Source organism: Carassius gibelio, chromosome A8, assembly GCF_023724105.1.
Source record: "Carassius gibelio isolate Cgi1373 ecotype wild population from Czech Republic chromosome A8, carGib1.2-hapl.c, whole genome shotgun sequence".
Lineage (NCBI taxonomy): Eukaryota > Metazoa > Chordata > Actinopteri > Cypriniformes > Cyprinidae > Carassius > Carassius gibelio.
This window is the reverse complement of record NC_068378.1, coordinates 23,735,485-23,945,073: the sequence shown is the minus strand read 5'-3', so window position 1 is coordinate 23,945,073 and position 209,589 is coordinate 23,735,485. Positions and strand designations below refer to the sequence as shown.

The window sequence follows — 209,589 nt, the reverse complement described above, 5'->3', positions numbered from 1 at the left end:
TGTTATAACAACAGATTATATAATCTATTCCATGCTATCTTGGAATAAAACCTGTTTTTTATTTTTATTTTTTTTAATGCATTTCATAATTTGTTTATTCAGGTTGAGCTTAGACCAAGAGCAGAGAAAGACACTCACTCCAGCTCAACTTTAAATTACTTTAAAGAGCCCCAAGTCAGATTTTTATTTTTTTTTGTCAAACCACCCTCAGAAGTAGACAAAATACCTGACAGTACAGAGAGTGTTTAAGTTGAGTGTTTAAATCAACAGTACACAAAGATGGCGCAGACAGACTGTTGTCGAGTTTCCGCGCGCCGATTGCTTTGGGTCGGGTTTTATTCCCAGTCCGTCCCTCTCCACGAACATAACCAGGTGAGCAGATCACTCTCTCACTATTTGACTGCTCTAGTCTTTATCCACTCATCATCATCATCCACCAATCAGAACACAGGAGAACTCTTTGACCACAGCTGCTGTGCTTCAAAAGCTCTTGCAGCAGCTCAACACTGGTTTTCTCTGAGGTGGTCGGATCACATCAGATTGTGGTTAATCTTGCAGATCATGACTTATATCTACTCTTCCTCTCCCTGCAGTTTGCTAATATAAAGATTCCTCCTTAACTCCCACATCTTCTGTGGGTTTTATTGTTCTGGGTCTGAATTTGGGCTCCTTGGATCTCAAAAAAGAAACATTTTCAATCTCCAAGGTGAACGTTATGACAATACACTGTTACAGAAAAGGGTTCATTGGGGTTCTATATAGAACCATAGTGTTCTTTACTCAACTCCAAAGAACCTTTTATGCTAAAAAGGTTCTATAATGAAAAGAAAGAACCCTTTTGACACAAAGGTTCTTTAGGCTATTATTCATTCATATATTACATTATTCTGCAACATTTTGTATTTGTAATTAAATTATTGTTTGTAGTAACTTAATATCACATTTTAATTATGCTGATTTTTGGAGAAAAACTGAAATGGCACTCTTCGTGCGATATTAACTACATAAAATGATATAAATATATACGAACTCCCGAACAGACTCAAATGATTCGTGAACCCGCTACGAACGCCCGAACTGATTCAAATGATTCGCGATCCCCAAACTGACTCAAATGATTCGTGATCCCGTATCGAACTCCCGAACTGACTCAGATGATTCGCGAACCCGCTACGAACTCTCGAACTGACTCAAATGATTCGCGAACCCGCTCCGAACTCCCGAACTGACTCAATTGATTCGCGATCCCGCTACGAACTCCCGAACTGATTCAAATGATTCGCGATCCCCAAACTGACTCAAATGATTCGTGATCCTGTATCGAACTCCCGAACTGACTCAGATGATTCGCGAACCCGCTACGAACTCTCGAACTGACTCAAATGATTCGCGAACCCGCTCCGAACTCCCGAACTGACTCAATTGATTCGCGATCCCGCTACGAACTCCCGAACTGATTCAAATGATTCGCGATCCCCAAACTGACTCAGATGATTCGTGAACCTGCTACGAACTCTCGACCTGACTCAAATGATTCGCGAACCCAGTCGAACTCCCGAACTGACTCAAATGATTCGTGATCCCGTATCGAACTCCCAAACTGACTCAAATGATTCGCGAACCCGCCTTGAACTCCCGGACTCAAATTATTCGCGAACCCGCTACAAACTCCCGAAATGATTCAAATAATTCGCGATCCCGCCGAAATGACTAAAATGATGAACTCCCGAACAGACTCAAATGATTCACGAACCCGCTACGAACTCCCGAATTGATTCAAACGATTCACGCTCCATAGGGGAGAAAGTACCATTTTTCAGAAAAACATCATTTTAAAAGATAATGTTGTATACAGAGATATATTTCTGCTGTGGACAGTAACTCAGAAGTGTGTTCTAACAATACCAGGTGGTATTTCGTAGAAATGTAGAAAGACTAAGACTGTTCAAAGTATAATTTACTTTGAACATAAGTTGCACATTGTTACTTTTCAACCCCATTGGTCGGGAAGAAAGTAACACAACAATATAAGCTAGATTTTTTTTCTGTTACTCTTATTTTTCTTAAGTATACCTGATTGTGACCTTGTTAATATGTAACTGCAAACATATTTTGTCCTTTTATCCTTGCAAAAACTTATTAAATTATTTTCATATTTTCTTTTTAAATTTAAGTTTCATCAGATGTCTTAAAACCTGACTGTATTTTTTATTGTCAATTTCAATGTATTTTTATTTAAAAAAAAATATACAGAATGCACAATATAACAATTTAATCACATTTAGCATAATAAAAAAACCTCTAAACATAATGTAACAGTAGGCCTATTTATGTTTCCATCCAGTTGTTTTTATGCATAAATTGAAAATGTGCATTAAAACGTCTGAAAACACTGCAAATTCACAGGTGGAGGTGTAAAGGCTAAGATATGGCTAAAACCTAAATATAAATGTGACGTAGCAGCTGCCGAGAGAGTGATGTTCCTCTATGTCCTGAAACACCCTCTCAAAAACATCTGGATAGAACCAGACCTCTGTCTGTCTTTCTGAACCTCACTAAGACATATTCTTTTGGTATAATATGACATAAACATTCGTAAGAAATTATGCAAGACACAGAAATCCACAATATAGCTTGCACTGGAACAAAATAAATACTTTTTGTCACTGTAGTGGGACAAAATTATCAACTGTTACTAACTGTTATAAAAAAAACTGAAAATGCAAACTTTAGGATGTGTTAAAGCACTAAATAACCTGTAGATTGATATTACTGTGACACATGAAACAAGAAAAACAACACGACTAATAAAAAAATTTACCGCTTCAATAATTTACTTTTTGTACTCGAAAACAGTTTTATGGACCTAACTTCGGGAAACGATGAGGAAATCATCGTTGATATTTCTTAGCTCCTCAAGGATTGCATGCTGAATATGCTGTCATAGCTGGGAATGCAAATGCAGAAAGAGGCTCGGAGAAAATCGATTTGTTACTATCGTCCCACGTTACTTTCGAGTTTAGACCCCGCTATCCCCTACTCCGAACTCCCACGAATTTGCGATCGATATGAAACTTGAGTCGTAGACCTCTTTAATGATGTGTGATAATGTGATAATGATAAAGTTATAGTTTATGAAGTGAATTGCATTACTTTACATTAAAACTAGCAGTAACTCTGAACTAATGTGAGCAAAGAACGCTTCTGTGCGCTGGCGTCCTCCCACAAGTTGAGAGATTTTAAACAAACATTTGCAGTTAACCAAATGAAACAATACACATTTTAATGCTATAAAAGTGTGCACATCGAGAGAAATAAACAGCAGATGTTCATGTTAACAACTTCTTTAACTTGAGCAAACACTGCTAATACATATAGGCTACATTTGTTAATAAAGTAAATAAAATGGAAACATGAATGTTTTAATGCTATTGAATAAAAATAAACGATCCACTCAAAAGTCTCTGCTCATCATGACAGGACCTAATTTCATTTATGTTTTGCAATTCTAAATTTTTGTTTGCAAAAAACAAATTTATTTTCCTCAATACTTTAATTTTCGTTTGCACAACTTTATTTTATTTTGCAAAACGTTAATTTTTGTATATATACGCCATTAAATTGACTCCATATCATTCACATGCATTCATAAATGAATTTGTATATACCTAATAATGCAGTGAAAGAACGCACTCAAAATGCACATGCGCACTAGTATGACTTCATCATGTAACTTTACATTAGCCTATGCTTGCACTTTTTAGGCACGAATTAGTTTAGTTTTTGAATATACTTGATACTAAAAGGCACATCATTAAAACAAAAAAATACAAGTTCACATATCACACCTAAACAGGCATGGAAAACTTAATTAGAACTAGCTACTAAATTAGTTAAAAATGCCTATCAATATACAGCTATGATTCGCGAACCCTGAACTGACTGATTCGCGAACCCGCTTTGAACTCCCGAACTGACTCAAATGATTAGCGATCCCCAAACTGACTCAAATGATTCGCGATCCCGCTACTAACTCCCAAACTGATTCAAATGATCCGCGAAGCCGTTCCGAACTCCCGAACTGACTCAAATGATTTGCGATCCCGCTCCGAACTCCCGAACTGATTCAAATGATTGCGATCCCCGATCTGACTCAAATGATTCGCGAACCCGCTTCGAACTCCCGAACTGATTCAAATTCGCGATCCCGCTCCGAACTCCCGACACAAATGATTCGCAAACCTGCTTTGAACTCCCGATCTGACTCAAATGATTCGCGAACCCCCCGAACTCCCGAACTGATTCAAATTCGCGATCCCGCTCCGAACTCCCGACTCAAATGATTCGCGAACCCGCTCCGAACTCCCAAACTGACTCAAATGATTCGCGTTCCCCAAACTGACTCAAATGATTCGCGATCCCGCTACGAACTCCCGAACTGATTCAAATGATCGCGATCCCCAAACTGACTCAAATTTTTTTTTGGTCAGACCACTAGTAAAAGTGTAACTGGGAATTCTATCCAGTCTCTTTCAAGCATAAGGCATATTGTTCAATACAGTAACTGCCATCCAAAATTTTGCCATAGTTTATATCAGAAAATCCCTCCAGAGAACACTAAGCAATTTGATGTAAACTATGACACAAGGACTTGCCATTCTGATGGCACTGTCATGTTCATTGACACATAGCCTATATTTATTTTTGAGAGATGAACTAAGGATTTTGAGCAAGAGACTGGCTTTTGCAGGTAATCCATGGTGTTTTGCTATTTGTACGAGTTGTTTTGAGAAATGCACTTACTGTTTTGCAAATCTCAAGGATGATTCGAGAAATGTACCAAAGCGACTGAGAAACACTGTAAAACATAAGTTAATTATACATTTTAAGAAAATGGGAAGATATTTAATGCATTAGTCATATATTATTGGATATAATTTGCACATTTGACCTAACAAAATAGGTTAGAAACAAATTATCTTCTTATAATTATTATAATTATTCTCATACTGTACAACAATAAGTACTATTTTTTGCATTATTGTAAGGGGTATTAATAAAACACAATCGAATAGGTAAAACAATTTGAATTTATTGTTAGCTCGCGGGTTTTTGCCATAGACAGTTTTTGCTGTATCCCTTTTAGCCACAACAAGAACCATATGGTTCCGCCCCTCTCTCGCAGGGCGGAAGTTGTCATTCTAGCCGCTTCCTACTTCCTGCGTCAAAACATTCCGGTGTGTCTATGCGGCTTTAACGGCGCTTTTCTGATTTTATGAGTGATTATGGCTGCGAACAGCAGCATCGGTTCGGCCACGGAGCCTCCGGGACTAGAGACCCAGTGGCGGGAGATCGACAACCTGAACCAGCAGCAGCTCCGGGCCGGAGACAGCTGGTGAGAGAAACTTCAGACTTAATAACAAAACATTTATTAAACAATAACAACAACTACTAAAACACAGAAAAAACACTAACAGTTCTGTGATGAAACTGACAACGCGCTTGAGTTTGTGCGGTCTGAGGGTCTTGAGGTTCTTCAGGTTTAGAAACAGCCATGCCAATGTAATTGAGAGTTCATTGATTCAGTCATCAAATAAAAGAGGGAAACTTTGATACAGGTCAGTTTTCAGGCCTAATAGATCGGATTTCTTGGTTAACAGCTTCTTTAGCGTCAATAAGGTTTGACAGGTTACTTCTCGTACCAGATTCCAACGTCGTCAACTCTACCAAATTTAATTTCTGTTCATTTTCGCTAAGCGAATGTTCACATGATCTGGTTTTATGGTGTCTAGTTCATTACTGCACTTGCTTTAAGTTTCACTTCCAGGTGTGTCAGTCTGAAATGGGAAAGTTACTTTCGGTTTGTTCTCGTTCCTTGAACTGGAAAGGCAGTAAAATATCTAAATAAAAATACATTCTCATTTTGCTTTCTGCATGTAAAATAAATACAATGAATATCTGGGCTAGGGTTCTGTTTTCAATAAATAGTGGATGCGAAATAACAAATAATAATCTTTCAGTCCACTTTCCATCTTTGAAGATTGCTTTCTTTCTACTAAGTGAAATTTTTGATGTTTATTTGAATGCATTTTAAAATATAATTTATTCATGTGATGCAAAGCAAAGTTTTTTTTTTATGCTGGGTAAAGCTGCATTTATTTGATCAAAATACAGTAAATTTGTGAAATATTATTACAATATAAAATAACTGTTGTCTATTTGAATATATTTTAAAATTTAATTTATTCATAAGATGCAAAACTGAATTTTAAGCATCAGTACTTCAGTCTTCAGTGTCACATGAGCCTACAAAAATCATGTTTATTATAATTTATTATTATTGTCAATGTTTAATGTCTCATTCCTTGAACAGGAAAGGCAGATCTGCTGTAATTCTTCCCCGTCATTAAAGGCAAATGACAAGCTTTTGGTGTCTTAATTCATTTCTGACACTGTTGCCCTGTGCAGTTTACGTGAAACAGATTGGTTCTTAAGCTCGTTAAATGATGTTGGACTTCTACAACCAATCAGTGTTGAGTTTGACTGCTACATGTTTGTGTATCGCAGGTATTTGTTGGACAAAAGGTGGTATGATCAATGGAAAGAGTATGTGCACACCAGGGACCAAAATTCTTCTTCCTATCCTGGGAAAATTGATAACACTGAGCTCTTTGAAGGTAAATGCTGCTATGTTACCCACAAGATCCCATAGCAGCGCCATAAAACATTTAATTTCTCATTCTCCATAAATCTGTTCCTTTAAAGGAATAGCTGACTCGATAATTAATAATTGCTGAAAAATTACTCACCCCCAGGCCATCCAAGATTAAGTTAAGTTTTTGAACAAATTTGGAGAAATTTAATATAACACTTGCTCACAAATGGATCCTATACTTCATAGGGTGCCGTCAGAATGAGAGTCCAAACAGCTGATAAAAGCATCACAGTAATCCTCACAACTCCAGTCCATCAGTTAAATGTTGTGAATAGTGAAAAGTTGCATGTTTGTAAGAAACAAATCCATCTAGGCGTCTTCTTACCAGAATATGAGTCCATAATCCATAATAATGCTTCCTCCAGTGGAAAAAGTAAACTGTAGAAAGCGAGGTTATCAAGGACTCCTATTTTTTCTTCTTTCAAGTTTAAAGTTCACTCCTTAATTTCTTACAGACGTTTATTGATGGAATGGAGTTGTGGATTACTATGATGTTTTTATCCTATGTTTGGACTCTCGTTCTGATGGCACCCATTCACTGCAGAGGATCCACTGGTGAGCAAGTGACGTAATGCTACATTTATCCAACTCTGTTATGATGAAGAAACAAACTTGCCTACGTCTTGAACGGCCTGTGGGTGAGTATATTTAAGCTATTTTTCATATTTTGGCAAACTATTACTATACTTTAATGACTGTGGAGGCAGAAGATGTTTTTAATATTTAGTATATTTTCTGTAGATCTGGATTCTTACCATCTTAAAGAGAGGCTTACAGAGAATGATGACTTTGTCCTGGTCCCAGCGGAAGCCTGGCATAAACTCTTGTCGTGGTATGACATGATGGACGATCAGCCTCCTTTGGAGAGAAAGGTAGTGTTAACAAGACTTCTGACTTTTCTTCCTATAAAATCAAAAGAGATGTTGAGATCAAGATAGGCTGTGTTTGTCATTAATTGAGGATGATGTGAACATCTTCTTCCTCTTTCCAGGTTGTTGATCTTCCCAGCACTGTTAAAGTTGAGGTCTATCCTGTGGAGGTCTACCTCTGTCTTTCTAGCAACCTGGAGAGTACTGTTTCTGGACGCTTCAGTCGAGCAGACAAGATACGTGAGTTAAGGCTTTGTTATAGAATCCACGGAATTCACTTAACGTAAATTTAAAAAAGAATGAACTTCTTTGCACATGTTTGTTTTCTCATGCATTTGTCTTCAAATGAATGGCACAAATCTGGCGTGTTTTAAACATAAACGTTTTAAGTGAAATATTTTGCTTGTAAAGTGTGTTAATGCTTTGATTTTATTCAATGACGTTCATACACTACTGTTTAATAGTTTGGGGTCGGTAACCATTTTCTATTTGAATGCATTTTAAAATATAATTTATTAATGTGATGCAAAGCAAAGTTTTTTTTATGCTGAGCAAGGCTGTATTTATTTGATCAAAAATGCTGAAAAATCTTGAAATATTATTACAATATAAATGAACTGTTTTCTATTTGAATATATATTTAAAATTTAATTTATTCATACGATGCAAAGCTGAATTCTTTGCATCATTACTTCAGTCTTCAGTGTCACATGATCCTATGTTATTATTAATGTTGAAAACAGTTCTGGTGCTTAATATCATTTGTGGAGACTTCCATTTATATACTTTTTCAGGGTTCTTTGATTAAATAGATTCTGGAAAAATATTTTTTATAACATAAATGTCTTTATTAAATGAATGCATACTTGCTGAATAAAATCTTAATAAAAAGAGAAAAAAAAAACCATACTGACTTTAAACTCATGAACAGTAGAGTATGTTATTAAGAGTATATCTTTTAAGTTAGATGACAGTTACATCAATACATTACTATTTCTGCTCATAGTAACTCTACCTTTTAACAGGCAAACTAAATGTCTTCAACTATACTTCATTTAAAATAAACTAAATGTTTTCGGCTCATCAAAGATTTAGCTCAAGCTCTGGATTGCCAATTAATTTACAGAATGCTAGTGTCGCTTGCAAGTCTATTTTATATTTGGCATGCAATTATTTTGTAAACTAATGTGTGAAACCTCTCAGGATATCGGCAGCTAGGTGTATCTGAGCTCTGAATGCATGCATGTGTTTTAATCTCTAACGTGTGTATCTGTGTTTGATAGATGCTATTCATCAAAAGATACGGCAGCATTTTAATGTGCCAGAGACTGCTGAGAGCCGACTGTGGATGCGGAATACGGATTCGAGCTCGGAGAGGCTACGGAACCTTAACATGACTGTCCTAGACTCCTGCCTCAGCTCTGGCATGGTAAAATACACACCTAACATTTACACTCTGGTCATCTATTCTGTATTGTAACAATCTGGTGACATTTACAGTAATAAGAACTGCCAGCAACCTCGCCTTGTGGCTTTGTCATATAGACAAACCTTGCTACTATTAAATGAATGCTCTGATATGGGCCACCCTGCATGTGTTTGTGTGTGTGGTGTGTCCTAACATGCTCTGCTCACTCTGCAGACGGTGATTATGGAGATCAGGAATGCGGATGGTACGTGGCCCACATCCAGGCCTCAGATCACGTGAGTATAAGGACACCAGCTTTCTTCTCTCGTGCATTAGTGCAAGTTTCCTTTCTGTTCTTGTTTAGAAAAATGGAAAGACACGTGTCTAATGCACAAAAAGTATTCATCAGCCCCATTCATTCACATCTGTGGTAGGTTAAATGCTTACATCCTCAAGAAATGGCAAGGCAGTGAGATCAGTGTAGCACAAATAAACTTTGAAACCAGTCCTGTGGTTGGTAGAAAACATTGTTCATTTGGAAAATAACTGGGACCATATTATTTACACCCGATGTCGAATAAGTCACTCCAGAAAACCCACATGTTTTGTTAAAGTTTGAAGAACATCCTTTATTGCTTTAATGCCAGAGTCTAATAAACCATTATAATATGGTTTATTTATTTATTTATTTATTTATTTATTAAATTAAAGACTTCAATATGCTTTGAACATTAGAATTCAACAAATCCTTCCCAGATCAAAAATACCATTTATTGAACCTTGGCAGGCAAAATGACTTGGGCCCGGTTTCCCGATAACGCTCACTCTTAGCGTGCTAAGAAGACCTCGAAAGATATATCTTACCAAAGTTGTTTATGTTCCTAAGTGTGTTCCCCGAAGTGTCCCTTAGGAAGCTTCTTAGCACGCTGCCTCTTACGTCCGACGTAACAAGAGCGCTGTCCAAAGTGTGGGTGCTGAATTAGTTGGCATCGATTGCTCATGAATCGATTTTCCACTTCACGCGATGGTGCAATACAGCATTAAGAAAGACAACACGTTCTATGCAAATGAAATATTCCTCAAATTATTATAGTAACATTTATTTTAACATATTTTAGGTTATCAGTAGAATATAGACTATAATTTTAATTATCAAATGGTCAGTAATATGTTCACACCATATGTTGTGATGGTTGGACGAACCGGGTATCCCTCGCTAATCATCCACCCTCTTTATCCCGTTGTGCCACTTGTGCCGCTTCTTGACATGGGTTTAACGACTTATAAAAATGATATAATTTACTTTTATATTAATGGTAAGGTACTTTACGATCAGAATTGATTGGCAAGCAGCTGCAATTACTTATGTTTAATGCGGTATTGATTGCAATTGGTTTATGTTGTTAATAAAAAGCAACCTATCTACAATGAACAGAGAGAGAGAGAGAGAGTTAGATACAAAATATGCTGGGGAAGCAACGTAAAAAAGGGCACCAAGCCTCTCGTCAGAGGAAGTTGAAGTTTTGCTGGACCTTGCCACGAGGTCAGATATCACACCCCAATGGTCCACTATAACCTGCACGTTTATGGCCGCGTATCCCTTTTGCGATGTGTACGCCTGATCAATCACTGATGAATTGGCGATAGGGATATGTGCATGGCGCAGAAGGGCGTTGGTGACAGGATGGACGCGCCTCCTCTTGATTAGGCCGTAGCCCTCTCCCACGACCTCGATGAATCTCTCTGTAGCAAAAAAAAAAAAAAAAAGAAGAAAAAAAACCGTAGCGCTGGGTTTCAGGGCTTAAAGCAAAATCCTGCCGCGTTAGTCTGGCAAGCGCAGGTTTGAGAAGGTCCAATTTATTTTTTATATAGCCACTTCAGGAAAAAGTCAAAAGGGCTTAAGTTTTGCCGAATAAAAAAATTGACATGGACTAAACGGCTCCGCGTCAGGCTCCGTCTTTGATTCAATACAAGGACACATTGGATCGCTGCCATAGTTGGTCGCTTACTGGACACCACCATGCGTACCCATTTATAGATCTTAGCCATTTAGAGCCAAATTGTTTGCCAGATTTTAATTATCAAAAAATTGATTCGCTTTAATTACATTACGAAAAAATGACCACCATATTAGTTCTGATACCACATAAAGTCAACTTCATAAATAGGCCTGTATCCATTGCGAACATAATTTATTATGAGTCTTAAAAAATAACATTAAATCATTGTTGAGCCACAACATTGTCAACATACCATAGTTTGACTTGTACTTCGCTGCGCTGATTTCTAAAGACTGCTGTACAGTAGCGTCTTGAGCTCAAAAAACGCTAAGAGAGAGCTTACGAATGGTCCAGACCAACCTTACAAATGTATGACTTACAGAAGATATACTTAGCGTACGAACGTGTCGGGAATCGTGCCATAAGGTTAAGAGAGAGGTTAAGGAATAGGTTAAGAACTACTTAGCGATAAGAACGTTTTGGGGAACCGGGCCCTGCTCTACACTTCAACAACCTTATGATGCGATAATTTTTTACAGTGTCATGAAACACTGTGCTATAGTCAATACAAATTCATTCATAATAGTGCTCTTCACAATACACATGGTTTTGAATTAATATCTTTATGCCTTGTATTTCATGCCAGATTAGAGCTGGGCGATAATGTAGTTTACATTTTGTGACACTTCAAGGCATGGAAACAAGCAGTTGTGATTTGCTATATAGCTAATATCGCTTTACATGCGTGTACTGTATGTATGTATGCAGATGTAGTATATTTCCAACTTTCTAATAATAACAACTTTCTAACAATAATATTGTTAAATTTTTGTGACGAAAAAATCAGGCAGTTGAGATTGGCTATATATTATTATTTATATCACATTACATGAGTGTACTGTATATATGTGAATTATAATAATATATATCCAGCATTGTATTTGGAGCTTTGAACATGAACAATAACAGCTAATATTGCTATAAAGTGTATATACTATTTATATGAGTGTACTGAATGTAGGCAGGTTAAGTAGGATGTACTATATACAACTTTTAATATATCTCTGGGTGATATTATAGGTGACATTAATATAATAAAGTTTATATTCATGGATTGTGTGGTTTGTAACTGAAAAGTATTAACAGATTGCCTTAACATTTAATTCTTAATTGTAATTTTAGTGTAACTGTCGAAAATTGTTGTATAAAAACTAACTATAACTGGTTGTGCTGCAAAACATTTTACTAAAGTTATAATTCTCAAAAATAATTCAAGCATAGCAAGCTACCTACCTAGCCAGTATTTTTGACCACTGTAAATATGTTTGAAAGTTTGTCCAAATCAAAAATTGAAATGCAGTTGTCTCATGCAGAAATGCTGTTTAGGTGGGTAGCTCTTTGGACTTTAAAACATCACTCGGATTTTATTTAAAATTTGGAATTATGGAATTTTTTGTCTCCAGGCGGAACTCTGATGAGGACTCGTATCAAGGCCCTCCTGGAGTGTGTGGCCTCACAAACCTAGGCAACACCTGCTTCATGAACTCAGCTTTACAGGTCAGAGGTCATGCACACTGAACACTCATAATAAAGGCATTTCTTAAAGTGAAGTGTGCATTTTTCCCCCTGCAGTGTCTAAGTAACACACCGCCACTGACTGAGTACTTTCTGAAGAACTCATATCTGGAGGAGCTGAACTTCACCAACCCTTTAGGCATGAAGGGAGAAATTGCAGAAGCCTATGCAGATGTCATCAAACAGATGTGGTCCGGCAGGCACTATTCTGTGGTTCCTCGGGTGTTTAAGGTAACCTAATTGTAGTGATCACTCTACATTAGCATTTTTAGTTCAAAACTTGTTCACGGACACCAGCAGAACTCAAATCAGTTGGTTCATTTCAGATACTATACTGTTTCCCCTCTTCTTTATATGATTGCCTTTCTGCTTTTCTATCAATAAAGGTTTAATATACTTAATATACAAAAACAACTATTAGTACAATAATCGTTTAATGTTTTTGGAAGACGTCTCTTCTGCTCACCAAGGCTGCATTTATTTGATCTATTATTTATGTAATGTTTTAGGAATATTGTGGAATATTACTACAATTTAAATTAACTGTTTTCTATTTTAATATATTTAACAATATTTTTGTGATGCAAAGCTGAATTTAGCAGCCAATCCTTCAGAAATCATGAAAATATACTGATTTGTTATAAAATATACTGATGATACATTGTATTCAGGATTCTATGATGAATAAGAACAGCTTTTATTCAAAAGATTAATTTTTTTTTTACATTTTAAATGTGTTTACTCTCACATATGATCAATATAAGTCATTTATAAGCTTTAAACACTAAAATTCTGTTTGTTTTTAGTCTTGCTCTATTAGTAGTGCAGAAAATTAAGCAGCCTTGTTTGTGTATGTCTTTGCAGACCAAGGTCGGCCACTTTGCGTCACAGTTTCTGGGCTACCAGCAACACGACTCTCAGGAGTTGCTGTCTTTCCTTTTGGACGGTCTACATGAAGACCTCAACCGGGTCAAAAAGAAGGAGTATATTGAACTCCGGGATGCTGATGGCAGACCTGACCAGGTGCTTTACACACACACTATAGTACACAAAGAATATATCTTTATTAATAGTTCATTTATCGAATGCTGTTGTCACTCTTGTTTATAAACAAAGTTTAGTCTCTGTAAAATCCACTATTGGTCGACCTCTAAACCTAACCATATTAATATCTCTACTACAAAACAAAGTTTTCCTATGAGAATCTAATTTCTATTTATTCCTAACAGGAAGTGGCTGAGGAAGCATGGCGCAACCATTTACGGCGGAACGATTCGGTCATCGTCGACACATTCCACGGGTTGTTTAAGTCAACGCTGGTGTGTCCCGAGTGCAACAAGGTCTCTGTGACCTTCGACCCCTTCTGCTACTTGAGTGTGCCCTTACCTGTTAGTAAGGAGAGGGTCATGGAGGTGTTCTATGTGTCACTGGATCCAACGGCCAAACCCACCCAGGTTTGTATAATGTCATATAATTGGAAAAAAAAAACCAGCAAAATAACAAAATGCTCAGTCATTTTTGGCAGGAAAGGCAGCATATGTGCAGCACGACAGACATGCTCATTATGAGTGAGCCCATGCTATGAGTTTGGCAGATGTGAATGATGTAGCACTGCAGGTTTGTAAACAGGAAGACAGCTGGTGGCGTGTGATGATGTCATCAGAGCCGGTCTTGCTTAGGGCAAAGTAGTTTGACATTTCTGCTGAAAAGCGTTTAGTAAGGCTTTTTTTTAGTACTGCTTTACTGTGAGTTTTGCTCATCCTGGTGACTGATGATTGTGTCTGTCTTCCCTCTGCAGTATCGTCTGATTGTCCCTAAAGCTGGCAGAGTGATTGATTTGTGCACTGCCCTCTCTCAGGCAACAGGCCTCCCTCCCAGCCAGGTTCAAACAAGCCTTTTAACTACTGAAACACTGGCAAAATTTATTGACAAATTTTTATTGATATATGACCCCAGACCACAAAACCAGTCTTAAGTTTTCATTAATTTAATTAAGCTGAATAAACAAGCTTTCCGTTGATGTATGTTTTATTAGGATCGGACAATATATAGCCGAGATACAACTATTTGAAAATCTGGAATCTGAGGGTGCCAAAAAATCAAAATAATGAGTAAATCGCCTTTAAGGTTGTCCAAATGCATATCAAATGCAGTATCTTTATGGAACATGATCTTTACTTAATATCGTAATGATTTTTGGCATAAAATTAATTATTTTGACCCATACAATATTTTTTTGGGCTATTGCTAAAAATATACCCCAGCAACTTAAGACTGGTTTTGTGCTCCAGGGTCACATATAATCTTGGTTTAATTAATGATATGGCCCTGTATCCATGTCGTCAAGAATCCAAACCCATTTAAAGTTTTTGTTCTGAGCTCATCATTGGTCTGCTCTTCACAGATGGCTGTGGCTGATGTTTTCAATCATCGCTTCTATAGGATTTACCAAACTGATGAATTCTTAAGCTGCATATTGGACCGGGACGATATATTTGTGTAAGATAGAACTAATCTGAGTAAACCGTAAACATACAGTGTTATTACAAATATACAGTGTCAGGTAATTGGAAATGAATGAACCAGGCTTAATAAACAATGTTGTCCATGGGAATTCATAAAAAAATATATTTATATACATGAAGTGGGTTATAGAAAAGTATCACCCCCCTTTAAATGTATCTAATTTTGTTGCTTTGTATGTTATTGTTAAATCTTTCACTTGGATGTTATAAATTGCACAGAGTAAATACAGCTGGATAATATATAATGAAGTTTATTTTCTAAATATAGTTCATAATATAATTATGCATTTATATAAAATTATATATACATATTATTTTTTAAGTTGTTGTTAGTGTCTTGACTTTTCCACTTTTTTTTTTTATTATTCATATAATGTAGTTTATTTCAAAATATAATTCACAATGCATTAGGTTTTCATCTTTTCAGATAAGAAAAGAAAAATAATATGTATCAAAGGTGCATCTCCAGACAATTGTTGTGGTGTGTTGATGCAGGTATCAGCTGAGCAGCGGTTGTGTGGATCAGGATGGTGAGGAGGTGGTTATGGCCATCTACATGCGTGAACGCTCCCATTACAGAGATTACGGCTCGGGCAGCAACAGTTATGGCACGTCCCTGTTCGGTCACCCGCTGCTGATATCTGTGCCACGCAACCAGTGCACAAGGGAAGATCTTTACCAGCTCCTCCTGAAAAGACTGGCGTAAGTCTAGCCACTCATGTTCGTTTGGTCACAAGCTAGTTTTGATTAAATATCAGGATCATATCGTTTTCAGTGCTGTACATTTATGATGGTTTTCTTTTGTTATAGAAGGAAAACACATACAGTGATCATGATAGAGACTATTTAAACAATAAACAAAAACAGTAATATTAATTAGATTATAAAAATGTTACCAGATATGTCATTAGTCCTGGAATCAAACATTTTTTATTCTACATATGCTTTGTATTTTTCCTTTATTGTGTTTTTTTTAACTGCATCGGATTGATAATTGTCCATACAAATATTTTTGTACATATTTTACTGACAGTAGATGCAGTCAATTATACACTTCTTTGTATAAATGCATCTGGTAACTAACTGCTTCTTGTGTCTTCTGTGATCATATTGGTGTTATTGTGATTGTTTATTTCAGTATCACTGGTTTTTGAGTGCATTTTGTTTTTAAAGGCCAAAGTTGGGTTGCCGTTCATATGAGTCATGATTGTGTCCCTACATAGGCGATATGTCCGTGCACTAGACCCTTCAGAAGAAGTAGAGGAGGAAGAAGAAGAAGAGGAAGAGTTGTACAAGGCACAGACCAATGGAGTTAGTGATGGTATAACTTAGTTTTTCATTTTAAAATAAATTAATACATTTATTCTGCAAGGATGCATTAAATCCATTAAAAGTGATGAAGTCATTCATAATGTTACAGAAGATTCCAGCAGCACTGTTTTAATGTTTCTTAAAAAAATGTTTCTTGAGCAGCCAATCAGCATATTAGAATAATTTCTGAAGGATCATGTGACACTGAATACTGGAGTAATGATGCTGAAAATTAAGCATTGCATATCAGGAATAAATTACATTTTAACATATATATTTAAATGGAACATAGTTATTTTAAATTGACATAATATTTCACAGTATTATAATAAGATACTTCTTTCAAAAATGTTAAATGACCCCAAGCATTTAGTGTATCAATAATGATCCATTTCTGAACAGATGAAGGTGAGGAAGACTCTGAGGAGACAGGGCCATCCAATAAAGAGGAAGTGACTCAAGAAAGCAGTCAGACCGAAGGGCAGAACAACTGCCAATCAGAAGCCAGCCCGAGCAGCGAGGGGGAGGAGAAAGCTGAGGAGGAGGAGTCGAGCAGTGGACCAGACGGGGGCAGCAGCACGGAGGAGGGCCAATCAGCATGTGGCACCAGTGACACCAACAACCAAAACGCCACTGATGGAGACCAAAGTGTTGGCACTGAACCTTCGAGCAAGAAGGAAAAGGATGAAGATGAGGTCGAGGAAGAAGAGGAGTATGCATCTTGTGCGAAGGCAAATAAGAGGCTTCCGGGAAGACGGCGCTACACGGAGAGGCGGAAAAAAGCCCTCTTTACCATGCAGGCGGTCAACTCTAATGGTACCACGGAGCGAGGGATGGGAGAGTTGGATGGCAGCTTCTCTTTCAGCTGTAAGTGTACTCTAATGAGAAAACTCCATTTATTACAGACTTCTCTACACATCTGATGCTTTTGTACAACTTCAGGGTCATGTGCGGACAAGCGAGGGTCATAACAAAGTGAGACTGCATGTCTTTTATCTCTCTGGGTGCTCAATTCACATCTTTTTATAGTCATGGTATCCTTTAACTCAGAACATTCATAAGTGCAAATGTTCCTGCTCCTAATGGCGTGACTCACTGTTTCCGTTTAGCTCAGCCATATATCGCCATCGACTGGGACCCTGACATGAAGAAGAAGTACTACAATGAGAATGAAGCCGAGGTAGGATTACTAATGAATGGGTCTGAATCTGTGGGGAGCGAATCTGCAAGTGCTCTCCTCCACCCTCAATATCACGACTGAGGTTAGACCCTTGAGCAAGGCACCAAACCCCTAACTGCTCCCCAGGCGCCGCAGCAAAAATGGCTGCCCACTGCTCTGTGTGTGTGTGTGTTCACTACTCACTACTGTGTGTATGGACTTGTTTGGGTTAAATGCAGTGTACAAATTCCGAGTATGGGACACTATACTTGACTACACGTCTCTTTTGTTTTAAAGTATTGCTCCTAATGCAGTGATAAGTCAGGTCACCTTCACTTATGTAGAGCTTTAAACAATACAGATTGTTTCAAAGCAACTGCACACTAATGAACAGGAAAATAACAGAATTGGTGATATGCAAGTTCTGTTGTAAAGCAGCTCTAAAAAGATTATTCAGCTGAAGTCAGGTCAGTGTTGATTCAGTTAAGTAATGGTGCAGTTGCTCAATTTCTTAAACAAGTTCAGTTCAGCTATAAGCAGCTCTACAAAAGTCAGTTCGATTATTAACTCAGTTCAGTTCAGTAACAGTATTAATGTTGCGAATTCCAATCAGCTAAAAATAACTGTCAGTGCTGTCAAATAAATAATATAACTGAATATGTGTTTTAAAAGTGTTTTAAACCAGCACTGCATTGCCTAGCTCTTCTCTCATCTAATTTATCAAATATATTGGTTCTCATCCCAACACAGCAAATAAATAAATAAATAAATAAACATTTTTCCATTCCTTATTGTGCTATCCTAAATATGCATTAGTTAAATGTTTTCAAAAAATAGCATTTATTATTGTATTTCTTGAATGTCCATGACGTCACCTTGTACCTCACCAGTCAGGATTTTTAAAGCTTTTTAATATGTAAAATATGCTTAAATTCAATATTAATTTGGTCCTTTAATTAAATATAAAAATCCTTTAGTTTCAGTCTTGTCTGTTTCGAACTATGTAAACTGCAGCATTTCTGTTGCAAACATGTGTTTTTTATGTTTATGCAGAAATACATAAAGCATGAGAGCATGGACGTCCCTCACCAGAAAATTACAGTGCAGCTGCAGGAATGTATAGCGCTCTTCACCACAGTAGAGACACTGGAAGAGGAAAACCCCTGGTAATCTACTACTTGGTTCTATCAAAGAATCTAGCCTTTTATTCCAATCTATCCCTTATGAGCATGAAGAAAGAGGAACATTTTGTGTTGTTAACTGCATAATTTAAAGCCAGAAGCATTTTTGTCATAATTTCTAGAGGTAAATTTAAAGAACAGGATTGCTTCCTCTGCACATGTAACTTTGTCTTTGTTTATGTGGTCTGTAGGTATTGTCCGACATGTAAAAAGCATCAGCTTGCCACTAAGAAACTGGATCTATGGTCTTTGCCAGAGGTTCTTATTATCCATTTAAAGCGTTTCTCCTACACAAAATACTCTCGAGAGAAACTGGATACCATCGTGGAGTTCCCCCTGCGGTAAGATGAAGTACTGTTTGTCAGATGAAGACATACACTAGTGTCCAGAAGTTGGGATTAGTAGGATTTTTAAAGGCTCAGTTCACCCCAAAATGTGTATATCAGGTTTCTTCTTTCAAATGAATCCAGTCAGAGTTATATTAAAAATTGTCTTTGATCTTTCAAACTGTTTAATTGCACTCAGTGGGTGTTGCAGTGCTTCAGTCCAAAAGAAGTGAAATAAAAAGTGCCAATCCATTAAAAAAAAAAAGTGTCTCACATGGCTCATGGGGGGTGAACAAAGTCTTCTTTTCTTTTTTGTAAGAAAAATATCCATATTCAAACCGTTATATTCACTTTAATCTAGCTTGCGCTCACAGTTGTAAAATGGAAGCGGTTCACGGTAGAATGACATCATGAGGTCAGCGTGGGCATGTGCAGGTGAGTCTCATGTAAACATTTGTTACCAGGAGTAAAGGAAGCAAAGTTTCCTTACTTTAGCAAAGGAAAACCAGTATCCTCTTAGCTTATATTGAAATCCTCTGACATTCTTCTTTACAAATCCTCGTTTTGTTCTTCTGATTAGTGACTATTGTTTTGTTTTGATCTCTCCTTTGCGTTTCCCTGTGTGTCACTTCTGAGCTGTGCATGTGCATAGCTGACCTCATATGTCAATCTTTTTACAGCTGTGAGTGCAAGCTAGATCAAAGTTATTATTACGTTTTAAATATGGTTATTTTTATTACAAAAATGCATCGATTCCCTTCAGGAGGACTTTGTTCACCCCTTGGGGCCATGTGAGACACTTTTTATTAAGGGTGGGCGCTTTTTAATTAACTTCTTTTGGACTGAAGCACTGCAACAACCGCTGAGTGAAATTAAACAGCTTGAAAGATCAAAGACAAATTTTAATATAACTCTGACTGGATTCGTTTGGAAGAAGAAAGCCATATTCACTTAGAATGACTTGAGGGTGAGTAAATTATGGGCTAATTTTCATTTTTGGGTGAACTAACCATTTAAATGTTTTTGAAAGAAGGCTATAATGCTCACCAAGACTGCATTTATTTGATAAAAAGTACAGTAAAAACAATAATATGTTGAAATATTAAGATAATTTAGTATAACTATTTTCTATTTGAATGCATTTTAGATTGTAATTTATTCCTGTGATGCAAAGCTGAATTTTCAGCATCATTACTACAGACTTCAGTGTCACATGATCCTTGAGAAATTATTCTAATATATATTCTGATTTTCTGCTAAAAAAAAACCTTATTATCAATTATGAGAACAGTTGTGCTACATAATAATTTGTTTAAACTTATTTTCACGAAAGGTTTATTTTTTTGAAAAATAATAAAAGGTTTAAAAGTACAGCATTTGCTTAAAATAAAACTTTTGTAACCTTATTGATGTTTTTGTTGTCACTTTTTATCAATGTAATGCTTCCTTTGTATAAATGTATTAATTGGTTTTATTGGTTATGTACAGTTGTAAATATTATTCATTCATTCATTCATTTATTCTTGTTTAATGGTGATATATTGCATAATTATAATGGAAACGTAGGCTCATAAATGTTCATAAAACTAACTATCTTCGGTGGTTGATTCTCCAACTATTCCATTTGTTTCCATATGTTGTTATTGCTCTGGTGAAAAGCAGCTTTCATTCTTTGCCTGCAGGGATTTGGACTTCTCAGGTTTCCTCCTAAAGAAGAGTGTGAACAGTACCGAACCTCCCTGTAGATATGATCTGATCGCTGTGTCCAACCACTACGGCGGACTCCGAGACGGTCACTGTATGCATCAGTCTTTTTAGCTTTTATTAAACCATATTAACGTCAAAAATTGCATTCTGTTTTGATTAGTGACAATAACATTACGCAAATATTTCTCTTTTGTCCCCTTCTAGATACTAGTTATGCCCGAAACAAGGATAATGGTCAGTGGTATTACTTTGACGACAGCAAGGTGACCTATGCAACGGAGGAACAAATAGTGGTGAGATTAATGCATCTTTCTGTGGTGTGCTTTATCAACATGAAATCAAAATAGACCCTATGGTTTTTATTAAATTTGATTTATCAGTGCATGCTCTTCTAAAATGAAATGTTGGTTTTTCCTCAAAATACAATAACTTTTTCAGCCTCCAAAACTACTTGCCTCCAAAAAAAACGATCTGTTTAAAATGATGTCCACAAGAAATGATCATATCCATGGATTGGAATTGTTTTATTCTACATAAACTTGTTGAGGCCGCTCCCAAATCTAAAACAAAAATCTCAAACCCAGGTGTAATTTTGGAGTTGGCTAATAATAATATCATTAAAAATAAAATTCATAAGCTTTCTGTTTAGTCCTTTTATAGTGCTTAAGTGTGATTCATGAAAGTAAATCTAAACAAACAAAACTATTTAAAAAGCACAATATGACAAAAGTTTGGGGTCAGTTTTTTATGATTTTAATACTTTTATTCAGCAAGTATGCATTAAACTGATCACGAATGCTAGATAAGACTGTTATAATGTTACAAAACTGTTCTTTTGAACTTTATATTCATCAAAGGATCCTAAAAATATATAAATTTCCAATAAAATATTAATATGCAGATCAGCATATTAGAATGATTTCTGAAAGATCATGTGACACTGAAGACTGGAGTAATGATGCTGAAAATGCAGCTTTGATCACAGGAATAAATGACAATTTAAACAGTAAACAGTGACTTTAAATTGTAACTATTTCGCAATGTATTTAATGCAACCTTGGTGAGCATAACAGACTTCTTTCAAAAACCTAAAAAAAAGTCAATGAAATGTTCACTCTCCCTCTATTCTTGTAGACCAGTGCTGCCTACCTCCTGTTCTACCAGCGCCAAGACAAGATCCGCCGGCCCACAATCCCTCCACCCATACCCTCCTCCACCCAGACAGAGAACCACATCTCCTCCCAGACCGGTGATGGCATGGATGGAGCCGCTTCCTGTGTCAGCATGGAGACGGACTGATTTCTGTCCGTTTTTCTTTTACTCATTCTTTCTCACTCTTACCTCTTCCATTCGCGCACACTGTCTATCATCTTAATCAACAGAAACTTGAACCTCCGCCTCTGCTCTGACACCGACAGGAAGTACGAGGCTGGGGCAACTCTCTCAGGCTGGTGCACGAGCATCATGGGATTGGGAATGAGACTTATGTGTTGTTTTTTCTTTGTGACAAACTCAAGGAAACGGGTTAGGCTGGTACCGGCGGATTCAGTCGCTTCAGTGACGATGAGAATTCAAAGAATGAGGTTTCCGCTGCAGGTCATCATCACTGACATGTTCTTTATTTTTTATCTAAGCTTGCTTTTCTGAGCTAGCTCAGCTGCTGTCCGCGGTGGTGATGACTGATCTGAACGTACAACCTTCAGCTGCACTGTTTAGCATCATGAATCAGGCCTTCTGTTTATTCCATCTCATCGTGGGCGCTGTTAGCAGGGATGCTGGGGGTGGGGGTTTCTCATATCAGGGATGTCATGTTCAGAGATGCTGCTTCAGATTTCTGAGATCTTCTTGTTAAAATGTGGATGGAGAAATAGGTGGAGGTAAATGAGAAATAGCTTTCTGTCCACTCACTCGTGATCTATTTATTTTCGTAATTGCTTGATGCTAATGTGGAGTGAGAGATTATACATGTAAAGAGTGGCTTCTAAAGATTTATTTTCATTCTTTTGATGTTTTTTTCCTCTGTGGTAAGGTCTGGGAAAAGACACTCTGTTGCAGGACACAAACGGAGACCTGATTTCCAGCGAGAATTAGCTTTTTTTTATTTTTTTATCTTAATTGAAAGAAAATGCACCGCAATATTTAAATATTACATTCTTTTTGACTAACTGCCTGCAATTTATAATGAACTCTTTGGAGCAAACAAGAATATTTCAGCATAGTGCTTTCTGGATAGAGCTCTTTACGTGATGTTTTTAAGGCACCTCTGTACAGTATTTTTGTATTAAATGTTGTATTATCTATGATCATTTGGATCAGATGCTGGGAATGGGGGAGCTTTCATTTTATTTTGTTAATTATAGATTGAATATATAATTGTATACACATCTTTTGATATGAATAAATGCTGACTTTAAAGTCAAGGTTAGATTGTACACATTTGACTTCCATTTACATTGATTTACCTCTGAAAAAAGGGATGTTTAGATCCTTTGGCAACGGGAAATGCATTCACTCGGTTCATACTGATTGCATATTAACATTTCTCAGTTGCTCATAGTGTTGTAATTCATTTGGCCCACTGTGTAAAGAAAATCTTATATAAAATGCTTTTTCATTTGCGCTAACCATTAAATGAATGCTTTATTGCTTTCCTCAGATGATAATGGATACAGTTCATCGCACTGTTCTATGAGAGATGTACCGTATTTTCCGGACTATAAGTCGCACTTTTTTTCATAGTTTGGCTGGTCTTGCGACTTATAGTCAGGTGCGACTTATTTATCAAAATTAATTTGACATGAACCGAGAGAAATGAACAAAGAGAAAACCTGACCACGAGAGGGCGCTCTATGCTGCTCAGTGCTCCTGTAGTCTACACTGAGCAGCATAGAGCGCCCTCTCGTGGCTGTAGATGGTCATGTTTTCTCTCGGTTCTTGGTTCTAAATGCGACTTATAGTCCAGTGCGACTTATATGTTTTTTTTCTCGCCATGACGTAATTTTGAACTGATGCGACTTATACTCCGGTGTGACTTATGTTTATACCGTATTTTTCGGACTATATCACATATATATGTGGGAGGAACATTTAATTCATTCAGTATGTTCTAATGTCTTATATAATAATATGGGTGAATCTCACAAAACCTGTCCAGAACAAAAAACTAAAGAAACCAAGGGGAAAATATTAAATTTTATTTAATAAAATGAAGCATTTTGACATTTTCAGGGCAACTCAACATTAAAAAAATTTTTATGAAAATGTCTGTACATCATGATAGTATTTTTTTTTATGTAATTTGTGCAGATTTAGTTACAGATTAAATGCATTATTACAGTAAACTGCAAATGGCGAGATTTGTTCTTGTTCGCATTTGTGAGATTTACAAACTTGTGACGAAGAACTGATGGGAATTTTCTTGTAGTCTGCTTTACAAATGGACAGTTTGTTTTTTTGTAAATAGAAAAAAAATTGTTCCTCAAATGATTTAGCTCCTTTCTCATCTTCAGTCTTCCACTTTGTACAAGGTTTAATGAATGTAACGATCCATTTAAAAAGAGTTTTACTATTTTACTGTAAATAATGGCTTAACTCTGGCATTTATTTTTCTAAAATAATTCATTAGAGCTGGAATCAACAGCTTCAGAGAGCCACAAACAGCATAATTTCTTTCTAATATTAAATTCAGATATTTATTAAAGCTACCGTGTGACCTGTGATCATGGTTATATTATTTCAGTGAAATCCATCAAACGGTCAGCTGTGAATATTTGAAATGTTAAAGCAATCAGTTGGTTTGAGAAACCAACTTTTATTTCTGTCGATGCTACACAATTTATTTTGCAATATTCAAAAGCACCTTTCACAGTATGAAACGCCAAATTTCATATTTGTGATTTTGTATTGTGTGGGCATTTTTGCATAGAAATGAAATATTATAAAGAAGTTATCAAATAAAAGCTTTTGAGTTTTGAATATGGAGTATGTAGTATTTTCAATCTGCTCATTTTCTCTCACCTGAAGCACAAACTGATTTCCTCCTCATCTTAGGGTGCAATATAATCTTTATTAAAACCCAAAAAGATTTTCAAGGCATCACTTCTCATATAAACACACTATTAAGACATGACAAATTCTGTATATTAATACTTCTGCCATAAATTTATATAATTTAGATCTATGCTTACAACTAATCAAATGTTTATGTGCAAATCCCAGTTCACACAATCATGTCAGACATATTACAGATGCTTTGCAGGACATTCAAGGAGATCACTGCAGTCAACGAGTATCAACATTTGAATCGTGTAAAGAAATCACATCTGCTTATGAATTGAACCATCTTAGCAGCTTAGCTTAGTTCATATCAAAAAGTGATTTGAAATCAGGGTTTGTTTTTTACTGTAATTCTTAGCTAAACAAGTTCAGATCCTGACACATGAGCTCCTCTTCTACGTTCTCCAGGGCCCATTTGTGCTCCACAATCTCCAGGGCTTCCCACTCGCTCTGAAACAATGGTATTGAATACACTTAGAGCATTGAAGAGCTTTACACATCTGAGAAGAGTGTGAACATTCTGCTAAACGTCCCCTTTTGTGTTCCACAGCAGAAAGAATGGCGTACGTGTTTACAACAGCATGAGGATGAGTAAATGATGAGCACATTCTCTCTCTCTATATACAATCACTTGTGTATGAGGATTGAATCGACTTATTGCACCCAGCACAATCTGCGTTCCCCAAGAAATGTGATGTTTCAATAGTTCTGTAAATATGTAAGCTTCAAAATGGCAAAGTTTATGGTTTCACAATTATCCTAAGATGATGAGGGTTATGAAATTAAAGCAACCATGTTTCCACACCAGGGCTACTGTTGCATCATTCCGTCCACTGGGGCTGTAGACGCTGTACTCCCAAGAAAAATGTACTTTAAATTTGTGTTAAACACAACTAACTGCTGGCGTGTTTTGTTTTTTACGGTTTGTTGCATGCATGTTTGTCCCAGAATAATTTAATATTGCTAAGAAAGAAACCACATAAAGAGAATTATAATTACTTATAAATGGTTTTGTTCAAATTATGTCCTGCTCACCTTAAATGCTTTATTAGGATCAGGAGGCATCGCCATCGCCGCCCCTGTCATTTGATCCTGCATAATCCTCGACTGATCTGCAGCTGAAAATAAACACCTAGCTGAGCAAGTCATCTCAATTTTGAAGAAATCATGCACAATATATATATTCATTTTATGATATTAAATATTGTGTTATATTAAAATAATATACTGTATAGTAATATAATATATAAAAAGTGAATATAACACAATAAGGTTGAGGTCATAAAAGGGTCTAAATATCAAAAACAAAAACAACCAACCATTGTCTTGTCCAAGGATGAGTGTGTACATGCTTCTGAGCCCAAACACATTAAGAAAATACCATGATGCTGAACTGACCCTATAAGAGCAATATATTCAGATTTTATTCACAGTTTTCAAGTTCTGGTAATAAATGAAAAAACATCAATGTCAATACTGTACCAGGAAGCGTCCAGAGAGAGCAGCTCAATTCCTCTCTGTAGCATGGGCTTAAATCTCAGAGTCAGAGGAAACGGAACTTTAGCTGAAGGGGAAACAAGCTTTTATAAGACTTTTATAACAATTCATTTAAACTCTTACAAGCGCACTTCGTTTCAAATAACATTCACTTGAGATTTAATCAGATAAATAGAAGCCATTACAACTTTTAGGCATTTACTAGTCAATCTTGTCTGCTTTTTGGTAACGATGAGAAAAAGCAAACTGTAGCTGCTTTAAGAGAGAACAGAAGCTTGATGCTAGCACTGGACTGAACAAACGCATATGCGGTAATCTGACTATGGTTAGAGCCCACTTACCAACCTCTGCCTTTCAGAAAATGAGTTATGAAAGTACTGGCCAAATGTTACATCACCCAATTAAAATTCAGAAGCCGGCTGTTTAGGATTAGAATGTCTCCCTTCACACTTTTTAGATGCATCTTACATCCCTGAATTCAGTCGCACTTACAAATGATTGTTTTAGAAATAAGAAGACTACATTCACACATGCTCACTAGATCCTTTTTATAGTTTAGCATTTCAAGGGAGTTGCTCAGCACCAAATAATAAAAATTTGCTGAAAATTTAGACACTCTCAGGCAAAACAAGATGGGTATATGGGTTTGTTTCTTCATCAGATCAGATTTGGAGAAATGTAGCATTACATCTCTTGCTCAGCAGTGGATCCTCTGCAGTGAATGGGTGCCGTCAGAATGAGAGCAGATAAACATACCACAGTAATCCACACTACTCCAGTCCATTCACAGTCACAGTCTTGTGAAGCAAAAAGCTGCGTGTTTGTAAGAAACAAATACATCATTAAGACGTTTTAACTTTAAACTATTGCTTCCAGTTAAAATACAGGTCCTCTATCCAGAATATCAGCTTGAATGAGCTTGGATTTTCTTCACTGGAGGAAGCGTTATTATAAATTATGGATTACAAGCAATGATTTGAAGATAAAACACCTAAATGTTGGATTTGTTTCCTACAAACACAATGCTTTTCACTTCACAAGACAATAATTAATGGAGTGGTGAGGATTATTGTGATGTTCTCATCAACCGTTTTGACTCTCATTCTGACGGCACCCATTCACTGCAGAGGATCCAGTAGTGAGCAAGTGTTGGAATGCTACATTTCTCCAAATCCGTTCTGATGAAGAAACAAAGTCATCTACATCTTGGAAAGCCTGATGGTGAATACATTTTCAGCTAATTGTAATTTTTAGGTGAATTATTCCTTTAATTCCGACAATTAACAAACGCTCTTACTTGTGAGAAAACCAGAAAAGGCCCAGTTGATCCATCCTCCAATCACAATCATTGGCAACACATTGGTCAGATTCCCCTTCATCATGTCCATCATCATGCTGGGATCTGGGACAGGTTTTCAAGCACAGATATTGCAGATGTTATAATGGAGCATAGTAGATCATTTCTTCTATGCTTAGGATGTTAAAGTAGCTCTTACCAGTCATGGGGTTTTTGGGGATCACCTTTCTTTTGACCGTCTTGAAGAATCCAGTCTCAGGGTTGTTGAAATAGTGTTTTCGCATGGCAAATGACTGAGATGAGATGGTGTGATTGATCAGTGACACAAACATGTAAATGGAGTTTTATAAGTTTATTCCACTCAAATACCCTGGGCACTGTAATTCATAAAGTAATTAATACCTGTTTGGGAAGATATTTTCCATTTTCTCTCAGGATGCGGCTGCGCAGCAACACTTGGCTGTGATTTAAAAATAATTAAAATAGATACATATATATGCATTCACAAAAGACATTTAAAATAATTATGTAAAAAATTAAATTGAAGTAATTAAATTCTTAAGAAGAACTTGCCTATGATTTAATAATTTTGCAGGAAATAAGATATATTTCCATGTATTGTAAATGGGACAAATTTAAAAGATCTAATGATCAGGTTTGGACAAAATTCAGGAAATGTCTCCTTTTCCATTCAGATGATTTTACTAAATTATTTATAGGTTTACACCCTGATATGCAGAATACATATCCACATAGAATATTTCTAAACAATAATGTTCAATACTGCCAATTTAATTCACTCAGCAATCAAAACTTATTTTTTAATCAATTCTACATTTTTTTGTAACAATTTTGTGTTGGATTAAATTAAACAATTTAATAAATGGAAATGAATGAATCAATATTTTGCCAAGACAACTATGTATTTAAAGATATATACTGACATATTTTTAAGTTATTATTTTAATTAAAAATAATTATTGAATATAATGGAATTGTGTCAATATTTGTAATAATGTTTTTCAATCTTATTCATCTTTTTTATAGAATTACAGTATTTTACATATTGTGAGTTTGATTACGTGTTTATGACTAAACACCTGTATGAATTCATCATCTCACCTGTCAGACACCTGCTGCAGATCAACTTTCTTGTCGTTATGAATCAGCTGAGTGACGTAATGACGCAAAACTCCGACGAAGAATGTGATGAAGACTATGGGCAAAACAACCCACAGGCGGATACTGGAGTCGAGCAGCAACTCTGGACCTGCCATTTCCTTACAACTATCTGTACTCAAAACACTGACACTAGTTTAATATAATGCTCAAATTACGACAAAGTGAAAAGTCCAACTATGGTAAAACTATTGAACTTTTATACTACAGTAATGGCACATTGCTGCGTGAACATGCGCCATATACGCAGCTGCTTTTTGACCTTTGAACTAGTAGAAAGGTCCGATTCGTGAACGAGTCGTTGTATTGAGTCGGATCTTTTAATGAATGTTAATGGATTCACAAACTAGTCTGAATGATTAATCTACTGAATCATTGCACAATTCAAATGAATATGACTTTTCTAAAAGAAAAATATTTATTATTGTTATTAGGAAAATTTTATATACATCAAACTAAAAGGAGTAACTCAAAACCCTTTTTAGTTTATTTAAAGTTTAAAGTTTATTTAAAGTTTAAAGTCTTTAAAGTTTATTTAAAATCCAGAGAACCGTGTCTCTGCTGAATTTAACACGTTTGTGGTGGACATTATTTTTTTAAGATAACTTTTTTTATTTTAATTATTTCAAATTTTACGTACAAAATTTGTAAACATAATCAAGTCATAAAGTTAAAAAAAACGCTTTTTAACGCATTCCTTGAGACGAACTGTTTCAAAGAACCGATTCGCAAGAATGAGTCGCACGTCCCCTCACTTTGAACTATGACATATTTACATAGTCACTTATGTTTTATTATTTTCTATCACTAACTGATAGGTAAAAGAATGGCTAATCTATGAAAAACATATATAAATAAAAATAAAATAAAATAAAATAAAATAAAAGTTAGCTTACGCCATTTCCGGTTTCGAATCAGGGAGCCACGTGACATGCTGAAGGAAGGTTTAGCTTCACACAGTCGAGCCTTTTCTATTAAAACAAATTCGTTTTGTCAGCTGCTAGCCTGCTAGCGTTTTAGTGCAGCACCACCCCAGCGAAGGGACTGTCGATCTCTGATGCACGTTAATATTAGAAACATTGACTACGATTAAAATAAATATCGCCTTATCATAGTCGATCTGCAACCGTCTTTTTTCATATCATGACTCCTGGGGCCCCCGGTATCAATGAAAAAGTATTGCAGTATGAGACATTTATCAATGAAGTACTGAAACGAGACTTAGAGTAAGTATCATCGCTTGATTTTTAGCTTTGCTTTTACCATGTTTACATGTTTGTACCATGGTTATGCCGTGATTTCTTTAAATATGTACTTTAGTAATACCTATAATGGTATTATTTGAAGTTCCATTGAGTTCCACGTAAATACCAATTTTACATAATAACGTATATGTATGTTAACCTCCAACAAGGGTTTCTGCACCAAGTGCTAAGTCAGGTTTTGCTTGGGGATCAAATACTTATTTCACTCACCGAAATAAAAATACATTTCTAACCTTTATAAAATTTGTTTTTTTCTGGATTTTTTGGTTGGTATTCTGTCTCTGTACGTTAAAATAAACCTAACATAAAAATTACAGACCCTTCATTTTTTTGTAAGTGGGAAAACTTACAAAATCAGCAGGGGTCAAATAAATGTTTCCCACTATATGTATATGTGTATGTGCATAAATATATAAAAAATAATTAAAAAGAAAAAAATTATTTGCCACAATTTTAACTCCGTGCTCTGACAGGAAAGTATTGGAGCAAAGAGATGCTGTGTATGAGAAAATAGCACAATACCTTCAGCTGAAGAATACAATTAAAAGCATTCAGGTATTTTATCTACTAAACCATATTTTATTCTTTTTCAATGTCCTTATGTGTTTCTAAGTGTTTTTTTTCTTTTCTATGTAACCTTGCCTGTCTCTATTTTCATTTGTTACTCCGTCTCTATCGTTTTCTTGCTCTCGTTGTGTGTAATTTGTTGCTTTTGCTATATTTTATTTATCTTTAGGAAACTGGCAGCAAAGAACTCAAAACAGATGTTGACCTTGGCTGCAATTTCTTTGTGCAAGCCCATGTGTAAGTATTGCAAGTCTGTGAACTGTACATCAATGCCTCTGTCTAACATTTTAAAAGCCAAACTCATGAAGGATTTATTACTTTTTAGACCTGATGCATCCAAAATATATGTGGCAGTTGGATTTGGATTCTTTGTCGAATTCACACACGCAGAGGCTTTGAAGTTCATAGAAAAGAAGACGAATCAGCTAACGGAGTAATAGATCATTTGTTTTTATCTTTTGGTTTTTGATTGTTTTGAAATGTGCATGTTTGCATTTTTTAATTGTTACGTTGAGATGTTCAAATGTTCATCATTATTTAATTATTTCAGATATACTGAAATCCTTACCAAAGATGCAGCAAAGATAAAGGCCAACATCCGCATGGTTCTGGAGGTACAAATCATTATGGTTTACTTGCTTGTCATTATTATTATTTTTTTTTACTTTTTATTGTGATGCTTAAAAAAATTTTTTTTGTAGGGATTAAGGGAATTACAAGGTCTGAAAGATCTTCCAGAGGCCAGGAGAGAGGTGTTTTAGTACAGTACACCAGTCACAGCACAGTGTATTAAATTTGCACATATGATTAATGTTTGTTTCAAACAATGTGAACTTTATCAGTTTTAGAGAAACATTGCCTTTTAACAGGTTATACTGTTGTTTTTGAAAAGTTTTGCTGAATAAATTGTAAGATTTTCAGTACCTACCATCAGTGGCATTGTGATCATTTTAAATAACTACATCACTGTACGCACAATACATGAACACATCGTCTTTTAAAACCTTAATTTAACATTAGACCGTCTATATGAAAATGAATATGTAAGAAGCTTCTCGTTTAGACAAGCAACTTATTCATGAGATTGTATAATTGTAAATTAAGAAAGTCATGTGTGATGTAAACTGGCTCATACATTTTTATTTCCTTAAAACAGGACTTCTTACAGAAATAAGAATTCTACCATTCATTTGGGTGATTTCAGCAAGCCACAAAATTACACTGTGAAGCCAGTCTTGATGTATATCTAAAATGAAAATATAAATCTGTTGAATAAATGTAAATGAGAAAATGGAGGTAATTTAAAATAAGTAGAATTAATTTGTTTGTTGAATCTACAAATAATAAGAACAAAAACTATGTGTAGATTACCCTGTTCGCATAATCGGTTATTCATCCTTTCTACGAGTATGGTGTTCGATATAATGCTTTCAAAATATATGTGTGCTTCCTTTGGGATTCAAGATTGCACCTTCAATGAATTACGTGGTGGTTAATCGATCATTAATTGTACTTCTGTTTTAGCTGTTCTGATTGACGAACACAGTGGTTAATTTTATGTTTCTGCCGCATCTGTGTGATGGCTACTCTGTCACACTAGTAACAGTTGCCATGGAAACTGGATGTTGAATTGTGGCATCTCTGGAAGACTTGCTTCCTGAAATAGATTATTTTTCTTTGTACAAAGACTCACTGCCACATTTGGGCACAATGACACACTATACAATCATTATAATATGACATTGTCAGCACTGGCTATGGAATTACAGATTTTATGTTTTAAAATGATATACAGTATAATTCAGGATTTAGATGGAACTTTCCAATGCATCAAATAATGGATCGTTTATGCTTCCTGTATTATTCTATGCAATATGCATGGCTGACATTATTTTGATTATACACTGTAATAATTAATTAATATTGTATGATGTCACAGACCCCCAAATATGAACATCTTCATGTGAGGCACCCCAATTCTAAAATTTTAATACAGCTATTTTCTGTAGAAAGACCCAATTTGTACTTTAAATATTTAAAAAAGTATATATTGCATTATTATATTTTTATGCTTACTATTGGACAGTATTTAGTTTTTAATCATTTTTATTTATTTTGATTATTTGGAGATTTATCTAATTATTTATTACATAGTTTTCCATAGTTTCACCCCATGCATTGTGTTTGATGAGTGCAAACAGCATTTCAGCGCATTGCAGCAACGTAACAAAAGTTTGTCCAAGTTCATTAATTTAGCGCTACGGCCCGACCCACGTGATGCTTGTGCGGTGACGTCACGGCCCGCACAGGGGACTCGCGGACCAAAGATGTGAAAAAAACAAAACAAAGAAACAAGTAGTCGAGGCGTTCGTGGAAACAGGAAGCAAACAGAGGGAAAGCCAAGAAGGCTGTTGTTGTAAATTAAAAAATAAGAGGGGAGCGCTCTGTCTTTTCCCTCCCAGCTGTTTGAGCTCTTTAAACTAACAGTGCAACCGCGGACTTTTAGTCCGTTGCTTGGACACCGCTGTAGGGGGGAAGCTCGCGCGCTTCGCGGACCAACGGCTACTTGATCAGGGTTCTCGGTTTATTTGCCCTCCCTCACCGCCCACCACACTGGAATTAATCCCACCTTACTGTTACCTTATTATTTTAAAGACAGGACGTGCCATTCCACCTTTTAATCACGACCCTGGTCGTTTTACTGGAGTATTTTGTCGTTTGAAGAAGTCTTCAGTCCGTCTGACAAGCGCAGCTAACGCGAGCTAGCGACTTAGCTGCTAATGTCAACTAACATGGAGGGAGAGGTGCATGTGTTACATAACAACCCAACGCAATTAAACCACCGACTTTTGACACCCTGCAAGCACAGTTATGGACGTGAATTAATCTCCAAAGAATAAAACGGCCCATAAACGCATTTATTTGGCAGAGATGGAGTCGAACCCGCTGATCAGCGGTAAGTTTTATTCCACTTAACACAACCTGTATGAAGCCTTCTGCACTTCAGCTGTGTTTGAGTAAATGTTTTGCAAGTCAAATGTCTGGCAGTGTGTCCACATACTGCTGTTACTGAATCAAATAGAATGTTTGGCAGACTTGTTTGCCTCTTGGTTATTTCTGAACTAATCAACAATTCAACGAAAATAATTTTAACAGAAAAGCATTTGATTGTTTTATTGTGCACTAAATATTTAGATTTTGAGTGTCAGGGCTGTCAAACAAGCTAGTTTGCGGGGTGGATGTTTGTTCTTGTATTTAAAAAGGCGGTTTATAAATTAAACATAATAAATTATTCAATTATAATTTAGTTATTACTATAACTATTTTTATTATTCACTCTTTTTTGTATAATGTACAACCCCTTTATAATTACTATCAAACAAATGTTTTATTCAAATGCACAAGGAGTTTGAATTGAACATGATTGTGCAATGCATATGTCAGCATTTCTTTACATTGTTTGTGGATAAGAAACCAATGACAAATTATATTAACCAGCAGACCTCATGTAAACCCAGAAAAACTGGGTGGACACCTTGATGACCCATCGGGAACTGTCCTGAGCTCCGCTTAATACAACTGTATGTGTTTATTAGGGATTTGTTTTGTAATTTAGCACTGGATTCATTCTTCTCACATAACAGTCCTGTCTGACTCTCTCTTCCTTCGGGATGGCAATTCATTCATTGGCTATAAGTCATCATGCAGTCTGAGAACTCAAGATAATTAACTATTGAGCATTGAGGTCCCCGAACACTCTTAAGGCAATAAGGTCTGAATGGGGAAAACAGATATGTGTTGTTCAGTGCCGGTCTATGTTTGCTTTTCTCAGATGTACAGGCTGATTTATGAGGCATTAGACCAAGGCAAGCTGTGCAGTGTTAGTCCGTTGATTAATCATACTGGAGCTCTTCAGCTAGAATATAACACTGCAAGGAAAATTATAGGGAATAATTTTTATCTTAATACTATAACCCTTTGGTTATTTTAATCAGTATATTCTGATGACTTTTTTGTTGTTGTTGGAAAAAATACCACAAAAATGTCACAGAAGAATAGGGCTGTGCAAAAATATCGAATGCGATTTTCATGCACATCTCATCAGTAAAAAAGCTCCTGTAATTAGAAGTATATCCCCAGCACGTGCGTTCAGATAAGGGTTGCCTGGTTTACACAACAAATCCTGCCCAGTTGCTTCTTAAAACTGGTCCAAAACTAGCCCAATCGCGCTTCCGGGAGGTTCCCCTTTAAAAATTGCTTCCCGGGGTTAAAATATATTTTTTTTTAGCAGGGTTGCCTTGGTAAAATTCGCATTTTAGGCGCTAAATATCACGTTGTTGGTATTGGGGTTGCTTCAAACCGCGGACATGAAAAACAACCACAGACTTGGCAACACTGGTTCAGGTGACGCGGCAGTTACTACACAGAGCCGTAGTCTACCGACAACTAACACAAAATCGTTTTCAAAATCGACAAAGAATCGCCTGCGATTTTAACATCGATTTTGTGTAGATTGTCAGTGAATTACGGCTCGTTATGGTAAATGCCAAACGGTGTTGCCAAGTTTGTGGTTGTTTTTCATGTCCGCGGGTCAAAGCGCCCCCAATACAAATAACGTGATATTTAGCCCCTAAAATGCGAATTTTACCAATGCTACCATGCTTAAAAAAGTATATTTAACCCCGGGAAGAATTTTTTTTTTTATCGGGGAACCTTCTGGAAGCGCGATTGGGCTAGTTTTGGACTAGTTTTGAGAAGCAACTGGGCAGGATTTGTTGTGAAAAACTGGCAACCCTGATTTGAACACATATGCTGGATATATACTGCTAATTACAGGAGCGTCTTTACTGAGGAAAGTTGCATGAAAATCGCATTCGATTTTTTGCACAGCCCTACAGAAGAGTGTTATTTTTGAATGCTTTGATGTGTTATTGTGCTGTTGGGGAAATCAGAGGCTGTTTGTTTTATTGGCCTGAACAGTTCAGTAGATTTTGCTGTATGGCTGCCTTTGAAACACTTATTAATAATAATAATAATAATAATAATAAAACATTATTTATAATATACTGCTGCATTACAGAGGAGATGTTACTTACTCTTCCAAACAGCTGACTTTGTTTCTCAATGGTTGTTTATTAAGGGAAAGACCTATAATAAAGTTCTGTCTGTTATGGAAAATCTATAGTATTTTCTAATCCACTGTTTAAATAAAACTCTGTACTTCAAAACTAAAACCACTCAATGTTGTGATGTTTGTGAATTTAGACATCACAACATTGTAATTTGCAGTATAAAATATAGATAACTATTAAACATCGAGTTGAACATTGAATTTTGGACATAAGAAGTTGCTATAATCGAGTTAGGACATGTATAAAGGCTTTAAAATATTTTTTTTTGTAATCTAATACTGTTTTTTAAGTTCAGCTTTTTAAAGGAATCTGAAATCTAAAATATCTAATGTTGATCAATATCATTCAGAAAAACAGTTATTGATCTTCTTGACATAACGGGTACAGACCTGATATTATTGTTCATCTATAGAAAATGTGTTCTTTTTACAGTGTAGTTGCGGTTGCACAAGTAATTTTGGTATGTTTCATTATATGTTTATTACCAGGCACATTTCTAAATTGGTTTAATGCATTTTGTGACAGGGATACAATGATACCATTTTTTCAGAACTGATCTGATACTGAAAATTCGGAGTATCTGCCGATAACGATCCAATCCAATAACAGCGCAGTGTTTTTTTTTTTTTAAATAAATGTAGAATTTTTATACTTCTCTGTTTTGACCTAAACACCCCTCTTTTGTGTGTTAAACATAATTTACTACATATAAACAACTAAATATTTATGAAAAATAGCAACTGAAAAAATCTATGACAAAAATACTATTATAAACTAGCTTAGTGGATAATTCAGCAGCAAAAGATACTCTAGATTCTAGAAAATCAAGGGTGCACTATAGTTTTATAAAATCTAGTGAAATATTTTATTTACGAATAAGTCTGAAATCTGGTAGAATGTACACATTGCTCTTTGTATTGTTGAAAATGCATTCATGAAAAGTATATCTATATAGAAATGTAAAAGACGTTTAATTTTAAATGTATAGCACAGTAATAAAGGCAGCTACATTTGATAGATAGGGCAGAACAAGAAAGACTATTAATAATCTTTGATTGCGCAGAGAATTATTATAAAACTAAAGGCACCAGAGCTTATAATAAGCTTAAAAAAACAAGGAGTCACAGTGTACAGGCTGTGCAGCCCTCCGCGTCCGCATAGAGAAGTTAGCACAACACACAAGCTGCTCTGTTTGTGTTCATCTTCAGTTTTCTCTTCACAGCATTTCAGTCAGTGTACTGTTTGAGTAAATGAATTACTCCAGGATATTGGTTAATTTAGATTCTGAGAGTGTGTCAGCCATGTAAAAAAAAAAGTGAATAACTTTAGTAATTTGTGGATTCATGATTACTGGAGACGCGAACCAGTTCAAATGATTCAGTCTGATTTTGTAAACTGGTTCAACCGGTTCACTAAGAAGATCTGGTTAAATCGAATGATTCGTTCATGAACCAGACATCACTAGTGCAAAGGGAAGAGATATTGATACGTAGTGTATTCAATCTGTGCGTTAGTTTATTGAGACTTTTCTTTGAATAGTTTTAAATCTCAGTTACTGTGCGCTCTTAAAGAGAGTTTCACTGTTTTGACTGTAGTAACCGAATGCGACACGTAGTCTGATTGCTGAATGGAGGATGACAGACAGCCGTATGGAAGCATATGGGTAGCATTATTCAATTTGGGATGTAATATGCAAAATGACAATGCAATATGTAAAATGGCAATGCATTTCTGTATTTACATTTAAATTTTCCAATACATTTGTGCAAGGTTTGGTGCAAAATGAAAATTAAATTACATAATTTTCATTTGCCATTTACTACACCAGTTTTAATATGTAAAATGAATATTAATTTTAACGCTTTATAAGTTGCAAAATTAAAATGAAAATGTATTACAGAAATGATTAGATATGTCTAACATGTTAAAGCAAAAACTGTGGCAAAATGATCATTTAAATGCTATTTTTCTTAATTGCATTAACACTCACAGTCAAGACACTTACGATTGCATTTTCATTCGGTGTCCCGCAATGAATGTAGCAAAACTCAATGTGCACATTGAAAATGCATTCCGAGCCGATCACGTGTCCCCGCCCTCGCGCCACGTCAATCATTGTGTGAACAAGGCGGGGCTTGCAGAAGGTCAGAGACTCAAGTCTCAAGAAGAGGATTCAATCAAGTGAGACAACATGGACAAGACAGTTGGTCCGTGTATGTTTTGATCATTTCGGTTTATGGCTTCAATATTTCATTCGCACTTGTGGGCGGAGCTGAAACGGTGCTTTCATCTGATTGATCGAATCGGATCGGTTTTCATCTGACAGCCTTCAGCTCGGTCTTGTCATTCTTTCAGGCAGAATAAGAGTCAGTGCGAGTGAAGCACTGTAATGTCTGAAACCACCGCTCACTGTTAATTAGCATAATATTTGAATCAGATGTAGCTGGGCACATAATTCGTGCTGCTGAGACCTGCAAATTATTTCTAGGTTGTAGTATTGTACGAATATTGTCCCACTGATAAATACAGTGCAAATAGTTCTGTCCCTTTGGATAACAGTGAAGTGGAAATTAAAATCAATAATAGACTGAACAGTTCCATGTCTGTAACATTTACCACTCTCATCTTTTAAGTCATAAGGCACTAGGTATGTGTGTGTGTGTGTTTGCGTGTGTGTGACATTAATAAATAATTGTAAAAATGAATATAGTTACATTTCTAAATAAAAATAGTAAAATTAGCTCTATGCTGCTCAGTGCCCCTGTAGCCTACCACAGAGCGCCCTCTCGCGGCTGTAGACGGTAATGTTTTCTCTTGGTCTTGAATAAATGTGACATATAGTCCAGTGCGACTTATATATGTTTTTTTCCTCATCATGACGTATTTTTGGACTGATGCAACTTATACCGAAAAATACAGTTAACATTATTATTATTATTTATTATGAGAGTAATTGACACAGACTAGAACTTTAATGTTTCACCCAATTCAGCTCATATCTTTAGACTCGGCCGACTCGTGTTGCTTGTATAACTGGCCAGACTTACCTCCCCAAAAAAATCCTATTTAATTTTATTTCATAAATTTAACTATATTTATTTCCACTTCACTGTTATCCAAAGGGACAGAACTATTTGCACTGTTTTTATCAGTGGGACAATATTCATACAATACTACAACCTATAAATAATTTGCAGGTCTCAGCAGCACGAATTATGTGCCCAGCTACATCTGATTCAAATATTATGCTAATTAACAGTGAGCGGTGGTTTCAGACATTACAGTGCTTCACTCGCACTGACTCTTATTCTGCCTGAAAGAATGACAAGACCGAGCTGAAGGCTGTCAGATGAAAACCGATCCGATTCGACCAATCAGATGAAAGCACCGTTTCAGCTCCGCCCACAAGTGCGAATGAAATATTGAAGCCATAAACCGAAATGATCAAAACATACACGGACCAACTGTCTTGTCCATGTTGTCTCACTTGATTGAATCCTCTTCTTGAGATTTGAGTCTCTGACCTTCTGCAAGCCCCGCCTTGTTCACACAATGATTGACGTGGCGCGAGGGCGGGGACACGTGATCGGCTCGGAATGCATTTTCAATGTGCACATTGAGTTTTGCTACATTCATTGCGGGACACCGAATGAAAATGCAATCGTAAGTGTCTTGACTGTGAGTGTTAATGCAATTAAGAAAAATAGCATTTAAATGATCATTTTGCCACAGTTTTTGCTTTAACATGTTAGACATATCTAATCATTTCTGTAATACATTTTCATTTTAATTTTGCAACTTATAAAGCGTTAAAATTAATATTCATTTTACATATTAAAACTGGTGTAGTAAATGGCAAATGAAAATTATGTAATTTAATTTTCATTTTCATTTTGCACCAAACCTTGCACAAATGTATTGGAAAATTTAAATGTAAATACAGAAATGCATTGCCATTTTACATATTGCATTGTCATTTTGCATATTACATCCCAAATTGAATAATGCTACCCATATGCTTCCATACAGTCGCAGCAGAGAGAAGAGTTTATGTGAACTTGAATTTAATGACTTCAATACTAATCTATACCTCACATGGAACTATGGAACAGCTTCAGAACACTTGAAATATCCGCACAGAATGTTTTTGTGCTTTATAATGTTTTTTTACCTTTTGTGGGGCTCAAAAAAAACATAATAGTATACGCACAATATCGGATTTGGATCGGTCTCGGCTGACCGATAACCCATCCGTAGAAAATGTCAGTATCTGAGCCGATACCGATCCTGAGTATCGGGTCGATTCATCCCTAATTTTTAATGCATCTAGTCATATTGATTGCTTATAAATAACAAGATATCTTTTCCGACAAATCTAAAATGTAATATTTTGTGGATGATTAAAACTGAGAGTTACTCTCTTTTCACTGTTATTGGTCAAAAGACTTGCATGCCCTGAATTGTTCTTTATTTATAGATGCTAACTGAAAGGTATAAATGTTAGATGTTGGTTTGATGAGAAAGTATGTATAATGTAATAATATTAAAGACCTTTTACTGCTAATGAATGCACTCATTCAATCACTTACAGCTCATTTTAATGACGGTATTAATTAATGAGATTTTATGTGCTGGGTTAAAATGCAAACCGCTTCCTTCATTGTCATCAGCAATTCACTGCAATTTATTTGGTTCAGTGTGCTTAAAGTGTGGCAGGATCTTTTTTATTCTTTAGAAACTGTTGCTTAAATTCTTTTACCATGGTGATAGTTTCTGAGGTGTTGCTTATGAGTTACGTAATTGGAGGGGGGTGGGGGTGGTAATGGAGTTAATTTACATTCTCAACATGTTCTATCTGAACTTGTGATACACGTCCTTTGCTGACGGTAGCACCATTAATTCTTGCCAGTTTTCCCTTGATTTCACTGCTCTCCATTTATGCTCTTCTACTCAATCCAGCCATGAAGCAAAATGATTTAATTTACTGTATTGAGGATGTAAATTTGATTTCAGTCAATGTTGGATTCCCCAAAAGATTTCTAACATGGCTCCAGTACCAGTACATACGTCTCATGGCAATGAGTTCTATGTGAATTTGATGCAATATATTTAGAAACAACTAGTAAAGCCAATATCTCTTGTTTTCACTGCACTTATTGCCTTATGGTGCAATATTTTACGAGCAGGCCTTATCAAAACCGATGTGGTAAATGTACCTGTTAAGCTCACGTACCCATTAAGCACAATTCGATTTTTGAGCTCAGATTATAAAAAGAAACAAATATGTATTATCCTACTTGATGTCTTAACCATTCGATGCGTTTCTTACTATAAACCTCCTGTAATTTCAAGTCAATCAGATCATTGCACACTGAGATATGAGTTACGTGGCCATTTTGAACGCTGTCTGAAAACTTTCAGCAAAAGAGGAGCCCCTTAAATGTGCATTTTTTAGTTGTTTAAGCTTTTATTTTGGGTAAGGTTTACTACTTTCTGTAAAGTTAAGAGATTCATTTTTAAACGTTTGCATATTATAACAGCACAGATGCTTACAGGACACAATTAGCTGACTAGCTCTATAATATTGTGTGCTATGCTATTGCTAATATATTACTTTACAGGCATTACTGACTTTTACTTTTAAATCCAAATATTATAAATTGACAGTTTATTGCTGGTCTGTGGTGGTTTTACAGTGCTGTAATTTTTAAAGATTTCATATTATGTACCCTTTTCACAAGACTGTGATGACGTGTTTAATGGTCCCCAGCATTGTAAATCGAAGAAAGTTCTTCATATTTGCATTTTTAAAAAATTATATACATTTATAACAATATTCTTTGTATTATATCACCTTTTCATCAAATTACAAAAAAAACATTAACTGGAATTTGACATTGTTCTTTCTTCTGATTGCCGATATCAGTCTCTCTCTTTTTATTTCCTTTTATTGAAAGTCACGAAAACACTATCGTAGAGTTTTTCTTTTGCTATTTGAGCAAATGGGAATGCAAAAAATATATTTGTGGTATTCTTCCATTCACTGCTCTTCAAGTTAACCCAACTATGACGACTTCCGCTGCTGAGAAACCCGGAAATATGAAAAGGGTCCATTTTACGGTGAGCTTAAAGCCCCTTTCACACCTAGAATAATAGCTATAAAGATAACTATATTAGTGTCCACACAAGTGAATGATGTTGTGTTTCATTCAATGCGTCTGCTGCTTTAAATTATCTAGCTCATTATAGCAGGATGGGTTCCGATTGGCTATCAAGTTTTTATCATTCATCAGCTGAAAAAAAAATGGTTCTAAAAATGATTCCAAATATATTGTTTTTCTTTGACTTTATTGTTATAGTTGTAGTGTGGACTTTGTTGTTCTTTAATATTGAGAAAGATTTTTAGAACTATATCTTTATTGTTATCTTTATAGTTATCGTGCTTGGTGTGAACAGGCCTTAAAGGGGGAATGCACTACTATGAAAATCATACAGCTGCAGTTTGGCATCGATACGATTTCATAGATATTGTTAATAATAGTTGTACATAATAAAATATGTATGAACTTAATACATCATCTAGATTATATATGATAAAATATATAAAAATTGTTGCTGCTCCAATAAAGCACAGTGTGTTCTAATTAAGCTCTTCCACATTGAATGTCTATATAAACAGACTTTAAATATAAACTGAGGTAGTCACTTTAAGTTAATTTTTATTTAGGATTTAAGATGACAAAAATCTAGACGGAACTATAGTTTATGCCCAAAGATGGAATAGGCATGTCATCCATTCAATGAAGGAGAAACTGTATCAGGAAACTGTATCTGTCCAGGAAAAAAGTAACTAAAGGTTGGAATAAAATACATGACTTTTAAAATTTGAACAGATTTTTAAAACACCAGTGTATGATGTGATCCACAATCCTATTTACAAGTCAGAAAGTAAAACTGGGCATCATACACTAAATGACTAAGGATCATACACTACCAATACTACAAGTAGTTCTGATCACAACAAACTCCTCCAGAAACTTGTGCATTTGATGCTGGAAAACAAGTGAAATTTAATTAAATGACAATGTGTTCTAAAATCGGCTGAAAATATCAAACATGTTTGATCTCGTCCTACTGGATAGAATCAAAGTCTAAAGCTAAAAAAAAAAAAAAAATCTGTCTGTGACCATCTCACACTATGTGATTTTCTATTAATTATGTCAGCTCAAGTCAACAGACTGGCTCTGGCCTTTGGCTGTAAATCAGTGTAGAATTGGGCAAAAAAAATATTGTAGAGTAGTCCAGCTTTAAGATTTAAGATATAGATAAGTTGACATTTATAATATGATAATCAAGTATTATTTAATGATAGAATTTTAGTAATTAGAACTAAAACTTGATAACCATGTTTTAATGCATACAAGTCATTTTAACTGGACTGGTGGTAGTGCTTTTTTGGTCATTCAGTGTTTCTGTATATAAAAAAAAAAATACTGATAGGATAATAATAACAATAATTCTACTAATAAGAACAATATAAAATGCACTAAGGATTAATTAGCTGCTGGATTCATGAATATTAGTCAAGTTGTGTGTGTCTGATTTACAGAAATCAATGCAGGGACGATAAAAGTTGAACGCCAGCCAATGAGATTGCCATCTGTGCATTAGTTCCGCCTACAACAGGAAAACCTGTCAGTTCTTAAAAGCTAAAGAATTCTAAATGAATGCCTTTATTTTGACAGGAAAATAGAACAAAGAGTATCATTTACATGTAGCGCGTAAGCCCCTGTCTCTCTCTCTCTCTCTGTGTGTGTGTGTGAGACATAATTTAGTCGCAGAGAGTGAAGATTTAGTTGCATATGCCAGTGATTTACTCACAGTGTAGAGGGTTGTACATGATGTGAGCTTAATGGTAACAAGGGTGTGCTTAAAGGGTACACAAATGCACCCATTAAGCACAGCCAGACATTTTGCATTTAATGATGTATATCTTGATTTAAATGCTTTTGACATTTAATATAAATTCTTATATTTTTTGTGTGAGAGATTAATCTTTTTGTACTGAAACCAATATATTTTGCATTTGTTATACATATATATATATATATATATATATATATATATATATATATATATATATATATATATATATACTGCCTATTTATCACAGTCTGTTTTTTGTCCCCTGTAGCAATGGATCCGTCCATTACATTGTGGCAGTTCCTGCTAAACCTGCTGGATGATAAGAGTCAGAAGCATTTGATCTCCTGGACATCTGGGCATGGTGAGTTCAAACTGCTGGATGCCGAGGAGGTGGCAAGACTCTGGGGGCTGCGCAAGAACAAAACCAACATGAACTATGATAAACTGAGCAGGGCACTTCGTTACTACTATGACAAGGTATGTACAGGAGTAACTATGTATGTGAATCATGGACTCAATCAGTTTATTTTCTATATACATTACGGTTTAAAAATTTGGGGTTTGGATTTTTTCTTCTAAAGAGCTTACAGTTATTTCTGCAAGAATGCAATAAAGTGATCAAAAGTGATCGTACTGGCATTTACAATGTTACAAAAGATTTTTATTTTAGATAAATGCTGTTCTTTTGAACTTTCTATTCACCAAATAATCCCAAAAAGATGTATCATGGTTTTCCACAAAAATGTTTAGTAGCACAGCTTTTTTAAACATTGAAAATAATAAGAATTGTGTCTTGAGCAGCAAAGCATCATATTGGAATAATTTTTGAAAGGCTCATGTGAAACTGTGATTAAGACTGGAGTAATGATGCTGAAAATTGCATTTAAAAATATATTTCAAATAGAAAACAGTTATTTTAAATTGTAACAATATTTCACAATATCGCTGTTTTTACTGTTTTAATCAAATATATGCAGACTTATGAGGATAAGAGACTTCTTTAAAAAAACATGAAGAAATCTTACCAACCACAAAGTTTTGAGCAGTAGTCTATATATTTGACATACATTAATACAATTTATTGATATTAAATTAGATAAAATAAATGAAGTTAAATTAAACATTATTTACTCAAAAAATTTTAACCAATTGATGAGCCTGGAAAATATTTTGGTCCATCACTAATATTTACACATAAATATGAATAATTTTTTACTGTCTAACTACTATGAAAAACTTAGAAAAACGTGTAAGATTGGAACTTGAATTAATGTTTAATTTCAAGTGCATGTTATTGTTTAGGCACTTTTCTTCAAGCTTTCATAACTTCCACAGAATATTATCAAGAAAGTTAACGGCCAGAAGTTTGTCTACAAGTTTGTGACCTTTCCGCATCTTAACTCTGCTGATGGGCTGAAAGGGCCTGAGGATTCCCAGAGGGCCACTACAGGGGAGAATTTGGAGCTATCCAAATCTAACACAGGTGCTAACACCACCAATCCAAATCTCTCCAAGAGCCTGCAGGTTCAGCTCTCCTCTCCTAATTCAGTGCAACGCAGCTCCCGCAACGACTACATGAAGTCTGGTCTCTACTCCACTTTCACTATCCAGTCCCTGCAGACACCCTGCAAAACCACATCCAAATTCATCAAAACAGAGGACATCCTGATTGACTGCAGCTCCAAACCTGCCCCTCTGGACCACATAGTCCATGAGGTCAGCTTCTTTGTGGAATTGTTTTTTAGAGCTGATGCTTTTAGTTCTGTAATAGCCCTCTCAGATGACATAATCCATCAGTTATCAATGTTTAAACCTCCAAAACCTTGTGAGGCAAACCTTGTGTGTCTAGTGTTTGATTCACAGTGATTGTGTGTGTATGCTGCAGATGCGAATGTGTCAGACAGAAGGACAGCAGGAAACTGTTCAGCCCCAGTCGGCTGTGGAGAGCTGCAGTCTGCAGGTGCTAGTTACCCACCCGTCCCCATGTGCTACTCCCGCCCTCAGCCCACAGACACCCTCTGGTTCTTTAACTGCAACCACGGTATGGATTCGCTGTTTAACACACATCCAGACTCAGTCTTTAAATGTTTTTACCAATGAATGATTGTGTCAACAGTTTTTTGTTTAGTCAATTTGTAGTTGACCAAAAGTCTGGAAATTTTAGTCTAGTTTTAAAACAGTCATATTTTAGTCATGCTGCAAACTGATAATTACAGTTTTTTGGTCAGAATTATAACCGGGATTACTGATCATGATTGTTGTCAGAGAATGTCAAATCATACACTTGGTTTAATTGATCTCATTTAGATTTATTCAATTATCATTTTTTTTCTATGCATAATGAAAACTAGTCAAACTCAAAAGATTCTCTCAAAAACTAAAACAATGAAAATTCTATTATTAACTCTAATAATTCCAAATAATATTTATGTTTTTCTATTAAAGCAATTACAAAAAAGATTTGTGGCACAGAGACCAGAAAAGGGCATTTGTTCAGCAACCACGATCGCATGCAATATAGTCGAAATCCATGTTTGGATGTACTACAGCCGACACTGATGCCTTGTGTGTGCTAGGTTTTGGTAACTTCTTTTTAGTCTCTTTTTTTTTTTTCAGCGATGTTGCATATTGATAGTCATAGTGTTTAATGATGTCTCATCTTAGTCAAAGAAAAAGGTCATCAATTAATAATTTTCTTAATATATATATATATATTTTTAAATTATGGAAATTAAAACTGGATGGCAGTCATTCAAGTTTTGCTATGAAATGTGTCAGAAATGGCATCACAGTCAAGCAAGCCCTGAATAAAATCAAGCGCAACATTTTTCTTGTCACAATATGGAAATAAATGAGTTACAAATTAGTATTTGCTCATTGAAGCGCTTATTGTAGCCTTCTAGTCTACATGAAATTGTTTGGCAGATTTATAAAAGCTTATTGACCAAGAATCTTGTAAAATACCTTAAAGATCTGCTAATTAGCTTGCAATCCAAATATCCAACATCCATGTTAAATACTGTTATTATTAAGACTTTTGTGCATAACATTTTTGTTTTAAATCCATCCCACAGAATAGTCAAGCACAGAAGAGCCAGAATTTGGGTGACCCACCCCAGATCTACCTGTCTGATCCCAGCTCTCTGACCTCGCTCATTCCTCTAGCTCATGGAGAATGTGTAGTCAACCCCTCTCAGTCTGTGTTTGTGGTCTTAAAGCCTTCGCCAGTCGGGCTGTCCAAAGAGTCCAGTCTCCCGCCTGAAGACGACTTGCTGGAGATTGTCCAATTGGATGACAAAACAGATCTTGAGGTGAACAGACGTGTCAATTATAAATCATTCAGTGTAAAACATCCTAATGTTTGACCATGTTTGGCTGTACTTGAATGCAAAGGTAATTTAGCTTTTTATTTATTTTATTTATTGCCGTACTCAGCCAGTGTCCACAGTGCCTGTCCTTGGAGTTACAGATGCCCCTATCCCTGAAGATGCTCCGTCACCCTGTGTGGAGCCAGAGGCCCAGCCGGTTGGAGAAGGGGAAGTGAAAGAGAAGCCTGAGCTACCCGGTTAGTTGAAAGTTCAGGTTGTTAATGCTTTAAAGAGCTGGTGAGGTTCATAACAGCTGATTGTTCTTTAACTCATTCCTTAGCATTTTTTGTCCAATTTATAAAAGGGACATCAATTAAGGTCCATTTGAATACCTCAAGTTTCTTGGCAACCAAAAACAGCCTACTGTTAAGGTAATTAACTACAATACTTTTCAAAAGTATGGGATCAGTAAGAATGATCAAGAAACATTTTATTATTGTCAATGTTGAGAACAGTTAAACAATTGAACATTTTGTGGAAATGTGTGTATATATAATTTATTCAGGATTCAAAAGTTCAAAAGAACAGCATTTATTTGAAATATAAATAATTTGTAACATTAGAGATGTCTTTACTGTCACATTTGATCAAATCAGTTGCTGAATAAAAGTATTAATTTACCTACAATAAAAAAATAAAAATAAAAATGAACAACCCCCAAACTTTTGAACAGTAGTGTATATTACTTGGCGGAATAATTATTTATTTATTGTGATAATAATAAATTAATTATCAAATGATGATGTCTTTTATCATATTGCTGATCATTCCTTTTTATAAAAGCAATAAGCCTCTCCAAGCAATCCTTTACAATTATTTGACATGGTTATAGGTCAACAAAACCCACAGTGCTCGTCAATTTCAGCCGCTCATTCAAATCTGTTTTTAGAGGACACCAATACTGCATCAGCCTTCCTCCCAGTAAGCACGCAAGAAGTACAGCCTCCTAAATCAAAGAAGCCCCGTGTGCTGGAACTGCCATCTTCGTCTACGCTGCTGCCCCCTGGACTCTCACTGGATAAGGTCAATGCAGCGGTGAACAGCCTGCTGGCTTCTGGCAGTGCCACAAACACCTTAACACCTACAGTCATCACCTCCCACGCCCTGGTGAGTCATTCAGTTCAGTATTATGGTTGTTTAAAACGTGCTAAATTTTCAATTGTTAATTTTTGCTTTTTAAATCCATTTAATTCTGTTAACAAATTTAACGAATCACTATTTGTTATTGCTGCTTGCAATTACATTACTAAGATGAAACCCACATGAACACCTCAGAAAATAGTTGACAGCCCTGATTTCAACACAATATACTCTTTTACCACATAGAAGGCACAGAGAGATGACTGTTAAATGACTGAAATGCTTCAGCATTATCTTTCAGTCTTTCAGTGGAGTCATGCTTGGGCATTTTTAAGAGCTAGACCTATAGCTCTTAAATTATCAGAAATATCAAGGTTTTTTTTTTTTTTGGTTTTTTTTGTCTAAGGCAACAATGGTGTTTTTGTGTTATGAATGGATGCTTTCCATGTGCCAAGCTCTTATTCATACAGTCTCAATGTGATTTTTAAAGGGGTCCTATTATGCTCTTTTACAAAGTCTTGATTTTGTTTTGGGGAGTTGTTTTGTAGGTTGTTTTATTTTACATTACTACAACACTTCTCTCCCCAGTCTGGTAAGAACGGCTAGAATCGTTCCTATATCAAATGAAGGCCCACCTTCTTAAATCCAGTTAATGTGCTGTATTTGGTTATCTGGGCCAGTGTGTGTTGCAATTGGCAGCTTCAGTGTAAATATTGCGTCAATTTGAGCATGGTTTAAAACCAGATGATAATAACCACTCTAAGTTGTCTGCCTTGGGAAAGCTAGTGTGTCTCCGACATAGTGGTAACACTCATTGCCTTGTCTAGTGCAACTCAACCAGGTCTCCTCCCATTCGCCGATATATGTGATATCACAAATCCCGGGAAATTGTATGCGTTGTAGTCCAAACGAGTCATTGTTGTAGTTTTTGAAAAGTGTTAAATAAAATGTATCATTTTGAAATGGACTTTGAGCTTTGTAACGTTGCAGATCTTTTTTTATGCTCAAACCGCAACATTACAGACTAACTAAAGTTGAAAATCATAATAGGACCCCTTTAACAAAGCCAGAGTGATACAAATGCTTGTATTACCATATAACCAAGAAAAAAGAGACAACACAATGACCGTGTAAAATGGTTCATACATACATACACACACACACACCGACACGAACAAACTCTTCAACTCTCTCTCTCCCTCTCTCAGACTCCAGTGCTGTTGACACCGAGTCCGCTGCCATCAACCATTCACTTCTGGAGCACGCTCAGTCCAATCGCTCCACGCAGCCCTGCCAAGCTCTCCTTCCAGGTGAGACTTCCTGTCCACAGCATGGCAGCAGCACACCATCTGTCTCCTCACACTCCCTAAGCTCATTGCATGGATGAGATTCTACTATCTGTCCACTCCATTCATAACCATCAAATACTTCACAACATATACATTTCATATATTTCTCCTTTTCCCAACTTTTCAGATTGTCATGGTAATCTATATATCTTATCTACATTCATGCATTTAGCAGACACTTTTGTTCAAACAGACGTAAAATAGAGGAAACATAAGCGTTTTTCACAGAACCAACAATATTCTTATACAGTGGCAGGAATATTAGAAAGCTAGTTTACTAAATGAGCTACAGCATTTAACCAGGTAGTCTTTTAACAATTTTGAAATTCTGAAATACTATTTGGTTTCATGACATGAAAAGGAAATTGGTGTATTACATAGAGTATTTTTTGGATGATAAAATGGTTCGGCAAATTATGAATGGATGAGCCACATTTTAAAATAAGTTAGCCAGCTATTATTACACTTGTGAACACATATCATTTGAATTCTGTTATTGTGCTTTCAGATTAACTCTGTTGCTACAAAACCGTACTCTACAATTAAGATAATGAATTTATGATTATTATCGAGTAAGTATTTATAGGTAAATAATAATAATAATTTAATTATTACATATTACTGAACTGTCTTTAATCATATAGCTTTTGCTCACATTATATAAAAAAATTAATGCTTGGTTCACATTTTATTTTATTTATTTTTTATTTCCATGCTTTGCATTGCAGTGATTTCACAATGTACAGTGTTTTCTTTTGCTTATTTGTTAAGTGGACATCAAATCTTTCCTGCTTAATTTTGAGAACGTTTTTGTTTTGTTGGACTGTTCCTCAGAAAAGCATGTGAGCATCCTCTGCTGGCCAATAGCAGCAGTGCAGGGTTTGGAATGTTTATAAGTTGCTATCTTTACAGGAACAGGTGCATTAAATCTAACCCTAAATAAGTGTATGTTTTGGATGTTCTTCTTGGACTAGTTTTTATTTTTGGACTAGTTTTTATTTCTTTTTTTTATTATAGCAAAATGGTCTCTAAAAAGGGAAAGTTCACCCAAAATTGAAAATTAGTCCACGATTTACTCACCCTCAAGGAATCCTTGGTGTATATGACTTTATTCTTTCAGACGAATCCAATCAGAGTTATATAAAACATTGTCCTGGCTCTTCCAAGCTTTATAATAGCAATGGGAAGGTGTTTCTGTTCAACAGTTCAAAAGAAGTCCAATAAAAGCGCATCCATCCATAATAAAACAGTTCCTCACACAGCTTTAATGTTCTATTGTAAATGAATTACTGCAAATGTGTGCATTCATTTATACTCAAAAAGGGCTCAAAATGATTGCTTGTAACAGGATAATGATCACTAACTAAAACAAACTGTAATTTAGAGGGCTCCAAACTATGCCTAGAACAGTCGCAATTGCAACCAAAAATATTAATTTGTGAGTGATACTTTTGCTGAGATTTCCATTTCATTTATTCATAACTATATTTTCAAACCTTAAACTGCTGCAAACTACAACACCCCAATCTTATACTTATTCAGAGAAATAAGTGTTCTCAGTGACAGCGATGTGTTGTGCAACATCTTATACAAACTCAAGAGTTAATGGGTAAATTAATGCATACATGACAGATCAGTCTTTTTCAAATCATGTTTGGACTTGCGTTCATTAAAATGAGTTCATAACATTGCCTAAGGTATTCTGGATGTGGTTTGGAAAGTGAAAAATGTACTGGTAAAACTTGAGTGACAGTTTTCTAACTTTGTGTTTGGACTATGCAAATAAGTTCCACAGAAGGAAAATAGGGTGGGCCACTGCATGGTCTTTTGTTCTGGTGGAAACCGCCATTCACAGCACAGAAATGGAGAAAAAACAAATTGCAGTCTCTTCTTCATCAGAAAGGGAACCCTTCCAAAAGGCACTCCTTGTTCTGAATTTCTGTCCAGATAGACAATAGCAGATCACCAACGTTCTGAATTTCCTGTCTGCAAATCAACAAAGTTCTGAGTCTCAGTCCAGTAAGGGGAGAGACACTAACAGATACATTCAAGTAGTGCTGTGCAAAAAATGTGATGTGATTTTCAGACGCATCTTGTCAGTAGATGCGCTCTTGTTATTAGTATTAAATATCCAGCACGTGCGTTCATATAAAGTATATATATATATATATATATATATATAAAACCTAAATAAATTAAAAACTAAATCTTAAAAACTATATAATTAAGAAAAACGCTAATAAAAAATGACAAACAACAAAATTGCAAAAACTTGGACATAGAATTTCATTCAAAATATTAAAAAACTATCACAGTATAGCAATAATACTAAAATATCACTGTTCTGTGGAGATGGATAGCATGTCATGAATACAATACATTTTAAAAAAAACACCTTTTTACAGTCAAACTTAAATTCTAATTAATATCATCCTGTTATTCTTCCAGTTCCCCACCAATGGAAGCAATCAGATCCAGATCCCAGCACTGAGCGTGGACGGCCTATCCACACCTGTCGTTCTCTCCCCTGGACCACAGAAACCATAACTTGCGATTTAATTCCCTTATCTCCTTCCATGGTGATTGGCTCTCTCCCCAGCCAATGAGAGATGGGACACTCCGTATCAAGTTCTGCTGTGAGTTGGGCGGGGCTTCTGCTCCAGTGATGACTCGAGGAGTTCGCTTTCACGATTGGTTGACAGAGCTGCTCAATATTGGGCTTGATGGGGGCATTTCATAGAATATTTGGTCTTTTTTTATTTTCCTTTGCCTTTTAAATGATCATTATGGATGGTTATTTATTTATTTCTGATGTTTCTTGGTGCATCATGAGATGCATATACCAGAATGCTCTTATGAACGTGAAATTCAGAGATCTCAGTTTTATTTTTGATTTCTCACAATAACATTGAGTTATGGACCAGACGATGTATCATTTGATTGAAACAAGGCATTAAATGCCATTTACTTCACAGATGGAGCATAGCTTTCTTAAAAACTTCAATATTTTTGGAAATGGAAAGAATGCATTTGAAATCTGCCAGATTAAAGTGCAAGTTCATTTTCTTTCTACAGAGACACAAATACATGATTTTTAGTAACACTGTTATTTAAACATTTTGTGTTTTTCCTTGGCCAAAGGAGTCAATTTTGCTAAAGTGGCATTGAAAATCGGAGAGGAATGTAACGGCCATTCCCAGGATTGAGGAGGTGAAACCAGGGAGGAAAAGATACAAAGAGATTCTGAATGATATCAAGATCTGGAATGTATCAATCTTTTTCTTCTATTGCATCATTCCTTTATTTCAGAACTTTCTTCTTGTAAATATACGTTGCACCCATTCCGAGATTTGAAAGATTCAATTTTATACTCTTGCTTTTCTGTTTTTGTTGTTGTTTTTAGTCATTCTATCAAGGAGCCCTTTCTCTGGCAGCACTGACAATGCAGGTGAAGGTTTCAGAAGTGTCGCAGCGAAGCTTTGCAGTTTCATGCTTTTTTTTTCTTTAAAAGAAAACGCCAGAGGAGACCAAAGACCAGCTGTTTATATACAATCCATCTTAGCATCTCTATCCTTTTTTTCTTTATGTTTTACATTTTCTCTCGCTCTCATCTTTTTATTTTTACTCTGCCGCATTAAAGGGCTATAAGAACTTTCATGCAACCAAAACCCTCTCACTTCTGACAATGTATATAAGTGATACATCTGACTCGCCAGCTATAAGTGTAAAACACATTAATCCTTGTAAATAAAGTAATTTATGGCAGAACAGGAAGTATGTAACTTCAGCTGCTTTCGATATCATTAGTAGTTTTGTATGGCCTGACTCTTATTCTATGTTCATCTGATGTGATAAAATCACACTCACGGTTGTTACCTCAAAGCTGTTAACAGCTCGACGTGTCAAAGCAGGCACGCAAATACGTTGCAGCTGTCAAACAAAGTCAACGATTATTTGCATGACTTGTAGTTTGTGTATGAAGCTCGGAAGTTTCCTGTGGGGAAATCATGGTGGTTATATATAATGTTCTACAGAAAGCTGTACTGAAGTTTCAGTAACTGCCTCCACCACTTACAGGCTTTTCTGTATGGCCATTTCTACCATTTAATTTGACCTGAGAGTGCTGAACTCACCTTATTTTCAGTTTTCAGAACATTTAATCGTCAGTGTCTTTCACTTTAGAACATTTTGGCTCTTTAAGTTTGTGCTTTTTGTTGTTTTAACGAGTTTTCTGGTTTGATATCTGCGTGATTGTAATGAACTAGGGTGGATTTGCTGGCAGCATGCTGCAATTGCTTACGCTTGTCACCTCTGAGAGTGTTCTCTCCTGCATTTTGTGCACCTCATGGCTGATCTGTTACATGAACAAATGCGAAGAGTGAATGACTGTTTGTTTTAAGATGAAGCACTTGAGAAAAGTCCCAAAGATCAGTAAATGTTCACCACAGCTCTTGGTGTCACTTTTATATGTACCGATGATGTCATGGACGCCCACAAGTCGACACATAGAATGTTCTGTTCGGGGTGCATTTTGAGAGTCACCCCCTCACATTACCACGTGCTAAACTCAGTGAACTGATATCAGCTTAACCATGATCAAATTCACACAAAACATATGGATTTTCATTGGTGAGTTATACTTGTGGTTGTTTTTACATGCGGTGGAAAAAAAATAATAAGCCTGCAATATCGAATAACTCACTGTGATGATGAATTTAGTGATTTGTGAGTAATACTTTTCCCGATCTTGATCTTTAATGCAGTGTGGTAAGTCTGCAGTACTGCTTTCAGCCGTCTTGTCACTTTCCTAAGCTTGTCTGGATCGCTGGGATTGTTTGTGCCTCTGAACGTCTATGCTCTGTAATGCACTGCGAATGTGTTTTAACAGCTGATGTCTTTGAGCTATACTCCTCCTATTTCCCTTGCTCTGATGCTGCTGTTACTTTTACTGTACATCAGCACTGATCAATATACAGTAGTGACAGCATACTGTGCTCGGTTCCCCGAAATGAACTACTAGATAATGCTGGCTTAATTTATCCCCACACAACTTGTTTACAAACTAACACGCTTTAAAGACCGAAATAGTGAGCCATATGATCTTTTTTAAACTATTTATTTTTTACAAATACAGAAATGATTTAGAAATCCTTATCTGAATTCAGACAATGTCTAATATTGTAATATTAAAGAGCTTTTGTCATGTTGATGATATTGCTGCCCCCTTTTAGATAATGAAAGTAATGCTGCATGGCTCTGGACCTAAAAAGACTGTTTGGGTATCATAATACCATAAATACCATTAAATAGGCCTTGAATTTGGATTTCTGGGTATGTGCTATTTTGGTATTAATAGCTTCTAAAAACATCGTTCTTTTTTTCTAAAGTCATCCCAGAATAATATGTGGAGTAATATTAATCGGTAATATTTATTGTGCTTATAACAAGTAAAGCTCCAGAAATGTTTATTTCCATCCTAGTCCTAGAACCAAAATTGTGCATAAATTGTATTTGTGCAAGTTTTAATTGTGCATAAAAATGATAAATGATTGTTGGTAACCAGAATGTGTAAATGTTCTAGCCACTGAAACCTTTATGCAAATGAAGGCACACGTTACATAAAAAAAAAAACCATTTATTGAATAATTGATTGGACCGTAGAGATGTTGGCAGAGACGATTTTTCTTCTTTTTGTTGAGGAGTCTCTAAATTATTTCCTAATACCAGCAGAGATTTCGTACCATGTACAAGTTTCCATTGTAAGACAGTCAATCGTATCAGTATTTCTCATTGAGAAAACCTGTTTAATGCTTGTTACCTGCTTATGAAATCACAAATCCAAACACCAAACTGGAGACAATGGAGTTGATACTTTCGTGGCTCAAAACTGTTAAGACATTTGCCTCGTTTTGCTTTTCAAGTTACTGAATTTCAGATGTTGTAAGAAGTCTTTTTACTTTTTTTTCCTCTTTGAAATGTTATGTGGGAACTGTCAATGTATTGTATGATTCTGTATTCTATAATGTGTTGGGAAATCTTGCGCTAAGCATATATTTGTGTAAAAATAAAAAAAAGTCTACTACTTGTGTGAAGAAGGAATACATGGTCCTGTTGGACTGTTGGGAAGCAGATCTCTGTGGCCTGAGCTCCCTTTCCCAGATGAGAATCACTCTCTGGGAGTTTATTTGATAAAGGGAAGAAGAGGTTTTTATTTTTCTGAATACTATATTATATGTACTGGAAAAAACTAAACTATTTTTAATCTGCACATGCTACTTTGTTTGTGTATGTGATAGATATTAATCTTGTTTTCTAAAGAAAAAAAAAGACTGAACTAATATGAAAGTGAATAAAAGGCTATTTTGTTCTTTACATTGTTTAATATATTCATTTTGTTTGTCTATCTTTTATTTATTGTTCTGTCTACCTATCATTCCATGTAACATTGTATTGTTCATTCTATGGAATGCTTCTGTCTGTCTTCAGTGTATTCCATAGTTCGTTCTGTTGTTCTGTCTGACGTTTGTTCTATCCGTCTATCATTCTATCTATTGTTCTGTTACATTCCATAGTTCTATCATTCTGTGCAATCTATCATTCTTTCTATATTGTATATCTAGCTATTGATCAGATAAGTGTCACAATGTATTACTACAGTTACAAATGTATAAAACTAACACAATCTTATAATGTAAGTTAATATATATGGGCCCTTAAGTACAGAATGAGCTGTTTTACAACAATTTAATGTTACTGGTCTTTTCAAACATGCTATTTAATCTGATGTGTTTTTGCTTGATACTAAAATATTAATAATCGTACAGCATCTGATCGAGACCAGGATATCCATAAATAATCCCTCTTTTGTTATCAACTTCAAAAATGGGATGAAATAATGCATGTGAAAACTAGTTAAAAAAAAACAAATCCCTGAGGGACTCAGTTTTGTATGTCATGCCTCCTCCGGGACCGCAGCCCTCGAGGAGGAGAGAATAGATATTAATTAAATCCATGCTAAGACTCAAGGTAGGACCCCCACACAACATGTTGATTAACCAAACCCCACAATCCTCCTCAAACTGACTTTCATTTTTCCCGAAATGCAAACAAAGAAGGATGAAAGCATTAGGCTTCTTTTAACATGTTGACGATGTCTGTGCCGTGAGCTACAGAGAGACGGAAGAGGAAAAAACTTGATATTACGAAGAGATGCAGACGAGACATACCTGGGATAACCTTCTAAAGATAAAGCATGTTTTAGAAAGTTTGGCAGATAGAACTTTTTAGTTCACGAACTCTGTCTATGTTCAGGACAACAGCATACTTCTCACTCTATTCCTACAGTTTCTGCATGACCTACTAGAAAAATCCATCCATAATACGTTAGTGTTGTGCTGGTGAGTTTTGTCAAGTGCCAAAATCATGCACTTATTTATTCTTTGTTAATTTCAATTAACAAAGCAGACTGTAGAATAAATGATATTTCAGAGCATAAGGCCTTGTTTTATTGTCCTGGTGCCTTGGGCACAGCTGCAGATGGCACATAAGAGACCTGAGCATCGGGTCGCTGATTTTTATTGCACTGAATGGACTTCAGTAGCTTCACGCTGCAGGTTTGCTTTAATTGCACCTCACCCAAGGTCCCACTGATGAAGATCTTTAGTAAGGCTCATTAACTTCCAATTAACGTTCTGATTAGACCACTACCTGTAAGCACTCTCGGTTTACGTCTGTTCAACATGAATCCACAACTCCAGCAACAATAATCCTGTAGTTTAAATGAATCTTCTCTTGGGTGGAAATAAAAAAATAAAAAAGCATTATGGCCTAACGCTTATCAGCTGACCGAATACATGAATCCTCTGTTTGGTTTAACTGCTGATGTTTAGCATTCAAGAACTGCTGTCAAAGCTGCAAACACAGCTCACTTTCTTTGTGCATGTACAGAAAGATCTGATAATTGGGTCGTTCTTAGGAAATGGTACCATTTGGGTTTAAAAATAGTTTTTTTTAGCACTTAATTTAAAAAGATTACTGTTAAGTAAAACTGTAAGGGCTGTATTGTAGAGATCATATATCATATTGTATATTGCATCCACCCTAATATTTAGATTAGTGGTCAAACGGTATCAAAATTATAGAATAACAGCATACTTCTCCCTTTAATTCTGCAGTATGTATACAGTATGACCTGCTAGAAACCACTCAGAGCACCTTAGCAACTGAATAGCAATCCCCTGGCAACCACTATAACACTAGCATTGTGTGGGTGAGTTTTGCACAGACAAACACCATTCACATTTGTCGTTTATGCCCCAGCAACCACTCAGAGTGTTATAACATCTGCATAGTACAGCAATGCACTAGATACCACTCCAAAACCTTAGCAACAGCATAGCAATACCCTGGTAACCACCCACAACTCATAGGGCTGCTGGGTTTTGCACAAACACCATTCACATTTGTCCTTTATGCACTAAAAACCACTCAGAACACTATATCATCGATATAATCCATTAGAAACCAATCAGAACACCTTAGCAAAAGTATAGCAATGCCCTGGCAACCACCCACAACACACTACATTGTGAAATGTCTGACTTTGTCTGGAACGTTGCATAATTTGAGTTACCTGTTAATTATATCAATGTTAAGTCATGGCACCAATGGCACCAATTCTTGAAAATGACCCAATTACTACATCAATTTAAAATCTTATGAAATTGTTCGTTTTTATAATAACTGATCTGTCATTTCAAGCAGGTCTCTGAATGCCTGAGACAGCGTGGTCAATTAGTGTCTGAATATCAGGTTCATAAGAAGTAAAATACCGCTGTTCTGCAGTGAATTTTTTTCTGTGCTACTTATACAATGACCTTTTCCTCTGCATAACAAAAAGAGAGAGGAAAGGGGAAGAAAGGGATGCTGCTTTAAGAAAAAAAGAAAACCTTTTTAAAAAATTCATAATAACTCAGAATAGATGCTTGCATGCATGTCATTGTGTAAAGCCAGACTTCAGATGCCTTTCAAAGCCAATGTGAAGCAGAGTCCTGCAGTGATCCTGGTTTCTCTCTCTCTCATGGGCTCGTTTCTCCTCACTCCAGCACTTCTGTGTCCTTTAGCATATACTGAATTACAATGACCTATTTTGTCAATGTCGAGCCCTAACGAGGCAGAGAGAACAAGGCTGTCTGTGGTGCCATGACAGTCATTAGAAGCCATGACTGCAGCAAGGTCTAATAAACGCAGCAAACATCTTTACATAGAATAAATATCTGCACTCAATCTACTGCAAGAAAGAGAAGAGACGCTGGAAATATCATACAAATTTGCACAGATGTAATATGTGTGTTTGACTGGGTTTTTATTGGGTTGTTGATTTTATTATTGTGTTTACTGGCTTTGTGATCATAGGATATATTTAAATTTTACACTTTTACTCACTTATGATGCTATGTAGATGCTAAGTGGTTGCTAGAGCATATAAAGGAAATGTGAGTAGTGTTTGTCTGTGCAAAACTCACAAGTACAAAGCTAGTGTGTTGTAGGTGGTTGCCAGGGTGTTGTTATGATGTTGCTAAGGTGTTCCGACTGGTTTCTAATGCATTGCTATGTAGATGTATTCTATATATAGTATTCAGCACTCTAGCCCTACATCTGCTCTAACTACACCACTGCAAGAACGCATGACACAAAACCACCTTAAAAAGCTGCGTTGATCAGTAAAGAAAAGTAATAGCTCTGAAAGGTTACTTGGCTGATACACAGCACAATCCTCATGAAAGAGCACGTGTAGGATCGTGGTATTTACAAAGGAAGCTCATTTAACTGTGTTTGTATCAGTGCACCTCTGAAGTCCCAGGTCTGTCCCATGGACCAGCCCTGCGGGAATTAATATGTGCCTGCTTAATCCCTCTTAATCCCAGATTTCAAAGGATGTGATTGTTTTTCATTGAGCGTGGCAAAGCGGTAAGATAGCCACAGGTTTCTCTTTGAGAGGACATTAATGACAGTTAAAATAGGCTGCACAGCTTTATTTACTACTTTGGCTGCTTTCTACAACACAACATGTAGGACAAGGGCAATCTGTCTCTATATTATCAAACTGCAAACTCCTTTTCTTGCCCCTTGAAGTATTTTGTAATATATTTAGAATTTTCTTTAAAATATACGGTTTACGATATATATATATTTACTAAGTATGTATTACTATTTGTATATATTTGTTCTGCTTTGCTTTAAACTAATCTTTCAGTTTGAATAAAAATTAATCTCAATCGAAAGCATACGTAAAATATGCTTTCACAGAAAATCATCTAGTTGCATGCAGAGCTTTGTAAAAAATGAACAATAAAAATTGTTTGCAGAGTCAATTCTTTTTTTACTGCTAGAAAAAATGGTCACCACCAATCAAAGAATTCATCAACTAATAGATCAACTAATAACTTATTTTAAAAATGAAAAGAATGTTTTACACACAAAAAAGAGCTGCAAATTTCTTCTTTAAACTCTCTATACCTCATATACTGTTTTTCCTGTGACTTTTCAAACTGAGAAAAGAGTCCAAATGATTTTCTGCGGTAATCGACAGATATACTGTCAATAATTCTTACGTGCCGTGTACTGAACCTGGAAGTTTCCTTTGATGTAGAGGTTTCAAGGGTGTATTTTTTTATATCTTTTGCATTTCAAAGTATGTGATGCTGAAATACAGCAAACGTGCAAATAAATACATGTTCTGTTGCCTAGCACTTTGAGGTTTTGTCTGAGGGCTCGATTTGTATCCTTGGCTCCCTATTAGCTGCCGGTACAAACACAAATGTCTCTTTGTTAAGAATGCTTCTGCAAAGAACATAAATGTAAATGTACATGTAAAGGTTTCAGAAGCATCTCACTGTTGTTGTGAATTTTCTTTTCATAAGCTGAAAAACACTCAGACAGTGTGAGTGATGTGTGAAAAACATGCTGATTAAAAATTGAAAAACGAAGGCCTTAATGATCATGGGAATTTTTTTTTTTTTTTTTAATGGATGAGAAGAGAAGCAAAAACTGAGCCAATCAGCTCAGCAAGATTACAGGCATAAAAATCAAATGCCCGATGTTTCATTATCTTTTCAAAATCTTTTTAATTTGTTCTCAACCCAGTTCTGGTCTATTACATGCTGACCTATGGATTCATCCAGAATGCATTTCAGAATGCAAAGTCATAATGCTTGATAGTTTATGAAGGTTATTATATTGATATGCTGTTTTGAAAATAGACTATGAACAAATTTCCTCTTCAGTGAAGACATAATACAATATATCACCACATATATTGAAACAACAATGACATCACATGCTTTTATATGCTTTACAAGCAATCATTTCTTAGACAGAGAGGAAATAGGACTTTTTATTGTTATATAATGAGGCATACATTATCTTCCCGTGTCAAAGGCCCATGGGTGAAGCTATTAATCACCCTTGGTTTTGTTGTGTATTTCAAGATGTTTTCATGGGCTCCCTCCCCAAAGCAGAAGGAGGAACAGTGTAAAATAAAAAATGCTCACAATACATCCACATAAATGATGCCTCTTGCAAAATGCTTATTACAACAAAGGCTAATGGTTTTGATTTTACAATCTCATAAAGTCACCATATGAGCTCAGTGACAAAAAGAGAACGTATTTGATCAAACTGCTCTCAGCTGCTGAAGAGCTGCCGAGAGGTGAGGCGTCCCGAAACGTTTCATCTTATGAAGGCTACACTTTTAATTATGACTATATAAAACCAAGTACAGAAGCTGTCACAGTCAGAACACGTGCAAAGACATGTCTTAAATCTGTAATGATGTTGCTGGCAGACACTGCAAGAATAAAACAGTTATAATAAAAATAAAAAATGAAATAAAAATACAACTGTTTGCTTGGTTTTAGATGATGTCATAATAAAAAAACAAAATAAATAATAATGGTAAGCAAAAACTGTGAATTAAAAAAAAATATAATACAAAAATAACAAATATATAATTATATGATAAAATATTATATATAATAATAAAAATATGAAACAAAAATTAATGAAATAAAAAATGAAAACTATTCATAATAAAGACAATAAAAATAAAAACCAAATGAGAATATAAATATAACAAATATAAAATAATAATTATGGTCATTAAGAATAAAATTAAATGAATATATATATATATATATATATATATATATATATATATATATATATATATATATATATATATATATATATATAATAAAAACTAAATATATTAATCAAAAGACACAAGGGTACTAAATTAAAAAAATCATTAAAATGATATCTTTATATACAGCTATAAAATATTTTTTCTCTGTTAAAAATGTCAAAAATCTTATGTTTGCTTGGTCTCGAGAGGATAAAGGTATTCGGGTTATTTCTGCCATCATGCTTTTGTCTATAAGAGAAACACGAGCCTGTGTGAGCTCAGCGCTGATGGCAGGACGCTGTCGCAGGAGCTCAACCTGGAGGCAGAGCGAAAACTGGACCATTACATCATTGCTATGGGTTAGAACGATGCCACGCCCCCTACGTTCTATTGGCGGAGCGAACTGGTCTGACATTTTCATTGGTTAATGACAGCGTAACGAGAAGCAGCGATAGGCGTGGCCTCGGCGTGTATGGCGCTTCAAATACACTGTAAAAGATGCATAAGCGAGCGATGCTGATGCTGGTGATGCGAGAATAATTTCTCTCCGGAGGCAAGCTTTCAAACGGACCGAGAGGGTCAAAATGGACTTCATATTTAAAATAAAATAACCAAACGCAAAATATAGTAATCAACTGCCAAGAGTAGAAGCGACCTTTTGCTCAAATTGCAACGTAATAGAGAAATAGGTGAGGTTGAGTCCCTGGGTCGGATCCATCGCTGGAGGTAAGGGCGTTTCTAAAAGCATCTCTTTGGCATCCGTGGTTTCAGTTCAGAAGTTACAAACTTGCAAACTGATGGTAGCCTACTTCGTAGGGAATAAAACCGCCGGTAAATGTTCTGTGTATATTAAGAATTGGAGGTTTGTGCTCTGAAGTTTGTGAGCTCGTTTTTTTTATTTTAATGGAGGAGATGGTCGAATCCTCTTCACCTGCTCCTGGACTCAGTGACCCGGTAGGAAGCATCTGAAGAGACTCAGATAACACAGAGAAACATTTAAAAAGCCTTGATATTTTTTGATAGTTTTGTATTATTTATTATTTATTTATTAGGCTGTGTATTTTTCTCTTGATGTTACAGCTTGCACAGCATTTACTGAGAAATCTACATGTAGCCTACTCACTGTGTAATTTGTTCGCTGTTTGCATGTAATTATTGGTCTTCCTATATTATTTCCTACAGAAATGCAAATCATAACACTGTAACTTAAAGTTTTAAGTGTATGAGTTTGCTTTGAGGTCTTTCTGTCATGTGACAGCATTTGTGACCTAGACTTTTAATTTACCTAGATTGAGCCATTTAAACGGTTTACTTAATTTTCAGAGTCATGTGTACTTTATAATAATACATTTTTTCGTGATTTAAATAATATTTTTAATGCTAAACTAAAAAAAAAAAGGTACATACCATATTTACCCCTAAAGGGTGCATATCATATAACCTAGATATAAGTGCCTAAATTGTATATTTCGTAAAAGGGTACTGCCCCAGTACAGCTTTTGTTTCTGAGAGTATAAAGGAGTGTTTGAAAAAATAAAATAAAATAAAATAACATCAGAAATGCTGCTGTAACAGAATTTCATATCAGGCACATCTTGAAGATATAATTTAGAAGCAGAAACAATGCATCAAAACCTATATCATATTTGACGGCCCAGTTTTGGCAGTGTATCCTCAGTGATGTTTTCTTGTTTAAGTGCCTGGATAGTTCTGTTTGCATGTGTTGAACGAAAATGCGCTGTTTAATTATAGCTGCTCTAAATAAAAGAGCGCAGAGGACCTCTGAAGGAGCAAACCAAGAGAAAATGGCCCGTGGGAATATGAGTGAACGTATCAGAGACAGCACAGGAACCCTTAACACTCATAATGGATGCTTACATCCTCACTTCATGTGATCTCACACTCCATTTGATCACTAAGTGCAGATTTATTTCCTTGGGCTGCTTTCCCTGTTTCATATGGCTTAATGATAGAATCCCAGAGTGAGATTTTATTGCCAGATCTTTGTTCAGTAAATTGACATCTGTTTTGGTCTACAATAGTGGACGATTATTACAAGTTATGTTTCATTGTGCGTGTACCTAATTTTTGTTTTTATGTTTATGCATGTTGAGGAAACTTCTCCAAAGCAACTTCAAGGCATGCATATTTATTTCCAGCAATTTATGTATTTCTGAAAACTGAGCCCATGTCTTTAGCATTAGTGCCATTCTATACCATTACCAATATTTATATACATTAAATAAATGTATGTATATTCTTTAAATAAAAAATAATGTATATACATATTCATTTATCTATCTATCTATCTATCCAACTATCTATCCATCCATCCATCCATCCATCTATATATTTTTTTAACAAAACAAAATGACAGTTTTCCTGGTGCATTAAGCTTGGTAGATCTATTTCAACAAAAGCATCCATATATATACAGTATTGTTCAAAATAATAGCAGTACAATGTGACTAACCAGAATAATCAAGGTTTTTAGTATATTTTTTATTGCTACGTGGCAAACAAGTTACCAGTAGGTTCAGTAGATTGTCAGAAAACAAACAAGACCCAGCATTCATGATATGCACGCTCTTAAGGCTGTGCAATTGGGCAATTAGTTGAAAGGGGTGTGTTCAAAAAAATAGCAGTGTCTACCTTTGACTGTACAAACTGAAAACTATTTTGTACAAACATTTTTTTTTCTGGGATTTAGCAATCCTGTGAATCACTAAACTAATATTTAGTTGTATGACCACAGTTTTTTAAAACTGCTTGACATCTGTGTGGCATGGAGTCAACCAACTTGTGGCACCTCTCAGCTGTTATTCCACTCCATGATTCTTTAACAACATTCCACAATTCATTCACATTTCTTGGTTTTGCTTCAGAAACAGCATTTTTGATATCACCCCACAAGTTCTCAATTGGATTAAGGTCTGGAGATTGGGCTGGCCACTCCATAACATTAATTTTGTTGGTTTGGAACCAAGACTTTGCCCGTTTACAAGTGTGTTTTGGGACATTGTCTTGTTGAAACAACCATTTCAAGGGCATGTCCTCTTCAGCATAGGGCAACATGACCTCTTCAAGTATTTTAACATATGCAAACTGATCCATGATCCCTGGTATGCGATAAATAGGCCCAACACCATAGTAGGAGAAACATGCCCATATCATGCTGCTTGCACCTCCATGCTTCACTGTCTTCACTGTGTACTGTGGCTTGAATTCAGAGTTTGGGGGTCGTCTCACAAACTGCCTGTGGCCCTTGGACCCAAAAAGAACAATTTTACTCTCATCAGTCCACAAAATCCTCCCTTTCTCTTTAGGCCAGTTGATGTGTTCTTTGGCAAATTGTAACCTCTTCTGCACATGCCTTTTTTTTAACTGAGGGACTTTGCGGGGGATTCTTGAAAATAGATTAGCTTCACACAGACGTCTTCTAACTGTCACAGTACTTACAGGTAACTCCAGACTGTCTTTGATCATCCTGGAGGTGATCATTGGCTGAGCCTTTGCCATTCTGGTTATTCTTCTATCCATTTTGATGGTTGTCTTCCGTTTTCTTCCACGTCTCTCTGGTTTTGCTCTCCATTTTAAGGCATTGGAGATCATTTTAGCTGAACAGCCTATCATTTTTTGCACCTCTTTATAGGTTTTCCCCTCTCTAATCAACTTTTTAATCAAAGTACGCTGTTCTTCTGAACAATGTCTTGAACGACCCATTTTCCTCAGCTTTCAAATGCATGTTCAACAAGTGTTGGCTTCATCCTTAAATAGGGGCCACCTGATTCACACCTGTTTCTTCACAAAATTGATGACCTCAGTGATTGAATGCCACACTGCTATTTTTATGAACACACCCCTTTCAACTAATTCAACTAATTGCCCAATTGCCAGTGGTGGACGAAGTACACAAATCAAGTACTTGAGTAAAAGTACAGATACAAATAATAAAATATTACTCCAGTAAAAGTAAAAGTACTCATTTTTCAATTTTACTCAAGTGAAAGTACAAAAGTACTCAATTTTGTATGAACTTAAGTAAAAAAGTACTGAAAGATAGATGTTTGCAATTTTATATAGGCTAATTTAATTTTATATTAGCACATTTTTTTTTTTTTTTTATAATCCTACTGCTCAAAATACCTGGGATTTTTTCCAAAATAACCACTATATGGAGTCAAGATATATTTTTGTTGTTGATATGGACTACGCTTACGAGAGTAATGTTCACTGTGAAGCTTACACTGTGATGTACCTGAGAGAAAACAGAGATGATAATCTGATCTTCACCAGTAAGAAAAAAGTATTTTAAAGTTTGTGGTTTTACAGAACACCACAGTTATATATGACAAGATAATAAGGCCTGAAGTTAGGAAGAACATCTTAAGGAAAATATAATTATATTTTCATAATGATTTTTTTCCTTCTCAAACCTTGTCTGTGGTGTAAAAACACCCCTGGCCAAACGGGGTGCATCTCTTCCCCTCTTTGATAATTACTGTAGTTACCATGTTCTGAACATCACATCCTTTCTTTTCTCCCCAGATGTAATCTATATATCTATATCTATCTATCTATCTATCTATCTATCTATCTATCTATCTATATATATATATATATATATATATATATATATATATATATATATAGGTGGTTGAATAAAAATATTTGGACATTATTTATAAAAATTACCTCAAGTTAGCACCAGCAAGCCTGCTAGACATTTAGCATCAGCTACAATATTTACTTATTTCCAGTACCGTTTTGAATAAACATTCATGTCTGTCTAACCTTACTTGTCTAAAAAAAAAAGCCTCAAGTCCAAATATTCATTTATCACCAATTAACTGTTTGACAAACACTTCCTGCTTCGAGATCTGAATTTAAAAAAAATATCAAACATGCTCCGAAGTCCCAATCTGAATCAACCGAGTCGCCAACAGGCTCTGAAGTGCCGATCTGAATCAACCGAGTCGCAAACAGGCTCCGAAGTCCTGATCTGAATCAACCGAGTCGCGAACAGGCTCCGAAGTGCCGATCTGATTCAACCGAGTCGCGAACATGCTCCGAAGTCCCGATCTGAATCAACCGAGTCGCGAACAGGCTCCGAGGTGCCGATCTTAATCAACCGAGTCGCGAACATGCTCCGAAGTGCCGATCTGAATCAACGGAGTCGCGAACATGCTCCGAAGTCCAGAAGTCCCGATCTGAATCAACCGAGTCGCGAACAGGCTCTGAAGTCCCGACCTGAATCAACCGAGTCGCGAACAGGCTCCGAAGTCCCGATCTGAATCAACCGAGTCGCGAACATGCTCCGAAGTCCCGATCTGAATCAACAGAGTCGCGAACAGGCTCCGAATTGCCGATCTGAAAACTTCGACCAAAGAATGTAAAAAATAATTATATTTCTCTAATAACTCTAACTCTACAACTCTATGAAAGACTCAGATCACGTATATAAAAATAAATCGCTATAGTAAAAGAGAAATAATAAGAGGAGTGAAGTTTCCTACCGCTCTGCTGTGTTTGGTCCTCAAGCGCGTCTGACGCTCCGCGGCGCGTCTCCGCCCCTCACACGCGCGTTTACAGCGCTAAATTAATCATCTTTGCTAATTATTATACATTTACTTCATTGTCAGCTTCAGGTACTTCATTTATTATTGTTCAATGAACAATCAATCAAAATAAAATATATAAAATAAATAATAAAAAATATGATTTTCAGTTACAATAATTAATCCTAAATTCCAACATTAATAACTTACTTTTAGCAACATCAGACGCACGCGCTCACAAGATCTCACGGTTCTTACTTCTGTAGACTCACACTAAACGGTTCATTTGAATCAGTGAGTGGTCGACTCCAGAACAGCTGCAATCGGATCATTATAATTCGTAAACGAATCGTTTGGTGCGATTCGCGATCCGATTTAAAGGTTTATTTTGAAAAGACTCATCAGTTCGTTCATGATGAATCAGACACCGCTTCTGCGTGTCGGAGCACGTGATATTTTATAGGGAGTAACGATATGTTTTATGAAATGTAGTGAAGTTAAAAGTACGATCTTATGCTTTGGAATGTAGTGAAGTAAAAGTAAAAGTTACTCAAAATAAAACTACTTCAGTAAAGTACAGATTCTTGAAAAATGTACTTAAGTACAGTAACGAAGTAAAGCTACTACGTTACTGTCCACCACTGCCAATTGCACAGCCTTAAGAGCGTGCATATCATGAATGCTGGGTCTCATTTGTTTTCTGAGAATCTACTGAACCTACTGGTAACTTGTTTGCCACGTAGCAATAAAAAAATATACGAAAAACCTTGATTATTCTGGTTAGTCACATTGTACTGCTATTATTTTGAACAATACTGTATATCCTAATGGTGCTCTCTGTATGAGCTGAGGTTGTGTGTTATGTGAGTGTTGAAGTGTCCCATCTCTCGATCATGCTGGATGTGGGATGCGTCTCTTCAGCCAAGTGCTGAAAGGGATGCTGTTGATGCTTTGCATAATGCACTGAAGAGTTTGGGCTGTACAGAGGCATGGTTGCATTCGTTTGGAGAGGTTATGAGAGCCAGTGGTGCTGTGGGTGGAGAAATGCATCAGGTCTTTTGTGGCTCAGAACAAATGAACATGAAATAACTTTTGGACTTGTCCCTGAGTCCTCCTGTCCCCTGATAGATGATTTCAACTCCATCTCTCTCCATCGCTGTGTGTCAACATTTCAGCTTATCTGTCTTTCTCACTTTCACTCTGTCTCTCTTGTCCAGTCCACTTCCTATTTTATCGTCTTAATCAGAAATGATTCTCGCTTTCACAGGGCACTAAACGTTAAATTGAAGTAAGAAAAAAAAGAGGCCAGTGAGAAAGCAGGTTTTACAGCTCCAGTCACTTACCATTTCATACCTAGATTTGTATTTAATAATGTTTTCCTTTCAAATGATGATTGAGGATCTGAATAAGCCACATCCCACAGGAAATGGAACTGGAATGGCAGGAAGAGAACTGTAAAGTGATTCTTATTAATGTTTGTAATTGTTGTCTTTTCAGGCAGCTTCATATGTACTCCCAAAATAAATTTCCCTCAGCTGTGAAAAATAAAGTATTATGTATTTCATTAGTCCAACAGATGGAATTCTCTAAACAAAGACCAGTACTGTCAAAACGTTTCTTTTATATGTATGAACTTTTATTCAAATAATTTTACAGCACCATATAGTGTGAACCACATTATTTTCAGATAACAAACAATAAATATCAAAATGTAATGAGTTCTAGAATTGAGCTGGGCTTTAAGGCTGTGTTTACATGTGTAGTTAGGTTCTCTTGGCTCTTTTGGTCTGGATCAAAAAAGAAAATGATACATTTAGTTATGGTTTGCTGGTTCATAAGGATAAGGATGTGATAGCATAAAATGGTAACAGAAAATATACTTTTATGATGTATATTTAGCAAAGCTACCGAGCATCCCAAACAATGCTGTGTGCTGGGCTAAATGTACTTGTATGTTGTATTTTAGCAGCTGTTCACTCGCACAGAGTTTATAATATGTGTAAAGGAGTCAGAACCGTGTCAGGGATTTCTCTGTAGAGATCTGCTTCGATGAGATAGCGGTTCTGATGCCTGTACTGAACTGTAAAGGGCAACAAGAGCCAGGTATGTTTGAGCATTTTGGCTTTTTTTTAAGGTTGCACCTTGTGACATCACATCCTGTTTTTTGATTTTGATTTTTTTAGATGTCTTTGAGACATGGTGCATTTATCTTTCAGTCGAACCACACCAGGGTTGAAAAGCTGGATATGGGTCTGGTTTGGTGCACAACAAGGCTTGGATGACATCATTCAATCTTATTCAAATGAACTGCACTAACAGGGCAATTTCACCATTCATTTTAATCGAACCAAACCTTCCAAGTGTAAACCTGCCCCTAAAAGGCATTCTCACTTCAATCCTGAATAGCACACAACCCTGTTTAGTACACGCTGGCTTTTGCCAGAGTTTGCTCGTGTTAGTTTTACAGCCTTAAATATTGATAGAACTTAAATTTACTCTGTAATTTGTCATTAGGCAAAAGGTCTATGTCCTTTTTTTTTTTTTTACACCAATAAGGGTGTATTAAAGGACAGTTATGTGTTGTTTGTATGGATGAGTTGCCTTCTGGGTCTTTATATTTAATGCTCAGTGTTTTTTCACCCCAGTAGTGTGGTGATAGGGCGAATAACTTAGTGGGCCCTCCAATTGCATCTTATGGCATCAAAAAAAGAAAGCTTTAAATTTAAAGTGTATTTCTCTCGGAAAAATGCTTACGCTGGCGTTTCTTTAATTCAGAATGCATTCCATTTCATTTAAATGCTGCACTAACTTCAGTTCACATTTTCAGCTTTTATTTGTCTCTCATCACTGCTTTGATGTTACTATGATGAACTACTCCTTTAACACTCCGGGCCCTATCATACACCCGGCGAAATGTGTTTGCAAGTGTGTTTGCTAGTTCGCATTTTCCTGTCCAGCGCCATGTCATTTAATTAGCAAATGCATTTGCGCTCATTTTTGCGCCCATGGGCGTGCTGGTCTAAAAAAGAGGTGTGTTCAGGCATATTGCTAGGAAGTTGTGGCCTAGTGGTTAGAGAGTTTGACTCCTAACCCTAGGGTTGTGGGTTTGAGTCTCGGGCTGGCAATTACCCAACTGAAGTGCCCTTGAGCAAGCCATTGAACCCCCAACTGCTCCCCAGGCGCTGCAGCATAAATGGCTGCCCACTGCTCCGGGTGTGTGTTCATGGTTTGTGTGTGTTCACTGCTCTGTGTGTGTGCACTTTGGATGGGTTAAACGCAGAGCACAAATTCTGAGTATGGGTCACCATACTTGGCTGTATTTCACTTTCAATGCTATTTTAAGGAACTGAAAATAGACTGCGCCTTAGGCCAACTCAAACCTGGTCTAAAGTCTGGTGCAATGTTTTTTCTTTTTTTATTTAAAGAGCTTACACACTGCTTATTAAACACAGGGACGCACAGCAGCACACAAACATGCCAAATATAAAAAATTAAAGGCTTTTAATGCATAAGAATTTTTTGTAGGCTTATTAAATGTAAAAATGCCTACATGTCATAATGGATAGTCATCTCATGTATCAGAATTAAATCTATTTGCTCGCACACGAACAGCTCCGTTTCATCTTGGAGACACGTTCTGTCTTTGCGCTTGCCAAATTCTGCCGTGTAAATAGCAAATCCGTCATGACAGAGCGCAACTGGCTCTTAAAGGGAATGGAACATGGGACCCATTGCTTATTAAGAAAATAGGTACAACCCGTTTAGACCATACGCACGGGCGCGCCAACCATTGTTCCATCCTTAAAATAGCAAAAGTGGATTTGGACACGCCCTGAGTGCACCTGCGCCGTGCGCTTTACACTTTGCGTTTAGATCATTAAAATAGCGCCCTCCATGTCACATTACATCACCTGTAAGTTTTATTCATCACCAGACTTTTATTAAAATAGATTTCTGTTGCTTAAACAGTTTTTACTGTGCCTGCTATCCACTTGAAGTGTGATGTGAAAATTGATATTGGTAATACATACTGGTGTGTGAGAAAGTGATGAAGGGTTGAAAACTACATGAGGTCATGAGATGTTGTCAAATTGTGATGGCCCAGATGCATCTTTCCTTCACACCAATTAACAGCTACTTTTTTTTCCCATTTTTCCCAATAGTAAGAGGCAAGGATGAAAATTAAAGACCTGCCTGCAGTGCTCTCAATAATTAATAATTCATCCATTAATTTTTTATCGGCTCCAATATGTTTGCAGATGTGAGGGGCTGTGTTCAGGCATGACAAATAAAAAGGAAAGTAGAGTGTACTAAAAGAGAGATCAGCCCCAAAGGGTTATCGGTTACACACCCTCCGAATCTCCAATCACCACTTGGGGAACAACGCTATTGTCTTGCTCTCCATTGTTGTACTTTGCTCTGATGTATGTGGACACATGTTCATATCATTACATTTTAATGGTTTGCAGTAGCACCTCATTGTTGTATTCTGTGTACATTAGAGAGCATGAAATGTAGAGCACCTTGTAAATACAATCGTCAGGATCCTTGTTTGTTTCCAGCAAACATAATCGCTTTTAAAATAACTTTTGCACTAGACTCGTGAACAGCTGGCTGGATAATCTCTCTTAAATTACAAGCTGAGGCATTCATTCAATGCTCTTCACAAGTGGTGAGTGGCACAACTTTTATAACAAAGACAACATCTGTCCCAATATAGCACTTATTAGTGGTCAAGTGCATTTTTTCAGTTCATTTCAATAATTCAATAATTTCTCAGTTGTATCATGAGGACTTTGCCACGTGATATGCAGACACATGCAGTTCAGAGTATTTGTTGTTTGAAACACACACACACACACACAAACACACACACGTCTAAAACCAGGAACTGTCCAAACACTGTAGTGATTTTTATGTTATGTTTTAATTGTATTGGCATGGCTATTTTGTGTTATATTTTATATTTATTTTAAATATATATGGTTAGTATTGGCAGTCATACCCTACTGGTAGATGCTATAACTAAAAAAAGAGAGATTAATTTATTTTTTTCTGAGGGTAAATTTCCTGTCTATTTTATTCTTTTCCATCTTATTGAATTTCGCTTTAGGGTGTTATTACTGTAATCTGTCAACTGTGTATTTATATTCCAGATTCACTAAATCATTTAGGTGATTATCTCTGTCTTTCATTCACTCTTTCCTTCAGCTCTTTTCACATCTCTCTCTCTCTCTCTCTCTCTCTCTCTCTCTCTCTCACTGTGTCTCTATGTCCCATCATACACATATGTAATGGGAAGCCCCAAGGCTTAGTCTTTTTTCTTCTTCCTGTCAGGTTACCATGGTATCAGGTAAGGTGGCCCCATTTCCTGCCACGCAGAGGGGCCGCGGGGGTTATTTCCAGAAATGACCTTCCTAGTGTCTAATGCGATCAGACAGGCATGCAAAGTAGTGTCACACGATACAGTCAGACTGAGACACACACACAGAAACCTCCTCCATCTCCTCTCACACACTCACGAATACTCCACCTTTCTTCATCGCTGAAGGTGATCTGATCTCTGCAGCAGCAAGATGGGCGGCAGCAAGATGGCAGCTAGTGACGATGATCTGTCTCCAGTCTTTTAAAGGATCAGTGCTTACATACACTCTTTAAAATAAAGGTTCTTTATTATAGCGTTTTTGGTTCCATGAAGAACTTTTAACATCCATTGAACCTTTCCATTGCACAAAAGATAATTTTTTAGATTTTAGATTTCTGTTTTTTACACCAAGAAAACATTTATTTTAGGAAATGTTCACTGAAATGTTCTTTGGGGAACCAAAAATGGTTCTTCACTGGCATCACTGCAAAAACCTTTGGAATCTTGATTTTTAGAAGTTTAGGAATGAAATATCATAAAGGACATTTATTAAAATCTCAATTGCTTCTTTGAGGCAGCAGTGAGATTAAATGGAGAGCAAAAGGAGGCTTGTTGTTTTTTATTTTGTTGTTGTTGTTGTTGAGAAAAAGACAATCTGTAGCAATTCAGAGGAGATATCAACTAGATTTTAAACCTTACTGAGATTTGCCATACAAGTCAGAGAGCTCAGTATAAATTCAAATATTTCTTATCAAAAAGATTAAAATGATTTGAACTGCTAAAGCTATACTGTATGCCAACAGTTGTCTTTTTGTCTTAAAATGCACAATTTGGCATTATGATAGTTAGCAAAACAGGACCAGAGAAACACTTGCCTTAGGCAAGAAATATACTCAAATATTCTAACGTGGATGTAAATGCTTGGCCAGTGCATTGCTGGCATAATAATAGTCTCTTCTGAACGCATACACTTGTTTTCTCAGCTGTGTTGTTATTGTTAACTAAAACTGAAACTATTTAAAATCATTTTCAGTAATAAAGTAAATAAAGTTTAAATTAAGTAAAATATAAATATTATTAAAAAATTTACTTAAAAAAACACTTAAAATAAGTGTGAAGCACTAAAACTAGAAATATATTGAAAGCTAAATAATAGAAAGATTAAAATCTAATTAAAATGAAAAAATTCCATAACAAATTTATTGAATTTACTAATTGAAAATATCAATAAATACTAGTAAATCAGTTTGATTTACAGTCTGCCAGATTTGCAGGCTGGTCCAGTTAATTCTCATAATGCACATGAATCATAACAAGCACCGTGTATGATGCTGTTGTTATCAGATGTTTACCCTTTAAGTAGACAGGACCTGTAGTTGCATGACTGGAAACAGCTGACAAGACGGCTAACAAGTGAACAAACTCATGTTGGTTTTGACAGAACACTTGACATGACAAAACCCACGACTGAATCATGATCGAATGGGTATGTGCTCCTTGATTACATTATAAAACTCCCTTTGCAATGATATAAAGTTTATAAAAATGTATATAATGTTTTAACTTAACAGTAAAATATGCATAATAAATGTAAAAAACATGCTCTATGCTAATGTGACTCTAGCAGACCTCAGCAATCAAGGGAAGGATAAAGTTACCTTCATATATCTGTGACATTAAACCAAGTGCTTTATTTGTTTAGAAAGCTTCCATAAAGACGTTTATATGATTTAGCTTGCTCAAGCAGGAATTGTATACCTGTGTTGTATTATAAATTGTTGCATTTGTATGCATATACTTGTGTAGAGCAGTCCTACAGTATATTGTGCCATTAGGGATTTCTGGATCTCAGTTGCCATTGTGATTGCCAATAGCTTTGTTTCCAATGAAACAGAACAGGTTATACGAGTGTAGAACTGGCTCTAGTGTTGTTAAAATCTGATCTTTACTACCTGAACCACTCGTCAACAACCTAAAGCAAGAGATTGCACGCTCAATATGAGATGCTTTGGCCTTTTATGCACCAATACGTTGTGACAGCACAAGTCTTTGAGGTACATAAGACGTTTGTGGCTCTCTGCAGCAAAGCGGGACACACCCCATCCGTCTGACTGTCCCCTCCCCCGTCTCATCACGTCCCTCTTTAACACACCTCTCAGGGGAATTAATTTGTGTTCGATGCATGAAAAGATCAGAGTGTGAAGGGGGGTGATTGAGGGTGGGTAATTTTTTCCCCATCTTTGTTCTGAGAATTTTCAACAGGCCTATCGTTGCATGCAAGAGTGCTTTACACAGGCTGAGCAGATTAAAAGACCCCAAGACTCAACGGAATAGGCAGCTCATGTCTCCGTGAAAGTGTCGGATTGGCTTGTTTTACTGCTGCCACATGTGGGTTGTCTGTCGCGGCTTGCTGTTGAAAACACACAATCTCATGATTCATGATATTAATTGATGAAAAGCTTCTTCATATTTTATAAAGTACTATGGTTATAACCATGTCTTTTCTGAACTTCTTGGAGTGTAAATAACATGGTATAAATGTGGGAGCCTGGTACATGGTAGTTATCAAAGTAGGACACCATGGTATTATTATCATGGTTAATACCATAGTACTTTTTTGGTATTGTGAAGGAGCATAATAATAAGAATAAGAATAATAAAACTATGACTATATGTTGATGCATATAAAAATATATAACAATGAATGCAATGAAGAGCACATATTCATGAACATTTATCTTACTTTATTGTTTGCATACTTATACATTCATGAAAATCAGAAAGAGCTTTATTGCCAAGTATGTTTGCACATACAAGGAATTTGTTCTGTTGATTCTAGCTTGTTTATGTGGTTAATGAGGACACAAATTTGTATAATGACATGGGTATGACACAGGTATTACAATGAGGAGGTGGTTTATGAGGACATTTTTAGTGTCCCCGTAATTCAAAACGCTTATAAATCGTACAGAATTAGTTATTTTGAAAATTCAAAAATGCACAAAGTTTCCTGTGAGGGTTAGGTTTAGGTGTAGGGTTGGGGTAGGGCAATAGAAAATACAGTTTGTACAGAATAAAACCCATTACGCCTATGGAGAGTCCCCATAAACCACATATACCAACATGTTTGTGTGTGTGTTTGTGTGTGTTAAATTTGTATGTACAGTTGTGGTATATAGATGGAAAAGAATAGAATTTACAAGGAATGGAATAGGAGAGAACATTTAACTCTTTGTGAGGTATTTTGCTTGGGGGAAGAAACTTTTCTTGTGGCTGGCAGTCCAGTCCAGTTGTTAGCACCAGCCAGATGATAAGAGTTCAAAAAGGAAATGGCTTGGATGTGAGGGATCCAGAGTGATTTTCTGAGCCTTTTGCTTCAGTCTGGATGTATACAGTTCTTGAAGGGTGGGCAGGGGAGCACGGTCCTTTCAGCACGGTCCTCTGACACCTTTTTGTTAAGGCCGAATGAGCAGTTAGAGAAACAGATGTTCAGTATTGAATCCGGCACACAAATCCCTATCCTCTTAGTGTTTTATCTTACATGTAACATAACAGAAAGGGAAGTTGCGCATCATTGCATCACTGGGTCTATTCTAATATGCAGCCAAGATGTGTGATTTCTGAGTGACAAAACTTTGTTCCTCTCAGCGATGTGCTTTGAACAAAGTTGTTGTTACACACGGTTCACAATATAAATGTCACTTTCCATCCGCTCAGTACGCCATCATTTATCAGCTTTCATTTGACTAGCTTCTACCAAGTCATGAATATACATTTATGCTTTTGTCTCTGATTGCATGAAATGAAATGATTAAATCTGACCCATGACATTTGAATTACTTTACTAATGGCACTACAAATTAAAGATGATTTTTTTTCGTCAACATATTGTAGTTTGATTGAAAACAAAGCCTTTAAAAATTTGTAAGTCTTTATTTGTCTATCCTAACTATTCACAAGTATATGGCAAGTTTTTTTTTCTTTGTTCCCGTCAGTACAAATCTATGACCTATAGTAGAGAACCACAGTCAAGAATCTTCAAAACTCAGTAATGCAGTTTGTTCTAATGAATTCTGTTGATCTTCATCTTCAATTAAGGCTTTGTGAAAACATATGGTAGCACTTTTAGATTTCTGTCATTTGTAGTGTCTGTGTGAGTCATGCTGTAAGACCTATTAACAGCTCACAGTCTTCGGTTCTTCTCTTGCACCTCCTGCCAGTTAAATTCAGCTCATTAGCACTGAGCGGCAATCATTGGAGCAATGCATTACAGACCCTGGCATAGTGGTAGATCAAACAGTAGTCCATCACTAAAGGCTTCTGTTTGAACTCTGCGTATAAAAAAAGATAAAGACAAATGCCACTGTGCATTCTTGTAGGTAGGTTGTTTTCATTCCAAATGCCTTGGTTATGGCAGAAGATTGAATATGTGTCAGGGGGTGCTAAGCAAATTCGAAAGTAGCCAGAATGCTTGATGCTAAAATATGCTCCTGAGATCTCCAAGGCCTCTGGCCTAGAGATATTTTGTCCGTTGGTTTCTTTTATTGCATTGGTTTTCATTTTGCTTTCCCCCTGTACAGTTCCAGCCCCTCTGAGAGCTGTTACACTCAACAGTTACAAGATCATGCAATTCTTCCAGGCGCACTTACGTTTACAGGAAGATGGTATTGAGATGTACGGTGCAGCACACTCAGGCTTTGATGTGTGGCTCCTTTCATGTGTTTGTCGGAGCCTCTGCTTGGCAGGTGTATTTTTGCATGCAGGCCAAAATGATCCTGCATACTCGCTAACAATTGTTCCCTGTTTGACTAGAATGAGAGATGACTGAATAATCAATTTATAAGAATGATCTCTGAGCACTGGCAGGGGAATGAAGAGTAGAGTATTAAAAATTAAAATTCTGGATATTTAGTCATTTCGAAAAATGATGCTTTGATTTGTTTGTGGGATCTTAAGGAGAGCAGAAATGGCTGTCTTTATGTTTAATATTCATTCTGCAACTGATGCTAATAAATATCGCATCTAAAGTTGCCGGTAATATAATTTGCACTCGACTAGCATCATATAATCTGCATGATTTATAAGTCTTCTTTCTTTTTCATTTTGCAGGGCTGGAGGAGAAAATTCCGGTCTTCCATTTTGTAGAAATCTTCCCTCCAACTGTCAACTTCCTACTGGGCACAGCACTCTAGAGATCCTCAGTATGGAGAGAACTGCCATTTTCACTTCACTGCTCACAGTCTGTTTCGTTTTGGCTATGTGTCGTTGTTCCCTTGCCGTTCCCTTCTGCCCTGCCCAGTGTGTCTGCGAGACCCGCCCATGGTACACGCCGCAGTCTGTCTACCACCAAGCCAAGACTGTTGACTGCAACGAACTCCATTTGAGCAGAATCCCATGGAATATTTCAGTTGATACTCAGGTGCTGCTTCTTCAGAGCAACAATATCTCCAGGGTAACCTCAGTACTCCAGAGCTTGATAAACCTCACAGAACTGGATCTCTCCCAAAACCACTTCACACAAATCCAAGACGTTGGTTTGAGTAACCTTACCCAACTGGTCACTCTTTACCTTGAGGAAAACCAAATTAAAGAGCTACCTGATATGTGTTTAAAGGATCTAGTCAACTTAGAGGAACTTTATATTAATCATAATCAGATATCTTCTATTGGTCCTAATGCATTTTCAGGCTTGGGGAACCTGTTGAGGCTTCACCTTAACTCTAATAAGCTTGTGGCAATAGACAGACATTGGTTTGACTCTCTACCCAACCTTGAGATCCTAATGATAGGAGAAAATCCCATTCTTGGACTGCAAGATATGAACTTCCACCCCCTCTCTAAATTGCACAGCCTGGTTCTTGCAGGAATGGGGCTCAGGGAAATACCCGAGGGTGCTTTCCAGGGATTAGACTACCTAGAGAGTCTCTCGTTCTTCGATAACAAGCTCACGGCTGTGCCAAAGAATGCCCTGCGTGTTTTACCGAGCCTCAAGTTTCTCGACCTTAACAAAAATCCTATTATACGTATACAGGAAGGTGACTTCCGAGACTTTCCCCACTTAGAGGAACTCAGTCTGAACAACATGGAAGAACTTGAGGCAGTTGAGAGGGGCGCGTTCTCTAACTTACAACAAATGGCCAAACTGGAGCTCTACAATAACCCCCACCTGTTCTTCATAGACCGAGCCGCTTTCCTGAAAATGCGTGACTTGCGCACCTTACTGATCCACAATAATAACCTCATGCTTTTGCCCCATGAGATTTTATCTGCTTTCCCCAGTCTGGATGAAATCAGTCTTTATGGCAACCCACTCAGGTGCGATTGTCTCGCCAACTGGGGGCCCATCCTGGGCAACCAATCAAGCCTCAAAGTCTTGGAGCCCCAAATAACTCTTTGTGGTTCCCCACCACATCTTGTTGGCCACTCCCTTCAGGAAGTGGTGTCTGCAAGTTGGGATGGGGCAAGCAACACCTGCCTGCCTCTAATTTCTCAGCATGCCTTCCCTCCACAGCTCAATGTCACCATAGGACAGCTTCTAACACTCAATTGCTGGGCCGTGGCAGATCCAGCACCTCAGTTTTACTGGGTGACACCCACCGGTGACAAAGTCACTTCTGAAGCCGTTTCACCATCCTCGAATGAGGGAGGAGGAATGCCAAAGAAGCATCGGATGCAAGATCAAGGTACTCTAGAGATCCCTCATGTCGAACCCGAGGATGCTGGTCTCTACACTTGTGTTGCTTGGAATGCAGAGGGAGCCGACACCCGGAGCATCTCTGTGTTCATGGATAGGAGCAACTGGCATGGTGGGCACCCTATTGGAGGACATCAAGGGGCGTTGAACACCACTGGATCTTTATTAATCCTGGCAAAAATCGTCCATGCCCAGTCTGTGGTGCTCGAATGGAAGGTGCACCCATCTGCTGCATCTTCCAACCATCTTCCAACAGTGTCACAACCCAAGTGGCTCAGCGCCACAGTTAAAATTGACAACCCGCAGATCAGCTACACAGCGATGGTCCCTGTAGATGTCCAAGAGTACAACCTCACTCACCTTTTACCTTCCACAGAATACCAAGTCTGCCTGACCATGGCCGGCACCGAGCAGACCCAGCACTCTTGTATCAACGTAACCACCAAAGAAGCCAGCTTTGCCGTGGAGATGGTTGCCCAGCCGTCCAACGTAGCCCTTGCAGCAGTCTTGGGCTCAATGTTCGCCATCTGCATCATGGCTCTGTTGGTGTTCTACATGGGACGGCGCATGAAGCAGAAATCTTGTCACCACTCTCTTAAGGAATACATTCAGCACACCACTTCCATTCCTCTGAACGAACTCTACCCACCACTTATTAACCTCTGGGAGAATGAGACGGAAAAAGAGAAAGAGGGCACTGCTGACCCTCAGAACTCACAGATAGACACTTCAAAAACATACATGTGGTAACTGCACAACAGAAAGGAGACATTTTAAACTGTATATGTACTCTGTTGTACATAAATGACAAGTATGTATTATTGATTTGTCCTGGTGAAACTGAAAGATATATGTTTTTTTAGATTGTACCCTCAATGCGAAGCACGCTTGGTTGCAGTTTTGTTAGACATCCAACAGACGTGGGCTGCAAAACACATTCTATGGTTTTGCATTGCATTGTATTTTCTGAAACTAGTTCAACGTTAAGCATGCCAATGTGTTAATAATTAATATAATTTATTAATTCTATATCAGCACTAAGCAAGCTAATACACTAACACAGATCAACACTATTTATATTTCCTTTCACATATCAAATGCAGTCACATGACATCAGATTCGGGAGTTTTTGCATGGATTTTGCATGATATTTTGGTGCTAACAGGGAGTTTTTTCCTAGTTTTCTCACTTCTAAATAATATACTGGCGTGAGAAGGTGACATGCACACACTCATTGCTCTAATTTTTTCTTAAGCTCGTCACATTTTATCACCTGCATTGTAATGAAAATAAAACTTAAACCCAGGTGCTACGAACTGGCATTTTCCCCAAACTAATTAGCTGTCATATGTAATTAATATCTGGACACAACTGCGCAGCTGTGCTAATTTATTCTTGCATTGTTAAATAACTATTTATGGTTGAGGGTGTGAAAATGGCTTGGAAAATGGTTTTATTAGCACTGTCTGAAAATGTATTTCATATTTGATTGAAAAAAGTAATTAGACTATAACGATCATGTGGTTCAGATACCTAACATTTACTTACAGACATTCACCAATTGCTAACAATGATGGGGCCATTCAATGCTTTGCGCCTCTTCATGCACATGGCGTTTTGATTACTGAGAGATTGCTTCAGTTCTCAGTTAAACATGTTGCCAAACTCAATATTCACACAATTCAGTCTTAGTTTGGTACATTAGGTATAAGTGTGAGTGGAGAATGAAAACTGAATTGTATGAGAATTAAAAAAAGAATCAATGTGTGTTTTTTCCTCACATAGATGAACTGACTTTTAAAATACACGTGCCACCCTGAAAACAATATCTGATTTATTTTTTAAGGTGCTGACATGTTTAAACCTGTTAGATTTGTGCATAATCCTGCATCATACTGATTAATTCAAAAGTTATGCAAGACACATGCTCATGTATTGTTGTTCTGTTGTGTATCAGCAAATGACATCTATCCAGATGTTGATGAAAATAATCAAGTTAAATTTTGAGTTCTTTAAGGGTTTAGCTTTACAGGTGCACTCATTAATTTTCGATCATTAAAAACGCTGAAACCCTAAAGAAATTATTATTACTTTTGAAAGACAGTAACACTGAATAAAACCCTGAAGTCATATTGGTAGCTTAATAAAAACAATTTCATTTTTAAAATGGACATCACATGACCAGATGTGATCACTTTATATAATACGAATTACTTTATTGTGAAAATGTACGTATATATATATATATATACTTTTTTTCTACTAGGTGCACTTTTGTTATGTATTATTTGAACCAAAGATTAGACACATTTTCAACAGTTCAATAGTCACTGTCATAAGTCAATGAGATGTCATGATATATTTAGCTCTAAAGTACAGTGAGGGAAAATATCTATAAGTTACAGTATGTTAACACTTCTTGATCTTTTTTACTTTCAGCTCAGTTTTTGAGCTGTATGTTATAAGGGTTGTTGTTTTGGCATTTTATGCTGGATTTTATTTTCTTTATTTTAGTTTCTAATTTAAGGGGTTAGAAAATGCACTCAAGTTCATACAGACAACAACTAGAATTTACATGTGAGCAGTCAATTCTAATGTGAAATGTTGTTCATAGGCATGTCACATGTTTTTAAGATGTTCTTTCATCACTGACTGTAAATCACATTGTGTGTTATTACTGGCAGAGAAAACGTCACCTTAGATTAAGCATTAAATGTATCACTACAGCTCTGTCCTCTAGTGGTGGAGGACACTAATGACGTCTTACATGATTTACTGTATCTCAGTGAATAGCAGGGTATTTTGTAATAGAGGAATATTATTGTTATATTTCAATTCAAAAGTCAACAATAATGGTTTTACACTGTTAAGACGTGTTGTGACGTCCGTGTACAGTAGTTCAGGAGAAATGACTGTCTGAAGAAATATTTGAGAGAAATAAACAATATCACTAGAACTATGCAGCTTCTCTTTTTCTTTTTTTTTCTTGAAGATTACTCTTTTTGTACAAACATATCTAAAACATTGCTTTTTTCTGTTTTAGATTTAGTTTTTAAACTGAGAAGTCTAGATCACTTAACTTGACACACTGTACAATAAATGTGTAATGTAATATGTATGTATGACAATTTTTAATAAGTTCAATGGAAATATTAACACATTTTAAAGTTTCTCCAGAGATACATGTTACCCCAGCATAACAAGATGAATCGTTAACTTGTAATTATGATTCTTAAATTAATTCATCAATTGGGTTTTAAACTTTTCATAACAACTTACTTAGAAGTTCTAAATTGATACATAAATTGATACATGAAATAAATGCAGTTACATTTTGATCTATTGAGAAACATTATTTCAAGGGTTTATAAGTATTGAAGGAGCTTCTGCAGATAGCTCTATTCTATTCTATTCTGTTCTATTCTATTCTATTTAGTACTGCAGAATTGAAACATACACAGCATTACAGAAGCACGCAAAACTGGTTTAGGTGGTATCAATTATTATTTTAGTAATTTTCAAACATAGAATGTAATGTGCAATGGCTGTGCAACTGCAGTGTTTGATTTTAAAATGATCAGAAATTTAACATGAAGCATAACCGTTTAATTGTTCTTACTATATTTTACTATAAGCTACAATAATAAGTGTCCAAAAAAAGCATTTGAACAAACTGACCCAAATTAAAATATAACTGTTATTGCATAAGAACACAATTTTTTTAGGATCCAGCATTTATTTAAAAGAAAGGCAGTGCAAGCACATCACTTTTTTTTTATTTATTTATAGATTGCATTCAGAAAAATGTTCATTACAAAAGTAAAATCGGATGCAAATGTTACACTTTGACTTTAACACTTGAACTTTAATGGGTTAAACCTCATTAGGGTTATAGTTTGAAATATAACCCTCATAAAGCATTCAAAATCTGTATATTATTTTCGGCTTCAGATTTTCATGCTGCAATCGTTCGTGTTCATGTCAATCAAATATCATTAGTCTCATAAGTGTGTGACATATGGGGAGATCATATTAAAAGGTATTTTTGACACCTAATGGTAACCTACTTCATACATAACATAAGTCCGAAATTAGTTACCTGAACACGAACTGTAAAAAAATTATCTGCAAATGAATGAATGAATGAATGAATTTTGAGGATCTTAAAGCATTTGTAAATATTTATTTTGTTTTTATATTTTTTATGTATTTGCTGGTCAAAATAGACTTTAAAACATTATTGCATTATGAGGGTTAAACATATTTTTTTACACTGTAAAAAACACTCTTTTTTAATATTACTGGAGTATGTTTTACAGCATTCATTTTTTTCTACTGAAATTTCCATGTTTAATTCAATGTTACTTGCATTATTTGAGAAATTTACTAGCAATTTCTAAATGAAAATTGCTTCCACATTATTTTTGACATTGTGTAGCTATAAATTCATTAACCCACTTGCTGTAAAATGATATGGCATATGTGAAACATAACCTGGGTTTCACCCTATTAAACTGTTTTCGAAGATTACCAAGTCAAATCACATTTTTAAAATGATAATATTATCTAGAGACAAAGAGTATTTGGAATTTTATGATTACCAGGGTGTCCAAAAATAATGGTTCTGAAATGGCTCCACTTGCTAGTGATGCAGTGATTTGAATTCCACTGTCACCATTTTATTCGGGTTTAATAAACACTCATAATAAAGAGATTATATGCAATAAATGCCAGAGGTGGACTCTAGTTACTGGACCATAAAATGCTGACCAGCAAACAAAATACACGAGTGAATGCATTAACAATTCATCTGACATCTAAAGCACAGCCACTGGTCATATCAATGAGCACAGCACAGTGGGCGGAACAGGCCGCGAGACGGAAATGACGTGACTGTGTCGTCAGCAGTATGTTGATGTTGTGTGGCAACAGCAGGACCGAGGGACGGAAGACGGTTTGTTTTTGTTCTGTTATCCGCCGTTCTGTCCCTCAAAACCACCTCATATTGAATTCAGTTCGCTCCGGGGTGTTAGGAGCGAGTATAACGACTTAAAAGACGCTCGAGTTTAAATGATAAGACGCGTTCAGAGTCGTTAAAACGGAACGGTCATGACGATCCTGCCGAAGAAGAAGCCGAACTCATCGGTCGGTGTGTCTGATCACCCCGAGGACCCCGACCGCCGGACTGGCTCCGACCAGCACCAGCACTCCCACGGGGTCCGGCCAGGTGCGAGGCCCCGCGCTTCCCCCCCACCCTGGTCATATCAAGCCGCTCCGCCGCCGTCCAGAGACGACAGGCGGACTGAATCCAGCTCCCGGCCGCAGCAGGCCTCTCCTCCGCCGGTGGGCGCCGGGTCTCCGGTTGGCCCGGGGGATGCGACGGGGATGGCGTGTGTGTCCGGGGGTCGGGCTGAGCTGTCAGGTGGGGTGGGATGTGGAGGTGGGATGGGAGGGTGCTGCTCGGGTCCTGGGCTCAGTAAGAGGAGGAGACAGGCGAGCTGCTCCGGTGGAGGGACCGGACCCGGGGCGACGGGGGGAGGAGGCGGCAGTGGAGGAGGAGGGGGTCCCAGTCCCGAGCAGGAGGAAGGAGCCGGGTATAACAGTGAGGATGAGTACGAGAATGCTTCGAGACTACAGTCAGAGGACCCAGCGACTGTAGAACAGGTATGAGGATGGAGGATGTCAACAATAGATATGTAGAAGGATGGACGGACTGATACATAGATAGATAGATAGATAGATAGAGACAGAAGGGACAGAACAATGAATGAATGAATGGATGGATGGATTTGTGGATAGATAGATATATAGATAGACAGAATGACAAGATAGTGTGGACTGATAGATAGATAGATAGATAGATAGACAGAGATGGAAAGATAGACGAACACTGAATGGATGGATAGATCTGTGGATGGATGGATTTATAGATAGATAGAAAGATACTGATTGTATAACTGAAGATGCATAATGTCAGTGACATACAATGACATGATAATTTCTGAAAGACTTGTGAGTTTTATATGTTGTGCCCTGCATTAATTGCTTTGTGTCTCAGTATAAAGATGTAATGCATCTTTTCCATTAGACTGCACTCAGCATGCATGGTATTACAGATGCAGAGGTTTGTCTAAAATCAGTGTTTTCCATTTTATTCATTTTGTTTGTTCATTTCATTCTGTCTAATGACATGAATAAAACATTAACCATTTATATAATCTTCTAAGATGTAAACAAATGAAAATATAGCAATTAGTTTACAATAAAACATTGCATTTTTATTCTTTGTCATATATGATGTTGCACAATAGAATAGAATAAATTAAAACCTGGATTAAAAATATGGTTATATGATGTTCCTTAAGATAAATGTATTACTTGTTACTATTATTTATTATTATTAATTATTTCTTCTGTGTAGTAGGGTGTTAAATGAACCCATTCATGAAAAAATTTAATAAATCGCTTCTGATATAACTTCCAAATTCAGTTTTGACACTATACTGTGACACTATAATTCTTACAAGCTCCCAGTGGATAAAACAATGCATGTCTTACATTATTAAACATTGTTAGGTTTGCTAGTTTAAGGACAAAATTGAAAATGATTTTGTCTTACAAAGGTAATCCACTACACTGTATTTTTATTGGACTTAAAAGTTAATTTAGTGGATGATTATTGATGCCTCAGTGCTCTGCAGAGCGATTTAGAAGGTCTTTTATTCCTGCTGCAGTTAGGTTTTTAATGAATTTGTATACATATTTGTATGTTTCTAATAATAATAATAAGAAGAATAATATCTGGTCAACATTACTTGAAGAGTTTTGATATACAACACAAATTCAAGTGACCTTTGGTGTTATTGTTATTATTTCTCTGACCTACAAGCCTATCTTTGCCCAAACATTGACACACATTATTGGTATCTTCTGCAATCCATGTAGTCCAATTCATGATCAATTTTGACCGACCAATCTGATAAATAAACCTGACCTTGTTTGTCTACAGGAGTTTTGATGTTGCTTGTGTATGAAAATGTGAGCTGCCTTGTGGTGCTCTTGGCAATTTGAGAACTTTAGCTGTGCAAAATAAATGGTAGCAACAAATGAAAGAGTGTCTGTTTGTCAAGCACATTATAATGAACCCCCACTGTGTCTATTCTGAAATTCTGCCTCTTTTACAGCAGGAACACTGGTTTGAAAAAGCACTCCAGGAAAAGAAAGGATTTGTCATCAAAAAAATGAAGGAAGATGGTGCCTGCCTCTTCAGAGCTGTTGGTGGGTACACTATTAACCACCTGATCTGCACTTGAAGTCAAACGATTTAGATGTTATCTAATTCATCTGTTGACCATCATCTAGAACAGCTCAGCATAATGCCGTCTTAATTGTGTATGTATGTGTAGTGAGATTTATTTCACAAAGAATTAGTTTTTCACTGTATCTGAAATGTTGAAATATTCATCCTGCACAGTATACACATTTTCTATATGCACAGAATACCCAGAAGACCTACTACTTTTGTTAAATTGTGCTGTTATATAGAAATACTCTCACAATGCAATGTCCTTTGTGACAAATTTAAGTTCTGATTTGTTATGATCTGTACACTATACTATATGTAAACTACTGTTCAAAAGTTTGGGACCTATAAGGTTTTTAAAATGTTTTTGAAAGAAGTCTCTTATGCTCACCAAGCTGCATTCGTTTGGTTAAAATACAGTAAAAACAGTAATATTGTAAAATATTATTATTATTATTTAAAAAATATTATTTCTATTGGAATATATTGTACAATGTAATTTATTCCTGTGATCAAAGCTGTATTTTCAGCATCATTCCTCCAGTCTTGAGTGTCACATGATCCTTCAGAAATCATTCTAATATACTGATTTGCTGCTAAAAAAACCCCATTTCTTATTATTATCAATTTTGAAAACAGTTGTGCTGCTTAATAAAACTGCGATGTGTATTTTTTTCAGGATTATTAGATAAATAGACAATTTAGAATTAAGAATTACATCTATTTGAAATATAAATCTTATATAACATTAAAAATTAATGTAAAAAAATTAATTAAAAATAATGATTAGTTAAACTTACAAAATCTACAAACTCTTTAACAGTGAATATATATATATATATATATATATATATATATATATATATATATATATATATATATATATATTTATATATATATATATATATATATATATATATATATATATATATATATATAGAAAATAAAGAAAAGTGCTAGTATTAGTTGGTTAAGTGCTGCCGAAAAAGTGGTGTGAAAAAGTGTTGACCTCTTTCCTGATTTCTTATTTTTTGCATGATTGTCACACTTGAATGTTTCAGATCATCAAAAAAATTTAAATATTAGTCAAAAATAACACAACTAAACACAACATGCAGTTTTTAAATAAAGGTTTTTATTATTAAGGGAAAACTAAATCCAAAAGTGCATGGCCCTGTGTGAAGAAGTGTTTGCCCCCCTGTTAAAACTGTGGTTTATCACACCGGAGTTCAATTTCTCTAGCCACACCCAGGCCTGATTACTGACACACCTGTTCACAATCAAGAAATCTCTTAAATAGGACCTGCCTTACAAAGTGAAGTAGACCAAAAGATCCTCAAAAGCTAGACATCATGCAGAGACCCCAAAAAATTCAGAAACAAATGAGAAAGAAAGTAATTGAGATCTATCCATCTGGAAAAGTTTCTAAAGCCATTTCTAAAGATTTTGGACTCCGGCGAACCACATTGAGAGCCATTATTCACAAATGACAAAAACATGGAACAGTGGAGAACCTTCCCAGGAGTTGCCGGCCGACCAAAATTACCCCAAGAGCACAGTGACTACTCCTCCAAGAGGTCACAAAAGACCCCACAACAACATCCAAGGAACTGCAGGCCTCACTTTCCTCATTTAAGGTCAGTGTTCATGACTCCACCATAAGAAAGAGACTGAGCAAAAATGGTCTGCATTGCAGAGTTCCTAGATGAAAACCGCTGCTGAGCAAAAAAAACATAAAGGCTTGTCTCAGTTTTGCCAGAAAACACCTTGATGATCCCAAAGACTTTGGGAAAATTCTTTGTAAACTGACGAGACACAAGTTGAACTTTTGGAAGGTGTGTGTCCCATTAGATCTGGCGTAAAAGTAACACAGCACTTCAGAATAAGAACATCATACCTACAGTAAAATATGGTGTTGGTAGTATGATGGTCTGGGGCTGTTTTGCTGCTTCAGGACCTGGAAGACTTGCTGTGATAAATGGAACCATGAATTCTGCGGTTTACCAAAAAATCCTGAAGGAGAATGTCCGGCCATCTGTTCGTGACCTCAAGCTGAAGCGAACTTGGGTTCTGCAGCAGGACAATGATCCAAAACACACCAGCAAGTCCACCTCTGAATGGCTGAAGAAAAACAAAATGAAGACTTTGGAGTGGCCTAGTCAAAGTCCTGACCTGAATCCTGTTGAGATGCTGTGGCATGACCTTAAAAAGGCGGTTCATGCTTTACAACAATTCTGCATAGATGAGAGGACCAAAATTCCTCTGTGACAGACTCATTGCAAGTTATTGAAAACGATTGATTGCAGTTGTTGCTGCTAAGGGTGGCCCAACCAGTTATTCGGTTTAGGGGGCAAACACTTTTTCACACAGGGCCATGTAGTTTTGGATTTATTTTCCTTTAATAATACAACCTTCATTTAAAAACTGCATGTTGTGTTCTCTTTAATATTTAAATTAGTTTGATCTGAAACCTTTAAGTGTGACAAACATGCAAAACAAATAAGAAATCCGGAAGGACACTTTTTTTCACACGACTTTGTGTGTGTGTGTGTATATATGGGCTGCATTATGTGCTATTTTAATTCATTTAATTAGTTATGGCTCTTGATTTATTAAGCTCAACATTTAATTAAAAATACTATTTTTTTCTTTCCTTAATACGTGTTTATGATCTTCGAAATCTGGGAAGTCGTTTGACTCCTACCCTAAGGTTGTGGGTTTGAGTCTTGGGCTAACAGTACCACGACTGAAGTGCCCTTGAGCAAGGCACTGAACCCCGAACTGCTCCCCGGGCGCCACAGCATAAACGACTGCCCACTGCTCCGGGTGTGTGTGTGTGTGTGTGTGTTCACTGCTGTGTGTGTTCACTTTGGATGGGTTAAATGCAGTTAAATTCTGAGTATGGATCACCATACTTGGCTGTATGTCCCATCACTTATCCTACTTGATTCCACTGCAAACTTGCATTCAGTTCTGAATCAATACCTACCTTTTTTTTTTTCATTGAGGATTCAGGAAGAGATAATTTTATGGAATGAATTAGTTTGCAAGTTTATTTTCATGTTGACTTTAAGCAGTGTGCTAAGAGCATAAAGTTCATCAAAATATATGTAATGATCAACCTTAAGCCAATTTAACAGTAATGTACATGTGCCTGTAGAGTTTCTGAGCAGAGACCAGAACTTCCCTCTGGGTGGCGCTATACATCTGAAGTATTCTGCACTGTATAATGTGACACCATGCTATGAAAGTAGTGCTCTGTTACACTTAAGTTTTAACTTCTATTTTAATTTCTTGCATTTCTGCTTATCTTGGTCATAAATTAACCCTCTAGTGTCCACTAAAGTGGACGGATCATTAAAAGCCATTCTGACCTGACCACTCAAGGTGTGATTTCTGCACCCAAGCCACTATGGGGTTCACCTTTAACCAGTTCCCATAAGTCTACTTGACTGTCCTCATCATATTTTATAGTGGTTCTTTATGGCACTATAAAATCAACATGACTGATCCTTTCAGAACCATACAATTGAATTTTAATTCAGTAATGCATTTCTTTGTAGTTTAACTGAAAATGCATCTGGTTACTGTAGTGGATGTCATATACATAAAATTATATATTTGTTTACTGGGATTTTTCCCTTAATGTTTAGCTACTGTCTCTGAAACCACCATTGAGTGGCATCTTACCCGGTTTCCTTTTTCATTCTCTCTTTCATGTCTCTGTTTCCTTTTCTTGCTCTTCTAATCGCTCTCCTCTTTCTCTTGCATGCACACATTCGTTTCATGAATCTTTTTCCTGTTCTCAATGTACAGAGGTCCTTGTCCCTTGTGTGAGTTTTATACAGGATTGGATAGACAGGCATGTGATGTGTTGACCTACATGAAGCGTTCCCATCAGGGACATTGTGCCACAGTTCTTGCACCACAGGTGTGAAACTATCCATCTCCAAACAATCACTTGTGTCAAACAATACATGTTATATATCCGGCCAGATGGTAATAATGTGCTCACAGATCATCATAACCCAGGCTGGGATAGTTTCGTACAGGACGCTGTTGAGTTGAAGTAATAGATACGAATATTAGAATATTTGGAGATCCTGTTTTGACACTTCAGTCTACTTAGTAGACTAACTACTACTAACTAACTAGTTTCTTGCTCCTTAAATTTAGCTTTATATTTTGCTGTGAACTAGGGCTGGACCATAAATTGATAACTCTAATTATCACAATATAATTTTCCTAGATAAAGTTAATTTGATAAATGGTCGATATAATGTTAATGTTCATGCACCAAAAGCGGAAAGAAACGGCGTAATACTAACTCCACCATGGTATTGTGACAGAAATATAGGATATTCATATAAAATGTTCCTGTATTATTAATTTAGACATGTTTTAAATGAGTAACGGAATATAGTTAAAAAAAATTCTGTTATTAATCTATGGTGTTTCTGCATTTATACTAGATATATTTAAACTATTGTTTTTCATAAAAATACCTAATCATATAGTTAATTTTACCATGGTATTGAGGTTATATGTGTGATCGATTTAATGCATAATTTATTAGCATTTTGAAGAATAACATAATTTCCACCCATGACTCTGGGTTCCCTTTGTTTAACACAACCGAACCTGATATTCATAGTTCAGAGTTTGCAGTAAAGAGGCGCATGCTAGCGTGCGAATGCTTATGCAATGTTTGCAAATTGGTTTGCAAATGATTTTCCAAGGTATTTAATCTCACAGAGGCTTGGATCCTGAGGTCTGTTGAATGTTCATTTATGGTGGTGTTGTAGACTACCAGATGAACGTTTGGCCAAACCTTCTTATTATTCAGTACTATATTCCATCTATCTTATATTTTATGCTCCGAATGTTCTTGAAAAACCTGCATCCTGGGAAGCTTTTAAACAGTATTGAAGGATTTTGCGTATACAGAGATGGACATTTATAGACTGATTTTTCAATCTCAAGCCTAAAGATTTTTTTAAATACTATTTATGAATTTATATGCAAAGCTATTTACATTTACATTTATTCATTTAGCTGATGCTTTTATCCAAAGCGACTTACAATTGCTATATATGTCAGAGGTCGCACGCCTCTGGAGCAACTAGGGGTTAAGTGTCTTGCTCAGGGACACATTGGTGTCTCACAGTGGATTCGAACCCGGGTCTCCCACACCACAGACCTGTGTCTTATCCACTGCGCTAACACCACCCCATTTACAACAACAGAAGAAAAATGCACATTTGCCTAAATTAAATTTACCTGCAAAACTTATATCATGCATTCAAGCAGAAGTCTTTAGATCATTTAAGATCATGAGAAACCGATTATGTTCAAACTTTAGACTGGAAAATACCAACCCATCTGGCATGAATTAAGGACAATAAATGGAAATAATGAGTGTCCGCTGGCTACTTCATTCTGACAGTTTCTGATCAGACCCGTCATATTATACCACATCAGGTGGGAGTATGTTGCATTTTTACTGAAAATGAGCACTAATGTGGACACATGTTCACACACACATCTGTGTTTTCGGTTTGATAGTGAGAATTCTGCCGCTGCGGTTTCAGTATTGGTATTGCAAAGAAAAGCTCTCAAAAGGTTTTGTGGTTTCACACATTTGCCGTTCGATTGGCTGAAAGTAGAGGAATCTACCAATCTACACCCTTCAACAACTGTTGTAATACACCACTTTAGTGTGGTTTTAGAAGGCCACGTCCCAATTATAAAAACAGTTTTGTTGTGAATCACTAAGTCTGAATCACCACATCCTGTCGAAAACTTTGGAGGTATTCTGTGCTGATGTAATTGTAGTTGGGAATGCACTTCTCCTTTGTAACCCTGGATCACATAACCAGTATTAAGTGTACATTTTCTCAAAATTTAGATTTATGCCTCATCTGAAAGCTTTCCATTGATGTGTGATTTATTAGAATCTGACAATATTTGGCCGAGATACTACTATTCTGAAATCTGAGGGTGCAAAAAAATTGAAATACTGAGAAAATCGCCTTTGAAGTTGTTCAAATTAATTCTTAGCAATGCATATTACTAATCAAAAATTTAGTTTTGATATATTTACGGTAGGAAATTTACTTAATATCTTCAAGGAAAATGATCTTCACTTAATATCCTAATGATTTTTTGGCATAAAAGGAAAATCTAAAATTTTGACCCATACATTGTTATTTTGGCTATTGCTAAAAATATACCCCAGTGACTTAAGACTGGTTTTGTGGTTCAGGGTCACCTTTATGATACGTGGGAAACCGTGTCACGTGTTAGATCCCTGCCCTAGCTCCAAGCATTCACTGTCCTTTCCAGTGCTGCTCTGCTTGTTATCCAGAGCACCTCCCCTCTTTCCAGAGCTCGACCTTGTCTTTAGTGAACGGGGAAGCAGTTGACACCATTACTAACACACACACTGGCTGTTTACTCTCAAGAGTGGGGTGACCTGACCCGGCCAGCTAAACAAACACTAATTAGACTCTTCAAAACAGTTTAACCATTGTAGTTTACAGACTTTGGCTGTTAATAGCTCAGCCGTCTGATGTGAATGCTTGTCCACAGGTCAGTGGGTTAAAAGGTGCAGATTCTTCTACTGTAACTAGAGCCTGTTTAAATATGTTATTTTTCCAGCCATCTATTGAAGATTAAAGTTACACGGTGGATCGTAATCCTACACTGGAGGAAGTTGAATGTATGTTCAAGTAACAATGCACCTGTTTGTTTTTGGCTTGGATTTGCACATTTCTTCTGAAATGCAATGGGGCCGGCTGTGCATTTGATTAAAGACTCCATTTTTCCAGGCAAAATTTTGCTATAGTGTGATAAAGTTTTGTATTTGAATAAATATTTAAAGAGCATAGTTATGGCTCTAAAATCTTATTGGATGAGCCATGTTCAAAGTTGTTTTTTTAACCTAAAAAAACACTTTTAACCTGACATCGTTTGAATTGTTTACTTCTACGTCAAGTGTATTTATCTACAGCTATGCTAACCAACTCTATTACTTAATAGAATAATTGTTTATATTGAAAAAAATAATTTGAAAGTGTTGTCTTTATGATGCTTGATGATTGCGAGGATGCTGTTATTGTTAACTTAAAAATAGTTTTTGGTAAATTAAATGAAGCTGAAATAAAATATAAGAAATACTTAAACTTAAAAAGCTAACTACTGCTAAATGAAAATTAATTGAAATATATATATATATATATATATATAGAAATGACAAAAGTAGATAACAAAAATAGTACAATTAAAAAAAAAAATTACATGAAAAGTTATATGGTGTAGTTTATTATGTAGTGATGTTTGATCAAACTTTTAGTTGCAATGCACAGCCTACAGTTGCTTCTTGCTTTATTTTAACACTTTCCAGGAACTTTTGTAGAGGGTATTGCAACAAAACCCTTTTATATGTGTCATCTAGGCTTTTGTGTCCATTTCTTCAGAATTTGGGTTAAATATATGAACTTCCTTTTGTCAAGTCAGTTGTTGTTTTCAATTTCCCCTCAAGCAAGATGCTATTTCAGGAACAAGTGTTATTTTCTCTGATCTGTCTGAGGCGCCCTGGCAGACGTTAAATGTTGATCCAGCCTCACCTGGAGCAACACTAACCTCTACCTCACATGGCTAAATAAAATATAAAATCCCCGTCGTATGCAAAGTGCATTCCAACGAAAGCCCTGTTTATTTTCCTCTGCACGCACCGTAGGATCTCTTCCAGATACCTGCTTCAGTTGTAAACAAAGCTGTCTGGGCTGCATTCCTCCCTTTTGCAGTTCGTCATCTTGTGATTGTAGATCAGATGCCAGAAATGCCATAACATGATTTGATGGAGCGGGAAAGGCGAAGGTGTGGCTGAAATTACTTTCTCCAATATTAATTGGTGGTGTCTACCCACCACGCCCTTGGGTTCTTAAAAGTTTAGTTCAACCTAGGGATGGGTGATAGGACAAAAAAAACATTTTTCAGGGACAGTAGGTGTATTTAGCAAGAGATAACAAATATAAAATGAAACACTATATACACTTGACTGCATAAATTATATATTGATTTTTATTAACTCTTTCCCCGCCAAACACAGAATTTTCTGGGTTCCCGCGTTCTCGCTGTTATACTTTCGGGAGTGCTATTATGCATCCTGAAAAAAGTGATTTTGTTTTTAATCAAAATGTTGCTTTTTTTTTTTTTTAAATACAACTTATCTCCATTCCAGTGTTGATAAAAAAGAATGCTTGAAGCTAGAATAAAACTGATTTCTTTTTTTTGTTTGTTTAAAAGTAGAGGCTCTGTTCTATATATTCATAAAACAAAATATTCTGGGGGCCATGACATTTTTGTGAAAATCATGAAAAATGCTGGCGATGGCTGGCAAGTTTTTTCAAAAATGTTAGTGGCGAAAGAGTTAACGCAACTGCATTGAAGTTCTTCAGTCAAGAGCAGTGATTGATTTTTTTAATTTACTCATTCTTAAGAGTTCTTTTCTTCTGTTGAACAACCTAGCACTTGCTGGTCCCCAGTGACTTCGTTAGTAATTTTTTCCTACTATCAAATTCAATGGGGACCAGCAACTTTTGGTTACCCACATTCTTCAAAATATCTTCTGTTGTGTTCAGCACAAGAAAGAAAGAAATACAGGTTTGGGACCACATTGAGTGACACAGAGTGAGTAAATAATAACAATTAAAATTTTGGGGTGAACTATCCCTTTAAGGACAAGCGGTAGCATGTTTAGTATTATTAGAGCCTGTTTGCACCTGGTCACTTCATGTGTTTTCTCTGATTTGATAGTTATCCGATCATGAAAAGACCTTGTGTAAATTCCCTCCGAAACACTTTAAAGGCAGCTTTGATCTTGATAATAGCTGATGATGAGTAAAATGCAATGCCTATCTGTTGCTTTTGTTGATGTGAACTGTTACATTTTGTATACATTTGTATACAGTTTTCTTTTTTTATAAAACTTGAAGTAATGAATTTTAAACTTTCATAAATCTTCAAATCAGTCAGATCAGAGCAGATCATCGCACTGGATGATTGTGGATGTGAAATGTGAAAAACATAGGTCTTTTTATTGGTCCAGCATAATATTCCACTCCTGGACAACATGTACTCTGGCTTTGTGGCAAACATGGAGCAAAGTTTGAAGCCATGCTGGTATCACTGGTTGCTACTAGATTTCTTTTCATTTCATTGATCTACCCCTTCTAGGACAGGAAAGTACACTTCTCAACATAAGCACCGCTCATGTAACATCTTTTTGGTTTCTGTGAGACGGGAAATGGTATAGATTTTGAGGATGTTGACTAGTTTGATCCTGCCTAAACCAGCAAGCTTAAGTTGTCTGACAATGAGCTGTAGAGCAAAAGTCAAGAAGCATGTTACGATTCATCTATTGCAAATGCTGTTTATAATGTCCGTTTAAACGAAAACTGTTTTGAAACTCAGTTGTAAAATGGTCTCAATCACTTGACTCGCAGACGGTGGTTGTGATAAGACCGTCTGCACCCTTTAACTTAGTTTTCTCAGTCATAGCTGCACAGTGAACTTTTGCACATCTGGAACGCAGATGTTCAGCCAAGTCTCCCCAACTTTCACCTAGACACCATTAAGACTGTAAGAGCTGCATCTTCTCTTGCCAGTGTACAGAAAACATTGTCATTACAATCTCTTGGCGTCATTTCATACAAAACCAAGCTGTTGATGAAATCGTATGGACACATAATTCAAGTCTGGAGTTTACACTGGATTTTCAGTGGTCCTCTATGTCCTGCTTGTAGCGTGCCAGTAGACAGTCTCGTGAGCATGAATGAGTGTATGTAACCGTCTGTGTGCTTCTGGAGCAATAGTAAGCTCTGTGTTACTCAACACCCTCATGATCATCGGCTGAATTTTCTGACACTAATGTAACTCAGTTCAGTCCGTACATAAGCCATTCTTTGAAATCTTACTGTACTTCTTCGTTTGTGATCTGATCCCCCTCATTGTGTTTGAGAATCAATATGTATTGATCTATATGATCATAAATCAAATCACGATGCCTGTGCAACATCGTGATGTCTATCAGCCATGGCATCGTCTATCGACCCAACCATAGTTTATTGATTTAAAGGCGCAATATGTAATTTTTCTGCTTTAAAAATATCAGAAATCACTATATCTATGTTATATATATATTTTTAGTAGTGTACTTACATTATTCTGACAGTTTCCACAAACTTTAAAATCCGGAGAAAATAATAGTTTAATTAGAAGACATGGCACGTTTCTTTATTTCTGTTTTGTCGCCCGTCTATGGCGTCATATAAACTTTATCTAACTTCCTGCGGAACCGCCAAATACAAAGGTGAACAGAAGCAAAGACGAGACGAAGAAGAAAAAGTAGTAGCTAGCCTTGATCGAGACTATTATATTTTATATTTATATTGTTTATATTCGTATTTATACCTCAATCAATAACTTAGTTATGAATCATGATTATGCTTTGCCTGCACGTTCTGTGAAGCACAAACGCACGGGTGAAATAAATGACCCGAGATGGTTTTGGGACAAGAGAAGCAACAAGACACGGGTAAATATTGGAGTTGCATTTCCAAGATAGAGTTTCGTGACAAGCTGAAACTACAGAGAGATGCCGAACTCGCTTGCATTCTGATAAACAGGTATGATCCATTCAGCTAACTGTATCTATCCGTATATTTTGTGAAACTACGATGTCTTGTGTAAAACGCAGACGGACTAGCTTACATGTATAGTGTAATGTAAATCTACATTTGTTCTATATCTAGCTGAATAAAGTAGCTTCAAATGCAGTTCACTATCTTGTTCGATATCATAGTATAAACGTAATTATAATTATTAACGAAAGCCGACCGGGTTTTTTTAACATATATTACTACTAGCTAGATGGAATATTGATTTGATAGGGGTCTCATAATTCATATATCTCTCCGTTCGAAAAGACGTGATTGTCAACATACTAAGTTAGAATGAGTGAGGAATGATAGGGAGCGACAGAGCGCAGGTTCCAATGAACAACAACTCCGATGAGCCTACGCTCTTTCCCGACGTCATCAAAGTACGTCTTATGTTATTATTTTGATTGAGTGCCCCCTGGTGGCCAACAATCCCATACTGTACGTTTAATAACATGCATTTGCACAATATACATTGGGATCCAAAAGTCAGTGACCACTAGCAATCAAATAGGTAACACAATTTGTTTGAGAATTTGAATTGCTTTAGAATATACTTTCATGACAGCAGCCGATTTTAACTGTGGGTTTTCATATTTTGATCCCCACTAGTTTGGTATCGGTTGCTGTTTTTTATACTGAGCTCCTGTTCAAATTGGCAATTGCATTTCTCTTTAAAGCATCCATGTTGTTTACATGTGACACGTTTCCTGCTGCTGAAATATGTGAATGAAGCTCCTAAACTCACGTAGGGTGTGTAAAGTTCCTGGGAATCTTCAAATTTGATTCTTCTAATTCAGATCATTGTGATGTCACAGCGGCTCTGCTTTTGGAGGATAAACCTTATCGATGACCGCCAGACCTCAAGGGCAGGTCTAAGCTCTCTGTTTTGTAAGCTGGGCCCGCCTCTTTCTCAGAATTGAGACACTATCTGTGGCCTACATTGGTGGAAGTGAGCTTGTGGTTTTGCTCTTGCTTGGTGGACCTTTACTCTTCTCATTTCTCATGAATTCTATCAGCGGCATCGCTCTTTCGTGGTAGACCTGCCCAGTGAATTTCTCTTTACCGCTATTTTTAATCGACTGTCAAACTCTTTTCATCAAGCTTGTCCGCTGGCTGCAGAGTGGTCATCCGCTCTCTTTTACTGTTGGAAAACCTCCTATTTGCAGGGTGATCGTTGCAGTGGGCTAGTCATGTTTTCACCGCAGTTGATACAGATGCTAAAGGTTGTCATCATTTATTCACCCTTATGTCAGTCCAGACCTGTAGAAGATATGTAGAAAAGTGTTTCAGTGTTTTTTTTGTCCATGAGATAACTAATTGACGTCCAACAGCGTTTGCAGCCCAAAATTCAAAGGTTATCGATATGGCACTTTTTTGTCTATTAGAAAGACTATCAACATAGAAACAAAATAAAATATTTCCACATGATAGTGCATGATAAAATGTTATTAGTGCAGCTTGCATAAAATGGATGCAAAATATCCTGTAGACTTATCATGTAATTTTTAAAAGTGTCTCAGCATTTGGACCCCAACATTCTTCAAAATTGGTTTTGTGTTACAGAAGGTCATACAGGTTTGGGTGAGTAAATGATGTACAAACATAAAACTCCATTTGTTGGGAGTTTTGAATATCCCTTTACCCAAAAGTATAAATGTTGAAGATGCAGTTTAGGTCAACATGGGCTATACTTCAGGAAATATCTTTCCGTAGTACTCCTCATTGTTTGTACATGCAAAAGTTCCAACCGAGTACAAGGCAGCAACTCTTATTTTGATAGTTAAGCTGTTTGTTATTCAAATCTGGGTTGAAATCAGGAAAAAGAACCAAGGTAGGTGACATGAGTCAAAATAATGCAAAGGAGTGAAGGGAAATCCCTGACTCTCCCCCGCGGCACCCACTGACAACGGGTCTGATTATCCACTGCACTGTGCTGTAATGAATGGAAATGATAAGACAGATGCAAATTCCAACAACAGGCCAAATAGGGAACCAAAAGCAGACCAAATCTCCAGCTGCTGATCTCCCCCTTTGTTTGACCTGCTCTTCCTACAGCTTCAAATGTCACGGTACTGATTTTATCATATGAACCTGTGTCTTAAAGGCTCACTGAACCTATTTAGAAAACAAAAAGCAAAGGTTTTATTGTCCTAAATGCAGATTTTTACTTGACAAAAAGAAAAAATTCAGAACTAAACCATAGTGCTGCTCGGAAACCATTGACCTTCAAATGAACACATGTCCAGGTGTAAGCATTCATAAATGGGCAAACCTAGGAAGTGATATCTATAGCTAGCTCAAGAAAACAACATGGACCTGCCAGAAAATGTCAAGTATTGTTCTTGTTGGGAACAGAACGACAGGTTCTTTCAGATTAAATGAATATCCTAAGAGGCACAGAGCGTTCCCTCATTGCCTGACTTGTGCCAATTGCAGAGTATTATTGCAATAATCAACTGTTCTTGTAAATTAAATAATATTTTATAAGAGTTTTTGCTATAGGATATTCAACCAGACATTGAACTAAACCAAAGTCTTTTTTTACCAATGACAACGTCTTCTTTCTTAAACACCTGATACCACTGTATCAGATAACATATTTAGGCGGGTTGACAGGGCCTCTTCAGGGAACTAAAAAAGTGCAAGTGTCTTTAAATAAAGCACCTGTATTGATGTGTTCATTTGAACTTTCTTTTAAAGCATGTTTTTTTTTTAGCGAGGCAAGTGCAACTTCCTTAGTCTGTTCAGAAGTGTCACAACATAAGTAGGCCTATACTGCGAAAGAGGAAATTGACTAAGAGATTCTCAGAATCTTTGCGGCAAGTGTTCATGTGACTAACTGGAATGCGCTTTGAGGCTGAGGCTCATTTGCATATTTGCTGCTTTTGGAAGGAAAAGGTGTCAACCTCTGAGCAGAGCTCACACACCCGTTTGTTTACATCTGCACCATATTTGGGCCCGTAGTCTTGCTTTGAGTCATTGGCAAATTAATGCATATGAAATGCCCGCCAAAAGTGGTTTGCGGAACGAACCATGTAGCCTTGCATGCATGCATGCATTACAGAATTTGCCTATCAAACCATGCTCAAGATTACTCAGTAGTTACTTGCACACTGTTATTTTAAAAGGTGCAATGAACAATATTATGCATTAAAGTTGTGTTACTTTTATGTCCCAAAAGTGAAGAAATAATCGTAACAAAAATGAAATAATTTCATTGAATACAGTGTGTGGCCTGAAATGTATTCAACAAATGTATGCAATGTGTACATTGCGTGCAGTTACATTTCTAAATTACTTTTCATTTTGCAGAGACACAACAAGTGATTGAAGAACGTGCAATAAAAATGTTTTTAACTCTTGAATGAAAATGAATGAATGCAAAGATGAAGTTGTGTTTATTTGCAAATTACCCTGCTATCGTCGTCTTTCTACAGCTGATCAGGTTTACGGAGACCAAGATATGCACGAAGTCGTCCGCAAACATTGCATGGATTACTTGGTATGTGATGTTCTTTCTTTGGGATCATCTGACTGTACAAAACCTGACCGTGTTCTAATTAAATTCATGCTTTCTGTATGATTTTACTTGCAGATGAAAAATGCAGATTACTTCTCAAACTATGTGACAGAGGACTTCACTACATACATCAACAGAAAGAGGAAGAACAACTGTCATGGAAACCATATTGAGATGCAGGCTATGGCAGAGATGTACAATCGGCCAGTGGAAGTTTATCAGTACGGCATAGGCGAGTCGAATTTGCATTACAGTGTCCATACATTTGAATTATGGACATTTAACTATATTCCATCATGCAAGTACCTTAGTAAATAGCGATGACCTATTTGAGAATTGTTTCATGGATTTATTGGTGTTGCAATGAATTATATTAAAATGCAATATGATTAACAGTGTTTGTGATGCATGTTGATCTTATATTGATGCATAAGTAGATCTTGCTCCTTGTTCTATGAGTTTCTGAATGTTATTTTGATGGTCTCTTTTAGAACCAATCAACACGTTCCATGGCATCCATCAAAATAATGACGAGCCAATCAGAGTTAGTTACCATCGGAACATTCACTACAACTCTGTAGTGAATCCCAACAAAGCCACGATCGGAGTTGGGCTCGGACTTCCTGCCTTTAAACCAGGGGTAGGTATCTGCAATCAATCAATCATTTAATAAAGTATTTTTACTAATTATTTTATTAGGACCACATTACATTTTTTTTTAATTGTACAACTTACAATTACAGATTTTTCTTTTTGAAAGACTTGTAGTAAGTTAAAGTGATCTGCTCTGGGTGAAGTGGGGGGAAACATTCCACACGTCCGTGGTTTTGAGGGAGCCCAGTTTACAGCACACTGTCTTGTTTACGTGCAACATGCCTTGTGATCATTTAAGCTGGGTAGATCAAAGAAAGATCATGGCTTCCTATCAAAAACAGAGCCGCAGTGTGTGTGTGTGTGTGTGTGTGTTTGTGTTTGTTTGTTTGTGTGTCCTGGAGCTCTCCGACTAATTTGTGACTAAGAGGGAACACTGATGTGAACATTTCCATTATCACTCTCCTAAAGTATCAATCAGTAGCTTTGTCATATTAACAACTTGGAGGCATTCTCCAGAAAAGCTTGACAAAATTTGCTGGATGAAATGTATTATACAGTTAAAAAGTGTAGAGCTATTATCTTCTAGCGCTCCCCCATATCACTGTCAGTTAGTTTAGTATAATAGTCTTTCCAGATGGGGAATGAGTACACTGGCAGTACACTGAGGACATGTTGCACAGTGAGAACAGCAAGAGAATAAAATCGATAAAAACCTTCAAATGCAGAACATCCAATCAGAAACCCTGCGTTTTATGAGATGCGTTCTGTATTTCTGAGATATGATGGTATGCATCATCCACTCTTAGAAAGTGTTTGTAATAAAAGAAGTATTGCTGAATTAGTGGACAGTTTTTTTTTTCCTGTTCCAACAAATCACCTCCTCTTCAGGGCACTTGAGCAGAAGCTATCTCACCTGTCACCTGAGGGGCAACGCTGTGGCCTTTGACCCCTTCTGTCTCTTATGATGAACATGACAGACTGATGCGATAATAAGTGTACATACTATTTTTGTCATAACTGCCTTGACGGGAGTTCAGCACTAAATGTCAAATTTCTAAAGGTACAATGTTTTTTTTAAAGTTATTTTTTTAATAAAAAATGTTGCACTCGCTTCGGAATACTATCAAGTATTGTGGAGATTTGTGAAGTTCATCAGCCTAAATGTTGGATGTTTACAGTTGCTGTCAAATGCAGAATGCAGTCAAAACTCTACTTTCGGACAACTTTCTGAGATGTCTTTTGTCCACTTTAAGAAAATGATTTTTTGCTGAATTTGCATATAGGGGGAAATTTTTGTCCTGTTCCCATGAATTAACTCCTCTTCAGGTTGCTTGAGCAGAAAGCATTCTCACCTGTCACCTGAGGACAAAACTGTGGCCTTTAATTCCTCTTCTGTATATTTCTCTCTGTCTCTACGCAGTTTGCAGACCAGTCACTCATGAAGAATGCCATTAAAACGTCAGAGGAATCCTGGATTGAGCAACAGATGCTGGAGGACAAGAAGAGAGCCACGGATTGGGAAGCCACCAATGAGGCCATAGAAGAGCAAGTGGCCAGAGAATCGTACTTACAGTGGCTTCGAGACCAGGAGAAACAGGCACGGCAGGTGTGAAACCTCCGTTTTCATACTTATCCTACTTCGTGTCTCATTCGATCAGAATCTGTATTTCTACAGATTCGTGTAGAACATGATTGTCAATAGGAGTTAGTGTATAACAAATACTTTTGGCATCATAACATAATCACTGTAATGTGTAATGCTGATTGCACAGGAATTATTTCTGAAAGTAACAAGCAAGCTGTGATGCCTGCTTCATTGGTTGAGATGCACATACCTAAGACTATCGGCTACTCACGTGCATGCAGACTATGTGGTTTGCGTTTCACACTTCAACCAGCTATGAACAAGACCCTTCTTCACAGAAACAATAGGCTTTCTTATAAATCACATTTTGAACTCCCTTACAAGCAGCAGTATATCAGAAAGAAATTAATAAAAAAATGTGCTTCTGAATTGAATAGTCATTTCATCTAAGCGAACAAACTTTGAAGCTATGAAGTGCCTGTTCACTTATCATTTGTGAATGAACGTGTTTACTGTTGTCCCTCCCTCAGCCTCGCAAGGCCAGTGCTACGTGCAGCTCCGCCACGGCTGCGGCCTCCAGTGGTTTGGAAGAATGGAATGCCCGATCCCCACGACAGCGCAGCTCCGCCCCCTCTCCGGAGATTCCTGATCCTTCGCACTCGGACACAACCGCAAAGCCCCCCTCCCCGGCCGGAATGGCCCATGCACTATCCAAACCCCCATCACCCTGTGCGCCAGGTTTGTTAGCAGTGTTTTGCAATAAGGACAGTGTCATTAAAACTATCAGTTTAACTCTATGATACATTACCTACAGCATTTCCTCCAACAAGCTCATTTATAGAGTAAATGATGTTCACAGATAACTCAAATGATAAACTGAAATTATATTTTGCTCAAAGAAAGCCTGTTCATACAGTTCAATTTCTGTTATGTACAATACCGTTTAAATGTATTTGGGGTCGGTAAGATTTTTAATGTTTTGGAAATCTCCTCTGCTCACCAAGACTGCATTTCTTTAATAAAAAAATACAGTAAAATCAGTAATATTGTGAAATACTATTACAATTTAAAACAACTCTTTTCTATTTGAATATATTTTAAAATGTGATTTATTTTCTTGTTATTCAAAGCTGAATGTTCAGAATCATTATAGCTTTGTATATAAACATAAAAATGCATTACCATTATTACAGAAATGATCATGGTACTGTGCAATGGTTACTTAAGAACACTTATTAAGCAGTCCAAATGCATTACAGTAATTAATATTTTTGGGTAATTTTGCTTAATTTAAATGCCAAAAATCTTCAAAGGTTTCTTTTCTTTTTCCAAAATATGTTGTGTGTGTGGTCTTTTATGAAAATCGCCAAAAAAAAACAACACAGCAGGAGAAGCCTTATACATAGAATCTCAATCTCTGAACTTTAGTGTTTTTTTATTTTATTTCCTGTGTTCTGTCTCGCCGTTCAGGTCCCAGTAACCAGGCTTGTGTTGGACCAGACAGACCCACCTCATCTTCTCTGGTGTCTCTGTATCCAGCACTGGGCTATCGGGCCATTATGCAAGAGATGTCCCCCACTGCTTTTGGTGAGTAAGTGGAAGCATGCTTGCCAATCCGTCTAGCTGTCCTGCCTGATTCAGTATGAAACAATCCAGCGCTCAGGAATGCCATGTTAATCACGGCGCTCACTTGCCTTCCTCATGCATCTCACACAGCTTAAATCTGTGATGTGATCCATGTGATTCAGCATGGAAATGTGTGAAATGTACCCAGCACTCATGCAGAAAGCAGCATGTATGTATAGTCATTGTGTGGAGTTAAATACACTTGATTCCAGCTGAGATGTCCAGCTACTGTTGACATCAGCTAGAGCTTAAGAAGATGCAAATATGGAGTGTATGTTTTTCACAATTTTTAACTCTTGTAATGGATATACATCAGTCTAAAAAGCTGCACACACATACTCATTTATTATTGCCTTTATGCACAATTGAGAATAATGGTAAAGGTATTCAAATAATAAAATATATACATTTTATGAAGTTCCTATTTATGTTACACACTTGTTACCTGATTTGGTTTTACTATATCATCAGCCTTATGTATTAAAAAATGTAAAAATGTTTATAAAGAAATTAATTTACAGACAGTACTGGACAATTCAATAATTTTTGAAAGTCTCTTCTGCTCATCAAGGCTGAATTAATTTGTTAAAAAAAATACATAAAACACAGTAATATTGTGCAATTATTGTTTTCTATTTTAATATATTTTAAAATGTAATTTATCGCTGTGATACAAAGCTGAATTTTCAGTGTCACATGATCCTTTGGAAATCAAATTTACTGTAATGGAAAAAAAAATACTGTTCTTTTAAAGTTTATTCCTCATATAATCCTTAAAACAAGTTTCAAGAGAAACAAGAAAATAATAAGAACCATTATTAAAAATGGAAGATAACTGAGCAGAAAATCAACATATTAGAATGATTTCTGAAGGATCTTGTAACACTTGAGAAATGATGCTGAGAATCCAGCTTTACCACACCAGGAATAAATTACATTTGAAAGTATATTTAATTAATGATTCTTCCAAACATTGGAAGCGTATAAAGTTATCTATAAAACTAATATCAAACATTTGAGCAGAAACCTTAAGATAAGAAATCATGCCAGTCATGTGTTTTAGACTTGTAGTGTATATAATGTGTTTTTATCTATGTAAGCAAACCATGATGTGTTTTGTTGCTGTTGTTTTGCAATAGGCCTAACAGACTGGGAAGATGACGAGATACTGGCTTCCGTCTTGGCCGTGTCACAACAGGAATACCTCGATAGCATGAAGAAAAACGCCATGCATAGAGCACCTTCTCCAGACAGCAGTTGATAAAGGAGGGTTGAAGCACAATCTGCACCCAAAGCAGGAGGCAGAGACATGGGATCAATCCAGTCACATTCTCTCCATCATCATGCAGTTCACACGGTCCTCTCATTCCTCCCCCCATCCATCAGTCCATCACTGGCCTCAGCCATTCAGCAGTTATGGCCCATTGTTGTTGATACTCACCTTACCACTCCTTTTCTTTCGTATGCCATTCACCCCATCACTGGACTTCTTAAGATGCATGTGAAAATAAACATGACTGATATCATTATAGAACACCCGGGGAAGCAAAAAGTTATTGAAAAACGTCATACTTTATCCTCTTAATTAATTAATATAATCTTGTTTTATTTTCTTGTTTGGGATGAAAATACTTTTTTTTTCTTGGATTAAAAAAAAAGAACTTTCTGAAGAAATATACTTATTTGCTGGCATACTTTTTATACAGTCTTGATTTCTTTAATATATTAGTAAGTTTTGTTTGTGATTTATGTGAATATGCAATATTTTTGATGACTTCACTATTGATTTCAAATGTGGAAACAGTTTTATTAAAGAATGAGGTGTGTCTGAATTATATTTATTTATGTAAAAATGCACACAGATGGAATGCAATGCTGAAATCTACCAGGCAAGTGTCTCAAAGGATCATTGGGACATTTCAGTATGGCAAGTCAGGGTTGATATCTTCAGAAAGCATTATCAGACACCATCGTTTAGCTATTAAGTTCCGTTTTTCTTGGTATATCATCATGGAGACAAAAACTTTTTGTAAATAGCTGATGTGGGACTGTCCCACATGCACAAACCTCAAAAAGAGTCATTATGCCCTTCGAACTGATCTAAGATCATCCCTACTTATATGTGCAAATGTGCACAATGTTTTTAGTTAATGACTGTTGTTTCAACTACACTATTTAGTATCTACTTTTTGACTTATATATTTTAATTACTAGTAAACAATCTAATAGTGACTACTATGTTTTTAATTTTCACTACTAGAAAAGCAGCACATTTTGCCATATAATTCTATGTGAGGATATGGGGTTTAGATTCACTTCTAAATTAAATGCATTACAATTGCACCTGGTGCTTCTTCCAGTTTTTCTAGTTCCCCCAGTCTATTGGTTTAGTAGTAGTAAAATGTATTAACTGCTAGTATCTATTTCAGTTTTATTTACATTTAATAATGAGATGCTAGTATCTGTTTCAATTGTAACTAGTGGCATTTATCTCTGAGAACTGCTTTTGAAAAATTATACCTTCAGAATATTCAGAATGGTTATTTCGTGATTTTCTGTAATATTCTATTAGAAACAGATGGAGTTTATTGCATTAGTGCATGAGTGAATTCAAAATGTACACGTTAAAAAAAAAGAAAAAAAATCGAAGGTATTCCTGTCATTGCGCGCGCGCGCTCTTTCTGTGGGTCGTTGGGCGTAAGAGCGAGAGAGATTCTTAGAATTCTAACCACCACTCATTAATATTCATTTGGTTAAATTGTTCAGCGATGTGATTGGCTGTCAGTTCAAAACACTCCAAGCATGTTGGGCGGGTTCATTAGAGTGGGCGTGTTTAAGCATGTAAACTTAAAACTACAAACTGAGATGATTCAGAAGTGTGCGAGTTGTTTGAAGGAGACGCTCACTGCAAAAGGAGGAATTTAAATTGAAAACAGTGACGAACCATAACAGAATACCATGGACATGTTCTGCTGAGGCGGCTTACAATATTATCTGAAGATATCCCTTCTTTATTTTTAGCAGGGGTTTTTTTTTCGTATAAAAACTGAAAATGTTGGATAATCGGATTGTTGACCTGCGTTTAGATCAGCTGGAAGACGTGAGAGCGAAAAATGGTAAGTTCGCTTAAATACCGAAAAACAACAATTCACTTTCAATTAAATCATTTTAAACTTAATAAACACATTAATATGTGCTTGTGCAAAATTTATGTTAACCTAGAAGCCAACATGAATCTTTATTATATTTAATTGTGTTATTTATTATATTATTTTTTTTTTTTTAGCTAAAGAACACTTTGAGAAGCGATATAAGATGGGAGCCCTTCTGGGAAGCGGTGGGTTCGGTTCTGTGTTCTCCGGACAGCGCCTTTCAGACGGACAACAGGTAAGAATGATACACAATAATATAAAATGCAAACATTTGGATATATATCTTCATGAATTCCTCCTCTAAATTACATTCATTATCTTTTTTAGGTCGCTATTAAACAAATATCCCGTGATAGAATTCAGCAGTGGGCCAAACTGGTGAGTAATCCTTCATATCAATACAAAAGTTTTTGGTATTTATAAGACTTCAAACTAAAATGACGTTAGTTTCGTCAGGATCTTGAACATGCAAACAATGAAGTCATAGAAACAAGAATTATAGCGCCCTCTTCTGATGTTTTGGTTGTTTTACAGTAAGTGACGTAGGCATGTCGATATGGATTTTTCAGAACACCTACGAGGGAAACTTAAGCGGACTTTCCCATATGTGTCAGGACCAGTTTAATAGTAGACTTAATCAATTAGATATTTTTGGTTTCAAAACAAGAAGTATATTCAAAGGTCCAAAATATGTGACAGATAAAATTGTAGTTCCCCCTGCTTTTTTTTTTACCCCTGCAATAACATATGTTGAACTTTTCTTAGGAATTTTTTAAATATAACGTCTTTTCCAGTGGAAAATAATCAGAATCCAAAGTTAACAATGACTTTTTTTTATTTTACCCATAGCCTGGTTCAGCAAACGCCGTCCCCATGGAGATCGCTCTCCTGCTGTGTCTGGGCGGAGGGTCCGGGTCGGGTCACCGCGGCATCATCCGGATGCTCGACTGGTTTGAGATGCCAGGTCAGGAATACCTCATTGTGTTTGAGAAACCCCAACAGTGCCAGGACCTGTTTGACTTCATCACTGAACGTGGGGCCCTGGAGGAGCCCATTGCACAAAGGTACGAAAAAGCAACAGCAATGTCTTTTGGCATTCGATTCTAACCGTAAACCACGATACTGATGAGAATCGTCTTTTTCAGGTTCCTCAAACAGGTCATTGAAGCCCTGCAGTTCTGCCACTCCGAGGGAATTGTGCACCGGGATATCAAAGATGAGAACATCCTCATTGACACCCGCACCGGAGACATCAAAATCATTGACTTTGGATCTGGTGCTCTACTGAAGGACTCCATTTACACTGACTTTGAAGGTAAGGCAGCTTTAGGGTGGCTACTGCATATGCATGAATGTAATCTAATGACTCTTGTTTCTAATGACCTTCCTGTGTATTTAGGAACACGAGTCTACAGCCCTCCAGAGTGGATCCTCCACCAGCGTTACAGCGCTCGTCCGCTCACCGTGTGGTCACTGGGCGTACTTCTGTTTGACATGGTGTGTGGAGACATTCCCTTTGAGAGGGACGCTGACATAGTACGAGCCACTCCAAGTTTCACTAAACGCATTTCCAAAGGTGAGCCTGCAAGCAGATTGAATTCTAATTTCATAGACAAAAAAAAAAAAAAAACAAGAATGCAGTTTTGTGTCCCATTGACTTCCTTTTTTTTTTTGTCCATACCATAGACTGTTTGGTACCATCATTTTTCCAAATATGTTATTTCAAATGTTTGAAACTGCATTTTTGAGCGAGCTATTCTTCAACAAGATGACACATAGGCTTATTATATTGTTTCCCAATTTATCAAATTGATACAATTTTTAATGGGTTGTCCTGTGCAACATTTTATTCTTGTTTTGTGCATTTGTACTTGTATAACTAGCAAATGCATTACATTATGGAAATCAAATGGGTTGCAAATTATGCAAACACTGTTTCAATGTAATCACTCTGATTTGTTACTTAAGGACATTTACATTTGTGCATTCACTTACAACAGAACCACATGAGCAGTTCGTCATAGAGCCAACAATATTTGTAGTATACAATGGCAGGTTTATTCAACATTTATTCTTTCATTTCAGAATGCCAGTCTCTGATTTGCTGGTGCCTTTCATACAGGCCGGAGGATCGGCCTAGTTTGGAGCAGATTTTGCAGCATCCTTGGATGACCGAGAGCTCTGAGGACATGGGATATTTGCAAACGAAAAGCAATATTAAGCCAAGCCTTTAAATCCTGAAGGACTTTGGTCTTGATTCAGAACTTTCAAACACACTGTTTTGCTTTTACACTGGACTTCCTGAACTCTAGTTACTGGTTTCTGGATTCATCCTTATTTATTTTTTTGTGTGGCTGCCTTCAACGCTCATGTTGTGTCATATGGACTTGGGATCTATTCTTCTAGAAGCCCAGAATAGCCCTGGATTGCTGCAGGTTTACTTGATGAATGAATATTTCCCACGACTACAACCATCACATCTCAATGCAACTTTTTTTTTAATTTATTGGTCATTATTTATTTTCTCAGCCACGTACTAATTTATTTCTGCAAGAAGTCTCAGAAGCAGTAAACTGTGTTCGTCTTGATTGTTGAAGTTCTAACTGACTTAAATGACAGTATGTGGGCCATGATACCTGGTTTTACAGGTTTCTGTTGTACATTGATATTCTCTCCCTGTTCTAAGGGGTTTCAAAAAGACTTTGGATCTGCTTTCCAGTCTTTTGACAGGAGGCCTGGCGGAACAATAATTTAGGCTCATGCGGATCTGTTCCCATTTATCAACACACACACCCTCGAAGAAGGTGCGACAGAAGAGAAGAGGAACATTCCTGTGGATCCTGTTTACTCTAAATCAACTGATTCCCTAGATGGATTCCTCAGAGCCATTACTAAGCCGGCTTTTAGTTTCTGTCTGTATTGTTTGAGAGATGCCTGCACTGCAACTTAAAGAATGTTTTCAGGACGCTTTGTACTGATTGAACTCAGATATGTGTCAGTTAGTTGGAAGTTCCCAAATGTCAGCATGTTAAGTAATGTCAGGAGGATTTCAGCCACTAACCCAGTGTTGATGTTTACCAGAAGGGCCTATGGGCTTTTCCTCAGCGTCTGATGTCATTATAACACACCAAAGAGGTCTGCTTACTGTCTTATGTGAGGTCAACATGCATAATGGCAAATTTATTTGAATTCGATTTGAAATTTTTGTTTGGATACAAACCAGCATTGATATGTTTGAATTCTTTGATTTGAGATTAAAACATTTAAAGTATGCAAATAGGACCTTACCCCACATTACATGTAATGCATCCATGTGAACACTGCGGTATTCTGTTATCAGGTTTTTATTTCATTTTGTGTTACGAAAAATAATCCTTGCATTTTTCACTTGGGTTGGCACAACAGTTTTGCTGTAAATACTTGTGTATTCAACAATGTGCTGTGGCTGTTGTCACATCATGTTTAATTTAAGAGATTCTATGAATAAAAATATAGATGTGGAATATCTTTATTTAACAAAACATCGGTCTTGTCTTTTTTCATCCATCTTCTGTTCATGCAAATAAGAAATACAAAGAGAAACTGCTGTCATATCAGTGATTAGATACAAATGTTGATCATAGTTTTCTGTTCATTAAGTTCAAGGCATTTTTAAACAGGCCTCTCCAGTCAAACCATTCAGGTTAGTTATTCCCGACAGTTGAAGCAGGAATCTGTTGAACGCACTGTTGACCAATACAGTTCAGACATGGTACATAATCAATGCCCTATTGAAGCAGGGCAAAGCAATGCATGGACAAAAGGCCTGTAGGGACCACATCAGTAGGAAAACAAAACCAAAATACAATACATGTCCCAGAAAAAGAGGATACCCAAAATTTGGGAGGGAATGTGGGAAATAAACAGATGCCATTCGCTTTATTAGAAGTTGGTGTGACATCAGAATGATATTCTGAAACTGATATTTCAAGGTGAAAAAAAATGACATGCAGTTGGTTGTGAAGTCTCAGAAAATTGCACCTGTCCAGAAAACATATTTGGCAACAGTGAATTACCCTCTTTAAGCTCTTGATGGTTTGGTATCATGATAGTAAACATATTTGTCACCCATATACTTTTTCTGTGTAGTGATGACATGGTATTCCAAGGTAGTTTAAATAATGCATGGTGCTTTTTGGATTCAAACAAAAAGTACTAAAAAGTACCATTGTGAGCATCATCATATAATCTTTGAGAAAGTACCGTATATTACCTTCTGATATGGACAGGGGAGATTTATAGTGTGGAACTGCTATCATTTTACAGGAGAATCAGATCATGACAAAACAGAAACCCGATAATCTGTCCTCTGGTCAAACTCCAGAAACCAGAGACGATCATGAAGTTCATCAGTCTGGTGATTTTGGCTCATCCTCAGGACGCTGTCTGATTTCTTGGCCACTTCTGCTGTAGTGATGGTAGAGATTCTTATTTGTGTGTTTATCATGTGGATACAGAGGACTGGTGAATCAAGTTTTTATGACATTGGGTTGGCAGGACTGTTTCACTATAAATATTAGTTATATATCTGAATTTCTCAATTTCCAAATAGTGGCAAATATAAAATAAATGATTTTGAAAATCAGATATATGTACAAAGGTTTTTTTTTTTGTTTTTTTTTTGTAAAAGAATAGTATGCAAATAAAAACTATGCAATTATGATAATAGTAGTCTTTGCATTTTATTTTTATTTTGTACTTTAACAAATTGTAGGCTACAATTACAATCAGCTGTTAATAAATCTGATCAGTGTCCGATATTATTACTTATGAGGACAAATGTGTATTTAAGCAGTAAAGACACATTTGGCTCATTTTCTGTTTTGTTTTTACATGCCACCTTTCTCAGTCTTTATAAATGTTTGTGAATTATGTGAGGATGTGTGTTGAACAGCCTCAAATAATGTCAGTTAAATCTAGATTTGTTCAAAAAGACTCTACATTTCATTGCTGTAAACCATAGTCATAACTTTTATTAAAATGAACTGACATTATAACATTATATTATGCTTTACACGTTAGTAATTGATCATTTCAGACTCTGTTGTGATGATTAGACTATGCAGAAATGATAGCTTGCTTCTGCCATCTAGAGGTTCTTGAAGAGCAACACTTCATCCTTCTTGAGAGAGTGTTTCAACAGATTTTTGTAATATTAAATTTTTGTTTAGCAACATTTTAGCAATATTTTAGTTAACTGTTTAGTCTATAAATTGGAGTCAATTAACCGTTAAAGATAGCAAAGATTTAATTAAGAATTATAACAAAATTTGAAATGTAATAGCCTATTCGGTAATTTAAATACACAAATGTTTTTGCGAAGAGTGCAGTAATAAATATTATTATAAAAATTACAAATATTATTTTATTACAAATATGTTTCTTTCTTCAAAACAAAGCTAATCAAATACTTAATCCTCAATCTTCCATGGGTTGCATAATAAAAATAGTAACAGTAACAGAATTATATAATTTGAAATCTGCATTTAACCTCAGAGCAATCTCAAAGTTAAAAAAGGTGCTAAAGTCTGATTTTGTGGTGGTTGTGCTTTAAAACTAAATTATAATCTTAATTCGAGTGAAGAAGGATTTTGAAAGTCTGACAGGAATCAGTGTTTAGTAGCCTACTACTGTAATGTTTAACCTGCCTGCTTTAAATATTTGTAAATGATTATATCAGTTGAAAACATTTCGTTACAGACATGTAGAAAAGTAATCAAATGTAACCAGTTACATTAATAGCCTAAAATAATTTAAATAGTTACACTACATGTTATATTTTAAATAAGGTTACTTTTAATCTATTATGTTTCCGAAGAAACCTTCCCAACACTGGTAATTTTGTGGTACCTTTTTGTTATTTGTGTGGCGCGAGCCTGCACGTGGCGCTAAACCGTCTCCATAATACAGAACACAAGGACGTGAAGAAGATGAAGCGGACGTTAACAGGAAGTGCTTGTGTGTTTGGGGACGTCAACACTTTTCCTCGAGCACTTTTGATCGTTTTTCCTCTTCTTTCGCCTCCTCTGTGAGCTGTTTGATGGAGCAGCGTCGGGGAAATCATCACTGAGCATCGTTACCGACCAAACGAATCAAGAGAGAGTTTGGGGACAGGTTGGGCTTCATGTTTGATGATGATAATGGCAGCAGCAGCAAGCAATGAGAGTCCTAACAAAAGCACTGAAGATAAAACATCCGCCCGAAGACAGAATGAAGGTGAGAAACAGCAATTTATTATTTCCTTTTAACATCTGACTGCTTAAGGTCTCCGTGATTTCAGTGCCACGAAGTAGTCAACTCCCCTATTAAAAATTAATAATAAAAAAATGCAATGGTAGCCATAATTAGTACCCAAATTCCATAGTCACCTCTAATAAAGTCGTACTTTAGTATTACCGTGTTTTTTGCACCTATATCACGGTGGTGTTTGACGGACAATGTAAATAACATGGTATATGAATATGGTACTATGGTATTACCATGAGATACCATCACTTACAAAAAGTACCATTTTATTCCTTGAAGTATCCTAGAATAAATACCACGATTCACGAGAATGACAATCAAGTATTCAGTGAAGTAAAATGCAAAGATGCTCATTTACAGTTGGTCTCACAGAAATGTATCACGAGTAACAATAATAACATCTGTTGTAATTGTTTGTTTTTTTCCCCCCGGGAACTACTATATCATAGTGCCATAGATTTTATGCATATATATACTTTTTAAAGTACTGTAAATGGAATGAACTTGGCAGTTATTTGAATATAGTATGTATAAAAGTACTATGGTATTGGTTGTGGTTTACCATTGGACAATTTTTTGTAAGATTAGTTGTGGTGTAGAGCCCATGTACAAAAATGCAACTCATTTTGTCTCTCTTTTTCTTTTCTTTTACTTAAAAAAAACAACAACAACATTGGACATTTTTACAGCATTTATTATTCTAGTTTTTTTTTCTGTGTTAATGTAGATGATGTTTTTAAGATGTAGAAGTAAACAATATTAAGGGGAAGTCGTGGCTTAATGGTTAGAGGGTTGGACTCCCAATTGAAGGGTTGTGAGTTCTAGTCTCGGGCCGGCAGGAATTGTGGGTGGGGGTAGTGCATGAACAGCTCTCTCTCCACCTTCAATACCACGACTTAGGTACCCTTGAGCAAGGCATCGAACCCCCAACTGCTCCCCAGGCGCCGCAGCATAAATGGCTGCCCACTGCTCCGGGTGTGTGCTCACAGTGTGTGTGTGTGTGTGTGTGTGTTCACTGCTCTGTGTGTGTGCATTTCAGATGGGTTAAATGCAGAGCACAAATTCTGAGTATGGGTCACCATACTTGGCTGAATGTCACTTCAATTTTTTTTTTTTTTATATTTGGTGAAAGTATATGAATGAACAATAAATAATACTATATTTATAATTTAACAATCTTACTTAGTAAATAGAGGTCGACCAATAGCAGATTAATCAACCGATAGTTTTTCAAATGGATATGGAATGAAAACAAAAATAGTGCTTTACTATATATATACAAAAAACAATGTGACCAAAACACATGCAAGTCCGACCTAAATGTTTAATGTTTGTTACCATCTGCAATGCAAATGCATATATATATATATATATATATATATATACCCACACACACACTTAGGAAATTCATATTAATTCAAAAATATATATTAATATTTATTTTATATTGATCATTAAAGTTAGTTCGTTAACTAATGTTAACAGAAGGAAATTTAAAATGTAAAAATGTTGAAATTAACACTCTAACAAGGAACAATACTTCTACAGCTTTTATCAAGCTTAGTTAATGTTACAAATGGACTCTTGTTGTAAAGTTTTACCGTTTCATTTCAGCAGTCATGCTTAAAGATGACCATCTTAAAATATCTACACTAAGACCACAGCATTGAAATGACATGCATATGGATATATATAATGGAACACTTCAATAATTATCTAATCAAAATAACAAAATATGCTAAAGCGCACAGCATTGTGTCTAGGACAACTCACTCCGGACACATCACATTCAATTCAAGTAATGTCCAAAACAGTTTATTTAATCACGAAAAGAGGTAAAGTTCACTTCAAGAATAAACAAAGTGACATAAATGACTGAGTTTGAAGTTCAGTGTGACTTGTTATTGTTCTCTATATGATGCAGACTTTATTAGAGCCATAGAAATACAACCATTTCACTGAAAAATGCACAAAACACAATCATACAGCCTAGGGTGATGTCATTATATACATGAACAATGATTTGGGAAAAATATAGTGATTTGAGTGGGGGGGGGGGGAGCTGTGTGAATGGCGCTCTGTGGCTTTCTCAGGATTTCTGTTGGCTAAACAAACATATCGGTTTACTTTCTCACGTCACCGCTTTAAACCTGCAACTTCGCCGGATGACAAATGCATTAACGTGATCAGCTGGAAATAAACGAATGCATTTGCATTGCAGATGGTAACAATCATTAAACATTTAGGTCGGACTTGCATGTGTTTTGGTCACATTGTTTTATCCGCTTGAGGCAATACTAATGTTCGCGTCCTCTCAGCATTTCTCTACTAATTCAACATCTAGTTAACAAATTAATTCCATAGTGATGATTTGAAAACATTCACTATAGTATACTGTATACACGACGTTTGTTGTGTTTTAAATCCCCATCTGAAGGGTCCCACTCACATGTCGATACGTGTCGAAACAAACAACCAGAGGATGTCTAGAGGATGCTCTCGTACTGTCTAATGACAGCAGACCTTATCAGCTGCTCCAGCAACAGAATGGATTTTGCAGATAGTTTCGGCAATCAACTCTCGGTCCCGATTCCGATTAATCGGCTAACCTCTATTAGTAAATACTCTAAAAATGTTAATTGTTAATTCCTAACTAATGCATTAGTGTGAAAAGTTGTACCTGACTTAATTCACCTGTTTCACTGCCTTTGAAGTGCTTTGCATGTGTAAAAATGCTCCAGAACTGCCGTTGTAGTGGATGTTATGTTATGCACCACAAGGGTTAATGGTGGCAGTGATCTTTTCATGTTAAGTGCTTTGAATTCCCTTAGTCAGTAAATAAACTGTGAAACGTCTTGACCTTCCTATCTTGCAGACAGGAGCCTTTTTTACCAGTCAGATGGGTTTTGACTGTGTGGCAGAGGGTGTGACACTTTCTTATGGCTGTTTGCTTTTATATTATGACATTCTTTACAGAAGGGCACTGAAAACCAGCAAAACAAGTTCTTAAGTTTCACAGATCCTGTTCATTTTGTCTGTAGTGTCCACAGCCTGTTTCTAGTAACCTCAGCTAACAACTTTTCTGTTGTATGCATTCTCCCTAATAATAATGTTAGCCTTTATTTCCTTGACTTAGTTTTTCTCACCCTTTAACATTGTGTAAGCCAGATAATTTAGCAGTTATGGTTGATTGGTAACTAGTATGCCAGCGAACTATTAAATTAACTGGTATATTCAGTAATAAATGAACTAAGAAAGTGTCTGGTGAATGAATGACGTGTCTGTAAGCAGGGTGTTGCCTCTGGGTTGAGCAAACAATCGCTCACTGTCAACATGTGTAGGTGTGTCCTAACTGAAACCACAAACGAAACAAAGACTAGCCTCATTCAGAAAAGTGAACATTAATTCAGTGTAATTCCGATTTCACATTGGCAGTGAACAACCTAGTTTTGACTAAAAGTTGACTAAAAGATTGTCTCTTGCAGTCAACAAGAAGTTGAAGTACATCAGTTTGGCGATTCTGGTGATCCAGAATGCATCGCTCATCCTCAGCATCCGTTACGTGCGGACATTGCCAGGAGATCATTTCTACACCACATCAGCCGTGGTGATGGCCGAAGTTCTTAAAGTCCTCACCTGTGTGGTCATCATCCTGATAGAGAAGAGAGGTGCGTTCACTGGAAGCACATGGTCGCATGTTACACTGCAGCTAGTGACATAATGTGTATTAGGTTTCAAGCATTAATGTCTTCTCTCACAATACTTTTTGTTAATTTTGAACAATGTATACATGTATTAAGATTTAAAAAATTTTTTTTCAAATATTATAAATGATTTCTATTTTTAATAAATGCAGTGAATGCTTGAATTGTCTATTCATCAGAAAATCCTTTAGGAAATTTTTTTATCATTGTTTCACAAAAATATTAAGCAGCAGAACTGTTTTCGACACTGATAATAATAAGAAATGTTTATTTTTTTTAATTTATTTATTTAACCAGGAAAGAGGACTCACTGAGATTAAAATCTCTTTTACAGGAGTGTCCTGGCCAAGAAAGGCAGCTGAGTTAGGCAATTTTACATCGAAGTTACAACACACAAACATAAACAAACATCATTTCATAGATATAAAAACATGCTTGATCATTTTATTAAAATAATTTCTGAAGGATCATGTGACACTAAAGTCTGGAGTATTTTAGCTTAGAATCACAGGAATAAATTACATTTTAAATGTATTCAAATAATAAAAAAAAAACATTTATTGCATTTATTGTATTTTATTTTTGTTTAATTGTAATATTTCACAGTATTACTGTTTACTGAATTTTCAAACAAATAATTGCAGCCTTGATGAGATACAAGAAAACAAACAAAATCTATCGCCCCTAAACTTTTGAATGGTAGTGTATGTAATAAAAATACTACGATTAGTACTACTACTAATAATTAATATGTATATTTTAAATGATTCAGTTTTCTATTAGTAGTAGTACTGCAGCAGTGTCTGATTCTCATTTTTCTGAATCCAGGTAATGTGAAGTCCTTCGTATCGTTGTTGTATGACTCTCTAGTCGTACAGTATTTGGACACGCTGAAGTTAGCAGTTCCGTCACTCATCTACACGTTACAGAACAACCTGCAGTATGTGGCCATTTCCAATTTACCAGCAGCCACTTTCCAGGTAAGGCTTCTCCACTATTTGTTTATGCCCTTTCTTCCTCCTCTCTTCTGATTCACTCCTTTTCACTTTGAGAGTCTGCTTATAATATTTGAATCTATATTGAATGTGTATGTAGGGCTGTGAAATTAATAGAAAAAACGATTCTATTTCCGTTTGGCCAACGATTATGAAAATACAATAATCGAGAGAAAACAATTATCGTGCCCCACGATAAAAAAGCCTAATTTCCCGTGTAAATCGTGATTAGGATTTTTGACATAATTGAGCAGCCCTATTTCAATGTAACGATATAGTAACAAACTTTCATATTTATATTAATGTATATTTTACAAAAACATTTTAATACATTTTAAACATTGAGCAGTGAATCAGAGTTTTTAATTCAGAATCAGAACAGATTCATAGAAATGAACTGGTATTAAGCCTCTACTATACATTGGATTGGTTTCTTCTTTAAATTATTAAAAAAAGTAAAAAAATGAATGATGATATATTATACTAAATTTAAAATAATAGAAAACCGTCGAAAGAAAGAAAGAAAAAAACACATCTTCAGTGTGCATAATAACTTAAATGAACCAATTACGTAATTGTGGCATCCATAATTGTAATTGCGATTAGAAATTAGATTAATTGTGAAGCCCTACTGAACGTACTGTCAAACACCGTTTTTTGCAATTGAAATTTAAATCATAGATGCTATGAAATATATTTTTATCAGCAAATACTTCGACATAAATGAAAATACAGTTTGAGTTGTACAAAATATGAATTAAATGCACATGTATTCTAAACAATATTTAACCGATCTGATTTTTCTTTTTTTGTAGGTCACATATCAGCTGAAGATCTTGACCACAGCGTTGTTTTCAGTGCTCATGCTGCGCAAGAGTCTGTCGAAAATCCAGTGGATCTCTCTAGTGCTGCTGTTTGCCGGTGTAGCGATCGTTCAGGTGGAGCAGGAGGGCGGAAAACAGAAGGAGGCTGTGACCAGCGTCAACCAGAACTACTTCAAGGGCCTGGTGTCTGTGATCATTTCTTGCTTATCCTCCGGGTTTGCTGGCGTTTACTTTGAGAAGATCTTGAAGGGCAGCTCTGCCTCGGTATGGATAAGAAACATCCAGCTCGGGATCTTCGGGACTCTTTTGGGTCTCCTTGGGATGTTGTGGAACGATGGAGCCGCCATTGCTGAGAAAGGCTTCCTGTTTGGCTACACGCCCATGGTGTGGGGCGTCATCTTCAACCAGGCCTTTGGCGGCCTCCTGGTAGCTGTTGTTGTAAAATACGCGGACAACATTCTCAAAGGCTTCGCCACATCTTTTTCCATCATCGTGTCCACGATCACATCTGTCTACCTCTTCGGGTTCCACGTGGACCTGATCTTCACGCTGGGTGCAGGATTGGTCATTGGAGCCGTCTACATGTACAGTCTCCCCAAACCAAACCCAAACACTAGCACTTCCAGCACCAGCACATCTTCATCTAGTCACAGCAAAGGAGGAGATTCAGAGCTGGATGCTTTCCTCCCAAAGTCAGTGCTGGTGAAATGAAATCTGTGTCCCCTTACTTTAATCGCTCTTTACCTCTCTCGGTGGAAGTCCTAACTTTCTCATCTTTCTTTGTTTCTCTCTGCTCCTGTGGGTTTTGGGTGCTTCTGTGAACACTTAACCATCTGGTTTTGACTAGATCGTTCATGAACGTGGCTGTTGGCACCTAATTCTTTTGGAAAGCACAAACCAGAGAGATTTCAATGTTTCTTTTTTTTTTTTTTTTTTTTTTTATACCGAAAACAAGCAGTGGCATTTTTCACCTTCGTATGCATATCTCTCTCAAACGTCTTCACCTCTCTTCCCTGTTTGCCTTAAACAGCTTTTTCTTGTTAGACAGATCAATCTTGGGGAAGAAGATGAGAACATATTTGCCAGGCTACTGCTGAGCAGAGGAAAATGGGATTGGATTGAATTAACTTAAACTAATGGGGGAATCTCACTAAACCTCTAACTTTTACTTCAAAAAACAAAACAAAAAAAACCAATCAAAGCCTGTTACGTACCAATACAAATGTTTGCATTGTGAAATTTAAACACATTAAACTCAAAAATCTGTGGCAATGCAGAAAAAGAAAAACCTGTCCGGATACAAAAATCTTTATTTTATTTTTATTTTATTATTTTCTTTTTTTAACAACATAAATTAAATCGAGTACCACAACTACTGCTATGATGCATGAATACTTTTGAAATTGAAATAATATATATATATATATATATATATATATATATATATATATATATATATATATATATATATATATAATATTATTATTATTTTTACTTAAAAACAAGAATTAAATTCAATACATCACCTACTACAAATAAATACACTTACATTTAAATAAAATATTTTTTTATATATTTTATGATAATAAGAGTTTAGGATTAGAATTTGTTTGTTTGAGATGAAAACAATGCAAAAAGTCGCAATGCAAAAATCATAATGGTCCCCAAAATGGGCTTCGTTTTCTTTGCACAAAAATTTAATTTATTCTTTATTTAATGTATAATATATAATTAAACATAGAAATGAATGGAATTTTTTTATTTCTTTAGATTTTTGGGTGAAATTAATCCCAGACATTACTTTGACAGGTTTTGTGAGATTCACTCACAGCTACTTCTACATGCTGCAAGTTCTTTGCTAACCGTGTAAAGAACAGCTGTGTGAATGTCTGTCGTGTTTACAGTTAAAACATGCCAATACCTAAGTTTTGTGAAGTGGCAAAGAGCTTGATCCATGCATATCTGTATCTGTAACATTAATGTTGCACTTCATTGCCGGCTTGTTGACTTTGGTCTCATTCTGAGTGATTTGGGATTTACTTAGTAATAGTAGAGGTGTCATATAAAGGGATGCTTTTAATCAGCTTGCAGGGACGTATAAGTTACATTCATCTCAAACTTTTATCTCTACCTGTCCTCTTTCCCCATAATGCAATGTGTTAAGAGATGCCATCCTCAAAATTCAGAAAATGGCCATCTAATTGACACTGATTAAAATATTGAAATCTACTACAGAACTAGTTAAATATTTGACAGGCAGTCACTTAACACATTGCTTGCACCCTCGTTTTTAGGAGTTTTAGCTCACAGCTCTTTTCTGTGCTGGAAATTGAAAAACTTGGTCATTTTCTAACCAAAGGGAACCTTAATGAAGGCTTGTTTTCATTGTGTGCGCATATGCGTGTGTCTCTGTGTGAGGGGGACTAGTTTTGCTTGACCACCAAATGGTTAATGCCGTGCCTTTCTCAATCAACTTGTGACTGAATGGTGACTGTTAATATAGTTCTTACACTGTACATAATATCAAAATACTATATCTTCTTTTTATGATGCAAAAAATGAATCGGGTTTTGTGGATTTATCTTGTGTTATGTATTGTACAAAAATGTTGTGCACATTTTTGATACAAATATGCCAAAACTGTTCTCACACCTGAAGAGTCCTGATACGAAATGAATGTTTTCTTTTTTTTGATGCAGTAGTAGTAAATATGCTTTCCAGGGCACATGTTGTATTTGGTGACCGACAGCAGGTGATGGATCATACGTTAGGGTTTGGGGAAGTATATGGTTGTAGTTTGTTGCTTGTAATGGTTTTTATATGCACGTTAATATCATTTAATATTAAAAGAACTGGGACATAAGTCCTGCTTGATGAATTTAGACTGTTGATTTGAATTCTTCATAGTTTTGGGTGAAGAAGTGTGGCCTGCAGTGATTGTTTACTTTGGATGTTTACATATGCATTAATTGGCTTATTATTATTTTTTTTATTTTAAAGTCAACATGAAATGAAAAAACAAGAAATTACTCTTATGTATTACATGATACTGTGCACATTTTTATTTTTTATGTTTTATCTAAATGTAACAATTTGCCAATCCTCAAAAGTATATTCAAATAAGTTATGCAGAAATCAATTGGCACTGTTATGACTATAAAATTCCCAATTTACACTTGTGGAAAAAGTTTGGAATTATTAATAATTAAATTTGTTTGGTTAAAATACAGTAAAAAGTACAGTAATATTGTAAAATAGTCTTACAATTTAAAACCTTTTTCCATTTTATGTATATATGTGTGTGTGTATATATATATATATTAATATATATATATATATTAATATATATATATATATATATATATATATATATATATTAATATATATATATTAGTTATTGCTGTGATGCAAAGCTAAATTTTCAGCATCATTACTCCAGTCTTCAGTGACACATTCACAGTCAAGAAACATTTCTTATTATCAATGTTGAAAACAGTCTTGCTAATATTTTTATGGAAACAGTGATGCACTACCATAATTTTTTTTTTTTACCATTTTAAAAAGTATTCAAAAAAAATAAAAAATAATTAAGATTTGTTTATTATTGCAAGAATGCATTTAAATTGGTCAAAATGACAGTTAAGACATTTATAATTTTACAAAAAAAATTAAATCTATTCCAAATTGATGCTGTTTAGTGAACTTTTTTTCACATCAAAGAATCCTGTCAAAATTTACCAGTTTCCACAAAAATATTTAGCGCAAAAACTTTGATATGAACCATTACTGTTATTTTGGGAAGTCGTGGCCTAATGGTTAGAGAGTTGGACTCGCAATCGAAGGGTTGTGAGTTCGAGTCCCGGGCCGGCAGGAATTGTAGGTGGGGGTAGTGCATGAACAGTTCTCTCTCCACCCTCAACACCACGACTGAGGTGCACTTGAGCAAGGCATCGAACCCCCAACTGCTCCTAGATGCCCGCTGCTCCGGGTGTGTGTGTGTGTTCACGGAGTACTTGGCTGAATGTCATGTCACCTTTTTTAAATGATTATATATATATATATATAATTAAAATAAATTAAAATAAATCTTGGTGAGCAAAAGAGACTTTTTTTTTTTTTTTTTTTTTTTTTACTAAAAACTATTATTCCAAACTTATGACCTCCACTGCTGACTTTTAAAAATCAAAATAATACCCGTTATTTAATATGCTAAAGATTTTTTTTTAAAGTTGTAATTAACATTTCATGTTGATTTTAGTTCACAAATTGTTATTTTAGTTCCCTGCAACTCTAAAACTGATAGTCTAGATCTTAAATTCCATCACTCATTGTTTTCAGAGATTTTCTTCAGAAACTAATGAGCCGAGAGTGGCCTCAGGCAGCTAAAGTTATGGTGTTTTTATGGTAATATACATGTTATCTAGAGTTATGAGTGTGTGTGTGTGTCCGTGTAGGTTTGGGTATGAGAGAATTTACCACAAGCCATTTTCTGACACAAAAACAAAAGCATCATGCTAATTTTCATATTTGTTTAATGAGAAATTATTATGATGGTTGTATGTCAGAACATAGCCCTGAAAGATATGTTATCATGAATATTAGGGTTACAAAAGATGGAACATTTTCAGTTAATCACAATGAAACAAGTGTAATATGTGAACTGAAAATACTGTCTCTTTTTTTTTTGGCTCACAATTTGAAATACTTGAGCTTAAAGTGATCGCTTGTAGAAAAATACAAAACTTGCACATGTCCAGTTGAGATTTCTGTTAAATTTTGCATTCTGTGACAACTGTTAATAAAAGACTGCTCAGATTTCATCATCAAAGCTGATAAATGTTAAGCCCTGTCTCTGGCACTATGATCTATATTGTAAATTGTCTGTGAAGAGTTGAAGTACAGCCCCTGGTGGCTCATTTCTTATAATGGCCTCTTTCTTGAGGCTAACAATAAACATCAAATAGAGAATAGAGAGTTTCTGTTTCTTATATGGGCCTTTGGAGTGAATCTTTCTTGTGTGTGCATGTGTGTATAATCCCAGTGAAGAAAAAAAAAAGCCTGTCACCTTTCACAACAAAATCAAAGCACAAATAAAGTTTGGTAAGAAGAATATAGAGACTTTTTTAGGGCAACTAATGCAGTAATTTCAAAATTTCACCTGTATTTGCATTGCTGTAAATGTAATACATCTGGATTTCCACTGGGGTTTTTGAGTTTTATTTTTTGTAATTCCCATGTGTTCTTAGTAATTCTTATTTTTGCATTATAGTAATTTACACGTTAAATGTATGTATATATATATATATATATATATATATATATATATATATATATATATATAAATCAGCATAAATTAAAGTGATGCACAAATACTTACTACCATGATTCAGAAATGTTCATTTCAGTCACAATTTGCTGACTGATCATTTATACATCAAAATACTTTTTTTCCTTTAACACAAACACCTTTAATCATCCTTACATCATGAAAAGCTGGATTTTTAGGTCAAATGCTGACATCAAAAAATGCACCCAGATCACTAACCACTAACTAAACTTTTGTACCTTTTGTATAAATAAACTGCATGGCCTAAAGTATGGGGGAATTTGAACACCACACCCACTTGCTTGAACTTTTTATTCCATAAACATTGTTATTAATTAGGGAATCAGTCCTCCATAAAAGCCTCCACCTTGAGGCCACCCCTGAAAGTTCATTGCTCCAACTAAAGATGGGGCGAATATCATCTCCATGGACCTTGCATGAGTGACAGTGTCCTGCAGAAAAGAATACTGTTACATAAATGAATGCTCATTTAAAGGAATACTAGTTCACCCAAAAATTAAAATGTGCTGCCTCACCCCTCGCCCCTCAGGCTATCCAAGATGTAGATGAGTTTGTTTCTTGATCACAACAGATTTGGAGGAAATTAGCATTACATCACTCACTCATCACTGGATCCTCTGCAGTGAATGGGTGCCGTCAGAATGAGAGTCCAAAAAGCTGATAAAAACATCACAATTAATCCACACCACTCCAGTTAATCAATGAATGTCTTGTGAAGTGAACCGATGAATGTTTGTAAGAAATTATTTGTGTATTATTATGATGCTGTTATCATCTGTTTGGATTCTCATTCTTTCAGCACCCATTACTTATACAGACTTTTTTTTGTACCTGTTAATGATGGGTTTAGTTTGAATAGCTAAATCTGTTCATTACAAAAGTGTGTCCATACTTTCATTTATGTGTTGTGTAATGAGTATACATATTTCTCACAAATTACCAGTACCATTAAAATGCAAGCATTCAGATTCTCAATGAACAGTGTGAGATTGCTGGGTTCATGTTTAACATAATTACATCTGTGTATAATATTCAGTAATACACTGACTTGTGTGTGTAAGCATTGAGACAGATACACATAATGTGAGCTAGTCCACATTTGGAGAAATATATAACACTATATTGCATATTCTTGCTTTGTTTCTCTTTTGACTACTCAATTAATGTCCTTTCTTCATCTCTCTTTTGTTATTTTTAGTCCCAAGGCTCCAGGAAAGAAGAAAGGAATCTGAAGAAACGAGATACATGAGAAAAGAGGATAAGAAAACATTGTGCCTACAGGTCCTACACTCCTGCCCTATTTCCACAGGAAAAGATGAGGGTTGTATTTCAAGAGCCTTATTATGCTCACAATATTAAAATCATTTGCTTCTAAGCTAAACTGTGCTGACTTTTTTTTTATGGTACCTCATATTTATTCTGTTGCCTTATTGTTGTGCATTTGATATTGTGAATGACTGAAGTTATAATACTAATCTAAACAGATTTTGAATGCTGGAACTGAAAAAATTAATTGGAAATCCTCATCCTACTTGGAATTCAAAAGCTGCTGCCTTATAATTAAATACTTTCTAGGCATTCTTAGTATGTTTTTTTTTTTTTTTTTACTAAAGTGTTTTGTCATATTGTGTTTTCAATAATAAGTTTTTCAATTGCCTTATACATTCAATCTGTTTTATGTGTTCATTATTTCCAAAGCGCACTTTTGACCACATTTCTGACCTAAACACATTGTGTAAGAGGGTAGTCCCTGTGTTCTTTTTGCTCATGTTTTGTTTTATTATATCTATATTTGTATTGTCTGTGCAGTGAAATGTGAAAAGCATTGGGCTCTTGAGAATATTGACATGTCACTTTTCAAGAGAGCAGATCTAAAACTTAACTAAATGTTTAATCTTGTCAGAAGATATATAATTATTGTATTCATGTATGGAATAAACCTGGTTTTGAATGTGATTTGCAATGTGATGACATGTTACACATATAATAGCGGGGTTAAATCCCAAAATCTCTGGTGTCCGAATTTCCACACAAATTAATGGAAAATTAAAGGAAAATAATGAACATTTAACATTATTTTTTTCTTTTATTATTTTACAATAATTGTTAATATATATATTAAGTTATTTAATTTGATCAAACAGACTTTTACGCTAGTATTTCCCGCCTTCTACGCGGGAAGTTGTCACTTGTAGAATGAGTTGGCACACACGCCGGAAGTAGATTAGTGTGGCGTGGGATCAGTGTGCAGCAAGAGTTTTGACACTTTCCCGCAGGCCTTTCAGTGAATATTTCTGCTTTTACCTCAAATTCTGTAAGTTTTAATGGAATTATTTACACCTCAGTCATAATTCGCGCTCATATGAATGCGGTTAATTGTATGTGTACCTCAAATAACAAAGCGAATTTACACTTATGTTGTGCTGCTCCGACATACATGTTTATGTATGTGTTTGTTTACATTATGTATTCCCATTTTATATTTGAGATCTATCAGCAGATGTTTATTCCTTCCCTAATTATAAAACATTTAAATGTTGAATCATGACTCCCTGGCCTGCTTTTAAGTTTTTAATCTGTTCTGAATTATTTGATAAAAATACACTTGACTTGTCTCTAATGACCGAAGTTGTTCTCTGTTCTCTTTTATCAGTTGAGATGCAACCAAAACCAAGTTGTTTCTCTTTGTATTCTCGATCATGGCTCATAATTTGTAAAGGCCTCAGAGATGATTTCATCTTGTTTCTGGGGCGTTTCTGTAGGAGACATAAGATGGTGCTGTTGTATTAGTTTTCACCAGAACACTTGCGGTTCTTCATTCCTTACACGGTGTAATACATTAATGTAACAAGTGTGCTTTGCTTCAGGGCTTTTGTTCAGAGTTAGTACAATATATTGTCATAACCTTGTGCATTTTACGTTCTGAATGCTAATTAATGTTTACTGGGTCTGGTTAGTAATGTGAATGTAATCAGTTGTGCTGATCACTGCTGATATGTTCTCATAGACTTACAGGTAAATCATGAGTCTTCAGTGGACGGCTGTGGCAACGTTTCTGTATGCTGAGGTGTTTGCGGTTCTACTTCTGTGTGTCCCCTTCATCTCCCCAAAACGGTGAGTTTCAGATGTTGCTGAAGCACGATAAAGCATTAAACTTTGCTTAAACTTAACTCACCTTCAGGCCATCCAAGATGTAGATGAATTTGTTTCTTCATGGAAAGAGCTTTAGAGAAATGTAGTATTACAACACTTGCTCACCAGTGGATTCTATGGAGTGAATGGGTGCCGTTATAATGAGAGTAAAAACAGCTGATAAAAGTATGATAATAATCTACAAGTAGTCCATCAATTATCATATTGTGAAGTGAAAAGTTGAGTGTTTGTAACTTTTAAAACTTATGACCATGTTCCATAATAATGTTTCCTCCAGTGAAAACGTTCATCACCTGTTGTTCTCTCGCATCAAAATCCAACGACGTATTTGTTTAGAAGAGCTATTTTGGACTGTTTTCACTTGTCAACAGTGCTCGATCTGTGCATATTTCTTTCCTGATTCAGGTGAGACAACATTTCCACTGTAAAAAAGCAATATTAAGTATAGAGAACTCTTGTTTCTTACAAACACAACAGCTGTTTGCTTCTTAAGACTTTAATTGATGGGCCTGTGGATTATTGTGATGAAATATCACCTGTTTGGTAAATTTGCAGCATTTTTCAAATCTGTTTCAATGAAGGAAAAAGCTACATCGTTGATGGCCTGAGGGTGTTATATATTTGGATTCCAGCATTACCAGGATAATTAAATTAGGTTCAATGCTTTTATTCCACTAAAAGCTTTTGAATAGGAGTCTTGTGAGAGAGTAATTTCTTAATTTGAGAGCATTCACATGACCTTTAAGCCAGTTTAAAGGTTGCAAGGTTGGGTCACTTGGTAAACAACATTTTCTTATCACAAAAAAGCACTCTGAGAATTGATTTGTTTGCACCGACTCCTCACAAAACAAAACAAAACAAGAAATGCTTCTCAAAGACATCTATATGTGCTCCTTTTATGGTGTGTTGGAGAAATGTAAACCGTATGATGTTCTTTGGACTTGTTGAGAAAGATTTGTGTTATCTCATGTGTTCTTTTGCCCTCTGATTTGATTACAATGTTATTTCTGTTGTTGCGTTTGTAGATGGAGCAGATTTTTCAAGTCTAGACTGGTCGCTGTCATCACAACGTATGGAAACACTGCCTTCATCGTCATCATTTGTATTCTTGTCTTTCTGCTCATAGGTGAGCTTGATAACCCCTCAATGCATTGTTTTCATTAAACAGTCTTGTTCATTTCTTAGGTGTCTGCATACATCTACACATACCATCAGATGGTAATGAAGTCAGTATGATGTTAAAGAGGATGTATAATTATTAAAAGTTGCAGAAGCAGGTCTTTCAGAAGTGATTGCTGTATTGATGTCATAATGCGCTCATGAGCATATGACTGCCTATATTTACTTATCAGTGCTTTATATATGAAAAAGATAGTCATGACAGATGCACTACTGTACAAAAATTTGGGTTTTTGTGCAAGACAGTTTGAGTAACATTCTGTGGTTCTTCAGGGAGAAATAAAATGCTTCAAAAGTGTAGAATATGGCCTTTTTAAGGTCAAAAGAAAGAAGATTAAACCAAATATATTATGTTAAGTTTGGTAATTTGTGTGAATGACCATGCAATAATTGAAGTAAAAACATATTTAACAGTTAATACATCATTCCAACAGCCCTACAAACATTTAAGTTAAGCAATTTCTCTCTCTTGAGTGTTGCACTGATTGAACTAGATTTATGAATGAAAACTAAAGTTTTTTGTTTCTGCCTCTATAGATGCATTTAGAGAAGTGAGAAAATACAGTGTGACAGAGAAAGTGGATCTGAGCAACAACCCCGTGGCCATTGAGCACATGCACATGAAGCTCTTCAGAGCCCAGAGGAACGAGTACATCGCCGGCTTTGCCCTGCTCCTGTGTTTGTGAGTGTTATTTCCCCATGTCTCTCTCATTTTCTATGCCACTTTCTCCCGCAGGTCTCTCTCGTTTCTGTATTTTACCCACCTCAACATGTCTCCCTTTGGCACTGGAGCTTTGGCACTGGTTTTCAGAACACGATCAGTTACACGGTCTAAATTTCGTTGTGTTTGATGACTCCCAGCAGATTTTCAGGACCAAGCTTGTGAACAGAACTTCACCTGGACTCTCATAACAGGGTCTTTGGGTTCGGCACATTCAGTCCCTAAGGAGTGTGTTTATAAGACAATGCACAGGTTGTTTCATTGTAACCCTGTGTTATTGCAATACCCATTAAAATTAACAGCCAATTGGCAAATAACATTTGTAATTAACTCACAATAATTTGCTCACAATAATTCTCATTAAGGGCTTGGCGTGTGTACATTTAGTATCCTTGGTTAACTCCTGAAACACTTCTCAACTGTCACTGTAGCCTATTACAGCCCAGTGCTGCTGACCTCATCTGTCAGTCAAATCAGACCGCCCACCCACTCGAGGATATATTTAGGACATAAAGGTTGTTTGTGACATAACAAAAGATGTTCCGTTAGAGCTTTTAGTTACAAATATTTTTAATGTTATTGATATATCTGATATTACAGTTTGTACTGTTAATTTTTTGGAACATCTAGGATATGACAACAAGTAATTTAGACATTTAAAAAAAAAAAATGCAATTTATTATAGTATGCAAATGTGTGCATGTTGGATAGCAGAAGTTTATAGAAGCCTAATGAGACTTTAATTTTGAAATGTGAACCACAACTAAGTGTATTGGAAACTATTCTTACTTTATTGTTTGCAGATTTTAATAAAGAAAGAAGAGCATGAAAAATCCATCCATGTGGGTTTCTGCTGAGGGAACCAGGGTGATGCAGTAGTTAGACACTTTTATTTTTGTTAAAATGTTTAATTAAATACTTTGTGCAATTAAATGCATAAAAATATTGAAAGCCTATAAAATGCCACTGAAATAAGTTAAATCTAAAATTAGTTTCGAGACGAGCTGTTTTTGCTCAATGCTAAATTTTAGTCATAGTATCTATTGAGGGAGCCAAGGTGATTATATATATTTTTACATTCTTTAATAATATTTTGTTTGTTTTCTGAAATGTTGGTAGTTCAAAAGGGTTGAATGCAGCAAAAATTGTTATTTAAGGCTATAGTTCCTCTCCTTAACCCTGGGCCTGCTTTATTTATTTTTCCACACTGAAATTGAAAATCCATTAATGTTCTGTTTGCATAAATGACTTGCCTGTCATGTCAGTCAGCTTCCTAATTTCTCCAGCGCAGATTTATCATGCACCCTCCTTTAGGAGACAGTGTCTTTATTTATAGTCATGAAAGGTGAATGAGTTGTGTCTGGGGCAGACAGAGAGAAGAATATGTTGCAATAATACAGTAGACATGGAAAGAATCTTCTGTTGAGCCGGTTGGGGGGAGGGGGGACTTTTGTTTCCATTGACAAAATGTATCCACGGGTACTTAACTTCCCACATCCTGATTGGCCAGGTCGTTGTTGTGCTCTATACGTAACGTTTGAGAATCTCCCAGCTCTGCATAGTTTTCCCATAAAGGGGTTTCACCATATTTTCTCTGAATGGCAGGTTATTTATATCCAGCATCCATTAGCGATACTACTTCCCATGACAGCTGGGCTTGAGTGTCGTTTTTGTAATCATGCGAACAGCTGCAGGACATGTGATCAAGCAACTGGTGATGGGCATTATATTTAGCCTGTGTTCATGGCGTTCTCACTGGCCAAAAGGCCATGACTTCTGTTACAAAATGAACCTCCTTCACCTTGCCAGCAAATGCACAGATGCCACAAAGGTGACTGAAGTGGCACATGACGGCTTGACATGTGCTTCAGGCATGTTAGGATGCAGTAGCTGTGTGGACGATTCCAGTGTATTCTGTTAAGGGCTGTTCAGTGGTTAATGCAACAGAATGTCAACATTACATTTTAGAAAAAAAAAAAATTAGATCTATTGAATCTATAAAGTCTATTTGTCTTAGTCCATTGGCACCTGACAAAATTTAGTTGGATTTATTATAAAATTAGACATAAATTGTTAGTGGGGTAAATGAAATAGATGAAATTAGGGATATTTTCTCTGAGCTCTCCTACAGTAAATGAATATTTTTATGGATGCTTGGAACTTTTTTTTCTCTCTCTCTCTCTTTTTTTTTTTCAACATTTTCATACGCATGCATCTGGTATTATAATTTTTCTTCCTTTTTCTTCTCTGGCATAATTGATTCCGATATTATCAATTAACCAGTCATCATCATCTGAAAAACTGTAATATTCTAACCTTAAATATGATCAAGTATACATGAGACACTTTTTTTATTATTATTTCAAAATCATCTAATATTTGTTTAATCTCATATCTAATATTTGTTTATCAAGAAGGGTCATATTTCACCACTAAAAAAGTATTATAGTTGGGCTACAAAGAAAATTAAGCCCATTTTTTAATGACCATTAAGTATTGTAACATTATTTATAAAAAAAAAACAATCTTAGTTTAAAATACAAATATATATATATATATATATATATATAATTAAATTGAAGTATTTATGCATGATTAGTATATTCACTATTTGTTGTGTTGTCTTTAATTTATTATGATTCTAATGTAAAAATTATTATTTTTGAACAAGACATTTTTATTGCTGTGAAATGTATTTTTTTCTGTACTGTAAAAGCACTTGCACCAACTAAAAAGGACTTGTTTGTGTCAAATTTGGCAAATCGAATATTCAGGAGAGGTTAAAGTGAATCTAATGTAGGTCACCTCAGCTCATCTTATGTCATACAGAGCGTGTGACCAAAGTGTGGGCTTCACTTGCATTTAATCTGCATGTGTTCACAACAGTCTTTTGCAAAACCTTGAACCCTTTTACACGTGGACACTGATATGAAGGTGATGCATGCTGGATTTAGCCTCTACATTTGAGCACACGGTTCAGATGTCATCAGCCTGCGCCTCTCTGCTCATCTTGCTCTATGAAATTGTAGAAGACAAGTGTTAAGTGAGGAGAATAGCCAAAAGCTATGCGCTGACTGGCAAAAGCCATTTGATATTTGCCCATGGTCGAGCAGTAGTTACCCATTTGTTTATGCTGATTTTGTTGTGGTTATTAATGCACATCTGTGTTTCCTAGAAGTGTCATGCATGCATCTGGTGATAAAAAAAATAGGTTAAAATTACAGAAAATGTATTGTAATACTGTGAAATGTTATTACCATTTAAAATAATAATTGATTTATTATCAGGGCAGGAAACAATACTTTTTTTTCAGGATTCTTTGATGAATAAAAAGTAAAAAAGAAAAGCATGTTTTTAAAATAGTTTAAAAAAATTACATAATCAGCTAAACTGTTTCCAACATCGCTGATCACTCAGAATTTCTGAAGGATCATGTGACGCAAAAGACTGTTCAAGAAAATTCAGCTATGCATCACAGAAATAAATTATATTTTAAAATATATTAAAATATATAAAACCATTATTTTAAATGTTAATAATTACGGTGTTTTTTTATTTATATAAATTCAGTCATGTTTTAATTGTCTGAAAGGTGAACACTGGAGAAAAGTAGCAACACGTCTCCTCATCAAGCTACAAGATTTGAGGAATCACTGATGTCTCGAACAGAAACGTGTAGGACGAGTTACGTAATGAAGTTCAGTATTTAATTAGAGGTTTGTTCAAATAATAGTAATAGAGATTGTTGCCCTTGCAAGCACCAATAATTAAGCCAAAATCTGTCTGTACAATGCAAAATCGCAACGTCGGCTGCTGCAGTGAGCTGTAATAATCAGATACACACTGTCTGTTTAGTAAATCCACTCGTGTCTGAGTTCATCTTGTTTTTTTCCCTCCAGGCTGCTGAGACGTCTGGCAACTCTGCTGTCTCAGCAGGCTACACTGATGGCCTCTAATGAAGCCTTTAAAAAGCAGGCAGAGGGAGCAAATGATGCTGCAAAGAAGTACATGGAGGAAAATGAGAAACTGCAGGAGGTGAGAGAGTTGTGCATGAAAATGTCTGTCTAATAGTAAAGCCTTTTCATGAGCCTAAAGGCTTTCAAGGAGCAGTTACCTGGTACCTGGTTAATGACCAGTGGTGTAGGTCACAGGGGAGGGACTGTGATGAATATGCTGAGTTAAGTTTGCTCACCCTCATGTGATTGTAAATGTCTGTGACCAACACAAAATGAGAAGTTGGTAAACAGCTGTAGTGACCTAATTCAAACAAATATTGTGTTGGAAAGACTTGAGAATGACTAAATGATGACGGAGTTGTAATTTTGAGATTATTTATTCTAGAATTATTGCTAAGTTGTTTATGATTTAGTTGTGATCCCACATGCGCTTCATTAGTAATGTTTTAACATCACATGTTCTCGTGAGTCATTCTGGTTTGTTTGGTGTTCTTCATCTCTCAGTCCTCAGAGAAACACTGTCCATTTATATCACAGTGCTGCAGACTTTACACTTTACCTCTAGAGGGCAGGGTTTCACATAATGTCTAGAAATGAGTTTAGAATTTACAGACTGTGTGGAAATGTCCAAGAGTAACACTTGACACTCACGTACTGTCAGATGGCAGCAAAATTACTTGAAATGTTGAGTTACTGGGTTGGCAAGACTTTTTTATTTATTATTTTTATGTTTTTGAAAGAAGTCTCTTATGCTCACCAAGGCTTTATTTATTTGATATAGAAATACAGTAAAAACAGTAATATTTTGTTGAAAACAATGTAAAATTTAGTGAGTCCATGATGAATAAAAGTATTTAAAGTATTAAAAATAAATAGAAAAATACGATACATAAAAATGACCCCCCCAAAATTTAACCATATATATATATATATATATATATATATATATATATATATATATATATATATATATATATATATATTTGAAAGTTTTCAACATTAATAGTATATGTGTATATATATATGTATATATGTATATATGTATATATGTATATATATGTATATATGTATATATATGTGTATATATATATATATATATATATATATATATATATATATATATATATATACATATATATATATATATATATATATATATATATATATATATATATATATATACATATATATATATATATATATATATACATATATATACATATATATATACATATATACATAGTTATAGTTATATATATATATATATATATATACATATATATATATATATATATATATATATACATATATATACATATATACATATATATACATATATACATATATACATATATATATACATATACTATTAATGTTGAAAACTTTCAAATTTAATGTGTCCATGATAAATAGAAGTATTTAAAGAAAATAAAAATACTGACCCAAACATTTGAACGGGAGAACATATTTATGATGAGAATAGTTTTTATACAAATATTTCAAATGAATACATTTATATACACTGTTATAAAAATGTATAGGAATGCATTTAGGAAATTGGGAATATAAACAGAAAAATATTTTGACTGTTCTAATTGCTATAGTATTACATATCAAGAACACATTGCTGATAGCATGTTTAAGGCGAGACACTGCAGGTGAATAGGGCAAAATAAATAACTAATAGTTATCACCTTACTTACCCAGTTGATTGATTACATTGATTATTGCAAACATTTTTTGTATTACAAGTTTTCAAAAATGTAATGTTTAAATATGCAAATGAGGCATTATTTATTGAAATATGTGCTCATTTGCATAAATGTCTAGTACAAAAATCTGAACACTAGATGAAGTCAGTTTCAAAATTTCTGTTTAATTTTTTTTTACATTAGAGTCAAATGTTTTTACAGAGGGAATTCTGGTTATATTTTTTTGTCACTCCATAATTCAGAAAATAGTTTGAACAAACAGCCAGAAAACAATGTATTTTCACAATTTTGGGGGGAATAAAATGTATATAATCAAGGAAAATATATATGAACAAATCCCTCTGTAAAAACCTTCAGAATATAGACAGGAATAAAAAATGTCAAGTCTGGTGTGTGTAAGTGCTACTGAAGTGGAGATTTATGGCTCGGTGTTGAAGAAAAAACTCATTTTGAGAAAACGGCCTTTACAAATATGTATTGTAATTGAATTCTATTGACACAAACAGATAAAGTGCTATAAAAGAAACCCTAAACAGTGTCTTTTGGATGTTTTCCTTCCACTAGTTTGAAAAAGCACTTTATGAAAAACCAAAAAGCCCAAAATCTCAAAATTGACAGGTGCTTGAAAAAAAAACAGTGTTTCTGCCTGCAGTGTCTCACCTTAATTAGGGCAAGTTACCCAAATATTGAGGTTTGGCTGAGTGGTTGATAACTAAAACGTTCTAGGTGGTGATGAGCTGTAATCATTGTGCTCTGAAGCACTTTTGCATCCAGTAGACTTCCAGGGAAATTCAATGAAACTGCCAACCATTTAATAAACAATGTAGAGCGGAACTACAGTTCATTAGAACAGTTCCATGTTGACAGGCCTTTTCAAATGAAGTGAAAAAGAGGAAGTACCAGGTGCTAGTTCGTATCCTAAAGTAGAATGATGATGACACTATGATGACACACGTCTGCAATGATTAGTTCCTATTACAACACTATTGATCTTTCTCAATCATTCTGGTCAGGGTTGGTTCTAAACTGCTGACCCTGAGTATTCTGCTGGTAATTCAGACTGAATTGGTTAACAAACAGACTTGTTTGATAGATCATTTGCGTGTTCTGTTGTTCGCTTGTAAGCATTACACTTAAACATTTCCCAGTGGCCTTGGATATTCAACACAATGTTATTATTGGATTTGGATTTGGATTTCTTTAATCTAAAATTTTAATTTAATTTTCTAGTTTATTTTTTCAGCGTAGTTTATTTATTTACTTTGTTAATTTAGTTTTTATTTTATTAAGTTTTGGGGCTTCCAAAGTAGTGCACTAAATAGAATCAATTACCTAGAATTGCATCTCTCAGCACAGTGTCTAGGGGTGGTGTTGGCGCAGTGGATAAGACACATGCCTTGTGTGTCCCTGAGCAGGACACTTAACCCCTAGTTGCTCCAGAGGCGTGCGACCTCTGACATATATAGCAATTGTAAGTAATAAATGTAAATGTAAATTATGGCATTTTTATTTTAATGCAGACAAGCATTGTTAGTGGTTTTTATACTATTAAAATATTTTTTATATTTTGAATGAGCTTTTATTTATATAATTCCAAATTTCTTTTTTAATGTAAGTTTTAGTAATTTTTTGTGCTTTTTCCATTTTTTTTTCATGTAGTTTTAATTGGTTGTAATTTTAGTCATGTTAGTACTTCTACTTAATTTATTTCAGTTAGTTGCCATGGCACCATTTCTAATTTTCTGTTGTCTTTTTTTCTTGAAGTATTTATTAATATTTTTCTTAACATTAAGATATTCTATTTTGTATTTGCATAATGAATTGTAATCGGTCTTCTGTTTAACATTTCTTGACACTGAATAGTGATTGATCTGGTGTTTTCTGTGCATATTTATTTAGCTGCTTTTGCACTTAACCGTGTCTATGCTTATTGATTCTTGTAGTCAAGAAAAAAAGGCATGCTTATGACAGATGTTAAACGTCTCACATATGGTACATTATTTCCTTGCACGTTTAATTAGTTTATAAAAGCCCTGAAAATGGTTATCATTTGCTGTGTTATTGTCTTTAGCAGATGTAGTTTGTTAGTATGTAGATGCTTGAGCGTGGGGAATGCTGGGATTGATCAGCACTGCGTGGCTCAATTACAGTGCTGACGTACAGTAAGTCACCACATTGATCTTTGCATGCTGTCACCCAATGCAGAAGCATGGCACACGTGGGTTATCACACACACACTGCAATAATTCAGTCCTGTCAAATGTTGTAACCACAGAGCGAGCCATAAACAAGAGCACAAGCCGTTCTGAGTGACAGATGGTGGAATATTTCAATTGAGTAAATGAAGTTTGACTCTGGCCTGTAATTCTCCCGCTCTGTTCTTGAAGCGTCTGGACAAGATGAGCGTCCTTGAACTGGTTGAGGTGACCTGATTTTATTGATAGAGTGCGTGATCCATGTGTAGATGCTAACGGGGCCGTACTGTGAGAGGACGAGGTGAGAACGGCACATGAACCGTTAAAGGGCCTGTATTGATCTCTCATCTCTGTTGATCGTTCTCCATTGGTCCCCAAGCAGCTATTGGAGCGCTCTCACAATTAAGTGCAAATAAGATCATGAATTTTGCAAGGTTCTGCTTCATAAAATCTAGTTCTCCTGCAGCTATTAGTTATGTGAAATCGTTTTTTAAAAATTCATAATGCAATTGGCCAAGATGGATCCTTTGGTATTAAAGCACTGATCGTTTTTGTGAGGGTTCCTGTGGGAATATAGCCGGTTGATATTGATACTTGTACCATAAGGGCTTTACTGTACTATAAATGACCTTAGTTATGACTGGCAAATCTCCACGTATCGTAACCTAGTGGTCATGTGGGTGTGGCATCATAAATGTTGCAATTCTGCATTTTTTTTGCTGATTTTTTCCCATAAATGATCTGGATGAACTTGAGAGGGACATTTGCATTATGAATGTTACAATATGTCTGCAAAGTGCATTTATTTAAGTATTGGTTAATTTCTTTATGACGTGACAAAAATGATGCAGTTTCCTAGATTAAAGGGTCAACACAGCTTGCATCATCTTCACTCTCATGTCCCATTTAAGAGTAGTCTTTTCAGCTCGGTGCTTTAGTTGTATTTGAACTTACTTTTAATATATCTGCAGGAAACATCATCCAAAATATCTGACCCAGATCTAGTTGTTCCCCGAGGCCAGAAAACATCTTTCCTTTGTTCGACAAGAGCTAAAACACTCCCCTGTGTTGGTTCCCTTGTCCAGGTCACTTTGAATAAGCTCTTTTAAAAATGTCTGTGTGCCTTGGGCCACGTACCTTGAGCAGTTTAGCATGAAAATATTCACTTGTACAGGTTTTAATGATTTGTGGAACTACTAAAACTTTCGTGACCCTTGAACGCTTTACCACAATATCCATGCTGTTGTGTGTTAATATGTAAGCAGAACTAGAGGACAGGATGTCTGTGAGCAGCTACTGAAGTTTCAGACAACTATTGTTCATTTATGACCATATGAAATCCAAATGTCACTTTTGTTGTGTTTAGTAAAAGCACTAAACAGTTACATTTGAGCTGATATGTGCATGTAACAATTCCACTCTTTCTCTTCTGGGAAAACCAGATATTCACAATATCTTGTATATGTCTCAGGACTTGCAGTACACATGTGGGTCTTTGTCCCACAATGCATGACCTTTTTCAAAGGATTTCCAGTGTAAACCGGAAGTTATATCACTGCAAATTTCCTTTTTCTGTATTTTGTTTATGAGATTATAATAAAATTTGCTAAATTAAACATGCTACATGATGAGGTCATGTGACATATTTGCATATTACATACTTTAATATATTAAATAATAGTAGTAGGCTGCTACATTAAGTGTTCAGTTTGTAGTAAGCTTCACACTAGTGTTATTCCATCATACTATTATATATTTTATTCATTTATTATTTTAAATCAGTTTAAATCAGTCCAATTTGAACTACTAACTCCAAAAAACCTAAGCAAGTAAATCAAATAATTAAATAAAAATCTCCTGTAACCATTGTTCATCATTTAGCATATAGACAATCAGCTTTTGAATGGCTGAAGCATAAAATGGTTTTGCTGTTAAATAGTTTTTTATTCAATTGCATGTTGTTTGAGTTGACCACAGCATTTATTCTCTAGTTTTCTAGTATTTAGTGAGTCTACAGGCTAAAATCTTCTTTTCTGGAGAATGTTTTATGTTCGTATGAGGAGTGGGCCAGTCAGATGTGAACACTACCATTAATGGATCTTCTAAGCTGAGGTTACAGATGGAGATCATTGATAAACCTAATATTAACATCATCGGGATCCCTGGAAAATAGAGCACCTGTTTTTTGTTTTTCCTGTAACTTATTATGTTAATGAATGGCCTGTGAAATTAAGAGATTCCTTATTGCAGAATGGTTTAAGTTTTCGGGGAAATGTTTTGCAAGTCTTCTAGCTACATCCCTGTCCTTATATTTAGCTAAAACATCCTTCCAAGTAGCTGTTTGCAAACCATTTCACCTCTGAAACATGATGAACTGGATATGTTTGAAAAAGCAGAATGGAACTGGATTTCAGTGATTGGGAATGGATTGAGTCAAGAATAAATTGTGCACAATAACACGTATAACAAAATTAAACCAGTTCGAACATGACTCTGTGTTAACAGTGATTTATCAGATATTTTACACCCTCTCAATATCCTCTGGGAACTCAGAGCAACACTGTTTGAGAAATGAAAAAGCTGATTATCTCATGATGTGACTAATAAAAAGACTTACTGTTCTTGATCAGAAACTGCGGGACGCGGGCGTCGAAGTGCCTGAAGTGGGTGGAAAGGCCAAGGGTGGCGTAGAGGAGGATAAGAAAAATCTGACAGAAGAGGTCAGGAAACTGAAGGATGAACTCGACGCAACAAAGAAAGGTACTAAATGACTCTGAATCACTCAAACACTGAAACACTCCCTGTTTACTTATTTAAAAATGAAAGCTAATGTCTGCATGTCTATGGTTGCACAGTCTCTTGGTCAACATTAATAGCCAAAAGACTATTAAACCTTTTTTTTTCTTAATGAACACTAGTGAAAAATGAATGTATAGTCAAATGTATTCTGTAGTTATAGAGTCAAATGCTAATTATACATATTTATGCACTTAATAAATATACCATGCAATTGTACTTTTGGTGTACTAAACTGGTATACTTAAAGTCTGCTAAATTAGTCCTTAAAGCACATCAGTTGTGCAGAAGTAGTGCTGAATATTAGCTGAAGTATATTTGATTGTGCTAAAGTGAAACGATTACAAGTATACTACAGGCACACTTTAAATAACTCGCATTTAAAGAAGATATTATTCTAAAATCATACAATCCTCATCAATCGTGACATTCAAACATATATTAGGCTTAATATTAAGAAATAGTAGTAGTACTTCAAATAAAGTTTATTTTATATCAGTATGTCTCAAGTGATATATCAGTAAATATGTTAATAGATTTGAACTATACTTAGTATGAAGTGAATGTAATGTTTTAAATATACTTTCTTTTTTACTTAGGAAGATTATTAGTATAAATGTAATTTTGACAAGATAATGCATGTGATCATTCACTCCTTTTTTTTTGTGTGCCACATGATCCTTCAGAAAGCAAAGCTGCTTAGTATTTTATCTGGAAACTGTGATTCGGGATTCTTTGATGAATAGAAAGTGTAAACTTTAACAGCATTCAGATTAATGCTTTCTTGCTTCATTATTTAAAATTGTCAGACATGGATTAAGAGTACATAAAAAAAAAAAAAAAAAAAAAAAAACTTTGGTCCCTTTGATGACCTTACAGTGAGCAACACAAGATGACCTCAGCAGAAGGAGACTTCTTACAAAAGAACAAGCTTAGAAAGATCGATTCCCACGCCTCCTTTCTCACGCTTACTGAATGTAGACCGTGCTAAAGGGTTCATGACCCTTTGATGACCCCCGAACTGAGGTCTCCATTGGGTCATCTTGTAGAAAAGCACATTTTAAGTAAGGGTTGTGCACAAAACAGTAAGTGAGCTTGCATTCAGTTATTATTTTAGTAATAGTTTTCATATCAACCTGCCGTTTAAATGTTATTGTAAATAAAAGGAATAGCGTTATGCTTCCTTTCAACAGTTTGGGATCAGTGAGAATATATATATTTATTTATTTTGTATTTTTTTTATAAACAAATTAATACTTTGTTATCAAGCATGCACTAAATTGAAGAAAAAATGACCGTAAAGTCTTTTACATTGTACAAATAATACTAATTCAAATTATTGTTGTTTTTTTTAATAAAAGAATCCAGATTTTTACACAAAAATATTAAGCAGCACAATTGTTTTAACATTGATAATAATAAGAAATATTTTTTATTAAATACAGTGTATTAGAATGATTTCAGTGTACAGGTATGTGTGTGTCAGTGTAATGCGACTACAATGTATTAGAATGATTTCTGAAGGATCATGTGACTCTGAAGACTGGATGGAGTAATGCGTGCTAAAAATTCAGCTTTGCATCACAGGAATAAATTACATTTTAAAATAGATTGGAATATAAAGCAGTTATTTTAAATTGTTGTTGCTGTATTTTTCTTAAAAAAAAAACAACCCCCAAAAAGTCTTTTAATTGCTAGTATATGTCAATCACAAGTGAGACCGAATAAGGCACAAGGAGCAGAGATTCCACTGAAAGTCAAAAGGTCTGGCTCTGTGATGATACTGTAACCTGGAGAATGTGTAGCTCTACTGAAAAGGTCATTTAGATCTCTGACGCCTGTATTTCTAGGACTTATTGTTTACATTATTCGCTTGTGTGTGCAGCTCTTCAGAAGTCAGACAGCGATGTGAAGGCCATGAAGAAGCAGGCTGAGAGCCTCACAGCAGAGTACGACCGTCTGCTGGAGGAGCACGGCAGACTGCAGGTCAGAGGTCACGCGTGTGTCACACCGCTAACATCTTTCCTATCCTAGCTCCGCTCCAGACCCTAGTGAGCTGCCTCGCTGTCTACAAAGACTGTTGCCTTTTAAGGCAGCATAATAACTGAAGTCAAACCTGAAGTGACCTGAAAAAAGATGAATGATATCAGTAGCATCTGAAGTATGTGAGTTTGGATGATGCAGTCTCTGGTTAAACATGTATACGGTTTCTTATGCTTAGCCTCATTTGCATAAATATCAATCGAGTTGAAGTCTTATTCATTGCTGCGAATCCATTCTTTTCACTGAACCATTTCACTTGCTAGCTTACGCCTTCACTCAAAAGTGTACATAGAAGTGTAATCTAGCATGCCATTTTACTTTAATATAATGCTGTTTGGTTCAAATGATGTTTACTCTTAAAAGAAATCGGCTCACAATATTGATAATCATGTGGCTGATGATACTAGAAGAGATTACCTCTCTCTCTTTATTTACTTTTTCCTGTCAGTCGTTGTCCTGGTAGTCTTCTCAAGTGTGTGTAAGTGAGAGAGAGCGGGTGGGGGTCAGATAGACAGGCTTCTCGTTTACATATAAATAAGCAGCTCATAAGAGACCGTGACTCATGAACACGTGCTGCACTTACTGCATGTTACACGCTTGCAACAAGTCAAGACAAGTCACCTTTATTAATATAGCACTTTAAACAAAAAAGACATTAATTAGGAAAACAGTGTGTCAATAATGCAAAATGACAGTTAAAGGCAACACCGCAACAAGGTCAACAAGGTGCTTTCGTGCACATCACAGCGCTGTGAAGCCCATTCTCTCACCCATACAGTTTTATATATATGCAGGAGCTTTCTGAAGTCATACCAGCCACCCAAAATTACTCGCCAAATCTTGCAGCATTGAGCAAATCTCTTTTCAGTTGCTGACTTTCTTTCTGCTCTGTCTCTGAACGCAGGCCAAATGTGACGCTCAACAGGACAAGAAGTCAGACTGAACAAAAACCACCATGCACCTGCTCTCTTTCCTGCATCCTCATTGGCTGATAGCAGCTCAGCTGGGCAGCGCATCACTTCTCTGGCTGTGTAAGAACAGGATTCCGTTCTTCATGCATGCGCTTTCATGTGATTCATTAAAGCCTCTGTAGGGTTTTCACGCACTGTAATACCTTTTCTTTCCATTTTTGTTGTAAACATATGGTGTTTAAAATGTTTCAGTCATAATATATCAGTTTAGAATTGAACGAGTATTAACATTTCTTGATGTGTCATGTTTGTTATGTCGGATACATTGAGCCTAATCCATGAAACACAAGCAGGGTGAATTTCTGTGGACAAATCATTCTTACTTAAAGTAATAGTTCATCCAAAAATATAAATTAGATGGAAAATTGACTCATTATCAAGCCATCCAAGACTAGTTTGTTTCTTCATCGGAACATATCTGAAGTTGTTATTATTAAAAATGTCTCAAGATGTTAATTGATGGATCTCATTCTGACGGCACCCATTCACTGCAGAGGAACCACTGATAAACAAGTGAACGGCCTGAGGGAGAGTACACTTTCAGATGTTTAATTCTTTTAAAAAGCCACATTGAATAGAATGCATCAATTAACATAAGCATGATTAAAAAAAAAAAAAAAAAGTTTGCACAGATTCATTCAGCTTGTGATTCATAAATAAGTCCCTTTGTTTATATGGAAGGATCAAGAAAAACTACAGGATATTCTAGATGAGATGCTTTTGATTGGATTTCAACTGAACTGCTTTAATTTTCTTGCCTTATAAGAGAAACCTTAAAAATGTCCTTATGAAAATGGAGATTTGGTTGCAGTACAGATGCATGTCTTTGTTAATTTTAGGTCTTTGATTTAAAGAACACACGTCACTTAACACCCAGTAAGCACTTAAGACAGAAAATCCCTCCAGTTTATGATCGACAAGCCTCATTTGTCAGTTTGACTGTCATGCTATAGGAAGATATTTTGGTTTTATTATGTCTTGGGTGTGGCACAGCCTCCTTTTTTCAGTTCTATTGTAGAGCAGAGCGAGTAAACTGCTTCTTTCCAGTCCTGTCTGGTTTGAGGCCACACAATCTGATAGGAGCGCTGCAGGGCTGTTACATTGGGTAAGAATGCTGCTTTGGCAGGAACAGTAAAGCATCCGCAGCTGATATTGTGTTTCAAAACACAGCACACTGTATCTCTCGCCCTCTAGGTATTGAAATGATATTCATGTTGCATTTGAGGGCCACGTGTTAGTTTTGCATTAACCACGCAGATAACATTTAACATAACTTAAGGTCACCGGGGTGAACGCCGTTCACTTAATGTCACTCTTGCCGTTTTTCAGTTTTTGTGCTCTGGGTTTCTTCGCTTCTTTTCTGGCATGTGTAAATAAATATCTTTGTGACCTTAGAGCAGTGCATCTGGAATGACATCATAGCCGTGTTAAAATAGGGATTAACGATCGCACAGTTTTGGGATCCTAGGGGAAAGGGCATTGGGATCACTGCCACATTGTCGGATAATACATAGTCAAGACCTCCTGGAAGGTTACTGTTCATGAGAATGTGAGGAATGACATCTGCTGCCAGGACTCTAGTTTACTATTTCACGCGCTCAATGATGGGTTAGATTAGTGACATTTTAACCAGAGCACCAGTTCAATGAAAATGTCAGTGGATTCCTGGAGATGGCAGGAGTTCAGTTTAATTAATAGATGGGCGGTCATTTCATATTGTGTAATTTTCAGACCCGTAAATAAACAAGTGAACTGTGTAGTACTGTTAAAGGGGCTCTTTCTTCATAGGTGTTCCCAAATGTAGCAGCGGCTTTGTTACGTCAGGTTTTTTCTTTGTGTTCTTGGAGAGAAACGTGCATTGAGATGTTGGCAATGTTGGAATAAACAATACTTGGGCGTTGTGGAACATGTTTTGATTGCGTAGGTGTGTGAATGCACGGTTCTTCTAGTTAATGCTGTTGTCTGCCTCAAATGTCTTCAGGAAGGTTTTGTTTGAGGTGACGTCAGTCTGCATTACTTCACTACAAAATCTGTGTTATGTGTTCTGATGATGTGCTTTAGTTGGGATGTTGTGAAACCAAACCAATAAATTCTACTTCATTTATCTTGATTTGACAGTGTCTTTTTTTCTTTTTAAAAAAAAATAAAACTATTTTACTACTATCAGTAGTTAAGGGGACAATTCACTTAGAATTATTGTCATGATTCACTTAAGTTACATGAAATTATCATAGAAGTTATCCATACAATTTGTGCGCTATATTTCAGTTGTTAGGAAGTCATTAGAAAGTGTTTTTTTTGTTCTCTTGGTAATATTTTCCTTTCACAGGCTGTTACTTGCCATGACCGGATCGTTGATTCAGTGAGACCGAATTAAATTAGATTTGTGATCGAATCAGTTTGACCACAGTCAAATCAACTTTATGCCGCTTCATACAGTACCGATTGTTTCAAAGCAGCTTCACGGAATAAAGCAGTTCACAATAGTGTCATTATTCAGCTTGACTCAGTTCAATAATCAATTATGAAAGAATTGCGATTCAGTTGTAACCATTTGTGAACGAAATCAAATGATTGATTGAGAAAATTTGACTCGAACAAACAATTCATCGGATATCTTTAGTCTCCAAGTTCAAAAATTATCAGCGAACAGCGATTTATTTTGTTCCATTCATCACAGAAAAATACCATACGTCTTAAAATGACTTCAAATGCTAGAAACATTTAGTGTGTGGTGTTTTGTTTTAAACTTAAGTCCTTATTCATTGTAATCGCGATGAAAAACGTGACCAATCGCCATTTAAAAATCCAGTGAAGAAAGAGTGTTCAGGGCATCGGTTGAGTAAACACTTTTTTTTAAATATATATATATATATATATATATATATATATATATATATATATATATATATATATACATTAAAGTTTTTATATATATATATATATATATATATATATATATACATTAAAGTTTTTATATATATATATATATATATACATTAAAGTTTATATATATATATATATATATATATATATATAAAAACTTCAATGTATATATATATATATATATATATATATATATATATATATATATATATATTTAAAAAAAAGTGTTTGTAAGTCTGTAAGTTCTCGATGAGGTTTTTGCTACGTCGTGCAAAAAGCAATGCATGCATTCCAAAAAGTTTTGCCTGGTTAACATATTTATTTTAGGAAAAATATTTAATTACTATGCACTTAAATGACTTATAAACCCAAATTGATTGTAGTCCTGCAACTTTTTTTCTTATGTAGTTGTTAAATGATTCACTTGGCCTTTAGTTGAAGGATTTACAACACTGAAATGAGGTCGGACTGAATGTTTGCAAGCACAGGATTTATCCTCCGTACTGTCCTGCATAATTCTGAACCGTATTTTGTGGGTAATTATTTTAGCTGTTGATATTAAGCGGATGACTGCATGGTCTTTTTCTGTCATACCGTGAGTCTGGGGCAAAGTCTCAACAGAGTTGTGAACTATGTGTTAGATAGATAGACTGACTGAGGAGGAATACTTGATACTCCATCATATTAGCAAGAACACATAAAGAATCATTATGTTATTGCAAAATTACACAAATATTGTGTGATATCAGGCTGTGTTTTGGACGGGGTTTGTTGAATGAGCTTCAGTGGCGTTAGTTTCAATGTTAGTTTCACTGTATAAATCCTGTAATAGCTATTATAAGGGATGATTTGTATAAAATTTTAAAAAGGGGAAATATACTTGACCAACAGTTCCTATAATAATGCACTAAAATAGAAAGGCCTTACTTAATTAATAGTTATCTAAATGGCATTTTACACATTATGCCAGCAGCTAACTTTTCTCACAATCTCCTTCAATTGTAGAAATGGCATGTGGAGTGGTTTTATGACGGATGGATGCAGTTGTTTAGGCTTCAAAAACAGGAGCACCGTTCACTGCCATTATACAGCTTGGTAAGCCAGGGCAATTTTAAATATAACTGCGATTGTGTTCGTCTGAAAGAGGAATGTCAGACACGCCTAGGATTCCCCGAGGGTGAGTAAATTTTCTTTTTTCGCTGAACTATCCCTTTAATTCCATCACAGAAGCTGGCATCCATAGTTACTTGCAGATGTTTTTGTAATCATTTGTGAAATTTACCAGCAGTTTTTTCTTTGTAGTGTTCAGTATTATAGAGAAAATATTAAGGTAGTATCCAACCCAGTACTACTCTGCAAACTGCTTTGAGCTGAAATCCATCAGTGTTTTTGAGTTTGTTCAGCAGTTTTCTTGCTCATGTAAACGTGAGTGGGAGCTGGTTTCAGGACTGAACGCCTATCTGTTTCAAGCTCTGCGCAGAAATAGAGCAAAGTAGCTCAGCTAAACATAGTCAACAAACAGCCAGCCCAGCCCGGTTTAACCCTCTGAGGTCTAAGAGTATTTTTGGTGACTGAAGAAGTTTTGTCATGCCCTGACATTTGTGCTTTTATTCTGGCAGTAACGCTCTCCTGACAAACTGGCATTTGTCTTTAAAACCAGTCTGAAAAGGATGGGCATCACGACTGGCCCACCCCGGTGAACAGGTCTGAAACTGAAGCACACAAGAACTATACCACCAGGAAAAATTATGTGATTTGACAGATCTTCAATCAACCCTTATAAATATGCACTGCAATGCTTATTATAGTGTCCATCAAATACCACTGGTATAAAGCCACTGTAAAATAATATGGATCTACTCCACTCTTTAATCTTAAAAAAAGGGTTTTATGACTCAAACAGTACTAGAAATTAATATGGAGCTCATAGTCAATGAGAAAAGATGAAATCCTGATCTTTTTTGACTTAGGATTTTATAAATAAAGACATCTGTAACTTTGACACAGCGACAAAAAACTGCGATGAGACATTCTTCATGGAGTTAGTTTATTGCCATTTGTTGCTTTGACTTGGACAGGTGGATCAGCACAAGATCACAGTGGTGGAGCATGAAGCCCTTCTTACACGAGAGGGATCCTGTTAGATCGATGGGACACTAACACACATGGTGGAGTTACCTTAGCTTTACTAATGTTCGGGTTAAAAATGAACAACCATGGTTACATCACAGTGTGTTACAAACCACAAGAATGAAAGAAGTCAGTGATCTTATTACCGAGTCAACTGTGGTGTTTCAAGACAGTATCGTCACCCGAAGCTTTGGACTCATTCTCTCATTAGATGGTCCTCTCATCGTTTGGTTCTACTGAATCTGTAACTAAGTCTGGAAGCAGTGAACAAAGGCTAATTGAGTTAAGTGGACACTGCATTCTGAGTGTAATCGGAGATTGATTTAGATGCGATTCTCCTGTGCGCTTCACCATTCACTTTAAGGACTTTGTGTAACTTTTCCTCTATATCTCGACAAACTTTCAGCAAACCTTCAGTGCAAAGATACTGTCGAGAACATTTGGCAGAGCACAAGAAATGACATAAAACATTTTTTTCTAGATAAACATTTCTACATGTAATCACTATCTAATAATTTATCTACTGACCAACCCAGGCTCTTATTCGGACGGAACGAAATGAATCTTTCTGATGCTGAAAATTTGTGTTCGATTTGACTGATTTTTTGTTTGCAGTTTGACAAAAATACTATTTAGCTGAAAACGTGCTCACCCACAGGCCATCCAACGTGTAGATGCCGTCAGAATAAGAGCTGAAAGAGCTGATAAAAGCATCACAATTGTAAAACCGAAGTAAAAAACGGCTTGATGGATTGGTTTTTGACTAATACAGCTTTTCACTTACAAGACATTAATTGATGGACTGGTGTCGTGTGGATTACTGTGATGTTTTCATCAGCTGTTTGGACTCTCATTCTGACGGCACCCATTCACTGCAGAGGATCCATTAGTGAGCAAATGATGTTATGCTACATTTCTCCAAATCTGTTCCCTGAAGAAACAAACTCATATTTTGGAAGGCCCAAGAGTGTGTAAATTATTAGCAATTTTTTGAGTGCGATATTACTTTAACTCAAATTGGACTTAATAGTTTGATGGGTAAACGAGTAAGGCCTTTGGTAAACCAGTATCTCTAAATTGGAAGTGGTGAGGAGGTTAACTTAGTCCTCAGATGTCTGAGGGGCACTTAGATCATTCTCACTGCTGACAGTCATAAAGGCATCAGCTCTATGGGAATGAATGGATGTGCCACTAAAATGGACATCTATATATACACAGACACACACCCATTTAGGGGGAAACTGTGGAAGGTTTTTATTTATTTTTAAATGGAAATATTCTAGTTTTCCCCCAAACTTGTTGGTTTATGGGTATTTTACAGTGAGATATAAAATTATACAGTTTTATGCAAAAGTTTTGGCACCCCTGAATGATCATAATTTAAATACATAATCTGCTGGCCTTTCGAAACAGCAACTTCATTTGGATATATTTGATACCTTGTGGAAACACTTTTTTAAAGTTCTAAAATAACATTTTTTGAATCGATAGAAACAATACAATGTGATTCGGAACAAAAACACACAGGTGAAAAAATGTGGGTAGCCAATCAAAAAATAGCATCAGTTTTTGGTAGAGCCACCTTTTGCTGAAATAACCACCTGTTCTTCTAGCCTCTGGTAAGGTAAATGGTTTCACCAATATAAATGGTCATTGAAAACCAAATCGAGCTGGATTCTGGGTGGTCAGCAGAAAATACTGGAGTTTTACACACACAATCTAAAACATTTAACAACCGCAGCACTTGATATTTTAAATAAAATAATTTTGTGTGCTATCTCTTGTATCCTTTCTGGCAACTGCTTTGCAACATTTCACTAAGAATTCCCACTCCATGCTATCATCTTTATCAAAAGTACATACAGCATCAAATGTTAAAATATAGCACACATTTATCAATATGTATTTATATTTATATGCATATAAGCAAAATAAAAGCCTTCACAAAATAAATCTCTGATTTATTTTACAGCATGTAAATCACAAGAAGAAAAAAGAAAATGCTTTCTAACACGATTAAAAAAGTGCTAGCAGATTTTACAACAATGTGCAAATATTTTCTGAGGCCTTACATTATGTAGTCTAATTTGTACATTCTGATTACATCTATAATGTCACAATGATTTAGTGTTTGAGTTGATTCTCCTACAGGGCAGAATTCCCACAGGTCGGAATGAGGCTGGTGTGTCTTGTTTAATCTTGGCTATTTGTCTATGGGTTCTCAACTTAAGACAAATAAAGGCAAAGTTTGGCAACTACATGTCTATAGTTCACCTGCGGTCACAGCCTTTACAGCAGAACATACACTGAGGCAAAAAAACAAAAAACAAATGCTGCATCTAAATGGATTTGTTTTCAAAAATCTTATCGGTTATATTGCCCACTATAACCTGCTTTCAATCTGTAGAATATTGGATTGATAAAGCTATAGGAATCTTTACAATAATATGCTTTTTTGTGAAACTATACAATGTTTTATTTGCACTGGCTTTTTTAAAATCTATATTTTTTTCCAGAGAGCCTACTAATACTGGCACTCAAAATGTAGAACTGAAACTAAAATTGTAAACAAAGTCTGCAGGAAACGTTGCTTGCAGTCTGTTGTAATTCACTAATGTGATGATATTCAGAGTGAAACTGGATAAATTATTGATTGCACTGTCAAAAATGAATGCATCGTGTTGACTTTAACAAATCAGTCTTTAACAAAATGCAACTTTAGGTTCACAAGCACCATGTCTGAAATCCTGCATGTGTCTGATTCAAAACTCTAGATGCTTCCAAGCATGCATCTCTTGATGTGCAGGATAGATGGAGCACAAAGTACATTTCAGCTGAACTAGGAAGTTATTGATTTTATTTATGGCAACTGAAACCATCTCCTGACAAGCCCGAGCAGAGATGGACGTCACGCTCCGTTTGGCACGTACAGTAAACGTTGTGATATCATGCACTAGGAAATGAGGTCACCTGTCTCAGATAAATACACATCAAGCACAAGCTACAATATTCAATATTTATATCTCAATATTTGGTAACTACATGTAGCCTTGTTGGCATAAAATGTACACATTTAGTTTGATTGTTAGATCTGTTTTTGCTGATCAGTTAAACAGTTTATTGAAGCGTATATTATTTTAGTTTAAATATGCATGAGATTATATGAATTTATAAACGTTAATTACTAATTATTATCTGTATTGTTTTTTTTTCCTTTTATCCATGTGCTTCTTGCTCAGATTTGATACTCATGTCAGTGCAAAGAGACCCATATCACGTTCAGGAAAGTGGCCTGTGGGAATTCTGCCGCTCTGTGAAATAATGTTATAGACTACACTATACTGTCCCCTCCAAAGACATGCTGCTTTCACCCTGCAAGTCTTGATATCTGCAATAAACTTTGCACATTGTTTTTTTTTTTAAATCATGTATATAGTTTGCCGTTTCAACAGGTGGAGGAGGAGGAGCATCTGGTAATGTGCATGCTAGAGGATCTGTTGTACGAAACAAAATGTAACCGTCAATTTCCATCAGAGGTTTTAAGACTGTAAGATGATGCAGAATTCCATAAAATGACCCAAAAAATAAAAATAAAATACTGAAGATTTCTTCAACCAGCTTGCCTTAGGAGGGTTGTCGTAGCATTTCCCTTTAATCTACATAACACTCTCAAAAATGATCACCTTGTTCTCCTCCGTTCCAGGAGACAGAGAGGCCAGGCTTTTAATGTCAGTGTCAGGGGCCATGTATTCGAGGTGATGGGCTCCCCACACTGGTTTGGTCAGATTTTCCCAACGCTGCATGAAAAACAAAACACATAAAGAATGAGCAACATGCTTGTTCCAAGCAGTTCACATAGTCCTACTGTATGCATTCTGAATAAAATCAAGCTAGTTTAGAGAAGAAAACGACAATTATATATATATATAAAATTATAGAATACTATAAAATAACAAAATATATACTATAATGGTAGAAATAATGTTAAAATAACACAACAACGCTCAACAAATGAAATATCTGCAGTTTCAATGACTTCCATATTTCCATTTCTTATTTACCGAGATGTTTGAGAAATAATCATCTGGTTGTTTTTAGTCCGAGTGAGGAAATTTCCCTCTTGCCAGTAATCCTTATATAGATATGAGCATATTTTCCTTGTGTCATCCTCACAAATCGCTAAACCCCCAAATAACATTATTTCGTTTTCTTTCCTTAAAAAGTAACAGAATGCCTTATTGCATTACAAAAACATGAGATTAAACACATTTACTATTAGTTTGACAGTCGTATTATTTCCTATATATAAGCTAGTTTTCCTACACATACATGCCACAACCGTCAGCTGTATGTCAGTATTCAGTGTGTGTTTGGAAGCAAACATTGAGGGGATGAGGCGTTGTGGTCTATCTGACAACCGTTAGCCTAGTAACTATAAATACACACAACGCTTTCTCATGCGATGTAATTCTGATGCTTTTCAGTGAAGTAACACTGGATCTCAAAATAAACACACCTACTTCTATTTCAGACCTTTCATGCATTAGTGCTAGTGCACGGGAAATAGAGCAGTGCTTTCAATAGGTTGAAATGGTGCAAACCTCTCTGAATGTTCCCTTGGCCGCAGAGAGCTTGTACACAACGCTAACGGGGATACAGAGCATGGAGGAGAGAGCCAGACACCATCCGATCACCTCGCCCCACCACGGGTACACATACACATTGTTGTAGGTCAGAGGCTTGTAGTTCAGTAGATGAAACAGGAAGATACCCTGAAGACATAAAGAGCAATGGCATCCATATCAGTGTCAACAATCGATTGAACAATAAAGTCTAACAGGTCTTTTTATATCGATTTTAACCTTGTTCAGGTCAGTCTGACCTACATCCAATTTTCAAATTGCCTTTATTTCTTCTTGACATTTTGTAAAGTGTTCATATTTCAGGGTCATGAATGAGCATGCAAAGTGTTGATACGTAGACGTGTTTTGGAAAGGCTGTACAAATTTGTTATGACTTTTGTGTTGTGGGTCAAATTGACCTCCATTGGTTTCCTTGCAATATTCAAGTTTAAGTTGAGCTTTATTGTCATTCCGCTACATGTGTGGACATACAGTGAAACCAAATGTCATGCCTCACAGGACCACGGTGCTATATAAATACAGACATACAACAATTTAGTAAAACTAACCTACTGACAGATTTTGAACTATAAATATCCTATATATAAATGTTTACCTATACATAAACTAAAAAATACAAACTATACAAATGCTACAAATAAACACTGTACCTATACACAACTAATCTACTTACAGATTTTGAATATGTATATACTATATATAAATGTTTACCTATACAGACTGAAAAAGATCTAATATATAGACTATACGAATGCTTCACATATTACTGCACATGTGCAAAGAGAAACATCATAAGTGAAGCAGCTGACTGAGCAACATTGCAAGATGATTTGTAGTGCATGAGCATGATTCATTGCACACAAACTGAAATATTTCAATAGTTTTTTTTTGTTTTTGTTTAATTCTGATGGTTGCGATTTAAAGCTTAGGAAAATAGAACACACTTTATACACTTTATGTAATTTTTGTTACTTGAAATAAAATATAAGAAACTAGTCATTTTCTCATTTTTAGTTCGTTTATCTTGATTCACTAAAATAACTAAAATTAAAAATGTAAATGAAATTTTTTTTAAAAATAAAACAAATACAAATGAAATGACAAAAACACACCATTACTAAAACTTTAATGAGAATTAAAATGAAAACAGAAAATAAGTTTACAATTTAAAAAATACATATATATTTATAAAAATGGTCATGACAAAAAAACAAACATTATTTTGTGTCTTTTTAGTGCAGCTTTTTTTGAACAATAATATATGGGTCAAAATGACCCTTAACACAATAGTAATAAACAAGCTATAACAGAGGTTTTCTGTGTTTACCAAGAAACTTTTTTGTTTTTCATAGTGTTGATTTTTGGTAAACTGCATGGGAACCAATGTGGCTCAATATGACCCACAACACAAAATTTAAATCCAGTTTTTTAACACAAAAGGAGGGTTAAATGGCATACATATTGACAGACATAATCACTTTTGAACAGGTGGGAGTATTTTTCAGCACTTACCATGCAAACACATGGAGTTATAAAGGACCAGCACCATTTCATCCACGGGAATGGCCGGTAACCGATCATACGCGCAATATCATCCATGAACCTGTCAGCACCTGCACACAGCGGCATGAAGTCAGCGCTCTTTTGGATGTGTAGAGCATTAGAATATTAGAATAGAGTTACTGCCAGCACAGGGTCCTACATGCTATTCTTATCTCTCAATGCAGCAAACACTGGAAGAACTCATGATAAACTGATGAGACGAGAGAATGGAAAAACAGCTACATGAAGAGATTCTCACCATAAACCCACGCGACAACCACGCATTCCCAGAATGCTTGCCAGAGTAGGGTCATTCCACTGGCTGAGTAGTAGTCAAAAAGCTGGAAGACGTACATCCCTCCCTGTAAACGAAAATTGATAGGAAATCAAAATAGAACCTTATCACCTTATAATTGCCTCAAAATCAGTTCATGTTATTTTATAGAGAAAAATAAAACAAATATTACATTTTCACAAAGAGTAGAATAATATAGTGGTATATTAAATATATAAATACATATATACAAGCATAGAAAAGATTGGGGTTGGTACATTTCTATTTTTTCGAAAACAATTCTAACATGCCAGTCAAGGCTGCATTTTAATGCAGTAAAAATATTGTGAAATATCAATTTATTTCTTTTTGACTATATTTTAAAATGTAATTTATTCAGGTGATCAACACTGAATTTTCAGCATCATTACTCCAGTCTTCAGTGTCACATGATCCTTCAGAAATCATTCTTATATGCTGATTTGCTGCTCAAGAAACATTTCTTATCATCATCAATGGGAAAAACTGTGATTCATTTTTTTTTACGTTATATTATATGAGATTTGCAATTTTTCAAAAAGATTTCAAAATTTAGGACATAAAATATATTTCATAAAACAAAAATATCCTATTATTTTCCCATATTCAAAATTAATATAAACCATTACTATCATAAATCCCTAGTTCCACCCTACATTATAAATATTTGGTTTTACCCTGAAATACGTGTCATATGTCTCATTAATTTTTAATCTTTACACCACAATTTGTCAAGTTCATCTGTGAAAAACGAATCAATATCAAAAATGCTACATGTCAGGTTATTTTCATTGTGATCCTTTGAAGTTTTCTTGTGTAAACCCTCACTGTGAGCTTTATGAGTCATGTCACTCCCACATACGGCAACAATTTCCAGTGAAGAAAGATCAGCCTCTGGATGAGAGCGTGACGATCTATCACCCAGAGAAAGGACTTGTGATAAACCATTATATTTGATCTGACTTATGGAGAGCCACGCGACTGATGCTGATATTCTCACAGCTGATAAAGGGGTGTTTCATTAAGAGGACTCACCTGTGTAACCATGGAGAGATCTATAATGAAGCATAATAAACAGCAGATCGCCACAGCGATTTCGCGCTTATAGCGCATGTAATACTTTCCAGGGAAAAGATCAAGAATGCCAGTTACGAAACCCTCAACACCAACAAACTGGAAAAAAAAAACAATATTATGATCTGTTATTAATGAGCTCACTCCAAAATCAAACTCAAAATATTTTCAGTTGCATGGTGATGTTTTAATCATAAACACGAGGGTAATTCTCTGCCAAATGAAAAGAAAATGTCCTCTGACAAATGAAACCATAACTCCTTTGAGATTCAAGTTAGATTTAATAATTTCCACATTTGAAACTTTAGATTCATGGCCGTGTTATTTTAGTATCATTGAGATACTATTATAGTTTTATTCATATTTTCAATGTTTTCTTCGGTTTTAATTTTAAGTGTTTTAATTGTTTATTTTTTTATTCATTTTAAAAACATATACACACACACACACATATATATATATACATATATATATATATATATATATATATATACATACATATATATATATATATATAGATAGATATATATGTATGTGTATATATATATGTATGTATATATATATATATATATAGATAGATATATATGTATGTGTATATATATATGTATGTATATATATATATATATATATATATATACATACATATACGTATATATATATATATATATATATATATATATATATATGTATGTATATATATATATATATATATATATGTATGTATATATATATATGTATATATATATATATATATATATATACATACATATATATATATACATACATATATATATCTATATATCTATATATCTATATATATATATATATATATATATATATATATATATATATATATATATACGTATATGTATGTGTATATATATATATATATATATATATATATATACATATATATATATACATACATACATATATATCTATCTATATATATATATATATATATATATATATATATATATACACATGTTTTTAAATAATTAAATCTAAGCATATTTTCATATACACACACATATATATATATATAGACATCTTCATCAATGTTCTGAAAATATGCTTAGATTTAATTATTTAAAGACCCCCCCCTCCATATTTTACTGAATAATTTAACCGATTTCTGTGGGTGGCATTTGAAACTTTGGCCATCAATATCATAAAAAACCAGACACATGATCCTTAATAAGTCTGCATGTGAACTGACCTGACTGTCCAGTCCCAGCAGCAGCAGCATGATGAAGAATAGGGCAGCCCACACCGGAGCCATGGGCATCATAGAAATGGCTTTAGGGTATGCTATGAACGCCAAACCGGGGCCTGCGGGGAGAAGAGGAACATGAGAGTCGTGTCACCATGGGCTACAGGCCGCCCACAACTCAGACACACAATCACACTTACAGCACCAACGGAACAGAGAGAGACAGAACTCAATCAGAGAGAAAGAGGGAGAATGAGAGAAAGAAGCACCTGGATGAGGTGAAACGAAGTGATAGCTCGTGGAAAACAGGGGTGCGGGGTGTTCATTTTTCCTACTGTTTATTGTTTTTTATTGCTCTTGTCTATTGGATTAGCCATTTAGTTGTTAGAAATCTTTGTTCACTCCATTCTAATGCTTCTCACTGGAGATGAACCGTAATGTTGTGTAGACAGCGTGTCATTAGATGCGTGTAAGTGCATGCTATCATCAAGGGCGTCTAAATCTATTAACGACATTAGTCATCTGCCATAACACTGATTTCAGAACACACAAGTCCACAAGTGTACAATACTGTTAGTTTATGGCAGACAAATTTAACGAGCCGGTTAAGCACAAATTTAAGTCTCCAGTTTGTTATCTGAAGCATTCTGTAAGTTGATTTGTGTCCTAAAATATAAAGGGACAGAAAAGGCTACTGCTAAATGAAGATATGTAAACTGATCTGAGTCGGCTGATAATTCCGCATTTCAGTTTAATATAAGCTGCTTGACTATTTTAATCCTACTGAACTAAACGCTTAAAGGGGTCATATCACAACACTTCAAGGAAAACGCCATCGTTTTTCCATATTCCACTATGTTTTTCCCTCAACTTGGACGAGTTGATACGTACCTCGCCCGTCTCAGTGCGTGCAGTCAATCACTGTAGCGCACGGCGCCGCTATGCTAGCGTTTAGCTTAGTACCATTTATTCCTTAGGATCCAAGCAGAGATAAATTTAGAAGCTAACAAACACTTCTATGTTTTCCCTATTTAAAGACGGCTTATTTCTTAAGCGGATAAAAATGATGACTATAATGTTTGGCGGAAGAGCACTTCGCAGCACTTCGACCTCGGCGCAGTATTATCATTACTCAGATATTACTTAATAACTTGTACTTTGGCAATTAATATAACGAAAATCCTCACATATTGAAATGTTTTCATGTGAAGACTATTAAAATACACTTATAATACACTGCAGTCGCTGATTTCTAATGTTGAGATTCTTCTGATAGAGAAGATCCTACTTTCATAGTCATCTCTGCAGGTCTTTAGGAATAATAATAAATCATACTTAATATTACATTACCGTGACCAGATAGTTGTCAATTGTTACTTCAGTCAGTGTTGATGTCATGAGTTGAAATATTATTGTTATTAATTTATGTTACTATTACAGTATTTTCTTGCTTCGATGTCAGTGCAGATAGATAGATAGATAGATAGATAGACAGATAGATAGATATTGTATTTTCTACACATTTGATACCAGTTAGCTCTTTTTGGAGTTTAGTATTCCTAAACTTGGTGTTTAGGAATAATAGTATAGTTTGTCAATATTACTGTGGCAGGCCAAGTTACGGGCTTGTGTTTATATTCAGAAAGAGCTATTTTTACAGCTTAGTTTCAGTAAATGTGAAAACATCACATAAAATAAAATTTCTCATTAGGGCTGTGCGAATAATCGAAATCGAAATAAAATCGCGATTTAAGTGTGCGCGATTTCTAAAACGATTTATAGCACGATTTTCCGTGGCCCCGGCCTCCCGCAGAATATTATCTGAACCAATCAGGATGCAGCGCACCTAAGTGAAGCGCGAAAACAGAGCAGACTGAGCATATGGCTAACTGATGCGTAGCTTTTTTTTTTTTTTCGAGCCCATGTTAACAGATCAGAAAATTCACACTGCACGCAGTAAAAAGATGAGAACAGAAAAGGTTATAAATAGAAAGGTGCGAAAAGATTTAATATGATCTGAGCACGCGCATCTGGTTTTGTTAACAGAGCAAAGAAAATCTGCGTGCGAGCGAATCGAATCGCGCTCGCGCATGATTTTAATGTGCTTTCGCCTTACAACAATGTGCTCTTGTTGCTGCTTCTGAACCGCGTAAACATAACTTACTGTATACGCACTGCAGACGAAGTACATGTGAACCTTGGGCAATAAATATATTGGGCAAAACATATAACACCTGAGGCACTGCTACAATAAATAAATAAATCCCTGAACATGGGTTTTATTTTGTTTTTTTATTATAATTTTTTGCTATGTCTAGACATTTTGTTTGACAACTTTACTTAGTGATTATTTTGACTTATGTCTGTTCTAAAGACATGTTACAACTTTTTGATAAAGCTCTCATTGGTTTTTTTTTTGGAAATATGTTTCAAATTTATACTGAATGCATTTATGACTTAAAGCATGTCTGTGTGTGTCAAAATCGTGATTAAAATCGAAATCGCAAAATTGATAAAAAAAGTTGTGATCGTTTTTTTTTTTGTCCATATCGCACAGCCCTATTTCTCATTACATGACCCCTTTAAGGAACTGTAGAGGTGGGATATTTTTGTACCAGCAGTGGATACTGTCCACGACACTGACTTTTAAATAACATCTAGGTCTATTGCTTTTTTGATTTAGTTTCTGACAAATGTAGCAAGAAATAGGCAAATGTAATGGAAATACAAGGAAATACACTCATACAAGAAAGATGTGCCTTATAATAATGTCTGTTTGGAGAAGGTTAGTGCTAGACGTTAGCTAGTTTTTATTGTGTTGGGGTTAAAACAGACCGAGTGCTGGCGGTGTACAGCTTTTCCACACTTTGGCTTCGTTTCAAGATGAATGACCCTAATTGTGGAATGAGGCTAGGCTACGCTGTGCATGTGGGGCCTGCCCTGCCTGTGACGGCAGACGGTCGTAGGTGCTGACTTGAGGGCTGGGCTGTTGTAGAGGTGTAAATGCTAACATTAGATATCAGAGGATTACCTGCGTTGGCAGACTGCTCCAGGACCCCTCTTGAAATCGAGATGTGCACATCTCAAGAGGCAAAGTTCCTGGTTAAATAATCCTTAAATTAATACTTAAATAAAGCCAAAATATAGATATAGAGATATAAATATGAATCACAAGATATATATAGAACGGGACTGAAGACAATCAAGGAAAACTAGTCAAAGCATCAAATTTATGATGGGGAATCGCTTTTTAACTGTAACTGTCATCTGATTGTGTGCTGCAGGAAAATGAAAAATAAGAAAAAGCCACAAACAATGTGTCAATGGTTTCCTTCTCAAAGTCATCTGGAAGTACAGCACATCACAACCCACTCAAGACATCACGACACAAGCACACTGACACAGAGAGCCTCGCTTAGACCTTGAGATGTGTTTCTAAACCTCATACTGGCACAGACAACACACTAAAAGACAAGGACCAACACACACACACACACACACACACACACACACACTCATTCCTATACACATACATTCAAAACATGTTTGTGTGTTAAGGGTTGAGATGTTTCAGATACTATTACAGTTTTTATTAATATTTTGAATTCATTTTTATTCTTATATCTTCATTAATTGTAAAGTTTTAGTACATTTGTTGTTGTTTTTTATTTAATTTCATATCAATATTTTTTATACATTTTTTTAATAACATAATTTTATGTGTTTAAGTTCAAGTGTAACAACACAAATCAGAAATGTTGCATTTGCACATAGCTGAAATAAAATAATAATAATTTTTATTTTTTTTAATGTATTTTCCTCTATGGTTTTAGTTTTAGTTCAAACCTGCTGTGACAGTAAAAAGGTGCTAAAATTAGTACAGACTAGAAATTAATTTGGTTACCCTTTGTCAGATCTGTCAGATCTATTAGAGTAAATTTGCTCCTGTGTATTATGTTGAAATTATAACAACAATATGAATGTGAAAAAGAGACTTGAAAAAAAGCATTCATTTAAAAATTACTAAAATCTACATTCAGTTTAATTTGTTAATATCTACAATAATATTAAACTTAATTTAGCATCATGAAAAAGCTGATTCCTCAGGATTTGACCCCTTTAAAGCATGCAGTATACTGGTGTGTTAACCCCAACATGTCCAAGCAGCGATCAAATTAAAATTCCTTCATTTCAAGGACGCGAGGGTCACTCTGTATGAAGTCTGTGGCATCTTGCCAGGTCATTCAAATATATTATCACTTCATACTCATTTAGTCTTGCTGTACAGTCTCTCCTTCAGGCCAAGAACATGCTGTCCTTCACTGAGCCTCACAAACCAGTGCACTGCTTCTGCACCACGACTAACTCTGAAATGACATTACTAATTTAACATGCAGGGATGAAAAAAAAACTGTCTACCCAAGGTTTTTCAGACCTCATTCATAGGCGTAGGAGGTCAAAATACATTTAATTTCCATTTCTGGGGCTAACTTTGGTCTGAATTTCAATTTCAGGCTCAAAGATGAACAATGATATAATATATTTCACTGATTTAAAATGATTTCAAACGCACATGCATGCAGATGATGGGTCGATGTGTCTATAAATATGTACGTTTCAATAAAATGTTGACTTTACTACATTGACTGGTCTAATAACAGGCTATAATGAATCTGACTTTGAAGGAAGGGAGGTGCCTACATTGTTTGAAAGGAGTCTCAAGTTGGATGTGCTAAAAAAGGAAATGGTGTTTGATTTCCAATGGAGGTCAGATGCTGTTTTTCCATTAATTATTAATGGTCAGGACATTGAAAATGTGCAAAGCTTAAGGTTTCATGGGACTACAATCTCTGCATCGTTGAAGTGGGACGACAAATCGAGAGGCATTATTTAAAAATCTCATCTGCTTTACACTCCCTGTAATTCATAGGACATATCACACAAATGTAGATGTATTTATGTATATGTGTTGTTTTTTTCTGAATGTATGTTATCATTGTTGATGAGCTCACCAAGCAAAATTCAAACAACTTGGATGTTATGGCAACAAAAAAATTAATAAATGAGCAGTTACATTTTTTTGTCAATAATTTGGGAGAAATAATAATTTTAGCAAGCTAATGTCCATGTGTTTATAGTAAAGTTATATAATGAAAAAAAAAAAAAAAAAAAAATTATATATATATATATATATATATATATATATATATATATATATATATATATATATATATAATGTGAAAAATTTAGACATTTCTGAGTGAACATGTTGAACACTAAGTAACACATTGGATTAAACATAAATTTTGGGATAGAAAGACTGAAATATTTGTTTATTTTAAAAAGTAGTAATTATATCTAGTTATTTTAGTAATGTAACTCCAAATTTATTTATTTTTTATTTTTTATTTTTTTACAATGCATGAAGAAGCTGGCTATAAAACATTTTACTAACCGTCTCGATTCATTAATGCTCACTATTCTTGATGAAACAGATACAGAAAATTTGGGTATGTGGTTTCCTAACATTTATAGTGTGTGCTCATATGCTTGTATGCAACAGCATTTAGCAAGATATTTATGCAAAAAGCCATGATTTTTATGTAAATCTTGTAGGATGGTCATGTCACGTACAGATCATTAGTGATAGCTTCAAGAAAATCTGAGCAACAGCAAACTTTCGTCTGGTGTTCACACTTTAAACGTGAAACATGTAGGCCTATGTGTTATGAACGAACACGTCTGCATGCGTGAACATCACCTAAGAACACGTGAGGCGTTAAATTCATGCCGCATTAGTCTATTAGTCTAGTCTGATGCTTATTCATGGATGATCGGGAGTATTATTAACTTAAACATAACATTCTAAGTAAATTGTAATCAATGTAATGTAAATCAAGGCATTGCATCTTGGGAATTATATCATCCTCAGTGTTTAAGGACAGCATGTAGGAAGAAGAATGTACTTATTGTGATAGCTGCAACTCACAAACATACACACATACCAGCATTCCCATTATAAACTCACACACACACACACACACATACACACACACACACACACGCACACAAACACGCACACAAACACACGCACACAAACACACAAAACAAACTGCTAATCGTCTGGTCCCTTTCACAGTAATATGACTAAGAGCAAATAGCATTATGTATAAACATAATCATTTATATTCTGCTTTCAATTGTATTGTCAAACCAACAATAGACATTGACAGTAATAAACAATACAAGCCACATATCACACTGCACTGAAATTCATTTACTGTATAGTAACATCATCATCATCATCATATCACATATGTTCATGACTCACAATGCATGTTTCATTCATTTTCAGCAGATCACTCTTGCATTAAATATTGATTTCATAAATGTTTTACTAGATCCAGCCCAAGGTCAAAAATGCATTCACTTTTGTGCACTAAAAACAAGTCAAGTAAATTATTAAACACCTGCACTTAGATGCACGTAGTTTCAGGGCTGGCAGACACATAAATATGTTTTCAGAATATACATTTACCATCCAGTACAGTACACAATCTGTCACCTGTAATGAAGTAAATGACTGTAGGCTCTTACCTGATTCAGCCACTTTAGAGATATCCACACCTTGTTCAGACGCCATGAAACCTAAGATGGAGAAGACCACGAAACCAGAAAAGAAACTGGTGCCACTATTAATGAAAGCCAGAACAAAAGCGTCCCTGAGAAGAGAAGAAAACACAGACATTACTGGAACTGCAGCTCACTTCTGCCATGTGTTTGGCTTTATTTGAATGTGTAACACATTAGATGAAGCCTAAATAGTGTATACTGAATTAAAAATGTCAGCATTTTATTTCAGTTAAAAGGCATTAAATACTTCCACCTCACTGTCAGTATTATATTCTTGTGAAGAATTGAAAATACTGCTACAATACAATTATTTCAATCATTTATCTACTCAAGGTTATAGACTAAAGAATATAATTCATCAAATCATATTATGAGATATTGTGTGTTGTAATGCACTGCACTCTTAAAATGTTTAACCTTGAATTTGCACATACTAAAATTTACAACAATTTTGTTTACAATTATTTATTAAATGTTAATTTATTAATAAAACATAGTAATAAGTCAATAATAAAATATAATACAATTATAATAATACTTTATTTAAAAAGAAATATTAACACTAGTGCTGTCAATCAATTAAAAAATTAACTAATTAACTGCAATATAAAATTGTTAAATTAATCACAATTCATTAATTTATATAACTATAAAAATAAATATTAATAATTTGTAAAATATGAAAAAATATGATGGCATTAATCATATTAAAATATTTGTTTTGTAATTTAGTAATAATATTCACTTCTAATTTAATACATATTTTTAACAAGATAATTAAAGTAAAAAAAAAATTGTGCATGCATTTCAAAATTTTACAGTAGCCTATTTAGTTATGTCTCCTTTTGATTATTTGATTAATAACCTAAAAAAGTGCAAAATCTCCAGCAATCAAAACTGTTAATTTTATGACATATATATATATATATATATATATATATATATATATATATTTTTTTTTTTTTCTTTTTTTTTTTTTCTAAAATATATTTTTTTCTAATTTTAAATTAAATCATCCCAGACTGTCAATGTATATATAACCAGCCAAAGTGCTTTGTACATTAGTCAAAGCAAAGAACTGCTGATTCAGTGCATCTGGTTACTAATGTATCCAGGACATTTGAGATCTACTATTAAAGTGAGAGGCCGTTTGCTCTTTGCTGGCCACATCATTAAAATCCAGCTCCATGTAAGACAAGGTCAGGACTCTCTGATGGGGTGAACGCACTAGACACAACGTCTTTCAGAAAGAAAACACACTGGTTCAGAACGTGCAAAACATGTCATAGCAAAAATGTGTCCTTGTCTACTCAAGGATTTGTGGAAGGCTTACTTATAGCAGTCATTGTTGAATCGGTTATAGCTGCCGAGGGCCGTGAGGGCTCCGAGTCCGATAGCATAGGAGAAAAAGATTTGAGTACCAGCATCGATCCAGACCTGAGAGAGACGGAGTAATGACAGTCAGACAAACAGATCCACTTCTGAAATTATTATTGATGTCAAAGTGGCTCCAGGTACTGGACTTAAAACACTAAAATGAAACTGCATTGTGTATCATACCTATAAGCAGAGAGAGGAAAAAAATAATAAACTGAGAAAAAAATGAATTACTTTTACACTTATAGATTTGAATTAAATCAAATGATTTCATCCGAAGCGGTGGAGAGGTTTGAAGCTCTACAGAAAGCTGGAAGACAGAATTAAAGATCTCACCTGTGCCTCTCCTAGCTTAGACCAGTCGGGTTTGACATAGTACATGATCCCATCATAAGCACCAGGAAGAGTGACGCCCCTCACCAGGAGAATAATCAGGACCACATACGGGAACGTGGCAGTGACATACACAATCTGTCAAAGACAAAAATGATGACAGATGGTCAAGTCAGCTGTTTTCATTACACACAACTCACTGCTGAAAGAAACCAAAAATCTGCTAAAAATTTCCATGATGTAGATCAGCTTTTTCCCCCTGATTTAATTCTGCATTAAATCATTTGTTCAGCAATGGTTCCTCTTTTTCAGTAAATGAATGCTGTCAGAATCCAAACCTCACAATAACCCACAGGACTCAGCTGACGTCTTGTGATATGAAAAGCTGTGTTTTGGTATCATTAAGGTTGTTTTAGCTTCAAACTGTTAGTTCTGGCCAAAATACCAGTCCATAATCCATAATAACACGTTCTCCAATAAAAAAGTCCATCTGTTGTCCTCTCAAATCCAAATCCACCAATATATTTGCTCAAAACAATTTTGAACTGTTTTCTCTTCTGAATAGTCAGATGAGACAAATTCTTATATTAGATAAAGCAATATTATGGATAGAGGAGACATATTTTAGTCAGAAGCAACAGTTTAAGGTTAATAACATCTTAATAGATTTATTTATTTATTAGAAACACAGCTGTTTGGACTCTCATTCTGACGGCACCCATTCACTGCAGAGGATCCATTAAGTGACACAGTGCTACAGAACAGTTTCAATAAAGAAACAAACTCATCTACATCTTGTATGGCATGATGTTGAGTAAATGTCATCTTTGGGTGAACTACTCCTTTAAGCTGTTTATTCTTACTATTAATATCGCTCATACTGTAGTTGGGTATTTGAGGTACGCTAGTTCGAGCCAATAATATCAGTAGATTTATATCAGAGAATCTGCTGCGTTGCATCTCTTAAATACACTTGCTCCCTTTCGGTTCTCTGCAAGGACAGTGTTCGTCACATGCTGAGCAATGTGTCATGTGAATGAAGTTGAGAAGCATGTACTGCACGTCTCATCAGATCATCACTGATTTTTTTCAGCCAGGAGAGGTTTACTGATTCAGCAGCTGGCTCCAAACGGTCTGAACTTTGAACTCTGACGAGATGATGTTATCAGGGAGCACTTACATGAAACTTGCTCATTCCAAGCCTGGCTGGTTTATGGACTTAGCTCTCGTGTCATGTATTGTTTGACGAGGCTGGCAGGCTTCTGTAGTTGCTCCACATAGACACAGAAATGTAGGACAGCCATTCTAGATCAAGCCCATCGCATTAAAATCATGCCGCTTCGCCACAGACCTGCACAGACTTCAACCCTGTCTCCTGAATTCCCTCGTGAAGACGAGCTCAACTCAAAGAATACAATGCTGCCCATTTACAACAAAAAACACGGTCACCGTTTAAGACGTGCAGTGCATAATGAAAGCTTTCTGAATTCTCCATCTCATCTTTGTTTGTCCACAGTTCAGAGCCATGTCATATATATATATATATATGTATATTAATAGTTTTATTCTGCATAGATGCATTAAATTGATAAAAAGACCTTGCCAGTAAAGACATTTATAATGCTACAAACGATTTCGCTTTCAAACAAATGCTGTTTTTTGAACTTGCTGTTCAGCAAATAATCTTATAAAAATATATTTCGCAGTTCACACAAAAATATAAAGCAGCACAGCTGTTTTCAACATTGATAATAACAATAAATATTCCTTTAGCAGAAAATCATCATATTAGAAGGATTTCTGAAGGATCGTGTGAATAAACTTCATAGCATTAGCAGTCTGATGCATGGCTGTTGAAATCAAATACTCCCACTGCACCACAAGCTCTGTTATCAGCTCAGACTTTAAGATTTAATCCGTCCCGCTTTTTCAAGTTACTAATAAGATGCAGATATAGACCTGAACTAAAAAAAACTGTCAGTAAACAAAATAAACAAAAGCATAATATTTAATCAGATTCTGAAATAGCCAATAAGCTCACTGTAACACTGGCTTATTGTGTGCATGTGTGTGTGTGTGTGTGTGTGTGTGTGTGTGCTTCAGTCGTCTGAAAGAGCTTGACTCGACGCTTACTCACAGTGTCCTTTACATCAACGAAAAACTATGAAGAAAAATCACGAGCTGGCAACTATGAGTTCAAATAACCTACTTTCCACTATTTACTAGAAACATTGAGTCCACAGGAGTAACTCGTTCATTATACAAGGATGACCTTCAATACAGTAAAGGCATTATTATTATATTATTAAGGGTTCGCATGATCCCGCCTCTCTAAAAGAGAATACGTCTGTTGGTCATTAGTACGAGCTTCTTCTCACGTCCCACTGCAGAAACCTGCTCGTGACCAACCAGTCTCACTGTGCCTTGCTGATAGGGCACTCTACAACGTTTTCCGCCACACCCCCAATGCAAATAATGTTGCTATAGCTATCCTTCTACCTCAATCCTGCACTACTGGGACAAAGCAGCAGTGGGTGGAGCTATGCAAAGGTTACACAAGAAAGTCACAATGCACTTGATAGCACAAGCTAAACAAGGGAAATGCAATAAAACGCTGTCTTTGACAAGCATATTTTTATGAATTTACGTGCAGCATAATAGAACGATTACACAAGTACATATGAAGTGACCTTCAAACTGATCTGTTCAATTCTCATTAAAGTTTCAGATGAGATAAAGCTGGATTCAACTGACTAGTTGCATTACAAAAGACTGAAATGACTGGGAATATACTGTGTGCTCTGTTCCCAGATATACCCTGATGTGAAACATACGATCTGAAAATGACCAAATATTGTCTCTCATCAGTGTCTCATGATCCTTCAGAAATCATTCTAATATTATGATTTGTTTCTCCAGAAACATTTCGGATTATTATCGATGTTGAAAACTGTTCATATTTCTGTGGAAACCATGATATATTTTTTCCAGATGCTTAGAAATGATGAATAGATGAATAGAAAGTTACTAAGAACAGCATCTATTTGAATTCTTCTGTTAAAAAAACATATTTACTGTCACTTTTGATCAATTTAATGCATCATTTCTGTATAAAAAAAAAAAAAACTATTCTTAAAAAAAAAAAAAAAAATTATATATATATATATATATATATATATATATATATATATATATATATATATATATATATATATATATATATATATATTACTGACCTCAAATGTTAGAAAGGCAGTGCATATTTAAAAATATATTAAAAACAGTACTTTTTCAAAGAAACTTGTAATGTAGCTAGTAAATTTTTGACTGTAGTTTAACTAGTGGTTAGTAGCTCCACTGTTACATAACCAAGCTTAAGTATTGCGGGTATTTGATTCTCTGCGGTCCATGTGACTGAGTGCTGCTTTTACCTGTCTTCACCCCACACAGGGTTCACACATGTTATGAGAAGCACTAAAGAAAGCGGGTCTCACCTTTCCTGTTGACTTCACCCCCTTCCACACACAGAAGTAAACCATCACCCACACAGCCATAAGACACAGCAACAGTTCCCAGTTTATGACTCCTGGCTCATCCAGCCCATCAGAGATGTTCAGAACCTTGTTCCTGAGATGGAGAAAGACATTCATGAATGGAAGCACTGCATAACGCTCACAAAGCAGTTTTTATTTTAATCTATAAACTCATATGTAGCTTGAAAGTGATGACTTTCCAGAACTGTATGCAAATATAATGCCACAAGCTCATAACGGACAGTAATTTATGTGTCTATTGATGTGGGATTAATAACAGTTAACAGTAACATAACATCAAGAAAAACACATCATATTTTAACAACAAAAACACATTAATCTTGTCAAGAGCTGTTATATACCACCCATTTTTTTAAATGAAAAAGTGGGTGGTGAAAGGCATTTCAAATATTGTTTGTGTTAATAAATGAAAACAAAAAACAAAACAATCACTCACTCCCAGAATTCAATGATAGGGGAACGGCCATTAGCAAGTTCTTCACATGTCCGGTTCCCGAATGTGGAGTTGCCAATGGTGCCGTTGTGGCATTCGTTGTGGCGGAAGTTCACGATGCAGTTTTCGGTGTTCCACGGGTTGTCACAGCTGGACCAGGGCAGCGTGGAACTGAGGGACTTTATGAAGTAGTAGAAACCCCAGGCGAGTACCATGATGTAGTACGTGTTACAGAAAAACACAATCACCATGGAGGCAAAGCCAAGTCCTAAAACAAATCAGTCAAAAATAAATGAAAATCATATCAAATTTGTAACAGATAATAGGTGATAAGACATCGAACATTACATGGCTAAATTCTGATTTAAAAATTGTTTGTGTGTGTGTGTGTGTATATATAATATAATTTAATATAATATAAAATTTGCAATAGGTGATAAGACATCAATACATTATATATATATATAATTGGTTAAATTACAATATAAATAATATAATATTAAAAAAAGAATGCATATTTTAAAGAATGTTAATAAAGTTTTAAATGACAAACTAAAATAGTATTAAAAAGCTTAAAAAGTAAGGTAATGCATAAACATGAAGAGCAAACCTTTAAAAAGAGGTGCAATGTTCCACACATTGATGCTTCCTGCCTTCATAAACTGACCCAGCGCAATCTCCAGGAAGAATATCGGAATGCCTCCCAGAAATATGAACAACACATAGGGAATGAGGAACACTCCTGTGAAACACAGCAATAGAGAAAGACAGAGAGCAATGTTAAAGACAACATGGAACGGCATTCACAACCCGTGCAAGGCGTGATGCATTTCTGAGCAAAAGGAGATATTTGAAAAGAGTTGCATTTTGATGAATGATTAGGAATAATTTTTGCAATCAGATGCATGGACGAATCAAACAAAAACTTTTTTTAAAGTGAACAGGCTCCATTTTGAAGGTTCAACAGTTTATTTGATTTGCAAAGAATTGCATTCATTCTAATCACAAGGTCTCATAAAGTACCAATAAAATGATAACTAGAAACATAAACTGAGGTCTCATGATGCACATAATGCCTATTAACCCCAAAATACATTCAATAATGCATTTAACCCATCTTCAAAGTTAATTTTAACTGAGGGAATTATCTGCTATTTGTGCACGACACATGTTAGCACGTCACTTAGGATTTGAGTGCCGTTGACCGCATTAGCATTCATCATGTGGTCTGTGCGGCAGCACACTGATGCGTCGGCAGCAATAAACCTTCGCTCTACTGATCTGAGATTGACAGCCACGGTAGCGGCTTAGAGAGGGGGTTGGTCGCCGGTGTGATGCAGATTATACACTGAATACGTGCTGGCGTGCCCAATGAAAGTCTTGATGATGTCACCTGCAACTCATGGGCGAGGTGGACTGCGGGGGAGGATTGCCACATGTGACAAACCGCAGAAAAAGAAAGATGCAATGGAACAAAAGGCAGAGTGGAAAACTGGTATGCCGTTATTCAAAGTGACGCGCTTACGTAATGCTAGCTCTGCAGGCTAGAGGCTACACAGCTGATATAGAACGAATCCAAGTGAGATAATCTAAAAAAGAAAACCGAAACAACACCTGCTGCTAATTTAAAAACACTGATATGAATGAAGTGGCTTAATTGGGAGCACTGCCCAGTCTCCATTCAAAAACATGTTACTCAGAAAGAAGTCTTTTGATGATCTGCCAACAGAAGGAAGCACCGAACACAATGTGCTGCACTGTCCGTCCAGCGAAGCCATTGCAGACAGCCACTAAAGGGTGAGGCTATTCCTCTGCAAAAAAGGAAAATATGCATATGTGGGTTTGAGTTGGGCTGGTTTGCAAACTAAAAAGGATGCCACAGCAATGCCCTGCGAGCAGATGATTCATGAGAATGTGACTGCGGGTCAATGTGAAAACACGTACACGGAATGAGAACAAGCGTGACTCACACACACACACACACACACACACACACACACACACACACACACACACACACACACACACACACAGAGTCTTGCACGTACTGCAGTGGCTGACGTCGTGAGCAATGAGCACTTGACTCTGTATCAGTGGGTGCTCATTATGGACTTAAAGGAAAGTGAGGAATCTCTCTTCCAGTGCATAAGCGATGGTGTTTTATTGCTAATGGTGTCTACTGACAGAATTCAAAAAGGAAGTAGGTACAGCTGAGGTACACAGTGGTTTATTTTTTGCAGATGCTGCGATTCATAACTTCCAGAAATGTAACAAACAAGTTGCCATTTTGATGTAGCATTTTCATCTTTCATCTGGATGATGTCGTTTTTACTAATATATAGATGGTAGAACTGTTTATGATATGATTAAGTACAGAGCTTTCTATCTGGGTTTTGAAGGAGTCTCTACTGCTCACCAAGTCTGGATTTCTTTTATTGAAAATACAGTAAAAACGGCAATATTTTTAAATATTAAAGTCCGCACATCACTGCAGCTGCTGTTAGAAGTGCCGGTTGCTATTGAAACAGTCAGCACTCTTAGACGTGCGCTTAGGACTGGCTTGCACATTGGCTGGTCTAGCCTGAAAAATACAGCAAGCTTGGCGAAACGTTTTGGAGAATTTGATGTTTCCCCATTCAAACAGATAGGAGCTGTTCTTGCATGCCCGAGAGGTGTTTCAAAGATGGCCGCCGAGTGACATGACTTGCCTTAAAGGGACTTTGATATTATTTTGATATTATTTTGAAGCCATTTTTTTAGGATTCTCTGATAAATAGTTAGTTCAAAAGGGCTAGGGTTGGGTACCGAAACCTGGTGCCAATATGGCACTAGTACCTATGGAACCGATATGCCCAGAACCAACTCAGAACGCAGATTTCGGTGCCTCATTTCGGTGCCGCTTAATGCCTGAGCGATCGACTGAAATATTTGTCCTGGTTCTCTGAAATGGATGTTAGAAGCAGGGGCACCACTAGGCCATTTTTAGCGGGGCTATACTGATTAGCTCCATAAACTGTACACAAATTCGTGATCGCCTCAGAGTCAGTCACCTCATTTCATATGAAAACGGTGGCATACTTCATCTCCTCAATGTCTTCCGGCACGCTCTTCAATCTGCAGACCACAGCGACACAGCACGAGCGGACTCAAACAGAATTAGAAAATACACAAGGTGTGTGTTTATCGATAGATTAAGGTTAAGATTATAATATCTGTATCTATGCAGTTCTTTTTCATGAATACGGTTTACAAAAGGTAACGAGACAGCGATCGGTTTCCCATCTACTGTAAAGTTTTCGCTGTGTTCCAGTTCCATATTTAATGGTAAAATTATGTGTCCCATATCAAATCAATACGTGACGCGATTTGTCCCATATTCTACAAAGGCCAACACATATTTCAATAAACAAAAAGTTTTCTGCACTGTTTATAATACTAATAGCAAGGCCACTTAAGGTGGCAACCCTACACTCATCACACCAACGCTATTTCCTCCTTTCATACACAGTCATTCACACAACTGATTGAAGACAGTGACACAGCACTCAGTCAATTCACAATTCAGAGATACAGTAGAAATATTCTGTGTGGTTTTGTATTTAATATTGTTAGGTGAAGCTCAAGTCAGGAAATGAGAGCATCCGAGGAGCATGTAAATGCTATGTTTATTTACTTTAAATATCTTTAATGTTATCCATGTTTTTTTTTTTTTAAGTGTCGGTTCAGTCATCGCTTAGACACCGGTACCGTTTTAAAAGTATCGATTTGGCACCGGTATCGTAAAAAACCCAATCGATACCCAACTCTAGTGCGGGCGCAGCCTTTTTTATAAACTGAAATCCAATCGAAAATCCATATCAGGGAACAACATAATACCAGTAGTCACTTTCATATTGGTATAGCACCCACCCCTACTCACAACTAGAGCCTTCTATTCTGGATGTGCTAAAAATGCAATGCGAGTTAACAATCATCTGATTCCTGTTTGCCGAAAGTGCAGTGTGAAGCCCAGCTAAGCAGTTCGCATTATACAGTAAAGCACAAACAAGAAGCACTTTCACTAAAAACCCAAGCAGAAATGACTGGGTACTTGGGTCATGAGGGGAGGCTATAAATATAGATTCCCACACCTCCCCCTTACACGACAGATGGATATGGAAGCTCTGTCAACACATATGGACTCAGTCTGCTCAGAAGCCAATGACATTGTTTTCATGCAGGTGAAAACAATGCATCTCCAGCATCAGTGTGTACTTCCAATGTCAATATTATGACCTTTATATAATGTTTTAGGTGGTTGTAAGAATGCATATTTTATCTCTCATCTGAAGGATCAGCCCGCAATTATATAGAAATTACGAAATAAGACTCACGGTATATTTCTGACTTATTAATTAATTCATAATTATTCATTCATAATTTTCTGGGTTTCTTATTTGCAGAACCGAACGAAGTGTAGAAGTGTGATGGATGCTCATAATCAGAAACAGGGTGGGCTTTGAACTCATGATATGATTGGCAGATGAGCAGTGTATGAGCTCCTTTGAGTCAGAACAGCAATCGCAGAAGAGAAAACGGGCAGAAAGCACTGGAAGCAGCTGCTCATCAGTAAATCAGTGGAAAATGTATAGAAATTATGATTCTTGCATTTTGAAATGAAAACACACCAGTGTAAATGCACCCTAAAAGTCGTGTAAACTGAAAACTATTTAAACTTTATTAAAACTATTTGCACAGATTTATTGTGTTGGTTACATTTTGTTTCTTTGTGCAGTGGCTCAGGAGATCAGAGTTTGAGTCTTCAAAAAGGTCAACAAGCTTGTTTTGGTTTTTTAGGTAATGTTATCTTGTTAAAACAGATTTTCTAAAATTGGTATTGAAAAACGTATCCTTCAGGAAACAGTATCCAATTCAAGTTATCGGTGGCAACATTTTTTTATGATACCAGCCTTTCCAAACGGCTACCACCACAAGTATATTTCAAACCTGTTCGAAGCAAGGCATTCAGGCTTGTTGTATCATGTTATAAATAATAAAAACATGCGAGGTGCGGCTCACTTTAAGAAAAACAAGTAGTGTGATGCACGATTGTGGTTCGCAAGTTTTGATTTATTAATCATGTCCATACCATATTATACAAGAGGAAGTATTTTTGCATATTTCGTTCATAATACTTTCAGATTTTCTACTTTTAAAATTTCACGTTTATTTCAATGTGTTGTTTGCAATTTCTTTGTAATTATTAATGAAATTTAATAGCAATTCCGGAGTGGAAATTTTTCACTACCTTTTATTTATTCTATTTTTTTATGTACTACACTATTCACATTCCAAATGAACATTTCCATCATATTGATATAACTCAAAGATAAATTTACAGAGAATATAAATATACAATAGATGAACCCTAAAGAACCCACGGTTAGGCCCCAGTCAGAAAAAAGGGATTAAAAGATTAACAGACGCTATTCTTAATCGTCTGTCCACGTGGAACAAGGAACTGATGTCAGTCAGGCAAGAAGCCAACATGTCCTGCTGTGCTGGCATCACTGGCCTTCTCATGCCTTCCCATTCAGAACCAAACACATTACAGAGTTTTAAAAATTTAAAATCTAATTTGAATATAGAGATTTTTAAATAATCAATTTTGTACAGTTATTAATGTTGGAAATTAAATTTAGTCAAAGTTTGGCCATGTTGATGTGCCTTATGAGTAGAAATACACATTACACAACTGCATAAAAAGTGTAAATGATTTGCAACCTAAAAATACATATACATAAAGAATTATTTACAATATATATTTTTAACTTCTTGACTCATTTCTATACTTTGTGTATATGTGTGTGTATACTTAGCTTAGCTTATATGCGCTTTATACAATACAGATTGTCAAAGCAGTTTTACAATGCTGATAATAATAATAATAATAATAATAATAATAATAATATATATATATATATATATATATATATATATATATATATATATATATATATATATATATATATATATACATACACACACACACACACACACATATATATGTGTGTAAATTTAAATGTTTAACTTATTAGGTTTTTGAAGGCTTTTTAATGTTTTACATATATATTTTTAACTTCTTGACTTTTATATATACAGATATATATATGAGTGAGACACCTTATCCTTATTCTGTGTGAACTTTATCCAGGGTGAAAGATGCCTTTTGTTGAGGTGATGTTGCCAATGACCTTTTTATGGTGTTTTCACCAATGCAACACATCATCAGTTGTGTATATATAATATATATGTTCTGTATGCATATGCTTTAAATGCAATATGGTATCACATTCCTTAAAACATGACAATTTCTCAAAAAAACTAAAATTTGAATTACCAGGATGATAAAAACAATCTGCTTTGTTTGTATGCTGAAGCACAATAATAAAAGCAGATTGTTAATAAAAAGTGTCTGAGTGCTAATACTTGAGTATGGGAGATTTCAGCAGGGCTGTGATACTGTACTACACAGTGCTCAAGGACAAGTGGAGGGCTTTACTGCAGAGATGGTAAATCTACAGACTATGTGGCCACCATTCTGTTCAGCTTGGCCTCTCTTAACTCTGATGCACCGCCACACAATGCGGCAAAAACCAGCCAGTAACCTGGCAACAGAAAGTCTGGACCATTACTGCGTCGCACAGAATTGTATAAGTGTTAGTGACGGCACAGTGTCAATCCCAACAGCTCAGTGAAAGATCTGTGACCTCAGAGAGCACAGACAGAAGAGTGAGCAGCTCACTGAACTGAGAGAAGATCTGTATAAAGATAAAGCAGCTAAAGTGACCTCTGACCTCTACCATATATTCTTACAGTAGAGGCTGAGTGTTATCAAGTTACATGCTCTAAATGAATGCACTGTAACAAACAGTACATGCAGAAGATTAAAACCTAGTGTCAGGGGTTAGTTTATATATCTAGCCTTATGTATTGTACAGTTTAAGTGATTCTTACCTAAGTGAGTGCTACAGATTAATCTTGAAAGAAATAACTTTATATAGACCTCCTGTGAGCTCACGAGTGATTTGGCTAGGAATAAATTAAAAGCACTGCATCAAAACTGCAAAGTCTCCAGACACAAACACCTGGAGTTAAAGAGGGATGCAGAGAAACATTTTCCTATAGCAATTACTGTGATATATTAAATGAACCGGTGACACAACAATGGAAATGTGCTATTTAATGACCTGTATGACTTACTTTCTTGCATATAAAAATTTATAAAAATGTCAAAAGCTCATAATAAAATTACTAAATTTAAAAAATATAAATTAAAGTGAAAACTAAAATATAAAAATTAAAGCTAACAGTGAAAAAAGTCTTATGAAATTATATTTTTGCATGAGGATGGACTAAATTGTAACTCGTTTTTTATTCAAATCTTGCCTGACAGTCGTGGCCACCTTTCTCTTGCACTGTACGAGCAACTTTGGTTTTCGGCTAGAAATATATATGAGCATAGGTAAATAACATGATTTTTATATTTGGATGAACTGTTCCTTTTAAGGAAGAAAGACCAACCTATGCATAAAAAAATTCCACAAGTTTAAATTTGACCTGGCTAAAGTAAAGTGTGGAAAGTAAATATCACAAGTATCTCACAGACTCAACCTGTGAACACAGTAAAAGTCAAGAATGTGCGGCATGATCCGTTTTTATTCTCCTCCTGCCAGCAAGACCTTTTTAGTGTTTGACAGGCCTGATTTGATTTGGCAAAACAATTCAGGAGCCAGTATTGCACACAAAGGCGGCACGTTGAGTTTGGCAGCCTGCACCGGGACACAGTAACTCTGTTACCTTAGAGCTCCTTGTTGGGGGTAAAGTAACTATTTGAGCAAGAGGAGCTCCAAGTGACAGCCAGTTCTCACTAGAAGCTCATGCATCTTATATTTCTGGAGCTGGCATGTCTTATTTGAATCACTTTTTGTTTTCGGTGGAATTGATGGTCGTCGTGAAATGTTCCCAGCGGTCGGTTTCCATGACCTTTCCCCTCTACCATAGGTGGTTGAGACTTTAAATCCAAATCACACTGACATCTTCTCTATCTAAATAACCAGATGAGAATGAAATCAAGTTATCTGTCAAGACAGAAAGGAATTGCAACCCAAGTGCTAACACAACATTGATCAAGTCTTGACATTTCTCTCACTGCAGGCATCCAGGGAAGTTCCAAAGACAAACGCTGCTTTTGGAAGAGATATCGTGATGACTGTTACAATTCACACATTCGGTGTACTGTTATACATCTTGAAGAAACATTTTTCAGTCTATAATTGAATAAGAAAGCAAAACAATATTGGAATTTTCCCAAGAATAGTGGAAGACAAAGCCAAAACTTAAAAAATAAAGATATTTTAATGTTTTCGAAAGAAGTCTCTTGTGCTCACAAAGGCTGCATTTATTTGATCAAAAATGCAGTAAAAACAGAATATTGTGAAATATTATTAAAATTTAAATATATACGTTTTTATTTGAACATATTCTAAAATGTAATTAATTCCTGTGATATAAAGCTGAATTTCAGGCATCATTACTCAGTGTCACATGATTCTTCAGAAATCATTAGAATATGGTGATTCACTGTTTAAGAAACTTTTCCAATTATTATACATTTTGAAAATAGTTTTTGCGGCTTAATATTTTGTGAAATCTGTGATACACTACCATTCAAAAGTTTGCGGTAATGAAGAAATCACATTGAACGGGGGTGGAAGGGTACAATCGCTGACACACACAAAAGCATGCATTCGCTTTCATATGCATGCAGGCTTTTTGCTTTTAACTTTCGCTTTATAATTGAGTCATGTTCAGTGAGCGGGGGAGGGGGTGGGGAAGGGGAGGCATGGCCCAGGAATCCCTGAATTAAACTGATAAGACAGTCATAATGTTACAAAAAAATAATATTTTAAATAAATGATGTTCATTGAACTTTATATTCAAAGTATCCTAAAAAAATGTATCATGGTTTATACAAAAACATTACACTTATAATAATAAGATGGTAATAATTGAACAGCAAATCTGCATATTAAAATGATTTCTGAAGGTGAAACTGAAGACTGGAATAATGATGATGAAAATTCAGATTTGCATAGCAATTACGTTTTAAAATATTGAGATAGAAAATGTATTTTAAACTGTAATCATATTTTATAATATAACTGTTTTTACTGTATTTGTAATCAGATAAATGCAACCTTGGTGAGCATAAGAGACTTTAAAATAAATCTTAATTAATCCAAATCGTTGTCTAGCAGTGTAAGATCTAGTGAGGATTCCTCTATTACATAAACTGTTATGTAAATTTCAACAATCCCATTGGTGTACTGGACTCTAACACATTTAACCTTACGTTGTCTGGATAATAACTAATTGTTTCATGTTTTATAGAATGAACATTCTATCATATCCCCCTGGAGGACAAAAACTCTAACATGCTGCTTCAGTGCTAACATATGGCCATTCATTCAGCAAATGCTGGACGGCTTCCAGGTCGCTGGGGACACGGGGAGACGGCTTCGTCATTCAGGCAAACACAATGGATCTCTTTCTAATGGGGTCCTAAAGTGTTACGCAGACTTGCTCTTCTCATTCTATAGCCATCAGAAGTTGATGATAAAAGACGCACTATGACTACTTATGCCACTTGTATCCATCATTGGACAACAGCTATGTTCCAAAACCTAATGAGACAACTACTTAGACAGCATTTTAGGCACATTTGTACTTTGCCAAATTAAAATAATTGCACTACTAAACCCATATAAAATCATATACATCATATATAATATATATACAATTTCTTTTTACATTTTTGTTCCAATACAAATGCTGAATATTCCCTTAAAGCTACTTTTGTAAGGCTATGTGTGACCTCTAATGGCTGCGTAGAAATGCGTGCCCTTGTGTGCTTTCATGCACTGCATGAAACGGCTCAAACTAGGCTTTCATATATTCTATATAGAGCATTTTCTCCTTCGATATCCATTTATAGCTGCGTTTGTGGCTTTAAAAAACACAAGTGTGCAAAGGATGATGCGCAATGTCTGTGTGCAGCAGAAGATGTGTGTTCATTAACCTCCCCCCCAGGGCTTAAAGGAAAAAACCCAAAGAACTGGATTGACTTACTAAACTGTGATCCTGCACGTACAATATGTACTTCCATTGTTTATAGCAATAACACGGGACACTGGTATAGTGACACAATGGATGAACACAACAGCTTAATAATTATTATTGACAAATGTATACAGTGTTTAACAGACACATTAAAGAAAATCAGTGGCATAAAATTAAAACAATGCTAAAAATGCTAAAAACTTTCACAGAACAAAGTTTCCTTTAATGGGCCATTTTGTTTTCATTTTTACAAGTATATTGCTAATGCTTTAGTAATAAAAACAGTATTTATTATTATTTAGTCAAAAAGCAGAAATATAACATATATATGCAGATAAATGCACTATATATATATATATATGTGTGTGTGTGTGTGTGTGTGTGTGTGTGTGCACATACATAAACCAGTATGTATGTAGAAATGTATTTTGGAGCCTCTCTAGAGGTGAGTGTGTATTACTGCATTCCATAAATAATGAGACTCTCAAGGTATCATTACACACAAATATATAAACAAGTATGCATACCATTCATTTAAGTATACTATTTGAATGAATGACTTTTCATTCATTCAGTATATACAAATAATACTACATGAGTGAATTCTAAATTTGTTAATGGTTTAAAAGATGAACTTCCACCGTTAATAAGACGATATGCTTGACAAAGGCAATGAATGAATGAACGAATTCATGAATGAATGAGTCAGTCGAGGTGTGCTCCACCGTGCAGTGACGTCACGGGGAGAGCGGATGCGGGAAGCGGGGCACGTCATCGGAAGGGATCTGAATGTGAATGTGCTGCAGAGAGTCACCGAGACTTCTTACCTCCACCATTTTTGTAGCACAGGTACGGGAAGCGCCAGACGTTCCCCAGACCCACGGCGAACCCCACACAGGACATCATGAAGTCCATCTGTCTGGTCCACGTCTCTCGCTCGGGTAAAGCCTGCTTCTTCTGCGCCGCCGACATGGCTCCGGTAGCCGCTGATATGGTGAGGGTCCCGTTGGCGCCTTGATGCGCGCTTCCATTGGGAATGAGATGGCCCTTCTTCTCCTCCACCAGGACCGTGTTCAGGGCGCAGCATTCTGCGTCCAGAGAGGATTTATCCATCTTCATGTAAACAAAGCAAACGAACCTCCTCACGAGACTCGAGAGGGGCTTAAATCAGCAGTCAAAAATAATTATTTGTTTTTGGATTAAGTCAATTTTATTTATTCACACCAAGATGTCCCTTTTGTTCTTCTCCAGGTGCACGGGATACGGTCCTTTGTCCTTTTATTCAATCAAATCTGCAGTGCTATTCTTTACGGATGTTTTATTTATTTTTTTTCAGTTTCTCTTCAATGTCAAACGGTCAAGGGGATGGCAGTTTGATTCTCTCGGCGAAATTGGCAACGGTTATTATTGGTTTGTTTCGTTAAAAAAACGCGTTTGGAAAATAAATAACAGATCGTGAAAGAAAAAAGACACCGATTTGAAACATCACCTTCAAAAACAATCCACGAAACACTTAAAGGTGAGTCTGAAGAATCGCATGGGCACGTGAATCTCTCAGAGAGAAGGCGACTGAGGAGACTGCGAAACCAAAGCGGCCTTTACGCGCGCTGATCAGATGAATGTAATGGAATTACATTCACAAATTGATCGCCTAAATCTCTTCAGACCATCGTTGTCGTCGGTATTTAACACGAAGAATGTATGACGAATGAGACGCGATTCGGTGTCTGCGGGAGGTGCGGCTGCTGCTGTCGCTCTGTGCGCGCGGACGGACTGTCTATGCGTCCGCGCGAAGCCGCTTGGTGTTTTATCGGGCTCGGTAACGTCATTTGGAGCTCAACCCTCCCCCTCTGTCCCGCTTAAGGAAAACAGGGAATGGAAAGCTCACGTACGCCGCACACTACACACTGTATACTACACACTACACACTAGACAGCAAGTGCGATTCTGACTCACTGGAGCTCGGCGCGAGATCTGAAAGATTTATGTATTTAAAAAAAAAAAAAAAAAAAAAAAGATTTATGTATTTTATTTTATTTTTCTTAATCGCAGTTCGAATGTATTATGCAATTCATTGCAGTTTGGTTGCATTACGGAAACAATAATACAAATAAATAAAATCTGCTTAAATTAACGACAGTTAAAGCGATTGTGATGTACTGTTTCTAACATATAAAAGGTGCTTATATTTATAGTATCTATTTATTTTACATACAAGTATAAAAATATATGTATATAATCATATAAATGCATAAATGTACACACACACACACATATATACATACATACATACATACACACAATTTTATACAGAAATATATATATTTACAAAAATAAATACATGCATGTGTATTATATAAGTAAATAAATAACTAATCCATTATTATTATTATTATTATTTTCCCTTGATTTTGAGGCAAAATATGATCATGACAGAGAATTAAGTTCACTTTAAAAAAAAAATAATAATAATAATTAAAAAAAAAACTTTAACTTGTTTTCAAAAACATAAATTAAATGATCTTTGGGGATGGGGCTGAAGACTTCAAAAACAGCAATTAATAATTGAATACAAACTTTCTTTTACCATTACTTTTTATCTATAAACACATATGTCATATAATTACATTTTAAAACAGAAATACTTATAATAAATAATATAAATACATTTATATTTTTTTTATATATATTTTTTTTAATTGAATAGAATATTTTTGATTGCCAATTATTTTGAGACTTGAAAGCTGTTCAACAGATGCGTGAATGCAGTCAGTATGTGTAGTTTGGTATCTAGCACATATAGCCACAGGCTGTGCAGTGATGACTATTAGTCATCAACCACATGAATCACGTTTTTTGCATTACAAAATACATTAACCTCAGAAGGACTTGTCCCAGTATGGAAAATTACAAACTTACATGAAGCACTGCTGAAGCGTTTCCATTGATTTGACATGTTCTGCCACTAGAAATTAAAATAAACCGATTTAGAGACAGAATTGGAATGATTTTATACACAGACATACAACGTCTCATAGAAATCAATCAATGAGTTTGATCTCTTTTACCATGGTAATTATAATTTACATCAATTTACCAGTTACTATTTATTGTTACTACAGGAAAACAATGGTAACTTGTTATTTGCAACTGAACACTGTTTTAAAGATCTATATTAATTTATGATGGTTTAACAGTAGTAAAAAATACCTGTAGCAAATTACTCTGGAGCTAATTCTAATTCAACCCAAGCTAATTCTACCGAAGTCAGCAGCAGTTTGTCCTGAGGCTGTAAAAGGTGGGAATGGTTTGTCCTTGTGGGAACACAAAATTATACTGAGGTCAGATTTGTCCAAAAATAACCCTAAAAATTTTACAAGAACTTTCTTTTGGAAAGATTTTAAGATTCTTGAAAACCACATGTATATATGAAAAGCACTCATAGCTTCAGTGAGTCACACTATAAACATCTCTGGATCGTATTGACTGTTGCAAATTACAGCGGGACATTCTGTGAACTTCATGTGGCTGTTTGAGGAACCCTGCTATGATTCAAGGAAACCCCACATCTTATCTCCATGATGAGTGAGCTCATTATCCTATTATTATATTTTTTTTCATCATAACTGAGCCAATGGTTTGGTTCCAGGGCAAAGGGGTGAGAGGGAAACATGCAACTTCCTTTTCACGATGAAAAGCAACATGTTTATACATGTTTATCTTTCATATTTATATTCCATTTGTTACAGATTTAACCATGCATGAAACAGTCTTTATTTCTGTGAATTAAAGAAATGGAGAAGTGAAATAAAGAAGCTCTGGTCGTAAGTATAATTTACAGTTTTCATGTTGACTCGCGGGTCAGGAGAAACACAAGCTCCATACATTTTAAAATTAGGCAGCTTTGAACCTTAAAAATAGCTTTTCCATGTCAAGTTATTATACATGTCATTGTATGAACAAATATGTTTTACCATACTAGGCCATTCATTTATTTGAGCACAATATTTAAGTACATTAACAAATTTTTGGCTGTACAGTATACAATATAAGCGCTTTAATGTACTGTCTGTTCATTTAATAATTTCAGAATCTATTTCCTTCTAAATAAAACTGCAAAAAAAGTCCTGTTAGGGGTGTAACAGTTCATCACTGGGACAATACTGTTAAAGGGACAGTTTTATGCTTAATTTATACCTAAATAGTACCTTACCTTAGTACATATTACTACTTGAAGGTACCTTATAGGGGTAAAAAAAACTATTTGGGGAACTGCCTCAGTAACAATCTTTTGTACCCTAAATATTTTTTGCAGTTTTTCTGTTTTAATATACATATACTATACTTAATACACTTTAAAATATATTTTATTTCTGCGATACAAAGATGAATTTATCATCAAATCATTCTAATATGCTGATTTATTATCAATGATGGAAACAGCTGTGCTGCTTAATATTTTTTGGAACCTGTGATACTTTTTTCAGGATACTTTGATGAATAAAAAGTTAAAAAAAGAACAGCATTTATTCAAAATGGAACTCTTATCCAACAATGTAAGTCTTTGCTATCATTGTTTATCAATTTAACACACCCTTGCTGCAAGTATTATTTTCCATCAATGAATAAATAAATAAACTAAAAATAACTGGCCCCAAACCTTTGAATGGTAGTGTATTTTAGTGTATTTGAATGGTACGCGTTTTTAACAAAAAATGATATTTTTTTATATTAAAGTTAAAATTTCCACTTTGCTCATGCAGTGCATTGAAAAAAAAAATTGGTGTAGAAACAATTTTTACTCTGAAATAGTTAGTAAATTTCACAATTATAAAAAAACAAAAACAAAGGCAAATAAAACATTGAATTAAACATGAAAGTTTGAAGTAGAAATACTAAATAAATAAATAAAATTATTGTAAAACAGATTATAATAATATTTGTTTTATTTGCAACTAATTTTTTTTTTTACAGTGTGGATGCGATGCTAATATGGTTCACTTCCACAGTTTAGGAGCGACTGCATTTATACCTACTGCAAATAAATGATTTGTTCACCAGGCCGCCTTTTCAAGCAGATTCAACTTTTGATGCTGCAATAGAGATCAGCTAGAACTGGGCTTAACATTCATGCAAAAGCACTCAGATCTAATTTAGAAAATGTCCTGCGTGGCAAAACATATGGCCTGCACATTGGAACCCTCTTCAGAAAAAAGAAATGATTGCGTAGAAGTCTTTCTTAAAGCCAAATGGTGTAGTTAGGGCCTCCAGGCATGGGCGAACACTACTACGATTGCACTTTCACGTTTCTATCGATCTAAGTTTAGTTTAGAATAGACCCCGTGACTTGAAGAGCAGCTGTCTTGCAAAGGTTATGGCCCTTTTTTATAGCCCCTTAGAAATAGCAGCTGCGTGGAGTCAGAACCCGAGCATAACTATGACCCCCACACCCTTCTACCAGCTCAGACTTTGACACACTTGCTGATTAAACAGTGTACAGTATGATGATACTGCTGGAATAATGATCCAACAATTCAACTGTGACAGATGTTTTAGCTGATACACTAGCATTCAAAAGTTCGGGGCCAGTAAGATTTATTTTTTGTAAGAAATTAATACTTTTATTTAGCAAGGACACAATATGGTTAAAAGTTACAATACATACATTTATATTCTTATAAAATATTTATATATTTTAAAAAATGCTGTTCTTTTGAACTTCTAAATGTTCTTTTCATCTTAATCCCGAAATGGAATGATTTCTAAAGGATCATGTGACACTGGAGCAATGATGCTAAAAATTCAGCTTTACATCACAGAAATAAATGGTATTTTACAATATATTCAAATAGAAAACAGTTCATTTAAATTGTAATAATATTTTACAATAATGCAGTTTTTTACTGTATTTTTATACTTAAAAAAAGCAGCCTTGGTGAGCATAAGACACGTCTTTCAAAGGCATTAAAAATCTTACAGACCTCAGACTCTTGAATTGTAGTGCATATGGATTGATTACCAAATTGGACGACTTCTCCATGTGACTAGCTCTCAGGACGTGTCACATGCCGCATGCCAGACAAGCAAAAATGGTGCCAATGTAGAAATAATTGCTGACAACTCACAAATTCAGGCATCAAGAAGACAATGCAGGTCAAAGTCAAGGCGAGACACTGCAGGTGAATTGGGTAATTTTTTTTTACTAATAGTTTTCACCTTACTTACCAAGTTGATTGATTACATTTATAATTGCAAAAAGAAATTGTTTTACAAGGTTTCTAAAATGTTATGTTTAAATATGCAAATGAGGCAGTATTTAATGAAGTATGTGCTAATTTACTGTACATACATTTATAGTACATTTTTTTATGTATTAAAGTCAAATGTTTTTACAGAGGGAATTTCTTTTTTTTTTGCTAGAAAACAATACTTTTTTTTTTTTTTTTTTTTTTTTTTACAATTGTTGGGTGATTAAAATGTTGTTTATAATCAAGAAAATTATATATGAACAAATCCCTCTGTAAAAACTTTTGACAGGAATAAAAATGTCAAGTTTGGTGTGTGTAAGTGCTACTGAAGTGGAGATTTATGGCTCGGTGTTGGAGAAAAAAACTAATTTCAAGAAAACTGCCTTTACAAATATGCATTCTAATTTAAATCTATTGACACAATGCTACAAAACAAACACTTAACAGTGTCTTTTTAATGTTTTCTTTCCATAAGTCTGAAAAAAAAACATTCAAAAGGTCAAAATCTAAAAATTGACAGGTGTATGAAAAAACTTGTTTTTGCCTGCAGTGTCTCCCTAAGGTTATCAAAACAGACTCAATTGCATAAAAGGGTCTTATCATTGTACAGCTGCGGTTCATGGCACACTTTATTGGCTGCAGATCACGGTGTTACTTTATAAAAGTAAACAGGTGGGGATACAACTTGTTCCGATTTAGGTCACAAGTTTAGTATGCCACAGATAAGAAATGGCACAAAAATCAATACGACCATTCACAGCCGTACTGTCATGCCTTGAACAGCACACAGAGTCTCATTTATCCAGTGTAAGATGTTGTTTACTAGCAGACTTTCACAGGAACAACTTTCCACTTCTCTTATAAGTTTCGATCTGACCTTTCCAGACGTTTCTGTAATTGCGTTTCCTGTAAATAATATTAGTTTTATTTGTGGCACTAAGCGTTTTCTGTACCAGTCATCAGCGACAAACAACACTTCATACAAACTGGATTCTCTAAAATGTAATTTGTAAATGTAACCTGAGGTGTATTGAGTGATTTCCTAGAAAAGCAAATAATGACCTATCAAACAAGTTTTCTGAACACTTCCCCCCTGTCTTCCATTAGTCAAACAAACAGATAAAAAATCCCTAAAATGAAAAAAATTACAACAACAAAAAAATCTACAACACACTGCTGTGGACATGCTGCATGGTAGCAATATTAGAGCACTGTTTGGTCATACAGTATAAGATTATTACATTGTGATTGATTAATTTTCTAGACTGAATACGTGTGTGTTTGCACATAATAAGAGGGTGAAGGCGATGACAGTTGGCTTGGCTGAGGAAACCACCAGCAGATGCAGAACAGATTTGGATAACATGAGATCCTGTAACAGAGGAGGTATTCTTTATTGCCAATGCCATTCTCTTTTTCAAGTTCTAAGAAAGCAGAAGAGTTCAAAGAATATGAAGTCATATAATGTATTAGGCTGATATTAATAAAACCCTGGAGCTGGAGAAGGAAAAAATACAAATAAATCTGGAAGATGTACACGAAAAGAGGGACCAAAGCCGAGTCTAAAATATAATAGAGACCTGAGGGTGAACTCTTTTGATCCAGAAAATCCTATTTTCACAAAATATTAAACAGTTCAACTGTTTTCTCTTCAGTTTCACATTAATCAGATAAATGTTTCTTGAGCAGAACATTTCTGAAGGACCATGTGACACTGGAGTAATGATGCTGAAAATTCAGCCTTGCCTCATAGAAATAAATTATGTTTAAAAAATGTACAAATAGAAAAGTTTTTTTTTAAATTGTCCTAATATTTCACAGTATTAAAGTTTTTATTGTATTTTTAATTTTTTTTAAATATGCAGCCTTTGTGAGCATAAGAGATATTCTTATTGATAAAGTCTGTGGAAAATGTATTTTAATTAAAGTTATTTTATGTTATTAATTTAGGTAAATCTACCGATGTTTTATTTATTTTTTAAATCTAAGATTAAAAAATATTTTTTTTTCTAAGAATATATTCTAAGAAGGTTAAATAGGTTCTTGCGAACACATTTTATTACACTCATAGCTGCCAATTATAGCTGTTAATATGCAAATCACTGTTAATATTCAAAAATATTTTTGTAGAGTGACTGGTGGGAATCACGAACATCTTGTTCAGTATCTCACTGCTGCTTCCTGTGGACTCTGGACATAACGTTCAGTCGCTTCCACACGGTGAGATTTACAAGAATGATGACACATCAAGCATCACCAGCTTGATTAAAGCGTTTGTGACATTAAAGCGGGAAATATAATATGAAACAAGGATTTCTAGCGGCCCAGGAGAATAACACTGTGTACTGTGACGCCACGCAGCAGAACGCCAATCATAACACAGATCAATCGTATGCAGAAACCTTAAAGGGACAGCTGCAAAACGTTTAATTTTACTGATCAGGAGGAGGGTAGAAAACGAAACTGGTTTGTTGCAAGAAACCTGGACTAACATTATAAGAGGATTTCAGTTAAGAGGTTTTATGGTAGCAGTGGCACTGGAATGGTGGCAGTCATCATTTATTTCTCTGTGTTCAAAAATATAGAAAAAATAAATTAAACATGAACCCTGGCATTTTCCTTTTTTTCTATAGGATAAACTATTTGTATATATTAAAAAATATACACCTTGGAGTTGAAGAGGATGTGTATGGTTCGATATGTTGAGTTATATTCATGTGACAGATGTGGTTTTGAGTCTTTGTTTGTACCCTGTTCATGTTTTACTCCAAAATTTAAAAATAAAATATATAAATACAATTAAAATAATAATTAATGTTTACAAAACAATTTACAGAAAACATATATGCAAATGCATTAGTCATAAAAATTCACTCAAAATATTAATTATAACTCATATTTTGTCATTAACAATTATTAAATAAAAAATACAAAAAATAAAAATATGAATATAAAATGAATTAATATCACACACTTATAATTTATATATTAAATGCATATACAAATGGTATATATGTAATAAAATATTATTAATCAATGTTTATAACATGCTTGTTCAATCTATCTATCTATCTATCGTATATATGTATATTGCTATAAAATGCTATGCATATGCATTTGTATATTTTATAAATGTTGATAAAATGTTTCTAATAAATACATAATAATACAAATGTTCACAAAGCTTACAAAATACTTTACAAAAAAAGTTTATTAAAATGCAACATATATATATACATATATATATATATATATATATATATATATATATATATATATATACATATACATATACATATATATATATATATATATATATATATATATATATACACACACACACACACACACACACACACACACAATCTCACATATATTATATAGCAATTTAAATAGTAATATAAACACTATACTGAGAAACTAAATTCTCTAATAGTTGTTGGGCTCATTATTTTGAGTTAAAGTGAATCAAGGCTTCCCTCTAGTGGTCATTCTTTATTTCAACACGTGGTAGTGGAAGAAAATAAACTACTTTCCTGCAATGCTAATCAACAACAGCAGCAAGGTTTGTAGCTTATAAAACTTAAAAGGTAACGTTTTACAGTTCATTGCTGTAATAATTCACCACGACAGATTTGATCAAAATTGTCTAATAATGCATCAAATATTGTGTCTGCACATAATTTGCTGTTTTGTAAAAGCCTTACATGATGGCTCAGTATGTATGACTATTGTAAAGTCACAATCCTACCTGTTTACCTAGAATACCTTGTTAGACATCAGATTTAAGGGCTACAATGCACAGCAAGTGAGGCAGTCAGGGTCATGTAAGGTTTGTGTGTGTGTGTGTGTGTGTAGTGTTCACAAGATTAGACGAGGAGACAGGTGGACTGCTAATACTTGAGTGGAAAACCCCTGTGGGCCGTACAAGGAGAGCTGCGAGAGCTCAGGATCTGTGGGAGCATTACTGAAAACAGAAACTCTGGCTTCTGGCGATCTCAAGGCATTTGCAAACAAATGTGCTTTCAGTGCTTTCAGTTCAGCAAAGCCTGAATTTTATGATGAAGAATGCCTTTTTAATGTGCAATGAGCAGATGGTATTAGATATGTCCTGGAGACAGTGTTCATCTGTCCTTATCCTGCATTCAAGCATTACATTTGAGGAAATCTGAACCAGCCTTAAGAGACCTGTTGTTCCATCTCTGTGTTTTTTCAGTTTCTTTATCACTTTCTCTCTGCGTTCTGTGCCTGCTCTCCTGTTGTCCTTCTCTTTCAATAGTCACTTTTCCTCTATAAAGCATGTGGGCGTTCAATGTCCTCAGTGTAAAATGAATGTGATTTTCGATTAAAGAGAGAGCAGAGAAGCTGTTGGGAGTTAGGTGGCGAGAACAGAAACTGTTGCCTTTCCTGATTTTCACAGCAGCAATCAGCAGGTAACTCAGCTTTTGCTTAGATCTATTTTCTAAAGGGTGTTTTGGGGAGAATAGCACTGATTATTGATCTCATTTCAATGATAAATAAATATTCCTTCATGTGTAGGTATGTCAAGCACAACTGAACTGAATTGCACTAGTCATCTGCATGTCAAAAGTAAGGCATTTTGGTAAAAAAATAAATGTTGTTGTTCTAATAGTGCCTTTTTATTTCAAGGAAATCAAACATCAGGGGATGCATCCAAAACTGTTTTCCCATCAGAGCTTGTGCGGTGGTGCCAAAACTCATTGCTAGTCATTGAAATCTACAAAAGGAATCAGAATTTTCCATTTGCATGTATTGAAAAGCAATTTCTTGAGAGCCGGTTGCTGTAGATGGTATGCAAAACGTGTTGCTTCAGGCTTAAAATGAATGTGCTGATGATTTTCGGTACTTATTTGCATGCACATATTAGTATTGTGTGTGTTTGTGTATAATACGCAGCTCACACTAACCCTGCGTTATGATGCCTCTTTTAAAAGATCAGAAAAAAGATGACATCAGTGCTGTTTATGAGCTGAAAGAGAAACTTGGAGAGTGAGTTTTTCTTTCCTTTCGGACTAATATATTCAATATTTAAGAGTATTCTGAACACGTAATGACTTTGACATTTTGCTTTACCAAACACATTTAAAGATTGGTCGATTAGAAGTAGAAAATATTATTAAGAGGGCTCTGGAGACTCTTATAATTCACAATGTGCCCACAGCACTCAAAATGATCATTTACCATTAATTGAGAACAAAACTCATTACAGCTAAATTATAAATAATATAAATGTATAATGTCTCAGGGGCTCAGCACAGATGCACTCAGGAGGTAGAGGCTCCGCAAGAGAGTGCTAAAGGGAAAAGAATCCATGCTGGAGAATGAGATTGCAGGTCAGTGACTAAAAAAAAACTATGGATTGACTGACTGATTTCTTTTTTTTTTTACTTTATGTTTGCATTTTCTTGGTTATTAGAATACAGTTCAATTAAATTGAAAGCTTTCCTGATTTGATAGCGCGACATTCCTCTTTGTTTTCATTCATCCCTGTGATTTCTTCACAGAATAAATCATGAAAATATTGTGTCTTTGGAGGAAACATTTGAGACTCCTACTAAACTCTGTTTGGTAATGACACTGTGAGTGGACCTGAGTGAGAAAATCAGAATATTATACAAGTGTCATTGTGATAGAATGATTGATAGAACGATAGATGGATGGATAGATGTAATGAGGTCAGTGCTGATGACAGTGTGTTGTTCAGGCTGACAGGATTCTGGAGAGAGGCAGTTACACAGAGAAAGATGCCAGTCGTGTGATATATTAGCTGCTGCAGGCGATGTGCATCGAGATCTAAAGGTACCGGAGAACAAAATCTAACACTTTGGTCTCTGTTTTGGACATTTTTAGTTTCAGAGCACTCATGTTGAGGGCTTTTCAGCTGATGTTTTGAGAGCGCTTGGGTACGTTTGATGAAAAAGTTTGAATTGCATTGGTGCTTTGCATGCAGCTAAGTGGATTTTACAATCATAAGTTCTCTCTCCATTAGCCAGAGAATTTATTGTACGAGACTCCATTAGAAGACTCTAAAATGGTCATCAGTGACTAACTAAACTAAAACTAAACAAATATAGAGCAACTGAAAGGGACAGTTCACCCAAAAATGAAAATTCTGTTATCATTCACTTACTGTCAAGTAGTTTCAAACCTGAACGTCAAGGAAGATATTTTGAGGGGTTTCTGGGTAACCCAAAACGACTATGCAAGTCAGCGCAGACCATCAACTGTTTGGATGCCCACATTCTGCAAAATAACTTCTTTCATGTTCAACATAAGAAAGAAACTTGTGTAGGTTTGGAACAACTTGAGGGTGAGCAAATGGTTTTATTTTCGGGTGAACTATTCCTTTAGGAGCTCTATATAACCAATAAATGTGGTTTTTTAAACCTTAAGTGCCACAAAGAACCTTTAGTCTTCTTCACTGACTGTTACTCATGAGTACTGGTGTTCACTGGGTCCTGGAGAAGTCGTGGCCTGGTGGTTAAAAAGTTTGACTCCTAACCTTAGGGTTGTGGGATCGAGTCTCACGCCGGCAATACCACGACTGAAGTCCCTCGAGTAAAGCATCGAATCCCCATCTGCTCCCCGGGTGTTGCAGCATAAATGATGCCCACTGCTCCGGGCGTGTGTTCACAGTGTGTGTGTTCACTGCTCTGTGTGTGTGCACTTTGGATGGGTTAAACACAGAGCATGAATTCTGAGTATGGGTCACCATACTTGGCTGAATGTCACTTCACTTCACTGTACTTCTACAACAGAAAACATACAGTAAAGAGGTGGATCTCTGGGCCATTGGTGTGACTGCATTCATTCTGTAAGTGCTGGATTAATATTATTAACTCTACATGAATAAACTCTAAAACTGTTTTATAAAAGCACTGTATCGAACTGAATGTCTGTACAGTATCAGCAGTTCTTGATTTTCTGGCAGACTCTGTGGCTACCCTCCGTTCTACACAACTCTACAAGCTGATCATAAAGGCTGAATATGAATTTGATTTTCCATACTGGGACGACATCTCTGACTCTGGTATGATCACAACAATATCTCTCCTAGACTGGTTCATTTTTATTGTTTTTTAATAATATGTTATAACATATTTGTATTTACATGTTTTATTATTTAAAGCTGCAGTCTGTAACTTTTGACGCTCTAGCGGTTAATAAACAGAACTGCTTGCGTCTTGCAGAAGAACATCGTAGTCGGATCTACTTCTCTCTGTTTATGTCTATGAAGAATCACAAAGGTACTGTGTTACTCCGCCGCGGTACCCCGAAGCAATCTAAAATAGTCCGAATATAAAACCTTATTACAGGTGCACCCTAGTGATTCAGGACAGGATAAAAACACGGTTTGGAAAATGGATTCATGGTGTACTCGCTTATTATATACATTTTTCTACATTTTGAACACAAACAAAGTTACGGACCGCAGCTCTGATTGGTTGTTTCTTACCGGGAGCGGATGAATTTCTGCAAATGGCAATAGGACCACTGGGAGGAGCCACAGGAGCTTGATTTTTTTCACAGATTATCTGTCTCATATTCTACTGTCAGGACATAATGACAGTTTTAACAAATATGTAAAAAATATATTTTTACAAAAGTTACCTACTGCAGCTTTAATGCTACTGTTATAAAATGCCTAAAAAAAAAAAAAAATTATTTTTTGTTATGAATGTACAAAATGTGGCCCCACAATATTAATTCCATGGAACAAAAAGATGATGATGCATTGTGATCCATTTCAATAATAACCAATGTTTTGGCTTTCTGCAATTGCTTAGGACATAATTGCATGAGATATATAATTAAAGCATTAATGCTTTCATGAGTGGTTTTAAAAACTTCTCCCTTTGTATTGATGCAGAATGTTTTATAATGCAGCCTAAGCATGCCAATTGCTGGCCACATTAAGTGGTATTGATCTTTTTGTGTTCTCTGCCTCTTCCTGCCCACTAATGCTTCAGCGAAAGACTTCATAGTTCACTTACAGCAGAAGGATCCAGCGAAGAGGTTCAATTGTGACTAGGCCTGGCAGCATCCTTGGTGAGTCCATAAATAGCAGGAAAGAGGCGGACGGGGAGCTGAAGGGTTGTTCGGCGATGAAAAGATAGGCTGACCTTGAAGAGCAGATGATGAGTTGGGTCACATCTGTGCAGCGGTGTGGGAGGAGACAGGAAGAGGATTATGAAATACAGAATAAACTGATGTCTCTTCACCTGCAGCACTCAGAGATCTTTAAGATCTACACAAAACAAGTATGATTTTCATAGCAGAAATGAAACCATGCTCAAAGAAGTAATGTATTTAGAGAAATTCATATAATTGAGGAATTTGATTTTTTTTTTTTTTGGTTCTTGAATTACATACATTATAGTTTCCCAGAAGAAAGTCTGAATTGATCCGATGTTGCTTTAAAAAGTCCTTTAAGTTTCCAATTATGCTTCATTTTCTTACCATCATCTTTGTTTGTGATGTTTTTTTTCTTAAAGTTCCTTAGGAGACAAAGAAATGGTTAGAGCTATTAAATGAACGTGGACATCGGTCCACATCAAAATGCCCTGGAAGCCCCTTTCAATCAAGAATTTTTTTTAATCATCCCACAATTGAGACTTCCTTTGAAAATCTGAGTTTCTCTCACAATACTTTTTTTTTTCCAGAACAGTAAGGATTTCAAGAAAAAAAGTTGCAATTACGTTCAAAAAAAGTATCCCCTAGTGAAAACATAATTCCGAAATATAGAGTTCACATATAATTGTGATAGCTAACTTTGTTTCCTGACTTGCATTATCTTGTCAGTCTGAGCACAGTTTTGGATCATTGTTCAGATCTCATCTCAGAAGCGGACATGTGTGAGATTTATTGAGAATTTTGTTTTCTCAAAAGAAATATCTGAGAAGCTGTAGGAGGCTTAACAATCCCTATTTTCTCTCCTTTTAATTTTAATTCTGGAGTCTAGGAGAAACAATTGAGATATAAATGTAAATACATTTTAGATTTATTCTCCCATGGACAGATTATTGCAAAATATATTTTTTTCAAGATTCAAAAGAAGATCATTTATTTTTAAAACATATATCTTTTTCTATCATTATAAATGTTTTAAGAGTCACTTTTGGTCAAATTGTTGTGTCCTAGCAGAATAATATTACTTTTACTGACCTACTACTGACCTACTGACAGTTGTGTATGCTTAATTATTATTGTGTTGTTATGGCAGGATTTCAGGAGGTGCGGATCTAGACAACAACATCTACGGCTCGGTGTCAGCACAGATTCAGAAAAACTTTGCCAAGAGTCACTGGAAGGTAAGACTGATCAAAACAAACCTGGGCCATTTTTAATCTACCAACATCACAGTCTCAGCCTTGTATATGGCCATGGAAATCCGCAGTTGTTTTAAACCAGTAGTTTAAATCAGAGTCCTGAAACAAACCAGTTGAGAAGCACTTCATTAGGTGCTGTTTCTGAGTAAGATCAAAAGCTGAATAAAGCACAAGACTCTCACCCTGCATGTGTAATGTGTAAAATAGCTCTATTTGACCCATGTCTGTGACCTCTGAGGCTGATACAGCACTTTGCATTTGTAAATGCTAGAGTGACTTTAGCGGCATATGGAGGCTTTGTTATTATTTGCCGTCAGTCGTTTGTTGCTCTACCCCTGATCGTCTGCCCTGCCATGCAATTACGCCATGTACCTTTAAAAGGGCAAATGCTGTAATTGCTGTAACTCAGGCTTTTAGTTCTAGTACAGTAAATGCCCCCAAACATTAAACTGACTCTTCTGCTCTTATATGCAGTGGAGCTTCACTGTTCACCATTTAAAGTTCACGAAAATCTGCAGCATTATCACTGGCATCTTGTGTTGCAGAGAGCCTTTAATGCCACCATCATTGTGCATCATTTAATTAAGAAAACCCACTCTGGGGAAAACAATGAAGGGAATCACTTCAAAAGTATAGGTGAGGAGACATCATGTGACTGTGATTACCTGTAGATGATATTCAGGGCAACAGTACCAAAATTATATTGCTTTCATACAATGGTTCACAAGAAAATAATATAGAGTAACCAACATTTTAGATTAAATATGAACGTTTTTTTTTCTCTCCATTGTTTTACCGATCAGACCCGGATGACTGGAACAAACGGTTGCATAATCATTTGTCCAAAAGTACAAGCAAAAAACTGTAACAACTTTACACTTAAACATTTTAATAGATGAAAATGGTTTATGAGTAAGCGGTTTGCATACCATTCTGATAATTTTTAGAAAATTGCTAAAATTCAGTCAAAACTGATGAGTTTCAGCAATGACTCATCTGAACGCTTCTGATTGGCCATTACATTCCTAAGCTCAACAGAATTATGTGTGATTGGTTAAAATGTGCAATATTGTAAAAACGCCTAAAATGAAATACGGTGCAACATGAGCAGATCTTAATTTAATGCCGCAATCAACACTGTCTGTTCATATTCACTTTGTTAGCAAAATACAGGGTGAATACAGGGTTTCATTTACTACACATATACTGAAGCGTGCCAAGCTTACAGTGTTTTTAGCCTCATGAACACATGAACATAATCTCCAGAGCTGCTCTGAGAGTCACTTCATGAGCATTACCGTTTCTTGTGAGAAAAATTACCGTTGTATCATATACAAAAAGAAACTTAAATGTCTTTACAGCAACCCGTCAAAATAAAAGTTTGGTTTAACTTGAAGAAACTATGACATGGACATATTGCTTAACATAATGATAGTAGTATTGGTACTAATAAAATTATTATTAAAACAATATTTGCCAGAAAAATTACAAAATACAAAACCGTATTTCTGAGAAAGAAATATATAATTTTTAAAAAATAAAATAAATTATATAGAGATGCCTTTGATTAATACAATTTACTGAAAACATAAAAAATGGAATCAAAAAAATTTATGGAAAACACAGAATTTGGTAAAAATAGAATTGAGGAAAAAAATTAAAAGTTTTTCATAGGGCCTTAAATTTTTTTTACTTTTAATAATCTGCTATTAAATTGTGTACGTTTCATGATTCCAATTAATTAGACATGCTTTTTGATTAATACAATTTCATTTAACTATTAAAATGGAATCCAGATAAATTATAATAGTAAAAAAATCATAAAACGGATTTCATAGTGCCCTATTATTTTTAGGTAAAAGGAAAAATAAACCTTAAAAAACAGTCACTTTTAACTCTGATATAAAACGGAAATAAAATTATATTTACAATAAATAAACAAAAACCTTAAACTTATTTAATTTTAGCTACATTTATAATTTTTTGTTTAATTTAACTTTAAGTACAAAAATTACTAGAAGGTAAATAAAGTAAAATTAATCAAAAGACCCACCTTTTCATTCAAAGAGTTTTCTTTATTTTCATGACTATGAAAATTGTAGATTCACACTGAAGTGTATAAACAATTGTGCTATAAATAAATGATAATGGAATAGGATTGAGATGCAGGAATGTTCTAGGATGGAGGGTTAACAAATAAATATAAGGGTATTGCACGTTTATAATCATAAGTAGGGAACATTTAACTGTTCATGAGGTAGATTGCCTGGGGGAAGAAAGTGTTCTTGTGCCTTGCTGTTCTGGTATTTGCGGCTCTGATGGGCCGGCCAGATGGCAAAAGTTCAAAGATGGGGTGACTTGGATGTGAGGGATCCAGAGTGATTTTCTGAGCCCTTTTCCTCACTCTGGATGTATACAGCTCTTGAAGGGTGGGCAGAGGAGCACCAATAATCCTTTCAGCAGTCCGAACAGTTCTCTGTAGTCTTCTGATGTCTGATTTTGTTGCTGAACCAAACCAGACAGTTATTGAAGTACACAGGACAGACTAAATGACGGCCGAATAGAACTGTTTCAGCAGCTCCTGTGGCAGGTTAAACTAATGTATATAATGTATATTAATACATTTTAATCTCGATTAATTTCAGAAAAGAGCATTTTCTAACCTGTTCATTTGTGTGAGAAAACAAGACATAACTTTCATTTTGGGGTCTGACCCCTGTTCGGCAGATTGACACACATTCACTTGACAGTCACTTGAAACTTTATCAGTGATTTTACAAGAACAAATATGGCATAGGATAGGATATTACAGTGGATAAATGAAGTAAATAGTATTTGTTGCCTTGTATCTGTGCTCTCATTACACTGAGGAATAAATAAACTGATCTGCATGTTGTGTTGTGAATCTGTCAAAGGGATGATATATGAAGAAAAGGACACAGCTAAAAGAAATGATTTGGATTTTGAAAGCTCGCCATCAGTTGTCTTCCCCTCTATAAGCAATCTCACAAAAGCACACAGCCCATAAATGAAGAAGAACAGCAGAGATTCTCCAGCGCTGAATGTAATGATAGGCTGATATGACAGATACGCTGCCTCCACTAATTCATGGAAAGAGCTCTACATGCACGGACCAGATGTCAACTTAAAGGGTTAGTTCACTGAAAAATGAAAATTATGTCATTAATAACTCACCCTCATGTCGTTCCAAACACATAAGACCTCCGATCATCTTCGGGACACAGTTTAAGATATTTTAGATTTAAAGACAGCTTTCAGTCCCTCCATTGAAGCTGTGTGTGAGGTATACTGTCCATGTCCAGAAAGGTAAGAAAAACATCATCAAAGTAGTCCATGTGTCATCAGAGGGTCAGTTAGAATTGTTTGAAGCATCGAAAATACATTTTGGTCCAAAAATAGCAAAAATGATGACTTTATTCATCATTGTCTTCTCTTCCTTGTCTGTTGTGAGAGAGTTCAAAACAAAGCAGTTTGTGATATTTGGTTTCGCGAACGAATCTCTCAATGTAACCGGATCTTTTTGAACCAGTTCACCAAATCGAACTGAATCGTTTGAAACGGTTTGCGTCTCCAATACGCATTAATCCACAAATGACTAAAGCTGTTCACTTTTTTAATGTGGCTAACACTTCCTCTGAGTTCAAACAAACCAATATCCCGGAGTAATTCATGCACTCAAACTATCCCTTTAATGAAATAACCCAAACAATAATTCAGTCAGTTCTATTTAAAAAAAGAGACATGAATGGGCAGGATTAATTCCGTAAGGAGCAGTTCTTCACTAATATCTTCACAAAACACATTCCTGTATCTCAAACCATCCAAGGACATTCCTGTATATCAAACCATAGAGCAAGGTGCAAGCAACGGATTCTATTCCAAAGGAATGCAAGAAAGAAAAATCACTTGAAATGAAAGCTGTACAGATAAAAGCAAATCCCAGCTGTAAAATTTTATCTTCACAAATACAACATTGATTTTATTATAATATTATATCACCTACTGTAAGTGTTTTTTTAAATATAAACAAGCAGTTATCCTTTAATTCACTAGGGGGCACTTAAGGTCTCTTTTTAACAGTTATGCAAGACATATTTCCAAACATCAGTAACTGCACCTTGTTTAATGATAATTATTTATGTATTATTATTATTATACTATTATTATATACAAATAGTAAACTTGATTTCTTAAAAAACTTTTGTTGCCAAATATTTCTAAAAGAAAAAGAGCTATGGCTATTTCTTTTTCTGTAAAATAGCAATGTGTGTAACATTTTGTTTAAATCTAGATTCCTCTTTAAGCACAACAGATAAATGCTCACAGTAATCGCAGTCACAACAGTATTGGCCGGTGACTATGTGATGATATTATCATTTTAGCAAAGAAGCTTGCGCCTGGCCTAATTATCAGATGAATGGCGAGGGATTAATTATTAATGTTTTATTGATGTTAAATAAGATCATCCACTCAGCATGATTTACGGCACGCCTCAAACAGACACCAAAATAAGTAAGAATATGAAACCATCAACCTCGGCACTCCAAAGCTGTGTAAGGGAGGAAACAGAAGGCCATTTGTGCTGAGAGTTATCCATCCTTATCCTAAACTAATGAGACAGTTCCTGAAAGCTTTTCACTGTACATAAAAACCCAGGAAAAAAAATGTCCCACTGACCCGGAGACTTGCAGCAGCTGTGGTTTGAGTCTAGGGGGAGTACGAAAATATGTTAGATCACACTTTTTTTTTTACTTAGTGCAAATTACATTTATGAAATGAAAGTGTTTAGAACAACAACAGCAACATTCTGCTGTGATCAAAAGACGGCAGCTTTAATAAAAGAGCTCTTGGTAGAACATTAAATATCCTGGAGTATTGCGGTTTTGAAGTAACCATGAGGAAGCAATTTACAGCACCACAGGCAATTAGATATTAAACAATCTCAATGGTCTGCCAGTTAAGACCTGATGCTGTCAGGATTTACTGAGAGTGTGCTTTCTGATTGGTCGGTGTTCAGCTTGCGAATTAGAATGCAGCGCCCCCAGGAGCATGATTTAAAAAGTGCATGCATACCACCAGAACAGCCACAGCTAATGCAGTGAATAAATATCTAATGGAGAGGTTTTTAATCAGATATGGAATGGCATGCCTCAAGTAATGCACAGCGTGACCTGGATTACCACTAACAGCTCCAGACACCTGAACTGTCTCGTCCACTTAAGTGCGGTTGAAAGGTCATTGTCTGCTTTCCCAGCATGCATGCATGCGGTTAATGCCTGTGAAGCACACATCTTGGGGTGTTTTCCCAAATCTGGAAGTACTCGAAAAGTGAATAATGACTAATCAAATGATCATCTCATTCTTGGGAAAGTCCTGTCTTAGAAAATCAAAGCAATCATTGTTAAACTTAGGACAAGGAGATGGAAACTTTAATATTGAATGTATTTAATTAAGTTTTTCTATTAAATAAAGGTTGAAGTCCTATGTGTCTGCATGTCTCTTTTATTTAATGATGAGCTATATGGGAAGCCAAAAATATCACATGACCAGCTAAGTAATGAGAGATTCAGTTAAGTAATCATTTTGCGCACAAAATAAATTAATCATGGCTGACCAAGATTCATAATTCTACAGTGGGTTTGGCCACCGAATATTTTTATTTTTGCATGATGCTACACTAAGGCTGAGCTCAAGACAACTGCCTTAATGAAAAAATATTTAAAACATGTTTTAAAAAATATATTTATTAAAACATTCCACAAATACACACATAAATGGATCTGCAGAGCAAATAATAATAATAATATAACATATAAACGTATGTAATAATTATTATATTTTAGAATGAAACTTTTCAAGGACACTTATTAATGTTCGATTGAAATGGTGGTTCATGTGCACTCTGGTGCAGTTCTCAATCAGTATCAACATAATTTGATCAAACAGAGAAATGGACTACTACTGATGATGAAAAACTTCAGTGCATTTGTCATGCCTATATTACTGTATATATCCACTTTTTTAATACAAAGCTCATACTGACAAATAAAATGGCACTTAAGTTCAAACCAAATGGTCTCAGACCCTTTACCCAAAGCGGAGTCCTAAAAAAATGACACATGACCCTATTTCAGGTACTAGTGCACTTTAGTTAAAAAATATTCTGTCTTGTTAACAGAGCTGTGTTTACTGCCTACTTGGCTTATTTCCATACTACAATCTGCTATCCATCTGGCATAACTCATTTAAATCAAGACGGTGATTTTCCTAAAAAGAGCAAAAAAAAAAAAAAGGTTTTTATAGATGGGAGGTTCCTAGGTCACATGAAGTTCCATTTCTGGTCGTGCAATGACAATGAGAACTGCATTTATGCTGAGGTGTGTTTGAGAACACCTGCCACTGTCCAGAAGGACACGGCGCGCCGCTAGTCGACTCTGACAGACTGCCATAGCTACTATAATGCTTCACTGCCCAGCACTAGAGCCAGATGTTCTATATACATGACAGAGCCAACGGAAAAATCCATTAATGCTCAAAACAATAGCTAAGTCTGTCCTCCGCTGTCGCTGAAATCACTCAGAGGGTCTCTGAGATGGTGCTCAGGTAATCTTGCTGGAGTGGCCAATTTTGCGGATAACAATTCTCAATCCACTTATTCTAAAGCCAGGGAGAGTGTGAAAACACACTTTGATTTGACCGAATGCACCTGTGTCTTGCTCAAATACAGACTCTTCTGATGCAATAGCAAATTGTGAAATCTTTTTCAAGATGTCCTTAATTACAGATGCCTCATGAACGTATTCAAAGGGGTCACAAATTACTTTCTGTCGTGAATAAAACAACAGAAAGTACTTAATCTTTCCTTGGACACTGTTGTGTGAGTTCTTTCAACTTTAAGAGTCTTTTTGAAACGGTGGTTCATGCAATTCTCAATCACTGAACATAATAGTAATAAGAAAAACAACATGATGTTAAAGACTCAATATCTTTATCGATTTCAGCGACCTGAAAACATTAGCAAGAACCAACAAGAGCTCAGTTTGTTAGTCTGATATTCTGACAGAGTTCAAACTGCAGCGCTCAAGGCGAGCAGCATGTGTTCGGTGTTTAACACTTGAGCTCTTAACACTAAAATAGAGAAACTACACCGCCTGACTCATTCAGAACCACAGAGGCAACCCTAAAAAGCACATCAGCCAGGATGACAGAAAACAGGCTGTTTTGATTTTCAGACGCTCCTCCACACAAGCGGCCCGATTTGAATTAATGCAATGAAAGGAAACCATGCCGCCCCGTTGTAATATAAATGCAGGAATAAATAATAAGATGAAGTCTGAGAAAAGAAAAACAGCCCTTCTTACAGGAGCTGTAATAATAAGTGGGCTAGCGTGCAGCGGAGTTGAGTTTTCGATGCTTTCCACCGTCGCCGTCCTGCCAAAACCTCTTATCTGCCCAAAACAGGCCCTTCGCTCTGGCAAAGCTTCACCAGTTTAAATCGGGACTAATGTCTTCCTTTTTGTATGCAAGTCCGATCACATCGGCCGGATGAAGTGATTATAGAAATGTCGAGGAGGTGCTGGAAACAGCTTTTGGGGGAGAAGTGAAGAGAGCTGACATTGAGTCGCCAACATGGAGAGAGGAGAGCGGGACCATTGTGTCACCGAGTTAGGATGATAAAGGCTGTTTTGTGTGTGCGGACTGTTTTCATATAGAGGGAGACATACTACTGTGATTCCCCATTGTGAGGCGAGACAGGGAAAAGGAACTGGAGTTTTCTCTACCCATTTATTGATCAGGTCCATTCAAAGCCCTGTGTCCATCAAACAGTGCGCCTGTATGTTTCCTTTCTACAACACACAATCAATGCACTTATGTAGCCAAGCATGTGACTGACATTTGTCAATGGCAGTTTAGCAATCTGAACAAATTTACTGACTGCTTTAATCAACCAGCGTGATCTTCTAACAATTTAAAGGAACAGATCCTAAAAGATGAATCATCTCTCAGCATTTATTCCATTTAAAACCTGTATGAGTAACTTTCTTCTGTGAAACACAAAATAGATGAAAATAAAATGCAAACAAACATTGACGTTAAGCAGATATTTTAGCAGCTATATTTTATCCTATGCATTATTAATGTAGTCCTTACATTTTCAAAGTCTTCTAAAGTCAAGTGAGACCCATATGGAAATGTAATACAGTATGGTATATGACATTTATCGCCTTACAGTATATCAATAGTGATATTGCCATTGACTATATGTTACCCTTAAGTCAGTGTTGCAAGTCCGTGGTTTTCCTGCAGAATTTGTCTACTTTAACACTGTTTCCACGAGATGTTTTTCATTTCCGTGAGTTTAAGCAATCACAAGAATGTGATATTTAGCCCCTAAAATGTGAATTTTACCAAGGGAGCCCCGCCATAAAACATATGGTATATATTCAAAATCTGAGGGAAACTCTTTCAGTCAAGAAATTGTGCCAATCTCGGTATATTCCTCATACAAACCTATCATATGCAGAAGGCTTGAAATCTAGCACACATGGACTGGGAGAGGGTTCTGTTCATTTATGGGTAAAATATGCCTTGAAATGAGTCTATAAACACAGCAAATAGATTTTTTTTTTTGAATAATTGAAAATGAAACGACTTGCTAAAATCACATTTCTGGTTCTAACATATTTGACATGCTAAGACGATGCGTCCTGACCATCAGGACCTACCTTCAAAGCGGATTTGATAGATAACACTGACCAAACACACAGAGATGCAGTTTGAAATGAGCTTTTCATGAATAATCAGCATCATTATTTCACATTTCCCAGTAAGATATTCAAGCTGAAAATAATGATAAATTTACCCGATGTTTTCCTAATTGCTTGTGGTTTTGGGGGAATGGCTTTCGAAATGAAGGATTAGGAAAATGTAATTTCAGAAAGCACGCCAGTGTGACACATGATGTAGGAGGGCTGCCGAGATAAATGAGTCACATGGGTGACGTGGAACAACAGCACAAAGCCATTGGTCTAGTTCTGAGTCTTGGTTCATTGACAATATGACCCATACAGTATGTATTCCCAGTGAAAAAGGTCAGTGCTGAGCATATGTTGGAAATACAAGGCACAATGGTTTGTGGCATACAGTAATAAACAATGAATATGTTGTTATTTCTTAAGCATATAGCTCATTTGATTTACTTAAAGGGATTAATAATCTAAATTAGATAATTAATTTAAAGATTCATCACTTACTTGCCCTCATTTCATTCCAAACCCATATGACTGACATTCTACTGTGGAATAAAAAGATCAAGTTAGACAGAAAACAACAACAACAATTTAAATTCATAGTGAATTGTGTGTCATATTTAAAATTTTCTAAAGTGACATGCTTTTTCTGCTTTTTGTGAGGAAGAGACTGAAATTGAAGCAATTCCCTGAAAATCTTTGCTTCTGCTGCATCTTTCATGCAAGGATGCACTGAATTGATCAAAAGTGTCAGTAAAGAAATGTATAATGTTTCAAAATATTTGTATTTCAAATAAATGCTGTTCTTTTGAATGCCATATTCATCAAAGATCCTGAAAAAAATTCTGCATTGCTAATAAATGTTTCTTTAGCAGCAAATCAGCATATTAGAATGATTTCTGAAGGATCATGTGACACTGAAGACTGGAGTAATGATGTTGAAAATTCAGCTTTGTATCACAGGAATACATTACAACAGTAGTAAACAGTTATATCAGATTATTACTATATTACTGTTTAATAAAATAAAAAGTCTTCCTGTGACTCAAGTGGTAGAGCATTGTGTTAATAGCGCAAGGTTGTGGGTTTGATTCCCAGGGAATGCATGTTGGGTAAAAAATGTTAGCCTGAATTCACTGTAAGTTGCTTCGGATCAAAGTGTCTGCTAAATGCATAAATTAAAATTGTATTACAATTTTATTTTATTTAATAACAGTATACAGTGTATAATAGTGTTTAGTCACACTATTTTTATGCTACTTCAGTGGTGCTTTTCTCAACTCTTTTCAAGATTGACAAATGTCTTCACATCTAAAGAAACTATATCATTTTATCTTTCCCTAAAGAGGACAGAAAAGACCCATCTCAACCAGTGGTGGACGAATTACACAAATCAAGTACTTGAGTAAAAGTACAGATACGAATAATAAAATATTACTCCAGTAAAAGTAAAAGTACTCCTTTTTCAATTTTACTCAAGTGAAAGTACAAAAGTACTCAATTTTGTATGTACTTAAGTAAAAAAGTACTGAAAGATAGATGTTTGCAATTTTATATAGGCTAATTTAATTTTATATTAGCACATTTTTTTTTTTTAATAATCCTACTGCTCAAAATACCTGGGATTTTTTCCAAAATAACCACTATATGGAGTCAAGATATATTTTTGTTGTTGATATGGACTACGCTTACGAGAGTAATGTTCACTGTGAAGCTTACACTGTGATGTACCTGAGAGAAAACAGAGATGATAATCTGATCTTCACCCGTAAGAAAAAAGTATTTTAAAGTTTGTGGTTTTACAGAACATCACAGTTATATATGACAAGATATAATTATATTATATAAATATAATTATATTTTCTTAATGATTTTTTTCCTTCTCAACCCTTGTCTGTGGTGTAAAAACACCCCTGGCCAAACGGGGTGCATCTCTTCCCCTCTTTGATAATTACTGTAGTTACCATGTTCTGAACATCACATCCTTTCTTTTCTCCCCAGATGTAATCTATATATCTATATATCTATCTATCTATCTATCTATCTATCTATCTATCTATATAAATATAGATAACCACCTATATATGTATATATATATATATATATATATATATATATATATATATATATATATATATATATATAGGTGGTTGAATAAAAATATTTGGACATTATTTATAAAAATTACCTCAAGTTAGCACCAGCAAGCCTAGACATTTAGCATCAGCTACAATATTTACTTATTTTCAGTACCGTTCTGAATAAACATTCATGTCTGTCTAACGTTACTCATCTAAAAAAAAAAAGCCTCAAGTCCAAATATTCATTTATCACCAATTAACTGTTTGACAAACACTTCCTGCTTCGAGATCTGAATTTAAAAAAAAATATCAAACATGCTCCGAAGTCCTGATCTGAATCAACCGAGTCGCGAACAGGCTCCGAAGTCCCGATCTGAATCAACCGAGTCGCGAACAGGCTCCGAAGTGCCGATCTGAATCAACCGAGTCGCGAACAGGCTCCGAAGTGCCGATCTGAATCAACCGAGTCGCGAACAGGCTCCGAAGTGCCGATCTGAATCAACCGAGTCGCGAACAGGCTCCGAAGTGCCGATCTGAATCAACCGAGTCGCGAACATGCTCCGAAGTGCCGATCTGAATCAACCGAGTCGCGAACAGGCTCCGAAGTGCCGATCTGAATCAACCGAGTCGCGAACAGGCTCCGAAGTGCCGATCTGAATCAACCGAGTCGCGAACAGGCTCCGAAGTGCCGATCTGAATCAACCGAGTCGCGAACAGGCTCCGAAGTGCCGATCTGAATCAACGGAGTCGCGAACATGCTCCGAAGTCCAGAAGTCCCGATCTGAATCAACCGAGTCGCGAACAGGCTCCGAAGTCCCGATCTGAATCAACCGAGTCGCGAACATGCTCCGAAGTGCCGATCTGAATCAACGGAGTCGCGAACAGGCTCCGAAGTCCCGATCTGAATCAACAGAGTCGCGAACAGGCTCCGAATTGCCGATCTGAAAACTTCGACCAAAGAATGTAAAAAATAATTATATTTCTCTAATAACTCTAATTCTACAACTCTGTGAAAGACTCAGATCACGTATCTAAAAATAAATCGCTATAGTAAAAGAGAAATAATAAGAGGAGTGAAGTTTCCTACCGCTCTGCTGTGTTTGGTCCTCAAGCGCATCTGACGCTCCGCGGCGCGTCTCCACCCCTCACACGCGCGTTTACAGCGCTAAATTAATCATCTTTGCTAATTATTATACATTTACTTCATTGTCAGCTTCAGGTACTTCATTTATTATTGTTCAATGAACTGTTTGAAACAAAAAAAGGTTGTATTTCAGTAATAATTCTAAATTATCAAAATAAAATATATAAAATAAATAATAAAAAATATGATTTTCAGTTACAATAGTTAATCCTAAATTCCGACATTAATAACTAGCAACATCAGACGCACGCGCTCACAAGATCTCACGGTTCTTACTTCTGTAGACTCACACTAAATGGTTCATTTGAATCAGTGAGTGGTCGACTCCAGAACAGCTGCAATCGGATCATTCTAATTCGTAAACGAATCGTTTGGTGCGATTCGCGATCCGATTTAAAGGTTTATTTTGAAAAGACTCAGTTCGTTCATGATGAATCAGACACCGCTTCTGCGTGTCTGAGCACGTGATATATTATAGGGAGTAACGATACGGTTTTATGAAATGTAGTGAAGTTAAAAGTACGATCCTATGCTTTGGAATGTAGTGAAGTAAAAGTAAAAGTTACTCAAAATAAAACTACTTCAGTAAAGTACAGATACTTGAAAAATGTACTTAAGTACAGTAACGAAGTAAAGCTACTCCGTTACTGTCCACCACTGATCTCAACTAAGGATTCTTTACATTAAAGATCTTCTTAAAGTGAAAACTGGTTTGAAATTAATCCATGCCAAAGACTTTAAAAATCGATGTGCTCTGGACGCATGAGAATTATTGTTACATAATGAAATACTGACAATGATTGACGCATGCCATCATAGCTCAGTATAAGCCAGCTAAGATCAAACAGGAGGATTGCACCTGTCAAAGCGCATTTCAGTCGTTAGATTATTTATCATGCAAAATTTTCCAATCACAAGACGTTCAGTAGACAGTGCCGTCTTCCTCTCTCTCTGACAAATCCAGAGAGTATTAATGCTTTTAAAGGAACAAAAATGGGTTGCACTCTCAAATCAATGTTCATGTGACAAATTAAATATTTGAAAACTAGAAAATATGAAAAAAGGAACGGAAAAAAGCAGAGAGGGGGAGCGAGTGAAAAACTGTAGCTGGGAAGAACTGTGAAACCGTGACCTATTCAGAGGGATAATTTGCAAAGATCTGTCATGTCTTGATGGAAAAGCTAAGCACATTAATTTAAGACACCCCTATTTTTTCCTTGCTGTGGTTTAAGGAGAGAGAGAGAGAGAGACAGAGACGGCGAGAGAGGGTGAGATGGAGAGTGAAACGTAGAATAGGGGATTTGGCATAGCCAGGGATTATGTTTGAGAGACTTTGATGGTTTCAATTATTACCCAGAGTTTGCACACTCAGAGGAAGGCGACATCAAAGGGTGTTGGCGATTAGCACCCTCTGAACTTCGAGGCGGACGGGCGCTAATCTTTAAGGTGACACCAAACATACTGTTGGCAGTCCAAGCCACATTCAGACATGTATTGATGCAGTTACAAGGTTAATTAGACCTGCGACCTTTGGCGGTGGTGACTGGACCACTGAAGTGGTCTCAGCAGACACACCTTGATCCAGAGTCTCACATGGCTGAGACTCTTATGTAAACACTGAAGAGCAGCAGAAACGCAAAGGAATTTTGCACACACAAAGTCAGGTTGGGCCAGAAAAAAAAAAAAAAAAAACTGGAAATAAGCATGAAACAGCAGTCTGGATTTTTCTGATTCATCAAATACAATGATGACGACTGTCCTGACATCAACACTAATATGTCACTGAAGACTTTAAATGGCTGTATTTGAATAGAGGTGTTCAGTTATTGGCCCCATTTTAACGATCTAAGTGCATGGTCTAAAGCACACGGTGCAGGTGCACTCAGGGCATGTCCGAATCCACTTTTGCTTTTTTATCGACGGGAAAAATGACGATGACTAGGCGCATGGTCTAAATGGGTTGTCCCTATTTTCTCAATGAGTAATGGAAGTTTTTTGGGGCATGATGTGCAATAAGCCAAC

The 209,589-nt window shown here is 35.7% G+C and overlaps 10 protein-coding genes, 1 long non-coding RNA gene and 1 pseudogene across 16 annotated transcripts; 10 read left to right on the top strand and 2 right to left on the bottom strand.

The window, feature by feature from the left end:
* Nucleotides 1-5,182: 5,182 nt before the first annotated feature.
* Nucleotides 5,183-23,208, top strand: LOC128018948 (ubiquitin carboxyl-terminal hydrolase 11). Of its 3 annotated transcripts, none has more exons than XM_052604848.1 (21): nt 5,183-5,395; nt 6,568-6,677; nt 7,457-7,587; nt 7,707-7,824; nt 8,868-9,013; nt 9,227-9,288; nt 12,456-12,549; nt 12,625-12,798; nt 13,432-13,590; nt 13,797-14,021; nt 14,366-14,449; nt 14,972-15,066; nt 15,588-15,794; nt 16,316-16,413; nt 16,806-17,270; nt 17,513-17,583; nt 18,616-18,728; nt 18,935-19,084; nt 20,752-20,867; nt 20,981-21,069; nt 21,911-23,208. In XM_052604848.1, exons 1-21 carry the CDS (start codon nt 5,286-5,288, stop codon nt 22,073-22,075), a joined length of 2,982 nt encoding a protein of 993 aa, XP_052460808.1. In that variant the 5' UTR covers nt 5,183-5,285; the 3' UTR covers nt 22,076-23,208. The 3 variants fall into 3 exon arrangements, with proteins under 3 accessions (XP_052460808.1, XP_052460809.1, XP_052460810.1); XM_052604849.1 differs by lacking the exon at nt 5,183-5,395 and adding an exon at nt 7,260-7,353 and having other exon boundaries at nt 6,571-6,677; XM_052604850.1 differs by lacking the exon at nt 5,183-5,395 and adding an exon at nt 7,171-7,353 and having other exon boundaries at nt 6,575-6,677.
* Nucleotides 23,209-24,822: 1,614 nt separating this feature from the next.
* Nucleotides 24,823-29,086, bottom strand: LOC128018949 (ER membrane protein complex subunit 3). The gene is made up of 8 exons (XM_052604851.1): nt 28,749-29,086; nt 28,029-28,086; nt 27,826-27,919; nt 27,627-27,731; nt 26,315-26,396; nt 26,152-26,231; nt 25,868-25,950; nt 24,823-25,282 (listed from the first exon to the last, which is right to left on the bottom strand). Exons 1-8 carry the CDS (start codon nt 28,901-28,903, stop codon nt 25,187-25,189), a joined length of 753 nt encoding a protein of 250 aa, XP_052460811.1. The 5' UTR covers nt 28,904-29,086; the 3' UTR covers nt 24,823-25,186.
* A 621-nt stretch (nt 29,087-29,707) lies between these two features.
* Nucleotides 29,708-31,565, top strand: uxt (ubiquitously-expressed, prefoldin-like chaperone). The gene is made up of 6 exons (XM_052603454.1): nt 29,708-30,031; nt 30,544-30,625; nt 30,807-30,874; nt 30,963-31,070; nt 31,188-31,251; nt 31,339-31,565. Exons 1-6 carry the CDS (start codon nt 29,949-29,951, stop codon nt 31,396-31,398), a joined length of 465 nt encoding a protein of 154 aa, XP_052459414.1. The 5' UTR covers nt 29,708-29,948; the 3' UTR covers nt 31,399-31,565.
* Nucleotides 31,566-32,921: 1,356 nt separating this feature from the next.
* LOC128018947 (ETS domain-containing protein Elk-1-like) lies at nt 32,922-55,864 on the top strand. 2 transcript variants are annotated; one of them, XR_008185022.1, is made up of 10 exons: nt 32,940-33,593; nt 43,964-44,172; nt 45,031-45,411; nt 45,581-45,736; nt 46,770-47,006; nt 47,131-47,260; nt 47,953-48,170; nt 49,352-49,453; nt 51,941-52,128; nt 52,634-55,864. XR_008185022.1 is itself a non-coding variant. In XM_052604847.1 (9 exons), exons 1-9 carry the CDS (start codon nt 33,569-33,571, stop codon nt 52,037-52,039), a joined length of 1,557 nt encoding a protein of 518 aa, XP_052460807.1. In that variant the 5' UTR covers nt 32,922-33,568; the 3' UTR covers nt 52,040-55,864. The 2 variants fall into 2 exon arrangements, 1 of the variants encoding a protein (XP_052460807.1); XM_052604847.1 differs by having other exon boundaries at nt 32,922-33,593; nt 51,941-55,864.
* Nucleotides 55,865-62,171: 6,307 nt separating this feature from the next.
* LOC128018946 (leucine-rich repeat neuronal protein 1-like) lies at nt 62,172-82,252 on the top strand. The gene is made up of 2 exons (XM_052604845.1): nt 62,172-62,402; nt 77,709-82,252. The coding sequence occupies exon 2, from the start codon at nt 77,803-77,805 to the stop codon at nt 80,041-80,043; it is 2,241 nt and encodes a 746-aa protein (XP_052460805.1). The 5' UTR covers nt 62,172-62,402; nt 77,709-77,802; the 3' UTR covers nt 80,044-82,252.
* Nucleotides 82,253-84,181: 1,929 nt separating this feature from the next.
* LOC128018942 (OTU domain-containing protein 5-A) lies at nt 84,182-106,480 on the top strand. Of its 2 annotated transcripts, XM_052604840.1 has the most exons (9): nt 84,182-84,957; nt 86,478-86,571; nt 100,761-100,825; nt 100,919-101,075; nt 101,335-101,483; nt 102,858-103,043; nt 103,553-103,760; nt 104,493-104,609; nt 105,788-106,480. In XM_052604840.1, the coding sequence occupies exons 1-9, from the start codon at nt 84,403-84,405 to the stop codon at nt 105,907-105,909; spliced, it is 1,653 nt and encodes a 550-aa protein (XP_052460800.1). In that variant the 5' UTR covers nt 84,182-84,402; the 3' UTR covers nt 105,910-106,480. The 2 variants fall into 2 exon arrangements, with proteins under 2 accessions (XP_052460800.1, XP_052460801.1); XM_052604841.1 differs by lacking the exons at nt 84,182-84,957; nt 86,478-86,571 and adding an exon at nt 98,320-99,392.
* A 1,026-nt stretch (nt 106,481-107,506) lies between these two features.
* On the top strand, nt 107,507-111,321 carry LOC128018944 (serine/threonine-protein kinase pim-2). The gene is made up of 7 exons (XM_052604843.1): nt 107,507-107,764; nt 107,935-108,035; nt 108,128-108,178; nt 108,650-108,864; nt 108,946-109,115; nt 109,200-109,376; nt 109,886-111,321. The coding sequence occupies exons 1-7, from the start codon at nt 107,701-107,703 to the stop codon at nt 110,032-110,034; spliced, it is 927 nt and encodes a 308-aa protein (XP_052460803.1). The 5' UTR covers nt 107,507-107,700; the 3' UTR covers nt 110,035-111,321.
* Nucleotides 111,322-113,751: 2,430 nt separating this feature from the next.
* Nucleotides 113,752-126,702, top strand: LOC128018943 (UDP-galactose translocator-like). The gene is made up of 5 exons (XM_052604842.1): nt 113,752-114,055; nt 117,571-117,753; nt 118,618-118,769; nt 119,600-120,300; nt 126,154-126,702. Exons 1-5 carry the CDS (start codon nt 113,971-113,973, stop codon nt 126,185-126,187), a joined length of 1,155 nt encoding a protein of 384 aa, XP_052460802.1. The 5' UTR covers nt 113,752-113,970; the 3' UTR covers nt 126,188-126,702.
* Nucleotides 126,703-127,114: 412 nt separating this feature from the next.
* Nucleotides 127,115-145,785, top strand: LOC128018945 (B-cell receptor-associated protein 31). The gene is made up of 8 exons (XM_052604844.1): nt 127,115-127,269; nt 127,963-128,069; nt 129,134-129,234; nt 129,825-129,969; nt 133,908-134,043; nt 140,502-140,631; nt 142,553-142,653; nt 143,615-145,785. The coding sequence occupies exons 2-8, from the start codon at nt 127,978-127,980 to the stop codon at nt 143,651-143,653; spliced, it is 744 nt and encodes a 247-aa protein (XP_052460804.1). The 5' UTR covers nt 127,115-127,269; nt 127,963-127,977; the 3' UTR covers nt 143,654-145,785.
* A 1,014-nt stretch (nt 145,786-146,799) lies between these two features.
* Nucleotides 146,800-151,008, top strand: LOC128018941 (uncharacterized). The gene is made up of 2 exons (XR_008185021.1): nt 146,800-147,662; nt 148,187-151,008. It is a non-coding gene; the product is annotated as an uncharacterized LOC128018941 (long non-coding RNA).
* LOC128018940 (sodium- and chloride-dependent creatine transporter 1-like) lies at nt 148,598-181,758 on the bottom strand. 2 transcript variants are annotated; one of them, XM_052604837.1, is made up of 14 exons: nt 180,801-181,758; nt 170,423-170,554; nt 169,816-170,080; nt 169,320-169,452; nt 165,829-165,963; nt 165,449-165,552; nt 164,080-164,204; nt 157,489-157,601; nt 156,231-156,368; nt 155,142-155,244; nt 154,853-154,953; nt 153,299-153,469; nt 152,381-152,494; nt 148,598-152,191 (listed from the first exon to the last, which is right to left on the bottom strand). In XM_052604837.1, exons 1-14 carry the CDS (start codon nt 181,090-181,092, stop codon nt 152,183-152,185), a joined length of 1,935 nt encoding a protein of 644 aa, XP_052460797.1. In that variant the 5' UTR covers nt 181,093-181,758; the 3' UTR covers nt 148,598-152,182. The 2 variants fall into 2 exon arrangements, with proteins under 2 accessions (XP_052460797.1, XP_052460796.1); XM_052604836.1 differs by having other exon boundaries at nt 148,598-152,494.
* A 9,402-nt stretch (nt 181,759-191,160) lies between these two features.
* LOC128018086 (calcium/calmodulin-dependent protein kinase type 1B-like) lies at nt 191,161-196,362 on the top strand (annotated as a pseudogene).
* Nucleotides 196,363-209,589: the final 13,227 nt, after the last annotated feature.

What these genes read in the sequence shown, in the direction of transcription:
- LOC128018948 (XM_052604848.1), top strand. Translation starts at nt 5,286, where the DNA reads ATGGCTGCGAACAGCAGCATCGGTTCGGCCACGGAGCCTCCGGGACTA. An exon ending in CAGTCGAGCAGACAAGATAC is followed by an intron (nt 7,825 to 8,867) that starts GTGAGTTAAGGC and finishes TGTGTTTGATAG; the next exon opens with ATGCTATTCATCAAAAGATA. An exon ending in CAACGGAGGAACAAATAGTG is followed by an intron (nt 21,070 to 21,910) that starts GTGAGATTAATG and finishes CTATTCTTGTAG; the next exon opens with ACCAGTGCTGCCTACCTCCT.
- LOC128018949 (XM_052604851.1), bottom strand. Translation starts at nt 28,903, where the DNA reads ATGGCAGGTCCAGAGTTGCTGCTCGACTCCAGTATCCGCCTGTGGGTT. An exon ending in GAAAATATCTTCCCAAACAG is followed by an intron (nt 27,920 to 28,028) that starts GTATTAATTACT and finishes ATCTCATCTCAG; the next exon opens with TCATTTGCCATGCGAAAACA. An exon ending in CATCCTTGGACAAGACAATG is followed by an intron (nt 25,951 to 26,151) that starts GTTGGTTGTTTT and finishes GTTTATTTTCAG; the next exon opens with CTGCAGATCAGTCGAGGATT.
- uxt (XM_052603454.1), top strand. Translation starts at nt 29,949, where the DNA reads ATGACTCCTGGGGCCCCCGGTATCAATGAAAAAGTATTGCAGTATGAG. An exon ending in GTACTGAAACGAGACTTAGA is followed by an intron (nt 30,032 to 30,543) that starts GTAAGTATCATC and finishes GTGCTCTGACAG; the next exon opens with GAAAGTATTGGAGCAAAGAG. An exon ending in AAGACGAATCAGCTAACGGA is followed by an intron (nt 31,071 to 31,187) that starts GTAATAGATCAT and finishes TAATTATTTCAG; the next exon opens with ATATACTGAAATCCTTACCA.
- LOC128018947 (XM_052604847.1), top strand. Translation starts at nt 33,569, where the DNA reads ATGGAGTCGAACCCGCTGATCAGCG. An exon ending in TGGACCACATAGTCCATGAG is followed by an intron (nt 45,412 to 45,580) that starts GTCAGCTTCTTT and finishes TGTATGCTGCAG; the next exon opens with ATGCGAATGTGTCAGACAGA. An exon ending in GTTCTTTAACTGCAACCACG is followed by an intron (nt 45,737 to 46,769) that starts GTATGGATTCGC and finishes TCCATCCCACAG; the next exon opens with AATAGTCAAGCACAGAAGAG.
- LOC128018946 (XM_052604845.1), top strand. Translation starts at nt 77,803, where the DNA reads ATGGAGAGAACTGCCATTTTCACTTCACTGCTCACAGTCTGTTTCGTT.
- LOC128018942 (XM_052604840.1), top strand. Translation starts at nt 84,403, where the DNA reads ATGACGATCCTGCCGAAGAAGAAGCCGAACTCATCGGTCGGTGTGTCT. An exon ending in ACCCAGCGACTGTAGAACAG is followed by an intron (nt 84,958 to 86,477) that starts GTATGAGGATGG and finishes CCTCTTTTACAG; the next exon opens with CAGGAACACTGGTTTGAAAA. An exon ending in AGTTTATCAGTACGGCATAG is followed by an intron (nt 101,076 to 101,334) that starts GCGAGTCGAATT and finishes GGTCTCTTTTAG; the next exon opens with AACCAATCAACACGTTCCAT.
- LOC128018944 (XM_052604843.1), top strand. Translation starts at nt 107,701, where the DNA reads ATGTTGGATAATCGGATTGTTGACCTGCGTTTAGATCAGCTGGAAGAC. An exon ending in GAGGAGCCCATTGCACAAAG is followed by an intron (nt 108,865 to 108,945) that starts GTACGAAAAAGC and finishes CGTCTTTTTCAG; the next exon opens with GTTCCTCAAACAGGTCATTG. An exon ending in CATTTACACTGACTTTGAAG is followed by an intron (nt 109,116 to 109,199) that starts GTAAGGCAGCTT and finishes CTGTGTATTTAG; the next exon opens with GAACACGAGTCTACAGCCCT.
- LOC128018943 (XM_052604842.1), top strand. Translation starts at nt 113,971, where the DNA reads ATGATGATAATGGCAGCAGCAGCAAGCAATGAGAGTCCTAACAAAAGC. An exon ending in CATCCTGATAGAGAAGAGAG is followed by an intron (nt 117,754 to 118,617) that starts GTGCGTTCACTG and finishes TTCTGAATCCAG; the next exon opens with GTAATGTGAAGTCCTTCGTA. An exon ending in CTGGATGCTTTCCTCCCAAA is followed by an intron (nt 120,301 to 126,153) that starts GTCAGTGCTGGT and finishes TGTTATTTTTAG; the next exon opens with TCCCAAGGCTCCAGGAAAGA.
- LOC128018945 (XM_052604844.1), top strand. Translation starts at nt 127,978, where the DNA reads ATGAGTCTTCAGTGGACGGCTGTGGCAACGTTTCTGTATGCTGAGGTG. An exon ending in CCCTTCATCTCCCCAAAACG is followed by an intron (nt 128,070 to 129,133) that starts GTGAGTTTCAGA and finishes TTGCGTTTGTAG; the next exon opens with ATGGAGCAGATTTTTCAAGT. An exon ending in TCTTGTCTTTCTGCTCATAG is followed by an intron (nt 129,235 to 129,824) that starts GTGAGCTTGATA and finishes CTGCCTCTATAG; the next exon opens with ATGCATTTAGAGAAGTGAGA.
- LOC128018940 (XM_052604836.1), bottom strand. Translation starts at nt 181,092, where the DNA reads ATGAAGATGGATAAATCCTCTCTGGACGCAGAATGCTGCGCCCTGAAC. An exon ending in TTCAACAATGACTGCTATAA is followed by an intron (nt 164,205 to 165,448) that starts GTAAGCCTTCCA and finishes TTCTCTTCTCAG; the next exon opens with GGACGCTTTTGTTCTGGCTT. An exon ending in CCAAGGGAACATTCAGAGAG is followed by an intron (nt 152,495 to 153,298) that starts GTTTGCACCATT and finishes TTTTTCATGCAG; the next exon opens with CGTTGGGAAAATCTGACCAA.